Source organism: Somniosus microcephalus, chromosome 3 (genome assembly GCF_052327205.1).
Source record: "Somniosus microcephalus isolate GS21.2 chromosome 3, FLI_Smic_1.0, whole genome shotgun sequence".
NCBI lineage: Eukaryota > Metazoa > Chordata > Chondrichthyes > Squaliformes > Somniosidae > Somniosus > Somniosus microcephalus.
In genome coordinates, this window is record NC_140989.1 from 27,808,981 (window position 1) to 28,097,338 (window position 288,358).

At 47.5% G+C, this 288,358-nt stretch overlaps 2 protein-coding genes across 4 annotated transcripts; both read right to left on the minus strand.

Annotated features, from left to right (window-relative positions):
* Positions 1-1,561: 1,561 nt before the first annotated feature.
* On the minus strand, positions 1,562-50,823 carry LOC147120927 (uncharacterized). The gene is made up of 5 exons (XM_085979713.1): positions 50,442-50,823; positions 29,989-30,037; positions 22,829-22,902; positions 19,527-19,758; positions 1,562-1,674 (listed from the first exon to the last, which is right to left on the minus strand). Exons 1-5 carry the CDS (start codon positions 50,645-50,647, stop codon positions 1,660-1,662), a joined length of 576 nt encoding a protein of 191 aa, XP_085835839.1. The 5' UTR covers positions 50,648-50,823; the 3' UTR covers positions 1,562-1,659.
* A 6,938-nt stretch (positions 50,824-57,761) lies between these two features.
* Positions 57,762-165,837, minus strand: LOC147120928 (FERM domain-containing protein 6). Of its 3 annotated transcripts, none has more exons than XM_085979722.1 (14): positions 165,756-165,837; positions 124,711-124,813; positions 102,831-102,921; positions 84,812-84,891; positions 83,327-83,403; positions 81,760-81,946; positions 74,837-74,992; positions 66,644-66,709; positions 66,413-66,481; positions 64,360-64,534; positions 62,667-62,999; positions 61,634-61,738; positions 59,516-59,595; positions 57,762-59,095 (listed from the first exon to the last, which is right to left on the minus strand). In XM_085979722.1, the coding sequence occupies exons 1-14, from the start codon at positions 165,758-165,760 to the stop codon at positions 58,814-58,816; spliced, it is 1,809 nt and encodes a 602-aa protein (XP_085835848.1). In that variant the 5' UTR covers positions 165,761-165,837; the 3' UTR covers positions 57,762-58,813. The 3 variants fall into 3 exon arrangements, with proteins under 3 accessions (XP_085835848.1, XP_085835855.1, XP_085835861.1); XM_085979729.1 differs by having other exon boundaries at positions 124,711-124,931; XM_085979735.1 differs by lacking the exon at positions 61,634-61,738.
* Between the last annotated feature and the right edge of the window lie 122,521 nt (positions 165,838-288,358).

Sequence of the window (288,358 nt, forward strand, 5' to 3'; positions counted from 1 at the left end):
CGACCGCCCCGCTCCCGACACCAACCACAAAGAGCCGTTCCGGCCGTGCCATCAAGCCACCACGCCGGTTCGTACACTCCCTACTAGCGGATTCTGGGGGGAGCTGTGTGGCGTACCGATCACAGAACGGACACAATCCGCTTTCCGGTCCGTAGACTATAAATCAGGCGTCATGCCTTTAAGAAGGATCACACCTTTAAGAAACTCGATCTGCAACATAGTTAAGCCCAGAGCGGGGGAGGAGCAGTCGAAGCTGTGCACTGAGGAAAGACAGTTGTACTTTGTGTAGTCTCTGACTCCATTTTGTGTTCAGCATGCAGCCTCAACAATTAAACCTTTTCTGTTGAACCTCTCCCGAGTTCAGTATTTTTTGCTAGGAGTACGTAGACTCCTACAGTACAACAATCTTTCTTTCAAGCACAAGCGAATATTATTACATTGCAGTATTTAAGCAGTAATTTACAGCGAAGTAAAACGGTATTACCCCGTTCCTCCTCTGGGTAGAGTGCATAATCCAGATGACCTTACCGGTGCGGCATCTCAACCTCTACAATTAGAAACAGCTTCATCTGTGTTCTTATATCCCTTTCAGTCACGCGACCCCCAAACCATCAAAACTGTTGCGGTTAACACCTTCCCCGTTTCCTCTTCCCTTATCAGGATGTCTGCTTTCTGATTTGGCTGCTTGATCAAGTGAACCTTTATTTCCTTTTGCCGTATCAGAAGAACATGAGATGTCTCACTCACAGCCCAGACAGTTAATGTGATCAGGAGTCATCTGTATACGAGTTCTGCATTTCCCATTGTTTCAGGTAATCACAGATACCACCACTTCCTTACCTCCTGATCTGATTATGCAGGTTTCAATAGTCTTTGTTCTCTCAATGCATCTGCAGTTGTTTCTGTTTTAAACTAGGTCTATTTGACTACATAAGGCATGATGATGGTAAAGTAGGTAGCAAAAGATGTCAATTTCTAAATCCTTACAGACTCCCCACCTTGAGGGTGACGAACAATTTCTGATCCCTCATTACTTAATAAATAATGCTAATTGATGGTTATACATTTGCTGTGACAATCGCCACATCACATGCTTATGCCAACATACCAAGATAATGAAAACAATTAATACAATTGCTTACACAATCACAAAGCACATGGAGATTATGCGATACCATGGGTGCATTCCTATATTATAGACCAACTCCCACCAGTCGTGACCCGCTAACTTCTGTATTTGTCACTCGACTGCCTCATTGTCCTGAAGCATATTTAGGCGTTCTAAGCTATATCTTACACTACACAGCAAGCAAAATCCCTCGCTCGGGTGATGAGGGAAAGTGCAATGATGGGGGCTGACGTGCATTTATGGTTTTGCAAAGTATTTTTGAACAAGAGTTTGTGCTTTTTTTTGTAGAGCAGAAATTTGACCTACAACTTCTGATTACAGTGGTACAAATAACTGCAGCACAGAATCTCAAAGAATAGCTTGGCCAATTCAGATTAAAGTTCAGGGCAACAAATCTGACATGGAAAACATCATTTGAAAAATTAGTCTACTTCATTGTTCCTCTTTATTTACTCATGAGAAAAGAAATACGTGCCTGGTTCAAAACACTTGGCTGAATTTTGTATATTCCACGCGAAGTACAGGATAATTCAACAGAGGGGGACCTGCAGAAAAATAAAGAAAGCCATTATATTTTTTTAATAGCTACTTTTATCTTGCCCTTTTAATTTGGATTCTGGGAGCTAGCCTTTATGCCATTAAATCTGCTTTTCATAGCCTGTCAGCAGATTAATTACCTGGGTACACAAGGCTATCTCTAGGCTACAGAAAACTATAAAAGCAGGTTGTGTTTTTTTGAATTAAATTTGACTGAATTAAATCACTGCTACCCTTTTACAAGTGACCAATAATCAAATTAAACAAAATTTATGAATGATTTAAAAAAAATAAACACCTGCCAATTACCACCCTATCAGCCACTTCCCAATCATCAAAGTGGTAGAAGTCATAAATCACACCATCAAGTGGCACCTACGCACCGACATTTAATCCGGGCTCCATCAGAACCACTCGGCTCCAGTCCTCCTCACAGCCTTGCTACAGGCATGCACGCAAGCTGAATGCCAGAGAAGGAGGTGAGAGTAGCTGCCTTTGACAGCAAGGCAACATTCGAGCATGTATGGCACCAAGGAGCCCTAGCAAAACTGAGTTCAATAGCAGTCATGGGGAAAACCCACCAGCGGGTGGAATCATGCCTTACACGCAGGAAGGTGGTTGCAGTTGTAGGAGGCCAATGATCACAGCATCAGTACTTCGCTGCACGTGTTCCTCAGGGAGTGTCCTTGGCCCAACTATCTTCAGCTGCTCCATTAACGACCATCCCTCCAATGCAAGGTCAAATGGGGTTGCCTACTTAGGCTGCTACAGAGTTCGACTCCATTCATAACTCCTCTGACAATGACGCAGCCCATGTTGGTCTACAGCAAGACCTGGATGACATCCCGGCTCGAGCTGACAAGCGGCAGGTAGCATGACCTTCAACTGCACCGTCTTGCCAAGCTCAATGGTGAACTGCAATGTTGCCAAACTGTTATGCAACACTGCACACATGCAGCGAGTGGACTCCCCCACCTGACTCATCATCTGTAGTCTGCTGTTTGGCACAGTCCCAAAGCCTGCACCTATATATATATTTTTAATTTGTTCCTGGGATGTGGGCGTCGCTGGCAAAGCCAGCATTTATTGCCCATCCCTAACTGCCCTCGAGAAGGTGGTGGTGAGCTGCCAGCTTGAACTGCTGCAGTCCGTGTGGTGAAGGTGCTCCCACAGTGCTGTTGGGGAGGGAGTTTCATGATTTTGACCCAGTGACTATGAAGGAACGGCGATATATTTCCAAGTCAGGATAGTGTGCAACTTGGAGGGGAACTTGGAAGTGACGGTGTTCATTACAGCCTTGGTCCAAACATGGACAAAAGAGCTGAATTCCAGAGGTGAGGTGAGAGTGACTGCCCTTGACATCAAGGCAGCTTTTGACTGAGTGTGGCATCAAGGAGCCCTAGTAAAATTGAAGTGAATGGAAATCAGCAGAAAGACACTCCACTGGCTGGTGTCATACCTAGCACAAAGGAAGATGGTTGTGGTTGTTGGAGGCCAATCATCACAGCCCCAAGACATCGCTGCAGGTGTTCCTCAGGGCAGTGTCCTAGGCCCAGCCATCTTTAGCTGCTTCATCAATTACCTTCCCTCCATCATAAGGTCAGAAGTGGGGATGTTCGCTGATGATTGCACAGTGTTCAGTTCCATTTGGAACTTTTCAGATAATGAAGCAGTCTATGCCGCATGCAGCAAGACCTGGACGACAGTCAGATTTGGGCTGATAAGTGGCAAGTAACATTTGCGCCACACAAGTGCCAGGCAATGACTATCTCCAATAAGAAAGTGTCTAACCATGGCCCCTTGACATTCAACGGCATTACCATTGCCGAATCCCCCAACATCAACATCCTGGGGGTCACCATTGTCCAGAAACTTAACTGGACCAGCCACATAAATACTGTGGCTATAAGAGCAGGTCAGAGGCTGGGTATTCTGCGTCGAGTACCTCACCTCCTGACTCCCCAAAGCCTTTCCACCATCTACAAGGCACAAGTCAGGAGTGTGATGGAATACTCTCCACTTGCTTGCATGAGTGCAGCTCCAACAACACTCAAGAAGCTCAACACCATCCAGGACAAAGCAGCCCGCTTGATTGGCACCCCATCTACCACCTTAAAGATTCACTCCCTCCACCACCGGCATACCGTGGCTGCAGTGTGTACCATCTACAAGATGCACTGCAGCAACTCGCCAAGGCTTCTTCGGCAGCACCTCCTAAACTCACGACCTCTTCCACCTAGAAGGACAAGGTCAGCAGGCGTATGGGAACACCACCACCTCTAGGTTCCCCTCCAAGTCACACACCATCCTGACTTAGAAGTATATCGCCGATCCTTCATTGTCGCTGGGTCAAAATCCTGAAACTCCCTACCTAACAGCACTGTGGGAGTACCTTCACCACACGGACTGCAGCAGTTCAAGAAGGGGGCTCACCACCACCTTCTCAAGGCCAATTAAGGATGGGCAATAAATGCTGGCATTGCCAGCGACGCCCACATCCCATAAACGAATAAAAAAAAAGTAGACTGATGGGGCGGTAATTGGCCGGATTGGATTTGTCCTGTTTTTTTGTGGACAGGACATACTTGGGCAGTTTTTATCCTTGTCAAGTAGATGCCAGCGTTGTAGCTGTAATGGAACAGCTTGGCTAGAGGCACGGGTAGTTCTGGAGTACAAGTGTTCAGCACGACAGCCGGGATATTGTCAGAGCCCATAGCCTTTGCTGTATCCAGTGCACTCAGCCGTTTCTTTATATCACGTGGAGTGAATCGAATTGGCTGAAGACTGGCTTCTGTGATGGTGGGGACCTCATGAGGAGGCCAAGATGGATCATTCATTTGGCACTTCTGGCTGAAGATGGTTGCAAGCGCTTCAGCCTTGTCTTTTGCACTCGCGTGCTGAGTTCCGCCATCATTGAGGATGGGGATGTTCATGGAACCTCCTCCTCCTGTCAGGACACCCCCATTCACGACTGGATGTGGCAAGACTGCAGAACTTTGATCTGATCCATTGGTTGTGGGATCGCTTAGCTCTGTCTATAGCATGCTGCTTCCATTGTTTAGCATGCATGTAGTCCTGTGCTGCAGCTTCCCAGGTTGGCATCTCATTTTTAGGTACGCCTGGTGCTGCTCCTGGCATGCTCTTCTACACTCCTCATTGAACCAGGGTTGGTCGCCTGGCCTGATGCCATGAGACTTCATGGGTTCCGGAGTCAATGTTGAGGACTCCCAGGGCTGTATACCACTGCCGCCACCTCTGGTGGGTTTTTCATTGGCAGAGTATGATTCTGTTAGTATGACTATGTCAGGCTGTTGCTTGATTAGTCTGTAGGACAGCTCTCCCAATTTTGGCACAAGTCCCCATGTTAGTCAACTTGGGAGGGTTGACTGGGCTAGGTGTGTCCAAAGCTGCTGTTGAGGTCGATGCTGTGTGGCCCATCCGGCTTTATTCTTATTATGGTTTCTTGTAACGGTTTGTTACAACTGATTGGCTTGCTAGGCCATTTCAGAGGGCAGTTAAGAGTCAACCACATTGCTGTGAGTCACATATAAGCCAGACCAGGTAAGGACAGGTGGGTTTTTACGACAATCCGTTAGTTTCATGATCACCATCACTGATACTAGCTTTTTATTCCAGATTTATTGAATTAACTGAATTTCAATTCCACAGCATGGTGGGACTTGAACTCACGTCTCTAAATTATTAGGCCAGGCCTCTGGATTGCTAATCCAGTAACATAACCACTATACTACCGCCATAATTGCTATATTTGATGCTCAAAATGTATCCTTCTTTTAAACCTCCTTTGAGGTTCAGACCCCATGGTTCATCAGCTGGAGTGGGACACAATCTGGCCCCTTCCTCCTTCTCTGCTAGCAACACCTGCGGCTGGATTTCACCAACCCTGAGGAAGCGGGTTCGAAGGCGGGTCAGGTGGGAAAGTTGTAAAAAATAACAGCGGGTTCCGATCCCGCAGTCAACCCACCTCCGCGCAACTTTCCCAAAGACGGGTTTGCAGACTCCATTTCGGTCCCGCCTCCAAGCAGCGGGATAAACCCTTAAGACACTTAACCTTTCAAATTTGCCACATTTCCAGCGTACTGCACATCTCTCCTGAAACACGCCAGCTAATCCTGTCGGGTTCACAAGTGGCTGGCTTCCTAACAGCTGCAGCTCTACCATAAAAATGGGCTTTTCAACAAGGATCACTTGCAGGTGGCAGGACTTTGTTTTCTCAGGTCTTGGAGAACTTTTTGCAGGTCTACTGATTTTGGAAGTGGTGAAGCTGAGATCCACCTCCACTGTGACCTCCTGGGAAAACCATTTTCCCACATTGACTGAGCGCTTCCTCAACTGAGGTATATACCAGCAGCATGGGAACCATTTATTTCCTTTCCTCCTGGACCTCAGATTCAGACGAAGACCAGCCGCGGCAGCAGCAGCAACAACAGCAGCGCCAACCTGCTGCTCACCCACCTAATGGTGCACAGGCCAGAAGGCACCAGCACAGGGAAGCATGTCGCCGCAGGAGATACCCCCAAAACAGGGTTTACAGGATGAGGATGAGCTTCCTCAACATGACTGAGCAGCAGTGCCAAAGGAGGCTGAGACTTTCGCGAGATGTATTGGGTGACATCTGCGCAATAGAATCATAGAAAGTTATAGCACGGAAGGAGGCCATTTTGGCCCATCGTGTCCGCGCCGGCCAACAAAGAGCTATCCAGCCTAATCCCACTTCCCAGCTCTTGGTCCGTAGCCCTGCAGGTTAGAGCATCCCAAGTGCACATCCAAGTACTTTATAAATGTGGTTTGGGTTCCTGCCTCTATCACCCTTTCAAGCAGTGAGTTTCAGACCCCCACAACCCTCTGGGTGAAGAAATTTCCCCTCAAATCCCCTCTAAACCTTCCCCCAATTACTTTAAATCTGTGCCCCCTGGTTTTTGACCCCTCTGCTAAGGGAAATAGGTCCTTTCTGTCCATTTTATCTATGCCCCTCATAATTTTATACACCTCAATAAGGTCTCCCCTCAGCCTCCTCTGTTCCAAGGAAAACAGACCCAGCCTATCCAGTCTTTCCTCATAGCTAAGATTCTCTACTCCCAGCAACATCCTTGTAAATCTCCTCTGTACCCTCTAGTGCAATCACATCTTTCCTGTAATGTGGTGACCAGAACTGCACACAGTACTCTAGCTGAGGCCTAACTAGTGTTTTATACAGTTGAAGCATAACCTCCCTGCTCTTGTATTCTATGCCACAGCTAATAAAGGCAAGCATTCTGTATGCCTTCTCCACCACCTTATCTACTTGGCCTGCTACCTTCAGGGATCTGTGGACATGCACTCCAAGGTCCTTTTGTTCCTCTACCCAATCAGTGTCCTACCATTTAATGTGTATTCCCTTTCCTTGTTTGCCCTCCCCAAATGCATTACCTCACACTTCTCCAGATTGAATTCCATTTGCCACTGTTCTGCCCACCTGACCAATTTATTGATATCTTCCTCCAGTCTACAGCTTCCTTCTTCAGTATCAACCAGACAGCCGATTTTAGTATCATCTGCAAACTTCTTAATCATACCCCCTATATTCAAGTCAAGATCGTTGATATATACACCACAAAAAGCAAGGGACCTAGTACTGGGCCCTGCTGCACCAACACCTGGAGCCCAGAGGATCGGGTGGACACCCCTTACCAGTGGCTGTAAAAGTCACCACCACACTCAACCTTTTTGCTTCAGGCTCATTCCAGGGATCAACAGCAGACATCAGCAGCATCTCCCAGTCGGCCGCACACACTTCCATCACACAGGTTACCGATGCCCTCTTTGCAAAGGCGCACAATTACATAAACTTCTCCAAGGATCAAGCAAGTATAACCGCGCGTGCGGTTGGATTTGCAAATATGGCAGTCTTGCCAAGGGTGCAGGGCGTTGTAGACTGCACACATGTGGCCCTTAAGGCACCCCATCACAATCCAGCTGTTTTTGTCAACAGCAAGAGCTTCCACTCCCTCAATGTGCAGCTGGTGTGTAGCCACAAGGACATTTTGCGTGTTTGCGCCAAGTACCCAGGCAGTTGCCATAACTCGTTCATCCTGCGCCAGTCTAGTGTGCCTCCACTCTTCAGTCCGCCAAACCAACTTTGCGGATGGCTACTTGGAGACAAGGGCTATCCCCTGAAGAAGTGACTAATGACGCCGTTCAGGAGACCATCCAGTGAAGCTGAAGAGCGCTACAACTCCAGCCACATTTCGAGCAGATCCATTGAGCAAACCATCAGCTTGTTGAAGTTGCAATTCAGATGCCTTGATAGATCAGGTGGAGCCCTGCAGTACTCGGCAGCCAGGGTCTCCAGAATCATAGTGGTCCGCTGTGCACTTCACAACATCGAACAGCATCATGGCTTGCAGCTGCCTGAGGGATAAGTGGCTCAGCGTATAGCCTCCTCAGATGAGGAGGAGGATGAGGATGAGGAAGAAGAGGATGAGGAGGGGAAGGAAAATGAGAACGAAGACCTTGCTGAGGTGCATCAACCAGCAGCAGCAGCACGCGAGTACATTGCTGCCCGGGATGCAAAGGATGCACTCATCTTGGCCAGATTTGCTTAGGTTGTTCAATCAAACACATTTGGCTCGCACCTTCTTACCACACCATCGACAATGGACAAGAACCTGCGGCTTCCTATCACTCTGACCACCATCATGACAAATCCAAGTCTCCCTGAGCCCTCAATGTGGAACTTCCATTTGCAAAATTATACAGCCCAGAACTTCAACAGTTTACCATCACTTCATTTTAATACATTGACTAAAGGATGGCATTTAACAATTAAACACAACAGAACACCCAAGTGACTACCTTGTGGCTACCTGTGCTTTAGCTTCCTCTTATGCATGCCCCTACGTGGTGCTTCCCCTGTGACTTCAGCAGATGTGGAGGTCCCTTGCTCACTTTGATGCTGCTCCTGCCTCGATACCTTTGGCGGGCATCCTCTGGGGTTGCGAGCCTGTGAGGGCTCACCAACAGTCTGCTGCTCCTGCGGCTGTGCAGGGGTTGAGACGCCCATCTCAGTTGGGTGAGAACTCTCGTAGGGCTCTGACCAAGGGCTCCACAGTGGCATGGGAGTGTGAGCACTTGGAGGGGAGCCCCCACTTCCTAGTTGTCTGTCACCAACATCCCTCTCATGGGTCAGCCCCACTTCAGAGCTAGCAAGTGGTTTGGCAGCACCTTGCTGCAGTTCAGGGGGGCCAAGAGGGCCCGTATCTGCACTGGCAGTCCTACTCCAGAGGACTTCCATGAAGCTCTGATTTCTCTGCTCAATAGCTGCCCATCGCTCCTCCAGAGATGTCAGTCTATTCTGAACAATCACCATGTTTTCAACACTCTGGCGACTTAGTTCCTCCATGGCCGTAGCCATTCTCTCCTCTACCGTAGCCATCCTTTCCACGGAGGTTGCCATCCTTTCCATGGTGATGCGTTCATGCGCCAATGCCTCCACAAAGGCTCTACTCATGTTAGCGATGGACTCCTCCATCCTCTCCACATTCGCAGTGACCCTGGAGACAAAACCTGCCAGAGACTCCTGCACCTGTTCATGGAGTTCAATCACCGCTCTCCTTCTGGATGGACCCGGAGGCACAGGGTCCACATGCAGCTGAGCCGAGCTGGGAGCGCCTTGCGGCCTCTGACAAGGACTCTCCACTGCTGTCCCTGTCTCCACCATCTGCTGATACTCACTTGTGAGCTGTGATACACCAGGTGACAACACTACTCTATGTCCCGAAGGTCCCACCGAGGTGTGTCTGCGCTGGTGCTGGGTGCGCTTAATTCTGCTGATGCTGCGCCCTCAAAGGTTGCAGGTTCCTCTGAGGAGTCTTCCAGCTCAGCCTCTTCCTCCTGGACAGTGGGGAGGGGGGCTGTCGATGGTCCTGTGGGGGAGTAAAGGAATGAGTTAGACATGTGATATAAACATTGCATGCACATGGAATTGTGCAGATGATTGTAAGTCAATCTGTTTGAGCATCAGAATCAGTATCAGTCACTCATGCAATGTAAATGAGATGAAAAACTATTCTGTCACCAGCTTGCTCTGATGTGCCTGTCTATCCGTCCCCCACTTCCACATCCACCTCGGCTCCCACGATCTCGAGGGCCGCCTCCTCAGCGCTGGTGAGCTGGGCCATTGAGGGTGGCCCTCCTCCTGTCTACGCCCTTTCCCTCTTATTGTGGGCTCTCTTTTCCTGCAATGAGGGACACAAGTGGAGTTTGAGTGAGAATGATGGACTGAGTGTAGAGAATCCATAGCATAGATGCTTAGAAGGACACAAAGATGGAGTGAGGTCCCAAGACCAAGGGCCCTCCCTGTGTGTTGTTAGTTGTTATCATAGCATAACATAGAATCCGGGTATAAAAGGGGAGGGGCTAGTGCAGTGCACGGAGTGCTTTGTGCATTGAGTGGTGCTGGAGTTTTGCTAAGTGGGAGAAAAATCATTTAAGTGTATTTTGTGAATTTTAGTGTGTTAAGAAGTCAATTATTTGAAGTAAGTTTAATTTTTTAAGGGTTTTTTTAATTCTTGGGCAGTTTAAACCGGAAGTAGAATCCGGGTATAAAAGGGGAGGGGCTAGTGCAGTGCACGGAGTGCTTTGTGCATTGAGTGGTGCTGGAGTTTTGCTAAGTGGGAGAGTTCGGATAAGTGGGAGGTGAGGGTGTGTTTTTTGCTGTTTTGTTCCCCACTCCCAGGCTTAGACAGCACTGCGGAGGCGGAGCAGCGAGACGAGTCAACCAAACAGGCCCCACAGACAGTATTCAAGGAGGAGGTTGGTGATCAGCTGGTTGGTTGGTTTTCTTCCTTCTCTTCTCTTTTATACCTTTAAGTTGGTAAGTCCTTTGAATAGTGGTGTGACATCATCTATATCCGGGCAGGGTCTTCATAACTAATAATAAGAAATTTAATTAATTATATAGAATGGAGCAGGTGATGTGTTACTGTTGCGAGATGTGGGAGCCGGTGGTCCCCATTGAGGCTCACGGTGATTACATCTGCAACAAGTGTTTGCTGCTAGAGGAACTCAAGTTCCATGTTATGGAGCTTGAGACCGAGCTTCAGACACTGCGACACATCAGGGAGGGGGAGAAGTTCCTGGACTCTATGTTTCAGGAGATGGTCACACCTATGAAGTTAATTACTGTAGATGTAGTCCGTGGTCAGGGACAGGACGGTGTGACTACGAGTGAGGAAGGTACAGGGATCCAGGATGTAGTGTTGAAGGAGACGCAGCCCTTGTTCTTGTCCAGCAGGATCGAGGTTCTTACTCCCTGTGAGGGCGGGAGCGGGGACTGCAGGGAGGATGAGAAACCTGGCCACAGCACCGTGGTACAGGGGGCCATTCAAGTGGAGGGAGTAAAAAGAAATGTTGTAGTGGTAGGGGATAGTATCATTAGGGGGATAGATAGGGTTCTCTGCAGTCAAGAGCGGGAGTCCGGAAGGCTGTGTTGCCTGCCCGGTGCCAGGGTTAAGGACATCTCTTCTGGGCTGGAAAGAAACTTGGAGTGGGAGGGGGAGGATCCAGTTGTCGTGGTCCATGTTGGTACAAACGACGTAGATAGGACAAGGAAGACGGTTCTGTTAAAAGGAGTATGAGCAGCTAGGGGTCAAATTAAAAAACAGAACCTCAAGGGTAATAATCTCTGGGTTATTACCTGAGCCATGAGCGAATATGGCTAGGATAAATAAAATTAAAGAGTTAAATGCGTGGCTCAAAGACTGGTGTGGGAGAAATGGGTTTTGCTTCTTGGGACACTGGCACCAATACTGGGACAGGAGGGAGCTGTTCCGTTGGGACAGACTCCACTTGGCATGTGCTGGGACTAGAGTCCTGGCGAATCATATAACTAGGGCTGTAGAGAGGGCTTTAAACTAATTAATGGGGGGGGGAGGTTTCTAGAGAGCAAATAATAGAAATGACAACAGAGAAGGTCATAGACTTAGGTAGCAGTGGGGGAATTAAAAAACAGAATGTGTCAGGAAGGGACAGAAGGTATGGAGTAAAAAGTAAAGTACTAAAAAGGGAAAAACAGGAACTAAGTGTTACAAAACATATTTGAAAGTTCTTTATCTGAATGCACGTAGCATTCGTAACAAAATGAATGAGTTAACGGCACAAATAATGACACATGGGTATGATCTTGTGGCCATTACAGAAACATGGCTGCAGGGTGACCATGACTGGGAATTAAACATACCAGGTTATTTAACAATCAGGAAGGACAGGCAGGAAGGGAGAGGAGGTGGGGTGGCTATGTTAATAAAGGAAGGAATCACTATAATACAGAGAAATGATATTGGGTCAAAGGAGCAGGATAGTGAAACAGTTTGGGTGGAGATAAGGAATAATAAGGGGAAAAAAACACTAGTGGGTGTAGTCTATAGGCCTCCGAACAGTTGCAACTCTGTTGGACGGAGTATTAATCAGGAAATAGTTGAGGCTTGTAATAAGGGAACAGCTATAATTATGGGGGATTTTAATTATCATATTAACTGGACAAATCAAATTGGGCAGAGCAGCCTTGAGGATGAGTTCATTGAGTGCATTAGGGATGGGTTTTTTGAGCAGTATGTAACTGAACTGACCAGGGGGCAAGCAACCTTAGATTTGGTCCTGTGTAATGAGACAGGATTAATTAAAAATGTCCTAGTAAAGGATCCCCTTGGAATGAGTGACCATAACATGGTTGAGTTCCATATTCAATTAGAGGGTGAGAAAGTTGGATCTCAAACAAGCGTGCTGAGCTTGAATAAAGGAGACTATGAAGGTATGAGAGCGGAATTGATTACAGTGGACTGGGAAAAAAGATTAAAGGGTAAGACGGTACATGATCGGTGGTGTACATTTAAAAAGTTATTTTACAACTTCCAAAAAATATATATTCCACTGAGGAAAAAAGGGTGTAAAAGAAAAGACAGCCATCCGTGGCTAAGTAAAGTAATTAAGGATAGTATCCGACTAAAAACAAGGGCATATAAGGTAGCCAAATCTAGTGGGAGGATGGAAGATTGGGAAGTCTTTAAAAGACACCAAAAAATAACTAAAAGATTGATGAAGAAAGGGAAGATAGATTATGAAAGTAAATTAGCAAAAAATATAAAAACAGACAGTAAAAGTTTCTATAGTTATATAAAAAGAAAAAGGGTGGCTAAAGTAAATGTTGGTCCCTTAGAGGATGAGACCGGGAAATTAATGGTGGGAAACATGGAGATGGCAAAAACACTGAACAATTATTTTGTATCAGTCTTTACACTAGAGGACACTAAGAATATCCCAACACTGGACAAACAGGGGGCTCTAGGGGGGGGGAGGAACTAAATACGATTAAAATCACTAAGGAAGTGGTACTTGGTAAAATAATGGGACTCAGGGCGGATAAATCCCCTGGACCTGATGGCTTACATCCTAGGATCTTGAGGGAAGTAGCGGTAGGGATTGTGGATGCATTGGTAATAATTTTCCAAAACTCACCGGACTCAGCAAAGGTCCCGGCAGATTGGAAAGCTGCTAATGTAACACCCTTATTTAAAAAGGGTAGTAGGCAGAAGGCTGGAAACTATAGACCTGTTAGCCTAACATCTGTGGTTGGTAAAATGTTAAGAGTCCATTATTAAGGAGACAGTAAAGGGACATTTGGATAAACATAATTTAATAGGACAAACTCAGCATGGTTTCATGAAGGGGAAGTCATGTTTGACAAATTTGCTGGAATTTTTTGAGGAAGTAACATACAGGGTGGATAAAGGGGAACCAGTGGACGTAGTGGCCTAGAAATTCAGTTGGTTGCGCCAGCCGGTAACGCCATAAGAGGGGTATATTTCCAGCGCTAGGCACTTAGCGCCCGGGCGCAGACCAATCTGCGCCAACGCCCAAATTCAGTTGACATTTAGCGCCGGCGCAAAGTGTTTGCGCCCGCTCAGCTGCGCGCGCAGCTTATGACGTCATCTCATCGTGCAACGCTGTTTGTGCGCCCCAAACCGGAAATTCAGTGGCGCCCGCCCAATGTGGGCGTGGCGCTGCTAAGAACTGTGAAGTGGAACGCAACAGAGGCCCTGTGGGCCTCGGGGAGCGCTAATTAAAGGGCACTTACACTGACCTATAAAGCCCAGCCATTTTGCTGCAATGACTTTACTGCTTTGGATTTCTGGACAGAGACCAAGGGACAGAGCTTACTGATTTGGGACAACATAGGAGAGGTATTTTTGGCTTCTGGCCAGTGCTTTGACATTTGATTTCACTGTTTTCAACTTTATTATGGGGGCTGTATGGGGGTCCAACCCTCAGTTGCAGCATTATGTGCGAAGGGCTCGCAGACGCTGTGAGAGAGGGCCAGCCATGCCTAGACGCAGAGGGGCCATCAGGCGTCGGCAACGTAGGCCTTACCCACTCAGGCAATACCGGCAGCAGGTGTCCTATCTCACCATGACTGCGGCGCATTGTGTTAAGAGGCTGCGCTTCAGAAGGGAGGTGGTTGCAGAGATCTGCCAGCTGCTTCACAGAGATCTGCGTCCACAGCTGATGTGCAGGACGTCTCTCTCGGTGGAAGTGAAGGTCACGGTGGCTCTGAACTTTTATGCAAGCGGCTCCTTCCAAGCTGCTGCTGGGGACATAGCGAACATCTCCCAGTTCGCCGCGCATCGCTGCATCCGGAGGTCACCGATGCACTTTTCGCGAGGAGACACCAATTCATCTCCTTCCCCATGACCCGACAGAGGCAGGAGCAGCGTGCAGTCGGATTTGCCAGGATCGCGCGCTTCCCCATGGTGCAGGGCGCCATTGACTGCACGCATGTGGCTATGCGGGCACCTATCCACAATGCCGAGGATTACCGCAACCGGAAGGGCTACCATTCCCTAAATGTACAGCTGGTGTGTGACCACAGGCAGCGCATCCTAGCTGTCAATGCCCGCTTCCCAGGAAGCAGCCACGATGCATTTATCCTGCGCCAGACTACTGTGGCTGACATGTTCGAGGCACAGCCTCCACCAAGGGGATGGCTTATCGGGGACAAGGGCTACCCTTTGTGTACATGGCTCATGACCCCGCTCCGCGCGCCCAGGACCCCAGCGGAGGAGGCATACAACGAAAGCCATCAAGCCACAAGGAACATCATAGAGCAAACGATAGGCGTCCTCAAGCAACGGTTCCGCTGCCTGGATCGTTCCGGCGGATCTCTACAGTATTCGCCGGATAGAGTCTCCCAGTTCGTCGTCGTGTGCTGCATGCTGCACAACCTGGCTATCCGCAGGACTCAGGCACTGCCACCTGACATTGCACCACCACCTCAGGAGGACGAGCAGGAGGACCATGAGGAGGAGGAGGAGGAGGAGTACCAGCCCAGGAGGGAGCCACAAGGTCCAAGGGCCGTCCGCCGGGGGCTTATTGATCGACACTTCTAGGCCCCGTCAGGGAATGGGCTGTGGCAATGAACGCACCTGAAGGCAGCCGCACCGCAAGCCCTCAGCCGGTTAACGCAACAACCACTTGAAACCTGAGACGTGGACATGCTGAATAAATAAAAAGCTTTATTTCACAAACTCAGGGCCCTTCCCACATGAAACAGAAAAACAGACAAGACCCCCAAAAAACAGTCAAAAACATCTGTCACTCCCAAAACCTGGGGAGGACTAACAAAACTTGCCCGTCCAAATGGCCTTTATCATCGGCCTTACAAAAATAAGCCCCCCCCTCCACAACACAAACACCCCCATAAAAACAAAAAATGCCTTGATCCTCGGCCTTACCAAAATAATGCCCCCCCAGAACACAAGCCCCCCAATATAAAAAAAAACGCTATCACCACACTCTAATGGGTGTGCCGAGAGGGCGAGTCCTTAGACAGGCTTCTCTGGCCCCTGCCCGACCTGCTGCTCCGCCTCAACCTGGGCCCTGCGGGTGTGGCAAGGCTGGGGGAAGGCTCATGAGGGCCACAATGCGTGTCGGCAGATGCCCTTGGGGGTTGTGGCCTAGACGAGGCCCGGCCTGGGAGGGGCCGGCTGCTGACTGCTGCAGCTGTGGCTGGCCAGCATCAGTCTCAGCAGCAGCTCGTCGCACCTTGGCTGGGGGAGTGGCAGTGTCGGCTGCACCAATGGGGGCAAGCTGGCTGATGGCAGGCGCGCGCTGCTCGCCAGAGACACTGGCACTCGGCTGGGCTGGCAGTGCAGCAAGCGCAGCAATCTGGTGGAGGCCAGACCGCTGTGCTGCAGCAGGTGCCCTGGCGATGCTTCCGCGCCACAGCGAGTGTGGCAGAAGTGAGTGCCCGAACTGCCCTGGTATGTGCCCGCATCAGCTCTGCCAGTGTCTGGACAGCACCACTCATCTCGCGAGTCGCGTCCTGGGCTGCCTCGAGTTGCTGGACACCCCTGTCGTGCGCTGCCGCGAGTTGTTCGACCCCCCTGGCCTGTGATTCCCCGAAAGCGACCACACTGAGCCAGGGACTCAATGGCCTGAGGCATCTGTTGCACAACCCCCATGAACTCCTGGTGGCGCCGCTCAGACGCCGCCATCTCATCGAGGAGGCGCACCTCCTGGGCGAGGACCGTCTCCGGACTGGAGGGCGGACTCTCCCTCTGGGGAGAAGGCCGCCGAGCTGGCCGACCCTTCCCGCGTGCCTCGAGCCCACTGGGCCCAGGATCTGCCCTCCCCTGCAACACCTCCCCCCTCTGGGGAGAAGGCCAGCGTGCTGCCGGACCCTTCCCGCGTGCCTCGAGCCCACTGGGCCCAGGATCTGCCCTCCCCTGCAACACTTCCCCCTGGCTGTCCTGCAGGCCAGACGTCTCCCCTCCATTGCCATCCCCTGGCGCGGATGAAGGTTCCCCCGATGTGCCGCCTTCCTCCTGGTCCTCGTCGTCCTCCTCCTTCAAGGGCCTGGCACTCTAAGCTTCAGGGACCACCTCCTCCTCACCAGCTGAAAGCAGGAAGGCACAAGAGTAGCTTTAGAGTGAGGACAGGGCGTCAGCGAGGGAGGCCTGAGTGGTGGCACTATGCGCATTTGTCGGTCAGTGCGAAAGGATGTAGATCTGAAGCGCAAGGGCAACGACAGAGGTCCAACCGGTCATGTCCTTACCAGTGGGTCCCAGTACAGGGTCCGCATCTCCGATCGCAACAGGGCCAGTCACCCGGGCACGCATGAGTCGAGCCACGCTCTCCTCCAGCTCACCGAGCGCCTGGTACTCGGGACGGCCTCCACCGGTGACAGACTGGCTCCTCAAATTCCGCGCCAGCTTGGCCTGCAAGAGAAAGGACGGCCTCTAAGTACAGTGTGGTGCCCTGTTGCTGTGTGCACTGCCTCCCATGGTCGAATAGCTTGGCCAGTGTGGTGCCCTGTTGCTGTGTGCACTGCCTCCCATGGTCGAATAGCTTGGCCAGTGTGTTAAGTGCAGAAAGTGCTATTGATGATCATGCCAGTGCCATTGCTGCGGGAGGAGGGCTGCCCATTAGTCCTTTGAGGTCCCTTTGCCCATAATGTGAGGTGCACATGCAAGGATGAGGAGGACACTGGAAAGGGTACTCACCTTCACCATCCGAGTGAGGTCGTTGTACTTCTTGCGGCATTGGTCCGCACTCCTGGGGACATCGCAGGTGGATGACACCCTGCGGTCGATTTTCCTCCAGGCTTTCCTGTACTGGCTCCTGGGAGCCTTCTTGCCACTGTCCGGGCACAAGATCTCTCTTTTGTTTTCGACACCATTAATCAGCACCCTCAGAGCATGCTCTGAGAAGCGCTGCGCTCTTTCACGGGCCCTCTCCATGGCTCCAGGCGCTATTTTGGCCCATCAGCAGTGTTGAGGCCTAGCTGCAGGGCTCCAGTATGCAGGGCGTGGCAGCAGTCAAAGTCGACCCTTCCCCCTTTAAGAGCTGGCCGGCGTCAGGGTGTCTGCTGTCAATCAAAACATGACCGCACCTGCGCTGCGCCCGGCCTCGGCGTTATCAGGCCGCATCGCCGGCTTAGCGCCTGAAGAGAGCATTGCAACGCCAGTTTCAGCACTCGGCCAAACTCTTGGCCAACTCTACTGAATTTCGGCGATGTGGCCTACACTTTCCGGCGGGCGCTAACTTTAGCGAACGCCCGACTTTAGCGCCCCAAAAATGTCCAGACTGAATTTCTAGGCCAGTGTATTTAGACTTCCAAAAGGCATTTGTCAAGGTGCCACACAAAAGATTATTGCTCAAGATAAAAAATCACGGGATTGGGGGTAATATTCTGGCGTGGGTGGAGGATTGGCTCTCTAACAGAAAGCAGAGAGTTGGGATAAATGGTTCGTTCTCAGATTGGCAACCAGTAACTAGTGGTGTTCCGCAGGGGTCAGTGCTGGGTCCCCAACTCTTTACAATCTATATTAACGATTTGGAGGAGGGGACCGAGTGTAACATATCAAAGTTTGCAGATGATACAAAGATGGGACGGAAAGTAGTGAGTGAGGAGGACATAAAAAACCTGCAAAGGGACATAGACAGGCTAAGTAAGTGGGCAGAGATTTGGCAGATGGAATACAATACTGGAAAGTGTGAGGTTATGCACTTTGGCAGGAAAAATCATAGAGCAAGTTATTATCTTAATGGCAAGAAACTGGAAAGTACTGTAGTACAAAGGGATCTGGGGGTCCTGGTACACGAAACTCAAAAAGTTAGTATGCAGGTGCAGCAAGTGATCAAGAAGGCCAATGGAATGTTGGCTTTTATTGCTAGGGGGATGGAATATAAAAACAGGGAGGTATTGCTGCAGTTGTACAAGGTATTGGTGAGACCGCACCTGGAATACTGCATACAGTTTTGGTGTCCATACTTAAGAAAAGACATACTTGCTCTCGAGTCAGTACAAAGAAGGTTCACTCGGTTAATCCCGGGGATCATATGAGGAAAGGTTGAGTAGATTGGAACTCTACTCATTGGAGTTCAGAAGAATGAGAGGCGATCTTATTGAAACATATAAGATTGTGAAGGGGCTTGATCGGGTGGATGCGGTGAGGATGTTCCCAATGAAGGGTGAAACTAGAACTAGGGGGCATAATCTTAAAATAAGGGGCTGCTCTTTCAAAACTGAGATGAGGAGAAACTTCTTCACTCAGAGGGTAGTAGGTTTGTGGAATTTGCTGCCCCAGAAAGCTGTGGAAGCTACATCATTAAATAAATTTAAAACAGAAATAGTTTCCTAGAAGTAAAGGGAATGAAGGGTTACGGGGAGTGGGCAGGAAATTGGACATGAGTCTAGGTTCGGAATGGTCATGGCCCTGTGGGTAGTGGAGTGGGCCCAGGGGCCGTGTAGCCTGGTTCTGCTCCTACTGTGTTCTAATTCTGTGTTAGATTTCAGGAGATGGTTTTATTCCTGTTCCTGGCTGGGGTGGAGATCGCCTTTACAGAAGGTAAGTACTGTAGAAAATATAGGGACAGAGTGATCTCCTGGAAGAATTTCGATCGCCTAGATGGGTCGGAGAGGAATTTCCCAGATTCTTTTCTCCCAAATTGGCCATTGGGTCTTTATCTGGTTTTTCGCCTCTCCCGGGAGATCACATGGGTTCGGGTGAATGCAGAGTGATAGAAGATTTGAGGTTAGGATCAGATCAGCCATGATCTTATTGAATGGTGGAGCAGGCTCGAGGGGCCGATTGGCCTACTCCTGCTCCTATTTCTTATGTTCTTAACAGTGATAGGGAGTGTGAGGCCAGCATAGTCGAATAGTTAAGTGATTGTGCACATAGAGAAAGGGTGCAAGGGATGTAAGGTTAAAGTGGGATGTCGAGGAGTAAGTTGACAATGCAGAGTGCTGGTGATGAGGAGATGGGGAGCAGATTGAGGGTACTGGTGATGTTTTACTCACTTTTCCTGTGCGGACAAGGTCAGTAAACCTCTTTCGGCACTGCAGCCAGGTTCTACTGCACATTGATCTCGAACTGACCTCCTGAGCTAGTTGCAGCCACTCAGCTTTCGTCTGCTGGGGAGGTTTTTCCCTCCCAGAGGAAGGAAACAGCACCTCCTTCTGAGCTCTGGCTCCCTTCATCGGAGCATGGAGGGAGTCATCATCAAACCGGGGTGAGGCCTTGATCCTTGAACTAGACATTTCAGAAGGACCAAACAATTAGAAGATTAGCAAGTAAAAGTTTTGAGGTAGAAAATGAACCAAGACTGCTTGGAGCCCTTAAATGCAACTGCATAAATGACATCATCAGAGGCGAGTTTCAGGCCCAAAAGACTCATTGGGCCAGGGGTGCACATGCTGGGAATCAATTGCCCAACTAGGGCAAAATAGCTAAATTATCCCGCCTGACATCGGAGGCGGGAGCGGGACCCGCCGACCACCTGACCCGCCTCCAATGGCAAAATCCAGCCCCTGGTCACTCATGCTTTCTCTCACATAGTGCACTCTCCTCTAGCTCACTGGCTAAATCCCCCAAGAATAGCTGGCAGTTGGGAGGGAGAGAGTGAGTACTGGTCTGTGCTATAAAGCGCTGACATGGCCAGATATAGCCTATGACTGCCTTCCTGTGGCACATCTGGAGAAAAAGGAGGAAAACAGGTTATAAAGATATCCTGATAAGCAGACTTCATATATAACTTTGATGAGTAGGAGTTAGATAGTAAAAGGGCGTAAGCATATGCTTTTAAGTTAATTAGAAATTAGGATGAAAAGAGCAGCAAAATTGCTAACCAACTATGGCAACCCTCCTAATTCCCCAACTCCAGCACCCTCTACGGCCTTCTTTCCTAGGATTCTGAGACTTCTTCCTCAAATAGGGTCACTGATCTACTGTTAGGGACTTCCCCTGTAAGTGATCGCTCACAATTATTATAGACTGTCATCTCCTGCAAGAAGAGTAAAAGTGAGAAGCAGCAATTGTTAAGATGACTTGCAGTAATACCCATTTGTCAACATATATACGAGCAATCATCTCCAAAGAATGGGAGGACTTTTTATATTGAATGTATGTAAAGATGTAAATGAAGGAACAATTCCAGCCAACAGTTGCGGGTACAGAGAACATCCTGCTGTCTCATGAGCATTCATGGTAATCTTTGAAATTACTTTAAAACAGTGTGAGGCGAAGGTAATTGTAACTGCATTCTTAGGCAGTCCCTCAGAACCGAGGATGACTTGCTTCCCCATTAAAAATGAATTCTCAGGTGACTGATGAGTCCAATGTGGGACCTACAGTCTCTGTCACAGGTGGGGCAGACAGTGGTTGAAGGTGCGGGTGGGTGGGGTGCTTGGGTTGACGTGCGCTCCTTGCGCTGCCTGCGCTTGGCTTCCGCTTGCTCCCGGCGAAGAGACTCGAGGTGTTCGGTGCCTTCCCGGATGCTTCTCCTCCACTTTGTGCGGTCTTGGGCCAGGGATTCCCAGGTGTCGGTGGGGATGTTACACTTTTTCAAGGAGGCTTTGAGGGTGTCCTTGAAGCATTTCCTCTGCCCACCTGGGGCTCTCTTGCTGTGCTGGAGCTCCAAGTAGAGCACTTGTTTTGGGAGTCTCGTATCGGGCATGCGGACAATGTGACCCGTCCATCGGAGCTGATTGAGCATGGTCAAAGCTTCGATGTTGGGGATGTTGGCCTGAGCGAGAACACGGACGTTGGTGCGCCTATCCTGCCAATGGATTTGCAGGATCTTGCGGAGGCAGCGATGGTGGTACCTCTCCAGTGCTTTGAGGTGCCTGCTGTACATGGTCCATGTCTCTGAGGCATACAGCAGGGCGGGTATCACTGCTGCTCTGTAGACCATGAGCTTAGTGATGGTTTTGAGGTCCTGGTCTTCAAACACTCTCTTCCTCAGGCGACCGAAGGCTGCACTGGCACACTGAAGGCGGTGTTGGACTTCGTCCTCGACGTCTGCCCTTGTTGACAGTAGGTTCCCGAGGTATGGAAAGTGGTCCACGTTGTCCAAGGCCTTGTCGTGGATTTTGATAATCAGGGGGCAGTACATTATTGCTTAGTACACTGCATTAATGCATGATCATGGCGAGTTCTCATACCTTGGCTGACCTGATAAAGTCACTGATTTTCCTGCATTGCTACCAGGTGCATAGTGTTGTGATGGTGACATTCACACCGATGGCCACCTGCTCCCATTCCCTCTAGCCTGCTCTTGGGAGCTGTAGCTCTCAAAGCCTAAAAGACTCCCCCAGCCGCTGAAGCACTTCCTCTAGAAGAGCATTTATTGGACATCTACCTGCTCTGTGGCCCACTCCATTCATAGTTGTTTTTTCCCCAGAGAACCGTACAATTTTTTTTTTTTTAAATGAGAATGCTTGTTCCTTTAAGCTGCTGCAGGCCTTTAAAACCTGCAACAAAATGAGATTTTCCACCCATCAATTGGCAAGCTCCTAAGTACAGGCATTTTCCAAACCTGGACCTTGCTCACTATATTTTAATTAGGCTGACAGCAGACTTGCACTGGGTCAGCGCCATTATAGGTCAACAGGTGCGATTCGTCCAATTGGAAAATATAGAAACATAGAAGATAGGAGCAGGAGTAGGCCATTCGGCCCTTCGAGCCTGCTCCGCCATTCAATGCGGTCATGGCTAATCATCCAAATTCAGTACCCTGTCCCTGCCTTCTCCCCATATCCCTTGATCCCTTTAGCCTCAAGAAACATATCCAACTCTTTCTTGAATATATTTAATGAACTGGCCTCTACCGCCCTCTGTGGCAGAGAATTCCACAGGTTCACCACTCTCTGGGTGAAGAAATTCCCCCTCATTTCAGTCCTAAATGGCTTACCCCTTATCCTTAGACTATGACCCCTGGTTCTGGACTCCCCGGCCATCAGAAACATCCTTTCTGCATCTAGTCTGTCCAGACCTGACAGAATTTTATAGGTTTCGATGAGAGCCCCTCTCAATCTTCTAAACTCCAGCGAGTATAAGCCCAATTGACACAATCTCTCCTCGTACGTCATTCCTGCCATCCCAGGTATCAGCCTGTTGAATCTTCGCTAACAAAAATCTATGCACATAAATAAAACTTATACAAAGAATTCTTTGGAGTTAAATTATAATAGCACCATTTTGTCACCATCAAAGTGTTCACCACAATATTCAGAAGATGTCTCTTTACCCTATCAAAAATAGACCAAAAGGAAAGTTAACAGCTGTTCCTCTCCATTAATGAGTCCCGTAAATTTAATCTTACTTTGTAGAGTTGACGGTACAGAGTGGTGGAATGATCCATTCAATGAATGAGTTCCCTTCATAATCCAAATGGAGCTGTAAATATTAAAATATTTAATATTACCAAGTGTTGAACTAGCTCAAACACAGGCCTGAATTCTATTAAATGTGTGTAAAAACTTGCATTTATATCGTGCAATGTCTCAAAACACTCATAAATGAGACAATGGACACCCAACAGTGAAGGGAGAAGAGTAGGGGAAAGGCATGGGCAAAGAGGTAGAGGTTTTGAGGAGTGGAGGGAGATAGAGTGGTTTAAGGAAAACACATCAAACTGGAGGTTCTTTGACTGAAAGTGGAGTTGAGAGAGGGGTGAATGTAAAGTAGGGCAGAGTCAGAAAAAGGCAGAGCCTACACAGGTACATATGGCTGAAGCAGGTATTAGAGGTAGGGAGAGGCGACACTGTGGAAGGACTCGAAGATGAGGATACGAACTTTGAATTCTGTGAGTTGAGGAATCAGTGATACAGGATCAAGGAGGAATGGGTAGCACCTCTAAACACAAAGGTCCATCATTCTGCTGCCTCAGAAGTTGAACACTATTCTCCCAGAGGAAGAGGAGTAAACCAGTTCATCCACGTCAGCTCTTAAAGGACGAGGTTGTATAAGTTCTGGACATTGCAAACTACAAGCATATAGGCCTAGAAATTCAGTATAGCCACTTTTGGGGCGGTAAAGTCGGGCGGCCGCTAAAGTTTGCGCCCGGCGCAAAATCGCGCCCCCTTCGCCGATATTCAGTCGCAACGCCCCAAGAGGTTGCTGCTGCACTAAAACAGGCGATGCACGGCTATCTTTAGGCGCTAAGCCGGCGGTGCTGAGCGATACCACCGAGGCCGGGCGCAGCGCAGGTGCGGCGAGTTTTTGATTGACGGCACTCTGGCGCCGGTCAGCTCTTAAAGGGGGAGGGTCAATTTGTTTGCCTGCCACGCCCTGCACACTGCAGCCCTCAACCTAGGCCTGACCACTTCAGCTTCACCTGTACAACACCCAGGACTATGGAGAAGGCCAGGGAGAGAGCCCAGCGCTTCAGCGACGGTGACCTGAGGGTGCTGGTTGGCGGAGTGGAGCGCAGGCGCCATGTTTTGTACCCAGAAGGTGGCAAGAGGCCGCTGCCCAGCGCCTACCGGAAAGCCTGGAGGGAGGTGTCCAACAGGGTCTCTTCCAACAGCGTGGTTGCCAGGACTGCTGTGCAATGCCGGAAGAAGTTCAACGGCCTCACTCGGGTTGTCAGGGTGAGTACCCTTTCCAGTGTCCTCCTCATCCTTGCATGTGCACCTCACATTATGGGCAAAGGGACCTGAAAGCCCTAATGGCCAGCCCTCATCCAGCAGCTATGGGACTGGCATGAAAATCACTTGCACATTCAGCACTTTACACACTGTCCAAGCTATTCGACCATGGGAGGCAGTGCAGGCAAGATCAGGGCTACACACTGTACAAGCTATTTGACCATGGGAGGCAGTGCAGACAAGATCAGGGCTACACACTGTACTTAGAGGCCGTCCTTTCTCTTGCAGGCCAAGGTTGCGCACAACCGGCGCAACCAAACTGAGACCGGGGGAGGCCGTCCTGACATCAAAGAGCTCTCCGACCTCGACCAGCGTGTGGAGCGCATTATGGGAGGCCGGCTGATTGGCCCCGTCGCCACTGGAGATGCCGACCCTGTTCTGGGCACCAATGGTAAGGGCATGACCTTTTGGACCTCTCTCGTTCCACTTGCGCATCAGATCAGCATCCTTTGCCACTGTCCGACCAATGCGGTGAATGGCACCACTCATGCCTCCCTCGCTGCCGCCCTGTCCTCACTCTAAAGCTACTCTTGTGCCTTCCTGCTTTCAGATGGTGAATCGCCAGGTGAGGAGGCGGGCCCTCAAGCTGCCACTGTCAGCCCTTCGGAAGACGAGGAGGAGGAAGAGGAAGCCGGCCCATCAGTGCCACCCTCAGCCGCGCCAGCCCATGCCGATGTAGGGGACACGTCTTCCCTGGAGGGGAGCCGGGGGGAAGGGTCGGAGGAGAGTGAAGCTCCGGGGCCCAGCGGCCTGCAGCAACGCGGGAGGGGTGGGGAAGCTCGGCGGGCTTCTCCCCAGAGGGTGCGTGCGGCCTCCAGTCCTGCGACGGTGAGCGCAGAGGAGGTGCGGCTCCTAGCGGAAATGGGCGCCCAGGCTGAGCGCAGGCACACTGAGCTCATGGCTGCAGTGGCAAGGATGCCTGACTCCATAGAGTCACTGGCAAGGAGTGTGCAGGAATTCGGGTCAGCACAGGCCAGGAGTCTGCAACAATTCAGTGCAGCACAGGCCAGGAGTCTGGAACAATTCAATGCAGCACAGGCCAGGAGTGTGCAGGACATCAATGCAGCACAGGCCAGGAGTCTGCAGGACATCGCGGCAGCACAGGCCACGAGTCTGCAGGACTTCACGGCAGCACAGTCGGCTTCTAGCCAAGTGCTCAGTCGTGCCGTCCATTCACTGGCTGGTGTATTGCGGACACAGACCAGGGCCACACGGGCACTAACTGCTGCCACCCTCGCTGGATCAGCCAGGCCTCGCCAGGGCACTCGCCGCGCAGCAGCAGCCCAGCAATCTGTCCTTCAGCTGGTTGCTGCGCATGCTGCAGTGCTGGCCCGTGCGAGTGCCAATGTGTCAGGCGACCAGCGAGCACCTGCGATCTGCCAGGTTGCCACCATTCCTGCAGCCGACACTGCCACTCCGCCATTGCAGCTGCCACGAGCTGCTGGACAGACTGCTGCCGCCCAGCCACAGTTGGAGCAGTCAGCAGCCGGCCCCTCCAAGGCCAGAGCTGGTGCAGGCCGACCCCCAAGGGCGTCTGCCGTCTCGCCATCTGCCCCTCAGCAGCCTTCCCCCAGCCTTGCTGCAGCCACTGGGCTCCCATTGAGGAGCAGCAGGGCGGGCAGGGGCCAGGCAAGGATGCGCAAGGCATCGCCCTCGCAGGGCAAAAAGTAGAGGTATGCACAAATGCCTGGTGCTTGTTGGAAGGCCGACACTTGTGCAGTTGTTTTTGTGTAAGGCCGAGACTGGTGTCTATCTTTATTTGTGTAAGGCCGAGACTGGTGTCTATCTTTATTTGTGTAAGGCCGAGACTGGTGTCTTTCTTTATTTGTGTAAGGCCGAGACTGGTGTCTTTCTTTCTTTTTGTAAGGCCGAGACTGGTATTTTTGTGTTTTTGGAGGGGGCTTCTCCACATGAGCATGTAATGTGGGAAGGGCAGAGGTTTTCAATAAATTTTTGTTGTTAAATTGCAGTGTGCATGGTTTTTTGGTTAAGTTCTGGTTGCCCTGCTCGGCTGAGGGCTTGTGGAGCGGCTACATTCATCTGCTGACATTGGCACAAGCCAGTCCCAGAAACCCAACAGTGCAGATAGAGGCCATTTCGGCCCATCGAGCCTGCACCGACACATATCCCACCCGATCCCCGTAACCCCTACACCAACACATATCCCACCCTATCCCCGTAACCCCACGTATTTAATCCCCCTAACACTAAGGGTCAATTTATCATAGCCAATCAACCTAACCCGCACATCTTTGGACTGTGGGAGGAAACCAGAGCACCCGGAGGAAACCCACGCAAACACGGGGAGAATGTGCAAACTCCACACAGTCACCCGAGGCCGGATTCGAACCCGGGTCCCTGGCGCTGTGAGGCAACAGTGCTAACCACTATGCCACCGTGCCTGAGAGGGGGCCTAGAACCGACGTTCAATAAGCCGGCGACGGGCGGCCCTTGCACTTTGTGCCTCCCTCCTGTGCTGGTCCTCCTCCTCCTCCTCAGGTGGTCCTCCAATGTGTGGTGGCAGTGGCCAAGTCCTGCGGATAGCCAGGTTGTGCAGCATGCAGCAAACGACGACGAAATGGGAGACTCGCTCCGGCGAATACTGCAGTGCTCCCCCGGAACGATCGAGACAGTGGAACCGTTGCTTCAGGACGCCGATTGTTTGTTCGATGATGTTCCTGGTCTATTGATGGCTCTCGTTGTATCGCTCTTCAGCAGGGGTGCTGGGCGCACGGAGCGGGGTCATGAGCCAGGTACACAAAGGATAGCCTTTGTCCCCGATAAGCCATCCTCGTGGGTGAGGCTGGGCCTGGAACATGTCTGCCACAGAAGTCTGTCGGAGGATGAAGGCATCGTGGCTGCTGCCTGGAAAGCGGGCATTGACAGCTATGATGAGCTGCCTGTGGTCACACACCAGCTGTACGTTCAGCGAATGGTAGCCCTTCCGGTTGCGGTAATCCTCGGTATTCTCCAGAGGTGCCCGCAAAGCCACATGCGTACAGTCAATGGCGCCCTGCACCATGGGGAAGCCCGCGAATGCTGCAAAGCCCACTGCACGCTGTTGCTGCTTGGCAAGGGCCATGGAGAAGGGGATGAACTGACGTCTCCTTTTGAAAAGGGCATTGGTCACCTGGTGGATGCAGCAATGCACGGCGAACTGGGAGATGTTGGCAATGTCACCAGTAGCGGCTTGGAAGGAGCCGGTGGCATAAAAGTTGAGAGCCACCGTCACCTTCACTGCCACCGACAGAGACGTCCTGCACCTCAGCTGTGGCTGCAGATCACCGGCAAGCAGCTGGCAGATCTCTGTGACCACGTCCCTTCTGAATCGCAGCCTCCGAACACACTGCTCCTCAGACATCTGGAGATAGGAGAACTGCTGGCGGTGTACCCTGGGTGGGTAAGGCCTCCTTTGTCGACGCCTGTTGCCCCCTCTCCGTCTTGCCAGGGCTGCCAGTCTCTCATGGCGTCTCTGAGCCCTTTGGATGTAATTGAGAAAGCCAGCGTTTACACCCATTGCAGCCCCCATAATATGCTGGCAAACAATGAGATGTCAATGAAGGCAAAAACTTTTTGAAAGCTGTGGCCTGAAGCCAGAAGTACCTGTCCGAGTGTTGGGCCAAAGCAGAAAGCTATCTACCTTGGTCTCTCTCCAAAGATCCGTTTCGCAAGAAGGTGTGCTGCAAAATGGCAGCATTTTATATTGCAGGATGAGTGCCCTTTAATTTGCACCCCCCGCATCGGCTGAGCACCGTTCCACTTCACAGTCGCTAGGGGCGCCAGGCGCACAATGGGGCGGCGCGACTGAAGTTCCGGTTGGGGGCGCACAAAGGGCGTTGCACGAGGAAATGACGTCATGATCTGCGCGCGCAGCTGAGCGCGCGCAAAGACTTTGCGCCGCCGCTAAATCCTTTGCGCCGCCGCTAAATCTCTAGTGAAGTTGGGGCGAGGCGCAGTTCGCGCTTCGCCCGGGCGCAAGCCGCCTCGCGCCCAGAATCTACTCCTCCTAAGGCGCTAACGGCTGGCGCAACCAACTGAATTTCTAGGCTATAGACTTTAATAATCTATTCAATAGATTAGCTATATAATGCTGTTAACTTGTCAGCTAGAGAGTCTAATCCTAAATGAATCTTGTCAATTTATTTCAATTTCAGACACTGAACTCAATTATAAATTTATAAGCAGTTATTATTGCTGAATTATTGTGACATACCTAAACTGTCCTTGTAACTTCTGATATTTAATTAATTAACTCTATCTACTAATTATTTGCATACACAATATTTAAGCGTTAATTCTAAGATTACTAAGCAATTGTTAGTTCATAACTTTGTTGTCTGACTTCTTTGATAAACAGCAAGGCTAATTCATTCACTCAGTAGCTTGTGTGGATCCTGATAGGAACATAGTAATGTAGATGCTAATATAATTTAAACTGGTTGATGTAAAACAGTTTGACGAGCCAAATTTAAGCATCATTAACTCCTAGGCATAGACTGGGTGGTAAACCCCAGACAAAGAGTTACGGTGCAGGGTTAAGAATTTGGGGTAGATTTTCCCAAACCTGTCGGGAAGAAGGCAGGACTTCCCCTTTCGGGTTTTTGACCCGCCTACTTAGACGTCCGGCCAATCCGCACAATTTTCCCTTGATTGACCTTGTTGAGCCCGCTGGGCAGGCTCAGCAGGCCAATTAAGGGCCACCCGGCAACAGGTGACGTCACAGACTGCAATTTCATCTGTCAAGAGTTTTTGACAGATGAAATATCAGTGTTTCACAGCTGTTTGAAGCTGTGAAACACTGACCCTGAGTTCTAACATGAGTCCTTCTCCACAGACTCAGTTAGAACTCACACCGGCACTCAAAGCTGAAGGCTGTGACTTTTGACAGATCGCAGCCATCCAGCTTTCAGTTCCGGCTGAGTGATGGGCTCCCGATGGCTACAGGAAGAAAGGCTGTTAAGCTAAGTACAGGTAAGTAAAAGTTCTTTACACACTTTAGACACACCAAACACACTTACCTTTACACTCATGCACCCATCACTCACCTGAGCACAGACATCGCGACCCCGCCAACTCCTTCAACCCGACGGCCCACCTGCTCTAACCTGGCGTGGTTTGGAGCCGTCAGGAAACCCACACGAAACCCCTCAAAATAGGGATTAGGCTAAAAACTGCCTGTTAACTACATCGAGGATCCCGAGGCAGAAGCGGCAAAATTGAAAAAGAGCCTGTTAACAAGTATCAAGTACTTAAGTGGCTATAATCCTCATCCTGCCGCTAGGTGTCGGGTCCATGCGCAAATCGAGGATCCGACACTTGGGAAGATTGATTGGAGGCCTCCAATCCCGCACTCGGAGGACTGGCAAAATTCCGGCAAAATGATTGGCAAAAGAACCAGAGGTGTCACGAGGAAACATTCTTTTAACACAGTGAGTTGTTGTGATCTGCAATGCACTGCCTGAGAGGGTGGTGGAAGCAAATTCAACAGTAACTTTCAAAAGGGAAATGGATAAATACTTAAATGGAAAATATTTGCAGGGCTATGGGGAAAGAGCGGGGGAGTGGAACTAGTTGGATAGCTCTACCGAAGAACTGGTACAACCACGATGGCCCGAATGGCCTCCTTCTGTGCTGTATCATGCTATGATTCTCTAGATTATTAGTCCAGACCTCTGGATTACTAGCCCAGTAACATAACCACTACACCAACGTACGTCCAACCAGAAGCTCCTACTCAGCTGGTCCAGTTTGTGAATAATCCCAAACATTAATAACGGGTAGTCAAGGCGCTAATATAATAATTAATCACTGCTATTGTGGCAATATCACTTACAGTGCTTCGTGTATTGAGTGAAATTCGACCTTCCATTTTGGTGTAATATCTGAAAAGGACATTTTAAAATTAGAACAGAATTACAATTACAGTACATTCTGTTTAGAAATGCTCTTGTTGTATAGTTCATTTTTAAATTTACTTAAGTTTTTTTCTCTAAAGATTTGGTGGCTTTCACAACGTAAGGATGTCCCAAAGCACTTTACAGCTAATGAAGTACTTTTGAAGTGTAGTAACTGTTATAATGTAGGAAAAGCGGCTGTCAAATGGGTGCACAGCAAGGTCCTACATACAGCAATGAGATGACCAGATAATCTGTTTTAGTAATGTTGGTTGAGGGATAAATATTGGCCAGAACTCCTCTGCAATTTTTCCAAATACGGTCATATTTTCTTTCATATCCACCTGAGAGGGTAGACGGGGCCTCGGTTTAATGTTTCATCCGAATTGGGGATTTACTTTATTAATTCAGAGGATTATCATTGCTTCTACACATTGTACATAGGACAAAACTCAGTTTGGAGTGCCAAAGTAACATTGATGGGGTTGAATCAAGATCATAACCTGCAGAAGTGAAGCTCTTAACTCATTAACATCAACTCGAGCTAAAGACTGGAGTTTGTTCCAATGTTACACACTGAAATCATGAACTGTGAAACTAAAGCTCTAGAAGCTCATGAACATGATCAATGACCTTACAGCAGCTTAACACAACAGTGGCTTTCCCATCACCTAATATAGCAACTCTACTGAAGCAATAAACCACATGGCCAACAAGGTAAAAATATTCCACACATTACCAATATTGAAGAACACAGACTTCAGATATATTTATTTTATTTACCTACAGTGTAGAAATCTTGCTTAAGATGCAAGTAAGTGGATTTGTAAATTGTAATTCTTGCTGAAATTGTCATCGGTATAGCATTGCACTAGTCTTCCATGGTTAAATGTCCAATCACAAAGGCCCTTAGCAGGTGGCCATTTGCCATTGTAGGCAAGGCTGACTGACTGCTGGCTCTGAATGTGGCTGCAATGTCTGAGCATCCTCGCGTCTCATTAACATCCCCTTCCAGCCTCAGCGTAGGCATCAGTGCTCCTCAGCAACACAAAGAAAACATCTCAAATGCCGTAAACTCAGCCTCAATGACTCAAAATGCATTAAATAATTCAATCTTTTTACTTTTGAGTTTTATCACCACCATTCAGATCCAGAACGTGTCAATAAACGAACTTGGATACAGTCAGTCATTCAGGACCATGCTGAGAAGAGCAAAGGACACTATGGTCTTAGTTCACTATAGCAAATTACCAGTGCAGGTTATGCTTGATGTATCCAAACAGATCCTTTTCATCATTCAGAACTCCTGCCCATGGAATGGAAGAGCTTCCATTTGTCCATGTGAAAAACTTCTTGTAAGCATAACATTAAATGATCAAGGGAGTTTAGGGCAATTTTTTAAAAAATGTGCCTGTTATTTATACAACTACATATTCAGCTGTATATGAATATAAAAGTTGAGATGTAATGGTAAATCTATATAAAACCTTAACATCACAGTTGGAGTACTGTGTGCAGGTTTGGGCTCCACAACAACAACTTGTATTTATATAGCGCCTTTAACGTAGTGAAACGTCCCAAGGCACTTCACTGGAGCATTATCAAACAAAATTTAACACCGAACCACATAAGGCCAGGAGAGCATTAGAATAGTCAAGTCTAACAGTAACAAAGGCATGGATGAGGGTTTCCGCAGCAGATGAGATGAGGCAGGAGCGTAGTCGTGTGATGTTATGGAGGTGGAAGTAGGCTGTTTTGATGACGGAGCGAATATGTGGTTGGAAGGTCATCTCCGAGTCAAATACGACACCAAGGTTGCAAATGGTCTGGTTCAGCCTCAGACAATTGCCAGGGAGAAGGATGGAGTCGGTGGCTAGGGAACGGAGTTTGTGCCGGGGACCGACGACGATGGCCCAGAAATTCAGGTCGGGGGTTTCCCGCAGGTGCAAGCCCCCGACCTGCACTTACCTAGCGCGCCGGCTGTTGAGCTGTGGGCCCCCGTGGGATTTCGATCCTGGGCCTCCTCCAACTGCCGGCGCGCAGTGCTTGCGTATCCCAGGGGTGCAGTTAGTTCGATGCGTCCCCTGGGATCACGTGGGCCATGGAGAGCCAATGGTAGCAGGGAATGCTTCATTCATAAGTTTGACAGGAAGAGCTGTCAAACCTATAAATACTATAAGCCCCAAAACATCACTAAATCTTCAAATATTTTTTTTTTTTTTTTTTAAATCACATTTTTAAAATAACTATAAATTACATGAAATAACTATTTTAAACAATAATTTAAATTTTTGAAAAAAATTAATTACATTTTCTAACGGGGCTAAAAATAAACTTACCTTTCTTTAAAGTATTTAAAAATAATAAACCTGTGGAAAAAATGTTTTAATTTTAAATAATTCACCACTTACCTTGTAAAAAGCAGGCCGATGTGCACGCGCTGCCTCTCCTGCGCACACGTTCCATCTCTCAACCTCTTCTTTCAGGGGAACGGAAGTGCCGGTTTCCCGCGCATGTGCAGTGCATGCACGAAACCGGCACTTCCATTGGGCTTATGGGTGAGTACCCCATGCGTACTCACCCGTGGAGACCCGAATTTCTGGGCCATGTGTGACCATAATTCGGTGAGATTTAAGGTAGTCATGGAAAAGGACAAGGATGGACCGGAAATAAAGGTTCTAAATTGGGGGAAGGCCGATTTTAATATGATAAGGCAGGATCTGGCCAATGTGGACTGGGATCAGCTACTTGAAGGAAAATCCACATCGGAACAATGGGAGTCTTTCAGAAAGGAAATTGAGAGAGTACAATGGCAACATGTTCCCATAAAGGTCAAGGGTGGGACCAACAAGCCCAGGGAACCTTGGATGTCAAGGGATATACGAGAATGGATTAGGAAAAAAAGGGGGGCTTTTGGCAGATACAAAGGACTAAAGGCAGAGGAAGCCCTAGAGGAGTATAAAAAGTGCAGGGGGATACTTAAAAAAGAAATTAGGAGAGCGAGGAGGGGCCATGAAATAACACCGGCGAGCAAAATAAAGGAAATCCTAAGGTGTTTTATAAGTATATTAAGGGCAAGAGGATAACTAGGGAAAGAGTAGGGCCCATTAGGGACCAAAGTGGCAAGCTGTGTGTAGAGCCAGAGGATGTAGGTGGGGTTTTAAATGAATTTTTTGCATCTGTGTTCACTATGGAGAAGGACGATGCGGACATAGAAATCGGGCAGGGGGACTGTGATATACTTGAACATATTAGCATCGAGAGGGAGGAGGTACTAGCGGTTTTAGCAGGCTTAAAAGTGGATAAATCCCCAGGCCCGGACGAGATGTATCCCAGGCTACTATGTGAGGTAAAGGAGGAGATTGCAGGGGCTCTGACACAAATTTTCAGAACCTCTCTGGTCACAGGGGATGTGCCAGAGGACTGGAGAACAGCTAATGTAGTACCATTATTATTCAGGAAGGGTAGTAGGGATAAACCAGGGAATTACAGGCCAGTGAGCCTAACATCAGTGGTAGGGAAATTATTGGAAAAAATTCTGAGGACAGAATTAGTCTCCACTTGGAGAGGCAAGGATTAATTAGGGATAGCCAGCATGGCTTTGTCAAGGGAAGATCATGTCTGACCAATTTGATTGAATTTTGAGAGGGGGTGACTAGGTGTGTGGATGAGGGTAGTGCAGTAGATGTGGTTTACATGGATTTCAGTAAGGCTTTTGATAAAGGCCCGCATAGGAGACTGGTCAGGAAGGTAAGAGCCCATGGGATCCAGGGTGCCTTGGCACATTGGATCCAAAACTGGCTTAGTGGCAGAAGGCAGAGGGTGATGGTGGAAGGTTGTTTTTGTGACTGGAAGCCTGTGTCCAGTGGGGTACCGCAGGGATCGGTGCTGGGTCCCTTGCTGTTTGTGGTCTACATTAATGATTTGTATGTGAATGTAAAAGGTATGATCAGTAAGTTCGCAGATGACACGAAAATTGGTGGGCTGGTAAATAGCGAGGAGGGAAGCCTCAGGCTACAGGACGATATAGATGGGTTGGTCAGATGGGCGGAACAGTGGCAAATGGAATTTAACCCTGAAAAGTGTGAGGTGATGCATTTTGGTCGGACTAACAAGGCAAGGGAATACACAATGAATGGTAAGACCCTAGGAAAGACAGAGGATCAGAGGGACCTTGGTGTGCATGCACATAGATCCCTGAAGGCAGCAGAACAGGTGGATAAGGTGGTTAAAAAGGCATATGGGATACTTGTCATTAGCCGAGGCATAGAATATAAGAGCAGGGAGGTTATGATGGAGCTGTACAAAATGCTGGTAAGGCCACAGCTGGAGTACTGGTCGCCACACTATAGGAAGGATGTGATTGCTTTGGAGAGGGTGCAGGGGAGATTTACCAGGATGTTACCTGGGCTGGAGCGCTTCAGCTATGAAGCAAGACTGGACAGGCTGGGGTTGTTTTCCTTGGAGCAGAGAAGGCTGAGGGGGGACCTGATTGAGGTATACAAAATTATGAGGGGCATAGATAGGGTAGATAGAAAGGAACTTTCCCCCTTAGTAGAAGGGTCAATAACAAGGGGGCATAGATTCAAGGTAAGGGGCAGGAGGTTTAGAGGGGATTTGAGGAAGAACATTTTCACCCAGAGGGTGGTTGGAATCTGGAACTCACTGCCTGAAAGGGTGGTAGAGGCAGGAACCCTCACAACATTCAAGAAGCATTTAGATGAGCACTTGAAATGCCATGGCATACAAGGCTACGGACCAAATGCTGGAAAATGGGATTAGATTAGACAGGGCTTGATGGCCGGCGCGGACGCGATGGGCCGAAGGGCCTCTTTCTGTGCTGTATAACTTTATGACTCTATGGCCTAGAAATTGGGTTGGGGCGCCAAAGTCGCCTGAGCGCAGGATTTAGCGCAGCGTTCGAGGCTTTAGCGATCGTCAGATATTCAGTTTCATTGCCCCTAGAGGGAGACGGGGCAAGGCTCGAGGCGCTCCGCGTCCCTCTTGGGGTGCTGAAACTGAATATTGCAGCGCAACGTGCCGCAGCGCCACATGCTGCGGCACGGCACGCTGCGGTACTGCAGGCCTTCCTCCCATTGTTAAGGGGGAGGGGCCTGCAACAACGCGATCCCCGCTCGCGAGTGCCGGCAAACGAGCCCGGCACCAAGAAGTGCCGGGCTCTCGGGAAACAGCCGGCAATGCCGCGGGGGGGGGGGGGGCGGAGTCAGGAGGCCGGGGACGGAGGTGCTGGCAGGCGGCTGTCGAAAAAGGCGGCCACCCCGCACCTCCACCTTAACTTGCGCCGCTGCCGGCACAGCAAGGCCCCGTGAACCGTCATCGGTGGCGGCGCAGCGCAAATGGCTAACGCCACCGTTAGCGCCCCTGCTGAATATCGCGGGAGGCGCAGCCAGTGGCGCTACAGCCACTGACTGCCTCTTTAGGCGCTAACAGGTGGCGCTACTCACCCAATTTTTCCCCCTATGACTCTAATTAGAGATTAGAGGCATAAGACACAAAGGCCTAGAAATTGGGTATAGCCCCGCTTGGGGCGGTAGAATTGGCGCAGCACAAAGTTTATAGCCAGACGCAACTTTTCGCCACCTGGCACGATATTGGGTTGCATCGCCCCTAAAGGTGATTGAGGCGCGAATTCAGGCATTACACGGGACTCCTAAGGCGCTAAACTTCTGGCGCAACCCAATATCGGAGCGGACGGGCGCAGCGCAGGTGCTCTCAATTACCGATGACCACGACACTTCCAGGCGCCGGCCAGCTCTTAAAGGGGTGGGTCAGTCAGCTTCAGCATCCACACTCTGCGCCTTGCAGGCCTCAGAATCAGCGCAGGCCCTTCTCTGGCGCTAAAAACTTGGACCAGATGGAGAAGGTGAGACAGAGAGCAGAGCGCTTCACCAATGAGGCTCTGGAGCAAATGGTGGCCGCAGTGGAGCGCCGGCGAGATGTTCTCTACCCAGACAATGGCAGGAGGCCGAATCATAAGGACTACCGACGAGCTTGGAGGGATGTATGCCAGAGGGTCAACTCCAGCAGCATGGTGACCAGGAGCCCTGTCCAATGCAGAAAGAAATTCAACGACCTCACTCGGTTCGTGAGGGTGGGTGTTGTTTCTGCAAACTTCTGCATCCCTTCATTTGCACCTGACTTTATGTGTACAGGGTGGCCTGTGCCCCATTGGCCATCTGCCAGCAAGCACCCATGGCCCTTTCTGGGCACACACATGCACATTTGACTCAAGGCATCATGTAAGGGCTCTTGCACCATGGGGGGCATGAGATGATCACTCAGGGCATCAGGTAACATATCTTCCTCTCCTTTCCCCTGCAGTCCAAGCTGGCGAGGATTGGCAAAGACCAGCTTCGCACCGGTGGAGGACCTCCACAAGTGGTCACTCTCACGGATCTCGAGGAGAGAGTCCACCAGATTCTTGGAGGACGTCTGAGTGGTGCTGTAACCACTGCAGCTGCCGACCCCATTGTCGACAGCGATGGTAAGGTTCTCACCTTTTACAACTGTCTCCTTCCACTTATTCCCCCCGCCAGCATGCTTTCTCACTGTGGACCCATGTCATAGCCTTGCCGCAATCTGGCATCCCTTGCTGCCAAGCTGTCCTTTTGCTAAAGCCACTCTTCCACCTCCCTGCTTTCAGATGCTGCATCACCAGCTCGGGAGCCGGGCCCTCAAGCTGCCAGTGCCAGTGCCTCCAAAGGCTCAATGAGAAAAGTACTGTCCAACAGAAGGTCAGCAACTCTCTCCAGCAACGATCAGAATGGCCAGCCCAAATGGCTGCAGCTTTTATACTAGTGCTGTCCCCTTTAAATAGCGCCCCCTGAGTCCGGGAGGGGCCTGGGAACGCTCCATCCAACTGTCACTAATAGCGCCAGGCAGAAAGGTTGCGGGCGCTACCGAATTTTCGGTCCGGGGTGCCAAAAAGGCGTTGCACACTGAAATGACGTCATGATCTGCCTGCGCCCACGGGCGCGCGCAAAGAGTTAGCGCCGGCGCTAAAAGGATACTCAATATGGGAGGTGGCGCTATATTCACTGTGCCTGCCCGAAAATTGGGTAACGCCCCAATTCTCGGGCTCTTTAGGCACTAATCGCTGGCGCTACCAACCGAATTTCTAGGCCAAAGTGAATTACTGTCTCACATAGAAAGAGTATCTGGCGCCCTAGACATTGTTGTGGGAGTAAGCAAATGGATAAATGTTGCAGTTCCTCCAGTTGTATGGGAAGGTGACAAGAAGTAGGGGCAGAATGAACCAGGGTACTGAGGAAGGGTCCAGTACCGCTGAAAACCAGAGAAATGTTCTTGGTTGTGGGATTATTTTGTAGGTGGCGGAACTGGCAGAAGATGATCTGGCAAAAGAGGCTGATGGGATGGAATATACTGTTGTGTGAGGATTGGAAAGGGAAAAATAGGACAACATAATCAAGGGTCCTATTGCCCACTGTGGAAGGGTGACCTTGACTGAGGAAAAGGACATTTCTGAAGCACTATTGTGAAAAGTAGAGTCATCAGACAAATATGACAAAGAAATTGAGGAAAAGGGATATTGCAAATAAGGTGGAAAGAAGAATCAAATTTGTTATGGGAGGCAGCTGGCTTGTAACAACATATGGCCAGAGATGGGCAAAAGAAACCCAGGAAGGGAAGGGAAGAGTAAGAAATGCAGCACCCAAGGGTGAGAGATAGGCGATGGGGAATCAACTGTCCTACTTTTCTGATGCACAGCTGTTAGAATATTGACTATTACTTGTTGATAATGTGTAATGTGGATTAATTAATGATCTCATAGTAAAGGATCCTCTAGGGAAGAGTGATCTTGGATGATCTGTTTGAGTGTGAGAAACTTGGGTCTGAAACTAGTGTCCTAAACTTAAATAAAGGCAATTACAACGGTATGAAGACAGAGTTGGATAAAGTAGACTGGAAAAATAGATTAAAGGGTAAGATGGTAGATAAGCAGTGGCAGACATTTAAGGAGATATTTCGTAACTCTCAGCAAAGGTTTATTCCAGTGAGAAAGAAAGGCTCTACGAGAAGGATGAACCATCCGTGGCTAACTAAGGAAGTTAAGAATGGTATCAAATTGAAGGAAAAGGCATACAATGTTGCGAAGATTAATGGTAGGCCAGAGGATTAGGAAATTTTTAGAAACCAGCAAAGGATGACTAAAAAAATAATGGCCCAGAAATTCGGGTCTCCACGGGTGAGTACGCATGGGGTACTCACCCGTAAGCCCAATGGAAGTGCCGGTTTCGTGTATGCATTGCGCATGCGCGGGAAACCGGCACTTCCGTTTCCCTGAAAGAAGGGCTTAAGAGGTGGAATGCATGCGCAGGAGGGGCAGCGCGTGCGCATCGAACGTACGTTTTTTTTGCAGGTTTTCCCGGGAGGGTAAGTCTCCAGAAGTTAGACATGTAAAAAGCAGTCGCAAGGCCAACTTTTTTACAAGGTAAGTGGTGAATTAATTAAAATTAAAACATTTTTTCCACAGGTTTATTATTTTTAACTACTTTAAAGAAAGGTAAGTTTATTTTTAGCCCCGTTAGAAAATAAAATTATTTTTTTCAAAAATTTAAATTATTGTTTTAAATAGTTATTTCATGTAATTTGTAGTTTATTTTAAAATTGTGATTTTTAAACATTTATTTGAAGATTTAGTGATGTTTGGGGGCTTATAGTATTTATAGGAAACTTATGAATGAAGCATTCCCTGCTACCATTGGCTCTCTGTGGCCCACGTGATCCCAGGGGACGCATCGAACTAAATGCGCCCCGGGATACGCAAGCACTGCGCGCCGGCAGTTAGAGGAGGCCCAGGATCGCAATTCCACGGGGGCCCACAGCACAATGGCCGGCGCGCAAAATAAGTGCAGGTCGGGGGTTGCACCCGCGGGAAGCCCCCGACCCGAATTTCTGGGCCATTAAAGAGGGAGTAGATTATGAAAGTAAACTAGCAAAGAATATCAAAACAGACAGTAAGAGCTTCTACAGGTATATAAAAAGAGAGTAGCTAAAGTAAACGTTGGTCCCTTAGAGGATGAGACTGGGGAATTAATAATGGGAAACGGAAATGGCAGAGACTTTGAACAAATATTTTGTATCAGTCTTCACGGTAGAAGACACTAAGTATCCCAATAATTGATAATCAAGGGGCTATAGAGAGGAACTTAAAACAATGACTATCACTAGAGAAAAAGTACTAGGCAAACTAATGGGACTAAAGGCTGACAAGTCCCCTGGACTTGATGGCCTGCATCCTAGGATCTTAAAAGTGGCTGCAGAGATCGTGGATGCGTTGGTTGTAATCTACCAAAATTCCCTGCATTCTTTAAAGGTCCCAGTGGATTGGAAAACTGCAAATGTAATGCCCCTATTCAAGAAAGGAGGGAGGCAGAAAGCATCTGCCGAACATCTGTCATCAGGAAAATGCTGGAATCCATTATTAAGGAAGTAATAGCAGGACATTTAGAAAATCATCATAAAACAATGTTGACTCTGCTTGATTGTATGAAAGGGAAATCGTGTTTGACAAATTTACTAGAGTTCTTTGAGGATGTAATGAGCAGGGTGGATAAAGGGGAACTAGTAGATGTAGTGTATTTGGATTTCCAGAAGGCATTCGATAAGGTGCCACATAAAAGGATACTGCACAAAATAAACCAGGGGTCACAGTCCAAGGATAAGGAGTAAGCCATTTAGGACTGAGATGAGGAGGAATTTCTTCACCCAGAGAATGGTGAACCTGTGGAATTCTCTACCACAGAAGGCAGTTGAGGCCAATTCATTAAATATATTCAAGACAAGGAGTTAGATATATTTCTTAAGGCTAAAGGGATCAAGGGATATGGGGAGAAAGCAGGGACAGGGTACTGAATTTGGATGATCAGCCATGATCTCATTAAATGGCGGAACAGGCTCAAGGGGCCGAATGGCTTACTCCTGCTCCTATCTTCTATGTATCTATATAATAGCTCACGGGGTTGGGGGTAATATATTAGCATGGATAGAGGATTGGCTATCTAACAGAAAACAAAGAGTCGGGATAAATGGGTCATTTTCAGGTTGGCAAACTGCAGGGATCAGTGTTGGGGCCTCAACTATTTACAATCTACAGTAAATTCTTGTATCAGGCACCTACAGGACTGGGATGGTGCCGGTTGATTAAAAATTCCGGATAACGGAGAGGTATACCTACCAAGGTAAGAGAGCCTCGTTACACAGCCACAGGTACTGGAGTCCCAGTTACACGGCCACAGATCCAGGAGTCCGTGTTACAGGGTCACAGATCCAGGAGTCCCGGTTACAGGGCCACAGATCCAGGAGTCCCAGTTACACGGCCACAGATCCAGGAGTCCCAGTTACAGGGCCACAGATCCAGGAGTCCCTGTTACACGGCCACAGATCCAGGAGTCCCGGTTACACGGCCACAGATCCAGGAGTCCCGGTTACACGGCCACAGATCCAGGAGTCCCGATACAGGGCCACAGATCCAGGAGTCCCTGTTACACGGCCACAGATCCAGGAGTCCCGGTTACACGGCCACAGGTCCAGGAGTCCCTGTTACACGGCCACAGATCCAGGAGTCCCGGTTACACGGCCACAGATCCAGGAGTCCCGGTTACACGGCCACAAATCCAGGAGTCCCGGTTACACGGCCACAGATCCAGGAGTCCCGGTTACACGGCCACAGATCCAGGAGTCCCGGTTACACGGCCACAGATCCAGGAGTCCCGGTTACACGGCCACAGATCCAGGAGTCCCGGTTACACGGCCACAGATCCAGGAGTCCCGGTTACACAGCCACAGATCCAGGAGTCCCGGTTACACGGCCACAGGTACTGGAGTCCCGGTTACACGGCCACAGGTACTGGAGTCCCGGTTACACGGCCACAGGTCCAGGAGTCCCTGTTACACAGCCACAGATACAGGAGCCCCGGTTACACGGCCACAGATCCAGGAGTCCCTGTTACACGGCCACAGATCCAGGAGTCCCGGTTACACAGCCACAGATCCAGGAGTCCCGGTTACAGGGCCACAGATCCAGGAGTCCCAGTTACACGGTGATATACCTATCAATTCCTCCAATAAAAGGCGAAGAGTTACGAAGGTGACTAAAGGTTTTTATTGACTAAATAACAGAGCCCACTCTCGTGGGTGATCCGATCCAAGCAGGAGGAATACCAGCCAGTCGCTCACCTTTATACCTGGCCTGGTGGGTGGAGCCAAGGCGGAGTCGGCAGTGGTCATCCCAGGTATAGCAGTGTGGCAAGAGGCGACCTCGTACCGTGATACAATAGTGGTCAGTGATACAGTTATAACGAACAGTGGTGAACAGTGCTAACTACTAACAGTGATACGATAGTGAACGTGGTTTACCACATTCACCCCTTGTTTAGAATTAAGTCCGGCGGGGTGAAGTGTACTACCAATTCTGGTAGGTCAGTCTGTCCGGAGGCTTCGTAAGCCTCTCCGATCGCCGCAGCGGTGGTGTTGCCTTATCCGGTGCTGGTGCCTTATCCGGTGTTGATGCTGGTGTTTGCGTGGTCGGCGAGGGCTCGTGGGGTTCCGGCATGCCGTCTACCTGGACTGAGGTTGGGGGGGGTGGTGGCGGTGTTTCCGGATCGGCTGAGGGTGCGAGGTCTCGTAGGGAGACAGTGTCCTCCCGCCCGTCTGGGTACGCCACGTAGGCGTACTGGGGGTTGGCGTGCAGGAGGTTCACCCTCTCGACCAGGGGGTCCGTTTTATGGGTCCTCACGTGTTTCCGCAGCCAGACCGGCCCCGGGGCGGTCAGCCAGGTTGGTAGAGTGGTTCCCGTAGTCGACTTCCTGGGGAAAACGAACATTCGTTCATGGGGGGTGGTGTTAGTGGCCGTGCAAAGTAATGACCGGATGGAGTGCAGCGCTGTCGGGAGGACTTCTTGCCAGCGGGAGGTTGGGAGGCCCTTAGACTTTAAGGCTAAGAGGACGGCCTTCCATACCGTCGCGTTCTCTCTTTCCACCTGACCGTTACCTCTGGGGTTGTAGCTGGTGGTCCTGCTTGCTGCAATACCTCTCTCTAGGAGGAATTGCCGGAGTTCCTCGCTCATGAAGGAGGAGCCCCGGTCGCTGTGTATATAGTTCGGGAACCCGAACAAGGCGAAGAGGGCATTCAGGCACTTAATGACCGTGCTACTGGTCATGTCGGGGCAGGGGAAGGCAAAGGGGAAACGGGAGTACTCATCAACGATGTTGAGGAAGTACACATTACGGTCAGAGGACGGGAGGGGCCCCTTAAAGTCGATGCTCAGGCGCTCGAAGGGGCGGGTGGCCTTGATCAGGCTTGCTCGGTCCGGCCTATAGAAGTGCGGTTTGCACTCCGCACAGGTCTGGCAGTTCCTGGTCATGGTCCTGACCTCCTCGATGGAGTAGGTCAGGTTGCGGGCCTTAATGAAATGGTAGAGTCTGGTGACTCCGGGGTGGCAGAGCTGGTCGTGGAGGGTCTGAAGCCTATCGATATGCGCGCTGGCGCATGTCATTCGTGAAAGGGCATCAGGGGATTCGTTCAGCTTGCCTGGCCGGTACAAGATCTCATAATCGTAGGTGGAGAGCTCGATTCTCCATCTCAAAATCTTGTCATTCTTGATTTTGCCCTTCAGCTTGTTATTAAACATGAAAGCCACCGAACGCTGGTCGGTGAGGAGGGTAAATCGTTTGCCTGCCAGGTAGTGCCTCCAGCGCCGTACTGCCTCCACGATCGCCTGGGCCTCTTTCTCGACCGACGAATGTCGGATCTCGGGGCCCTGTAGGGTCCTTGAGAAGAAGGCCACTGGCCTCCCCTCCTGGTTTAGGGTGGCGGCTAAGGCGAAGTCGGATGCGTCGCTCTCCACCTGAAAGGGGATGGACTCGTCCACTGCGTGCATCGTGGCCTTGGCTATGTCTCCCTTAATGAGGGAGAAGGCCGCGCACGCCTCCTCCGTGAGGGGGAAGGAAGTGGCTTTCAGGAGGGGTCTGGCTTTGTCCGCGTAATTGGGTACCCATTGGGCATAGTAGGCGAAAAGTCCCAGGGTTCTCCTAAGTGCTTTAGGGCAGTGGGGGAGGGGTAGCTCCATGAGGGGGCGCATTCTTTCTGGGTCGGGGCCGATGATTCCGTTCTCCACTACGCAGCCGAGGATGGCAAGGCGCGTGGTGTTAAACACGCATTTCTCCTTATTGTAGGTGAGGTTCAGCCGTTGGGCCGTACGGAGGAATTTCTCCAGATTCGCGTCATGTTCCTGCCGGTCGCGGCCGCAGATAGTGACGTTATCTAGGTAGGGGAATGTAGCCTGCAGTTCGTTCCGGTCAACCATCTGGTCCATCTCCCTTTGGAAGACCGAGACCCCATTAGTGACACCGAAGGGGACCCTAAGGAAGTGGTATAGGCGCCCATTCGCCTCGAAGGCGGTATACTGGCGGTCCTCAGGGTGGATAGGGAGTTGGTGGTAGGCCGACTTCAGGTCGATGGTCGAGAATACTTTATACTGTGCAATCTGATTGACCATGTCAGATATGCGGGGGAGGGGGTATGCGTCCAGCTGGGTATATCTGTTTATGGTCTGGCTGTAGTCGATGACCAGGCGGTTTTTATCGCCGGTCTTTACGACTACGACCTGGGCACGCCAGGGGCTGCTGCTCCCCTCGATAATGCCCTCTTTCAGGAGGCGCCGCACCTCAGAGCTAATGAAGGCTCTGTCCCCGGCGCTATACCGCCTGCTTTTGGTAGCGACGGGTTTGCAGTCAGGGGTAAGGTTAGCAAACAGAGAGGGTGGCGGGACCTTGAGGGTGGAGAGGCTGCAGGTGTTACGCGGTGGGCGGTTTAACGTTTGCTGGTTGTTGACTGTGAGTGGGGGGAGGGGTCCACCGTATGCTAGGGTTACGCTTTGGAGGTGGGATTGGAAGTCCAGCCCTAGTAGGACGGCAGCGCAGAGATGGGGGAGGACGAGGAGTTTAAAGTTTTTATACTCCGTGCCCTTAACCGACAGGGTCACGACACAGTAGCCGCTGATGTCCGTGGCGTGGGACCTCGATGCCATCGAGATTCGGCTGCGCGTTGGTAGGACAGAGAGGGAGTAGTGGCTCACCGTGTCTGGGTGGATGAAGCTCTCCGTGCTTCCGCTGTCGAACAGGCAGGTCGTGGCGTGGCCGTTCACTTTGATGTCCATCATTGACTTGGACAGATGGTGCGGGCGGGCTTGGTCCAGGGTGACGGAAGCTAGTGTGTAGCTGAGCGAGTCGTTGTCATCTGCGGGCGAGGCGGTCGGGCGTGGTGAGTAAAATGGCGTCTCCCACGAGGTAGGGCCCCATGAGGCACTATTGGGGTCGGTTGCCTTAATCAAAGATGGCCGCACCCATGACTCATGTGTGGGGATGCTGGCCTCAGTTGCCCTAAACAAAGATGGCCGCCCCCATGACTCATGTGTGGGGATGCTGGCCTCAGTTGCCCTAAACAAAGATGGCCGCCCCCATGACTCATGTGTGGGGATGCTGGCCTCAGTTGCCCTAAACGAAGATGGCCGCCCCCATAGTTCGCATGCGGCACTGCTGGCCTCTGAGGATCCGCTCCTGCAGGCCTTGGAGAAGTGGCCTTTCTTCAGGCAGGTTTTACATATGGAGTTCTTGGCTGGGCAGCGCGACCTCGGGTGCTTCTCCTGGCCACAAAAAAAACAGCCGGCGGCCCGATCGCGGATGCCCGATGTCGGGGCCGGTGCCGGGGGTGGCGGGGCCGGTCGGGTCCGGGACGCCGACGCAGAGGTAGGTCCCGGGGGCGGCGCTGGGAAGGGTGCTGTGGTAGGGGTCGGGCCCGAGTCCCAGGGTCGCGAGCAGTACCTGGTGAATGCTTCCTGATCTTGGTGGGCCACTTCCAGGGAGATAGCGAGGGCTTCAGCTTTTTCCATGCTGAGGTCTTTAGCTTCCAGCAGTCTTTGCCGTGAGTACTCGGACCGTAGGCCTTTCAGGAATGCGTCGCGGATATTATCTTCAGTATTTTCGGCTGCCGACACCGATTTAAACTCACAGTTCCTGGCGAGTGCATATAGCGCCTGTGAGAATTCGGCTACTGATTCTCCTGGCTGTTGCGGCCGTGATCTTAGGAGGTGCCTAGCGTACATGTAGTTTACCGGGGTCCGGTACTTCTGTTTCAGCAGGTTGATGGCGGTCTCGTAGGTAGTCATGTCCTCGATGAGAGTGTATACTCTCGGGCTCAGTTGTGCCTGCAGGACACTTAGTTTGGATGCCTGAGGGACGCTGGATTCTCTCAGGTATGATTCGAAGCAGACCAGCCAGTGTTTAAAGTCTGCGGCTGAGTTTGCTGCTCGTGGGTTCAGGTCCAGGTACGGCGGTCTGAGGGCTCGCAGCCAAGCTGGCTGGTGTGGCTGTGCTCCTGGGAGCTGCGCTGGTGGCTCCTCCGCCGGTTGTGACTCGTTGTCGGACATCATTAAATTTAGTCAATAAAATTGATATACCTATCAATTCCTCCAATAAAAGGCGAAGAGTTACGAAGGTGACTAAAGGTTTTTATTGACTAAATAACAGAGCCCACTCTCGTGGGTGATCCGATCCAAGCAGGAGGAATACCAGCCAGTCGCTCACCTTTATACCTGGCCTGGTGGGTGGAGCCAAGGCGGAGTCGGCAGTGGTCATCCCAGGTATAGCAGTGTGGCAAGAGGCGACCTCGTACCGTGATACAATAGTGGTCAGTGATACAGTTATAACGAACAGTGGTGAACAGTGCTAACTACTAACAGTGATACGATAGTGAACGTGGTTTACCACACACGGCCACAGATCCAGGAGTCCCAGTTACACGGCCACAGATCCAGGAGTCCCTGTTACACGGCCACAGATGCAGGAGTCCCGGTTACACGGCCACAGATCCAGGAGTCCCTGTTACACGGCCACAGATCCAGGAGTCCCGGTTACACGGCCACAGATCCAGGAGTCCCGGTTACACGGCCACAGATCCAGGAGTCCCGGTTACACGGCCACAGATCCAGGAGTCCCGGTTACACGGACACAGGTGCAGGAGTCCCGGTTACACGGACACAGGTGCAGGAGTCCCTGTTACACGGCCACAGATCCAGGAGTCCCGGTTACACGGCCACAGATACAGGGGACCCGGTTACACGGCCACAGATCCAGGAGTCCCGGTTACACGGCCACAGATCCAGGAGTCCCGGTTACACGGACACAGGTGCAGGAGTCCCGGTTACACGGACACAGGTGCAGGAGTCCCTGTTACACGGACACAGGTGCAGGAGTCCCGGTTACACAGCCACAGATCCAGGAGTCCCGGTTACACGGCCACAGATCCAAGAGTCCCGGTTACACGGCCACAGATCCAGGAGTCCCGGTTACACGGACACAGATCCAGGAGTCCCTGTTACACGGCCACAGATCCAGGAGTCCCGGTTACATGGCCACAGATCCAGGAGTCCCTGTTACACGGCCACAGGTACGGAGCCCCGGTTACACGGCCACAGATACAGGGGACCCGGTTACACAACCGGAGGTGCAGGAGCCATGGTTACACGGCAAAAGGTACGAGAACCTCGGTTACACAGCCACAAATATACATTAAAATTTACCTTTGGGTTCCTGAACCTACTCCTGAATTTTGCCGGTTATTAGAGAATTCTGGATAATTAGGTGCCGTTTAAACGAGAGTTTACTGTATATTAATAACTTGGATGAAGGGACTGTGTGTAATGTAGCCAAATTTGCTGATGATACAAAGATAGGTGGGAAAGCAAGTTGTGAGGCGGACACAAAGGGGTAGATTTTCCACGAACCTGTCGGGAAGAAGGCAGGACTTCAACTTTCGGGTTTTTGACCCGCCTACATCGACGTCCGGCCAATCCGCGCGATTTTCCCTTGATTGACCTTGTTAAGCCCGCCCAGCGGGCTCAGCAGGCCAATTAAGGGCCACCTGGCAACAGGTGACATCACAGACTGCAATTTCATCTGTCAAGATTTCTTGACAGATGAAATATCAGTGTTTCACAGTTGTTTGAAGCTGTGAAACACTGACAGTTTGTGTTCTAACATGAGTCATTCTGCACAGACTCAGTTAGAACTGTCACCGGCACTCAAAGCTGAAGGCTGTCACTTCTCACAGATCGCAGCCGTTCAGCTTTAAGTTCCGGCTGAGTGATGGGCTCCCGACGGCTACAGGAAGAAAGACTGTGAAGGTAACTACAGATAAGTAAAAGTTCTTTACACACTTTCGACACACCAAACACACTTACCTTTGCATTCATGCACCCATCACTCACCTGAGCACCGACATTGCGACCCCTCCAACTCCTTCAACCCCATGGCCCGCCTGCTCAACCTGGCGTGGTTTGGAGCCGTCGGGAGTTCCACACGAAACCCCTCAAAATAGGGATTAGGCTAAAAACTGCCTGTTAGGCAGTTAATTGGCACTAATCCCTTCCCACCTAGTTTTGGCGGGTCCCAGTGCGGGGCAGGCACCCGCCACCCCTGAAAGTTGCGTGGGGTGGGGTTTTGGGCGGGATGGTGTCAGGACCCCCAAATTCGGGATTCTCCCCCCCCTGAAACCCCGCCCGATGGCTCGGGGAAAATCGGGGCCAAAGAGTCTGCAAAGGGATATAGATAGGTTAAATGAGTGGGCAAAAATTTGGCAGATGGAGTATAATGTGGGAAAATGTGAGGTTATCCACTTTGGTAGGAAGAATAAAAAAGCAAATAATTATTTAAATGGAGAGAGACTACATAATGCTGAGGTACAGAGGGATCTGGAGGTCCTCGTACATGAAACACAAAAAGTTAGCATGCAGGTACAGCAAGTAATTAGGAAGGCAAATGGAATGTTGGCCTTTATTGCAAGGGGGATGGAGTATAAAAGCAGGGAAGGTTTGCTACAACTGTACAGGGCGCTGGTGAGACCACCCCTGGAGTACTGCGTGCAGTTTTGGTCTCCTTATTTAAGGAGGGATATACTTGCATTGAAGGCAGTTCAAAGAAGGTTCACTAGGTTAATTTCTGAGATGAAGGGGTTGTCTTGTGAAGAAAGGTTGAGCAGGTTGGGCCTATACTCATTGGAGTTTAGATGAGAGGTGATCTTATTGAAACATATAAGATTCTGAGGGGGCTTGATAGGGTAGATGCAGGGAGGATATTACCCCTATGGGGGAATCTAGAACTAGGGGGCACAATTTCAGGATAAGGGGTCGTCCATTTAAAATGGAGATGAGGAGGTATTTCTTCTCTCAGAGGATTGTGAATCTTTGGAATTCCCTACCCCAGAGAGCTGTGGAGGCAGAGTCAGTGAATATATTCAAGGCGGAGATAGACAGATATTTGAGCTACAGGGGAGTCAAGGGTTATGGGGAGCAGGTGGGAAAGTGGAGTTGAGGCCAAGATCAGATCAGCCATGATCGTATTGAATGGTGGGGCAGGCTCAAGGGGCTGAATGGCCGACTCCTGCTCCTATTTCTTATGTTCTTAAGTTGACCATTTTCCCATCAGACCCTGCCTGTGTCCAGCAAGTTAAAATGTCCTTGTGACATACTAGCTGAACTTACAGATAACAGATTTTGTTTGGGTACAAGTTGTAAGAATCAGACACTTACAGATAAGAGGAGAACCTGCACATTCCAGAGGACAATAACAAGCCTGTAAGAGAGATGGAGGTTGAGGAGATTAGGTCACTACATAAACAGCTCATCTTGAGTTGGTAGCGTAGCGTCAGGTTGGTGGGATAATTAATAACTAGAAGATAAGAACAGAGATGGGTACATGCAGCCCAAGGCATCCGAATAGTATAAAGATAAGCATCCTCCGTCCAAAAGTTAGAGCTCTCAGGACAGTCAATAGTCCATAAACTCGAAGGCAGCCCACGAAGATCAAGCCTGATCACCTTGAAGTCCGCGGGGAAACCAGGTTGTATTATTTGTTGACATTTAATGTAAGACTGTAGAACAGCTGCAAAGAACAATACTGTTATTAATCAATATATTAAAGCTTGTTGTTTAAAACCACTCGGGCCAGAGTCACGCAGAAGTTATTGTTGAAAGACTAACGACCTTACATTGCAACAGTTAACTACGGTAAGAAATCCACTAACAAGAGCTTTAAAAGCAAATATGAATGTAACCCAATTTATCTATTACCAAAGTAAAATGCTGCAGATGCTGGAATCTGAAATAAAAACAGAAAATGCTGGAAATACTCAGCTGGTCAGGCAGCATCTGTGTGGAGAGGGAAACGGTGGTTATGACGGCGTACTCTCAGAGTACGCCATCATACCGCCTTTGAAATTGACTGCAAGTTCGGGATTTGCGCATGCGCTCAATCCCAAACTTGCGATCTGTTAAGATGAACCGCACCGCCTTGGAAATCCCAACTGCTGGCGCAGAGTTGGTCTAATTGCCCACCAACTGCCCAGCAATTATGTACAATTTTTTTTTTTTTTTTTTTTTTTTTAAACAGTTGATGCAGGCACAGGGCCTGTTCAATCAGCATAAGGGAATTAGATAGAGACAGTTACTCATTCTATTAGCTCCGGAATGTGATATAATGAATTTTAAAACTGTCCCAAACACCACCAATGATGAATGTACAGATTTTTCAGATCATTGTTTGGGCTCTGTTGTATTTATGTTTGTATCACCTGTCCATGTTATTTTATCTGAAATTTCACAGAGCTTCAACGATTTATCAGAACTCTCATTTCTAAATTAGATTGAAGAATTAATTCCCAAATAATATTTTTAGGTGGATCTGTGTGTGTGTGAGAGAGAGAGGGGATCAGTTGGGAATTATTTATTCTCCCCTAGTCCTTATAATTATTCTGAAAATACATCGGCTGACATGCAATATAAAGTTACCAGTATTGGAGGTAGGCGCTTTCCTTTCGGTGTACTGATTGGAGCACCGGCCCACGTGATCCCAGGTACGCTTCCGGACCTGGGGCCCGTGGGCCATTCCGCTGCGCCCTCCAGTACGCAGCGTCAGAGAGCAAGTTCACGAAAGAGGCATCGGCTAAGTCCGTATTCTTTTCGCAGGGTACTCCGCCGACCGCAATTTCTAGGCCAACTGTTTTCAGGTCGATGGCCATTTCATTTTCATTACCAGCCGGGCCACTAATGGAACTGACTGAACTGCATTTCCCCATGTGGAGGCATCGTGCAACAGGACATAAATCTGTACATTTATACAAGGCGCTGTGGCGTCGGCTGGTTGGGAATTTTGGAACCTTTTGCTATCTGGAAATAACGTATCGCTTTTGAACACGCTCACGTTGTTTTACTGCACAAACCCTTCTCTTTAAAAAGGTGGTACTGCGTGAGGGATCCATATGGCCTTTATTAGCTGCGCTGCCCCGCCTCGCCTACCTCCACACGCCCGAAATAACATCGACGCCAATCAGCAGCACCATCGCCGCTGCCGCCACACCGCGGCTCAGCATGCTCGCGGGCCCCGCAGGCAGCCGTTGATCCGCACGAGCCCGAGCCGTCAACCGCTCGCTCGCTTCCCGCCTGGCTGCGTCATCGCGTGATGCCCCGAAGGCAAAAAAGCTTATCCTTATTGGACGGCCCATCAACCACCTGACCAGTTTTTTTTCAAAAATTCCCGCCGGTTAAACCGCGGCTCCTCCCCGAGCGACGTGAGGTGACGGGACATCGACTCTACAACGCTGAAGAGATTGGCAAGGGCTGAGAGCGCCATTTTGGTTTTTTTTAATGAGAGGAAACTTTATTATTGAGTTGGCAAATCAGTGGTTGAAAGTGTTTTATAATGTTCCGAAAGATAAGACTTAATCACTGCCTCTCCAGAAATAGCTTCTCTACCCGCTTCCAAACTGTCACTTCCAGAGTTCCTGAAAGTTTAGTCCTTGGACTCTTCTGTTATGCTGCCCTTCTGTGACATAAATATACAGGCACTAGATCAGCTTCCACGTCTATATTAAACATAGAAACATAGAAGATGGGAGCAGGAGTAGGCCATTCGGCCCCTCGAGCCTGCTCCACCATTCAATGAGATCATGGCTGACCATCCAAACTCAGTACCCTGTCCCTGCCTTCTCCCCATATCCCTTGATCCCTTTAGCCTTAAGAAATATATCCAACTCCTTGAATATATTTAATGAATTGGCCTCCACTGCCTTCTGTGGTAGAGAATTCCACAGGTTCACCACTCTCTGGGTGAAGAAATTCCTCCTCATCTCTGTCCTAAATGACTTACCCCTTATCCTTAGACTGTGACCCCTGGTTCTGGACTCCCCCGCCATCGGGAACATCCTTCCTGCATCATTATTGAGTTGGCAAATCAGTGGTTGAAAGTGTTTTATAATGTTCCGAAAGATAAGATACTTGACTGGACTTAATCACTGACTCTCCAGAAATAGCTTCTCTACCCGCTTCCAAACTGTCACTCCCAGAGTTCCTGAAAGTTTAGTCCTTGGACTCTGACATAATATACAGGCATTAGATCAGCTTCCACATCTATATTCCCGGAAAATAACCAGCTTTACCACTTCTCTTACTCATTCAACTGCCTCCATGGTTGTTCAGCTGCTTGCCCCAGCATGCTGGACAAGTCACAACTTCAGTCACAAATTCCATGCTCTTGCCACTAACCTCCTTCATTGACCATTCTCAAGCTGAACCAGACCATTCTCAATTTTGGGTTTTGATTTGACCCTGAACTGAACTTTAAACCTCACATCTTAGCCATCAACAAGACTACTTGCTACCACCTCTGCAAGAGTGTGTGTCTCCACTCCTCTGACATTGAAGCCCTCATCTCCCATCTCCAGACTTGACTACGGCTAACATTCTTCTTGTTGGCTTCCCATTCTCCACCCGCCATAAACTCCAACTTTTCCAAGACTCTGCACTTAGTGCCATGCCCATTACACCCATTCCCACTGACTTATACTGGCTCCCTAATACCAGCATATTCAATTCAAAATAATTTCTGCATCTATAAATCTCCCACCTGTTGTTGCCCCCACCCCATCTCTGCAATCTCATCCTTTATCTGCTCCTCAACATTGCATTCCTCTGACTCCAGCCTCCTGTGCACCTCCCACCTTTTTGATCCACCATTAGTGACAGAGCTTTTTCTGCCTCATTCTTATTCTTTGAAACTCCCTCCCTAAACCTTTCCTCTTTCCCCTCCTTTCTAACATCCTCAAAACGCACTTCTTTGATCTGAACTGCAGTCACCCCACTTTATGAGCTGGATTTTGCCGGCGCACAGAGGGCAGGTTTGGAGACGGGTCAAAGGGTAAAATCGTTTTGATTGACGGCGGGTTGCGATCCTGCTATCAACCCGCCTCCAAATAATTTTCCCAAGTGTCGGGTCCCCAATTTGCACATGGACCCGACACCTAGTGGCGGGAAGAGGATTAAAGCCAATTACCTGCCTATTAGCAGGTAGTTGCTAGTAGTTGGCAGGCTATTTTTTAATTCTGCTGCTTCTGCTTCGGATTTCCCGACATCCGGACACCACGGCAGGTAAGTGTGGTGTGTTGTGAGTCTGCTGTAATGTTTCTGGATGGATGACAGCTGCAGAAGTGGTGTAAAGGATCCAGTGGTGCACTGGTGAGTCTCAGAGGTAGGAAAATGCTGGGAAATTAATTTTTAATGCATTTACTCATTTCTTTAGGTAACAAGTTTTGAAATCCACATCCAGTGCCACCTCATTGGGAGAACCTCTCTCACCAGTGACAGATCGCTTCTGTCACCTCACCTGCAACTGCCATCTATTCCAGCTTATAGAGGGAGTCATCCTCTTTTGGTGAAACCATAAATTTAGACAGATAAAAACTGTAAATAAACCATTAAAACTGTAAATAAACCAATAAAACTGTAAATAAACCAATAAAACTTGGGAGTCATTGGAGAGCCTGGGTGCAAGAGTTCACCTTTGTACAGTGTTTGCAGCACCTCAAGCACTGAGAAATCAGCTATCAAAAAAAAATTGTGCGTGACCCCTTTAAGAAAACTGGCAGATGACACGTCATCAAATGAGGTCAGCTGACCGGCTTCCTCTTAATTGGTCAGCAAGCCCACAGGGTGGGCTTAACAAGGTCAATCAACGTAAAATCATGTCTGTGGGCCGGATTGAAAGCCGGAAACCACCTGACCCGCCTCCATTGAAAAAAATCACAGCCTCTGTCTTTGTTCATGGCTCAGTATCCATTTTGACTTCACCTATTTGTGGATCAGCTGGAGATTTTTTTTAATGTTGAAGTCACTATATAAATGAGACACAGCCTGGGCGACAGTTTTGGCATAACAAACTTGCATCTACAAAGTACCTTTAACATGGAAGAATGTCCCAAGGAGGAGTAAAAATTAATGTCTAGCAAAAAGTAGGGGGAGTTAGGAGATGAGATCAAATAGGTAGATTTTGAGAAAGTATTTAAAGGCAGAACATGGAGAAACAAGGTGGAGAGGTTTAGGGAGGATTTCCAGAGAATTGGGCCAAGATAAATGAAAGTTCTGTTGCTGGTAGAATGGTGGCAGGAGTGGGGGGTGCAGAGTTAGAGTAAAGGATTTGGGATGCAGCACAAGGGTGGAATCAGAGATAGGATGGGATAAACCACGGAGGCATTTGTAGAGGAGGCTGAGGATTTTGAAATAAACACGGGGGATAGTGTGCCAATGTAGGTCAACAACATTTACATTGATGGCAAGTAGGACTCAGTACGAGACAGGAATGTAAGCAGCAGAATTTATGGAGAGTGGACATTGCGAGGCTGGCAAGGAGAGTGTTAGTGAAATCAACACAAGTGTGGATTAAGAGTTTCAGCTGCAGCTAGCGAGAGGTGGGGATGGAAGTGGATGATGTTGCAGGGGTGGAAGTAACTGGTTTTGATGGTGTTACACCGATAAACTGAACCAATTCCTTGCATTTATAGGATAGTCAAGGGCGCTGAAGAGCATTGATGGCAGATTAGGAAGCGCAGGCAAGAGTGGGTTACCTGCCAGCATTCAGCTGGTGGCAGCTGTAAGTTTATATGTGATAGCGCTACCAGGTGCACGAGATCCACATGCTGGGAATCACCATCACTACATTAATGTAGAGGAACCCTAAAAAGAACAAAGGGACACGTACAAATTAATAAAAAGGAAGAGGATGAAGCTGTACAAGTATATGGAAATTTCTCTTAATTTATGAAAAAAAGGACAGCAGGAAATTTCAAATTTTGTAGCTTGTACTTTATGTGCATAATAATAGGGCTCCTTTCATGGAAAGGATGACAAGTGAACATAAAATATGAAGCTCACATTTAAAACTAAATATTCAACAAGTGTACAAATAACAGCAGTTCAACTATATTATATAACAATCATTTAAATCCCCCAGTAAACATTTTAAAAGTCTTATGGGTCTTTCTTTGACAAAAGATTACCTAATTGTTTAATGTGTAAATAAACAGGATATATTTGCATAATTAATTTTCACAGTGTTCAGTTATAATACTGTAATAAAGTTCCATACAATATAAAATGATTGTTCTTCGGCATTTTAAAACAATCCTTGGGAAAGTATATATATATCCTTCATTGTTTTCAAATCACTACAAAAGAGGTATAAAAACAGCAATGTTAATCTTATGGTTTATAACAACAAGCTTATGTTACATGTTTGAAGGCAATATAAATAATGCAGTATGCAACAGTTTATGCATTCGTTTCCTCAGTTGAAAACATACCGGCAGAGAGACAGTGAGAGAGAGAAAGAAAAAGAAAGTGAGTGTGCATGAGAGCAGAGAGAGATTTGGCAAAAAACATTTGACCTACAGGAAAAATGTAAATAATCGTCTAACCCTCCATCAGTCTGAATTCTTCAGATGTACAGAACTATAATTGATGACAGAGTTTGATTACAGACATTGCACATTATGGCTACAGTATATACAGGAAACTCTCGTTTAAACGGCACCTAAATATCCAGAATTCTCTATTAACCGGCAAAATTCATACTCCGAAAACAACACCTCAATAACCGGAAATGTGTCCGAGTCCGAGTCTCCCGCGGTGGCCGAGTTAGTCAGTGGGTGTAGTTCTCCAAACTGCCACTAAAAGGCTTCTTGGCACTGTCGGCAGTCATTAAAGAGTTATGGATTACCCTCAACTGGCAGTACTGTACTTAATCAAGCATCTTCCACCATCCATTTAACACAACATTCTGTAGGCGAGTACCCAATTACTGTATACTGCACATTTCTTGATTTTTTTATTTTTGTTTGTTAAAAATAGCCTCGGTAGATAACCCTCTCCGTCATCCGGAATTTTTAATCAACCGGCACCATCCCAGTCCCGTCGGTGCCAGACACCAAAGAGTTTCCTGTACGAGGAAATGTAAGTCAAATACTGATATGCACAACCTGTAACCACAACACTACACTATGAATAGTGTGATATTAACTTAAACAAAAGACTTGGAGGAAAGAATTTCCTTTGGAGATTTGTCCTTGCCCATATCTATAAAATAGAAGGGCGATAAACTGGTAAATAGTAAACGTTCATTTGTCTTGACTGTAAATTTTAGCCACAGTTTTACTTCATCTATTTTACTGTATTACTTCTGCAATCTTCTTAGAACACGCAAGCTACATTGCCACTATGTAGAAATGTGGCATCTGGAAAATGATCAGACCTGCAGATCACATTATATACCAATGCAGTTGATTTAGCCTAGCTCCTCACATACTGTTATGACACAAGCAAGGGGCAGCACACCACCACATTACTGATAATACTATCATAAGTGAAAACAAAATGTAAAGTAGGCAATAGCAGACCCAAGCAAGTTACTGTAATACAGTAGGGTTCAGTTAGAATGGATTTGTAAAGGGCAGTCCTTGCTTGACTAATTTAATTGAAGTTTGAAAAAAATCTTGAAGTATAAAGATAAAAAGGTGTTAGAAAAAAAAGATATTTGACAAGGCACCACAGAAGAGGCTTGTTAGGAAAACTATGAAATTGAAATTAAATGGAATATAACCACATTAATAGAGATGGCCCAGGAACAAAAAGTAGGGAGTAAGGGTAAATGGATGTTTTTCAAGATTGGATGGATGTGGATAGAGGTGTGCCCCAGAGAGCCACAGGAGGAATGATATTGAAGTTTGTTGATGATACCAACTTGGGAGAATGGCAAATGGAGCAAGAATGCAGGAGGACACTGGCAGGTTAGTAGATAGGTGGCACATGTAGTTCACTGCAGAGAATGTGAAACATACATTTTGGGGAAAAAACAGCAAAAGGAAGTATACCCTAATGGTTAAATTCTTACCGAGAGATCCAGTGGTGCAAATGCAAAACATCTTCAAAGGTAGAAATGCAGGAAAAGGCCGTAAAAAGGTCAAATATGATTGAGTTTTATGTAATAGATGCATTGAATGCAAAGCAAGAAAGTGATGTTGAAATTGTACAAGACATTGGTTAGATGATGCCTTGCATTTACATAGCACTGTAACATATTCTCGGGACATCCCAAAGTGCTTTACAACCGATGGATTACTTTTGAAGTGCAGTCACTGTTGCTACATAGGCAAGCACAGCAGATACTTTGCACACAGCAAAGTCCCATAAACAGGAAATAAATGAATGAATGACAAAATAATCTGTTTTTGATGTTGTTGATCGCGTCAGCCAGCTGCTGTACTGTGGCTAGTCCTGGGCACCCAATTATAGGAAGGATATTGGAGAAAGAATACAGTGAATATTAACTAGAATATTACTAGGAATTAATGGTTATAGTTTTTAAGCGCGGCTCAAAATATTGAGGCTTTTCACTAGAATAGCGACGGTTAAGAAGGGAGACCTAATATAGGGTTTTCAAAATTAGGAAAGGTTTTGACGCGGCAAATAATGAAAGTTTGTTTTAACTGGTGAATAGGTAACAAGCGGGCACAAACACAAGATCACTAGAAAAATGAAGGGAGATTGCTTACACAAGAGGGTCATTAGAATATGGAGACAGAGCTTATACCATCATTTAACTGGCAACTGGATAAATATTTAAAAGGAAAAAGTACAAAAGGACATGGGGAAAGGACAAAGAAATAGACTTGGAGTAGATAGTTCCATTTGAAGAGCTAGGTGCAACAGGCAAAATGGCCACCTGTGCTGTAAATGTTATCATTCTTGGGGACATTTAAAAAAAAGTGCAACAACCAGCAATTTGTGTGAATAGGACGAGGAGGAAAAGGAATCTATTCTGTCTCTCTTCATCCCTCATTTCATGAAACTATTCCGGTCCATCCAAATATACTACATTTTCATGTCTTGGTCTGTTATTGCTCATTTTTCATTCAGTTCTTTCTTCTCTGGATAGTATTGTAACGTAAGCACTGCAGTTGCATATTCTCTTACTCCATCAGTATAAGGCACATGTCAGCGTCAAGGGTACATTTCACAAGCAGCACAATATAATTCCTTTGTTATCTCGTTCAGTGCATTTTTGGTCTCCAGGGATTACATTTTACACAGACAGTATTACAGAGGAGCAATTTACAATTTTGTTTTTAAGTGAATACCTCCAGTGCACCCCAAAACCACCTGGTCCAATGTAATGCAAGCTACCTGTCACCTCTATCACTGTACCAATGTGAAGCAGGGTTAGACCAAGAATGGTAAGAATGTGAAGCTGCTCTGGCCATCCATATTTAAAATGGTGATTTTGGCAGCATAGCACACCTTTGCTTGAAACCAAATAGGTTTTGTAGGGGATGAGCTTGAAATCTGTTCCTCAGCCTCTATTAATTCTACTCTATCACCTGGTGATCGGGGGCACACAATGGCAAATAGTGACTGGACTTCCAGTTTTCCTTTCTTAGTCTTAAGAAGCATCATACAACTGTTCAGCATCTCCCAGTAATGGCACAGCAATAATTGGGAGCTTATTGTTAATTGTATATTGCAGCATTGGCCATTCTACTGCCACTGAAGGCATACCTTTCCTTTAATGATCAGAATAATCATTCATTGGTAATTGCTTGCATGTTGTTCAGTTTAAACTCCCTCCTCAAATCAGAAAGGTGTCCAAAAAGTAATTCAGAAATGTGTATTCTGGATAGATCTTCAAAAAACTTCCACTGTTTTCATATTGCTGTTCCTTGCTGTTGTTGTAGGTTGTTAACAATGGACTTTCGGGTTAGCATGACTCCTGAAACACAACCACGTCTTCCACCAATTTTGCTGCTAAGGGAGCTCAAGGAACATTGAATGAATGCGACGATGGAGGCAATTCACTCCAGTGTTCAATGCTTCCCAACTCATCATTACGTTGAATGCCTCACAGGTAAGATGAACTATCTGTATTTTTCTCATTTGGACAAATATGGAATTGTTTTGCAGATGGTCAGTGTCGAGGAAAAACTCTCTGGTACTGAAATAGGAATGGTTAAAAGTTTTCCATTTGTTTTCTATGTATAAAATAAAACCCATTACAACATTACAGTAAGTTCCAAAGTTACTCAGACAACTGCTTTTAGCTTCTGACAATGAGTCTTCAGTTTGGGCTCCAAGTAGTGGTGAGGTATACAATAATCCATTAAATTGTTCGCAAAAATTACTTTTAGGCTCAAGTTTTTGGATGTTCACTCACTCTGGACTCTTGTTGCAGGACATCTTCACATGATGTTTCATAATGCAACTTCCTTAAATTATAATTTAACCGTCAAAAATAGATCAGTCCAGGACTTGGCTAGTTAGCATATTTACCTTGATGACACAGCCTTTAATTATACTACAAATTCCAGCAGTTGTTCTTCTCCAAGAAGATCCAAGGATAGACAGTTCATTGAACGTTTGCCATAAAAGGTGGACTTAGTTTTACAATCCGCTGTGGAGTAAGTGTAGCAAAATTGGCTATCTTTGTCTTCATAGATACAGCCAAAAGTGTAGCTCTGGGAGGTGTCTGAAGACAAAGTGGAGCCTAAAGGTGGCTGCTGCTGGTACAGACGTACATCATCCAAACTCTGACTATGGCGATCGGTCGAGTTTCTCGGCTTAGATCGCGAAGCCTGTAAAAGTGAAGACACATTCGTTCATTCAGTGCAGCTTTTCTAAGTTCTGAAAACTTAGGAGAATTTACACTTTCCCTGGGGGAAACTTTTAACTTCTCTTTCTAGTTTTTTGTATATTAATAACCCTGTTGTGGTTACCAAATTTTTTTTGAATTGATGTTACAAATGACTTACCAGCAAGTTTAAAATATTGTAAAGTGATGGGTTCAATAATTTAAATTATGGGAGACCCAAACTGATGGTTTGCTGATCTTCACTGTAAACACACATACATCTTATCTAAACCCTCTCCCAACCAAATAGCTGATGACACAGCACCTTTTAATATAGCACTTATGCAATTACTGATGTAACGTGTGAATGCAAAGAATTGGACTCCAGTTTCTTAATAAGATGATAAAAAGCAAGGCTTCATACCTGTGAGAGCGAGTCTACGCTTTGTCCTCGAAGCTTTACTGAGGGATCACACAAACTCACAGTGGTTTCATTGCTGTTATCTATAAAATGAAACGGACTCTTACTTCATTGCTAAAAAGCATAGGAATGCATGATTTGCCTGCAGGATTTAATTTTATGATGCTGTTTACAATATAGGCTTCCTTTAGGTTTTTTTACTAACAAATTAAATCGATCGTTACTGTAAGGTGAGATTTTGACCAGCATTTTCAGGATCACTTTCCAGAATTCCATTTGTTTACAATTAGGCCCTTTGGTTTATTTTGACTGAATAAGTCTAATTATATTATAAAGTGGGATAGCAGTATTCGTTTGTGTTTTGGGGATCGTATTCTGTGATTCCATCCAACTTTCTGTGAAAACCACAATTCAGTGGCCTTGGCTATAGGCCTTCACTGTGGAGCTTTGTCACACGATTCACATGAGGGATTAATTGAAAACCTCATAACAGCCCAGTATGTACCATATTAAAGTGCCAGTGCCAGTGCAGCCTTCGGTCGCCTGAGGAAGAGAGTGTTTGAAGACCAGGACCTCAAACCTGGTACTAAGCTCATGGTCTACAGAGCAGCAGTGATACCCGCCCTGCTGTATGCCTCAAAGACATGGACCATGTACACTAGGCACGTCAAAGCACTGGAGAGGTACCACCAACGCTGCCTCCGCAAGATCCTGCAAATCCATTGGCAGGATAGGCGCGCCAACGTCCGTGTTCTCGCTCAGGCTAACATCCCCAGCATCAAAGCTTTGACCACACTCGATCAGCTCCGATGGACGGGTCACATCGTCCGCATGCCCGATACGAGACTCCCAAAAGAAGCGCTCTACTCGGAGCTCCGGCACGGCAAGAGAGCCCCAGGTGGGCAGAGGAATCACTTCAAGGACACCCTCAAAGCCTCCTTGAAAAAGTGCAAAATCCCCACTGACTCCTGGGAATCCCTGGCCCAAGGCTGCACAAAGTGGAGGAGAAGCATCCGGGAAGGCGCCGAACACTTCGAGTCTCTTCGCCGGGAGCAAGCGGAAGCCAAGCACCCCACCCACCCGCCCCTTCAACCACCGTCTGCCCCACCTGTGACAGAGACTGTAGGTCCCACATTGGACTCATCAGTCACCTGAGAACTCATTTTTAATGTGGAAGCAAGTCATCCTCGGTTCCGAGGGACTGCCTAAGAAGAAGATATCAAAGTGCTGGCCAGCATATAATCTACTCATAATATTTGTAGAAGATTTTTAAACTTTAAATAAAAACTATTGCTTTAAAAGGATATTTTTGTACTTTGTTGCTAAAATTAGTTACTACTGCTTTGTGATGTTACTTTGAAGCCATTGGCTTCGGACCCTGCCACATACTCCATTCCCTAGCTACCGAGTCCATCCCCCTCCCTGGTCACTGTCTCAGGCTGAACCAGACTGTTGGCAACCGTTGACCCTGAGCTTCCAATCCCTTAATCATAAAGACTGCCTACTTCCATCTCTGTAGCATCTCCCGTCTCCGCCCCACTGCAGCCCATCTGCTGATGAAACCCTCATCCATGCTTTTGTTACCTCTAGACTCGACTATTCCAAAGCTCATATCCTAACTCGCATCAAATTCCTTTCAACCATCACGCCTCTGCTCGCTGTCCTACATTGGCTCCCGGTCCAGCAACGCCTCGATTTTAAAATTCTCATCCGCGTGTTCAAATCATTCCATGGCCTTGCCCCTTTCTCTGTAAACTCCTCCAGCCCTACTACAATCCTCTGAGAACTCTGCATTCCTCCAATTCTGGTCTCTTGCACATCCCCAATTTCCTTTGCCCCAGTACCTTCAGCCGTCTAGGCCCTAAGCTCTGGAATTCCATCCCAAAACCTCTCGACCACTCTCTCCTTTAAGACCTACCACTTTGACTGCGCAATTTTGGCCCCATGATCTTTATTTCTACTTACATCCTACTGACACTAAACCCTACTATATAATCTTTGTCAATTTTCATCCATAAACATGTGATTCTTGAGACTAGGCCTTGCTTCTAAATCAAAGTGAAAGTCACTGAATTAGAGGAGGTCGTTACTGAGCATGCATCCCATAACCCTCCAGCTCACCTTGCCAGTAGTCCTGTTCTAAAAGGGGATAGTCAACAGATTCACCTTCGATGAACTGATTTTTCTGGGATATCTCAAGTGGATCATCAACAGGGACCTCCACTTCTATAGCAGGAAATAGTAGTACAGGTATTTAGTTATTGAAGAGTTATGCTTAAACAGCAAACTGCTCTATAAAACTGTATGATCAAACCCTTCCAACTTTAAATGCTAAGCCATGACTGTTTTTGGACATTGATTTAGAAAGTAAAAATTGAATCCAATAGGGCAATGATCCAATTTAATACATTCTGTACGCCAAGTATATTATACACAATGCATTTCATACATGTTTTAACAACTATTTCACTGCAGTTGAACGCGTGGATAACTCTGAATGGTTTCACTAAACAGGGTTGAAATTCCAAGCAGCTGAATAGTCCAATTTGGGCTACTAGATTTTAAATCCAGTTTTCTAGTTGCCCATATTATATGAACACCCGCAGTGCTTCAGACTTATGTGATGTAGTTAGGCTAAAACCTATCTGATTTTCACCATATGGAGATTGTTATGGCTTTACAATCTAGCAGCAGTGAAAAGCAAAATAATTCTATTCGTCCACAATTGTGTGACTTGGACTACAAGCACCTTTAGTTAATCAATATAAAGGATTCCACCTTGTATCTCTTTGTCTTGACCATCTTTGAGGGAGCGGGCTTGGCTTCATGGGTTTAGTTTGAATCAAGACAAGCCCAATCCCACTGCTTTCTAAAATCCCTTAAGTTGGTCTTAAATTCACTCAATAGTAACATATTCTGCATCTAATAGAGTATTTTTGAAGATCAAAGACAGCCTCAACCAAACAAAAATTTGGGCAGGACCAGTTTTTGTTTGAATCAGCTGTGATCTCAGTATACAACGTTTCAAAGAAGCTGAACATAAATGCTATACTCTGGTAGGAGTCACTGGACCTTTTATACAAACTGCTATAGTAATGTCGCATGACTGGTCCTATAACTGAAATGATTTACTATAATTTGCCAACACTCTTACCATCATCCTCGGTCCGGTCTTTGCTGCTACACTCTATTCCTGATGTATGGGAGCTTCCGCGGCTCATCATCGAACTGCAGGATTTAACAGTACTATGCACAGGCTCAATGGAGTATGGTTCGTCCACTGCCATCTCCACAGACATTCTGTACCTCGAATCTGCCTCAATTCCAGAGGTATGTGAACTGCCATGGCTAACTGTTGACTGACGGGAGAGCCGTTTGTTCCTTGCACTTCCTCGGCTGCTTCCACTGCCGTGGGAATGCTCATCTAGTCGCTCCAGATCCATCTCAAAGGTATCACTGATGTACGATTCTCTGTAGCGCTTTTTCTCTGCATTGTGGATGGTGAAGAAATGTAAGCTTTAATGTAAATGTGAAAAGCATATTTGGCAAAAGATAATGCAAATAAATTAGTTAAATTATTCAACTTAGTTCCTGAGGGGAGAAAATATCTGAATTAGAAATATCGAAAACAATTCACGCTAGAACGATCAGGAATATCAAAAATGTTTCATGTTTCTTGCTGGCAGAAGCAAGCCATGACATGTTCAATGGCCTTTCATAAACACAACATAAGGTGTCAGCAGCAGCAGCAGGATCAGTGACCCAAGAAGGACAGGCAGTGGTGGCACCATTCCCTAAGTGAAAAACCGGACGAGGAAGTGAAATCCAGGAATTACATTAATGTACAACTTGCAGGTTTTGGTCTTTTTTTTTAAAGTTCCAAACTCCTTACCTTCACTAAGTGTTCCCAATCACATCCTCCTTACAGCCTGGAAAACAATCCGCAATCCCCTCTCCCTCCCCCCAAAAATGTCAACAGTATCCAGCAGAGCAACCTGCAATTCCATTCATAGTTCCAAAGAGTCTTTCCAAAGAGCACCCCAATCCAAAATAAAATCCCCCCCCCATCCCCACTTCGGCTCTAAGTCCAGACTGCTACATGATGCCCAGTCTGAGCTGGGACAATCCTTTTGCTCCGAACCACAAAACTGAATGGTTAAATGACCCGAAACCTGCACTGGCCCTGCAGCAGACTCACTCCATCCGAAACAGCTGACCACAAATATGTGCTATGCAGCATCTCAGTCTGAAAAAATAATGGATCATGCATTGAGTACCTCTGCTCTAACCAGACTACGTGCACTTCTCCAGATGCTGCTTTATTAACACAGCATCCCTCTGAGAAAATATTATGACCATTGAAGAAATCAATTTGTCCACCATAAAAATGTAGTATCTCACTGTTCCAAGATGCCAGTTGTACTAATTTTTCCAGGTTGGGGCAAGTAAGAAAGACAGGATGGAAGAACTTACATTTATATAGCACCTCATCACATCCTCAGAATGGTGCAAAGTGCTTCACAGCCAACAAGCTACTTTTTAATTGCTGTTGTGTAGACAAACACAGCATGATCTCACAAACAGCAAATGAATGAATGACCAGATAACTTGTTTTTGGTGGTATTGGCTGAGGGAGGACCTCCCCGCTGTTCTTCAAATAGAAGTAGAGAAAGTTTATTTGAAAAAGATACTACAGAATCTTGGAGGTAATTTGGAGCATTTGCGAAGAATCCAGGATGCTTCAATTTCAATCAAAAAATTTTTTTTCAGCAAAAGACACTTTATGCAAGTTTAAACCAATAAGTTTGCAGTTTTCTACACACCCAAGTTGTTTTCTCTGTTCTCACCTTCCGTTTCTTCCATTTTTCGGATCTGCTTGAGCACGGGCTGAATGTTCATGTAGAGTCGGTGGCTGTTGCTGAGGAGCTGCAGTAAATGCCTGGATCGGAACGGACATCCTGTGTAATAGATCAGCTTCCGAGCTGAGGGTAAACCATCTGGCTGGATCTCAAACTTCTTCCCCTGCAACAAAAAGGAACGTAAGCATTAATCACACACACAAAAAAAACACAACTCCAGTTTAGCCTCTTTGTTACACCTGCTCGGTTTCATTTAAAATTACGGCACAATATGTAACGTGACGGAAAATAACCTAGTAATTGGCATGAAAGAAAAACCCTGCAGCATTATATGAATCACAGTGCAAAGTCTGGAGGAAAGAAAGAAAGACTTGCATTTATATAACGCCTTTCACGACCACCAGACGTCCGAAAGCGCTTTACAGCCAATGAAGTACTTTTTTTTTAAAAGTGTAGTCACTGTTGTAATGTAGGAAACGTGGCAGCCAATTTGCGCACAGCAAGCTCCCACAAACAGCAATGTGATAATGACCAGATAATCTGTTTTAGTGATGCTGATTGAGGGATAAATATTGGCCAGGACACCGGGGATAACTCCCCTGCTCTTCTTTGAAATAGTGCCATAGGATCTTTTACGTTCACCTGAGAGAGCAGACGGGGCCTCGGTTTAATGTCTCCTCTGAAAGGCGGCACCTCCGACAGTGCAGCGCTCCCTCAGTACTGAACTGGAGTGTCAGCCTAGATTTTTGTGCTCGAGTCCCTGGAATGGGACTTGAACCCACAACCTTCTGAGTCAGACGAGGGGGCTACCCACTGAGCCAAGGCTGACACTATTATTTGGCCCATCAAGTCCACTCCACATAGAGTCCATGTATATTTATTCTATCATAAACTTCCCACTCCCACCACCTCTTGATCCTCTACTTTAGAGAACATCAACCTTCATGAAAAGAAAATTAGATATTGATTAATATCTTTATAATTCCTCAATTCCCCCTCTCAACATTAACTTAGTCTGTGCAAACAAACTGGAGTAAAATATATCAGCTGTCTCTTCATAGGTGACTACTTCTAGAAATCAGGGATACCCCAGAACAGATGACATCCCACTTTTCTGCGACAAGTATTTAAAGTCACTGCTCTGACACTTGCCTCTGTGGTTGGTTGGAAAATTAATGCACACAAAAAAATGGGAGGGAAAGAATAAGTCACGTCAAATCCAAGCGCCAAGAAAAAAAGTTATCATAGGACAGTGAATTGGCCCTGAAATCTTCAAAAGGACAAAATGTCCCCTTGAAAGACAAACTCGCACTGGAAAGATGCATATGCATGCTCCATTCTACCCGTGACACCCACTGCATATCCCCAACAAACCACTCGGAGAATCTACCGGTTTCTGTGGGTGGAGGAAAAGGGGGAGGGAGGGGTCATTTTTGTTCTTTCGCAAAAGTGCCGCTTTAAAATTACTGCACAAGGAGGATTGTGCCACTCTAATTTAACTAGTAAGTGGGTGATACAGGTCTTCGAAAAAACATAGAAAAATAGGAGCAGGAGTAGGCCGTTCGGCCCTTCGAGCCTGTTCCAGTCTTGTGCTACAATATTACACGTTTTTAAAATTTAGGATATAAAATAAGGTTATATACAGGTGATACAGCTCATTAGACTATCAAGGCTGATCTCAGTCATTGAAGCTGGGTTCAGTATCAAAACAATTTGCTTTTATATAGCTCTTCTAGAAAATGTTCCAAGGCACTTTACAAAAATTATACCATTGAGTACCAAAAGCAATTTTAAACAACAGCATCAAAAATGATGATAAATCTAATGCACAGCACGATCTCACCACAGGGGGGGGGGGGGAAACACAATCAGGCCAGTGGTTCCTCAAAAATGAACATTCAAACAACATTTGGGAATTGAAACAAATAGCAACTGAAGGGAAACCTCTGAAATGGTATTTTGCTATTTAAAGAATAAGAGTAGTTCTAAAAACTAGCCTTACAAGATTCCAACACTAGCAGGACTGCATTCCTCCACTTACCAGGAAAGTAAGCTTGCCAACATTTGACCATGGAAAGTCATACAGCAACTGTCGGACATTGTGAGACTCCTATAAACATAATAAAAACAGAAAGTGAATACACTCGACAATTAAATGCACCAAAAATACAAAGTGCATTATGTAGGAATTCTAGATATAGATGAATACCGTCACTTTGCAAGCATCAAATCAACACTGAACATCTTTACACAGTCACATCCTGAGCTGTACCTGATAAATATGCATGCCTTTCAAAGTGAGCCCAAGCACCACTGAGGGACGCTCTTCCTTCTTGTCCTGCAACAGAATAAATTGTTAGCATGTGCAAAGGCAAAACAGTATTTATTGTTTCAAGTTGTAGAGCTAATTCATGGTAGTGTGGCGGTACCACCGGTTGTACCTTACATAAAGACACATAATTCCCTTTAACTTACCTTTTGGGGCCGTTGCCCTTTTAACTTACCTGTTGGGGCCATTGCCCCTTTAAGACGCGCCCTAGCGCGCTGACGTCACGTCACGTACAACGTGATGTGCGTGCGCCGGCACAGCCCGGCCTAGCGTCTTCGGCCTCAACGGCCAGCTGACGGGAGCGACGTGATCTTCCGCTCCCGCGGCAAGCACCGGCACAGCCCGGCCTCCCGACTTCGGCCTCAACGGCCAGCGACGCAACGACGCGCATCACGTGACGCCCTAAGCGTGGGAAACGCGAACAACGTGATGACGTCACAACACAAACGCGATGACGTCATCACGCTCCCCACAGGACTGCGAACTCAGTCCTCGTGGAGTCCCCGCTGGGACAAGACCTACACCACGGTGCTCCTACAGTCAGCCATCTTACCTGCTATCTTACCTGCTGTAATTAGCCTGTTCCTGTAAATAAACAACTTATTTATAGTTCGTCGAAGTCAAACTCTTATTTAGTGGCGATCTACACGAACCGCTACAGTAGCACAATTGCTGACCACCAATGTAAATTTTGGACCAAACTTCTGCATAGTTGATTAAAAAAAAAAATTTCAACAGCTAAAAGTCAACCTGTGTACACGCAAGCAGAACAACCTGATCATGTGGCACAGTGTTTTGTGACATATATGGAAGCCCCATCATCACGCTCAAGTCTTTAAGCCAGGCTACAGATAAATCCACATAGTAAGACTTCTGTTTGCCCAATGTGGAATGCATACTAGGCCAATCTTTTCCTAAACTTTTTGACATAGGGAACACCCTACTTAGCCAGAGACCTTCGGTGCAGGTTGCCAACAGCCAAGGCTTAGAAATACCAAAGTGTGTACAGGGTACTGCTGGAGTTTAACCAGCTAAAACCATACAGCTCACTGACACAGAATACCAGTAAGATTCTAGTGTGGCGGAGACCACATAGGGACAGTAACACAATTCACTATGTATAGCCAATGTTGTTATCGCTCCACGTTATGTACGGAACTTGGTTGGGTTATCGGGGCAGGGTCCCTTTAAGAGTCATCGATTGTGTGATGACGTCATAGCCCTGCGACGAGACCGAGTCCCTCAGTCCATGCGGAGAGTTAATAAAGCTAACACGCGTTTTTCTTTGCTGCTAGGAAAGTCTCTCAGTCTGTTTACTTCCAGCGACTCCTACATTGGTGACCCCGTTTCTCTTTTGGACGTTACAAAGACTTTATCCGAGATGGCGACGAACGCCGTTTCTCTCAAATTACTGGCGTTTTGGGAACGGCAGGCTGCCGCTTGGTTCACCCAGGCCGAGGCTCAGTTTGCACTCCGGGACATCACCGCAGACGACACGAAGTATTATTACGTCGTCTCTGCTCTTGGCAGCTCCACCGCGGCCAGAATCGTGAGCCTGCTCGAGGACCCCCCAGAGTACCACAAATTTGCGACGCTGAGAACGCACCTCCTAGAGACTTTTGGACTAACTGAACCCGAGCGTGCACGCCAGCTTCATTCTCTACCCGGGCTTGGCGACTCCAAGCCCTCAGAACTGATGGACCACATGTTAACCCTCCTGGGCAAGCACAAGCTGTGTTTCCTCTTCAGAGAACTGTTCCTACAACAGCTGCCAGGGCAGGTACGTTAACCAACTCTCATATTAGTGATTTCCGCGCCCTGGCCAAGGAGGCCGACAAATTTTTCTCCGCTGGGCAACAGTACTGCGCGGCCATGCGGGGCACTGCCCCCACCGCCACAGCCCAATGGTGGCAGCCCCCAAGCATGTGCTTCTACCACGCGCAGTTCGGCCCCAGCGCTAAGAAGTGCCAGCCCCCGTGCAGCTTTACCGCGTCGGGAAACGCGAAGGCCCACTCATTAGCTACCATGGCTGTCGGCCGTTCAGGTAGTCTGTTATTCATTACGGACACTGACTCTGGACATCGTTTCCTCTGCGACACGGGTGCCCAGGTGAGCGTCCTGCCCGCGTCAACCGTAGACATACAGGGGGGGGAATCACAGCCCCGCCCTCGAAGCCGCCAACGGCAGTTCCATCCGTACTTTCGGGAAACGGAGCGTGGTGCTGTGTTTTGGCGGGCAGCATTTCGCTTGGGACTTTGTTACAGCGAAAGTGTCCACCCCCCTTCTTGGCGCTGACTTCCTCTGCGCCAATGGCCTTTTGGTGGACGTCAAAAACCGACGTCTCGTCAATGCTGAGACTTTCAGTTCGCTCCCGTGTTCGCACAGTGGTTCTCGCACGATGAAGTTGTCCAGCGCACTCTCGGCCTCCGACGAGTTTTCCCGCCTCCTCGCCGGGTTCCCGGACCTCACGAAGCCCACTTTCTCATCCGCCGCCACCAAGCACGGGGTAGAACACCACATCCTGACCACCGGTCCACCTGTCTACACCCGCGCTCGGCGCCGCGACCTGGGGAAACTCGCCATCGCTAAAGCCAAGTTCGACACAATGGAGCGCCTCGGCATCATTCGCTGGTCGAGCAGTCCGTGGGCCTCGCCCCTCCACATCGCACTGAAACCAGGTGACGGTTGGCGCCCGTGCGGCGATTACCGGCGCCTCAACGACGCTACAACCACCGACCGCTACCCGATTCCACACATCCAGGACTTTTCCGCCCGCCTGGCCAGGAAAGTTGTTTTCTCTAAAGTGGACCTTGTTCGGGGTTACCACCAGGTCCCCGTTCGGCCGCAGGACGTCCCAAAAATCGTGGTGATCACCCCGTTCGGGCTGTTTGAATTCCTCCGCGTGCCATTCGGTCTCAAAGACGCCGCTCAGGCTTTTTAACGCCTAATGGACGCCATGTCACGGGACCTGCCATTCCTGTTCGTCTACCTGGACAACATTCTCATCGCCAGCGCCTCCAGGACGGAGCATGTGTCCCACCTCCGGACTCTCTTCGAACGCCTCAGCCAGCACGGCCTAATCGCCAATCCGGCCAAGTGCCAGTTCGGGCTGTCCTTGATCGACTTTCTCGGGCACCGCATCACGAAGGACGGGGCGGTGCCACTGCCGTCGAAAGTGGAGGCCGTGAAGGATTTTCCATGACCCCTCACCGTGAGGGCCCTGCAGGAGTTTTTGGGCATGGTGAACTTTTATCATCGCTTCGTTCCCCGGGCAGCCCAGCTTATGCGGCCCCTTTACGAGGCCCTCAAAGGCAAGCCCGCCAAGCTCGCCGTCGACTGATCCGAGGAGATGGCCAATTCTTTCACGGACACGAAAAGGGCCCTGGCTAACGCGACCATGCTGGCGCATCCGTTGCCCGATGCGCCGATCGCTCTCACCACTGATGCTTCGGACTATGCTGTCGGCGCCGTCCCCGAACAGTGGGTCAATGGCACCTGGCAGCCGCTCACCTTCTTCAGCCAGCAGCTCCGCCCCAACGAACGGAAGTACAGCACCTTCGATCGCGAGCTTCTCGGCCTCTACCTCGCCGTCCGACACTTCCGTTTCCTGCTGGAGGCCCGCCTGTTCACGGCGTTCGTGGACCACAAGCCATTGACCTTCACCATGGCCAAAGTTTTCGAGCCGTGGTCAGCCCGTCAGCAGCGCCAGCTTTCCTTCGTCTCTGAGTTCACGACGGACATCCAGCATGTGGCTGGGAAAAACAACCCTGTCGCCGACTGTCTCTCCCGAGCCGTCGCCAGCGCCGTACACCTCGGCATCGACTACACCCGCATGGCGGCCAACCAGGCCTCTGACCCGGACGTCCAGGCCTACAGGACGGCTGTCATGGGCCTTCAGTTAGCGGACGTCGCGTTTGACGATGCCGGCACCACGCTCCTGTGCGACGTCTCCGCTGGGCAGCCACGCCCCGTCGTGCCCGACGGGTGGAGACGGCAGGTTTTCGACGCCGTCCATAGCCTTTCCCACCCGGGCAGGAAGTCGTCACAGAAGCTGGTGGCGGCTAAGTTCGTCTGGCATGGGCTCAAGAAGGACGTTCGCGACTGGGCCAATAACTGCGTGGTATGCCAGCGCTCGAAAGTGCATCGCCATATTAAGGCCCCGTTGGCGCCTTTTGCGGTGCCCGAGAGGCAGTTCGACCATGTTAACGTGGACCTGGTGGGGCCCCTGCCACCCTCCCGCGGGTTCACCCACCTCCTCACGATGGTCGACAGAACCACCCGATGGCCGGAAGCCGTCCCGCTGTCGTCAACAACGTCCGCCGATGTGGCTCGGGCGTTCATCAACACTTGGGTTGCCCGGTTCGGCGCCCCATCTGACGTCTCCTCCGACTGGGGGCCCCAGTTCACGTCGGAGCTCTGGAACGCTGTCGCCCAAGGCCTCGGGTTGAGACTCCACCGCACCACCGCATATCACCCTCAGGCTAACGGGCTGTGCGAACGGTTTCATCGCTCCATGAAGGCCGCGCTCTGGGCCAGCCTCCAGGACGACAGTTGGATCGACAGACTCCCGTGGGTCATGCTGAGACTCGGGACCGCCCCCAAGGAGGACCTCCAGTCCTCGTCCGCCGAGCTCGTCTACGGGCAGCCGCTGCGGGTTCCCGGGGATTTCGTCCTCAACGCCACGGACCCTTGGTCCGCAGCCCGTCAGCGGTTCGCCCTCCTGGACAACACCAAGGTTTTCGCGCCGGTGCCCACGTCGCAGCACGGTCTCACTCAGTCCCACGTTCTGCCCGACCTTCGTGCGGCAGAGTACGTTTTCGTCCGCCAAGACGCCCACCGGGGACCTCTTCACCCACCCTATGACGGACCATTCCGCGTCCTGGAAGCCGGGGACCATGCCTTCGTGGTGGATGTCGGCGGTAAGCCGGACTACATTTCCGTGGACCGTCTTAAGCCAGCCCACCTGGATCTGGATCGACCCGTTGGGTTGGCTCAGCCCCCGCTGCGGGGCCAACCTCCAGCTTCTGCACCCTCAGTCCACCACCGAGCGCCCGGGGACCCACCTGCGACCCCCCCGGTCCCCGCCCCGGACTTAAGGAGCCGTTTCGGCCGTGTGATCCGGGCCCCTCAACGACTGACATTGCCAGTTCTAGTGAATTCTGGGGGGACGTATGTGGCGGAGACCACATAGGGACAGTAACACAATTCACTATGTATAGCCAATGTTGTTATCACTCCACATTATGTACGGAACTTGGTTGGGTTATCGGGGCAGGGTCCCTTTAAGAGTCGTCGATTGTGTGATGACGTCATAGCCCTGCGACGAGGCCGAGACCCTCAGTCCATGCGGAGAGTTAATAAAGCTAACACGCCTTTTTCTTTGCTGCTAGGAAAGTCTCTCAGTCTGTTTATTTCCAGCGACTCCTACACTAGCTGCTTGTCCAACTAGATCCATCATAACAATTAGGTTGACTTGCAGGGTTATCTGGAACCAAATGGGAAGAACCTTGGGCCCCAGTTAACAGATCCCATTAATGAGTCTAGTTGGCTAGAGTACTGCAAACCTGCTTGGCTTAGGTACTGAATTGGGATTCACATGCAAGAAATAAAATGGATTCACCCATAAATCTTTGATCCAAATAGGTCAACTGTTTTAAACAAAAATTGCCACATGATGCCAATTTTTCTTCCCTGAAGGCCAAATATGAAAGAGTTCAAATTAACCTTCATTGCACTAGGTCATAAATATTATTTTGACAATGCATAGCAGAGACTCACACACCCAAGTTGCAAACATTCTTGAAGCCTTTGTACACCAAAACAAAATGTCAGCAGCACAAATAGCATTTGTTTTGCAAAATAACTAACTGTTACTTTTACTGTTACTATAATAACCCATGTTACACCACATACAGCAATTTCAAATTATTATTTAACTATCCTTATAGCACACTTAATATTGTTCTCTTATGCAAAATAGTTTTAAATAAATTCAGTATCTATTTAGAGCCATTTAGAACATCCATTACAATTACTTTTTTCAGGGATTGCACATTATTGTAAAACTAAAAATCTTTAGCCCTAGGCATTCCACCGAGTTAATGTGTCAATGCGGCTTCAGGCTAATGGAGTTCCTAGGGGTAGGGGTAGTTTTACATTTTTTATGTCTCAACTGGCTGAAAGCCCTAGAGATAATTTTTTACTATGTAGAATTCACTTCCAAATGGTCAGTGGGACCCTAGAAACATAGAAAAAAAGTGAGTGCTTTCTCAGAAAGAAAGCTACAGAATAGGTCAAAATTTAAAATTAAAATAGACGTAGAGTATGGGGGACGGAAACAAGACTGGCAAGCAGATGATCATGGAGCGTCCTCCTCCCGGTATTTGCTTAATTGTCCACCAACATTTGCAACTGGATGTGGCAGGACTGCTGAGCTTTGAACTGTTCCATTGGTTCTGGAATCACTTAGCTCTGTCTATAGCATGCTACTTTCACTGTTTAGCATGCATGTAGTCCTATTTTGTAGCTTCACCAGGTTGGCATCTCATTTTCAGGTACTCCCAACATGCTCTTCTATGCACCTCATTGAACCAGGGTTAGACACCTTGGTTGATGGTGATGGAAGCGAGGGATATGCCAGGCAGGGCATGAGGTTACAGATTGTGGTGGTATACAATTCTGCCGCTGCTGATGGTCCACAGTGCCTCGTGGATGGCCAATTTTGAGCTGCCAAATCTGTTCTTAATCTATCCCGCTTAGCATGGTGGTAGTGCAACACAACACGATGGAAGATATCCTCAGTGTGAAGTTGGAACTTAGTTTCTACAAGGACTGTGAGGTCGTCATTCCTACCAATGCTGACATGGACAGACACATCTGCAATGAGCAGATTGGTGAGGAGTGTCCTTGCTACCCTCAGTGCTTCCTGCAAGTGGTGTTCAACATGGAGGAGTACTAAATCATCAGCTGAAAGAGAGCGGTAGGTGGTAATCAGCAGGACATTTCCTTGCCCGTGTTTGATCTGAAGCCATGAGACTTCATGGGGTCTGGAGTTAATGTTGAGGATTCTCAGGGTCATTCCTCCCAACTGTATACCACTGTGCCGCCACCTCTGGTGGGTCAGTCCTGCCAGTGAGACAGGAGATACTAAGGTATAGTGATGGAAGAGTCTGGGTCCTTGGATGATGGGTATGATTCTGTGAATATGCCTATGTCATTACAAGCTGTTATTTAACCAACTCAGCTGTCCCTTTTATATCCAGTGCTGCGTCACAAACTTAATTTTTCCTAGCTCACAATCTACTAATCCCAGACATAACTGGAACCTGTGCTACACACACCCACACACACACACACACCTACACCCACACACACACACACCTACACCGCACACACCTACACCTACACACACACACCTACACCTACACACACACACACACCTACACACACACACACACCTACACCTACACACACACACACACCTACACACACACACACACGCACACACCTACACACACACACACACACACACACACACCTACACACACACCTACACCGCACACACCTACACCTACACACACACACACACCTACACACACACACACACGCACACCTACACCGCACACACCTACACCTACACACACACACCTACACACACACACACACACCTACACACACACACACACCTACACCCACACACACACACACACCTACACACACACACACACCTACACCCACACACACACACACACACACACCTACACACACACACACACACACACCTACACACACACACCTACACACACACACACACACACCTACACACACACACACACACACACACCTACACACACACACCTACACACACACACACACAGCACAACAGCAGTACGCCAAAAAGAAGTTGAATAAATAATTTCCAATAAATGAAAACTCTTCTAGACTACCTTCACCATCAGGGTGACAAAAGCATCAACCAAACTACTCGAATACCAGCCAAGTCAAGCGAAAAAAAAGTTTGCTTTCAAAAATTGCAGTGCACACATAATTTATTCTATTAATTTCTTTTTCTCCTATTTTAACAGTTTTGTAACTCAATAATAATAATAATGAATGAAAAGAAAATATGATCCTTACTTTCTGGAGTCTGTAATAATGAACAGGCACATCCTCCAAAAGGCAAGCCTCTTTAATAAACCTCAGCAGCCCTTCTTTAGATGTCAGTCCATGCTGCTCTCTGTGCATTTCTGGAACGTGCTTCAAAATGTAATCACAGCCCCTTTTGTTAATTACCTATGTACAACAAAGCAAACATTATTCCACTTTTTAGTTAAAGCTCTAAACACCACAATTAATATAGTCACATAGGCTAGAAAACACATTTGTCGTCTTCCATTGCCAACACTGCAGTGTTCCATCTCCACAGCAGCGCTCCTACAGATCAAATTACTGTACTTGGTCGCACACAGGTTAAACACATGAAATATAATAAAATAGTTATTTTTTTTAAAATAAACTGACTGGTTTATTTGCAAGAGTTAAAAACACAAGAATGTATGGAACAAATGATGGCTGTGCAGCTCATCAAACCCATTCTGGTGCTGCCATAATTACTATTACTATCCCTCTCCCTCACAGACAGCACTTCAGGCAGTGGAAGGTAAAGTGCTACCAAACCATTCAGATACATTTTTTTTCAGCAGTGCAATTATAGATTTTTGTCCTTCCAAATTTGGAAAGAACATTTCGAGCTAATAAGACTAGGATAAAGTTCTGGTGTTTACAGGTCCAACACTAGTAGAGATGGCGCGTTAAAAGCACTACACAAATCATGTTAGCTTAAATATGTATTTTATTTCTTTCCCTATAGTGTAGCAGTGCCAATACACTGCATGATAGCACTGGTATTAATTAACCGGGTGACAAATCCCTTTGTAATTCACCACCTCAAAGATTATATTCTGCCAGGTTGCATATTATTCTGAGTCACCATCCAGTGTTGGAAAACAAAAACCAAGATGGTAGGGAGAGCATTAGAATCCATTTATAGAGGAAATCTAGGGTTGCAAATTGTTTCTGTTTCACAGCAACTTTAAAGATAGAGTATAAATCTGGAGTCAGGTCCTCACCTGACTGTGGAGCCCAATGGGATGGGAGCCCCGGGAGGAGGCAGTCTCGCACCTCGTGGCATGTAACTCCAGTATGATGTAAAATCTGCCTTTAAAAGTGCTCATATCGGGGGGTTTATCTGTTGGATCTTTTGTGTGCTTCTTAAACTTACCCAAAATTGATTTAAACCTTGAGAAAACATTGCAGATGCCCTAAATATAATCTTCCAAAGTTCTCTCGATTCGGGAACCGTTCCTTTAGATTGGAAAATTGTGCATGTCACTCCGCTATTTAAGAAAGGTAAGAGAGGGAAACCAGGAAATTGTAGCCAGTTAGCCTAACATCTGTTGTCGGGAAATAACTAGAGTCTATAATTAAGGATAGGGTGATTGAACACATTGGAAATTTTCAGCTGATCGGAGAGAGCCAGCATGGATTTGTAAAAGGTAGGTCAATAAGGTCGTGCCTGCCGAAACTGATTGAATTTTTTGATGAGGTGACTATAGTGGACAGGCGATATTATTTATATAGACTTCCAGAAGGCATTTGATAAAGTTCCTCATAAGAGACTGTTAACTAAAGTTGAAGCTCATGGAATTGAAGGCAAACGATTGACCTGGTTAGGAAATTGGGTAAGTGGCAGGAGGCAGAGAGTATGGATAATTGGCAGGTACTCTAATTGGCAGAATCTGACTAGTGGTGCCCTGCAAGGATCTGTGTTGGGGCCTCAACTATTCACCATATTTATTAACTACTTAGATGATGGAATAGAAAGGCACATATCCAAGTTTGCCGATGACACAAAGATAAACGGCATTGTAGGCAGTGTAGTTGGAAGCATAAAATTACAAAGCGATACTAATAGATAAAGTGAATGGGCAAAATTAGCAAATGGATTTCAATGTAGGCAAATGTGAGGTCATCCACTTTGAACCTAAAAAGGATAGAACAGAGTACTTTCTAAATGGTGAAAAGCTAGAAACAGTGGAGGTCTAAAGAGACGGGGTCCATGTACATAGATCATTAAAATGTCATGGACAGGTACAGAAAATAATCAAAAAGGCTAATGGAATGTTGGGCTTTATATCTAGAGGACTAGAATACAAGAGGGTAGGAGTTATGCGCCTGGAGTACTGTGAGCATATCTGGGCACCACACCTTAGGAAAGAGATTGGCCTTGGAGGAATGTAGCATAGATTTACCAGAATGATACCCGGACTCCAAAGGTTAAGAGATTACACAAACTAGGATTGTATTCCCTGGAATTTAGAAAGTTAAGGGGTGATTTGATCAAAATTTAAGATATTAAGGGGAACAGATAGGGTAGCTAGAGAGAAACTATTTCCGCTGGTTGGGGATTCTAGGACTAGGGGGCATAGTCTAAAAATTAGGCCAGTCAGGATTGAAGTTAGGAAACACTTCTACACGCAAAGGGTGGTAGAAGTTTGGAACTCTCTTCTGCAAGCGGCAATTGGTGCTAGGTCAATTGTTAATTTTAAATCTGAGATTGATAGATTTTTGTTAACCAAAGGTATTAAGGGATATGGAGCAAAGGCAGGTATATGGAGGTAGATCACAGAACAACCATGATCGCATTGAATGGCGGAACAGGCTCGAGTGGCTAAATGGCCAACTCCTGACAGGACTGGATTGACTGCCCGTTTTACACCTTCCCCGATTTTACTTTCCATTGATTTCAATAGAAAGTAAAATCGGGCGGGGTGTAAGACAAGTGGCCGATCTGATCTCATTAGTTTCCCACCGGGTGCATTAGGTTAAAATTCCCCCCTGCTATTTCCAAACACAACACAAGCAAATTTCTCCTTAATAATGTTAGGGCTACTCTTATCACTGCAATTGCATTAACTCTGACATTTGAAATGTGATCTGATAGCAAAGCAATAATCACTTCACATGCAGTGACCAAATGGGAATAAACTGGAGGTGCATTGTGCATGAATATACCTATACATGTGACTACCTTTTCTCTCATTAAGATGTGCATTGCTGAAGAAGATAAGACAACTTTTAACGTGGAAGACAATCTTGTGTCAGGCAATGTGCTTGGAGATGTTGTCCAAATATTTATCATAATCCATTTTGGTCCTCTGCATTGAAAACCCTTGATTCATCTTGGATTTGAGATATATTTAGGTTGATTTTATTAGAAATATCAAATTCAGCACTGATTTGCAGACCTTTAATAGCACAATGCTCTTGCCATTGAGATGCATCAATAAGCTGAATAAGGTAAATTTGATATTTTCAATAAATACTGCATATTTCCAAATATGATTGGCTTCCCAAGTACATTAAACACCACCGATCATATCATTCAGTCATGCTCATTTTCAAAGAAAGGATCAATTGCAACTGCCACATCAGCAAGAATGGAATGTACATACTTCTCTTGCAGCTGATCTAGGATCTTGGATATGCTTGACATTGCAGAGCTTAGACTTCTTAGGGCCAATTTTCATTCTGGGTGGACATCAGGCAACCGGTGCAATGGAGCTGCCTGTCCAATGTCCTCAGTGAGAGGACTGAGCCATTTTGATGGCCGAGCCCCATCTGTGTAATATCCAGCTACAACCGCTAATCCAGGGCTCACAGGTAGCTTGCAGATCATGGGGGGTGGGTGGGGGCGCAGGGGAGATGAAATTGGAAATCTGGCAGTTCATGGAGCAGAGCCAGACACATTGATGCAGCAAATGGCAGATTCGATTTGCCCGCCTCTGGTTTTTGGTTATGACTCTCTGCTGCCTCGGAGACAATGACCCGCCTCCTGGCGTTACGTGGGACAGGGTCAGGCTAGGGATCAGGTGCGGCGGATGTTCAACCTGTGGGCCATATTTTGCCCAGCCACTGCTTTAATCCCCTGGGTTTAATTTTGTTTACAAGTCTATTATGTGGTACTTTGTCAAATGCCTTTTGAAAGTCCATGTACACATCAACCCTCTCCGTTACTTCATTAACAAACTCAATCAAGTTAGTCAAACATGATTTGTCTTTAACAAATCCGCGCTGACTTTAATTTATTAGACTATAATTTTCCAAATGCCAATGAATTTTTTCCCAGATTATTGTCTCAAAGTTTCTGCACCACTGACGTTCGGCTGACTGACTTGCAATTGCCAGGTTTATCCTTCTCCCCTTTTTTGAACAGTGATGATGTCACTTGAATCTTCAATTAGAACCACTCCTGGCCATTCAGTATCCTCTATGCCATGAGCAAAACCTGCATGACTTAGCGCTGTCTGCACTCACAGGAATGATTTCTGCATTCTGACTCATCGCTAATAAAATACAGCCTTTCTTGTTTACAGCTGTCAAATCTGGAGAACATCACTAGATATACAGTACTTGGAACTCAAACAGGACATACCACTCATTGCCTGCACATTTACTATGAGTGAGCAAAGCAGTCCCGCTTCAGGAAGGGGAGGGGAAACAGGTTTGTGAGGATTTACTTTTGTTTGATTGTTCTACCTGACCACAATGGAATGCCAAAAGTAAATGCCAGATATTTACGTCTTTTTTTTAACTCTTGAACAGGTTTGGAAGCAACTTGTTTAACTGACCGATAGTTTGCTGGTTTGTCTGCCCTTTCTCTTTAAAAATATTAGGTTATTAGCTTATTCTTCAGATTTTTCCAGTAAATCTGCAACTGATAAAATTTAAAACGGTTATCAAGTTTACTTTCAGAATATCGAGAATTTTGTGGGAAAAAAATAAAGTTTTGCTTCTGCAACATTTTGTCCAAGAAATGTTAAATCAGTAAAAGGACACTTGTTATACTTTCCCTGATAGTCTTGTTCCCACTGCCCCTCCTTGTACTGGCCCAAAAACTGGCCCCTGCTCCTCTCCCAGCTTAGCCTTGGTCCCCGGTGTCACTCCTGTTCAGGACTCAGTTCTCACCCACTTCCTGTTGCCACCGCCCCAGGTATTAGCTACAAAAATGAGTCTGGCGGCTCTTCGGGCTGTTCCTGGCCCCACTTCAAAAATCGTTCTCCCACCTCATGAAATATTAGTTCCACTTCTCCATGACTTCCCACCCTGTGAAGGCCAGAGCAGGCAGGGACTTACGAAGCCTGTGTTAGTTGAGGGGTTGGGGGTTGGTGGTGGGCGGAGTGTCTGCAGGTTTCAAGAAGGGTGGTGCTGGTGTCCGTTACGTGCAGTGTGCATGCAGTTCTGTTTTGATTAGTCACCAGGCCGGGTTGAAGGCCAGGCTCCTGGCCACTGACCCACTGCTATGTTCTGTTAACTTGGGCACAAACACTCAGCAGCCACTGGTGGGCGGGGAGAAAGGTTTTTATAAGCCCTTGGAAAAGACTTAATTTGTTACGGTTCTGGTTTGGGAACTCAATCGAACACGAAAATAACCCGTTGTGCTCATTCTGTCCCTTCACTGTCTTCCACATGAAAGCATTTATTAGTCTTTTTCAATAAAAGCTTCATTTAATTTAACTCCAGTACCTGATTGCCTCAGTAAGTAGGACAATAATTCTCTTCTGTTTGCATGGCATGCAGGATATGAACCAGAACTTTATTTTTCCACTGATATGTGTCATTGAGCAGCTAATGCTATTGTAGTATGAAAAAAATGTGGTGTTATGCAACGTTGGATCAATTATAAGCTGCGTATTGGTAGAAGCTAAAGCCTACTTCTGAACTGAAAATACATTCTTTGTGCCAGACATGGCTTAGTTCTTGGAATGGATTTGAATAATATGTAGTTTGTTTACTTGAGCTATGATCTCCATACCATGGGATTGATGGAACAAAATTGAAACCTGATTGAGGAGTTTAAGGGAAAAAAGCATATGGCTTGAAACATACTTGGCCCAGAAATTCGGGTCAGGGGCTTCCCGTGGGTGCAAGCCCCCGACCTGCACTTAGCTTGCGTGCCGGCCGTTGAGCTGTAAGGCCCCATGGAATTCCGATCCGGGGCCTGGCCCAGCTGCCGGCGCGCAGTGCTTGTGTGTCCCGGGGCGCAGTTAGTTCGATGTGTCCCCTGGGATCACGTGGGCCATGAGCAGCCAATCGGAGGAGGGAAAAGCCCATTCATAAGTCTTGACAGGAAGACCTGTCAAGACTTATAAATACTACGGCCCCAAAATAGCAGTAAACCTTCAAATAATTTTTTTTTTTTTTAAATCACACTTTTTAAATAAACTATAAATTACATTAAATAACTATTTTAAACAATAATTTAAATTTTTGAAAAAAATAATTTTATATTCTAACGGGGCTAAAAATAAACTTACCTTGCTTTAAAGTATTTAAAAATAATAAACCTGTGGAAAAAATGTTTTAATTTTAATTAATTGACCACTTACCTTGTAAAAAGCAGGCCTTACACCTGCTTTTTACATTTCTAAATTCTAAAGACTTACCCTCCCGGAGAAACCTGTAAAAAAAAAACGTAAGTTCAAAGCGCACGCGCAGACTCCCCCGCACACGCGTTCGACCTCTGAACCCCTTTGTTCAGGGGAACGGAAGTGCCGGTTTCCCGCGCATGCGCAGTGCATGCAGGAAACCGGCACTTCCATCGGGCCCACGCGTGAGTACCCCGTGCGTACTCACCCGTGGAGACCCGAATTTCTGGACCAATGTATAAACTGAACAAATGTCAGCAAGCAGCGGTTTATAGATATGATGATGATGATGAAGTGGATGGTGCCAGTGTTTGTCTCATATAAGCTATTGGTCCCTGGTGTGTATTTTCCTAGCTATTAGATTTTTACTTATTATATTGGATATGCACTGTAATCCTGCATTAATGATGTTTCAAATGCTTACTGTCCCAGTTTACCTTGAAAAAGCCTAACAGCCAAATCTCAAACTATTTTTTTACATCCATTATCTTATTAAAAATCTTGCAACGGCACATACAAAACCTCAAATAATGAAAGAATTTAAGCAACCAAAATCAAATAAATTATTCTTACCCATTGAGGGAAATAATTCTGAGGCTCAAAATATTTCCCAATGTGCACAATTCTTTTGTAGTTCCCCAAGTCAGCCTGCAATGCATATGCTGTGAGCAAAAAATAGACTTCTTCTTTGCTTGTGCACCGTGAGCTTAAAACTTGTTCTTTTAGTTGGCAATAATAGAAGTGTCTTGCCTTCTTGTCACTGCAGGGATACGGATAATTTTACAAAAGTTAGGCAATGAGCTAAACAGCCGTTGATGTAAGTAACATGCATGTTAAGAATATTTTTTAAACCTGGAATTGTAACCTGGCTCATGAATGCGGTGTGTAACTGAGCCATGCAGACCAGGAAGGTCCCAGAAATGATGATTAGGCCTATCCTGCGCTGTGTTAACTGATCCCAGTCGGATCAGTGGCATGGGTCTCAGCAGTCCTGAGAATGTAGGTGGAAGGGGTTGGGGGAGGGGGGGGTGGTGATTGGTCGGGATTCCTTCTCTTGATTCAAGCGAGAGCTGGACCTGTTTCTGGCTGAGGCGGAGATCACCTCTTAGGTACTGTAGGGCATTCAGGGCCAGAGTGATCTCCTGGTCTAGTTTCGATCGCCTAGCTAGGTTGGAGAGGAATATCCCAAATTTTTTCCCCCAAATTGGCCTTTTTTTAAAAATCTGTACTTTTTTGCCTCTGCCAGGAGATCACATGGTTTTGGGTGGCGTGCAGTGTATATATTGTGATGCACAAGGTATCGCAATTGTGTGGGACAGGCTCAATGGACCAGAGGGCCTTTACCTGTCCGTCATTGTTCGTATGATTGTATTGCTATCCAATGACAACCCCCAACCTTGCTGGAAAATGCCCATGCTGGATGTCAGGTGAGGATCAAGCTTGACTGTGCTGTATCCCAATAGTCATTGTTTGCACCTGAAAAAACAAGCACTTGGAGGAGGTGGAAGGCAACAGTCACCTGCGGATGTGTACCTTAATGGACAAGTGACACCTTCAAGAAAGAGGAAAGAGGACAAAAGTGGCCAATAAATTGGGGGAAAATTCTATAAAATCAGTCAGACTTATATCACAAGGATTTCAACTGCCTGCCCACCACCACATGCAGCAGCTAAACAGTACGCTGAACTACACAACAGGGAGCCATAATGGAAGAACTCATAAAATTACCTTCATATAAACAGCTGCCAGGTGCTAAAATAAAACAAAAATTATGCTGGAAGTGCAACGTTATTGTTCAGCTCACAGGCAGTACTTTGTTTAAAAATCAGAAACCATCAGTGACCTATAAAATCACCTCCAGCACAGGTGTGCCTTGTTTTCTTTCACGTAATTATTTTACCTCAGCAATACTTATTTTGAAGGTGAACAAACGAGGCAACAGAAGCAGCCATTTGTCACAGACACAATGCTGAGCAGCCATCCAACAGGTGTACATTTATTACTGTCAGCTCTCTTAGTTTCATTTTTTTTTAAATCACTGAATAATTTAATCTTTTATGTACAAAATCATGACCCATGGAAAGTGTTATTGAATAGGTATGCTTACTTTATTTTTTTAACCCAACTACTAAATAGGTACCTTATTACTTTTCCATTTTCAACATAGTACTGCACCCTTAGACAAACGATGAACGGAGCTCCAAACTTCTCATTGTTCTGTTAAAAAAGGAAAGGGGGAGGGAAGAAGGAGGCGGCATCATTAGAACATAACCAAACATTTCTACCAAGGTTAAAGCCCGGGTTGGAGGCTCGTTTTACACAACCACCCGTCTTTCCTCGGACATCAATTCATATTCTCTGGTTCAACATTCCTGGTTTGATTTGAAGTAATCTTCTCAGTTTATGCTATCCATACCACAACTACAACTTTCATTTATATAGCGCCTTTAACATTAACAAAACATCCCAAAGCACATCACATTTGAGAGTCGAGCATCAACAGCAGTAGGAGGAGGATTATGGAAGGTGGTCAGAGGCGCTGTTGAAGACGTAAGTTTTCCAATAGCGGAAGGGTCAATAATGAGAGGGCATAGATTTAAGGTGATTGGCAAAAGAACCAGGGGCGACATGAAGAAAAACTTTTTTTACACAACGAGTGGTTAGGATTTGGAATGCGCTGCCTGATAGGGTGGTGGATACAGATTCAATAGTAGCCTTCAAAGGGGAATTGGATAAATACTTGAAGGAGAAAAAATTGCAGGGATATGGGGAAAGAGTGGGGGAGTGGGACTGACTGGATTGCTTTGAAAGTGCCAGTGCAGACTCGATGGGCCGAATGGCCTCTTTCTGTGCTGTACTATTCTATGATTCTGTAAAGAATTATTTTGACAGTGGGAGAAACTTCATAAGATGAAGGGGCTTAGGAAGGGCATTCCAGAGCATGGGGTCAGATATTTGACAAAGCTCTGCAAACCAATTCTGAGCACCCAATGTCAACATCAAGCACTCTCAGCTCAGGTAAAGCATGGTTAGATTCAAGGTAAAGCTTTTGTTTCACTGCCCGAATAATATGCTTTAGCTCCAACATCAGAATAGTGCTGCCTCCCCACTTATTATAGCAGTGTGATATTTTACCACCATCCATATCAGCAGCCCATGCTCGCTAGGAGCTGGATTGAGACTGCCCAAACTCATTTCACATAGGACCCTTACAGTCTTACAGCAGACAGAGGTTTTCATCCCATTAATTCCTGCTGCATTCACACACAGGCTCCAAATACAAAAGGTCATGATCAATGTTCCCCCCAATTTATTTTAGTGCGCAGTGCATTCAAATTTTCACACATGCGCGGTTTCTTCCCTGTAGAAGCCAATGACCGGGGCTGTGCGGGAATGTTGGTCAGGATCTGACCTACTTTGCCACCCAATTTCTCAAATTAAAAAAAACAGGTGCCTAAGCAGCAGTGTTTTAGTACAAACTATTTCCAGTTACACAAAAAACACACAGAATCCACAGATTTGTTATTCTATAATAGGCACAATACAGGAACTCAAACTAGGCTATCCAAAAGACTCAGATTAAAGTTGCTGCAGATGTACCAAATAATAAATAAATAAAGCTTACTTTGCTAATTTCTTTCTTCCATTCCTTGGGAAAATATTTAGTGAGCTTCTGTTCCAAGTCTATGAAAATGTGTTCATTGTCTAAAAACATGAAAATAACATTTCAGTTACATTCTGTGAGAGCAATTACAAGAATGGCAGCTCAGCCCAACCTGATGTGTGGCTCAACATTGCATTGTAAACAAGAAACAGAGAACATTTCATGAATATCAGACTTTCCAAAATGTTTTAAAAATAAGCCAAAAACACAGCAAAAACCTGGCCTCAGTATTTCACTTTGACTGAATTGTCCAGTTTAGAATAGTACAATGAGTGTACTATTAGGGCTCGATTTTGCCAAGCACAAGGAGGCGTGCGAGGTGGTAAAATCGCAAAACATGGCAAATGGGCCCGAAATCACCTCCATCCCGCCTCCGAGCAATTTTCCCAAATGCATGTTTTCTGACCCCCTTTCCATCCCGCCTCCAAGAGGTGGGATAGGCCTTTAACAACCACTTAATTGCCTCTAATATCCCATTTTGAGGGGCCTTTCCAATTTTTAGACATTTCCCCCATCCTAGACGTCTCCTCTGGAACACGCCAGGTAATCCTGGCGGCCTCATAATTGGATTGCTTACTAACAGCTGCAGCTCCACCATTACAAAGTTTTCACCGATGATCATTTGCAGGTGACAACTTTGTTGTCTCAGCTCTGAGCGCATTTTTAGCAGGCCGACTCATTGTTGTGGAAGTTTGGAGCCTGACACCCATCTCCAGTGTGACCTCCTGAGAAACCCCACTCCCCACCTTGACTGAGCGCTCCCACAACTGAGGCATATACCAGAAGCATGGCGACCATTTAATTCCTTTCCTCCTGGGCATCAGATTCGGACGAAGACCAGCCGCGGCAGCAGCAGAACCATGAACAACAGCAGCACCAACAGCAGGAGCGCCAAGCTGCTAGCCACCCACCTGAAGCTGCACAGGCCAGAAGGCGCCAGCGCGCGACAACATTGCTGCCCAGGATGCACGGGACGCACTCATCTTGGCCAGATTTGGTGAGCCTGCACAATCAAACACTTTTGTCTCGCACCTTCTTATCAGAGCATCCACAATGGACAAGAACCTGCGGATTCCTATCACTCTGACCACCATACTGACAATTGCAAGGCGCCCTAAGCCCTCAATGTGAAAGTCCCATTTGCGAAATGACACAGGCCACAACTTCAATAGTTTGCCATCAAATCTGTTTATAATACAATGACAATAATGGCTGGTTCAAATACAAAACATCACAGCACCCAAGTGACTACCCTTGTGTCTACTTGTGCTTTATCTTCCTCTTACATGTGCTCCTACATGGTGCTCCCCCTGTGGCTTCAGCAGATGTGGAGGAGCTTTGCTCACTTTCTTGCTGCTCCTGTCTCGACACCTTAGGCAGCCGTCCTCTGGGGTGGCAAACCTGTGAGAGCTAGCCAACAGTCTGCTGCTCCTGCGGCTGTACAGGGGCTGAGACGCCCATCTCAGTTGGGTGAGGACTCTGACCGCGGGCTCTGCAGTGGCATGGTCGTGTGAGCACTTGGAGAGGAGCCCCCACTTCCTTGTTCTCTGCCACCAACATCCCTCTCATGGGTCAGCCCCACTTCAGAGCTAGCAAGTGGCTTGACAGCACCTTGCTGCACTTCAGGGGGGCCATGAGGACCCGTTTCTGCACTGCAAGTCCTACTCCAGAGGACTTCCATGAAGGTCTGGTTTCTATGCTCAATAGCTGACCATCGCTCCTCAAGAGATGTCATTCTATTCTGTACAATTACCCTGGCGACTATGCTCCTCCATGGACATAGCCATCCTCTCCTCTACGATAGACAGCCTTACCACGGAGTTAGCCATCCTTTCCACGGAGATTGCCATCCTTTCCGTGGTGATGCGTTCATGCGCCAATGCCTCCACAAAGGCTCTGCTCATGTTCGCAATGGACTCCTCCATTCGCTCCACACTCGCAGCGACCCTGGAGACAAAACCTGCCAGAGACTCCTGCACCTGTTCCTGGATGAACCCGGAGGCACAGGGTCGACATGCAGCTGAACCGAGCTGGCAGGGTCCTGCGCCCTCCAACGAGGACTTTCCATGGCTGACCCTGTCTCCACTATCTGCTGGTGCTCACTTGTGAGCTGTGATACACCAGGTAACAACTCTACTCTATCTCGCGAAGGTCCCACCGAGGTGCGAGTGTCTGCGCTGGTGCTGAGTGCATTGAATTCTGCTGACGCTGCACCCTCAGAGGTTACAGCTTCCTCGGAGGAGTCTGGAAGCTCAGGCTCTTCCTCCTGGACAGTGGGGACGGGGGCTTTCGATGGTCCTGTGGGGGAGTAAAGGAAAGAGTTAGAGATGTGAGGTCAAGGTTACATGCACATTGAATAGTGCAGATGATCATAAGTCAATCTGTTAGAGCATCAGATTCATTATCAGTGACTCATGCAATGTCAAACTATTCTGTCACCAGCTTGCTGTGATGCGCCCATCTGTCCATCCCCCACTTGGGTATCGTCCTCGATCCCAGAGATTTCCAGGGCTGCCTCCTCCCAGGGGGTGAGCTGGGCTACTGAGGGTGGCCCTTCTCCTGTCATGCCTCTTTCCCTCTTATTGTGGGCTCTCTTTTCCTGCAATGAGGGACACAAGTGGCGTTTGAGTGAGAATGAAGGAGTGAGTGTAGAGAATCCATAGCATAGATGCTTAGAAAGATACAAAGGACCCTCCCTGTGTGTTGTAAGCTATTGTTGTCATTGCATCACAGTGATAGGGAGTGTGAGGGCTGCATGGTCGAATAGTTAAGTGAATGTGACCATAGAGAGAGAGGGAATGGGTAAGGGTGCAGGGATGTAAATGTCAAGTGGGATGTGGAGAAAGAGGTTGGCAAAGCAGAGTGCTGGTGAGGAGAGGCGATGGGGATCAGATTGAGGGTGATGGGAAAGTCATACTCACTTTTCCTGTGCGGAGAAGGTCATGAAACCGCTTCCTGCATTGCAGCCAGGTTCTGCAGCTCATTGAAATGGAGTTCACCTCCTCGGCCACTTGCAGCCACACAGCTTTTGTCTGCTGGGGTGGCTTTTTTCTCCCTGAGGCAGGGAACAGCACCTCCTTATTACATCTGGCTCCGTGCACCAGAGCTTGGAGGGAGGGCTCATCAAACCGAGGTGCACACTTTTGCTTGATCGTGGATGTCATGAATCTTACCATTCATGTAGAAATGACTCATGAGATAACACTGGGCGGCCAGCTGGTGGCGCCGTCCAAGGAAAGTAGAAATACTCGGGCGTGGGCCCAGCTTGTTCAGGATGTTTCTGTAACCAGGAACTAGTGATGTAACTAGGAACTCATGGTTGTGAAACAGTTGATTAAAGCCTTGTTTTATACTCAAACCAAGTGCTTAGTAGTTTTCTTGTGTCAGTGGACTTTATCGGGAAATCAACTCCTTCATACAATTTGCAAAGCGTTTGCAGTCTCCAGAAGAAGCAAGGCTGCTTGCAGGCCTTAAATCCAGCAGCATTGATGACGTCATCGGAGGCAACTTTCTGTATGAAAAGACTCAATGGGCCAGGGGTTCCCACACGCAGGAAATCAACTGCCCAATTAGGGGAAAATCCCACTTTTTTAACACTTCACTTAGGAGTCGTGGTCCTGACGGATTTCCACTTGACACGCCCCAGCCCGCCCACACTGGCAAAATCCAGCCCTTAGTGACTACACTCAGAAATCACCAACAAGATAGAACTTTCAAGTCCAGTTGCTCTCTACTAATGTATTACTCTGGTATGTATGCATTGCAGTATTCTATCCTTCTGCTAGTGCAATCCAGTAACAATGGGGAATTTTAACCCCCCAGGACAAGCAGGGGGGTGGGGGTGCGGGGTGGCTGACCCCAACCCGCCACGAATGTGCCTACTACCAGTTTAACCAGGGCAGGTTGGGGTCGGCCAAGTAACCTACTTTCGAGAGGCGGGTCAGGAATTATAATATTTAAATGAGGCAGCCATGTGGATTTCGTTAAACCTCCGTGTTCCCTGTATTTCTCGGTGTCCTGGCCGCTAAAAGTTGGCCCTGCTTGTTAAGTATGTGTATTGTATTGAACAATTAACACAAAGACTTAAACGTATAACTCAAACAGGTCTTTACTGGTTGGAGGTAGGGACTATACATAGGTCTTTACTTCATGCCCACAGGCGGGAACTGAGGGGGATCAGTACCCACAGTACTATTTATACCCCTATGGCCAGGAGTGGTACTGCGTATCACTACGCCCAACAAGTAGTGCAGTCCTGTCCATAGGTTCAAAGTAGCACACATATTACATACACAACATTCCTCCCTTCCTAGCTTTACAGTCATCTCCCCATTTAACATAACGTAATAACATATATACATATATAACTTCAGGTTTACATAACAGAATAACATAGATACATAGATAACTTCATGTCAAAACAGATCACAGATTCAGTCTCTGCGGAAAACAGTTCACAGATTCAATCTCTGTGGTGTAGTCGGTTCACGTTGCTGGAGTGACTCATTCAATAGTCCTTCCATGGATTTAACAGTTTGAACTTCCGAACTGAATTGGCTCCGTTCGGAGGGACCACGTGTGTGATCTGGTAGAGGTGATAATGGTTCAGATGGGTCATCTTCTGTTTTTACTTTTCCTTTTCTGCTTCTTGGAGACTCTCTGGGCTCCATTGTCAGCTGCCACAGCTGCCAGCTGCATGCGCAGTTCCTCCTTCTCTTCCTCCTGTTTCCGTCGTAGAGCCAGCTTCTCCCGATGTTCCGTAGACTTTTGGTGCTCCTCCATGATTTCTGCACTTTGGGAGTCGAAGTTACAAGCTGGGCAGGACAGGACATCGTAATATTCGGTGTCGTCCTGAGCTAGACCAGTGAGAGGGTCGTCTATTTCCTCCATACCCAGCTGGACGTTAGCCAGCTCTTGTTCCAAATCCAGACATCTTTCCTGAAGAGACTTCTTCATGTGTACCTCTGCATCCAGCTTTTTCTGGGCTTTCAGCAAGTCGTTTACTAGTGACCTCATTTGTGATTTTAATACTTCAACTTCCTTTGGAGATTGATTGATCGGACTATGCAATCCCTCTACCGGAGCAGCTGTTTCAGCGGTCTGTTGTTCTACGTTGACGTGAGTCAGCGTACTTTTGGCATCCAAGGGCTGCTCTGTTGCAGTCATCTCAGTCTGTGTTGCCACCTCAGCTCTTCCAATAACCTTTGAGAGCTCCGAACCCCTTTCGTTTGAATATTGAAGTTCATGTTCAAGTTTTTCCCATTTCAGAGTCCTGTCCTTCAGCATATGCAGGAGTTGGCTGACCGTTAACTCCTCTGACATCAGACGTTTTGTGTGCTCCTGCTCCATTTTCTCCATCAGCTGCTTCTGTTGTCTTTCCAGATTCTCCAACTCTATATCAAAGAACTCTTTCGTTGCATTCAACTCTTGCTCAAAACGGCGAAGCATTTGTTCTAATTGCTGTTGTAGTTTGAAATGGAGTTGAGTTCGAGCCCGGTGTCCCTCAGAAATGGGCACATCAGTAGACTTGCCAGACTCAGAATCCACAGTTAAACTATGTTGTTGTTGCTCAGTGGAATTCTGTGCTGAAACTTTGTCTTTTGCACCTGAGTTGGGCTTACCATCATCCGTTCCAGAGTCTGGGCCGACTATCTTCACCGAGTTCTCACTCGTTATTGTTTGTAGGAAATGCCAGTCCATATTCATTTTCCTAATCCACTCCCGTCCTAGTAGTGGAGGACCTCCTTCAGATATCACATATAAGTCCATTATTTGACTGTCTTCGCCCTTGTGGACCACTGCAACCTCTATTTTCCCGATGGGGTACACTCTTTGCCCCGTGTATGTTTTCAATATAATCCCCGTATCCTGTAGGGGAATATGTTGGAATAACTTTCCGTAATCTTTCTTATTTATGACCGTCAATGCCGATCCAGTGTCCAATTCCAGTTTTACTTGGACTCCTTCTATCTGAAGAGTGACCCAAATTGTCTGGAGGTCTGCACCCTTACCAGCGTTGAGTACTCTTAAGCTAGCCAGTTCATTACAGCTTAAGCTAGCCAGTTCATTACTGCTAGCGTCTGAATCGGACTCCTGTTCGGTCACCTTGTGTACCTTTGCGTATTTTCCTTGCGGTGACTTCTTGTTGCTGGTCTTCTTCCCTGACCTGCATACTCTAGCTATATGTCCAAGCCTACCACAAGTTCTACATTCTTGGTTTTTAAACCAACACTGGTTCTGATCATGCGTTGTCTTTCCACAACGATAACATTTGCCAGAACTCACACCCAATTTGTGTGCACTGAGCTCCGGTGACCGTAGCTGCATTACTGCCGTGCCTCTCGCTGCGGCTTCGTGTGCTGCTGCCATAGTGACCGCCTTCTCAAGCGTCAGCTCATTCTCCTCGAGCAGTCGCTTTTGTGTATCCTGTTTAAATAAACCACACACAAATTTGTCTCGAAGTGCCTCTGTCAGTCCCGTTCCAAACTGGCAATATTTCGCTAATTTACGCAATTCCAGCAAATAATCAGCATTGCTTTCATGCTGTAGCTGCCTTCTGTCGTAAAATTTAAATCGTTCCGCTAGCATCAGCGGCGTGGGGTTTAGATGATCTTTCAGGACAGTAACAATCTCATCGAACGTCTTATCCGCCGGTTCATCTGGTGATAACAGGTGTTTCAATTGCCCGTATGTCTTCGCACCCATTAAATTTAATAATGTTAGTGCTTTATCAGCCTCACGAATTTTATTGGCCTTACAATAATTTTTAACTCGTTCAACATATATGGCCCAATCTTCGATGTCACTATCAAAGTTGCTAATATTCCCGTGTTTAGGCATTGTAGTACTTTATCAGATTTGCAATTTCTCAGATTTTTTTTTTACTGTTATCCAAGATGGCGGCTTCCCGCTCTTGCCGTCGTCCTCCGCCCACAAAATGGCGGTTTTCCCGCTTCTGCCTTCTTCCCCAGCGGTTTTCCCGTGAAAAATGGCGGCTTTCCCGCGCTTCTCGCTCTCCCCGCCCACTTCAATGGCGGTTTTCCCGCGCTTCTCGTCGCTGACTTTCAGCCCGACTGCAGCTCTTATCTCCTGTGCGATCGCTGGTGCGCCGCCCGCCCGAAACGGTTCTCAGCCCTTATCACCGGTGCGATCGCTGGCCCGCTAAGCGCCTCCCGCTTGAAGTGGCTCCCGGCCTCTGGCTCACCCGCTCGGCGGCTCTTGCTCGCTCCCTCCCGGGCTCTGGCTTACCCGCTCGCGCCCTCCCGGGCTCTGGCTTACCCACGAGGTTATGGAGGCTTCAGGGTCCTAATGCCTGTCGCTTCCAGTCGCTGGAAGCTGTCAGGATTTCTGCTGCCCTTCAGTTTTCAGTGGGGTGTTGAGGATTGGAACCTCTCTTCAACGTCCTGTCTTTGGACGAAGCCGCCGTGGAATAACTGCCGCAGGGTTCGAACCGACTCGTCGCCAGTGTTAAGTATGTGTATTGTATTGAACAATTAACACAAAGACTTAAACGTATAACTCAAACAGGTCTTTACTGGTTGGAGGTAGGGACTATACATAGGTCTTTACTTCATGCCCACAGGCGGGAACTGAGGGGGATCAGTACCCACAGTACTATTTATACCCCTATGGCCAGGAGTGGTACTGCGTATCACTACGCCCAACAAGTAGTGCAGTCCTGTCCATAGGTTCAAAGTAGCACACATATTACATACACAACACTGCTCCCTTCCTGTAAATATCGGGGCCAATGTAATTTAAAAAAAACTGCAGCCCAACATTGTGCTGACCATTATAATTCCCAGATATCTTTCCTGATCAACACACTGTACCACTGTTCCATTTAAAATATGCCCATCTATTGGTTAATTGCTCCTGCATTATTTGGCACTTATCCACATTGAGTTGCATAAGTCCAATTAGCCAAGGGATCTAAATTCTTCTAAATGTGGTTTCATATTTCAGTATTATATCTACAGTCTCCAATTTTAGTATCAGTTCAAACTTGCAGGTTTTGCTTACGATATCTTTCTCCTCCAAATCATTAATTACTGTAGTATAAACTAAAAATAGCAAAGGTCCCAGCTCCATTCCCTGAGGTATTCCATTTAAAACCTCTTTCCAGCCTAAAAAAACCCCACTTACAGCTCCTCTCCATTTTCTATTTGTAAGTCAATAATTCATCCAGCGTCGCACTTTACCTCCTATTCAGGGACTCCTCAATTTAGCTGCTAATGGTCAATGTGGAATCTTGCAAAAAGCTTTCTGAAAACCTGTACTTCACCCTTCTTCTCTTCCCCTCCAAAACAAAATTTTGCTCTTCAGTGGTGGGAGCATGGTTCAGACATGAGGCAGGCGGGGCGAGGAGGGAGTGCTAGGGAATCAGCAACAGTTGACTTAATTCAGCTGAAAATAATTTGAATAGGAATCCAGTGCTGTGGTGCACCAGAGAGGTGGAAGACATTGACTAGAGGCTCGGCATTTCCACACAGTGGAGTGAGATGTGTTCAGAAATTTAAATTTTGAAGATAAATCTCACAGACGACAACTTCCATTTATATAGTGGCATTAATGTAGAAAAACTTCCCAAAGTGCTTCACCTGCAACCGATGGTCTTTCACTGACCAGTGGCAGGCATCAGTGCTTCTCCAAACTCATTTTCCTCATTAGAGCACATAATCCTTTACTGCATCATTCTCTACTTCAATATCCTTCTTGCCCGTTATCATCCATAGACCATTTCCTCAATCAAATCTCTCTCTACTGACCGACCTCTGTCTTTGCATCAAATGAGTTCCCAGCCTCTGTGATTTCAATCTTCACTTGAACTCTCCCTTACCTTCCTCCAACAGCCTCTCAACCTCACATCTACACCCCCACCTACATTGAATGGCCAAGCCTTGACCTCGTCACAACACATGGTCATAATCCCTCATTGACGAAGCTCTCTGACTAGTTCCATGGCCGGAACTTTTTGTATCTGGGTGAGTTGGATGCGGGCGGGTCATGACCCCGCTCCTCATTCCATTCCGCTCCCAAGATCGACTTTCCGTTAATGCCGCTTATTAAGGCAGCCCTGCACATTACCTGACTCTATTGAATGGTGCAGGTCTGATGACGTCATCAGGCGGGATATTTAAAGGAGCCATGGCCACATTGCATTTGAAGGTTCATCTGGGATTGTGCAGGCACTGTACTGGAACTTTTGAATGTTCCAAACACTTGGAAACATGACTGCACAGAGGCAGAGGGCTGCACCCAGGTTCTCAGATGACTCCCTCCATATGCTTGTGGAGGGAGTGAGAGCATGCAGGGAGGTCCTCTTCCCTTTGGATGGGCGGAAGAGACCTCCCCAGCAGACCAAAGGAGCCTGGCTCCAAATAGCAGAGAAGGTCAACAGCAGGGATGTGGTCAGGAGGACCTGGGTGCAGTGCCGGAAACACTTCAATTATCTCATTAGATCAGGAAAGGTGCGTGTAAAGCCACACTCAACTTCATCCTGCTGTGCCTCTCATCACATCCCCATCACTCTGCCTTCCGAAGCCTACTCCTGCACATCATTACTCACACCAATATACCTTCATGTCCACCCATCCCTCTCTATCTATCTACATTATCACATCCCCATCTGACTAACCCCCCCCCCCACACTCACCCTCATCCTAGTGCAATCATACCAACTAACAACACACAAGGAGGCCATTTGGCATTGACACCCCAGTCCATCATCGTCACCCTCTACAGATGTAACCCATCCATTCCTTACACTCATTCCATCACTCTCACTCAAACTTCTCTTCTTTCCCTCCTTGCAGGAGAAGAGAGCCCACAATAAGAGGGAGAGAACCGGAGGTGGCCCTCCATCTTTGGCCTCCTTAACTGCAGAAGAGGAGGTCGCCCTGGAAGTCTCAGGAGTCGCAGAGCAGCTGGAGGAGGGAAACATCTTAGCAACCTGGTGACAGAATTACATCTCATACAACCACATGGCATACAGCAGTCACTCATATGGGGACTGATGTCAGCAGCCAGTGAATGTTCATCATGTCCATAATGGTATCGTTACCCATTCTTGATATGGCATTTCTAAATCATCTCTTTACTCTTCCACAGATCCATCAAGAGCACCACCCCACCCCCCCACTGTGCAGGAAGACCACTCCTCAGAGGAGCCTCCAGCTCTGAGGGTGCACCGTCAGCAGACAGCACCCAGCACCAGCGCAGATACGCACATCTCAGTGGGTCTCACCGGAGATAGAGTAGTATTATCAGCTGGTGTGTCACAAGTTAGCAAGAGGAGATGGTGGAGACAGGGGCAGCAGTGGAGACTCCTTGCCAGAGGGCGCAGGACGCTCCCAGTTCTGCCCAGCTGCATGCAGACGCTGAGCCTCACGGGCCACCCAGAAGGAGGGGGATCCTGGAGGTGCAGGAAGAAGTGCAGGAGGTTTTGACAGGTTTTGTGACTGCGATGTCTGCAAATGTGCAGAGAATGGAGGAGTCCATCTCCAACATGAGCACCACCATGTCACAGGCGATGGCGACTGTAGGCTCTTCCGTGGAAAGGATGGCCACCTGCATGGAGCAGCTAATGCGCCACTCACAGGAGCACATGCTGTCTATGGAGAATAGATGGCAAACGCTCAAAGACCTCCTCTCTAGGAGGGATGTCAGCGTAGACTTGGGTCCTCATGGCCCCACTGCTGTGTAGCAAGGTGCTCTCCACCTCCTTGCTAGCAGGGAAGTGCGGATGGCCCATGAGAGGGAGGATGGTGAGAGGGGACATGGAAGTAGGGGCTCCCCTCAAAGCGCTCACACTTCTCCGTTTCCTCCCCCTCAGTCAGAGCCCCACATGCCTCCTGGGATCGCGATGGCCAAGTCTGCCCCTGCACAGTCACAGGAGGAGCAGACTTTGGCGGGGCCATCACAGGCTCCAAGACCCAGAGGACGTCCACCAAAAGTGTCTATGCAGTCGCAGCAGGGAAATGAGCAGGCTGCCTCTACCTCTGCTGAAGCCACAGGGGTAGCACCTCGTAAAAGCATGCATAAGAGAAAGATGAAACACAAGTAGATGCACAAGAGTAAGCCCTTGGGTGTTTTAATAACTGTGTGAAGGTTACCTTAATCTGATGTCACAGATACAAATTATTATTTTCAACACTTTCCAGTCATGGCCAATTCTGTCTGCAACTTTGGAAATGGCTTAGTGAGCTGGAGTGAATGGTAAGACATAACATTACCTCCAGCAATGGTGATTAGTGTGAAAGGAATGGCCTGGTCATTGTAGGGATGCTTTATGGTGTTGGTGTGGGGTGTTAGGAGCCATGAGTGTAATGCCTGAAGTTAAGTAAATGTGGCCAGGATGAGGCCATCCTTGGCCTCCCGGGCAGCAATGTGCTCGGGTGCTGGTGGGATCTGGACTGCAGGTTCATCCTGCTCCTCCTCATCATCATCTTCCAGCTGATGCTCCTCGTCCTCCTCCTCCTCCTCCTAAGAGGCTGTGCGCTCAGACCCTTGCTCCTCATGCGGCGCTGATCCTCGCTGCTGTGCTATGTTGTGCAGGGCACAGCAGACCACAACGATTCTGGAGACACTGGCTGGTGCGTACTGAGGGGCTCCTCCAGATCTGTCAAGACAAGGCATCTGAAGCGCATTTTGAGCATGCCTATTGTCTGCTCTATGACACAACTAGTGGAAATGTAGCTTTCATCATATCTTTCCTCCGCCTCAGTACTTGGCCTCCTCAAGGGTGTCGTGAGCCACGTCTTCAGTGGATAGCCCTCGTCTCCAAGCAGCCAGCCGGAAAGTCTGTTTGGAGGAGCGAAGATGGACTGGTGCAGGCCGAAGGAATCATGACAGCTGCCAGGGAATTTGGCGCACACCTGCATAATGATCTTCCTATGGTTGGAGACTAGCTGCACATTGAGGGAGTGGAAGCCCTTGCGGTTGACAAAGACTCCTGGGTGATGATGGGAGTGCCCCGATAGCTACATGCGGGCAGTTGATGACACCCTGCACTCATGGGAAGCCAGCCAGAGCAGCAAAGCCGAGCGCCCGCTCAGTGACACTGGCTTCATCAGTGGCAAAGTTGATATAATTGGCTGACTTGTCAAACAGTGCATCGGTGACCTGTGTGATGCATCTGTGGGCGGCCGACTGCAAGATGCCGCACGTGTCTGCTGCAGATTCCTGGGAGGAGCCTGAGGTGAAGAAGTTGAGGGCACTGGTGACTGACAGCCACTGGTAAGGTGTGTCCACCCGCTCCTCTGGGTTTCAGGTCTTGCTCCAGAAATCTGCAAATGTCTACGACGACCGAGCGAGATAGCCTGAGCCTCCTTTGGCACTGCTGCTCAGTCATGTTGAGGAAATTTATCCTCTGCCTGTATACCCGGTGTTGGGGGTATCGCCTCCGGCACAGTGCAGCCCTTCGCTGATGCCCTCTGTCCTGTGTAGCATCAGGTGGTTGAGGAGAAGGTTGGTGGTGTTGTTGTTGGTGCTGCTGGTGTTGGGCCTCATCTTGGTCCGATTCTGAAGACCAAGGTGAGACAGTATAAACGGCACCCATGCTTATGTAATAGATGGCAGGTCAAGTAGAGATGACAGAAGCAATCGGTCAATGATGTCATAGGTTGTACCAATGAGGCGACAGTGGATCCCGACTTTGCTGAAAAGACTTGCAACCTCTAGAAAGCTAAATCTGTGCTGACAATGCATTCAGCAACAGCATCTGCCTTAGGAAAGTAACCAGGTGTCAGGTGGGTGTATTTATTCTGCTTTCCATGCTGCGCACTAATGAGCTGGATCAATGGCCACTGAACTTCCACCTCAGTTTCACAGACGTGGTTCCCGAGCTAAGTGAGTCCCATGGTCATCCAGGGAAATTTGAAAGGTAGGGTTAAAAGGACGCTTAAGGGTCTGACAAGTACCTAACAATCATCTAAATTAGCTCAGCTGCCTCTGCCGTTCGGGTTGCTGCCATGCTGATAAACGCGCCAGAGGGAAAGGTGCGTGGGGGTGGGATGACAGCAGGTTCTTGACCCACTCAAAGTTATTTCAAATTTCCCTTCCAACCCGCCTCTAATCCCGCCCGCATGGACGCAAGAAAATTCCGGCCCATATCTCTTCTTCTACACAGCCTCACTGCTTACCCCAACCCCTCTCCGGTTACTGTTCATCCTTGGGGAACAAAATCTGCCCCAAAACTCTCTTGTGCCCTTTCTAAATCTGACTTCCCCCACCTATGGCCTGCCACCTGTGACATCATGGGCACCTTCATAGAGTTTCTCTACAGCCATCCTTCAACACTTGTCGCCTCAGATACTGTAGTATCTCCCTTGGTATAATATACATTGTCACAGTTTCAAATTAGCAGACCATAAACTTGAATGCACTTGGTATTTACTGGATTACCTCAAGTTGTATCATCACTCCCTCTCGCTGGTCAAAACCATTTACTCCAAGAACACCCTGAACAAAAACAAACCCCTTTTCTCCACTACTAACCATTTCCTCATACTTCCTCCCACCTCACCTCAGACTTGTCCAAAATTGAAGATACGCTAGTGTAGTGGTTTTGTTACTGGACTAGTAAGCCAGAGGCCTGAACTAATAATCCTTTAACACTAGACTTCTCTTCATCCCTCAGTCCTACTGCTCCACCATCAGTAACTATACCCTTGCCCTCTAGAATGCTCCACCCAGTTCCCTCAGCCTTGCCACCTCTTTCAAAAAAAAAACTCTCCTCTTTTGACTGTGCCTTCAGTTCTTTGATTATCAAACCGAGCGTCTTCATTCCCCTCCTGGGTCCACCTGATCCTTTAATGTGCTCTGAGAAGTCTTCCTTCACATGAGGAGCACTATACAAATGCAAGTATTAGTTGCTGAAAATCCAAGTACTTCATATCAACTCCATTTCCTTGTCAGTAATGTCTTTGAAAAACTACAGCAATTTAGTTAAACAGGGCCTTAACTTTCCTGAACCAATGCTGGCTGTAATGTAACAAATTCAATTTTCCTGCTGGATCTCTCAAAATTGTTTCAAAGACTTTCTCTATAACAAGTGTTAAACTTACTGATCCATGATTTCTAAATGTATTTGACCCCTTTTTAGAACGAGAGAGTTATGTTAGCCACTTCCCAATTCTCAGGAATCATTCTCACAAAAAAATGTTAGTTGAAGCTTCAACGCTTTAAGTTGTTATCTCATTTAAGACTTGAGGGTGCCAGTTATCTGGACAGGTACTTTGTATTCAAGGCCAGGTAATCTTTTTATAACCCTATACAACTTTCAGTGTTTGCATCTTGTCTAGTGCCTCCTTTAACTTTCCTGGAAATCTAGCCCGGTCAACTTTCCCTCCTCTTTCTTGGTAACGGCAGATATTAACTATTAAATAACAATGCTGTTTTTTCAGATTCCAGATTTTGAAATTACCCAATACTTTATTTCTTCATTTTTAAAATCCTTTACAGCACTCCAGTGGCCTAGTAGGAAAGGCACTGTCGGGCCACATTGGCTGTTTCACAGATTGAATAATAAAACAATCCTGTAGCACTTCTACAGACATGCACCTCTCTCATTTTTCTTTTGCTGTTTTCCCAGTAAATGTCTAGCTAATCGCAGTCCTCTACGATTAACATCCTGGCCTTGCTACAGGCTTCCCTGCCAGAACATTTCCCAGTATGTCCTCTCTTTTTGTTTACTAGCCTTGAGCACCATCTGTCAACAGGAGTTTCTTACTTCAATCATAATCTTCCTGATGACACAGGGCCTTCAGTTGGCTATCCTATAGCCTGAGGTAGATTCATAAATATTTTAATAAAACAGTCAGAATTGGAAAGCACATTACAAATAAACCATACTTCCGATCTGAATACCGATACACAAAAACGTTTCCCATTCACTTCCTGTTATCAATAATTCCAGATTCCACTATCAGACTGAAAATTAATCAATCTGATCCAAACAGAGAAACATTCTCTAGTTAGCTAGCTTCTCAGTACTCAGCACATCGATTGTAAGTTGTGTAACACGTGCAATACATTCAATGCGCATTTTAAGAAAAAACTAAATTTTGTACAATTAAATATTTTAATTTTGACTACATTAACGCATGAAAAAATACAAAAAAAAGCAGTCTACAAAATTTGTGATGCAAGCACAGAATTTATCAAATTGCACTTATTTGGATTTTACTACAATTCTCCTTCAGACTAAAACTCGCTGAAAAAGACAGACCAATTTGAGCAGGCAAGTCCCGATTAAGTGATCGTGAAGCTTTCACTTTCCATTAATATTGTACAAGCAACAACCAATGTTAACCGAGATGGAATAAAAATAAGTTTGTCAAAAGCCACATCATTCTCCCTAAACCACCCTTACTACCCCTCTGCCAGCTGCTAGTATTGTAAATGTTTAACAAATGAATTGATAGCATAATCAGCACTTTTTTTGCTCTACATGAAAAGTTCAAATTTATTAAAGCACCTGATCCATGGAGACCAGGTAGGTCCCAGGTTTGATTCCTAGTCTGCACTGAGTTAGCTGATCTCAACCAAGGCAGTAGTGGGTGCTGGAATTAGCCTCATTATGCCAGAGTTAGGGAACGGGAAGAGAGAAGAAAAAAACAATCAGCCAGTGTGCCTGATCCCAATCACCATCCAGTGACCCTTGCTGCAAAGGGAGAGCACAATGATGTCACACAAGATTGGGATTAGGTTTGACTACGATGGCCCTGTGATCGAATGCTTAGGTCCATACATAAAGGATGGCCTTTTGGCTGGGATACTAAAAGGATGACATGGCTTATGGAGCCGTACCCCACAAAGAGTTATCACCTTCAGGAGAAGGCAGATAATTGAAAATAAAAAGGAAAAAAAAGCACCGTCTTAAAGCAACATGATCTATGACTCTATTCATCTCCCCCCTGATTAAAGGAATGCCATTCTACATTCCAGACTTAATGAACATATCACTGGGCTCCATGCTTGTGGTGTGTTGTTACATGGATGAAAAACAATTTGATTTCATAATGACTAGTTACCTGTATGGCTTTTAAACACTACAAACTTTAAGAGCTTTAAATTGCAGATTCTGTAACATTGCATCTGATGTCGTTAAGTATTCTCTGATAGACAGGTGTCAAGTAGTCACAGTACTTTTCTAATTCTGCTTCCCTAATGCAGCAACCAGTGTCAAACTGGTTATGCATCCAATATGTTTTCCTTTTCTTTTTCTTTCCCCACAAAATCTTCTCCTCTCACCTGATCTGATAATACTGCATACCCAAAAAGGAGCAGTTTGATTATAGCTCTACTTATGATTCAACTGGTTAAGGCAGCGAGTAGCTGAGTCCTACAGACTTGACAGGTCCCAGGTTCAATCCCTGGTTTGTGCTGACGTGGGAGGGAGTAAGGATGTTAGAATAGGTCTCAGTACTCGTGGGTTAGGGAAGATTAAAAAATAGCCAGAGTTCCTGCCGTTGGTTGCTATACAAGGCGTATCCCTACTGGAGGTGCACGAGTGGATATTGGGGAGGACAGGATCTGGATCAGCTGCAATGCTCCACACAATCAAATGCCACATAGGCTCACACATGCAGAATGGCTACTCGAACAATGTACTGGAAGGAGACTGGTGCCCCTAGTAATGTACACCCCAGCAAAAGATCCAAAAAAAAGGTGGTAAAACTTATGGTTATACATTTCCCTGAATCACATCATGTAAGCTTTAGATTTATAGAATTAGGAACATGAGTAGACCATTCAGCCCCTCAAGCCTGTTCCATCATTTAATTAGATCATGGCTCATCTGTATCTTAACTCCATCTACCTGCCTAGGTTCCATATTCCTTAATACCCTTGCATAACAAAAATCTATCAGTCTCAGTTTTGAAATTTTCAATTGACCCAGCCTCAACAGCTTTTTAGGGAGAGAGTTCTAAATTTCCACTACCCTTTGTGTGAAGAAATACTTCCTGACATCATCCCTGAATGGCCTAGCTCTAATTTTAAGATTATGACCCTTGTTCTGGATGCCCCCCCCCCCCCACGACGAGAGGAAATAGTTTCTCTTATCTACCTAAGAAATCCTTTAATCATCTTAAACACCTCAATCAGATCATCCCTTAATAGAAACATAGAAGATAGGAGCAGGAGTAGGCCATTCGGCCCTTCGAGCCTGCTCCGCCATTCAACGAGATCATGGCTGATCATCCAAACCCTAGCACCCGGTCCCTACACCGACAGCCATCCCACCCAAGCCCTATCCCCGTAACCCCACGTATTTAATCCCCCCTAACACTAAGGGTCAATTTTTATCATGGCCAATCAACCTAACCCGCACATCTTTGGACTGTGGGAGGAAACCGGAGCACCCGGAGAAAACCCACGCAAACACGGGGAGAATGTGCAAACTCCACACAGACAGTCACCCGAGGCTGGATTTGAACCCGGGTCCCTAGCGCTGTGAGGCAACAGTGCTAACCACTATGCCACCGTGCTGCCCATCTTCTATACTCTAGGGAATACAAGCCTACTTTATGCAACCTGTCCTTATAATCTAACCCTTTTAGCCCCGGTATCATTCTGGTGAATTTACACCCCCTCCAAGGCCAGTATATCCTTCCTGAGGTGCGGTGCCCAGAACTGAATTCAGTACTCCAGATGTGGTCTAATCAGAGCTTTATCTAACACATTAGAAATGTATTCTGGCTACCAAGCACTTGTTTGTCAGAAGTACTTGATGAATTCAGATGTAATGGGGAAGCATTAAAACTTGATTATTTCCTTCTTAATTAGAAGTAAAGAGCCTCAGAAAAATAAATGGTTACACTAATCATAGAAGTCACAGACATAAATATGTAGTGGTACCGCAAATGATCAAAACAAAACAAGAGTTTGGCAAGAATCATCTTTTGGCCAATTCATTCATTGGAGGTCATCTTATTTTCTCACAAAAACAAATCTAACATATTTAACCACAGCTTACTTTGTACCACACTCAGACCAAAGAAGTGACCATCCCTGATCTTCAGCATATCACAAACTTGATTGTAGAGATCCTGCCCCGTAGCTTTTACCTACAAATAAACATATATGTCAGAACAACTGAGTGGTTAAGATCTGAAATGTACTGCCTGAAAGGGTGGTGGGGGCAGATTTAATCACGGCTTTCAAAAGGGAGTTGGATAGGTATTTGAAGGAAAGAAATTTGCAAGGCTACGGGGAAAGGGTGGGGGAGCGGGACTAGCTGAAGAGCTCTTGCAGAGAGCCGACACGGGCCGAATGGCCTTTTTCCGTGCTGTAACCATTCTATGATTTTATGAAGCAACCTAGTCAGTCTGCTTCCAGCTCAGAGTAACACTATACTGGAAGGTACTCACAGTGACTGAAGAAACTTAACAAAGCAGTGTAATTACTCAACAATTTGAAAAACACAATAATTGCCGCATTCAGAGGTGATGACAATGTGGAATTAGTAATGCACACTGCCAATCATCACTAAAGCTGCATGACTGCTCGATTACCAAAGTTTAGAAGCTACTAGAAGTCTGTTTTTGGATCAATGGGAGCAAGAGTTACCATCCAAATCGAAGTGACCACCAGGGTCTCCGTTTTCGGGGTGGTGTGGTTGCATTAGTTAAATTTGCTCAATATTTTTCTTGTATGAGATCAACCTTGGTGAAATAAGTGTAATATTTTATTTCTAAAAGGACAGCAATTTTGGAAATTATTCTGCATAATGGGGAGGAGGAAGAGGAGAGGATGAGTCTTGTTTTTTGTTTGAATTGTTCTTTAGTAATTACTGACCAACAGACAAGTGCTGGCGTCAGATTAGCTGCTGAAAGTCCTTTATGAAAAATCCGCACCCACACTCTTTAAGTGTCTTCAGACTTACAGATGTCTGTGTCAACTGCAGGATTTCATTGGCAGCCTCTACCCTTAAAGGCACAGCTCTTCGGCGGATAGATAGCATCAGAACATAAGAAATAGGAGCAGGAGTAGATGATACGGCCCCTCGAGGCTGCTCTGCCATTCAACAAGAGCATGGCTGAAATTTTACATCAACTCCACTTTCCCGCTTTATCCCCATATTCCTTGATCCTCTTATTGCCCAAAAATCTATTGATCTGTTTTGAATATTCTCAATGACTGAGCACCCACAGCCCTCTAGAGTAGAGAATTCCAAAGATTCACTTAGATAGCATGTTTTCAGCCAAATGTGGAGTCCCTGAGGTACCTTAAGTGACAAAGTTCTTGAATCAGAGCGATTGCTGGTTCTACTGCAGAGAGTTAGTCATTTTAACTGTTGGGGAGGGTTTAAACTAAAATGGCAGGGGGTTGGGAACCTGTGCAGGGAGACAGAGGAAAGGGAAGCAAGGATAGAAACAAAGGACAGGAAGGTGAAAGCAAAAGTGGAAGGCAGAGAAATCAAGGGTGTAAATCAAACAGGGCCACAGTAAACAATAATTCTAAAAGGACTAAGAGTGTTAAAAAAATCAAGCCTGAAGGCTTTGTGTCTTAATGTGAGGAGCAATCATAATAAGGTGGATGAATTAGCTGCGCAAATAGATGTAAACGGATATGATATAATTGGAATTACGGAGACATGGCTCCAGGGTGACCAAGGCTGGGAATTCAACATCCAGGGCTATTCAATATTCAGGAAGGACAGGAAAAAAGGAAAAGGAGATGGGGTAGCATTGCTGGTTAAAGAAAAGATTAACACAATAGTAAGGAAGGATATTAGCTCTGGTGATGTGGAATCTGTATGGGCAGAGCTGAGAAATACCATGGGGCAGAAAACGTTAGTGGGAGTTGTATACAGACCCCCAAACAGTAATGCTGAGGTTGGGGATGAATTTAAATGGAAAATTAGAGACCCGTGCAATAAGGGCACAGCAGTTATCATGGGTGACTTTAATCTACATATAGATTGGGCTAACCAAGTTAGTAACAATACTGTGGAGGAGGAATTCCTAGAGTGTATACGGGATGGTTTCCTGGACCAATATGTCGAGGAACCAACTAGAGATCAGGCCGTGGCTAACAAGGGAAATTAGGGATACCATAAGATCCAAGGAGAGGACAGGTCTTCCTGTCAAATGTATGAAGGGAGATTCCCTTCTCTGATTGGCTCCCCATGGCCCACGTGATCCCAGGGACGCTGCGAACCGCCTGCACCTCTGGGTTACGTGGGCCCTGCACACCGGCAGTTTGGAGAGGCCCAGCAGTGGAACTGTGTGCCTCCCGGGAGCCCTCAGGTAAGGGCGCAGATTTTTCCAGATCGCAGCCCTCCGCCTGCAGGAGGCCTGCGATCGGAATATCTGGGCCAGTGTGTTAAACGTGCAATAAGTAACATAACCATGTCTGTGAGCTGACTTACATTACATTAAAACAGTGACTGCACTTCAAAAGTACTTCATTGACTATAAAGCACTTTGGGACACCCAAAGGTCATGAAAGGTGCTATATAAATGCTAGTGTTTCTTTCTTCACACCATGAAAAGAGATGTTCCAAGACTACTGCAGAGTTCCTAAACAATCAGGTTGAAAATATATGAATGAGCAATATCGATGTTTTAACTCATTAATATGTACCCAAAGCAAGAAGATATGAGATTTTAAGGAACTTTGAACATACATCTTCTGCCAACACTCTGGAGCAGAGAGAAAAACTGGATGTGAACCCATCAAAGACTGACGAGAAAGGCTCGCTTTAAGTATAAATCCATGACGGTAGCAAACTTGTGAGGAGGACCCTTCCTAGACATAAAAATCCTGCAAATGTTGAAAATTTTAATAAATACGCAGCATCTGAACAGAAATTTTTTTTTTTTTTTTTTACAGGTAGACCCCACTAGTCAGAGTTAATGTTGATCCATCTTTTCAGATGCTGGTGGACATTTTCTGCTTTTCAGCTGTTTCTAGAATTCTGCTTCTTTCAAACATGTGAAATAGCATTATTCCATAACCTGATGATATCTACTGGAATCACAATCACCAATCCACCATCAAGAATATAGCAAGAGTTCTACTGCAATAGAATGCATCCGGGAGCGACGCAATGTTGCAGAAAACAAGGACGGCATAGATCCGTACAGTCAAAGAAACTCATTTCAAAAAGATTGGTTATGATTGTGATTAGCTGGCATCATTAACTATATAAAGGAAGCAATTCCATTTAATTTTCTTTTAAAAACATTTAACTATTTTTTGCTTCAGCCTTCTTTTTAGCACAGGGCTGAGATTTCCAGAAGAACCCTCAAACTCTTATGCTCAGCGTGTAACTGTGACCTTAAATTTTCCAGAGAAATCCTCCATTAGAAGGTTAATACAAAGAAAAAACTGGGACAGTAGTTTCAGTGTCAACTTTGAGGTTTTGGCTTCATTGCACTCACTGTACTTCAGAAATAATTCATTGTGTGAAGCACTTTGACATGCTGTTTCAACATGATATGAACACATGTATTTATTTATTTATGGTGATTATGGGTAAAGGTGAAAAGATATTCAGATGTATTTTTTATTGATGTGTGCGACAAAGTTCTGCCTCAAGCTGTAAAGTCTCCATGAAAAATCTAGAGCATTATTCAGATCTTCCTTTAAAAATGCTCAGCGCTTGGGATGCCAGGAAGAAGGAAAGAAAGAAATGCTTGCATTTATTTAGTGCCTTTCACGACCTCAGGACATCCCAAAGCGCTTTACAGCCAATGAAGTACTTTTGAAGTGTGTTGTGTATGTACCTTTAAGGGAATAACTGGTCTTAGACTGCAGTACCGGCAGTGACCACCCCTATATAAAAGGCCCTAGCAGGCTTCTGTATTTCAGTCTGACGTTGCCTCCTGTTCAGTAAAGTACCTGTTAAACTGTTCTCCCGAAGTCCGTGTATTATTAAGGTGCGGACTTTACAGTGGCGACGAGTAAGTTCGAACTCACCTGCAGTGTGGCATCATCTCACGGGGATCTTGCCCTGAGAGGAGGGTTCTGGAAGGTCGTAGTCTGAGCAACGGGCGTCGACCGAGGGCAACCGCCCAAAGAATTCATCGGTGTTCGGAGAATTGCGGGAGAGACTGTGGAGAGCTGTGCTTGGCTCCCCAGTTAAGGTGTTCCAGCAAATCGTGCTGGTGTTGGGGAAACACTGTGTGTATGTAGATAAACCTGTATAATCCCCTTTTAACTGCTGTATTCCCCTCCCCCCGCAAGACAGTTGCAAGCTGAGAGGAATAAGGCATGTTCAGACTTGCCTGCTGCTGCGAGAAGGAAAACCAATCAGGTTCCAGCAGGTGACCAATCCGTGAGTCATCACAGGTTCGCGGGCTGTACGAATTCAGTACTGTATTGTGAGAGTTGGAGTAAAGACCTATTTCTTGTAGCTCGCTGTGTTGCCTATTTCTTTACGCGGGAGACTGTAGTCTCCCACACTGGTAGCAGGTAGCGCGCTGACCCTTCCGGACTGCGGCGGGCTCAAGCTCGATCGAGCAGCTCTACAAAACGGGCCGTGCAGCGTCGCCGGGAAAAGAAAACAAGAGAGAGGGTGGAGCGCACAGGGCGCAGTCGGTGCTCAAGAACAGGGCAGCGGAGAGAAACTAAATGGGGGGAAGGAAAGCGAGACGCGCCGAAGCTGCGGGTCGCCGCCATTACCCCGTAGGACGCTAGAACAGGCTTTCAGCGTGGCAGTATCCTACGAAGCAGCAGCACGGGGAGCTGCGGAAATACAACAGAAACCACAAGAATACAGCGCTAACAAAATGGCGTATGGAGCAGAAAAGTGCTATCGCTGCGGCAGAACAACCCATGAGCAGAAGGACCTGGGTGTGAGCAGTGAGGTGAGGCGAGGCGGAGCTTAAAACCGGCAGCGACCCGAGGCTCACCAATTCAACAGCAGAGGAGAGAGGTAAAAAGTAATCCAAGTGTGACGTCACCAGGAAGCAGGTAAGTGATTGGTTGGATAGGTTGGTGAGTATTTCTTTCTTCTTTTCATTACAAGCTTAAATTCTGCGGGTTTTTTCCAGGGTCTCTGTGCTGTAGTGGGGACAGTAGGTAAACCATTTAACTGGTGTAATTAGAGGGATTGATTTAATTTAAATCCAATTAATTAAAGGGGATACTAGCATCTATAATTGGGTAGAGGGTGTCCATAACTAACAATAAAAAATTTAATTAATAACATAGAATGGAGCAGGTGATGTGTTACTGTTGCGAGATGTGGGAGCCGGTAGACCCCATTGAGGCTCACGGTGATTACATCTGTGACAAGTGTCTGCTGCTACAGGATCTCCAGCTCCGTGTTGATGAGCTGGAGTCTGAGCTTCAGACACTGCGACACATCAGGGAGGGGGAGAAGTACCTGGACTCTGTGTATCAGAAGGTGGTCACACCTATGAAGTTAATTAATTCAGATGTAGCCCATGGTCAGGGACAGGACGGTGTGACTATGAGCGAGGCAGGTACGGGGATCCAGGAGGTAGTGTTGGAGGAGCCGCAGCCCTTGCTCTTGTCCAACAGGTTCGAGGTTCTTACTCCCTGTGGGGACGGGAGCAGGGGCTGCAGGGAGGATGAGCAACCTGGCCACAGCACCGTGGAACGGGGGGCCATTCAAGAGGGGGGAGTAAATAGAAATGTTGTAGTGGTAGGGGATAGTATTATTAGGGGGATAGATAGAGTTCTCTGCAGCCAAGAGCGAGAGTCCCGTAGGCTGTGTTGCCTACCCGGTGCCAGGGTTAAGGACATCTCCTCTGGGCTGGAAAGAAACTTGCAGTGGGAGGGGGTGGATCCAGTCGTCGTGGTCCATGTTGGTACAAATGACATAGATAGGACTAGGAAGCCGGTTTTGTTAAAGGAGTATGAGCAGCTCGGGGTAAAATTAAAAAACAGAACCTCAAGGGTAATAATCTCTGGATTATTACCTGAGCCACGAGCGAATTTGGCTAGGACAAATAAAATAAGAGAGTTAAATGCGTGGCTCAAAGACTGGTGTGGGAGAAATGGGTTTTGCTTCCTGGGACACTGGCACCAGTACTGGGGCAGGAGAGAGCTGTTCCGTTGGGACGGGCTTCACTTGGCCAGTGCTGGGACTAGAGTCCTGGCGGATCATATAACTAGGGCTGTAGAGAGGGCTTTAAACTAACTAGTGGGGGGGAGGTTCCTAGAGAGCAAATAATAAAAATGACAACAGAGAAGGTCATAGACTTAGGTAGCAGTGGGGAAATTAAAAACCAGAGCGTGTCAGGAAGGGGCAGAAGGTATGGAGTAAAAGGTAAAGTAATAAAAAGGGCAAAAGCAGGAACTATGTGTCACAAAACACATTTGAAAGTTCTCTATCTGAATGCACGTAGCATTCGTAACAAAATAGACGAGTTAATGGCACAAATAGCTACATATGGGTATGATCTTGTGGCCATTACAGAAACATGGCTGCAGGGTGACAATGCCTGGGAATTAAACATACCAGGTTATTTAACGATCAGGAAGGACAGGCAGGAAGGAAGGGGAGGTGGAGTGGCTATGTTAATAAAGGAAGGAATCACTGTAATACAGAGAAATGATATTGGGTCAAAAGATCAGGATAATGAAACAGTTTGGGTGGAGATAAGGAATAATAAGGGGAATAAAACACTAGTGGGCGTAGTCTATAGGCCGCCGAGCAGTTGCAACTCGGTTGGACGGAGTATCAATCAGGAAATAGTTGAGGCTTGTAATAAGGGAACATCTATAATTATGGGGGATTTTAACTATCATATTAATTGGACAAATCAAATTGGGCAGGGCTGCCTTGAGGATGAGTTCATTGAGTGTATTAGGGATGGGTTTCTTGAGCAGTATGTAACTGAACCGACCAGGGGGCAAGCAACCTTAGATCTGGTCCTGTGTAACGAGACAGGATTAATTAAAAATGTCCTAGTAAAGGATCCCCTTGGAATGAGTGACCATAACATGGTTGAATTCCATATTCAATTAGAGGGTGAGGAGGTTGGATCTCAAACAAGCGTGCTAAGCTTGAATAAAGGAGACTATGAAGGTATGAGAGCGGAATTGAGTGAAGTGGATTGGGAAAATAGATTAAAGGGTAAGACGATACATGATCAGTGGTGTACATTTAAGGAGTTATTTTACAACTTCCAAAAAATATATATTCCACTGAGAAGAAAAGGGTGTAAAGGAAAAGACAGCCATCCGTGGCTAAGCAAAGAAATTAAGGATAGTATTCGACTAAAAGCAAGGGCATATAAGGTAGCCAAATCTAGTGGGAGGATAGAGGATTGGGAAAACTTTAAAAGACAGCAAAAAATAACAAAAAGATTGATTAAGAAAGGGAAGATAGATTATGAAGGTAAATTAGCAAAAAATATAAAAACAGATAGTAAGAGTTTTTATAGTTATATAAAAAGAAAAAGGGTGGCTAAAGTAAATGTTGGTCCCTTAGAGGATGAGACCGAGAAATTAATGGTGGGAAATATGGAGATGGCAAAAACACTGAATGAATATTTTGTATCAGTCTTTACAGTAGAGGACACTAAGAATATCCCAACACTGGACAAGCAGGGGGCTATAGGGGGGGAGGAGATAAACACGATCAAAATCACTAAAGAAGTGGTACTCGGTAAAATAATGGGACTCAAGGTGGATAAATCACCTGGACCTGATGGCTTACATCCTAGGGTCTTGAGGGAAGTGGCGGTAGGGATTGTGGATGCATTGGTAATAATCTTCCAAAACTCCCTGGACTCAGCAAAGGTCCCGGCAGACTGGAAAACTGCTAATGTAACACCCTTATTTAAAAAGGGCAGTAGACAGAAGGCTGGAAACTATAGACCGGTTAGCCTAACATCTGTGGTAGGTAAAATTTTGGAGTCCATTATTAAGGAGACAGTAACAGGACATTTGGATAAACATAATTTAATAAGACAAAGTCAGCATGGTTTTATGAAGGGGAAGTCATGTTTGACAAATTTGCTGGAGTTCTTTGAGGAAGTAACATATTGGGTGGATAAAGGTGAACCAGTGGACGTAGTGTATTTAGACTTCCAAAAGGCATTTGACAAGGTGCCACACAAAAGATTATTGCTTAAGATAAAAACTCACGGGATTGGGGGTAATATTCTGGCATGGATAGAGGATTGGCTATCTAACAGAAGGCAGAGATTTGGGATAAATGGTTCATTCTCAGACTGGCAATCAGTAACCAGTGGTGTTCCGCAGGGGTCAGTGCTGGGTCCCCAACTCTTTACAATCTATATTAACGATTTGGAGGAGGGGACCGAGTGTAACATATCAAAGTTTGCAGATGATACTAAGATGGGAGGGAAAGTAGTGAGTGAGGAGGACATAAAAAACCTGCAAAGGGACATAGACAGGCTAAGTAAGTGGGCAGAGATTTGGCAGATGGAATACAATACTGGAAAGTGTGAGGTTATGCACTTTGGCAGGAAAAATCGTAGAGCAAGTTATTATCTTAATGGCAAGAAACTGGAAAGTACTGAAGTACAAAGGGATCTGGGGGTCCTGGTGCACGAAACTCAAAAGGTTAGTATGCAGGTGCAGCAAGTGATTAAGAAGGCAATGGAATGTTGGCTTTCATTGCTAGGGGGATAGAATATAAAAATAGGGAGGTATTGCTTCAGTTGTACAAGGTATTGGTGAGACCGCACCTGGAATACTGCATACAGTTTTGGTGTCCATACTAAAGAAAAGACATACTTGCTCTCGAGTCAGTACAAAGAAGGTTCACTCGGTTAATCCCGGGGATGAGGGGATGGACATATGAGGAGAGGTGGAGTAGATTGGGACTTTACTCATTGGAGTTCAGAAGAATGAGAGGCGATCTTATTGAAACATATAAGATTGTGAAGGGGTTGGATCGGGTGGATGCGGGGAGGATGTTCCCGATGATGGGTGGAACTAGAACTAGGGGGCATAGTCTTAGAATAAGGGGCTGCTCTTTCAAAACTGAGATGAGGAGGAACTACTTCACTCAGAGGGTGGTAGGTCCATGGAATATGCTGCCCCAAAAAGCTGTCGAAGCTACATCATTACATAAATTTAAAACAGAAATAGACAGTTTCCTAGAAGAAAAGGGAATTAAGGGTTACGGGGAGCGGGCAGGAATTTGGACATGAGTCTAGGTTCGGATCGGTCATGGCCCTGTGGGTAGCGGAGCGGGCCCGGGGCCGTGTAGCCTGATCCTGCTCCTGTTTCGTGTGTCTAATTCTGTTAGATTCAGGAGATAGTCCTGTGATAGTGGATTGGCGATTAGGATCAGATCAGCCATGATCTTATTGAATGGCGGAGCAGGCTCGAGGGGCCGATTGGCCTACTCCTGCTCCTATTTCTTATGTTCTTATGTTCTTATGGTTTAAAGACAAAATATGCAGGCAATGCGGAAAAATGGGACATGTAGCAAGAGTCTGCAGGTCGGGAAAGAAAACCAACACAACAAGAACTACTAAGGAACAGTACAGGAAAGTAAAGAAACTGACAGACAGTAGTTCAGAAGATCAGGAGAGTGATAAGGACTCCGGGAGCAGGAGACTAAGTTGTTTAAAGTTACACAACGTGATCGCAAAGGAAGATCACCGAACCATCATAATCATAATAATCATAATCAACTTTATTGTCATTGTTAGTGCACAAGTGCAGTACAACGAAATGTAGGCTTGCGGCTCCCGAGAGTGTACATTTAGATTAAGACATTTAAACATTCAACATACATTTGGCTTGTAATACATTAACATAAACATAACCATAACCATAATAAAGTGCATTGGCAGATGTGCAGGCTTTAGAGTTTATTTGTGGAGTTCAGTAGGATGACAGCCCTGGGAAAGAAGCTGTTCCTAAATCTGGTCGTACGGGTGCGAATGCATCTTTAGCGTCTCCCAGATGGCAGGAGGGCGAACAGACTGTGGCTGGGGTGGGTAGGGTCTTTGATGATGGTCCGTGACCTCCGTTAACAACGTTTCTGGTATATGTGCTCTATGGTCGGTAGCCGGGTGCCGGTAATGCGTTGGGCAGTTTTGACTACCCGCTGCAGGGCTTTCCGGTCATAGTAGCTACAGCTGCCATACCATACTGTGATACAGTTCGTCAGGATGCTCTCTATTGTGCAGCGGTAAAAGTTAGAGAGGATCAGGGGTGACAGGTTACATCCCTTCAGCCTCCTTAGGAAATATAGGCGCTGCTGGGCCTTCTTCACCAGAGAGGAGGTATTGAGGGACCAGGAGAGGTCTTCCGCGATGTGGACTCCGAGGAACTTAAAGCTGTCCACCCTTTCCACCACAGCCCCATTGATGTGGATGGGGGTGTGACTTCCGCCTTTAGACTTCCTGAAGTCCACAATGATTTCTTTGGTTTTCTTGATGTTAAGGGCCAGGTTGTTATTGGCGCACCACTTCACGAGATGCTGGACCTCCTCCCTGTAGGCTGACTCATCGTTGTTGGTGATCTGGCCTACTACCGTGGTATCATCCGCAAACTTGATGATGGTGTTGGAACCATGAACAACCACACAGTCGTGGGTGAAGAGGGAGTAGAGGAGGGGGCTCAGCACACATCCTTGTGGGGCCCCCGTGTTCAGGGTCAGGGGGGGGTGTGGTTACCTAATTTGACAGACTGGGGTCTGTTTGTTAGGAAGTCCAGGGTCCAGTTGCAGAGGGAAGTGTTCAGGCCAAGAGTGTGGAGTTTGGTGGCCAGCTTGTTGGGGACGATAGTGTTGAATGCTGAGCTGTAGTCTATGAACAGCATTCTGATGTAGGTCTCTTTACCATCTAAGTGGTTCAGTGCAGAGTGTAGAGCAGTTGTGCTTGCATCCTCCATTGATCTGTTTGCACGATAGGCAAACTGGTGTTGGTCAAGAGAGGCGGGAACACTGGCTTTGATGTGAGCCAGGACCAGTCTCTCGAAACACTTCATTATGATGGGTGTGAGTGCGACAGGTCGATAGTCGTTCAGGCACGTCACAGCCGTTTGTTTTGGCACAAGAATAATGGTAGCGGTCTTGAAGCATGTAGGGACTACTGCCTGGGCCAATGACAGATTGAAGATGGCGGTGAAGACATCAGCCAGCTGATCAGTCACCCTCATGATAGCAGGGTCCCCAGTAAAGATGGAATTGGACACAGGATCAGCCCTAACTGTCATGAATCGACGAGACTATGAGCGGCTATTCTCACACATACCCTTAAAGGACATGTCCATTGTATTGAAGACATACACGGGGCAAAAGGTCTACCCCAGAGGAAAAATAAGGGTGCCAGTTGAATATAACGGAAAGGAAACACAGAAACTATACATGTATATACTACGAGATGGAGGACCACCATTATTGGGATGTGAATGGATCTGAAAAATACAATTGGATTGGCATTCCATTCTGGCACTAACTGTGACTGACAAGAAGGATGATGACGTCGCACCTGGACGTCTGTCACAAATTCTTTCTGACGCGGAAGAGGTGTTCCAACAAGGACTTGGGACTCTAAAAGGAGTAAAGGCAACCATAAAGATTGAGGATAACGCAACCCCAAAATTTTTCAAGGCCAGACCGGTGTCATACGCGATCCGCCCAGCCGTTGAAGCTGAACTGGAGAGTCTGGAGCGTTCGGGGTGCTGTCTAAGGTGGACTGGAGTGAGTGGGCCACACCCATTGTTCCTGTAATGAAGAAAGCATTGAGCAGCACGCCTGGAGAGCCAAGGAAGTTTCGCATCTGTGGGGACTTCAAGGTGACTGTGAACCCAGTCCTGCACACAGTACAGTATCCACTTCCGCGGATAGAAGATATTTTCGCCTCACTATCTGGAGGGAAACGTTTACAAAGATTGATCTGGCTCAAGCGTATCTACAAATGGAGGTGAAAGAAGCATCTAGGAAATACCTCACGATAAACACTCACAAAGGCCTTTACCAGTACAATCGACTGGTATTCGGGGTAGCATCGGCCCCAGCTATTTGGCAGAGGGCAATGGAACAAGTCCTGCAAGGGATCCCGGGGACCCAGTGTTATTTGGACGACATCCTGGTTACGGGCGAAAATGACAATGAACACCTTGCCAACCTGGAACAGGTGCTCACAAGATTGCAGGAATATGGGCTACGAGCCAACCGCCCCAAATGCGAGTTCTTCAGGAGACAAATCTCGTATTGTGGCCACATGATTGATGAGGAAGGGTTGCATAAGTCGCCGGACAAGATTGAGGCTGTAGTCAAGGCTCCAGCACCGGAAAATGTGTCGCAACTGAGGTCGTTCCTCGGGTTGGTGAACTACTACCATAAGTTCTTGCCAAATTTATCTACAATTCTGCACCCACTGAATGCCCTGCTTCAAACTGGTGTAACATGGAAATGGAGTGATGAGTGTAAGCGTGCCTTTCAGGAATGTAAATGCCAAATCACTTCCAAAGAAGTATTGGCCCACTACAACCCAACACTACCGATTCGGTTGGCATGTGATGCGTCACCTTACGGCATTGGAGCGGTGCTGTCACACAAATTCCGTGACGGTTCAGAGAGGCCAATAGCCTTTGCATCGCACTCGCTAACCTCAGCCGAGCCTAACTACGCCCAGATTGACAGGGAGGCCCTCAGCCTGGTGTGGGGGGTGAAGAAGTTCAATCACTATCTGCATGGGCAGAAATTCACCCTACTGACTGATCATCAACCCCTGGTCTCAATTTTTAACCCAAAGAAGGGCGTTCCGGTGATGACGGCGCAACGGCTGCAAAGATGGTCACTTTTTCTAGGGGCACATCAGTATGACATAGAGTACAAAGGTACGAAACAACATGGAAACGCTGATGGGCTGTTGCGCCTACCGTTGCCTACGGCGGAAGAAGCACCTGCAGTGGACCCTGTGGAGATATTCCATGCGACCATAGTCGAATGTTTGCTTGTTACAAACGCAAGTATTGAGAAGGAAACCCGAAATGACCCGACACTCTCTCGGGTCTATGATTTGACGGTGAAGGGATGGCCAGCATATGGCGACTCACTGTTGCCAGCATTCTCGCCAAGGAGAGAACAGCTGTCAGTGTGCCGGGGAACCTTGATGTGTGGATCCCGAGTGGTAATTCCACCCAAGTTGAGAGATAGAGTGCTCAATGAGCTTCACGAGGGTCATCTGGGAGGGGTAAAAATGAAGAGCCTAGCCAGGGCGTTTGTGTGGTGGCCGGGAATCGATAAAGAAATCGAGGATATGACCAAGAGATGCACAGGATGCCAGAAGGTCCAAAACGCTCCACCACAGGCCCCGCTACATCCATGGGAGTGGCCCTCATCTCCATGGCAACGGGTACACATTGATTTTGCTGGTCCATTTATGGACTCAATGTTTCTAATCGCTGTGGATGCCCATTCGAAATGGCCAGAGGTCATTAAAATGTCCTCCACCACCACGGAGAAAACTATTGCAGTCCTAGGACCATCTTCGCCAGGAATGGGTTGCCAGAACAGATTTGCTCCGACAATGGCCCACAGTTTGTGTCTGAGGATTTCCAGAGGTTCCTGAAGAATAATGGGGTGAAACATTACACATCTGCCCCATATCATCCAGCCACAAATGGATTGGCTGAGAGGTTTGTTCAGACCTTTAAAAAGGCCATAAAGGCAATGTATAATGATGACATACCACTACAACACAAGGTGGATAATTTCTTGTTTGCTTACCGGAATGCGACACATGCAGTAACCAACCAAACTCCAGCCGTACTGTTTTTCAACCGAAGACTAAGATGTCGCTTGGATTTGCTCAAACCAAACATAAGACGAGATGTTGAGGATAAGCAGTTCCAGCACATAAATGAGAAGCCAACCAGGAGCTTCAAGATAGGGCAACCAGTCTTGGCCCGCGACTACCGAACAGATAAATGGCAGCCTGGAATGATATGCACACAGCAGGGACCACTAATGTACACAGTGGACGTTGGAGAGAGCATCGTGAGACGCCATGCTGACCAGATTCTAGAGTCACAGGAACAAGCCAAACCTATACCACAAGCAGGTGCACCTGGTAATGAGCCCGAAGTACAGATTGCGCCTACCTCAGAAGCAGGGGTATTGGAAGCTGACGAACCAACCATTGACAATGAGCCAGAATTGACTCCACCGCAAGAACAGGATACTCGAGAAAGGCGCTATCCAGTCAGGATCAGGAAGCCTCCTCAAAGACTGAACTTATAAATGACTATTTCAGTTGATGTATATAGTACCGAGAAAATTGTAATTGTAATTAGTTATTATTTAGTTGTTAAATGAATGTTATGTACTGTTTATCTAAAAGGAGAGGAATTGTTGTGTATGTACCTTTAAGGGAATAACTGGTCTTAGACTGCAGTACCGGCAGTGACCACCCTGTATAAAAGGCCCTAGCAGGCTTCTGTATTTCAGTCTGACGTTGCCTCCTGTTCAGTAAAGTACCTGTTAAACTGTTCTCCTGAAGTCTGTGTATTATTGAGGCGCGGACTTTACAAAGTGCGTCACTGTTGTGTAGGAAACGCGGCAGCCAATTTGCACACAGCAAGCTCCCACAACCAGCAATGTGATAATGACCAGGTAATTTTTTTTTATTGATGTTGGTTGAGGGATAAATATTGGCCTGCTCTTCTTTGAAATAGTGCCATGGGATCTTTTACATCCAGCCAATTGAGCAGACGGGGCCTTGGTTTAACGTCTCATCCGAAAGATGGCACCTCCAACAGTGCAGCGCTCCCTCAGTACTGCACTGGGAGCGTCAGCCTAGATTATGTGCTCAAATCTCTGGAATGGAACTTGAACTCACAATCTTCTGACTCAGAGGCAAGGGTGCTACCAACTGAGCCATGACTGACACAAGGAAGCTACAATAGGCCTCAGCGTGCCTGCCCTATGAGGGAAAATATTTTAAAACTAAGCCTGGGGACTCACTCCTAATTGCTAGCCAGTGACTCCTGACAGAAAATGCTGTGTGCAGACATCTGGTGAGGATAGGATAGGGCTCACCTGTGATGTCCTCCATTTTTGTATAGTTTGCTACCACTCACCATCTAGTCTCATGCATGAAGAATGATCACCCGAGTGGTGAAGAGACTGCAGTCTACCACTGACGAAGGGTTATCGACCTGAAACATTAACTCTGTTTCTCCCTCCACAGATGCTGCCTGACCTGCTGAGTATTTCCAGCATTTTCTGTTTTTATTGCAGCCTACCACTGTTGGACTATACCTCAGTATGAGTGAAGGGGGGGGGGGGAGCGGAGAAAATTGAAGGGAAAAGTACTCAAAGCATTGAACATTGTTGATGTTATCCATTCAGACTGCAGTCAACGTGAGCCATGAGCAAATTTGCATAGTGTAAATAAGATCAGAGAAATGAACGAGTGGCTCAAAGACTGGTGTGGGAGAAATGGATTTCAATTTGTGGGGCACTGGCACCAGTACTGGGATAAGAGGGAACTGTTCTGTTTGGACAGGCTTCACTTGAACCATGCTGGGGCTAGAGTCCTGGCGAATCGAATAACTAGGGCTGTAGAGGGGGCTTTAAATTAAATAGTGGGGGGGAGAATCCAGGTGAGCGGGAATTTAAAAAGTCAATGAGAAATGAGAAAGCAATAGAGCAGGATAGAGATGGGGGAAATAATAACCAGAGTGTGACAGGAAGGGACAGAATGTTTACAAATAAGAGTGCAACAGAAAATGGGGCCAAAACAAGGAAGAATGGTAAAAAGACAAAGTTAAAAGCTCTATATCGGAATGCACGCAGCATTCGTAACAAGATAGATGAGTTGACGGCACAAATAGATACAAATGTGTATGATCTGATCGCCATTTCAGAGACGTGGTTGCAAGGTGATCAGGGCTGGGAACTGAATGTTCCAGGGTATTTAACAATTCGGAAGGATAGACAGAAAGGAAAGGGAGGTGGGGTGGCTTTGTTGGTAAAGGATGGGATCAGTGCAGTGGTGAGAAGTGATATTGACTCAGAAGATCAAGATGTAGAAATGGTTTGGGTGGAGATAAAAAATAATAAAGGGAAAAAGTCTCTGGTGGGCGTAGTCTACAGACCTCCGAACAGTAGCAATACTGTTGGACAGAGTATAAATCAACAAATAATGGAGGCCTGTAAAAAAGGTACGGTAATAATCATGGGTGATTTTAATCTCCATATTGATTGGACAAATCAAATTGGCCATGGTAGCCTTGAGGAGGAGTTCATAGAGTGCATCCGGGATGGTTTTCTAGAACAGTATGTAATGGAACCAACTAGAGAGCAGGCTATCTTAGATCTGGTACTGTGTAATGAGACAGAATTAATAAATGATCTCATAGTAAAGGATCCTCTAGGAAAGAGTGATCATAGCATGGTTGAATTTCAAATTCAGTTGGAGGGTGAGAAAGTTGTATCTCAAACCAGTGTCCTGATCTTAAACAAAGGCAATTACAGTGGCATGAGGGCAGAACTGGCTAAAGTGGACTCGAAAAATAAATTAAAGAGTAAGACAGTTGAAATGCAGTGGCGGACATTTAAGGAGATATTTCATAACTCTCAACAAAAATATATCCCAGTGAGAAAGAAAGATTTTAAGAGAAGGGAGCACCATCTGTGGCTAACTAAGGAAGTAAAGGATGGTATCAAATTGAAAATGAAAGCATACAATGTTGCCAACATTGGTGGGAGACCAGAGGATTGGGAAATTTAAAAAAAAACAGCAAAGGATGACTAAAAAAATAATAAAGAGAGAGAAGATGAATCATGAGAGTAAACTGACAAGAAACAGTAAAACAGACAGTAAGAGCTTCTACAGGTATATAAAAAGGAAGAGGGTAGCTAAAGTAAACATTGGTCCCTTAGAGGATGAGACTGGGGAATTAATAATGGGGAACGGGGAAATGGCAGAGACTCTGAACAAATATTTTGTATCTGTTTTCACGGTAGAAGACACTAACAACATCCCAATAATGGATAATCAAGGGGCCACAGGGAGGGGGGAACTAAAGACAGTCACTATCACTAAGGAAATATTACTTGGTAAAATAATGGGACTAAAAGATGACAAGTCCCCTGGACTAGATGGCCTGCATCCCAGGATCTTAAAAGAAGTGGCTGCAGAGATAGTGGATGCATTGGTTGCAAAATACCAAAATTCCCTGGACTCTGGAGAGGTCCCAGCGGATTGGAAAACCACAAATGTAACACCCCTATTTAAGAAAGGAGGGAGACAGAAAGCAGGAAACTATAGACCAGTTAGCCTAACATCTGTCGTTGGGAAAATGCTGGAGTCCTTCATTAAGGAAGCAGTTGCAGGGCATTTGGAAAATCATAATGCAGTCAAGCAGAGTCAGCATGGTTTTGTGAAAGGGAAATCATGTTTAACAAACTTGCTGGAGTTCTTTGAGGAGGTAATGAGCAGGGTGGACAAAGGTGAACCAGTGGATGTGGTGTATTTGGATTTCCAGAAGGCATTCGATAAGGTGCCACATAAAAGGTTACTGCATAAGATAAGAGCTCATGGAATTGGGGGTAATATATTCGCATGGATAGAGAATTGGCTAACTAACAGAAAGCAGAGAGTCGGGATAAATGGGTCATTTTCCGGTTGGCAAACGGTAACTAGTGGGGTACCACAGGGATCGGTACTGGGGCCTCAACTATTTACAATCTAATGACTTGGATGAAGGGACCGAGTGTAATGTTGCCAAGTTTGCGGATGATACAAAGATGGGTGGGAAAGCAAGTTGTGCAGAGGACTCAAAGAACCTGCAAAGGAATATAGACAGGCTAAGTGAGCGGGCAAACATTTGGCAGATGGAGTATAATGTGCAAGGTTAACACTTTGGCAGGAAAAATAAAAAAGTAAGTTATTATTTAAATGGAGAGAGATTACAAAATGCTACAGTTCAGAGGGACCTGGGGGTCCTTGTGCATGAAACACAAAAAGCATGCAGGTACAGCAAGTAATCAAAAAGGCAAATGGAATGTTGGCCTTTATTTCAAAGGGGTTGGAGTATAAAAGCAGGGAAGTCCTGCTACAACTGTACAGGGTATTGGTGAGACCACACCTTGAGTACTGCGTACAGTTTTGGTCTCCTTATTTAAGGAAGGATATACTTACATTGGAGGCAGTTCAGAGACGATTCACTAGGTTAATTCCAGAGGTGAGGAGGTTGACTTATGAGGAAAGGTTGAGCAGGTTGGGCCTATACTCATTGGAATTTAGAAGAATGAGAGGTGATCTTATTGAAACATATAAGATACTGAGGGGGCTCGACAGGGTAGATGCAGAGAGGATGTTTCCCCTCGTGGGGAAATCTAGAACGTGGGGGCACAGTTTTAGAATAAAGGGTCGCCCTTTTAGAACTGAGATGAGGAGGAATTTCTTCTCTCAGAGGGTGGTAAATCTGGAATTCTCTGCCCCAGAGAGCCGTGGAGGCCGGGTCATTAAATACATTTAAGGTGGAGATAGACAAATTTTTGCAAGATAAGGGAGTGAAGGGTTATGGGGAACGGGCGGAGAAGTGGCATTGAGCCCAAGATCAGCCATGATCTTATTGAATGGCGGAGCAGGCTCAAGGGGCCAAGTGGCCTATTCCTGCTCCTATTTCTTATGTTCTTAAAGTTTGTCGCAATGGTTTGTGAGATTAAAATTATTGTATAACCTGAGAATTGTATATATTTTAAAAATAAACCCTGAGCTCCCACTGGCTAAGTGGATATATGGTATGGTCGTGAGCTACATTGACCAGGAAAGTCACTACACTTTCCTCTAGGCTGCAGTAGGAGGTGGAGGAAACAAAAAAGTTCAATCAGGGTTCCTGCTTCTGATCAGCAATCCTTGCATGAAGATGCATCTGTGGGATGTCAGGATCGGGCTTTGCTCTGATTCTTCCTACCCATTGCTGAATAGCCTTCCAATTCTCACTGTCAAGACTCACATGAAGAACAGCCATTTGGGCAAGGTACCCAAGAGCTGCCAGCACCCACAGAACTGTACCCCAACATAAAGCAATACCTGTAGGAGAGGACAGAGGGAAGGGGAAAAAAGAGAGCAAAGGAGTGCAGTGCCCCACCACTCTCCTAGTGAATCAACATTTCTCTGCTTTTAACAGTTCTCAATATGGGAAATACATTAATAAGAGGAAATTCCAATCACTGTATCAATGTTTTTTATGGGCAATATTTAAACAACCCTATTAAAACTTCTTTTAAAAAAATGAACAAAATTTACTTATGGATTTATAAAATTAGGAAATAAAAAAACAAACGTTGGTTTCCAACAGATGCTAATCGTAAAGGTTAGATAACTTTCAAACTGAATACTCAGAGAACTGTAAACACACATGAAGAAACAAAACTGCATTGTTTTGGTTGCTGCCTCTTGCTTTAATCTTATCTATACTGCTGGAAGTACAGCTGTTGGCCTTGGGACCAGCTGTTAAGGAACCAAACTATATTGTACCAATTTATTTACTCTTTTCCATGTGCGGGGGAAGGAGCGGCATTGACACCAAGCAGGAAAAAGTGGTCTGTCCAACTGAATCCACGGATGGGATGAGAGGAGAGACATAGGCACAGGAAGAAGAAAGCTTACTTTAACCTGCATCGATTAAGGTTGCTGCTCTTTTCATTTTATTCCTTTTCCAATCTTTAGGTCCTTCCAATAGATCATTCCACAATAGAAATGGCTGGCAAGTAACCTCTTCCCAGGTGTCTCCCGCTCCTGTTCTGTGTGTTATGGTGGTATGGGTTTGACCTGCTCTCCAGTCCCACTGTTCTGCCACACGCATGGAGCCTGACAAAAATTGTGTGGGGGTGGGGAGATGTGGGGGGCGGGGGGCAGAGGTGGGGGGTGAGACGTGGAGAGAGATAAAAGAAGGAATTCACTAGATGAAAAACAATTGGGGAAGCTCATGCCCAAACACTGTGTGGTGCAGCACATTTGTGTATCAATACTATGCCAAAAGGACCAGGTGACTGGAGTTAAAAGGCAGGCATGACAGATAAAGACAAGACATTATGGATCATTTGATTTAGTGATTTTGTTGTGCTAATCAAGGTAAATCATTAGCAATAATATTTTTTGGAATCAGTGTCAGCATCAAGTGCTCCCACGTTAGGTAGACACAGTTAGATGCTGAGTAACGCTCCCCCAAACAACGTACCTCTACACCAGCCTCCGAATAGTAAACCCCTCTGCAATGCAGCATTGTGAAGTTTCCTATTATGGCCTCACTTTAACCTGAAGCTAATGTAACCTGGGTTTTAATTATTTTCAAATTTATTAAGTGCAGCTTGTAACTATTGGTAAGAGCCAGACAACCAATTCAGAGCTTAAAAAGAAAAGTAGTATTTTGTGTCCAAAATACTTTCCAAAGTATCCTCCTTCGTTTACAAAAAGAAAATAATTACATGTCACCATTACTAAAATACCTATTTTCTGGTTTCTGCCATTTCAGGTCTTCCACCCTCCAGATTAACTTCTGCAATGTTAGTTAACAGGCTACATACATCCCAGGGCAATTTCATTCATTTTCACGAGGGTTCGGGGCAGGAGTGGGTGGGGGCGTGGGGTGGTGGCTAACTATTGATTTAAGACACTGATATGAGGGAGAGAGTACTTTGAACCGACAGTACTCCCCATAGACTCCCTTCCTCTTTAATATAACATATTGCTTAATAGTATGAGAGCATCTTGGCCTTGCTAATCATTGGTAGAAGAAGGGGAACTGCCACAGAAAGAACCAAGTGCTCAGATCTACCTTTAGGGCACAGTTACTAATTTATTAGGTGCTTTGCACTGGATTCATCACAGCTCATCTGCCAATTTCATTCATGTCACACTATATTTTCTGCAGACTGTGCTGATCGCTGGGTTTGTAAAAAAATGCTGCTTCAAATTCCAAGTAGGATTATTGCTACTGGTAGAGCATTTAAAAAAAAAAATTATGAATACAAAAAAATATACAAAGTAGTTATTTCAGATTAATAAAGTATCAAAGCAATATAAAATATAAAACGGTACAAAATTAAAAATTTAAATTGATGGGGCCAAGAATGGCGAAATTCTATTTTGAGTGTTTGCTTGACTTGTACGGATTATATTTAGTGATAAAGCTGATCCTGGAATTTAAGTTTCATTGCTGCAATACTAGTGACTGTTTCAGCATCATAGCACAGGAGTTGAAAACCTAGAATGTGGCCAATCCAGGGAGACCAGAATACCTCAGTGCATTATAACCTATATAATAGGTCAGTTCTTTGACACTGCCAAGTGGCGTAGTGATATATCTAACTGGCCACATCCACATAGTTGGCAGCTGTAGCTCCTATGACCGGAAAGCCCTGCAGCGGGTAGTCAAAACTGCCCAACGCATTACCGGCACTCGGCTACCGACCATTGAGAACATCTACCAGAAACGCTGTTTACGGAGGTCACTGACCATCATCAAAGACCCTACCCACCCCAGCCACAGTTTGTTTGCCCCCCTGCCATCTGGGAGACGCTACAGATGCATTCGCACCTGAACGACCAGATTTAGGAACAGCTTCTTTCCCAGGGCTGTCATCCTATTGAACTCTGCAAATAAACTCTAAAGCCTGCACACCTGCCAATGCACTTTATTATGTTTCTGTTACAAGTCAAATGAATGTTAAATGTCTTAATCAAAATGTACACTCTCGGGAGCCGCAAGCTTACATTTCGTTGTACTGCACTTGTGCACTAACAATGACAATAAAGTTGATTATTATTATTATTATTATAGTTAACCTTTTCATTTGTGTCAAATATCAATTCTGAAACTCATAATGAATCATAAATAATAAAGTATGCTGATACTCCAGTTGCAATAATACTAAGCTGTAGTCAGAGGCTTTCTGTAGCCACAAAGAAATTTCTACTCACTCCAATGAGGACTTCAAGTTGTTCCTTGTTTGGCAGAAGTACAGAAACAATGCGTTGGCCCGGCATCATTTTATTTTGGAATAGCTGCTTGCTCATGACGGGACTGTGGGAAGATTTCAGTTTAATTAATCTCTGTCCAGTCCAGTCCAGTGCCACCTTCCACAAGTTATGAAGCTCTCTTCACAGAATGCAGGACCACATCCAGTCTGCCCTCATCTTCCCTGCCAAACGACATGTTTCAGTGTTAATTAATGAAAACAAAGCATGCGACGCACTAGGACGTGGATCTGTGGGCATGTAGAAGCATACTCAATTAAGGGATCTTGGCCACAGATGATGTGCATCATATAAGTGTTACACACAAACATAAGCATCTTTGACCTCCAAAAAATGAAGGGGGCGGGGGCGGGTTTAAGAGAATTCTGGCAACTCAAGTCAAACTTCCATCAGAGTTGGCACAAATGTTATCCAACAATATCGGATTATGGAGGCCAGACAACGGCTATTCAAGGTCATACTAGAAAATTATTCTCCTAAAAAAAACACTCAGATAACATTGTTGACAGCTTTGAAAAAAAAGTTTTTTTTACATATCCAGCCACAATGAACTACAGAGCATAGATATGTAAATGTTTCCAATGATCACCTGACTTAGTGGGCCCCTGATGTCCAGTTTTACCTGTGTGGGCCCCTGATGTCCAGTTTTACCTGTGGTGTAATCCAAAAAACACGACAAATATCAACTGTGCCACCACATGTATGTAACATGTCCTCCAGCACGTGCTGAATACCACCAAATCCCAATTATACACACCTGCCATTGTGCAACACACACAGTGCAGGATTTTGATGTGAAACTCTTTAGCTCCCTCAGTAATTTCTTCCTCCGACAATTGTGGGGTTTTTTAAGAACTCAAGCTCAGTTTTATCTAAATCACTATTCCATTTACTCTTCTCAACCTTAGTGTTGGCCCACGCTGTGGGCTTTGGCCCTTCGCCTTGTTTGCTTTCAGTGAGCAACAAAGAAAAAATCTGTGTTCTCGGCAGCAAAGGCAGGAGTCCAGGCCAGGGCTGGAGAAATATAAAAGGATCTCTCACAAGGGGGAAAATTACATGAGTGAAAAAAAAAATCCAAATAATGTCCAAAAAAACACACACAAGGTGCAGCAAAGGTTTAAAAAGACAGTAAATAAAGTTTGAGATTAACAAACCACTTGTGATTTATAATGTCACCAGAACTACTTGACGAGATTATTGTCTTGTAATCCACTCCCACCCATCCAGTAACTGCAATTAATCTCCTATACAGACTATACGTAAACATCAGTTACATAACTGCAAGGATTCTCATCCTTGGGTTCAAATCCCCTATGACCTGGCCCCTCCCTAGCTCTGTAATCTCCTCCAGCCCTACAATCCTCCAAGATCTCTACACTCCTCCAATTCTGGCCTCCTGTGCTTCCCTGATTTCCATCACCCCACCATTGGTGGCCGTGCCTTCAGCTGCCTAGGCCCCAAGCTCTGGAATTCCCTCCCTAAACCTCTCCGCCTCTCTACCTCGCTGTCCTCCTTTAAAACGCTCCTTAAAACCTACCTCTTTGACCAAGCTTTAGTCACCTGTCCTAATATCTCTTTATGTGACTCGGTGTCAAATTTTGTCCGATAACGCTCCTGTGAAGCGCCTTGGGACGCTTTACAATGTTAAAGGTGCTATATAAATGCAAGTTGTTGCAAATCATATGTTGTTGCTGTCTCCCAGTAAGTGAACATTGCCTCCAGAAATTCAGACTATGCATTTTCTTCCCACAAAATAAAATGACTCCAAGTACACTATAAATTGAGAAAAGTTTCACAAGTTTCCCCAATTGACTTTATAATCCTCATAGCACATTTTTATTTGGTGCAATTCATGTGGGCAGGTGTTTTACAGCATGAGCTCTGTACAAGTTTTAAAAGTTGTAAAGGATATTCAGTTCTCAGATGAAGTCTGATGATCTGCGCAGTAATTTACAAGAAGATTAATTCGCTATTGACCTTTGTATGTTTGTGTTTGAACAAGTGGTGCTGACATCAAGGGATAATGTTGGAGAAGTTAGTATTTAATAATGCATCCCCCTCATGTGGCTAGGCTCAAGTCATTAATCCAAGGAGCTTCGCTAACTGTGTGAGTTTAAACCGTACAAATACATCCTTGCACTAGTCAGACACACTAACTCATGAATCAGCATCCCCAGGATTTTTAAAGAAATAATTTGGGTGGGTGGGAGGGTGGGGAAGAGCTAGTAAGAATAGTTTCAATGTTTAAGGTGAGACTCCCTCCTTAAAAAGGTTACATTCAGATGCCAATGGGCAGCTCTTTCAACAGGTCTTACGCATTTAACTGAAAATAAAATGTCGGCAATTACAAAGAAATGTAAAAGGAAAAGAAAAGTCCAAGCTTTTAACACACACTATTACCAAACTTAACACTCCTGCCAGTGAAACTTTTGAAGAGAATAATCCTTTTCACTAGACCGAGAATCTGTTGCCCAGTTCAAAGATTTGAAAACAGTCTGATCAACCATGCACAAAACGAGGGTGAATAACATGCACGCACGCACGCACACAGGCAGACAGACACACACAGGCATACAGACAGACACGCCCACACACAGATACAGATACACACACTGGCCTGCTCATACATGAATAAGTGCTACATGAGCCAGTTTTACATTTGCATGTGCACCATCAACCCCCATTCACTTGTGCACGTGCTCTTTTTTCCCACAAAATCCAGCATTTCAAATATCAACCCCCCCCAAAAAAAAGACTGTCTGGTTGAAAAACCAGATGGGTTCTCACCCTACTTTACAACAGAACAAATCTGGATTTAGGTTTCAGTAAGCCGCTTGCTGAGAAGTTGTTTTGTTGTTCGAGCAATTAAAAATAACGAGGAGTTTTAGGAACGGGAAAAAGCCAGCAAGTCCAAACATGGCCATTCTTTTCTCAGAGTTTAGACCCATACCTGCCCACCTACTCACCATGAGCAGCACCATCCCACAGTAAATAAAAAGGATGTAATTGAAGAGGGACTGTAGCAAAGCCCAGACATAATCAGTAATAAGACTAAGGGACAAAAGGAATATTCCTTAATCACCTCACAATTACCAAATGTTTAGTCTAAAGATGATCAGAACAACTCCATCAGAACCAAAAGGATTAACAGCTAAAGATTATCTGCATTCAGTATGCTCTCCCTAATTCTCTGATCACAGTTCATGCTCCCACACCTTTGGGTAGGCCCACTGTATCACGCATACACACACCGGAAATAAAGAAAATTCACTGGGACAGTGTCCCTCCAGGAGTTTTACTCACTACTTAATCACGTGAGAATGCCCCTGTAATGTATATACCTTTAAGGGGGGAACTACTTTTTACAGCTCATGTATACTGTAGCACCGGCAGTGACCACACCTGTATATAGCACTGAGTAGTAATCTGTACAGTTTAGTTCCAGAGTGAGCCACGTTGAGTAAACACCTGTTGTACCGTTCTCCTGCAGTCTTGTGTCTTGCTACTGACGGACACAACATTGGCGACGAGGCAAATTCGATCCTACCTGCAACTTTGCATCACCTCCCAGGGATTCGTTCCTGGAGACCAGTAGATTGGAGGTCAAGGCCAGAGACACGGGCGTCGACCACGGGCAACCGCCCAGTCATCCAGCAGAGACTCGAGAATTGCAGGGGAGGCTGTTGAGAGCCAGGCTTGGCTTTCCAGTCGCAGTGGTCCAGCAAAACGGGCTGGCAACAGGTAGTGCGCAGACCCTTCCCGGACAGCGGCGGGCTAGAGCCCGGCCGAGCGGCACAGCAAAGGGCCGAGCAGCGTCGACAGGAGAGAGAGAGAGAGGGCAGAGCGCACAGGGCGCAGCCGGTGTTCAGGGGCCGAGCAGTGTCGAGGAGAGGGAGAGAGACGCGCAGAAACCCGCGAGGCGCCGCCATTGCCACGAGGACCGCCGAGAGCGGCATTGGCAGCAGCGCAGGAGAAGCGCGCGAAACCTACAGGGCGCCGCCATTGCCACGAGGACCGCCGAGAGCAGCGTTGGCAGCAGCGGGGGAAGAAGGAAAGCGCGGGAGACGCCATTTTAAGCCATTTTAAACCACACCCAAAATGCCGAAGAGTGGCAGTATCACCGCATTTGACAATGAAGTTGAAGATTGGACTACATATGTCGAACGAATAGAGGTATACTGCAAGGCAAATGAGGTGTCAGATGACAAGAAAGCGCCGGTATTGTTAAATTTAACAGGTGCATATTGATTTTGCTGGTCCATTCATGGGCTCAATGTTTTTAATAGCCGTGGATGCGCACTCAAAATGGCCTGAGGTCATCAAAATGTCCTCCACCACCACGGAGAAAACTATTGCAGTCCTACGGACCATTTTTGCCAGGAACGGCTTGCCAGAACAGATTTGCTCCGATAACGGACCACAGTTTGTGTCCGAAGAGTTCCGGAGGTTTATGAAGAAGAATGGGGTAAGGCATTACACATCCGCCCCGTATCATCCAGCCACAAATGGATTGGCTGAGAGGTTCGTACAAACCTTTAAGAAGGCAATAAAGGCTATGTACAATGACAACATTGTGCTGCAGCATAAGATGGACAATTTCCTGTTCGCCTACCGGAATGTGACACATGCAGTCACCAACCAGGCCCCGGCCATGATGTTCTTTAACCGAAGGTTAAGATCTCGCCTGGATTTGCTCAGACCAAACGTACGAAGAGATGTTGAGAGTAAGCAATTCCAGCACATCCATGAGAAGCCAACAAGGAGCTTCAATGTAGGGCAACCAGTCTTGGCCCGCGACTACCGAACAGAAAAATGGCAGCCAGGAACGATATGCACACGGTAGGGGCCACTAATGTACACAGTGGACATTGGGGAGAACATCGTGAGACGCCATGCTGACCAGATCCTAGAGTCACAGGAACAAGTCAACCACATACCTCGCCCATACGTACCTGGTGAGGAACCCGACGTACAGGTAGCATCTACCCCAGAAACAGTAGCATCGGAAGCTGATGACCCAACCGACGACAGGGTGCCAGAATCGCCTCCGCACCAAGAGCGAGACACTCGGGAAAGGCGAAATCCAGAAAGGATCAGGAAGCCTCCCCAAAGACTGAATATATAAATGGACTATTTTCAGCTAACGTTGTATGTTAAAAGTGTTAATTGTAATTAGTTTGATATTTAATCGTTAAATGAGTGTTATGGTACTGTTAATCTAAAAGGGGAGGAATTCTAATGTATATACCTTTAAGAGGGGAACAACTTTTTACAGCTCATGTATACTGTAGTACTGGCAGTGACCACACCTGTATATAGCACTGAGTAGTAATCTGTACAGTTTAGTTCCAGAGTGAACCACGTTGAGTAAACACCTGTTGTACCGTTCTCCTGCAGTCTTGTGTCTTACTACTGACGGACACAACAGCCCCTTCTCCACTCCCACAATAAATGAAAACCTCTAGGCAGACCAAACAGCAGCTCTCATCAACAGAGAGCACCTGTGGTGTAGAAATTTAGTTCTGAACAATCAAATGAGTCCATTAACAGAAATTAAATCCATGGCTAGATTTTCTCCTAGAACAGGCTCGAGGGGCTGAATGACCTAATCCTGTTCCTATGTTCCTAACATACTGAATTCATCCGCTGCTCTACCTTGCTGGTAGTTTTCTCTCAGACAGATTTCTCGCTCCCAATTTTCTCTGCTGGAAGCATTGACTCACACTGGGGCTACAGTAGAAGGCCAACAGCCTTCTGCTGCCTCTCCCCAAGTGTCTATTCTTCACCTACAAACACCAAGCATTGATCATTGGAGGACTATTCAGCTGTGGGAGGGGGCTGATTCCTAGCCTACCCTATACAGAATTTCTTTGCTCCCTCAGAGAACCAAGGTCAATTGTGGAACCCTTACTGCCAGGTTTTGAGCAGATTAACCTCAAGTCTTTCACTAAGAATTTCAGGAATGTCCACCCTATCCACTGGATATCTCAAATCCAAAATGCAGTTATTAAAAACTCGATGTGTGATAAACAGTGACACCTGACTCAATAAACCCATTATTTGTCTTTATCGCAAACCAAACGAAATCAGTTGACTTAAACTTAAGGACATGTTCATTAGGATTCTAGGGAGAATATTAGACTATGGAGATCATTCCTCATGACTTACAGGAAATTTACCTACATATAATGACGCCACTGATCCAATCTGCAAGAATTCATACCGCATCTAACAGACCTTTTCATCATATTTATACTGATACTAAATTATTTGTCTGCAGACCTCCCCCCTTCCCCCAAACTGCTGGTAACTAGAATAGAAAGCAGTTGTATTTGTGGCTTAGATGTTTTTATCAACAGCAAGTAACAGGCAGGAGGATTTTAGTTTTTTTTAATGTATGGGGGAGAAAGGAATAAAAGGTTATGCTGATAGGGTGGGAGGAGGCTCGTGTGGAGCATAAACATTGGCATAGACCTGTTGGGCCGAATGGCCTGTTTCTGTGCTGTACATTCTAGGCAATTCTATGTAAATAACAAATAGGTTTTCGAACTCGAATCCCTGGGTTCTCCGGAGTTCAGAGGATCATCAGCTCCTCCTACGATACAGCAGGGTGCTGTTGCCCAACGGTCCACTCTATGCGCGAGCCTAAACAATGGGTAAATGTAAGAAGTCACACAACACCAAGTTATAGTCCAACAGTTTTATTTGAAATCACAAGCTTTCGGAGCGCTGCTCCTTCATCAGGTGAAGTGGAGAGATGCATAAAGACACAGCTTATGCATCTCTCCTTATGCATCTTATGCAAGCAGAGCTAGGCCTGGTTAGTACCTGGAGGGGTGACCATCAGGGAAGACCAGGTGCAGAAGGTCACGGAAGGAGCCCCGAGGAGGGGCGGTTGGTGAGAAGGTCACGGAAGGAGCCCCGGGAGGGGCGGCTGGTGAGCAGGCCCGGGCGTTGGGCTGAAGATTGTCGGACAGGAGGAATGGTGGAAATGGAATGGCGGCGCGCACAGACACAGCGGCTTTGCTTCTCCCAGGACGGTGCTATTTACGTTTAATGTTAATGTTATTTGTACTGGACTCATGGGAGCTTGCAAGATCACATTTCGTTGTTCATGTACTTGTGCATTGTACAATGACAATAAAGTTGAATTATTATTATTATTATTATTATAAATCACCTCAAATGTGATATCACGTACCATGCAGACACGCGTAACATATCGTACATAATAAAGAGCACACATGTAATTAAAGGGATGGTAAAGAATGGGTTGTGTGTGCTACAGGCAGAACACTCTATGGGAGTACATTTCATTCCTCTTTGAGCCGTGTCAGCAGAGTCCAGTGCCAAAGAAATTCAGCCACTCAGGCGTACACATGGATGAAAGGGTAATGGCATCATGTTACTACATGTATAGTTCCCTTTACCTCCAATACATGTGACAGACTTCAAAAAGGAAAATCCTGGCATCAGTCCAGGTAATCATTACATTGTTGAGGCTGCCGCGGAACACGAATGGAGGCCGAACCGATCTGAGGAACACATGGCTTTTTATTACATTCTCTTGAGAGATGGCTGCCCCAGCTCTTCTCTCTGCTAAACCCGAAAACAGACTGAGGGCGACACCCGCGCTTTTGTGTACACACTGAGGGCGACGCCCGCTCCTTTGTCATGCCTTAAAGGCAGCATGCTTCTTAAAGGCAAGGTGCCCGATTTATTGTCCACGGACGGAAAAGTGGATTGCGCCCATTTAGGTGGCGATCCGCCACACAGCTCCCCCCAGAATCCGCTTAGGAGGTGTGGACGAGACGGTGCGGCGGTCTGATGGGCCGGCCGGAGCGGCTCTTGTAGGACGCCGGTGGACGTGGAACGGCCGGGCGTGGAGCAGCCGGGTGTACTGGCTTGAGGGCAGGTCGGCCGCGTGGCGGTGGACGAGCTACTGGGACCTGCTCACCGGGCTCCGAGTGTGCTGGCTTGAGTCGGTCAACCGACACTTTTTCAGCCCTGTCGCCCACTGGTAGGGTGAAAAATTTGTCCCCAGCCTGTAGCACTTTGTAGGGCCCATCGTACGGGGGTTGAAGGGGTCCACGGTGGGCGTCGTGCCGGACGAAAATGAACCGTGCCTGGTGCAGGCTTAGCGGGACGTGTGAGGTGGATTCGCCATGCCGGGCAATGGGCACCGGGGCGAACTGTAGCGCCGGTGAGGCGAAGTCGTGGCGTTGCTGGTCGGCTGACCAGGGTGTCGTGGCGGTGGGCAGGAACTCGCCGGGTACGCGCAGCGGCTGGCCGTACACGAGCTCTGCTGCCGATGCGTGGTGGTTTTCTTTAACCGCGGAGCGCAGGCCGAGGAGGACCCATGGGAGTCGGTCGGTCCAGGCGCCGTCCTGGAGGCTGGCTCGAAGAGATGCCTTCAAGGATCTGTGGAACCGCTCACACAGTCCGTTGGCTTGGGGGTGGTACGCTGTGGTGCGGTGAATGGTCACCCCGAGATTGCGTGCGATGGCGGTCCAGAGTTCAGAGGTAAATTGCGGACCTCTGTCCGACGTCATGTCGGAGGGGACGCCGAACCGTGCGACCCAGGTGCTGACGAAGGCTCTGGCGATGTCGGCGGTGGTGGTAGAGGTCAGTGGAATTGCCTCGGGCCAGCGCGTGGTGCGGTCGATGATCGTCAGCAAGTGCGTGTGGCCTTGCGACGGCGGCAGGGGCCCGACGATGTCCACGTGGATGTGTTTGAATCTACGTGAAGGGACGGTGAACTCCTCGAGGGGTGCTTTCGTGTGTTGCTGCACCTTGGCCCATTGGCAGGCTAGGCAGGAGTTGGCCCAAGTACGCACATCCTTGCGAAGGCCGCGCCAGACAAAGCGGTTGGCTACCGATTTGATGGATGCGCGGGCGCCGGGGTGGGAGAGGTTGTGGAGAATCTCAAATACCCAGCGGCGCCAGGACGCTGGGACGACGGGCCGAGGTTGAGATAGGGATATGTCGCACTTGACCGTGACTGCGGTCGGGCCGCAGGCGACGTCGGCCAGGCGTAGCCCTGGTAGGTTGGTAGGTGCGGAGAGCAGATCAGGGTCCGTGAGCTGGTCTGCTGCGAGTTGAGCGTAGTCGACTGCCAGGTGTGCGGCGTGGATGGCTGGGCGGGAGAGGCAGTCGGCTACCACGTTGTCTCAGCCGGAGACGTGTTGGATGTCCGTGGTGAACTCGGACACTGCCGCAAGCTGGCACTGCTGCCTGGCGGACCAGGGGTCGGTTGTCTTTGCCATTGTGAATGTCAGGGGTTTGTGGTCGACAAACGCAGTGAAGGGGTGGCCCTCCAGCAAAAACCGAAAATGGTGGACCGCCAGGTACAGCGCGAGGAGCTCGCGGTCGAAGGTGCTGTACTTGACCTCCGGGGGGGCGTAGTTGGCAGCTGAAGAAGGCAAGTGGTTGCTAGGCGCCGTCGACCCACTGCTCGTACACGGCACCGACCGCGTGGTCGGAGGCGTCCGTGGTGAGCGCTACTCTGGCATTGAGCCGTGGGTGCGTGAGCAGGGTGGCGTCGGCGAGCGCGGTCTTGGTGGAGTTGAAGGCGGCTGATACATCTGCCGTCCATTCGACCGCCATCTTGCCACTCCTGCCCCGGAGGGCTTCATACAGGGGCTTCATGAGGGACGCCGCTTTGGGGATGAAGCGGTTGTAGAAATTCACCATCCCGAGGAACTCCTGGAGTCCTTTGATGGTGGTGGGGCGGGGAAATTGCTGGACGGCCTGCACCTTGGTGGGCAGGGGAATGGCCCCAGCATGGGTGATGTGGTGGCCGAGGAAGTCGATCTTGTCCAGGCCGAACTGGCACTTGGCTGGGCTGAGGATGAGCCCGTGGTCGCTGAGGCGCCCGAACAGGATGCGAAGGTGTTTGAGGTGTTCCTGCTTGGAGGAACTGGCTACCAGGATGTCGTCCAGGTAGACGAACAGGAACTTCAGGTCCCGAAGGACCGAGTCCATGAGCCGTTGGAATGCCTGGGCCGCGTTTTTGAGGCCGAAGGGCATCTGCAGGAACTCGAAAAGCCCGAAGGGGGTGATTACGGCCGTCTTGGGGACGTCCGCGGGGTGGACGGGGACTTGGTGGTAGCCGCGCACCAGGTCGACTTTGGAAAAGACTGAGCGGCCGGCCAGTCTAGCCGAGAAGTCCTGAATGTGCGGCACGGGGTACCGATCAGGGGTAGTGGCGTCGTTGAGGCGGCGGTAATCCCCGCAGGGGCGCCAACCCCCACCTGGTTTGGGGGCGATGTGGAGTGGGGAGGCCCAGGGACTGTTGGAGTGGCGGATGATGCCGAGCTGTTCCATAGTGGCAAACGCGGTCCACGCGATCTCCAGTTTGGCCGGGTCCAGCCTGCGGGCGTGGGCGTACACTGGGGGGCCTGTGGTGGGGATGAAGTGTTCCACCCCGTGTTTGGCGACCTCCACGGAGAAGGTCGGGTTGGTGAGGGCCGGGAATTCGGCCAGGAGTGCCGAGTAGTCATCCGTGGCCCGGGTGTGGCACTGTGACGCCATGTCGGCGGGTTGACGGGGGGCCATGGCGCCCAGGATGGGGGACATGGTGTTCATGTCCACGAGGCGGTGTCGTGGGATGTCTACCAGTAGGCCGTGGGCGCACAGGAAATCTGCGCCGATGAGAGGGGAGAGTACCTTGGCAGTGATGAACTCCCATCGGTAGCGGCGACCAGCGAGGTCGAGGGTGACTGTGCGGGTGCCGTACGTCCAGATGTCCGAGCCGTTAGCGGCAGCCAGCGCCTGTCCTCGTTCGCCCTTTTGGATGTTGAGGGCGGAGGCCGGGATGATGCTGTACTGAGCTCCAGTGTCGCACAGGAACCGGCAGCCGGTTTTGTCATCCGTGATGTACAGCAGGGAGCCCGCGTGGCCCACGGCCAGGGCTTCTAGGTCCGTGAGGCCGGACGCCATGATCGCTGGGCGGATGCTGGGAGGTAGCTGGCGGATGAACAGCGTGCAGAAGAGGGACCCGGGTGGGCTCTCGTCGGTGAGTGAGAGCATGTGGGAGAGGAGGTCTGACGGTGAGGCGTCACTGAGGCCTGGGAGGTCGAGGAGGCGGCAGTTTCGCTGGTATGTCGAGGTCGTAAATTTTTTAAGGAGCACGGCCTTAAGATGTGCATGCTTGCCCTCCTCTGGTGAGTTCTGCAGCGCTATCCAGACCTTCGTGACTGTGGAGCTACCGAGTGATGCAACGAGGTAGTCATACTTTGTCCCATCTGTGGTGATGTGTCGCAGCCGGAATCGGGACTCAGCTTGGAGGAACCAGGCTTCGGGCTGGTTTTCCCAAAACTCCGGCAGTTTCACGGAAACTGCGTTCGTGTCCGCCATTGCAGTGCTCGGAATACGTTCTTCACGTCGGGGTCACCAATGTTGAGGCTGCCGCGGAACACGAATGGAGGCCGAACCGATCTGAGGAACACATGGCTTTTTATTACATTCTCTTGAGAGATGGCTGCCCCAGCTCTTCTCTCTGCTAAACCCGAAAACAGACTGAGGGCGACGCCCGCGCTTTTGTGTACACACTGAGGGTGACGCCCGCTCCTTTGTCATGCCTTAAAGGCAGCATGCTTCTTAAAGGCAAGGTGCCCGATTTATTGTCCACGGACGGAAAAGTGGATTGCGCCCGTTTAGGTGGCGATCCGCCACAACATTGTTTTCAGATCACTCAGATGTTGTACTCCCAGCTTGAAATATTTCAGTACTATACTTAAATATTTGGAAACATCCCATTCCATGTGCCATGATGGCAGAGTAGAGTGGGGATGGGGGAAAGGAGGAATAAGAGATAGAAGTGATAGATTTTTGTTTTTAAAACTACCAGTTAAAAGAATGGTTTAAAAAGGAAAAAGGAGCCAGCAATTTTCCTTTATTTATTCTCAGGATGTGGGCAACACTGGCAAGGTTGGTATTTATTGCCCATCCTTGGTTGCCCAGGGAAGGTGGTGATGGGCCTTCTCTTTGAACTGCTGCAGTCTGTGAATGATAGTACTCCCACAATACTGTTAGGTAGGGACACGGACCCAGCAACGATGAAGGAATGTTAATGCATGTCCGATTTCAGCTATCAATACAACAGAACTGCTTTCATTTTCATTGTTGAAGCCTTAAAATGTATTTCAGATAATGTTACATTGCATTTTTTAACTGATACAGACCAAAAAGAACTCAGGATAAGGAGAAAAAGGTCAGAGAAATGGGAATAGAGGTAACAGGAAGAGTTAAAAAGCTGACACCAGCATAGGCATAATGGGCCAAATGGCATTGTTCCGTACTGTAATTTCTATTAAAAAAAAATTGTTCTTGGTATGGCAACACTGATGAGGCAGTATTTATAGTCCATCCCTAGTTGCCATGAGTGTATTACGAATCAGCCATGAAATTTGGGACTGGAGTCACAATTAGGCCAGATAGGGGGGGCGGGTGGGGCATAGGTTACCTTCCCTGAAAGACATTAGTGAACCAGTTTGGCAGCACTACAACAATCTGGCAGCTTTCATGCTTATTTTCTGGTGCTAGGCCACAAATTACCAGATTTATTGAATTCAATTTGTGCGCAATGTCACTGGGTTCTTAGCCCAGTACTAGAAACGCTAGGCTACCGTGCTCAGTTTATAAAGTGCTGCATCCCTTGTGTTTCTAGGCCTATACTGAGTTTGCTGATAGCCAGGAAATCTTGATATTTAAGTGTTCATCAAGGTCATCAAGTGATTTATACAATGTTTGAAACAAGTGGATGCAACATCCCTTATTATAGTGTTTCGTCAGTACAGTATCACTAGAACACACAGGTTTCCTGGAAGTTATGTACAGCAGATCTCCAAGTTAATATTTGAGTTAACAGATCTTTCATAAGCTAGATCTCCCTCCCGTGGCGTTGCTGGCAAATGGTGAGGAGGCTGACGCAGGGATCAGAGCTTAACAACTACTTTCCCTCCAGTGCTTCCAGGATTTCATTACTCCTGGCTAAGCACATGTGGTATCATGGACCAATCAGAAAGCAAGGAGGCAGGCACACAATCTCATTGAAAAACCTTTATTAAAAGAACAATCTTCCCAAAGTATAACATGCAATAACTAAAAAGTGAAATAGTATGTTAATCCTTTTACAACCAAGAATTTACAACCTATGAGGTACTTTTTTTTTAAAGAATAGTCACAGTTGTAATGTAGGAAACACGGCAGCCAGTGTGTGCATATAAAGCTCCCACAAACAGCAATGTGATAATGACCAGATAATCTGTTTTAGTGATGTTGGTTAAGGGATAATTATTGGCCAGGACACCGGGAGAACTCCCCTGCTCTTCTTCAAAATAATGCCATGGGATCTTTTATGTCCATCTGAGAGGATAGACGGGCCTCATTTTAACGTCTGGTTCAAAAGACGAAAGGCTTAAAAAGCTGAAAGCCCTTTTCCCATTCTGGGTTTTAGGTTCTTTCCAGGTGCATATGCGGGACAGCTGTGCAAACCGACCTCTACCGTGCGGAAGCTGAATGCTAACTCTCCAACACATCCAGTATGATTTGGACAGGTTGGGTGATTGGGCAGATGCATGGCAAATGCAGTATAATGTGGATAAATGCGAGGTTATCCACTTCGGTGGCAAAAACAGGAAGACAGATTATTATCTGAACGACAATAGATTGGGAAAAGGGGAAGTGCAACGAGACCTGGGTGTCCTTGTGCACCAGTCGCTGAAGGTAAGCATGCAGGTGCAGCAAGCGGTTAAGAAGGCAAATGGTATGTTGGCCTTCATAGCGAGAGGTTTCGAGTACAGGAGCAAGGATGTCTTGTTGCAGTTGTACAGGGCCTTAGTGAGACCACACCTTGAGTATTGTGTGCAGTTTTGGTCACCTTATCTGAGGAAGGATATTCTTGCCATGGAGAGAGTGCAGCGAAGATTCACCTGACTGATACCTGGGATGGCAGGAATGACGTATGAGGAGAGATTGGGTCGATTGGGCTTATACTCGCTAGAGTTTAGAAGAATGAGAGGGGATCTCATTGAAACTTATAAAATTCTAACAGGACTAGACAGACTAGATGCAGGAAGGATGTTCCCGATGGTGGGGGGAGTCCAGAACCAGGGGTCACAGTCTAAGGATAAGGGGTAAGCCATTTAGGACTGGGAGGAATTTCTTCACCCAGAGTGGTGAACCTGTGGAATTCTCTACCACAGAAGGCAGTTGAGGCCAATTCATTAAATATATTCAAGAAGGAGTTGGATATATTTCTTAAGGCTAAAGGGATCAAGGGATATGGGGAGAAAGCAGGGACAGGGTACTGAATTTGCATGATCAGCCATGATCTCATTAAATGGTGGAACAGGCTCGAGGGGCTGAATGGCCTACTCCTGCACCTATCTTCTATGTATCTATGTATCCTACCTCCGCCTGGACCATGACCCCACTAGCAAACATCAAGCCACTGTTTCCAAGACTGTCACTGGCCTCATCTCCTCTGGAGATCTTCCCTCCATGGCTGCCAACCTCATAGTCCCTCAACCCCGCACAGCCCGCTTCTACCTCCTTCCCAAGATCCACAAACAGGACTGCCCGGGTAGACCCATTGTTTCAGCCGGTTCTTGCCCCATGGAACTTCTCTCTTCCTATCTCGACTCTATTTTTTCTCCTTGTCCAGTCTCTTCCCACCTACATTTGCGACTCTTCCGATGCTCTCCATCACTTTAACAGTTTCCAGTTTCCTGGCCCCAACCATCTCCTTTTCACTATGGACGTCCAATCCCTCTACACCTCCATCCCCCACCAGGACGGCCTGAGGGCGCTCACTCTTCCTTGAACAGAGGCCCAACCAGTCCCCATCCACCACCACCCTCCTCCGCCTGGCTGAACTTGTTCTCACATTGAACAACTTCTCCTCTGACTCCACTCACTTCCTCCAAATTAAAGGTGTTGCTATGGGAACCCGCATGGGGCCTAGCTATGCCTGCCTTTTCATGGGATATGTGGAACATTCTTTGTTCCAGTCCTACTCAGGTCAACCTCCCTCACCTCTTTTTCCAGTACATCAATGACTGTATCGGTGCCGTTTCCTGCTCTCGCCCTGAACTAGATAAGTTCATTCACTTTACTTCCAATTTCCACCCTTCCCTCACCTTCACATGGTCCATCTCCGACTCTTCTCTTCCCTTCCTCGACTTCTCCATCTCCATTTCTGGCGATCGGCTTTCGACAAACATCCACTACAAGCCCACTGACTCCCACAGCTACCTGGACTACACTTCCTCCCACCCCGCTTCCTGTAAGGACTCTATTCCATTCTCCCATTTTCTCCGTCTCCGCTGCGACTGTTCTGACGATGCCACCTTCCATACCAGTGCTTCCGACATGTCTTTCTTCTTCCTCAACCAAGTCCCCTCTACTGTGGTTGACACGGCCCTTGACCGTGTCTGTTCCATTTCCCGCACTTCTGCTCTCACCCCTTCCCCTCCCTCCCAGAACCATGATAGGGTTCCCCTTGTCTCCACCTTTCACCCCACCAGCCTCCACATTCAGCGGATCATCCCCCGCCATTTCCGCCACCTCCAACGTGATCCCACCACCAAACGCATCTTCCCCTCACCTCCCCTTTCAGCATTCCAAAGAGACTGCTCCCTCCGCGACACCCTGGTCCACTCCTCAATCACCCCTAACGGTCCTTCCCCTTTGCCCGACACCTTCCCGTGCAAGCGCAGGAGATGCAGCACATGGCCTTTTACCTCCTCCCTTCCCACTGTCCAGGGCCCCAAATACCCCTTCCAAGTGAAACAACGATTTACTTGTACTTCTTGAAATTTAGTATACTGTATTCGCTGCTCATGATGCAGTCTCCAAACGCAGATTGGGCGACCGCTTTGTGGAACACCTCCGTTCAGTCCGTCAGGGTGACCCTGAGCTGCCGGTCGCCTGTCACTTTAATTCACCACTTCACTCCCGCTCTGATCTCTCTGTCCTCGGCCTATTACACTGTTCCAATGAAGCTCAACGTAAGCTTGAGGAACAGCACCTCATCTTTCGATTAGGCACTTTACAGCCTTCTGGACTCAACATTGAGTTCAACAATTTCAAACCTGCCCCCATTTTCATGCTGTATGATTTTGCCATTCCCATTTGCAACATTTTATCTTTCCTGCCTCTTACATAAGCACAGCATGTTCCTTAAATTCTTTCCTCCCCTCCCACCCACCCCCCCCCCCCCCCCCACCCCGTCTCTGCACCTGCTTAATATCTGTTACATCTCCAGCTTTTTCCAGTTCTGATGAAGGGTCCCAGACCTGAAACGTTAACTCTGTTTCTCTCTCCACGGATACTGCCTGGCCTGTTGAATGTTTCCAGCATTTTCTGTTGTTATTCATGAAGAAGTACTTGAAACAGAAAACTGCAACATCATGAGTTTTCCCTTAGAAAAGCTACAAAGTTCACAGAACATGTCCAATGTGAGCAGAACAAACAAGCATGAACATAATTCTAAAGCAGGAAACTGTTTCAGTTTAGCAAATCAGGTAGAAAACCCCTTTCACTTAACAATATAACTTATAGGGAACAAGTTGTTCCCAAAATGCACAAAATTGAAAGTCATGCCATTTATTTAAGTCTAATAACTAAAAACATAAAATAAAGCATTTTATATTACTATAATAACAATTTAACATTCCCGATGAATATAAGACAGTCACCTAACAGGTTCAGTAAAATGGAGAGGTTACTGAATTGGTCAGTCACAAGATCCTTACGGATGAGGACAGCCATTCGGCTCATTTTGATTCATCCATCAGAGCAACCCCCAGTGCATCATCCAATTGTTTAAGTGATTCCAGGATTTTAGACTTCACCACTCTGCCCGGAAATCCATTCCAAAATATTGATCACTCTGAAAATACATTGCCTCAAAGGATGGTGGAAGCAGATTCAGTAGTAACTCAATAGGGAATTGGACATATACAGGTACTTGAATAGGAAAAAATTGCAGGGCCATGGGGAAAGCACGGGGGAGTGGGACTAAATGGATAGCTCTACCTAAGAGCCGGCACAGACGCGATGGAACAAATGGCCTTTTTCTGTACTGTATGATTCTATGATACTCTCTGCAGGAAGAAAAACCTCCTGATATCAGTCCTACAGTTACCTTGTACTAGCTTGAGCCAGTGGCTCCCTGTCCTACTTCCACAGTTGAATTTAAAGTAATTTCCCAGATTTATCTTTTCCATATCCTTAGTAAACATATACCTCTAAAAGATCTTTAAGAGGTTACTTTTCCAGGCTGAAAAGCACACGTTTCTCCATCTTTTCCTCATAATTCAGACCCTGTGGTTTTTATTTTATTTTATTTGTTTATTTGGATGATATTCTGATTGCCAGCACCTCCAAGGAGGAACACCTCCAAGGAGGAACACCTCGAGCACCTTCGGGTCCTTTTTCGACGGCTTCAGCAGCACGGCCTTATCGTTAACCCGGACAAATGCCGTTTCGGCCTAGCGCAACTTGATTTCCTGGGCCATCGCATAACCCCCGCTGGGGCAATGCCACTTCGAGTCAAGGTGGAGGCGATCGCGGAGTTCCCGAAACCGAAATCCGTGAAAGCCTTACAGGAGTTCCTGGGGATGGTGAACTTCTATCATCGTTTCATCCCCAGGGCAGCGCAGCTCATGCGTCCGCCCTACGAGGCCCTCGGGGGCACAACGGGAAAGGAGCCCGTGGTATGGTCGCAAGACATGGATCGCGCCTTCGAGGAGACGAAGACTGCGCTCGCCAACGCGACCATGTTGGCACCCCCCCTGCCGGGAGCTACCATCGCACTCATGACGGACGCGTCAGACTACGCGATGGGGGCCGTCCAGGAGCAGTGGGTCGACAGCGCGTGGCAACCTCTGGCCTTTTTTAGCCGCCAGCTACAACAGCATGAGCGCCGGTACAGTACCTTCGACCGAGAGCTGTTGGCTTTGTTTTTAGCCATCTGCCATTTTCGCTTCCTCCTCGAAGGGCGCCACTTCATCGCGTTTGTTGACCACAAGCCATTGACGTTCGCAATGGCCAAGTCTGCGGAACCATGGTCGGCTCGGCAGCAAAGGCAGCTGACGTACATATCAGAGTTCACCACTGACGTCCGGCATGTGGCCGGTAAGGACAACGTCGTCGCCGATTGCCTATCCCGCGCCGCCGTCCAGGCCGTCCAATTGGGCATTGACTACACACAGATGGCGGCTGACCAAGCGGCCGACCCGGAGACCCAGGTTTTTCGTTCGGTTCCAGCCAGCCTCCAGCCAAGGGATGTGCCGTTCCATTCCGCAGGTACTACTTTGCTCTGCGATGTTTCGTTGGGTGCACCCCGTCCGATTGTCCCGTCTAAATGGCGCCAGGCTGTTTTCGATGCCATACACGGCCTATCGCATCCTGGAGTGCAGGCGTCGCAAAAGCTGCTGGTCTCCAAATTCGTATGGAGGGGAATACGCAAAGACGTCAGAGACTGGGCAAACACTTGTGTTGTTTGCCAATGGGCCAAGGTGCAGCGGTATGTCAGGGCCCTGCTCGCCATCTTCGAGGTCCCGGAGCGGCGATTCGATCACATTCACATTGACTTAGTGGGCCCACTTCCACCGTCCCGGGGCTTTACGTACCTTTTGACAATGGTGGGTCGCACCATGAGGTGGCCGGAGGCAGTCCCCATGACGTCCACCACCTCTGCGGATGTTGCTCGAGCTTTCGTTTCATCATGGGTAGCCCGGTTTGGTGTCCCTGCGGATACTTCGTCGGATCGTGGGCCGCAATCTTCGTCCGAACTGTGGAATGAGGTGGTTTCCGTGTTGGGCGTTAAACTCCACTGCACTACGGCCTATCACCCGCAAGCGAACGGCTTGTGCGAGCGGTTCCACCGTTCCTTGAAGGCGTCGCTCAGGGCCAGCCTTCTGGATGCATCCTGGGTCGACAAACTGCCGTGGGTGATGTTAGGACTCCGCACAGCGCCGACGGAAGATCTCCAGTCGTCGGCAGTGGAGATGGTTTACGGGCAACCTCTTCGAGTTCCGGGTAAATTCCTGCCATCCCCTACGCGGCCATGGTCTGCGGCCAGGCAAAGAGAGACCCACCGGGATGCAGCCCACTGTTTCCGCCCAGTTCCAACTTCACAGCACGGTTTGCCTTCGTCCAACGTCCCGGGGGAGTTGTCGAAGGCCAAGTTCATTTTTGTGCGCCAAGACGGCCATCGTACCCTGCTCGCACCTCCTTATACAGGGCCCTTCCAGGTTTTGCAGGCAGGGGACAAGAGTTTCGTGATCGACATCGGGGGCAAGCCTGATCACATCTCTGTCAATCGCCTTAAGCCTGCGCACCTAGACCTCGAACGACCGATCGAGCTGGCGCAGCCTCCGCGCCACAGCCGGCCGCCGCCACACCTGACAGCGCCGTGTTACCTGCCAGCTTGCCGCCTGCTCAGCGTTTTCCCCTCCGGGAATTTAGGAGTCGGTCCAACAGGCTTGTCCGACCTCCTCAGCGATTGACTCTTCTCGTTAAAGACAATTCTGGGGGGGCGTATGTGGCAAAGCCACTAAAAGACTCTCACAGTGACTGGTACAATTGCCTTTAATCATGTTTATTACCTTTTAATGTTGGCTCTGGTTAAACAGAGCCAGATCGACAAAATCGTGATCTGACGCGATGACGTCATCACGTGAGTCATGTGACGTTCCAACGGCGGGAAACGTGACGACGTCATGACGTCAGAGGGAGAGGACGTTTCCAGCCAGTCCTCGTGTGGAGTGATAGTGAATAGACCTGTTTAGAGCTTCTCCTGCATTTTCTTGTTTTGTAAAGTTTTAGTACATTAAACTCAGTTTGTTAACTACTAGTGAGTTTATAGATTCTTTGCTAGGAGTGCAGAGACTCCTACAATCCCTTACATTAGGAATCAGTCTTATGGCTTTTCTCTGCACTGCCGCTTAACATTTGACTATTTCTCAACAACCAGAACTGGACACAGTGTTCAAGCTACAGTCTGACCAGAGTACTAAACAGTTCGATCATGATTTCCTCTGACTTGTAGTCTACTGTTTTGGCTATATAGTTCAACATTCTCTGGGCTTTGTTGATAGTTGCTCTGCACTGGTTGGGTATATTGAGTGTTGAGTCTACTAAAATTCCTAGGTTTCTTTCAACTTCCTCCCTCGCTACTTCAACATCATTCATGAAGTATGCGTGTTGCCTATTTTTCCTTCCTATGCACAATACCATACACTTAAATTCCATCTGCTGTTGTTCGGCCCACTCATCTCTTTACCTTAACTCAATCTGTAACTTCTGGGCTGTCTCCTTTGATTCCACTGCCCCTCCAAGATTGGTACCAGAAAAGATGACCAATTTGCATTGAGTTTCTGAATCCAAATCGTTGATGTAAATTAGAAACAGTAGTGGTTCCAACGCCAAGCCGTGGGGCATCCCACTCAGTACTTCTCCCCACCCCCACCCCAACCCCTGACACTACTCCTCTAACTCATTGTTTACTACCCTTTAGCCAATTTCGTATCCATACCCGTCTTGCTCTAAATCCCCGCAGCTTTGCGTTTAATTAGTAACCTTTCATGTGGAGTTTTGCCAAATTCCATTGGAAGTCACAAGTAAGCAACTGATATTCTGTGCAAACAGTGCTAAATTAAAAATACAGCTCCTTGAAGTATAAAGTTAAGTGCTCATCCATAGATGAACAGGCAATTCCTCCCCATTTTCCCCTGGAATTGCCAAGTGCAATATATTAGCACTCCAGTTGACCAGTTTGGGAACTCTCTGCTGCATTTCTTTCATCTCAGTAAAGTTGGCATGGAGGCACAAGCTCTGTTAATGTAACAGCTTGTTACATTAAAGGCATTGCTCCATAGTTCTCTGGGGTTCAGTACCAAAAACCGCATGAGCAAGCCGTCGCTCCCTGTGAATCGGTGCAACTTTATACGCACAACAACAACAACTTGCATTTATATAGTGTGGCGGAGCCACCAGGGGAACTCTGATCTAATGTACATAATTATCTTTAACAAATTATTAGCTACAGAATGAATCTGTATCTTTGTTCATATCATTGCATGTACATAGCGTGGTCCCTTTAAGAATGAGACCAAACGCAATGATGTCATCACGTTGATCACGTGATCCTCCAGCGGCGGGAAAACGTGATGATGTCATGACGTCAGGCTGGGGAGCCACCCTAGCCAGCCCTCGTGGAGCCAGCAAAGAGTACAGACCTGTAATGTAGTTCTCCTGTGTTTTCGTTTTAAACTCTGTTGATTAGTATTAAACATCGTTTGTTTGATGGACTGAGGTCGAGTCAGTCTTTTAGTTAAGAATCTAGCCATTCCTACAATAGCACATTTAACGTACTAAAACGTCCCAAGGCGCTTCACAGGAGCGTTATCAAACAAAATTTGGCACCAAGCCACATGCGATATTAGGGCAGACAAGGAGGTAGGTTTTAAGGAGCATCTTAAAAGGAGGAAAGAGAGGTGGAGAGGTTTAAGGAGGGAATTCCAGAGCTTAGGGCCTTGGCAGTTGAAGACATGGCCACTAATGGTGGAGCGATTAAAATCAGGGATGCTTAAGAGGCCAGAATTAGAGGAGCGCAGAGATCTCGGTGGGTTGTAGGGCTGGAGGAGGTTACAGAGATAGGGAGTGGGGAGGCCATGGAAGGATTTGAAAACAAGGATGAGAATTTTTAAGTCGAGGCGTTACTTAACCAGGAGCCAATGTAGGTCAGCAAGCACTGGGGTGATGGGTGAACGGGACTTGGTGCAAGTTAGGACACGATAGGAGTTGATCCAGTGCTCCCAGGAAGGAGTGCGGGTCAGGAAACTGTGGGCCTGCAGCCAGTGATCTTCTGTCCTCATTAGGAGCTGCAGGCCGACAATTTCCTGATAACGTGCTCCTCGCGAGCACCACTCTCCGCTGGGAGCGCAGCATTACCCCAGGGTTGAACGGGGAATCCTTCTCTCAGTACATAGGTCACTGAATTAACACGAGCCCTCTCACGTTCTCCTGGTTTTAGATTAGCAGAACAAAAATCAGCAGCAGCAGCCTGTATGATTTAGGCAATAAACTATGAATCAGTTTATTAAAATTAGCTAGAGGGTAGCAGAAAATAAATACTGCAGATTTCACTTAATTACAGAACTTTTAACTTCTAGCTCCTCCAGGTACAAAAATAATAAAAGTATAATAATTCACTAACTCTCAATCATACTAAACAGGGACCAGCATCCATAAAATAACTAAGCCATGAGGTTTCATCCACAAATAGTGTATCCAGCCTCTCTCCCAGTTGGCTCAGAAGAACTGAAGAGCTGGGGGCACATTGCTTGGGATATACCTCGCACACCCTTTGAAGTTGAAAACAGGAAGTAAAGTGTTGTCTGCCATATTTAAATAGAGCTGCTCAAATTTCCTGGACTCTACCCAGATGGTAGACTCAAGGCCATTTGCATGTTACCTAGCCCTTTATCTTCCAATCAACTGATTTCACAACAAAGCTAGCAGTCTCTGTTAGGTGGTTTCTACTTACTTTGCAATCAAAACTATTTCCATAGAAATTACCTTTGAAGTGATATTTTGCATACCAGACATTAACGTTCATTCTCTCCAACATGTGGGAGGAAAGTTAGTAGAGGGATACAAGCAGCCGAAGGATATTCGCTCACAGTGTGCAGGAACCAAATTTAAAGTGCTCAGCCATTATAAATCTATTATTAAAAGTCTTACGTATAGTGAGCGTGTCCTGTGAGCATCACACTTGTTCCCTGTAACACTTTCCCTGTCACACTTTGTTAATAACATCCCTATGAGTATATAAAACAGCTCACTATGAGCAACACCATAGAAGATCTGCTTTAGATATTAAAATAATATGATTTTACATAGAAATACAACACAGAAACAGGTTATTCAGCCTAACCAGTCTGTGTTGGTGTTTATCCTTCACATGAGCAGTAGTCCAAATCCCATGTGCCCGCTCAGTTCCCGTACCTTTTATTCCCCTTTCCTTAAACCACCTAATTATTAAATGTTGATATAGTCTCTGCTTCAATTATTACCTCTAGAAATGCATTCCACAGCCTTGTAATCCTTTTATCCTCCTTTCTTTCAACCACCTACCTACCCTATTCTTAAATATTGACATGGTCTCTGCTTCAATCACTAACTCCAGCAGTGCATGCCACAACTTCACAAAGTTTCTCCTGCTCTCGCTCCTAAATCCCTTATATTCAATCTTGAATTTTTGTCTCCTCATCTTGGACACCCCCCCCCCCCCCGACTGTAAACAGTCTGTCCCATCACTACATAATTTTAAACACTGTTGAATCACTCTAATTTCCTCTGTTCCAATGAAAACAGCCCCAATTTTTCACGTTTTTCTTCGTATCTGCATTACCTCGTATCAATCAGAGTCCTAGTGAACCTGCACCGTAGCATGGAATTTCTGAATTGTGACAGAATCTATATCCGTCGCAGAGCTCAAATCAGATCCGGTTCTCTCCGTTACATAAATTGGAATTAGACTGAAGTTTAAACAATGCAGAAATCTAATCTGGATCACTCACCTTGAATGAGTGGAATTTCTCTCAATTCAGTGCAAGCACAATTTTGTTTAGCTACGAAGCTGCCACGCAACCATATCACACAGGATAAAATAGCCCAATTACCATAGATTTAGTTTGATTATTTGTTTTCTGAACAATTTGGTGGATGGGACTTTATTGTATTTGTAAACTGACAAGAAAAAAATCCGAGTAACACATCTCCAAGGACTCTGCACACAATAGTTATTTGGTCATCGGTGCACAGAATACCTTTTACACACACATATATATTATATATAAACTGCTCTCTGATGCTAAGCATATTTACTGGATACACCAGTAAGGATTGAATGTTACAGCTCAAACAGCCTTCTTTAAAAAAGAAACACGAACTCCAACATCTAGTTTTCAGTATTTTGTTTCATTCGCCTGCTGATCGGGGCTGCCATCTTTGCAACATATCTCAGACTGGCTGATGAGAAGCAGCCCTCTTTCCCTTCCCCCAGTGCATGCAAGATCTTTAGGAGCCGAAAAGTCACATTTCTGTTGCCAGCCTCAAAGAAGGAGCAAAACAGGTGGCCCAGATCAGAAGGCCCACTATTGTGCGATGGTCTCTTTTAATCAGACAGAGGTTAAATGGCTCAGCTGGAGAAAGAGTTAGCTGCTGACCCACGCAGGTCAAGAAGGGATAGGGACAATTCCCAGGGTGTGCCACGTTAGCTGATCTCAGCAAAGGCAGTAGCAGGGGCATTATAATTGCCCTCAGTTTCCCTAGTTAAGGAAGATGGGGGGACTTAAGCAACGGTCCCCAATCCTGATCACCATCCAGTGGCCCTTTGCTGGAAATGTGTATATGTGGCTGTCAGATGAGTGGAGGAACGGATTCAACCGTGATGCATCCTCCAAACCTCCCCTAGTTAAATCTCTTGGGGTTACCGAATTGTTTCCACCATCACTAACCAGCAGTGACTACCGTTCTTTAGGCTCACATGAAGAATGGCCACTTTGGCAAGGGATCAGGACAGCTGAAATCCCAGTATTAGACAGTGTCTTCAGGAGAAACTTGGAACGGTTTAATTCCACCCTCACCATTTTGAGACACCCAAGAATATAAAAGATAATCATGGAGTTCAGATGGTATCAAAGCAATTTAAAGCTAAAAGATTAGGTTACAGCCTGGCAACTCACTAGCTGGTACTTGTGTGTGTTATAGAATTACTCACATCACACGTTTTGGACACAATTAAAAAACAGCACATATGAAATACACAGTATGATGTGGAAAAAAAACACCAGCCTAATAATTCTCAGCAAATTGCATGGGCATTCCAGAGACAATATACTCTGCAAAAGGTTAAATCGCTAAAAATAATTCAGTACCATCATTAGCATTTCAGTAAACATAATGGTCATGTGAAATATTCATACTGTGCCCCCTTGAACTGTGAAAAAAACACCCAGCAAGAGATTCTGCCCTTCCTAACTTGGTTTGAGTTTTAACAACACCTGGGGGTGAAATATTCGATGCTTAGAGATCCTTCACCGGTAGTAAAAAGAAAGACTTGAAAGACTTGCATTTATAGAACGCCTTTCATGACCTCAGGACATCCCAAGGCGCTTTACAGCCATTGAGCACTTTAGACGTGTAGTCACTGTTGTAATGTAGGAAACGTGGCCAATTTGTGCACAGCAAGTTCCCACAAACCGCAATGTGATAATAGCCAAGTAATTGTTTTTTTGTGTGGTGTTGGTTGAGGGATATTGGCCAGGACACCGGGGAGAATTCCCCTGCTCTTCTTCGAAGTAGTGCCGCGGGATCTTTTACATCCACCTGAGAGAGCAGACAGGGCCTCGGTTTAACAGCTCATCCAAAAGACGGCACCTCCGACAGTGCAGCTCTCCCTCAGTACTGTACTGGGAGTGCCAGTCTGGATTATGGGCTCAAATCTCTGGAGTGAGAAGGCACAGCTGACACAGTAGTGATGGTGGGAGCAATTCAAGAGCACCACACAACCCTATATCCCATGTAAAGCGTACTAGCTTAAAGATTTTCCCGTTGCATATTGACACCAATACACTACACAAGGTGACAACAGGGATGTGTATTTTCCTGATGACTCCCTGCCCCCATACCAGAGCTGACAGGGGATGGCTTTACCCAGCAGTGCATGTCAGCTGCAGTATTGTGAGGGTAACCCGAGTATGTCAGGCCACTAACCTGCTCATCTGATCTGCTCACAGGAGGACAGCTGTTTGCTCTACTTAAACCTATCACACAAGGGATTTATCAGTGGACCCTCGCCCACCCCCCACCACTTACTTCTTTCACACTGCCGTTTGATGGTTTCTAGGAATACGATGAGAGTCTAAAGCTCATTCTAAACAAAACACCAATTAAAGAAAAGTAAACTGATACGGAGCAGAAGTTACAATTCTTAGCAGGAGAGATGTGGCTTCAGACAAGACACAGTCACATTCCAAGATGTTACATATGAGAAAGGTGGCCAAGCAAGTGCTGCGATGCACATCTCCTTTCCATTCTGCAAGCTTTTCTTTTACCACATTCCCAACAGTGGGTAAAAGGAGGGTCCTGCAGCACAAATACAAAAGACTTCCTTTCACCCACATGGTTTTTTTTACACGTTAAAAGGGGTTCTGAGCAGCCCCGTTTTCCCTGAGCAAAAGATGTACGCATGTTTGTGGACGGCCTCGCATAGCAACGTCACTGCTGAAAGTTAGCGGCAATGCGGCGTCTCGTACACACAGGAGGCGAGGTGAGGCGAGGTGAGGATTGAGCGGATTCCCGTACGCCTGCCTCCAAGGCGCTTCAGCTGATGATGGTTAAGCAAACACTCCAGAGAGTTTCACTTTAAATATTTCAAGCTTGCTTTTGTCAATTTTTAAAATATATTCTACAAATAGTTTCCAGTGAGTGGCATATCTAGAAGGCAAGCTGTATAGTTTCTATGTATTGCGTCACAGTATCTGAGCTGGGTCTTAAAGTCCAAGGACAGCGTCCAAGATTGGGGGAGAGGGGAGAGGGAGTAACACATGTAATTTCTGTCATTATTCTCAATACAGAATATCCAATATTTCAGTCAGAAGTGTTAAAATATTTACAGCAAAGCCTGAACTATGTATGGGGGGGAACCAATAATATTACTACTTGACAACCCTCTCCCACATCTCATGTACAGTATAGCCTCAGATCTCATGGCCAAATAGTTGATTTCTGTGCTTATATCATTTATTACAGTTAAAAATGTGAGAACATGGGTTCATTCAGTAGTTACTATAACGTGAGCTTATTCTCAAAAGCAGAAGTCATATCTATAATTAAATATTATTTGGACAAATAAATTACTTTTTCAGGCAATTAGCGCTGGAGGGCATTGGTGTGGCAAAGTCCAGCACTATGGAGTTTATAACATTTGGGTTCATATACACATAATTCTAAATCTTTTTGTTCCTGTTTCAGCACAGTGACCTCTGTGCACCACTTACAATTGGCATCAGCAGCTGGGCTCCACTGGGTAATTGAGAGTCAGTGTGCAAATATGTGGGACCAACACTACAAAGTTGGCTTCCCTGGAACAGCAGATTGGGGTCCCTCATACCTTTGGTTCCCCAAATCCCAATTATTTACATGAAAAGGGTGCTGCCATTTGATCGAGAACAATTGGCTCCAATCCCCCCAATGTAAAAGCATTTCTAAAGTTGAGTTCCCAATCTCAGCCAAGCCATCGGAGGGATTGTGTGTGATGGCATCATGCAGAAACAAATTAAGGAACAATGTAAGGAAATCAGCCTATGAATCAACACAAACCATTTTGCATGTCTACTGACAGAAGGTTACAGAAGAGCATGGGCAGAAGCTTAGCAATAGATCAGCTCCCTGCCTTCCCGATAGGAACAAGATGCACTCTTTACTAACAATTCCCAATTTAAAAAAAAAATCAAAACCTTTAAAAAAAAGGATCCTCAGCATGATTAAGGATAAGACAAAAGGAACATGGACTCTATTTCTTTATTATATGAAAAGCATTAAGTCTAGCTTGTAAGCAAGTATTTTGATGTGTTAATTTTCAGCTGAACGTAGTAAGATAGCTGGTCGTACCCGTTTTCTTGGAATAAAGTTTTACCCTCATGTAAAACTTCAGTCTTTAAGCAGCTTCCTTATGGCGAGTTCCTTTGGCATATTTATTTGGAGATCATTTAGATCACACTTCTTTGGCTTAAATTTCCAAAAGGATCTCTTGGTCCATTAATTTTTTTAGTACAGGTCCTCTTCCAATACAGAGACTGCTTTGGAACACCCAAGAGTTTTTAAATACAGATTATTTGTCCAAAATAAGACAAAGCCACAAACAGCTTTTTTTGTGTGCAGCTTTATTTCATTTTTTTTTGTTTTAAATGGCAAAGGGTAATAAAATCCCCTCTTAAACAATGGCAGTGACTGGACACAAACTGCAGGGTTTTTCCAATTTGATGTAGAAGTAGACCTGGAACTACAGGGTGTGCATCCTTTTATTTGTGGTTTCAGCTCTCCGAGGGACAATCTATGCGAGTCAGGATTTTGAATTGTACAAACAACATGACTGACAGAGACAGAGCTCAGTGAGATTCAGCCAGCATAAGAGATGGATGAACAGCTGCTGCCCATGACATCTACACCCAAGGTCTCTTTTAATGATCCTTGGAGATCTAAGATCGGGAACAGGAGACCGGAAACCCTTCAGATGATTTAATGCTGTTAGGGATTTGGGGGGAGGGAGATGTGGGAAGAAGAAAGAGCAGAAGATGAGCGGTAATGATGAGGAGTTTAAAATACTTGTTCTCCTCGCTTTCTCCATTAGTTCTAATTTTAACTCCAGCAGAATATTTATTTTGTGCAGCCTCTTGCCTCGGGATTTTACACACAAGTAATTGTTACAATTGGCCGCTCAGCCCATCGAATACAAATAAAAACTAAAACCTTCAGATGAAAATTGGAAAAAAAAATCCTTCTCCTCACAAACTAAAATAACTGAAATGATCAGAGAAAATTGCTGGAAATAACAAATTGGGGCGATTCCTAATTGATGTCAACAGTGGCTCTGTTTAATACACATGGTTGAGCGTGACACACAGCCAATATCAAGTGTTGCCCAGATACATTTCTGATTGAGCTGGGAGTTATGTGGGTGGATTAAAAGCCTGAGGGGGAAAAATTCGGATGCGTTGCACCTCACATTAGCACCCTCGGGCACTAATGGGGCGCAAAGCAACTAGCGCCGGGGCGCAGCGATGTTTGCGCCGCTCGTGAAATTGACCAGACATTTTGCGGCGGCGCTAAACACTACCGCCATGATCTCCTGCGCCCGCAGATCGTGACATCAGCCGAGCGTACAACGCCCCAGGCCGGATATTGAGTGGCGCCCCCTGGCTTTCCGCCTGCCGCTAGCAATGACAGGTAGAGGGGAATGTTTTGCAGTCAGTAAGGGACTGGGGGAGCGCTTTTTTTGTCGCCTATTTTGCACCACGCATTCTGAGAGAGAGAGACTTGTGTGTGAAGGAGTTTTGGGTACTGAGCAGCACTTTGCAGGTTCATTTTGATTTGACCTTCCTTGCATCGATTTAGAAGAGACTATGGGGGCTGCACTCTGAGCTCTTTCCCTGGGTCTCTCCATTGTTCTTTCCAGCAGAATTGATGTACAGGTCTCTCCAGGCCGAGATTCAAGGCTGCAATGAACAGGGTGTGGATGGAGCGCAAGATCAACCCTCCCCTTTAGAACTGGTCGGTGCCAGTGTGTCTGTGTTCCATTGCTAACTGATATCACATGAGCTTCGCCATCGCTCTGAGGTAGCGCCTCGCTCCTCGGCATTAGCGTCTTAACAGAGGTTTCTAGTGCCTGATTTAGCGCTCCAATCACCTCCAGGGGCAATAGAAGCCAAGTTTGCAGTCGGAGGTGATCATTAGCGCCAGGCGCTAAACTTTGCGCCCGGCCGATAATTGCGCCCCCAAACGGGGCGATACCGAATTTCTCCCCCTGAATGTTTACAAAATAGGACAAAGGCACAGATACACAGAATGTAGCATTACATCAAAATGCCAAAGAATAATGAATGGGGGACTCCCATCTAGGGAAGAAAATCCAGAGATTGCCTGTTTTACCCTGCACAAAGTCAATCTCTTGGGCCCTTAGCTGAACGCAAAGCTGCAATAGCATCGACGGCTACACTGACTGACTGCCCTTCCTGGATGAATTTTAGAGGAGCCAAAAAATAAAACACAAGATCTACACAGATAATCTTAATATCATACAAGTTCTGCAGTACTAAAGAAATAGTTACACACATTTTTTGGTCTAATTCTATTCAGTTCCAATATTATAAAATATTTCAGTTTTAAAATTCTCATCCTTGTTTTCAAATCTCTCCATGTCCTCGCCCCTCCCTATCTCTGCAACCTCCTCCAGCCCTACAACCCTCCAAGATCTCTGCGTTCCTCCAATTCTGGCCTCTTGCGCATCCCTGATTTCCATTGCTCCACCATTGGCAGCCATGCCTCCAGCTGCCTAGGCCCTAAAGCTCTGGAATTTCCTCCCTAAACCTCTCCACCTCTCTGTCCTTTAAGACACTCCTTAAAACCTACCTCTTTGACCAAGCTTTTGACCAGACCCAATATCTCCTTATGGGGCTCAGTGTCAAATGTTGTTTGATAACGCTCCTATGAAGCCTCTTGGGACGCTTTACTACGTTAAAGGCGCGATATAAATGCAAGTTGTTGCTGTTGTTCAATAACAGACCTCCAGTAGCAGGATAAAGGATGGATGGTGGAGCAGTGAGTCAAGATGGTTTCTGTTCACTACTGGGAGCTGGATTTAAATCCAGCTGAGACAGAGCGGATAAAAGTCCTTCCGCTAGCTAAAAGATTCCCATGTGAAGCGAGTTTGGACAGATTAAACCCATTTCCTACTTGGTGTGAACCAACAACATGAAACTGACACTGAATGGAAATCACATTCAGAGAAGCCACTATGTGGCTTGTGTGGGAAATGGAAAATGTTACACTTGTGCATTGGTGAGTGCTCTTCTCAGTTTCAAGTGAAGGGATATTATTAGGGTTGAGAGAACTTTACTCTGTATCTAACTGCATATACTGAGTACTCGATACTGACACTGGGCCCTCAAAAAGAAAGTCTCCCATTTTACAGGTGTAGCATCCCTCACTTTAACACAAAACTTCACCTAAAAAATAAAATGCAACTCCACTCATTCAGTGGGTTTATGTAATACTGAGTGATACATAGAAACATAGAAGATAGGAGTAGAAGTAGGCCATTCGGCCCCTCGAGCCTGCTCCGCCATTCAATGAGATCATGGCTGATCATCCAAATTCAGTACCCCGTTCCTGCCTTCTCTCCATATCCCTTGATCCCTTTAGCCTTAAGAAATATATCCAACTCCTTCTTGAATATATTTAATGAATTGGCCTCTACTGCCTTCTGTGGTAGAGAATTCCACAGGTTCACCACTCGCTGGGTGAAGAAATTCCTCATCTCTGTCCTAAATGGCTTACCCCTTATCCTTAGACTGTGACCCCTGGTTCTGGACTCCCCGACCATCGGGGACATCCTTCCTGCATTTAGTCTGTCTAGTCCTGTTAGAATTTTATAAGTTTCAATGAGATCCCCTCTCATTCTTCTAAACTCAAGCGAGCATAAGCCCAATCGACCCAATCTCTCCTCATACGTCATTCCTGCCATCCCAGGTATCAGCCTGGTGAATCTTCGCTGCACTCCCTCCATGGCAAGAACATCCTTCCTCAGATAAGGCAACCAAAACTGCACACAATACTCAAGATGTGGTCTCACCAAGGCCCTGTACAGCTGCAGCAAGACATCCTTGTTCCTGTACTCGAACTCTCTCGCTCCGAAGGCCAACATACCATTTGCCTTCTTAACCGCCTGCTGCACCTGCATGCTTACCTTCAGCGAGTGGTGCACAAGGACACCCAGGTCTCATTGCACTTCCCCTTCTCCCAATCTATTGCCATTCAGGTAATAATCTGCCTTCCTGTTTTTGACACCAAAGTGGATAACCTCGCATTTGTCCACGTTATATTGCATCTGCCATGTTTCTGCCCAATCACCCAACCTGTCCAAATCATACTGGAGTTTCTCGGCATCCTCCTCACAGCACACATGCCCACCCAGCTTTGTGTCATCTGCAAACTTGGAGATATTACATCTAGTTCCCTCGCCTAGATCATTAATATATATTGTGAATAGCTGGGGTCCAAGGACCGATCCCTGCGGTACCCCACTAGTCATTGCCTGCCACTCGGAAAAAGAGTACAGACCAGGAGGATTCAAGAAAAATGTACAGTGTGTGCTAAGCGAGCCATACTCGGCCAAGGCACTATTAATGGTATCAGTGGATTCAGGATAGAGCAGAGAAAAGAAAAACACAGCAACCAGGGTTCAGCCCCGATTACTACCTAATGACCTCAGCTGGGTGTGTGTGTGTGTGTGCGTGCGCACGCATGAGCATGGGCATATAGCTCGTGTATCCCATCGACATTCACTGTTCAAGCCCAAACATGACAAAATAACACAAGCAAAGTGCATCAGTAACCCCCTGGTACTTGGAACTGAATCTCAACACGAGTTAGCTTCAGGCAAGGAAGACTGGGGAATATGAAAAGCCTTCGAGTCAAATTAGGTTACATACTGAGCTGCCATTCTTTTCCTTTCCTCGGCAGATAGAAAACAAAATAGAAAGACAGCACTTCTGTATCCAGAATCAATAACAACAAAAAGTGTTCAGAGGAGTCTAAAATATTACACCACTTAAAGTAGTCAAAAATATCTGTACTGTTCATAAAAAAATAGGCTTTTTGTTTTGATTCAGTGTAACAATTTGATTTTGATAGAGAACCAGAATTTAAAAGCAGTTTTGTTTTTTAAACAAAATTTGTTGTCTGGCAAGCAAGTGTTTGTATTCTCATTTTGACGAAAGGTCATCGCCCTGAAACGATAACTCTGCATCTCTCGCCACAGATGCTGCCTGCCCTCCTGAGTATTTCCAGCATTTTCTGTTTTTATTTCAGATTTCCAGCATCCGCAGTATTTTGCTTTTGTATTTGTATTCTCCCACTTCATTAAATCCATATCTGAGCATGTCATAGAATCATAGAGCACAGGAGGCCATTCGGCCCATATTGCCTAGGCCGGCTCTTTGAAAGAGCTATCCAATTAGTCCCACTCCTCTGCTCTTTCCCCATAGCCCTGCAAAGTTTTCCCTTTCAAGTATGTATCAAATTCCATTTTGAAAGTTACTATTGAATCTGCTTCCACCACCCTTTCAGGCAATACATTGGGAGAAGGGGAAGTGCAACGAGACCTGGGTGTCCTTGTGCACCAGTCGCTGAAGGTAAGCATGCAGGTGCAGCAGGCGGTTAAGAAGGCAAATGGTATGTTGGCCTTCATAGCGAGAGGGTTTGAGTACAGGAACAAGGATGTCTTGCTGCAGTTGTACAGGGCCTTGGTGAGACCACACCTTGAGTATTGTGTGCAGTTTTGGTCGCCTTATCTGAGGAAGGATGTTCTTGCCATGGAGGGAGTGCAGCGAAGATTCACCAGACTGATTCCTGGGATGGCAGGAATGACGTATGAGGAGAGATTGGGTCGATTGGGCTTATACTCGCTGGAGTTTAGAAGAACGAGAGGGGATCTCATTGAAACTTATAAAATTCTAACAGGACTAGACAGACTAGATGCAGGAAGGATGTTCCCGTTGGTCGGGGTGTCCAGAACCAGGGGTCACAGTCTAAGGATAAGGGGTAAGCCATTTAAGACAGAGATGAGGAGGAATTTCTTCACCCAGAGAGTGGTGAACCTGTGGAATTCTCTACCACAGAAGGCAGTGGAGGCCAATTCATTAAATATATTCAAGAAGGAGTTAGATATATTTCTTAAGGCTAAAGGGATCAAGGGATATGGAGAGAAAGCAGGGACAGGGTACTGAATTTGGATGATCAGCCATGATCTCATTGAATGGCGGAGCAGGCTCGAGGGGCCGAATGGCCTACTCCTGCTCTTATCTTCTATGTTTCTATATTCCAGATATTTAGCATAATTTCCTTGCTTTGACTGATGTATGATACATCAGTCTGACTATGCAAAGAATTTATAGGTGTTGCCTTCAGGTTAGCAAATAATTAGTATAAAAAATTATATCCTCACTATTTCAATTAAGTAACAGCCATTTAGATCCAGCATGGTTAAGTAGGTCAGTTTGGAAGATGGAGTTTGCAAGCTGGCAATGAACATCTGAATGTAAAGATGTTTGCAAGTCTTCAATCTACTGCATGTTTGCCATCACACTTCAAAGAGAAAGAATACCAGTCACCTGCTACTGTTTTTTTTCTGACTGATAGCCTAGACTCTCTCCCAAAAGACAGCAGCTAGGGATTTACAAGTTGTTGCCAATCTAAAAGAAACTTCCCTCAACAGTTAGCCTTTAATTGACCACAGGATGCATTTTGTTTGGCTGCTTCCTACAGGCAGTATCTGAGCAGTAGCCTCAAATGTGACAGGCCAGATTAAACTAGGGTGACCAAAATTTCTAAACCAAATCCAGGGACAAATTATCACCTCCGACTGCAAACTTGGCTTCTATTGCCCCTGGAGGTGATTGGAGCGCTAAATCAGGCACTACACACCTGTTAAGGTGCTAACACCGAGGAGCGAGGCGTTACCTCAGAGCGCTGGCGAAGCTCAAGTGAGTGGGAGGGGAGCAAAGTAGTCAGGACAGAAAATGTAGGTTGCACAGTGTGGCGAGGCAAAATTTTGTGTTATTTTGATGCAAACTGAATCTGCAATAAGCAGCCCCAGAACTTTCCGCCTGAATAATGCGGCCGTTATTCACAGCATCTGCCGGCCGCAATCACCGGCCCCTCCCCTACCTCACAGCCCGACAGTCACCCACACCATCCGAGGCCGCGGAGCGCGCTCTGATCCGGCTCCCGGGACTTCCACACGGCCCAGCACCAGCCGGCACTCATTAGTCCGGTTACCAGCGGCCCCCATTACTCGGACATTTTGGCATAGGTACTGCGGCCATGATCTCTGCATAAATTAAAATCCCTTAGTGAGTCCACCCCACCTACAGGTTGAAAACAGGAGATTGACATCCCTCCTACCAATCGGAACCCGCCCCGCCCACTTTACTGACCAACCGCAGTGCAGCGCGGGGTCACGTGGCTCCTGATTTGAACCCATGCGTATTCGGGGACGAGTTTCCTGAACCGGGAACTCTTCCGGGGATATTGTTTGATGGGGGACACAGTCCCTCATCCGGGGACTGTCCCTGGAAAATGGGGACGTATGATCAGCCTGGATTAAACAGCCAAACAACAAGAGTGCTCCAGACTCCAGATCACCCACCAGCAATGCCATCAGGGACCAGCTAATAAATCTAATTATTCCTTTATCATTCAATATTGGATTACAGTATTAAGAATCCTAACAATACATAACAGGCATATGTTTCCCCCATGTTGTAAATCAAAGAGCTTCTCTTGTACTCTCTCACTCAAGTCTTTTCATTATGTGCTACAATATCAAACATAACCCGATAAGGATTCACCCATCATAACTGTACTGTAAAATGAACACTCGGAGAGGTGGGGGAGAAAGCTAACCACACGACAAACTGTCCTACAGTGCACTCCTGCCACAAAGAATGGCTTTGTTACTGTTTGGGTTTTTTTAATCAGTAACTAGTTCAGCTATTCTTTTGAACATGAGCTGTGGAAAAGGATTTCCATGCCATAGTCCATCATTAAGTTGCGCATTAGGAAGAAATCCATAAACTCTTAAAATGCAACTAAATATAACTACAGAAAACTGACCGATCGCAAGAGCCAGCACATATTGCGTAGGTCTTCTGTTTTATGGAGTAATTTCCTCAACTTGAACATAAACAGTGGCTGAATAGAAAGAACAGAATGTTCTATATATCGCACCTTAATTCACTTGCCTATTAAATGTATCAGTAAGTGCAGTTGACACTAATGTCCAAGTCACTGGCACTAATTTGTCTCTTACACTCTGAAATGTAAATTCTGCAGCCAGGTTAGTGGTGCTCAGAGTAGAAAAGGCAACCAAATCTGGTCTTTCATAGATCTAAGGAGTTGGTGTGTACACTGAATGTTATAAACTATTGTATTACCTTGTTCTACCTGCTCAAAACATATCTACACAGTACTTCAAAGAATGAAACAGTAAACAGCATTGAATATATAAATAATGGACATATGGACACACACATGTGATACATGGGCGCACGCATTAGTAGATCACTCACGGCACTACACACGGTAAGATGGAGGATTAGGCTGGGCGCCTGATGGTAAAACAGGACATAGAATCATATAGCACAGAAGGAGGCCATTCGGCCCATCGTGCCCGTACCGACACTTCGAAAGAGCTGTCCAGTTAATCCCACTCCCCGGCTCTGGTGAGCAAAAACAAATTTTTCAGGACTGGTGACTGGGAACATCTGATAATAAAAAATTTTTAAAGCGCTGTGGCCAGAGCTGGGTGGCTGAGAAAAACATAGGAACAGGACTAAGCCATTCAGCCCCTCGAGCCTGTTAGAACATAAGAACATAAGACGTAGGAGCAGGAGTAGGCCATACGGCCCCTTGGGCCTGCTCCGCCATTCAATAGGATCATGGCTGATCCGAACCTAGACTCACGTCCACTTCCCTGCCCTCTCCCCGTAACCCCTAATTCCCTTATCAGCTAGGAAACTGTCTATCTCCGTTTTAAATTTATTTAATGTTGCAGCTTCCACAGCTCTCTGAGGTAGCAAATTCCACAGATTTACTACCCTCTGAGTGAAGAAGTTTCTCCTCATCTCAGTTTTGAAATGGCTGCCCCTTATTCTAAGATTATGCCCCCTAGTTCTAGTCTCACCCATCAGTGGAAACATCCTCCCCGCATCCACCCGATCAAGCCCCCTCACAATCTTATATGTTTCAATAAGATCGCCTCTCATTCTTCTGAATTCCAATGAGTAGAGGCCCAATCTACTCAACTGTTCCACCATTCAGTTAGATTATGGCTGATCTGTACCTCAACTCCATTTATCCACCTTTGACCCATATTCCTTGTACTTGGACACCCAAATCTCTATCCTCGTCCACGGTTCCTAGTTTCTCACCATTTAGGAAATACTCTGCTTTGCCTTTTTTGGATCCAAAATGGACGACCTCACACTTGCCAGCATTGAACTCCATTTGCCACAGGTTTGCCCCCTTACATAATCTACCTATGTCCCTTTGTAACTTCCAGCTCTCATCTGCACTACTTACTGTGCCTCCCAACTTGGTGTCATCTACAAGCTTTGATATACAACTCTCCATTCCTTCATCCAAGTCATTGATAAATATGGTGAAAAGCTGAGGCCCCAGTACAGATCCCTGGGGGATACAACTTGTCACATTCCACCAATCAGAGCATACCCTTTATCCCTACTCTCCTACCTCCCAACCAATTTCAAGCCCATGTTGTAAAAGGTCGCGAATGGTAAAACTTGCCAGGGTGGGGAGCGTGCCGGGAGGGAAAGGTTTGAAAGATGTGGGGACAGGAACGTGTAGGAGAGAGGGACTGAACATTTTTTAAAACAGTCGGTACTGGGAACCTACAGGTTGGGAAAATTCTGCAAGCAGGCAGCAGTTTTGCAGAAAGGGTTGGGGAAAATGTATGGGAAGTTAAAGATTGGGATCAGGTCTGGGAAACTGTTGGGTAGAAGAAAGGGAGCTAAAGATTTTACACAGTGTAGTCTGCGGCTGCGAATCTGCCAGGAAGGGTTGTGTGGGCAGGCCGGGCGGGGGTGGGGGGGGGGGCGGTGGCGGGAATAAAGGGCTAAACTTTTTAAAGAGTAGGCTGGGATGAACCTGCAGTGGCTGGGCAGGAAAGTGGAGTTGAGGTCGAAGATCAGCCATGATCTTATTGAATGGCGGAGCAGGCTCGAGGCGTATGGCCTGCTCCTGCCCCTAATTCTTATGTATGTTCTAAGAGCCAGTATTTTGAGAGTGTGGCACCTTAAAGGCCAGAAGAGCCAAGGCTTGGGGTCGGAATGTGAACGGGGCCAGGAAAGCAGCAAAGGCAGACAGGAATTGAAAGAAACAGAACTAACAAGCCAAGAGAGTAGGCAGGCAGCCAGAAGAGGCTCAGCAGTTCAGTGATGGGATGGAGAGTCCGTACAGTGCCGGGGGGGGGGGGGGCAGGGGGCAGGCAACCATGACAGACAAGCGTTTCTTTACATCGGGAGTTTCAATTGTAAATGTTGACATTAAGAAACATTAGTCAAGATCAAGACACAAAAAGTTGTTCCAGAAGGTACACAAGACCTTTAATAACAGATAGATATAAAAATGAGGAAACCCTAAGTACAGTGGCCAGCCTGCTTATGACTAATATAAGAAAACTGAAAATGCTGGATATCTGAAATAAAAAACATCAAATGCACAGCAGATCAGTCAGCATCTGGAAAAAACCTGTTTTGACCCAAAACCGTGACCCGCCTGTTCTCCATACAGATGCTGTGCATTTCAGGCACCTTCTGTTTTTCTATCCGCTTACGACTGACATGTGCAATAGCTTCAATAACAGCGGGACGTAAAAGATCTCATGGCACTATTTGGAAGAGCAGCGAATTTCTCCCCAGTGTCCTGGGCCAATATTTATCCCTCAATCAACATCACTAAAACAGATTATCAGGCCATTGCTGTTTGTGGGAGCTCGCTGTGTGCAATTGGCTGCTACATTTCCTACATTACAGCAGTGACTACATTTCAAAAAGTACTTCATTGGCTGTAAAGCACTTTGGGACGTCCTGAGGCTGTGAAAGGCGCTATAGAAATGTACGTCTTTTCTTTTTTAAAGACCTCTATCAAATTACCCTGTAATTTACTCTGTTCTAACTAAAGCAGTCTCAATTTTTCACATGCTGACTTCTGTTGGGATACAAGTTGTTAGCTGTCGGTTACTTTCCAGTATCTTTTCCAATAATCCATTCTTCATATACGAACCAAAACAGTGTCAATGGGCTATTCAACCACAGTGGGGAAGGGGTGGGGGGGACTCGTAGCCAAGCTTGATCCTGTCCTTACGCAACATATAAATGCCATTGATACCAAGCAGACACCAAATCAGAAAGTCATTGCATTAAACTTGAAGTCATGCAAAACTCTGCTGCCTGTATACTAACTCGCACACCCATCATCTCTGTGCTCGCTGGCCTACATTGGCTCCCAGTTCACCAACGCCTCAAATTTAAAATTCTCACCCCAATTGTGTTCAAATCCCTCCATGGCCTCACTCCTCCCTATCTCTGTAACCACCTCCAGTCCTACAACCCTCCAAGAACTCTATGTCCCTCTAATTTTGGCCTCTTGTCCATCCCACCCTTGCTTTGCCCCATCATTGGCATCCGTGCCTTAAGATGTCTAGACCCTTAGCTCTGGATTCCCTCCCTAAACCTCTCCGCCTCTCTCCTCCTTTAAGACGTTCCTTAAAACCCACCTCTTTCACTAACCTGTCCTAATGTCGCCTTCTTTGGCTCAGTGTCAATTTTGTTTGTCTGATTACACTCCTGTGAAGCATCCGGATGTTTTACAACCTTAAAGGCGCTATATAAAGGCGTTATATAAATGCAAGCTGTTTGAATATTTTTCATTCCCCTACCACCAAGTTAACAACAGAACATTGAATAGGAAACTTGCCAACGATTTGAAGCTTCCCACAGTTACTTTTTCCTGATGCAACATTTTATACTCATTGGCTCATATGTTTTTTAACTATATAATTTAGGTGGTTGTCTGGGCACACTGAAGGACTTTATTTTTAAACACATAAATGAAACATTCCAAATGTATTTCTGTTAAAACAAAAGACAACTTCGCTTTAGACAGGACTGAACATTTCAATTTCCAGCTCCCAATAGGGCAATCCTCTCGAACACAGCATCAAAAATAATCTACCGAACAGTACAAATGCTCCACATATGCATTAAAAAAAAAACTTTCCTTGTTTAAAACGGCATGGGACTCGGGGGAAAAGCCGTGCAGCTGCCGTTACTTCGCCCGAGTGCGGTGGAAACCCCGTTTGCGCGCACAGACGAAATTTCCGGTAGTAACGCCGGCGGAGCGGGGGCAACTCCGAGGTATTTCCCAACCTTTGTCAACAGATGACGCAACAAGGCGGTGCACTATTGGACTGAAGTTGGTTAAATAATCGAGCCTCAATATTCGCACACGCCTACTAAACCTTCCAAAGCACTCGATGTGAAGTGTAGCATTGTGTCAGTGACTGGTTAGCACTTCGTTCACTGTCCCGGGGCAAATTAAAGTATCATATTGCAAAAGGCAAATATCACACACTTTACTACAACAATAACTTTATGCACTAAGTTGTCAATACTGTATATCTCTATTTCAACTGATACGGTATGTGGAAAGCTAAATTTGAAGCATAGCAATCATCGGCTTCACGCTTCAGATGAAGCGTAACCTACATGAATCCAATTGTTGCGGGTGTTTTTTCTAGTACAGAGACAGATCAATAAAATATCACAGTTCTCCCTACCGCATCAGGGTGCTGTATTTTGTCAAATAATCATTAACGATCCAATATAGTCATTAAACTATTTATCCCCTTGGTTACAGCAGATTAATTTATTAATAAGCAAATACTTGTTCCGATACTGTATGAGGAAACATTGACCATCATAAGGCGATTCTAGAGTTTGAATTGCTTGGTGGAAAGTAGGTTGCGTTCTTTACAAAAATAACGAAAGGTTACAGGGACTAAACCATTTAATTATACGGAGTGACTATCGACAACGCGTCAGTAGACACGTCCTCATTATAACTAGCTTCCCTTTTCTAAAACCCAGAATGAACTAAATTCTAAGACGAATAAGATCGCAAATGAAATTTACAGTTGGCCGTTCCCCCATTTCACCCTTCACTGGATATCTGGCTGATTTTTGATATTCAGAACAAACAGATAAAACACCTAAATACAAAGACACCCCACACACACATTATTGATCACAACTTCTGAATCACGTCCCCGACTCTCATGACTTAAACACCGACGGGCAGTTAAACACTAGGAGGATACTACACCAAGTTCCCAAGAGTGGGACGTGCCAAATCACTCACTCAGCTTCACAAAAGCTTTTAAATGCACGGACAAGATTTTTTTTTAAAGGAGCCTTCCTGAACATAGATAAAATAGTAACTTTGTGTATTGTGGTACCTCGCATAAATAAATACCAATCCATTCGATCCCGAAAAACACAAAGAAAGAAACCACTTAATACTAAAGCGGTAATAATTGCGATACTCACCGCATACTGTGAGCAGAATTGCTGAGAGAGGTGAGTCGAAACCCTCAGCTTATACTGGCGCTAACTCCAGATCTAACTCGAGTGCAGCCAGCAACAGGTTTGACATGCACACCGCCCGCCCACTCCCGGCTCCACCATTCTCAAACAAGGGCGACACCTCCCACTCGCAGATGAGCATTTAAACTAGGTGACACTCAAATGATTAATTGTGCGCGTCGCCCCGCCATTCCTAGTTTAGAAACTCGCCATCGCCGCGTTTAATAAGCATACATGATTATTGCCCTCTTGCACAAATGGATGTCAGTGACAACTGTCCTCCCTATCTTGGTGGGGCAGTGAGCGGCTCTCGGTGGCAAGCGTGAGTCACCGAGTAAACACTCCAACCTGCTTCGTTCTGTGAATGGAAGCGCACAATGTCAGTGTGCGGATTTTAGCGCCTTTAAATGTCAACCTATGCGAGACTGTCTTGCATTAAGACACAGTCAAGGTTCAGGCACTTGGTTAGTTACAGAAATGGCTACAAGCTAACGACAGTGGGCCGCAGAACGTTGCGAACGGTGAGATTCCGAGCAGGAATGTTGCCAATCCGCCACATTCTGTGAATGGAACGCTGAGGTGAGCGTTCGCGCGTTCTGTGGGGGCGTGCACGGGTAAACAAGACCACGCATAGCAACGGGCGCGTTCATGGGAGACTGACTCGCTCGCGCACACACACACAGGTGCAGATTGCTTCATGCTGTCAACAGCCTGCTTTGCAAGGCTAATTAGTAATGCTTCTTTTGAAAAAAAATGGAAAACAACTGTTGGATATTCTTTGACCTGGTGCCAGCCGTGGCTCGGTGGGCAACACTCCCGCCTCTGAGTCAGAAGGTTGTGGGTTCACAGTCCCCACTCCAGAGACTCGAGCACAAAAATCTAGGCTGGCACTCCAGTGCAGTGCTGAAGCAGTGCTGCATTGTCGGAGGTGCCGTCTTTCGGATGAGACCTTAAACCGAGGCCCCCGTCTGCCCTCTCAGGTGGGCGTAAAAGATCCCATGGCACTATTCCGAAGAAGAGCAGGGGAGTTATCCTCGGTGTCCTGGCCAAGATTTATCCCTCAATCGACATCACTAAAAAAGATTATCTAGTCATTGTCAATTGCTGTTTGTGGGAGCTTGCTGTGCGCAAATTGGTTGCCGCGTTTCCTACATTACAACAGTGACTCCACTTCAAAAAGTACTTAATTGGCTGAAAAGTGCTTTGGGATGTCCGGTGGTCGTGAAAGGCGCTATATAAATGTTTTTTTTCTGATTATGTTGAAAGTTCAGGATCAAGCTGTGAGGTGGTTTTGTGGCTAATAGGGAGGCAGCGTCTGGCTTATATAGACCCGACCCTCCTCAGCTCCTTCGAGGGGGAATCACGGGGACAAACCTCTGTGAAAGCCTCTCAAATAAGGGTTGGGAATAAGGCAGTTGGTGACTGTAAGCTTGTTAAACGATTCATGGGTGTCTAGAACATCAAGATGGCTGGCAAGCTATCCAAGTATGTCCTATAACACAATGAGGGCAGGAACCCATAAGTAGCTGATAAAGAAACTCTGAGCCTTGCCATGACAGCTGCTGGAAGTAGTTAGCTGGAGGTTTGGTACGAGATGCATTTATAGCTATAATAGGAGTTGGTGCCCTGATCAAGATGGAGAGGCAAACAAGTGCTGTTGAAGTTGTGCGTCTCTAGCTGGTGAAACCTCTGCTTGCGGCATATGGCTTGTGTCAGAAAAATGGTGCCAGTAGGTTCACCAACTTCACGATGAGCTGTGCTGCTCACTGGAAGGAATTCATGGTGCCTGCTGTCCAGCTATCACAGGTCAAGCCCATGTGGCCTGATGAGAACTGGTAATCATCCTCTTGGGGAGATGCACATGGTTGTTTTATTCAAAGATAATATGCCTGGCAATGGAGTCGATCATCTGTGGCTTTACTCTATAATCCAAAGTCTCGGCACGGGCCAGCCAGCAGTACTCCATGAATCACTGCTGGGACCTGGTTGTCTATCGCTGGCAGCTCAGATCATTTCCTTAGATCTACATAAGCTTGCAAGCCAGTGCCCAAACTAGTGAGCGTTCATACCTAGTCAAGCAGCAGGAAGCTTACCAGCACTCAGCCCTGATAATCCATGTTGTTTTAACCAGTTAAATCTTAGCATTATCCCTATGTATACGTTAGTGTCCCTAATCCTTGACTGTTGCTAGCCTGCACCTAAGTTCCCTGGTCTTGGGTAAGTGGCGTGTTTCCCTATTGGCAAAGAGTGTACACTCCATATCAGACAGACTGAAACTACATATATGGATTTTGCAGGCTAGCTTAGTTTGGAGACTCTTAACCACGGTTGGAGTAGAATTTCCTGTGTATTTGCGCCCAGAGACATTCATAATCGGAGCCTAAAGCAAATACCCGGCATAAAAGATCGAGCAAACCCAAGCGCAGATGTGTTACGCATATAATTGCACTACGCCTGAATTTCCTCGCTGTTTCATGCCCGTCTATCAATCCCTGCTCCTGAACGCAGCTCGGCTGATTATAATGACTTTACCCCCCAGGCTAAAGAGTTTCCTGCAATTGCAGTGATTCAAAAAGAGTGTAAAATTAAGCCCTAGAATTTTAGGTGCAGTGGAAACAGTCATTTTTCTGGTGTATATTGTGATTAATTTTCCCTCACTGAGACCTGCACTGTATTTTCTGTTTCTTTGTATGACTTTTTATGGCATCAGTAAAAGGCACATTATAAAAACTGAAAAGCTTCCACGATTGCATGGTCTTAAACATACTGGGGTAGAGTTTCCGGTTTCGGCGCAATTGGCCATTCCGGCGCAAATTGCGCCCAAAATTGCGCCCAGCGCTTTGAAAAGATTTCCCCCCCCTCCGAGTTTCCGCTTGAACTCATTGCTGAACACAAAAACTGCCAGGAACCCACGCAATTGGTCAGCATTGTAAAACGTAATTTAAAAATAAATTTACTTCAAAAAATATTCCTTGATATATTTAAGAGTGGTAACTTGGTAACGTTTGATTAATACAGCTGAAAATGTGTTCAACTCAAAAAATAAGCATTTTTAATCACAGTCTCAGCCCACCAATCTACTGAAAATGACTTTTAGAAAATATACAAAACTGGTAAAATAGATAAGGGAGAACAAGTGGGTGTGGTGTATTTGGACTTTCAGAAGGCTTTCGATAAGGTCCCGCATAAGAGATTAGTGTGTAAAGTTAAGGCACATGGGATTGGGGGCAAGGTATTGACTTGGATAGAGAACTGGTTGGCAGACAGAAAGCAAAGGGTTGGAATAAATAGGTCTTTTTCCGAGTGGCAGGCAGTGACTAGTGGGGTACCGCAGGGATCGGTCCTTGGGCCCCAGCTATTCACAATATATATTAATGATCTAGACAAGGGAACTAGATGTAATATCTCCAAATTTGCAGATGACACAAAGCTGGGTGGGCATGTGTGCTGTGAGGAGGATGCCGAGAAACTCCAGGATGATTTGGACAGGTTGGGTGGATTGGGCAAAAGCATGGCAGATGCAATATAACGTGGATAAATGCGAGGTTATTCACTTTGGTGGCAAAAACAGGAAGGCAGATTATTATCTGAATGGCAATAGATTGGGAGAAGGGGAAGTGCAACGAGACCTGGGTGTCCTTGTGTACCAGTCGCTGAAGGTAAGGGTGCAGGTGCAGCAGGCGGTTGAGAAGGCAAATGGCATGTTGGCCTTCGTAGCGAGAGGGTTTGAGTACAGGAACAAGGATGTCTTGCTGCAGTTGTACAGGGCCTTGGTGAGACCACACCTTGAGTATTGTGTGCAGTTTTGGTCGCCTTATCTGAGGAAGGATGTTCTTGCCATGGAAGGAGTTCAGCGAAGATTCACCAGACTGATACCTGGGATGGCAGGAATGACGTATGAGGAGAGATTGGGTCGATTGGGCTTGTACTCGCTGGAGTTTAGAAGAATGAGAGGGGATCTCATTGAAACTTATAAAATTCTGACAGGACTGGACAAACTAGATGCAGGAAGGATGTTCCCGATGGTCGGGGAGTCCAGAACCAGGGGTCACAGTCTAAGGATAAGGGGTAGGCCATTTAGGACAGAAATGAGGAGGAATTTCTTCACCCAGAGAGTGGTGAACCTGTGGAATTCTCTACCACAGAAGGCAGTAGAGGCCAATACATTAAATATATTCAAGAAGGAGTTGGATATATTTCTTAAGGCTAAAGGGATCAAGCGATATGGGGAGAAAGCAGGGACAGGGTACTGAACTTGGATGATCAGCCATGGTCGCATTGAATGGTGGAGCAGGCTCGAGGGGCCGAATGGCCTACTGCTGCTCCTATCTTCTATGTTAAAACTATTTTCTAGTTAGATTGGGGTACAGCAGTCAGTTCTTTTGTAAATTTTAAAAAAAAAATTCATTCAAAACCTTTCAAGGGGTGTCCTCGCGCCCAAAAGTTCCAGCTTAATTTTTGGAGCCTGCAAACGGCCACAATTAGCGGAAACTCCCAATGGTGATTAGTTCACCTTGCACTCAATTTGCACTTCACATTCCGCGATCTTTTGCACCAGTTACGTCAACGTCGAGCGAATTGCGCTGAAAAACCCAGCACAATCGAGCAGAAATTCCAGGCCGCGATGACTAATTATGTATGATGGTTAGCTGGCTTGCAACTTTAATTTTCATACTTATCGAAGGAATAATATGCTATGATTCTGCGCTTTCCTTGGACGCTGATTGTTTACGCTGATATCTACTTGTTTATGTCAATTTTTACATTCTGTCGTATGTTAATGAGGTTGGCAGGAAGTTTATGCATAAATTGAAACAGAGAAACATAGAAGATAGGAGCAGGAGTAGGCCATTCGGCCCCTCGAGCCTGTTCCGCCATTCAATGAGATCATGGCTGATCATCCAAATTCAGTACCCTGTCCCTGCTTTCTCCCCATATCCCTTGATCCCTTTAGCCTTAAGAAATATATCCAACTCTTTCTTGAATATATTTAATGAATTGGCCTCAACTGCCTTCTGTGGCAGAGAATTCCACAGGTTCACCACTCTCTGGGTGAAGAAATTCCTCCTCATCTCAGTCTTAAATGGCTTTCCCCTTATCCTTAGACTGTGACCCCTGGTTCTGGACTCCCCCGCCATTGGGAACATCCTTCCTGCATCTAGTCTGTCTAGTCCTGTTAGAATTTTATAAGTTTCAATGAGATCCCCTCTCATTCGTCTAAACTCTAGCGAATATAAGCCCAATCGACTCAATCTCTCCTCATACATCATTCCTGCCATCCCAGGAATCAGTCTGGTGAATCTTTGCTGCACTCCCTCCATGGCAAGAACATCCTTCCTCAGATAAGGCGACCAAAACTGCACACAATACTCAAGGTGTGGTCTCACCAAGTCCCTGTACAACTGCAGCAAGACATCCTTGCTCCTGTACTCAAATCCTCTCGCTATGAAGGGCAACATGCCATTTGCCTTCTCAACCGCCTGCTGCACCTGCATGCTTACCTTCAGCGACTGGTGCACAAGGACACACAAGTCTCGTTGCACTTCCCCTTTTCCCAATCTACTGCCACTCAGATAATAATCTGTCTTCCTGTTTTTGCCACCGATGTGGATAACCTCGCATTTATCCACATTATACTGCATTTGCCATGCATCTGCCCAATCACCCAACCTGTCCAAATTGTACTGGAGTTTCTCTGCATCCTCCTCACAGCACACATGCCCACCCAGCTTTGTGTCGTCTGCAAACTTGGAGATATTACATCTAGTTCCCTTGTCTAGATCATTTATATATATTGTGAATAGCTGGGGTCCTAGCACCGATCCCTGCGGTACCCCACTAGTCACTGCCTGCCACTCGGAAAAAGACCCGTTTTTTCCAACTCTTTGCTTCCTGTCTGCCAACCAGTTCTCTATCCAAGACAGTACCTTACCCCCAATCCCATGTGCTTTAACTTTACACGCTAATCTCTTATGCGGGACCTTATCGAAAGCCTTCTGAAAGTCCAAATACACCACATCCACTGGTTCTCCCTTATCTATTCTACCAGTTACATCCTCAAAAAATTCCAGTAGATTAGTCAAGCATGATTTACCTTTTGTAAATCCATGTTGACTTTGTTCAATCCTGTCACTGTTTTCCAAGTGCTCTGCTATTACATCTTTTATAATGGACTCTAGCATTTTCCCCACTACCGATGTCAGGCTTACCGGTCTATAATTCCCCATTTTTTCTCTACCACCCTTTTTAAATAGTGAGGTTACATTAGCTATCCTCCAATCCATGGGAACTGTTCCAGAGTCTATAGAATTTTGGAAGATGACCAGCAATGCATCTACTATTTCTAGGGCCACTTCCTTAAGTACCCTAGGATGTAAATTATCAGGCCCTGGGGATTTATCGGCCTTTAATCCCATCAATTTTCCTAACACCATTTCCCTACAAATACTGATTTCATTCAATTTCTCCCTCTCATTAGACCCTATGTTCCCCGACATCTCTGGGAGGTTATTTGTGTCCTCCTTTGTGAAGACAGAACATAAGAACATAAGAAATAGGAGCAGGAGTAGGCCAATCGGCCCCTCGAGCCTGCTCCACCATTCAATAAGATCATGGCTGATCTGATCCTAACCTCAAATCTTCTATCACTCTGCATCCACCCGAACCCATGTGATCTCCCAGGAGAGGCGAAAAACCAGATAAAAGACCCCATGGCCAATTTGGGAGAAAAAATCTGGGAAATTCCTCTCCGACCCATCTAGGCGATCGAAATTCTTCCAGGAGATCACTCTGTCCCTATATTTTCTACAGTACTTACCTTCTGTAAAGGCGATCTCCACCCCAGCCAGGAACAGGAATAAAACCATCTCCTGAAATCTAACAGAATTAGAACACAGTAGGAGCAGAACCAGGCTACACGGCCCCTGGGCCCACTCCACTACCCACAGGGCCATGACCATTCCGAACCTAGACTCATGTCCAATTTCCTGCCCGCTCCCTGTAACCCTTAATTCCCTTTACCTCTAGGAAACTATCTATTTCTGTTTTAAATTTATTTAATGATGTAGCTTCCACAGCTTTCTGGGGCAGCAAATTCCACAAACCTACCACCCTCTGAGTGAAGAAGTTTCTCCTCATCTCAGTTTTGAAAGAGCAGCCCCTTATTTTAAGATTATGCCCCCTAGTTCTAGTTTCACCCTTCATTGGGAACATCCTCCCCGCATCCACCCGATCCAACCCCTTCACAATCTTATATGTTTCAATAAGATCGCCTCTCATTCTTCTGAACTCCAATGAGTAGAGTCCCAATCTACTCAACCTCTCCTCATATGACCACCCCCTCATCCCCGGGATTAACCGAGTGAACCTTCTTTGTACTGACTCGAGAGCAAGTATGTCTTTTCTTAAGTATGGACACCAAAACTGTACCAAAGTATGTATTTAATTAGTCTGCCATTTCTTTGTTCCCCATTATAAATTCCCCTGATTCTGACTGCGGCAAATGAGCGCACAGGAAATTCCACCCCGTGGTAGGGGTTTCTACCTGTTTCAGACACTTCACTGACCAGAAAGCAAATAGTCCAGAATGGGTTTTCTTAGTTACAGGTACTAACATGGGATTACTTTTTAATTTAAAACGTTCCCCATACTGTCTGAGCTATAACAGCTTTTGAATATTATTACCTCTGGAGAAAAAGTTTGTGAAATGGAGATGGGGCACTTTATAACTATGTAACATTCCATCAACTAAATCCTGTCAATCATTGTTACATAGACTGACGGCATTGCGAGACTCAGGTTGATGAATGTTGGAATCATGTTATCAAATGTTTATCAACAAAATTTATTTGACTTGGAGAGAATGTTAGAATGTGAAGCTGATACTAAGATATCCATTATCTACAGGGCTGGGTGAAATTAAAGGTATGTAAGTAGAGACTTAAAACCAACTCCACCTCAATTAAAAGCAGCAATAATCTTTCAACTATAACCACATTCACTCTAAATATGCAAGGGGGGCCAACCATAATTGTTATTATGGAATCATAGAGTCTTACAACACAGAAAGTGAATACGGTGTATTGCCAGAACGGTTCAACATAGAGGAACAGGCGTAGGTCGTTCAGCCCCTTAAGCCTGTTCTGCCATTCAATCAGATCATGGCTGATCTGTACCTTAGCTCACTGTTGTAATGCAGGAAGCTTTACACTTTATTCCCAAGAGCGCACTGTGTAAAATCAATAAAAATTGACCATGGTCACAGACTTGCGCAGGCAATTAGAAGCAAATCACAGCGGACAATTCAATGTTTAGTCATTTTATCCCATAAGTTTGTTTTATGTCAGTTTGCTTTGCATGCTGTTTTGTTAAATTGTGTTTTTATGTAGTGCCACTGTTTAACAAAGGATAAAAATGCATTGCACAACACCATTGGAATGTTGGCATGTGCCATGACTAATTGTAGTGTCACACTTCATTTTGAAATCCACAGTCGTCCCTGCATATTTATTTGCTAACTATTAACCCTTTCATTGGCACAAATGTATGTCTGGGTTTGACTGAAATGCGCTCTAAACAGGGGCAGATTAACATAGAAAAGGGAGGGGGTGGGGGGGGGAGTGCAAAATTGACCAAAGAAAATCTAAACTCTGATAGCACTCGCAGCTCCCAGTTCGCAGCCATGCCGATTGATTAACAGTCTTGCCAAGAGAGGAATTTGCACGCTGCATTGGGTCACCTGCCCGTCAGTCTTTGTGCTCAGCTGCGCCTTTCCCTGGAGCATTCTTCAAGCTGGTTCGAGCAGCAGCAGGAATTGCAGCAAGAGGACAACTTCCATTTTTGCAGTAGGAAGTCTCAGTGGTGCCTGCAGGAAAATAAAATTGCCACCTTTTGCAGTGACCTTTTACAGGTCCCGGTTGGACGCGGCCCGTGTGCTGTGGGGGGCGCTCTGGCTGCCTTGCCTCTCTTCCACAGTCTTGTCCGCGCCCAGGTGGCCCTGGAGAGGGAGCACGCGGTGTCCGCTGGTACGCTTGAGGCCTTCCGCGACTGGTGGGCACCGCAGGGCCTGGAGTGTGTACTGGACACGGGTGATAATATTATTTAATTTTATAAGTTTCCTTTGTCTTATGGTTTAGTTCTTTATTAGTTGTGATCCTCTAAAAAGGGGGTGTTTTTGTTTGATGATTACACTGGAGCAACCCAGGGACTCCTTATAATCTCATTAAGGAGAGGCACACACTGTTTTACAACCTCAAGCACAGGCATAGTCATGTCTTGGATTTATTGTCACTCATGAGTCAGATGCCTCCCTGCCCACTCCCCGTCCCCCAGGAGTACTCATTCTGCATTTCTACAATGGATTTTTCTGTCTCCTTACAAACACTGAGGTGAAAAAAAATCTAAAATGTTTAATTCACTTCCAAACCCAACAGGTGTCCCATGAGCTGCTGTTTAACTGGAGTCTCGGCACTGATTGCAGACTTGATCACCTCCCAAAATGAATCATCCACTGTCAGAACAGGAGGAAGCAGCAAAGCCCCGCTCTCAGTTGTGACCAGCCCAGACACTTTTAACCTATGTTTTTTTTCTTTAGTGTTTTCTGCCTTTTTAATGTGTATTTTTGTGATCCACAAGATGATGGATATCATACTGGAACAGTTTCCATTTTGGACACCCAGTATCAACTTTCTGCATTCCAGGTTTGATTAGGCGCAGAGCAAAATTCCCTTTATTCGCACTTAGATGCAAACCAAAGTTCCATCCACTCTGTCCCAACAATGAGCCACAGCCTCAACTTCAGAAGAGCATCCCCTACGGCACCGAGCATGATGTGTTTAATTTCCCATAACAAGCTGATGAAATTTCCGATTTAGTGCCTTCGTCCACGTAACTATGGTTACTGCACTTCAAAGTAATTAATGGATGCGTTTTGAGATGGTTCTGAGAGACATGATAAGATGTTCTACAAAGGCAATTCTTTCATTTCTCTCAGTTAGTGCTGAATTGGGTCCACATTAGTGTTGTTAGCTTTCTCACAACACTGTTGCCTTGTGTTCAAGTCATAAGCAGACTGAGTCTCCTATGATCTGAAACCTGTGCTGTGTATGTGTCATGTGCGGTGTAGCAGTCCAGGATTACCATATACCTCCTAATTATGGCATAATCCCTAGTTACTGGAGTTTAAAGTGGAATGTCCACCACATTCTCCTGTATTCTTCAAAAGGTACACCACTGTGTATGTGTTAACATTATTAAACGGGTTTATTTTTAGGTTGAATAATACATTGAAGTTGTGAGACACAGCAAGATACTAAGAGTACAATACTTCAAAATATAGGTCCAACCATCTTCAGCTGCTTTATCACAAGGTCAAAAGTGGGGATGTTCGCTGATGACTGCACAGTGTTCAGTTCCATTTGCAACTCCTCAGATAATAAAGTCCATGCCCACATGCAGCAAGACCTGGACAACATCCAGGCTTGGGCTGATAAGTGGCAAGTAACATTCGCGCCACACAATGGCCAGGCAATGACCATCTCCAACAGGAGAGAGTCTAACCATCTCCCCTTGATGTTCAATGCCGGTAGAATCATCAAATTCCCCACCATCAACATCCTGGGGCTCACCATTGATCGGAAACCTAACTGGACCAGCCACATAAATGCTGTGGCTACAAGAGCAGGTCGGAGGCTGGGTGTTCTGCAGCGAGTCACTCACTTCCTGACTCCCCAAAGCCTTTCCACCACCTAACAGGCACAAGTCAGGAGTGTGATAGAAAACTCTCCACTTGCCTGGATGAGTGCAACTCCAACAACACTCAAGCTTGACACCATCCAGGACAAAGCAGCCCGCTTGATCGGCACCTCATCTATCACCTTAAACATTCACTCCCTCCACCGTGGCTGCAGTGTGTACCATCTACATGATGCACTGCAGCAACTCGCTACGGTCTCTTCGACAGCACCTCCCAAACCTGTGACCTCTGCCACCTAGAAGGACAAGGGCAGCAGGCGCATAGGAACACCACCACCTCCAAGTTCCCCTCTAAGTCACACAACATCCTGACTTGGAAATATATCGCCGTTCCTTCATCGTCGCTGGGTCAAAATCCTGGAACTCCCTCCCTAACAGCACTGTGGGAGTACCTTCACCACACGGACTGCAGCGGTTCAAGAAGGCGGCTCACCACCACCTTCTCAAGGGCAATTGGTCTTGCCAGCGACACCTATATCCCATGAATGAATAAATAAAAAATAAAAAATAATTTCAATAGAAAGGGTTAAAGTATCTTTTTTTGGGATGTATTTATTATACAGTTTGATAACATCATCTTTGGATCAAACAGTCTTTCACATACCTTCACCATGCAATGTTGTACGATGGTGGTGGAGTTTTGAAGACCCCCTATGACGTTCAGAGGGTAGAGTTTCCTCTATGGGTACAATCAGGAAATTGCACCCAAAATGCGCTTGAAATTGCGTTGGTTAGGTTACACTTCAAGTTTCCAGTAAAATTCATTTGCATAATCACAAATGTAAAATCTTCCATGTACCAGCGTAATTGGGTAGCGTAATAGAACGTAATTGTTTATTTTTTTCCCATTAAAAGTATTCCTTGATGTATTTAAGAGTGGTAACCTGGTGCAGTTTTATTAATACAGCTGAAAACAGGTTTATCACAAAAAATGAGCATTTTTAATCAGGGTGTCCAGTCCACCACCTGTGAGTAACCTGATTTCAAATCACTGAAAATAACTTTTAGAAACTACACGGAACCATTTAATAATTTCATTTGTGTACACGAGTCAGTTTCTTAGTAAATTAAATATTTTTTGATATGAAACGCTTTTAAAACGTGGCTACTAGTGCTTTTGATCCTAAAACAAGGAGCGCAATTTGAAGAGCTTTCCAGACCCAACGCAATCGGCGGAATCTTAGCATTTCGAACTGGGAGGTGGCCAGTTTTGTGGGCGGGGCCTGATTCGGGCAAATTGAACCTTGAACCATCATAAAGGATCACGGAAAACAGTGTAAGTGGTTTTGGGCGTAACTCACTTACGTTTCAAATTCCCTCGGTTGGTTCTGCCGATTCCACCCGGATTGCGCTGATACAACTAACGGAAACCATTGGAAACTCGACCTCTGGATCTCCAGTCAGAACTATAAACATGAGCACTGATTTATACTGTGCGAACTCTTTCATGTTACAGCCAGTCCCTTGAAGGCAACATATAAAATTGAGAGTACAACAGCTCTTACACCTTATTAGACGGGGTGTTAATGTCAAGTTATTAGCAATCTTCCTGCAAATATTTTCCCTTTAATGATTTGGAATCAGAAAATAAATTGGTCAATTTTATGATCTGTCAGCCTGAATATATTAATATTCCACGTAGACTGTTTTTGCTACCTGACAATAATTGGAATCACTATCCTATCTGGGTGCTTGAAGTGTAAATAGTATATGAACTTTCCCTCATCTTTCAAATGGCCTATAATTTGATTACCTTGGCTTGTCGTTGTTTGTAGTTACCAATATAGATTCCAAGGTAGCATTTAGACTAAATTTTTCATCCTTAAAATTATAGATATATATATGTTTCAGGATGAAAACTCTGCATTTGTCTCGAAGCCAAGTGGGAGATGGATTGAGATTTCCCCAATTAATTTTTATTTAATTTCATATTGCTGTTGTTTGGTTTAACAAATAATGGACATACCTCTGTATATAAAACACGCATAAAACCAGATATAATTAAGCAGGAATCCTAGAAAAAAAGGTTAAAGTAATGGTCACTAATTGACAGAAAAGGAAGCAATGCCCAGACTAACGTCATAACAACCAGACTTTGCACTGACTGCATAGAGAGACTCTGAACCACTAAGCTAGTCTGCGAGGTGTTTCAGGCTGACTCTTATGGATTTATTAACCTCCAATCACTAACATGAGTGCAAAAGTCAGCGTATATTTATAGCAGTACACAATCAGTGCCAAAGCAGATCCATTTCCTGCTTTTCTCACTAAGTTTCTTCCCATCCTTTCTTCCCATCCTTCCCATCCTCTCCTTGTTGGAGTACAGTTATACAGGCACCGGTTACCCACCGCCCCCGGGTAACACTCAAATGGCCATTATTATCATGTGAGTCTTAACCGTGACCGGCAGTCTGTTATTCCACTGTGGGGGCACCACCACCAAGTCCAAGCCTGTTGTCGTTTGGTGTCCACATGCACACTTCCTGTGAAGGATATTACATAGCAATCAGATCATAAACCCTGGTCCACAGGTGCTGAGGCTAATTTTGGCAGCCATGACAGCACGGACCTGGGAGGATAGAGCAGATGAATGCGTGGCTAAAGAGTTGGTGTAGGGGGGAGGGTTTTACTTTCCTGGATCACTGGGCCTGCTTCTGGGAAAGGTGGGACTTGTACAAGTCGGACGGGTTGCACCTGAACCAGAGCGGGACAAATATCCTTGCGGGGAGGTTTGCTAGCACTGTTGGGGGGGGTTTAAACTAACTTGGCAGGGGGATGGGATACAGAGGGGAGCTGAAATAGGGGGGATGTGCTGCCAATTATAGAGAAAAAAACAAGTCAGCTTGGTAGACAGGGCAAATATATAAGGGCAAGGCTGGATGGCATCTATTTTAATGCAAGGAGTCTTGCAAATAAGGTGGATGAACTGAAGGTGTTGATAAACACATGGGAGTATGATATTGTTGCTATCACGGAGACATGGTTGAGGGAAGGGCAAGATTGGCAGCTCAATATTCCGGGGTACAGAATCTTCAGGCGAGACAGAGGGGGAGGTATAAGAGGAGGGGGTGTCGCAATATTAATTAAGGAGTCAATTACTGCAGTAAGGAGGGATGATATATTAGCAGGGTCCTCTAATGAGGCCATATGGGTGGAGCTTAAAAACAAAAAGGGGGCAAGCACTTTGCTGGGAGTGTACTATAGGCCTCCAAACAGTCAGGGGGAGATAGAGGAACAGATATGTAGGCAAATCTCAGAGAAATGTGCAAATAATAGGGTAATAATAATGGGGGATTTCAACTTCCCCAATATTAACTGGGATAGTCAGAGTGTGAAAGGCTCAGAGGGTGTAGAATTCTTAAAGTGCATCCAGGAGAGCTTTTTGAGCCAGCATGTAGAAAGTCCTACAAGAGAGGGGGCGGTACTGGACCTAATTCTAGGGAATGTGGCCGGCCAAGTAGAAAAAGTGCTAGTAGGTGAGCACTTTGGTGATAGTGACCATAATATGGTAAGATTTAAGGTGGTCATGGAAAAGGACAGGGATGGGCCGGAAATAAAGGTTCTAAATTGGGGGAAGGCCGATTTTAATAGGATAAGGCAGGATCTGGCCAAAATGGACTGGGATCAGCTACTTGTAGGAAAATCCGCATCGGAGCAATGGGAGGCTTTCAGAAGGGAGATTGAGATCATACAATGGCAACATGTTCCCGTAAAGGTCAAGGGTGGTTCCAAAAACCACAGGGAACCTTGGATGTCAGGGGATATACGAGAATGGATTAGGAAAAAAAGGAGGGCTTTTGGTAGATACAAAAGGCTAAAGACGGAGGAAGCCCTAGAGGAGTACAAAAAGTGCAGGGGGATACTTAAAAAAGAAATTAGGAGATCAAGGAGGGGCCATGAAATAACACTGGCGAGCAAAATAAAGGAAAATCCGAAGATGTTTTATAAGTATATTAAGGGTAAGAGGATAACTAGGGAAAAAATAGGGCCCATTAGGGACAAAAGTGGCAATCTGTGTGTGGAGCCAGAAGATGTAGGAGGGGTTCTAAATGAATTTTTTGCATCTGTTTTCACTATGGAGAAGGACGATGTAGACATAGAAATAGGGCGGGGGGACTGTGATATGCTCGAACATATTAACATCGAGAGGGAGGAGGTATTGGCGGTTTTAGCTGGCCTAAAAATGGATAAATCCCCAGGCCCGGATGAAATGTATCCCAGGCTGCTGTGTGAGGCAAAGGAGGAGATTGCGGGGGCTCTAACACATATATTCAGGACCTCTCTGGCCACAGGGGATGTGCCAGAGGACTGGAGAACCGTTAATGTAGTACCATTATTCAAGAAGGGTAGTAGGGAAAAACCAGGGAACTACAGGCCAGTGAGCCTAACATCAGTGGTAGGAAAATTATTGGAAAAAATCCTGAGGGACAAAATTTGTCTCCACTTGGAGAGGCAAGGATTAATCAGGGATAGTCAACATGGCTTTGTCAAGGGAAGATCATGTCTGACTAATTTGATTGAATTTTTTGAGGGGGTGACTAGGTGTGTGGATGAGGGTAATGCAGTGGATGTGGTATACATGGATTTCAGTAAGGCCTTCGATAAAGTCCCGCACAGGAGACTGGTCAAGAAGGTAAGAGCCCATGGAATCCAGGGTGCCTTGGCACATTGGATACAAAACTGGCTTAGTGGCAGAAGGCAGAGGGTGATGGTCGAAGGTTGTTTTTGTGACTGGAAGCCTGTGGCCAGTGGGGTACCACAGGGATCGGTGCTGGGTCCCTTGCTGTTTGTGGTCTACATTAATGACTTGGATGTGAATGTAAAGGGTATGATCAGTAAGTTCGCGGATGATACAAAAATTGGTAGGGTGGTAAATAGCGAGGAGGGTAACCTCAGTCTGCAGGACGATATAGATGGGTTGGTCAGATGGGCGGAACAGTGGCAAATGGAATTTAACCCGGAAAAGTGCGAGGTGATGCACTTTGGGGGGACTAACAAGGCAAAGGAATACACAATGAATGGAAAGACCCTAGGCAAGACGGAGGGTCAGAGGGATCTGGGTGTGCAAGTACACAGATCCCTGAAGGCGGCGGAACAGGTGGATAAGGTGGTAAAAAAGGCATATGGGATACTTGCCTTCATTAGCCGAGGCATTGAATATAAAAGCAAGGAGGTTATGATGGAGCTGTATAAAACACTGGTTAGGCCACAGCTGGAATACTGTGTGCAGTTCTGGTCGCCACACTACAGGAAGGATGTGATCGCGTTAGAGAGGGTGCAGAGGAGGTTCACCAGGATGTTACCAGGGCTGGAGCGCTTCGGCTATGAAGAGAGACTGGGCAGATTGGGTTTGTTTTCCTTGGAGCAGAGGAGGCTGAGGGGGGACATGATTGAGGTGTACAAAATTATGAGGGGCATAGATAGGATGGATACTGAGGAGCTTTTTCCCTTAGTAGAGGGGTCAATAACTAGGGGGCATAGATTCAAGGTAAAGGGCGGGAGGTTTAGAGGGGATTTGAGAAAGAACTTTTTCACCCAGAGGGTGGTTGGAGTCTGGAACTCACTGCCTGAAAGGGTTGTGGAGGCAGAAACCCTCACAACATTTAAGAAGCATTTGGATGTGCACTTGAAATGCCATAGCATACAAGGCTACGGGCCAAATGCTGGAATATGGGATTAGATTAGGCAGGGCTTGATGGCCGGCGCGGACACGATGGGCCGAAGGGCCTCTATCTGTGCTGTATTACTCTATGACTCTATGACTCTATGACCTGGGATCAAACCTCATGGTCTGTATAGCTACGCTATTCATTGGATAAACCCACTGAACCAATTGAGGGAGTTTTACCTCTTTAAAGGTGAGATGCACTGCAATACAATTCCAGATTAATCCATAAAGTTAGAACATAAGAAATAGGAGCAGGAGGAGACCATTCAACCCTTTGAAATTCCTCCTCACCTCAGTCCCAAATGGCCAACCCCTTATTCCAGAACCAGGGGTCACAGTCTAAGGATAAGGGGTAAGCCATTTAGGACAGAAATGAGGAGGAATTTCTTCACCCAGAGAGTGGTGAACCTGTGGAATTCTCTACCACAGAAGGCAGTAGAGGCCAATTCATTAAATATATTCAAGAAGGAGTGGGATATATTTCTTAAGGCTAAAGGGATCAAGGGATATGGGGAGAAAGCAGGGACAGGGTACTGAATTTGGGTGATCAGCCATGATCGCATTGAATGGCGGAGCAGGCTTGAGGGGCCGAATGGCCTACTCCTGCTCCTATCTTCTATGTTTCTATGTTTCTATGCTGAGACTGTGACCCATAATTCTAGACTCCCCAGCCAGGGGAAACACCCTCCCAGCATCTACCCTGTCAAGCTCCTTAAGAATTTTATGTTTCAATGAGATCACCTCTCATTCTTCTAGGGAAGAACACCTATTAAAATACCCGAGGCTTAGTTTTTGTGATCAAAAAGGGGGGAAAAGTTCTCTTTGTTCTTTCCCCCCTCCCCCCACCTCCTCCTCCGCCCTTTTCCCTTGGCTCTGTACTTTCTTAAAAACTGTTAAATCTCATAATTTTTCCACTTCTGATGAAAGGTCATCGGCCTGAAACGTTAGCTCTGTTTCTCGCTCCATAGATGTTGCCTGACCTGCTGAGTGTTTCCAGCATTCTCTGTTTTTATTTCAGATTTCTAGCATCCGCAGTATTTTGCTCTTGCCCAAAGTTCAAAACATGTCATGCGCCCTACTCTCACCCAAATCAATCTCTTCTCTGCCCAATACATATCCTATTCCCTCTTGGATTTTCCAACACTATGTCCACTGCCTCCCAGGACAGTCTGTTCCAGATATTCACTACAGTTTGAGTAAAGTGATTAAATGTAAATTGTCTGTTCATCTTCCCTTTTCTGATCCCTCTTCTTGTAGAGTTTGTGATTGTGCCAAAAGTATTTATTAGAGTTCGATTTATCTATACCATTTAGAATCTTGAACGTCTCTAGAAGATCTCACCTGAAAGTTCCTATCTCTATTGTAAACATTCCTGATTTCTGTAGCCTCTTTGCAATGGAGAGGGTGTGGAGCAGATTTACTAGAATGGTTCCACTTCAGTTACGTGGAGAGACTAGAGAAGCTGGGATTGTTCTCCTTAGAGCAGAAAAGGTTAAAGGGAAATTTAATAGAGGTGTTCAAAATTATGAAGGGTTTTGATAAGAGTCGGTAGGGAGGAACTGTTTCCACTGACAGGAGGGTCAGTAACCAGAGGACACAGATTGAAGATAATTGGCAAAAGAATTAGAGGGGAGATGAGGAGAATTATTTTTACGCAGCGAGTTGTTATGATCTGGAATGCACTGCCTGAAAAGGTGGTGGAGGCAGATTCAGTCGTAACTTTCAAAAGGTAATTGGATATTTACTTGAAAAGGAAAAATTTTCATGGCTATGGGGAAAGAGCAAGGAGTGGGTAGCTCTTTCAAAGATCTGGTACAGACATGATGGGCCGAATGGCCTCCTTCTGTGCTGTATGATTCTAATGCCGGGGCGCCTAATCCAAAATATCAGTTGAGTTTCCTTTTACAGTAGCAATTTAAATATGCAATATGTCTCTTGTAAAGTAATATAAATGTGAGTTATTGCATCAATTGCAGTGCGTCACTGGTTTTGCTTTATGAGGCAAGGGCTTGTAAAGCAAATCACAAGCTCTGAATTATTAGTTTATTATCACAAATGAAAAGAGGCTGTTGGTGCATCTCTGCTACTGTAATAGTTTAAATATTGCACATCAGTCACGTCTGGGAAACAAAATTGGGATTCTTTTAAATTAAAAAATGAAAATGTTATTCCTCTACATCCTTACGGTGTTGAAATCAAGTCTTTTCATATATTCTTCTACTCCATCTCTTCTTTTTCTATGCCCTTAAAAAATCATTACCTCCCTCAGTGTCTCCTCCTTCATACAATCTTCAGGTATTTAAAAGCCAAGCCTGATGTCACTTAACCAATTTCCTGATATACTTCGACCACTCTTTTTCAACCTTGACTATGACCTGCCTATTAGGCCTTTAGCTAACTCAGCACAGACTGAGTATCGAACCTAGGACATTCTGGTCCGTATTTCTCACATGGCACTGAAATTACACCTGCGCTTTACTGTGATAAATCCATGTAGTGAGACAAGGAACTCGAAGAGGCGAGGTATGAGGATTAATACGAGTGCTTTATTGAACGACTGCGAGACAACCAGGCAGGCCTGCTTCCAGGCATTGCACCTTTGCTGACCTTAGCAGGAAGCTAACCCCTGACCTTAACAGGAAGCAACCCCTGACCTTAGCAGCAGTATTGGCTACAGCACCACCTGGTGGATAACCTTAATCATAACATCCCAGATTACTATATTTACAAAAGAAACAAAAGAGGAATTGTAACCCCCAAAAACGAGTGGGTTTGGGTCGGGTGGGAGGTTAAAGTCTTAAAAATCTGAATCCCGCCTCCAACCCACTTCCAGTTTTAATGGAGGCGGGACAGGGGGGCTGGCAGCCAACCCGCTCCTAGGAGGCAGTTGGCACTTTAAATATTATAATGAGGCTGGAAGCTTTTAATTTAACCTGTGGCCGGCCGGGGTTTCCGGGCTTTGGGAATCCCGGCAGTTGCAGCGAGGCGAGGACAGCTTCGGGGAGCACTCAAGGCGGGGAGTGTTTTCTCCCAACCCCCCCAAGCTCCACAACCACCCCCCCACCCCCCAATACAAACCACGACCCCCCCCCACCCCCGGACCAGACCCCCCTGCCAGGGTTGGGGCTCACACCTACCTGGGGCTGAGGCCTCTTCTCCGGCATCCCCCGCCCGACTGGATGCCTAGCCTGTCAATCAGGCTGACTTCCAGGCAGGGAACCTATCAGTGACATCACATGCATAAATCTCCACACCGTGCAGGGAAACTCGGAATTCCGGTCCCACGTGCTACCGGGCGCTGCACCCCCACTCCCCCACACCCCCCTCACCCCACTCCCAGCGCTTCAAAACATTAAAATTCTCCCCAAACTCTCACATTTATATATCTCCTTACCATGTCAATGAGAATTGTTTCAAAGTGCTTTGCAAATTACTTTTGAAGCACCATCATTGTTATGAAGGCAAAATGGGATCCTGGAGTAGTGAGAAGTTTTGGCAGAGAAGAGCAGGGCCCGATAGTGCTTGATATGGTCCAGCCAGGTCTGGCGATGAATGGCTAAACCAGTTGTGGGCCATACATGTTCAATTCTGCATCCCTTGGACTTAAGGGAGTGAAGATGGGGGTCGCACCAAGTGGAACGACCAGGGTGGGTGAGAGTAAGGGGGAAAAATTTGGTTGGTTTGCGCCTCCCGTTAGCGCCTTAAGAGGGCACTAATGGGGCGCAAAGCAACTAGCGCCTGTGCGTGGCGATGTTTGTGCCGCTCACGAAATTAACTAGACATTTTGTGGCGGCGCTAAACACTACCGCCACGATCTCCTGCGCCGGCAGATCGTGACGTCAGTTGAGAGTGCAACGCCCCGGTAGTGCCCCGGACCAGATATTAAGTGGTGCCCCCTGTCTTACCGCCTGCCGCAAGCAACAACAGGTTGAGGGGAGCGTTTTGCAGTCGGGAAGGGACTGGGGGAGTGCTATTTAAAAGCGACCCCTTCCTGCCTTTTTTTGTTGCTGAAATTTTTGCACCACGCATTCTGAGTGAGAGAGACTGCAGGAGATATTCAAAGCGGTCTTGAGGAGTTTTGGGTACTGAGCAGCACTTTACAGGTTCTTTCTGATTTGATCTTCCTTGCATCGATTTAGAAGAGAATATGGGGGCTGCACTCTGGGCACTTTCCCTGGGCCTCTCCATTTTTCTTTCCAACAGATTTGATGTACAGGTCTCTCCAGGCCGAGATTCAAGGCTGCAATGAGCAGGGTGTGGATGGTGTGGTGTATGTAACCTGTTCCACCTTAAGAGAACTACTTTAAGAGATGTACTACTTTCTCTTGGCTGCTGTATACTGTAATACCGGTGGTGACCACACCGGTATATAAGTGTTGTGTAAGGATTTGCTGGGCAGTTCAGCCCTGACCTCCGAATAGTAAAGACCTGTTAAAAGTTATTCTTGTTGTCTGTGTCCAGTGATTGATCCTAAACATAATTGGGACACACAGACTCAACAGTGGCGACGAGTCCGATCTTACCCTGCGGCAGTTTTACATCCAAGGCAGCTTCGTCCTCAGAACGGGCGTCGAGAAGAGGCATCTGCCCTCATCATCCTGCTGAGCACCATCGCACGGGAGGCATCGAGAACCCGGGTTAAAAAGAAAAAGAATTCTGACCACGAAGCCCTCCATCAGCGACAGGCAGTGATCATCCCTTCTACCACGGTGGTGGGTAAGCCGATCAGCGACACGAGCAGAAAGTCGGCTGCGTTGGCTGTGGAGTAGGGGAGGGAAAACGGAGGAATAAGGGCGGAGAGCTCGACCACGGCCGGTAGAAAGGGCCGGGCTGCAATCGAGACCGAGAGGCGCAGCGACTGGGGCAGCTTAAGGCTCGAGAGCCGCGGAGAACTCAAACGCAGCCGGTGTACAGGACCGGGCTGCAAGCGGGGCTGCGAGGCAAAGCAGCGTCGGGGAGTTGAGAAGCTTAAGGCACGAGAGCCGCGGAGAATTCAAACGCAGCCGGTGTAAAGGACCGGGCTGCAAGCGGGGCTGTGAGGCAAAGCAGCGTCGGGGAGTGAGAACCGCTGGGGAGGCGAGAACGGCAGCAGCAAGGCAATCGCCATTGCAGCCAGCGGGGGAAGAAGGCAAATGCGGGAATCCGCCATTGTAGTCGGCGGGGGAAGAAGACGAGCGCGGGAAAGACCGCCAAGCGCGGGAAGCCGCCATTTTAGTAGGCGGGGGAAGAAGACAAACGCGGGAAGCCGCCATTTTGAGAAAAAGAAAAATTTAAAAAAAAAATTGCAAGGATGCCTAAACATGGGAGCATTAATACCTTTGATAGCGATATCGAAGATTGGACCACGTATGTAGAACGCATGGAAGTGTATTGTAAAGCAAATAAGATACCAAATGATGAGAAAGCACTAACCTTATTAAGCTCAATGGGTGCGAAAACATACGGGCTATTGAAGCACCTTCTATCACCAAATAAACCGGTGGATCAGACTTTCACGAATATTGTTACTGTCCTGAAAGATCATTTAAACCCCACGCCACTGATGATAGCGGAACGATTTAAATTTGACAGAAGAACGCAGCTGAAAGACGAAAGCAACGCTGAATTTTTAATTGAACTGCGTAAGCTAGCAAAGTACTGTCAGTTTGGAACAGGACTAGCAGATGCGCTGAGAGATAAATTTGTGTGTGGATTGTTAAAAGAAGGAACACAAAAGCGACTGCTTGAGGAGAATGAGCTTACGCTTGATAAAGCTGTCACTATTGCAGCATCGCACGAAGCCGCAGCGAGAGGCACTGCGGAAATGCAGCTATGGTCACCGGAACTCAGCACCAATCAAATGGTCTTGAGTACAGTAAAATGTTATCGTTGTGGAAAGACAACGCACGATCAGAACCAGTGCTGGTTCAAAAATCAGGAATGCAGAAAATGTGGCAGGCTTGGTCACATAGCTAAAGTATGCCGGTCAGGAAAGAAGACCAGCAACAAAAAGTCACCGCAGGAAAAGTACAGAAAGGTACACAAGGTGACAGAGAACAGTTCAAACGAACAGAAGTCAGATTCAGACTCCAGCAGTAATGAACTGGGTAGTCTAAGAGTACACAATGTTGGTAAGGAAGCAGACCTCCAAACAATTTGGGTCACACTTCAGATAGCAGGAGTCCAAGTGAAGATGGAATTGGACACTGGATCGGCATTGACGGTCATGAATAAGAAAGATTACAAAAGGTTATTCCCACATATTCCCCTACGGGATACGGAGATTGTATTGAAAACATACACGGGGCAAAGAGTATACCCCATCGGGAAGATAGAGGTAAAGGTGGTCCACAAGGGCAAAGAAAGCCGAGGAATGGACTTATATGTGCTACCTGAGGGAGGTCCACCACTACTGGGACGGGAGTGGATTAGGAAAATGAATATGGACTGGCATTCCTTAAAAGCACTAACAGTAGATTCCGGTACAAAAGATGTCAAACCTAAACGATTGTCCAGAATATTGGACGATGCTAAAGAGGTGTTCCAACAGGGACTGGGAACACTGAGAGGAATTACGGCAAACATCAAGGTTGAAGAACATGCAAACCCGAAATTTTTCAAAGCCAGACCGGTACCTTATGCAATACGACCTGCTGTGGAAGCTGAGCTGGAAGGGCTAGAACGTTCAGGAGTACTGTCTAAGGTAGACTGGAGTGAGTGGGCCACGCCCATTGTCCCCGTCATGAAGCGTTCATCGAGCAACAAGCCGGGGGAACCGGGGAAGGTTCGCATCTGTGGAGATTTCAAGATCACTGTTAATCTGGTGCTTCACACGGTGCAGTATCCGCTTCCGCGGATTGAGGATATCTTTGCTTCGTTGTCTGGCGGGAAACACTTCACCAAGATAGACCTGGCGCAGGCGTACTTACAGATGGAAGTTGAGGAAGAGTCACGCCAGTATCTCACGATCAACACGCATAGAGGCTTGTACCGGTATAATAGACTGGTTTTTGGAGTGGCACCAGCTCCAGCAATTTGGCAGAGGGCCATGGAGCAGGTATTACAGGGAATTCCAGGTACACAATGTTACCTGGACGATATTCTGATTACAGGAGATGATGACGAGGAACACCTTGCAAACTTGGAACTGGTGCTCACCAGATTGAAAGAATATGGACTTCGAGTTAATCGCCAGAAATGTGAATTCTTTCAGAAGCGGATCTCGTACTGTGGTCATGTCATTGACCAGGAGGGGCTTCATAAGTCTCCTGACAAGATCGAAGCTGTTGTGAAGGCTCCCGCTCCGGATAATGTATCCCAATTGAGGTCGTTTCTAGGGTTGATTAACTATTACCATAAGTTTCTGCCAAATTTATCCACGGTGCTGCACCCGCTGAACGCTCTTTTGCAGAAGGGAGTACCATGGAAGTGGAGCGAGGACTGTAAGAGGGCCTTTCGCGAAAGCAAGGCATTGATCACCTCAGAGGAAGTGTTGGCTCACTTCAACCCAACGCTGCCTATTCGTTTGGCTTGTGATGCTTCTCCATATGGTATTGGGGCAGTACTCTCACACAAGTTGCCAAATGGCCAGGAGAGGCCAGTTGCGTTCGCATCCAGATCATTGACCTCCGCTGAGCGCAACTATGCTCAGATAGATAGGGAGGCTCTCAGCCTTGTGTGGGGAGTAAAGAAGTTTAATCATTACCTGCAGGGCCAAAAGTTTATGCTTCTGACAGACCACCAGCCGTTGGTATCCATTTTTAACCCTAAGAAGGGTGTTTCGGTGATGACAGCACAGAGATTCCAGAGATGGTCCCTTTTCCTAGGGGCACATCAATATCAGATAGAATTCAAAGGTACAAAGCAGCATGGTAATGCTGATGGGCTGTCGCGCCTGCCACTACCTACAGCGGAGGAGGCACCGACGGTTGACCCTGTTGAGTTGTTTCACTCGACCATCATCGAATGTTTACCAGTCACCAATGCAAGTATTGAAAGAGAAACCAGGAACGACCCGACACTGTCCAGGGTCTACGAAGTGACAGTGAAGGGATGGCCAGCACATGGTGATCCACTGTTACCGGCATTCTCAGCAAGACGGGAACAGCTGTCCGTCTGTCAAGGAACATTGATGTATGGAACAAGGGTGATTATTCCTCCTAAGTTAAGAGAGAGAGTTCTAAAGGAACTGCATGAAGGTCATCTGGGGGGAGTCAAGATGAAAAGCCTTGCTAGGGCTTATGTGTGGTGGCCGGGTATCGACCAACAGATAGAGGACCTGACGAAAAGCTGCTCAGGGTGCCAAAAAGTGCAAAATGCACCTCCGATTGCACCGCTGCATCCATGGGAATGACCTTCAACCCCATGGCAACGTGAACACATTGACTTTGCTGGTCCTTTCATGGACTCCATGTTTTTAATTGCGGTGGACGCGCATTCTAAATGGCCAGAAGTGATTAAGATGACTACCACTACCTCGGAAAAGACGATCGCGGTGTTAAGAACGATATTTGCAAGAAATGGATTGCCAGAACAAATATGTTCAGACAACGGACCGCAGTTCATGTCAGAAGAATTCCAGAGATTCATGAAGAAGAATGGGGTGAAACATTATACCTCTGCCCCATATCATCCGGCTACAAACGGGTTGGCCGAGAGATTTGTACAAACGTTCAAAAAAGCGATAAAGGCCATGAGCGAAGATCAGATTCCACTACAACACAAGGTGGACAAATTCCTACTGGCATATCGAAATGCCACCCATGCAGTGACAAACTAAAGTCCTGCCATGGTGTTCTATAACAGGAGGTTGCGGTCCAGGTTGGACTTGTTAAAACCAAATGTGTGGAGGGAAGTTGAAAACAAACAGTTCCAGCATATAAATAACAAGACCACTCGGAGTTTCGAAATAGGACAACCAGTGTTAGCCCGGGATTATAAAAACGAGAAATGGCAATCTGGAACAATTCGGGCCAGACAAGGACCCCTGATGTACACGGTAGATGTTGGTGAAAATGTAATACGGCGTCATGCTGACCAACTGGTAGAATCGAGAACAAGGGTCGAACCCATGGTCACGGCAGAGACAACCGTGGAAGAAGTTAGTGAACCTGAAGCATCTACCTCAGAAGTGAATGTACCTGATGATGATGTCCAATCCATAAGAGACCAACTAGATGAGTCACCCCAACAACGAGAATCAGAGACCCCTGAAAGGCGTTATCCAACTCGAATCAGGAGGCCTACTCAGAGACTGAATCTTTGAACTGTTTTGCATGAAGTTGTATATATGTTATTATGTTATGTTAAATGGGGATATAACTGTTAAGCTAAAAAGGGAGGATTGTGGTGTATGTAACCTGTTCCACCTTAAGAGAACTACTTTAAGAGATGTACTACTTTCTCTTGGCTGCTGTATACTGTAATACCGGTGGTGACCACACCGGTATATAAGTGTTGTGTAAGGATTTGCTGGGCAGTTCAGCCCTGACCTCCGAATAGTAAAGACCTGTTAAAAGTTATTCTTGTTGTCTGTGTCCAGTGATTGATCCTAAACATAACTGGGACACACAGACTCAACAGATGGAGAGCAAGATCAACCCTCCCCTTTAAGAACTGGCCGGCGCCAGTGTGTCTATGTTCCATTGCTGACTGACATCACATGAGCTTCGCCAGTGCTCTGAGGTAGCGCCTCGCTCCTCGGCCTTTGCGCCTTAAGACAGGTGTGTAGCACCTGATTTAGCACTCCAATCACCTCCAGGGGCGATAACAGCCAAGTTTGCAGTCGGAGGCGATAATTAGCGCCAGGCGCTAAACTTTGCGCCCGGCCGATAATTGCGCCCCAAATGGGGCGATACTGAATTTCTCCCCCTAAGGGTTTTACTGGGGATGAGGGCATCAACGGTGGAGGTGAGGGTGTGATTGAGCAGATTAGTAGCTGCAGAATTGTCGTGGCGAATGGAGGGCCAGAGGCTGGGAATTTGAAAATGCTGTTGTAAGTCGTCGTCGTACATGTCTTCATACTGTTCCCTTTGGGGAACTGTATGAAGTGGTGGAAGGATTTCTGGTCGCGATTAACGCTCCTTCCATGACCGTAACCATCTTCGTACCAGCCATTAGGATGTTTAGTCCTATGGCGGGAGGGTTTTACGGGCTCCCACAACCCATACGAGGGCGGGGGGGGGGGGGGGGCCACCCACACCCACGGACGCAAGTATCCTGCTGGATGTCAACCCAGAATTTAGAGCCGGAGCTCCGACTCCACTTGCCGGGACTGTCTGGAGCGGGATTCGAAACCCTACGCCTTCTGGCCCAGCGGCAGGGATGCTACCGCTATGCCAAAGGCCCACTCCACTGTTGTAAGTGACTTGGGGGAAGAGTTTTCTTGCAGGTGTGGACTCACATCACCTCAGCAATGTTATCACTACCAACTGAGCCATCAGCCAGTTTTTCATTCATTGTTGATCATTTGATTGGTTCCTGTGCAATATTTGATTTATAGTTTCTGTTCCATTTCTCCAGCTATTGTTAATTCTTCACTATCAAAGCCCCAGTGATGTGGATTTTATGCTAGAGACGGTGAAAGTGGGTTTTTTTCTAAGGTAAAATCCAGCCATTTGTGGCTGGTTGGTTCAGCTTGTGTGCTCTTCTTGCCTGTAAAATATTCTGGGAGGTACACCTGTTGTTGGAAGTCTGGCTGCATGGCGAGTATTGTATATCGCCCTTAAAGGCCTTATTTTGCCTAAGTCTTGGGAGTCAGTGAAAATTTCCTAAATAGAATTACGGCGCTTGCTCATTTTGCATACATCGCATTACATCACCCGACAAAGCAGCTTTCAGGGCGTCTTGCTACAATATAAAGAGGTTGGCTCTTTTCAATTGAGGTTATTTGTTGTCGTGGCAACGGTGCATTCCAGGATCAGCTGCTAATGCACAGTGCGTGGCACTGGATCCCGGACAGACATCAACCATGGGAAAATTCCAGCATACTTTAGCATCAATGGAAATAGACAACTCTTATTTTTACCCCTAAAATAACCGGCATCTGTCATTCCTTGCTCCTCGCTGTATTGAAACTGGCATCATGTTGCTTAATGTTTTATAATATACGTTAACTGTATAATCCAGTGATCAACTGTTGATTATCAGGTGACAACATTTTGCAGTGATTGTGGTAAAATCATTAATCTACTACAAAAAGCAGACTAACTATCAGTGTCCTCTAAACATAGTTCCAGCAAAAAAGAGGAGCACAATGCAGAAGAACTCCAGTCAGTCTGACAAACATGTTATAAATAGGGATTCTGGTATAAACCAAAAAGCACATATAAATAGCCCTGGAGTGGGAACTCCCAAACTAGATTTTATGGAATTAACACCGAGAGTTTGGGGGGGGGGGGGGGGGGGGGGCGGCGGAATACACTTCCGCTAAATACTAAAGAGAAATAGACTTTTTAAAATAAAATTCCACTCACCTTTGAGCTTCCTGTATGTTTTCTTTAGTGAATAAGTGACTTTGTAAAATGAAAACAATTCTGACTAAAACTGCTTCATGATTAAAAAAAACAAGAGACAATGCCAACTTCTTTTTTTAGCCTTTCAGACAAAACAGCTACAAAGACTGCAGCCCTGTATAATTTTGAAGCCTGTTATTAGTACTGACTTCCGTTCTGTATAGAGAGCAACTATCTTGAAACCCCCAAATCTGCTAAAATATGAAAAGTCTCAAATTTAGCTTTGCAAAAATTGGAAACTAATTACTGTACCCAGATACATGCGAGTACTTGCAAGGCTGCAATCTCTTCTAAGTGTTCAGATATTGGTTATAAATCCTCAAGCTTTGCTCTGTGTGAGCTAGAAATTCATTATAGCCAAGAAATGAGCAGTGTTTAGACTAAAAATGGTTAAGTAGCGCCAGTTGAAAATCATCTAGGCTGCATGCAAAATTCGTCCTCATTAAACTGATTGCAGTTATGATTCTAGTCTAAAAACCCAAGCTCATTGGTGTTACACTGAAAAGATGGACCAATATTAGGGGCAGTCTAAACGCAAGTAATAATTGCCACAGGCTTTTTTCACTGCTTAAAGGGCAGGTTCATTGATGCTGCAGCACTTCATTCTCAGCATTGTTGGGTGTGCAGCTGCCTCAGCAACCATAAGAAGAAGGATAAGGAAAATCTTCCCACATGGCATTCAGAGGCAATCTTCCCTTGTAGTGGCACTTAAATTGTGTTTATGTTAGTGAACTGCTTCAGATAGCAGGGCTCTGTATTAGGCTTCACTCCTGGCTTTGTGTGATGCGCTCTACTTATATTGCGGAACAGACGCCACAGCACTGGCAGATAAACATTGCAACTGTGCAGTTGTTCGAAAGTCGTGATTCAGGACTTTATGCCAGACGTTTGTTGAATAGTGAGGAAGGTTGGCACGGCCGGACACTTGGGAAATGGCATCGCTGATCCAGTGCAGGCAGATTCACTGAATGAATCAGAGAATGATACAGCACAGGAGGAGGCCATTCAGTGCATCGTGTCTGTGCCGGCACCTTGGAAGAGCTATCCAATCAGTCCCACTCCCCCTGCTCTTTCCCCACAGCCCTGTAAATGTTTACCCTTCAAGTATTTAACCAATACCCTTTTGAAGGTTGCTATTGAATCAGCGAGACTGCAGCGGTTCAAGAAGGCGACTCACCACCACCTTCTGAAGGGCAATTAGGGATGGGCAATAAAAAAAAACCAGCCACTCAAACTTCAAAAACCTGTCAGGTCCGAGTGATTGGTGATGATCCCTTTAAATAGCGACGCTGGAGCCGGATTCCTGCTGCTGCATGCCACCTGAAGCTGTCGTTGTTTTCTCCAGCCGGTAAGTTCATTGGCTGTAACGAAGTTGGGAGATCGGGCATCAGGAGAGCGTTGCGCACTCACTGACGTCACGATCTCCATGATGGCGAGGTCCCCGGCGATCACATTTAGTGGCAACGCTACCGACAACACCGATATGGCGTGCGCCGCTGAAACCAGCATCAGGTGGTGTTAAAGCTCTCAACGGCGTGGCGCAAACCACACAAATTTCTCCCCCTGTGGATGCTGGGACAGGTGGCGCTTTCAAGACTGAGAGCAATAGATTTTTGTTGGGTAAAGGTATCAAGGGATTTGGAGCTAAGGCGGGTAAATGAAGTTGAGGTACAGATCAGCCATGATCTAATGGAATGGCGGAGCAGGCTTGAGGGGCTGAATAGCCTACTCGGCTCCTACCTTAACTTAATTTAGCACCTGGCTAAACACAATTGATTGGCAGTTTTGAATAGTGCATCGGCGCAACTTTTTCTATTAGGTCATAAGGTTTTGGTTCTATAAGCGTGGATCAGGTTCCAAGACTTCTTTTGTTAAGCTGCTTTACAAGAAGAGCAATGTTAAGAGGAAATTGGTGTATTTACTTGACATCACCGACACAAACAGCAAGCCCCAATTGCACTGACAGCCTTTCTGCCTCCAAAGGCTCCAAGACCCACATGAGCAGATAGTTTGTCAGCAGAGGCTGCAGTGCCAGGCAGCAATGTAAATGCTGCATCTGGTGGCACTGGTAACTTTATCTTCCAGTCACGGGCAGGCTGCGCATTGAGTTGAGAAGGCTGTTAAAAAAGCATACAGGATCCTTGGCTTTATTAATAGAGGCATAGAGAGTCAAAAACAAGGAAGTTATGCCAAACTTTTATAAATGTAAGAAATCACACAACACCAGGTTATAGTCCAACAGCTTTATTTGAAATCACAAGCTTTCGGAGCGCTGCTCCTTCGTCAGGTGAAGTGGAGAGATGCATAAAAACACAGCTTATATAGTCAGAGAATAATGTCAGATGTTTACAGGTAATCTTTCTAACTGCCATTTATCACACCTCGGCAGAGAGATAATCACAGCAATCAAAGGTGTAAATGGTGTCCAAACAGGTCAGTCAGGAAAACATTACATCAAAGAACAAAGAGGTGGGGTCACAGGGGGTCAAATGTTGCAGATGCTGGGGTCTGTATGAAAAACAAAAAAACAAAAAAACAGACAAAAAACATTTTTTTTTTTTTTTGCTGGCAATCACAGCAGGTCCAGCCACATCTGTATGGAGAGAACAAGCCAATGACAACTCGAGTCTGGATCACCCTACGTCAGGTGGGGTTACATGTAGCGTGACATGAACCCAAGATCTCGGTTGAGGCCATCCTCATGGGTGCGGAACTTGGCTATCAGTTTCTGCTCGACAATTTTGCGTTGTCGTGTGTCTCGAAGACCGCCTTGGAGAATGCTTACCCAAAGATCGGAGGCTGAATGTCCTTGACTGCTGAAGTGTTCCCCGACTGGGAAGGAACACTCCTGCCTGGCGATTGTTGCGCAGTGTCCGTTCATCCGTTGTCGCAGTGTCTGCATGGTCTCGCCGATGTACCATGCTCCGGGGCATCCTTTCCTGCAACGTATGAGGTAGACAACGTTGGCCGAGTCACATGAGTTATAAATCACTGGTTAGACCCCACCTGGAGTATTGTGTCCAATTCTGGGCACCACACTTTAGAAAGGATGTCAAGGCCTTTTGAGAGGGCGCAGATGGGGTTTACTGGAATGGTACCAGGGATGAGGGACTTCTGTTATGTGGAGAGACTGGACAAGCTGGGGTTGTTCTCCTTAGAGCAGAGAAGGATAAGGGGAGAATTGATAGAGATGTTTAAAATTATGGAGGTTTTGATAGAGTAAATAAGGAGAAACTGTTTCCAGTGGCAGAAGGGTCAGTAACCAGAGGACACAGATTTAAGGTAATTGGCAAAAGAACCAGAGGCGACATGAGGAAACATTTTTTTATGCAGTGCGTTATGATCTGGAATGCACTGCCTGAAAGGGTGATGGAAGCTGATTCAATAGCAACCTTCAAAAGGGTATTGGATAAATACTTGAAGGGTAAACATTTACAGGGCTGTGGGGAAAGAGCAGGGGGAGTGGGACTGATTGGATAGCTCTTCCAAGGTGCCGGCACAGACACGATGGGCCGAATGGCCTCCTCCTGTGCTGTATCATTCTCTGATTCATTCAGTGAATCTGCCTGCACTGGATCAGCGATGCCGTTCCCCAAGTGTCCGGCCGTGCCAACCTTCCTCACTATTCAACAAACGTCCGGCATAAAGTCCTGAATCACGACTTTCGAACAACTGCACAGTTGCAATGTTTATCTGCCAGTGCTGTGGCGTCTGTTCCGCAATATAAGTAGAGTGCATCACACAAAGCCAGGAGCCAAGCCTAATACAGAGCCCTGCTATCTGAAGCAGTTCACTAACATAAGCACAATTTAAGTGCCACTTCAAGGGAAGATTGCCTCCGAATGCCATGTGGGAAGATTTGCTGTGTTTACTGTTTCCAGTAGAATCGTAAATAGGTTCTTTTAGAATTTTCTTTAGAATGTGTTTACGATTTTGCTAGAAATAGTGACCAGAGTAAAGCTTCCCACTGTGTTTACAATGTCACTAACACACAGTGACCAGAGGAAATATTCCTGCTGTGTTTACAACATCACTAATGCACAGTGATCCTGTGGAAACCTTCCTGCTATGTGTTTACTCTTCAATTTAAGTAACAAAAACGAGCTTGGTGATCCTGGGCCATTTCAGCCATCCTCAGACTAAATGTCATTAGAGCAGAGGCCCTGTCTCAGCCCAAAACAGGTACTTAAGGTTCCCTAAAGTGGGTAACTGCATTGATAATTAAGAATGATAACAGTCATCTTGTTGACTGCTCTATGTACAACCAAGTACTCCGATGTCATTAAGGAAGTTCAGGGCACGAATGCTGTCTGAGGAAAGCTCAATGGGAGAGAGAAGGATTGGGGATCGTTTTGTAAAAGACAATGATGAGAATTCAAGAGGAAAGTCCCCTCCACACGTACGCATACATGATTTCTGAGCCACCCACCGGACAAAAGATGCGAATGGACCATCAATTCTGCCTCAGACAATAATTAGGGGAGAGGGTCAAACAGTAAAAGGGGATCTCACAGTAAATACTTAAAGTGGGATGAAGTTTATTTGAACACTGCGTATCTGAATTGACCAATTACTACTCTAACTGGTTGGATGTCTCAGTTTGCCCTGTGTGTATAATGATTTACTCGCATTCTATTACAGGCTCTGTGGCAAATGCTAATCCATGCCTTTCCCTATCACCTCTGTGATCAGTCTGAGTTTTTAAAATGATAACAGATGCCCGTTCGTTCCCACGGGAGCGATAGAAGAATAAGCGTAGACGTATACTTATCACTCTTTTCTGTTGCATTGCAAGCTTATATTGTTATGGCCAATCACCCATACAAAAACAGATTATAACTGTTGACATTATGGATGGTACTGGCATTATTTTGGCTTAACAGCTCGTTTACACATCTTCATAAGAATATAAGAAATAAGAGCAGGAGTAAGCCATTCAGCCAATGCTCCCTTTAAGCCGCGCGGCCGCGCAGCGCTCTGGACCTCCCGCGCAGCCAGCTTGCCAGCTTTTCAATGGGAAAAACCACACATGCGCGGTATTTTGAATGGGCTGCGCACCCAAAAAAAAGTATGAAGGGTAACATTGCATTCGGCCCTTGAAGATCATGGCTGATTTTCTAGCTCAACTCCACTTTCCCGCCCCCGATCCCCATATCTCTTGAGCTGTTCATTTGTCATTGCTGCCATTCAACATGTTGACCATAATGCCACAAAGTTATGAAAGATGAAGCAGATAGCGAAGTATTCACTGACTTTCTTCATGTATTACAGTTGTCAGCTTCTGAAATCTAAAGATCTGAATTTTATCTAAGTCAGCCGTGGCTCAGTGGGTAGCACCCCTGCCTCTGAGTCAGAAGGTTGTGGGTTCAAATCCCACTCCAGTGACTTGAGCAGAAAAATCTAGGCTGACACTGCAGTGCTGAGGGAGTGCTGCACTGTTGGAGGTGCCGTCTTTCGGATGAGACATTAAACCAAGGCCCCATCTGCTCTCTCAGGTGGATGTAAATGCTCCCACGGCACTATTTTGAAGAAGAGCAGGGGAGTTCTCCCCGGTGTCTTGGCCAATATTTATCCCTCAACCAGCATCGCTAAAAACAGATTATCTGGTCATTATCTCACTGCTATTTGTGGGAGCTTGCTGTGCGCAAATTGGCAGCCATGTTTCCCACATTACAACAGTGACTACACTTCAAAATACTTCATTGGCTGTAAAGCGCTTTGAGACGTCCTGAGATCATGAAAGGCGCTATAATAAATGCAAGTCTTTTTTTTTAAATCTTGAAAAGAGCAAATGCATGCTGTGTATGATTTTATCATAGAAGAAGTCCTGATACCCATCTTGTGCTTAAGTTGGAGGATTTGCTACTGGAGGCATGAGCCAAAAACATAGCCCCTGTCACCTGTGAAAGAGGGAATGGCGTAACATGAGCCAAAAACATAGCCCCTGTCACCTGTGAAAGAGGGAATGGCGTAACATGAGCAGAACAGGCACAGAGAGCCATTAGTTAATGCCTCACCTAGGTACCATCCCAGCCAATTCCATTTTCCTAAACCTCTCAGCAAGATGAGACACAAATATGGTGAGGAAGACTGGCACACACTAACGTGATGATATTTGCATGCTAACAGAACAGGAGCCTTACTATTACAGTAGAAGCATACATTCTCAGGTATTACATGGTTGGATGCAGAGGTACAGTTGATTGCACTCAAGATATTGCAATTAACTGTACTGAAGGAATTCAGAACAACAAAAAGAACTCCTCCTTGGCTCTTTACTGCTGCTGTGGGGATGTTAAGAAGCAACACAGCAAGGTATCCCACACAGCACAATATTGGTACCTTAATAAATTACTTTTGATTGTCCGGTATCCATGGTTGCTCTGATCAAGGCCTGAAAGGTGTTTGTGTTATAGAAGGTGAGAATGAATCATAATACAGTTGAAACTAAGAAACAGCAAGGGGCAGAAAACATTGGTGGGAGTTGTTTATAGGCCCCCAAACAGTAGTTGTAATGTAGGGCAGAGTATAAATCAGGAGTTCGATATATTTCTTAAGGCTAAAGGGAATCAAGGGATATGGGGAGAAAGCAGGGACAAGGTACTTAATTTGGCTGATCAGCCATGATCTCATTAAATGGCGGAGCAGGCTCAAGGGGCCGAATGGCCTACTCCTGCTCCTATCTTCTATGTTTCTATGTAAATTAGAGGCGTATGTAACAAGGGTAATACAGTAATCATGGGGGAACTTTAATCTACATATAGACTGGGCAAACTGGCAGTAATAGTGTGGAGGACGAGTTCATGGACTGTATACACGATCGTTTTCTAGATCAGTATGTTGAAGAACCAACTAGGGAACAGGCTATTTTAGATCTAGTATTGTGCAATGAGAAAGGGTTAATTAATAACCTTGTAGTAAAGGGGCCTTTAGGGAAGAGTGACCATAATATGATAGAATTTTATATTCAGCTTGAAAGTGATTTAGTTAAATCCGAAACTAGGGTCTTAAATCTAAACAAAGCAAACTACGTAGGTATGATGGACGAGTTAGCTAAGGTAGATTGGGAAATTACATTAAAAGGTATGACAGTAGACAAGCAACGTTATCCCAGTCTGCTCTCTCAGGTGGACGTAAAATATCCCATGGCACTATTTCAAAGAAGTGTAGGGGAGTTATCCCTGGTGTCCTGGCCAATATTTATCCTTAACCAACATAACAAAAAAATTATCTGGTCATTATTACATTGCTATTTGTGGGACCTTGCTGTGTGGAAATTGGCTGCCGTGTTTCCCACATTACAACAGTACTTCATTGACTGTAAAGCGCTTTGAGGTGGTCGTGAAAGGCGCTATATAAATGCAAGTCTTTCATTTTATGTTAGCTTTTGTTACAAAGGGATTAGAGTATAAGAGTAAAGACGTCTTACTACAATTTTTAAAAATTCATTTATGGGATGTGGGCGTCGTGGGCAAGGCCAGCATTTATTGCCCATCCCTAATTGCTCTCGAGCAGGTGGTGGTGAGTCGCCTTCTTGAACCACTGCAGTCTGTGTGGTGAAGGTACTCCCACAGTGCTGTTAGGGAGGGAGTTCCAGGATTTTGAAGGATCAGCGATATACTTCTAAATCAGGATGGTGTGTGACTTGGAGGGGAACTTGGAGGTGGTGGTGATCCCATGCGCCTGCTGCCCTTGTCTTTCTAGGTGGAAGAGGTCGCGGGTTTGGGAGGTGCTGCCAAAGAAGCCTTGGCGAGTTGCTGCAGTGCACCTTGTTGATCGTACACACTGCAGCCACGGTGCGCTGGTGGTGGAGGGAATGAATGTTTAAGTTGGTAGATGGGATGCCAATCAAGCGGGCTGCTTTGTCCTGTATGGTGTCGAGCTTCTTGAGTGTTGTTGGAGCTGCACTCATCCAGGCAAGTGGAGAGTATTCCATCAACTCCTTACTTGTGCCTTGTAGATGGTAGAAAGGCTTTGGGGAGTCAGGAGGTGAGACACTCTCCACAGAATACCTAGCCTCTGACCTGCTCTTGTTGCCACAGTATTTATGTGGCTGGTCCAGTTAAGTTTCTGGTCAATGGTGACCTCCGGGATGTTGATGGTGGGGGATTCGGTGATGGTAATGCCATTGAATGTCAAGGGGCGGTGGTTAGACTCTCGCTTGTTGGAGATAGTCATTGCCTGGCACTTCTGTGGCGCAAATGTTACCTGCCACTTATCGGCCCAAGCCTGAACGTCGTCCAGGTCTTGTTGCATGCGGGCATGGACTACTTCATTATCTGAGGAGTTGTGAATGGCACTGAACACTGTGCAGTCATCAGCAAACATCCCAATTTCTGAACTTATGTTGGAGGGAAGGTCATTGATGAAGATGGTTGGGCCTAGGACACTACCCTGAGGAACTCCTGCAGCGATGTCCTGGGGCTGTGATGATTGACCTTCAATCACCACAACCATCTTCCTTTGTGCTAGGGCATTGGTGGGGCCACACCTGGAGTACTGTGTACAGTTCTGGTCTCCTTAACTAAGGAAAGACATACTTGCCTTAGAGTGCAACGAAGGTTCACTGGGCTGGTTCCTGGGATTGTCCTATGAGGAGAGATTGAGTAGACTAGGCCTATATTCCCTAGAGTTTAGAAGAATGAGAGGTGATCTAATTGAAACATAAATTTCTTAAGGGGCTTGACAGGGTTAATGCTGAGAAAATGTTTCCCCTGGCTGGGGAATCTAGAACACGGGGTCACAGTCACAGAATAAGGGGTCAGCCATTTAGGGCTGAGATGAAGAGAAATTTCTTCACTCAGAGGGTGGTGAATCTTTGGAATTCTCTACCCTAGAGGGCTGTGGAGGCTCAGTTGTTGAGTATATTCAAGGCAGAGATCGATATATTTTTGGGAACTAAGGGAATTAAGGGATACAGGGACAGTGCTGGGAGGTAGAGCTGAGGTAGAAGATCAGCCATGATCTTGTTGAATGGCGGAGCAGGCTCGAAGGGCCAAATGGCCGACTCCTGCTCCTATTTCTTATGTTAACTATTTTAATGACCTCCGTTCAGTCCGTAAGCATGACCCCGAGCTTCCGGTCGCTTGTCACTTTAATTCTCCGCTCCACTCCCAGTCTGACCTCTCCATCCTCGGCCTCTTACAGTGTTCCAATGAAGCTCAATGTAAGCTCGAGGAACAGCACCTCATCTTTCCATTAGGCACTTTGCAGCCTTCTGGACTCAACATCGAATTCAACAATTTCAGACCATAACCTTAGCCCCTATTTTTTTTCACTTGACAGCTGTTGATGATTCTGCCATTCCCATTTACACCTCATCTAGACTCATCTTTAGTTTCTTAACTGGTCCCATTACCATCTCCTTTTGCCTTGCACCATCATCCCTTTTGTCTTTTAATCTCTCCTGCCTTCCATCCTATCACAGACCGTCCCTTTTGTTCTTTCCTCCCCTTCCTCCTTTCCCTCCCCCTGCACTTGCTTAAAAATCTGTTACATCTCTAACTTTTTCCAGTTCTGACGAAGGGTCATCGACCTGAAACCTGTCTCCACAGAAGCTGCCTGACCTACTGAGTATTTCCAGCATTTTCTGTTTTTATTTCATATTTCCAGCATCTGCAGTACTTTGCTTTTGTCCAAAATGTACATGATATTTATCTGAACTTATTTTGGGAGGATGTGTCTTTTGTTACAGATGATATATTTGCTACAGCATGCAGGGGTTGCATGTTTTGTACACGGTGAAAGGCACCAGCAGAAGATTTCCTGATTTCAAACAGCTGCTCTTCCACCATGGTGGGCATCCAGCTCACTGAATTTATACTTGTGCAGAAATCACACACGCAAGTTGCACACAAATAAGTAATCCGTTGACGTATACTGTGCATTCACTGCTACGGTAAGGGGAATATAGAATCTCCTACTCAAAATTGTTCGAGGGTTTGAACAGTAAATATGTATATGACACAGCCAAAAGGTGTCAGCTTGACTCAGTTGGTGGCACTGTGAATCAGGAGGTTGTGGACTTGAGCACATAGTCAAGGCTGACACTTCAGTGCAGTACTGATTTGGACCGAGGCCCCGTCTGTCTGTTCTGTTGGATTTCATGGCCCAGAATTTGCAATGGATAATAACAGTGAACTACCAGCGTTTGCTGTTATTAACCCTGTGAAACTGACCGCAACTTCAGGGGATATATACAGGGCCCTGGTGAGACCACACCTGGAGTATTGTGTACAGTTTTGGTCTCCTTACCTAAGGAAGGATATACTTACCATAGAGGGTGTGCAACGAAGGTTCACCAGACTGGTTCCTGGAATGGGGGGGATAGTCCTATGAGGGGAGATTGAGTAGACTAGGCCTATATTCTCTAGAGTTTAGAAGAATGAGAGGTGATCTCATTGAAACATAAAATATTCTTACAGGGCTTGACAGGGTAGCTGCAGGGAGGATATTTCCCCTGGCTGGGAAGTCTAGAACCAGGGGTCACGGTCTCAGAATAAGGGGTCGGCCATTCAGGACTGAGATGAGGAGAAATTTCTTCACTCAGAGGGTGGTGAATCTTTGGAATTCTCTACCCCAGAGGGCTGTGGAGGCTCAGTCGTTGAGTATATTCAAGACAGAGATCGATAGATTTTTGAATATTAAGAGAATCAAGGGATATGGGGCTAGTGCAGGAAAGTGGAGTTGAGGTAGAAGGTCAGCCATGATCTTATTGAATAGCGGAGCAGGCTCGAAGGGCCAAATGGCCTACTCCTACTCCTATTTCTTATGTTCTTATGTTATGTTCAAAATTTAGCGCATGCACATCCTAAAGCGGAAATCCTGAAGTTGCGGTCAGTCATTCACTGCTCCGACACTGGCTGCGCTGTGGCTCACCACCCATAGCCGGCAATCAGTGTAATCAGGGAAATCAGTGAAACTGATGAAAACGTGGGCCTTTCCACAGTAATATTGCTGTCAAATACTCCATTAAATGTTAGACCTTGTTGGATTCGGTGTAACAGCATATTGACTGTTAAACAAACATTATGGCTCCAAATAACTAATTTTAATTTTGTGGAGTGTCAAATTTCTCCATTATAATAAAAATTACAAATTTTAAGAATCTTTAAAAAAATGTTTTATATTTTGTAAGAGTTTGTTCCTATTTATTTCAGGTTTGCCTTTTCCCCATGTGAGAGCCCCAATCTTTGTTTTGCTCTCTATAACATTTTTAAAAAGTCAGAATAAAAGCAACTTCTTCACTTCCTGGTTCGCTGTCCGTGGAGAATTTTGCATTGTGATTGGCTGCTGAGACAGCTTGCTGACATCACGGCAGCTGGCGCTATGGAATTCCCACTACACTGCACTGATCTCAATTACACGCCGAAAAAGCCGAACTTCTCGCCATAGAGATGGCGAGATCTTTGTGAACGTCTTTGCTTCGCCGCTGACCGCAAATTACAAGCCATTGTCACTATTCATAGAAGAGCTTGGAATTCTCCTGATGTCCTGGCCAATATTCGTTTCTCAACCAACACCACCAAAAACAGATAACCTGGTCATTCATCTCATTGTCTTGTTACGCGTGGAAAAAGCTGCCCTGTTTACTCATGTAACCATGGTGTGGAGATGCTGGTGTTGGACTGGGGTGGACAAATGTAAGAAATCACACAACACCAGGTTATAGTGTAACGACAGTAACTGCTTCTATGCAAAGCAGTTTTGGAACATTTCTGAGAGGCATGATAAGGCGCTTTATATAAATACAAGTCTTTTATTCTCAATCTATTAGACTCTATTGTAATTATTACCATGTGTAATGTAGGCTAATTGAAGTTTAGACTATGCAGAGGTGAGCTCTAAGTTATGAAGAGAGACTTGTAGAACAGCTTGTTTTCAAAGGGGAAAAGGTGTTGGAGGTGGGGACGCGATTTCATGTCTTTAAAATACTGAGAGGCAAAGAAAATATAGATGTAAGCAAGCTATGAACTGTGAGTTCAGAATTAAGAGTTCAGAGGTTCCAAATTAGCAAGCTTTAAACAAGATTAGTGATTGGAAAATAAACAGCTCCCACACAGTGCAGATAATTGGAGTAAACTCCCACAGAAAGTATTTAATGCGGTGTTAAATATTTCCTTCAAAGAAGAGCTGGTTAAATATGTGATTCGGAATGGAACTGAAGGTTATACGGTACAATTATAGACTGAGATAAAATCTGCCATGAAGCATGATGGTTCCAATGCTGCTGGGAAGAGGGAGAGGGAATGTCTGGCAGGCACGAGTAGATGTTAACCCTGTGTGCGCCATGGACAAGTGCCCTGGACATGTTTACTCACCTGGGTGTTGTTGGGCTGAAAAGCCTTAAGGGAGAATAGGCGTTGACATTGCAAAAACGCATCAGATTGTCACGGCAAGTTTTATCTGCGACACAACCCTATCAGTCTTCCTTGCTCCTTGAGTTGACTGGCCGTAAAAAAAAAAAAACCCGCATTTGAAGTTAGCAGTTTTGGTACAGTTGCTCCCATCTGCAATATGGATGGTGGGAGTAAGGAGGTTCTGGGGTGGGGGGTGGGCGGGGTGGTGGAAGTAAATGAAAGAATTTGGGGATAGAAAAATATAGGAAAAAATGGCTAGAATAGAGTGCTGACGAGAAAAAAAAATACAAATCAAGTTACATTTTGAAAAAGGACAGAGAGAATAGCGGGAAGAAGACAGAGAAAGAATAAATAAAGTAGAAAGAAAGAAAGACTTGCATTTATACGGCGCCTTTCACGATCTCAGGATGTCCCATGGCACTTTACAGTTAATTAAGTACTTTTGTAGTATAGTCACTGTTGTAATGTAGGTAAACAAGGATCCAATTTGTACACAGCAAGCTCCCACAAACACCAATGTGATAACGACCAGGTAATCTATTTTTAGTGATGTTGATTGAGGGAAATAAAGTAGGGCAAACGCAAAGTAGAAAATTGTGCTTATTTTAGTTGTGGCGGGTGAATATCAGAGTAATAAAGCCATTCTTGATGTTTGATGACCTTTATTCCTGTAATATATGTGTTATTTTCAGCACATGCTGGAAAAAAAAACAAATTCTGCACCTCCACACCAGGTGTGCCTCACAGAGTGTGGTGAGCAGCAGCACGTCCCGGTAATGATGAGATGTGATCGCAGGGAGGACGAGTACAAAGAAATACTGTACAGCTTTAGATTGCAGCTCTTCAGCATGGACTTGTTCAACAGCAGTATTAACAGCCCAACTCACTTGGTTGTGTAAAGTTCTTTTTTTTCCCATATTTACTATTTTTTTCAGCGGCTTTCATCTTCAAGCTATGACTACGGAATAATTATGAATCTTGTGGGAGTAACTTATGAATATCATAACTGTATTTTCATGAATAAGTGATCAAAAGATGCTGCATGTAAGATGTATATCAAATTTGGGCTGGATTTTTGTTTGTCAGTGTTACACGCAGGGTCAGCCAAGTCTGGTTGGATATTTCATCACGTGACCTCTCGCCTCCAACCACCCCGCCCGGTCAGACAGTTTTTTTTCCCCCATCTCCAATGTTTTCATAACTAATAAATGAAAGTGTTCAAAGAAAATGAAAACAAAACACACCATTTTTTTAACACCACTATCTATAATTTTTCTCCTGGGTGGCTGGCAGCAGTGTCCAGGGGATTAATCTTAAATTCCTGGAAACTCCAGGACAACCCTGGAGGGTTGTGCGATGCAACTAAGTGGCTGCCCTGTGCCGGGGGGAAACGGCCACAAGCCCCCTTGACAGCTGCAGAAGTCATTTACCTAGGCCTCTCCTAAACCTCTAGCAACTGTTTCCTTACCACATATTGGGCCAAAAATTCGGGTCGGGGGCTTCCCGCAGGTGCAAGCCCCCGATCTGCACTCACCCTGCGCACTGACATCTGAAGCCCGGGCCTGCTTGCATTTCCTGTGACAGGCCCGGTTCAGATATCAGCGCGCAGTGCTTACCTGATCCAGTGGCATAGTTAGTGCGATGTGCCGGCTGGGATCAGGTGAGCACTGTACAACCAATCAGGGGAGGAGAAGGTTCATTCATGAGTTTGAGAGTAAGAACTGTCAAACTCATGAAAACTACGGGGGCCCAAAACACTGTTTAAACTTTAAATAAAAATTTTAAAAACATCCCAATCATTAAATTAAGTATAAATAAGTTTAAAAAAATAATTTAAACAATAATTTTTTTTTTTGAAAAAAATAAATTTTTAATAAAAAGGGTCTAAAACTAAACTTACCTTATTGTAGATTCTTTAAAATAATAAACCTGTGGAAAAAAAATTCTAAATTACACTAAAACACCACTTACCTGTAAAAATAAATACTTACGTGTGCTTTTTACAAGCGTAAAGACCGGAGGCCTTTACACATGCGCAAATCCCCCAAAACAGAGGAAATCCAAGACGCACGCGCTGCCCCCTACAGCGCACGCGCTAGCCTCTTCAACTCTTGGGTTGGAGGAGAGGAAATGCCGGTTTTCAGCGCATGCGCTGTGCATGCTGAAAACCGGCATTTCCTCCGGCCAGACGCGTGAGTACCCCTTCCGTACTCACGCGTTTGGGGAGGAATTTCTGCCCCATTATTGTAACGTCCATGTGTAATTGAGACACGGACTGCAGGAGTTGGTTATAACAAGTGTTTACTGAATGGAGACAAAACTGGAACTACTATACAAAGTTATTGCACAGGCTTATATACCGGGGTGGTCACTACTGGTACTGCAGTATACAGGGGCTGCAGAATATAGTTCCTTCTTCAAAGTACATACACTACAATTCCTCCCCTTTTAACTAAACAGTACATAACATTCGATTAATAATTAAATAACATATTTACAATTACAGTTGCTATATACATTAGCTGAAGTTAAGCAATTATAAATTCAGTCTTTGAGGAGGCTTCCTGATTCTGTCCGGATAACGCCTCTTTGGGGTATCAGGTTCTTCTGGCAAAGTTGATTCGGGATCAACGTCGTTGTTTGGTTTGTCTGCTTCCAATATCACCGATTCTGAGGTAGATGCAATTGGTACTTCGGTTTCATCACCAGGTGTATCGGATCGTGGTGTGGATTTGACGTTTTCCAGTGACTCTAGAATCTGGTCAGCATGGCGTCTTACAATGCTCTCTCCAACGTCCACGGTATACATTAGAGGTCCTTGCCGTGTGCAGATCGTTCCTGGCTGCCATTTCTCTGTGCAGTAGTCCCGGGCCAAAACTGGTTGACCTATCTTAAAACTCCTGGTTGGCCTTTCATTCATATTCTGAAACTGCCTGTTCTCCACATCTCTTCTGATGTTTGGCTTAACCAAATCCAAGCGGCATCTTAGTCTTCGATTGAAGAACATCATGGCTGGAGTTTGGTTGGTAACCGCATGTGTCGCATTCCGGTAGGCAAACAAGAAGTTATCCACTTTGTGTTGTAGGGGTATGTCTTCATTACACATTGCCTGGATAGCCTTCTTGAATGTTTGAATGAACCTCTCAGCCAATCCATTGGCGGCTGGATGATATGGGGCGGATGTGTAATGCTTAACACCATTGTTCTTTAAGAACCTCTGGAACTCTTCAGACACAAACTGTGGTCCATTGTCGGAGCAAATCTGTTCAGGCAGCCCATTTCTGGCGAATATGGTTCGTAAGACTGTGATGGTTTTTTCTGTGGTGGTTGAGGACGTTTTTATTACCTCTGGCCACTTTGAATGTGCATCCACCACAATTAAAAACATCGAGTCCATAAATGGACCAGCAAAATCAATGTGTACCCTTTGCCATGGAGATGAGGGCCACTCCCATGGATGTAGAGGGGCTTGTGGTGGGGCGTTTTGGACCTTCTGGCATCCTGTACAGCTCTTGGTCATCTCTTCGATTTCTCTATCAATTCCCGGCCACCACACAAACGCTCTGGCTAAGTTCTTCATTTTTACCCCTCCCAGATGACCCTCATGAAGCTCATTGAGCACTCTATCCTTCAATTTGGGTGGAATTACTACTCTGGATCCACACATCAAGGTTCCTCGGCACACTGACAGCTGTTCTCTTCTCGGCGAGAATGCTGGCAACAGTGGTTCGCCATGTGCTGGCCATCCCTTCACCGTTAAATCATAGACCCTGGAGAGTGTCGGGTCATTTCGTGTTTCCTTTTCTATGTTTACATTCGTCACAGGTAGACATTCGACTATGGTCGAGTGGAATAGCTCCACAGGATCCACTGCAGGTGCTTCTTCCACCGTCGGCAACGGTAGGCGCGACAATCCATCAGCATTCCCATGCTGTTTAGTTCCTTTGTACTCGATGTCATATTGGTGTGCCCCTAGGAAAAGGGACCACCTCTGTAGCCGTTGTGCTGTCATTATCGGGACGCCCTTCTTAGGGTTGAAAATGGAGACAAGAGGTTGATGATCAGTTAGTAGAGTAAATTTCTGTCTGTGCAGGTAGTGATTGAACTTCTTCACCCCCCACACCAGGCTAAGGGCCTCTCTGTCAATCTGGGCGTAGTTACGCTCGGCTGCAGTTAACGAGCGTGACGCAAAAGCTATCGGCCTCTCTGAACCATCAAGGGATTTATGTGACAGTACCGCTCCAACGCCGTAGGGAGACGCATCACACGTCAGTCTTATCGGTAGTGATGGGTTGTAGTGAGCCAATACTTCTCTTGAAGTGATCAAATCAAATCAAATCAAATCAACTTTTATTGTCATTGTTAGTGCACAAGTGCAGTACAACAAAATGTAGGCTTGCGTTTCAGGCGAAGTCAGGCCTTTACACTTCTGAAAGGCCCACTTACATTCATCGCTCCATTTCCATGCTACTCCAGTTTGTAGCAGGGCGTTCAGTGGGTGCAGAATTGTGGACAAATTCGGCAAAAACTTATGGTAGTAATTAACCAATCCGAGGAATGACCTCAGTTGCGACACATTTTCAGGCGCTGGAGCCTTAACTACCGCTTCAGTTTTGTCAGGGGACTTATGTAACCCCTCTTCATCAATCACGTGGCCACAGTACGATATTTGCTTCTTAAAAAACTCGCACTTGGCTCGTAGCCCATGTTCTCTTAGTCTAGTGAGCACCTGCTCTAGGTTGGCAAGGTGTTCACTGTCATTTTCACCTGTCACTAGGATGTCGTCCAAGTAACACTGAGTCCCCGGAATCCCTTGCAGGACTTGTTCCATCGCTCTTTGCCATATAGCCGGAGCTGATGCAACTCCGAATACCAGTCGATTATACTGGTAAAGACCTTTGTGAGTGTTTATCGTGAGATATTTCCTAGAGGATTCTTCAACCTCCATCTGCAAATATGCTTGCGCTAGGTCAATTTTTGTAAAACGTTTCCCTCCAGATAGTGAGGCGAAAATATCTTCTATCCTCGGAAGAGGATACTGTACTGTGTGAAGGACTGGGTTCACAGTCACCTTGAAGTCCCCACAGATGCGAATCTTCCTTGGCTCCTCAGACTTATTGTTTAACGTTTTCTTTATGACAGGAATGATGGGTGTCGCCCACTCGCTCCAGTCTACCTTAGTTAGCACGCCTGCATTCTCCAGATTCTCCAGCTCTGCCTCGACGGCTGGGCGAATTGCATACAGTACCGGTCTTGCTTTGAAAAACTTGGGAATTGCATTCTCTTCTATTTTTATCGAGGCGGTTACGCCTTTAAGAGTTCCCAGTTCTTGTTGAAATACCTCTTTAGCGTTAGCCAAGATTTTTGACAATCGTCCAGGTGTGACGTCGTCATCCTTTTTACCAGCCACCGTCAGTGCCTGAATGGAGTGCCAGTCTAAACTTATCTTTCTGATCCATTCACGTCCCAATAACGGTGGTCCACCATCTTGCAGTATGTACAGATACAATTTCTGTATTTCCTTGCCGTTGTATTCGACAGGCACCCTTATTTTCCCTCTGGGGTATACTTTCTGCCCCGTATATGTCTTCAAGACAATGGATGTGTCTTTCAAGGGTATGTGTGAGAATAGTCGCTCGTAGTCTCGTCGATTCATGACGGTCAGGGCTGATCCTGTATCCAATTCCATTTTGACTTGGGACCCTGCTATCGTGAGGGTGACCCAAATGGTTCGGTGATCCTCTTTTGTGATTACGTTGTGTAGTTTGAGACAGCTTAGTCTCTTGTTCCCGGATTCACTATCGCTCTTCTGGTCTTCGGAACTACTGTCCATCATCTTTTGTACTTTCCTGTACTTTTCCTTAGTAGTCTTTTTGTTGTCGTTAGTCTTCTTCCCGGACCTGCAAACTCGTGCAATGTGTCCCATCTTTCCGCATTGCCTGCATGTTTTGTCCTTGGACCAGCAGTCCTTCTGGTCATGGGTTGTTCTGCCGCAGCGATAACATTTTTCAAATCCCCGTGTCATTTCATGGGTGCCGTATTCCTGTGGCTTTTGCTGTATTTCCGCAGCTCCCCTTGCTGCTGCTTCGTACGATACTGCCACGCTGAAAGCCTTATCTAGCGTCAGCTCTTTCTCTGAGAGTAACCTCTTCTGGGTTCCTTCACTCAGGAGTCCACAGACAAATTTGTCCCATAGGGTATCTGCCAGTCCTGCTCCGAACTGGCAGTGCTTTGATAGCTTGCGTAGTTCCGTAAGGTAATCAGCATTGCTCTCATCTTTATGCTGATTTCTCTTGTGGAATTTAAATCTTTCTGCTATCAGCAGCGGTGTAGGATTTAGGTGTTCCTGTAGGATATCAACAATTTCGTTAAAACGCTTCGACATCGGTTTGACTGGAGTGATCAGGTTCCGCAATAGGCCGTATGTTCTTGCGCCCATTAAGTTTAGTAGTACCGATGCCTTTTTCTCATCGGCTACTTCATTTGCCTTGCAATATACTTCGACTCTTTCCACATACGTGGTCCAGTCTTCTATTGCATTATCGAAGGCAGTGATATTGCCAGTCTTCAGCATCTTGGAGATCTAAGATGGCACCTCCCGCGCTTTGCCTTCTTCCCCGATTGAACAAAATGGCGCCTCCCGCGCTTTGCCTTCTTCCCCGCTGGATTAAGATGGCGCCTCCCGCGCTTTCTGTCTTTTCCGCTGCTGCTAGCGCTGTTGTTGGCGTTTTTATGCCTTGATGGCGACGCCCTATGGTCTTCGCGCACTTCCCCCCCCGCGCTGCTGCCAGCGCCGCTCTCCGCGGTCCCCGTGGCAAACTGCAGCTCCTCGCGGCTTTCTGCGTTTCTAATTTCTTTTATTTTAATTACTGTTCCCGTCGTCAGAGCAGACCCTATGGGGCACTTTCCTCCCTCTTCTCGGGTCTGTACGCTGCCCAGCTTCGTAGCACCGGCCGCGTCCTGTGTGCTCCACCCTCTCTCTCTCTCTCCTCTTCCCGACAACGCTGCTCGGCCCCATTGAAAAGCCATCCAATCGAGCTCTAGCCCGCCACAGCCCAGGAAGGATCAGTGTACTACCTGCCACCAGCCCGATTAGCTGGAACACCATAGACTGGATAACCAAGCCCAGCTCTCGACAGCCTCTCCTGCAAATCTTCGAATTCGATGAATCAGAGGGCGGTTGCCCACGGTCGACGCCCGTTTCTTCTGTTTGTTTTTTTTTTCTTTTTGGATTTCTTCCTTCTGGCCTCGACCTCTAACAACTTCGCTTCAGGCATGGATCCCCGTGAGGTGGTGCAGAACTGTAGGTAAGTTCGGATCTGTTCGTCGCCAGTGTAACGTCCGTGTGTAATTGAGACACGGACTGCAGGAGTTGGTTATAACAGGTGTTTACTGAATGGAGACAAAACTGGAACTACTATACAAAGTTACTACACAGGCTTATATACCGGGGTGGTCACTACTGGTACTGCAGTATACAGGGGCTGCAGAATATAGTTCCTTCTTCAAAGTACATACACTACAATTATGGCCCAGAAATTTGGGTCCCCACGGGTGAGTTCGCACTGGGTACTCACGCGTAGGCCCAACGAAAGTGCCGGTTTTGTGCATGCACTGCGCATGCGTGGGAAACCGGAACTTCCGTTCCCTTGAAGGAAGGGGTTCACAGGTCGAACGCGTGCGCCGGAGAGGCAGCGCGTGCGCATCAGACTTACGGTTTTTTTGCAGGGTTCTCTGGGAGGGTAAGTCTCCAGCAGTTACACTTTTAAAAAGCAGTCGCAAGGCCTGCTTTTAACAAGGTAAGTGGTGAATTAAGCAAAATTAAAACATTTTTTCCACAGATTTATTATTTTTAAATACTTTAAAGAAAGGTAAGTTTATTTTTAGCCCCGTTAGAAAATGTAATTAATATTTTCAAAAATATAAATTATTGTTTAAAATAGTTATTTCATGTAATTTATAGTTATTTTAAAAATGTGATTTAAAAAAAAATTATTTGAAGTTTTAGTTATGTTTTGGGGCTTATAGTATTTATAGGTTTGACAGCTCTTCCTGTCAAACTTATGAATGAAGCATTCCTGCTACCATTGGCTCTCCATGGCCCACGTGATCCCAGGGGACGCTTTGAACTAACTGCGCCCCTGGGATACGCAAGCACTGAGCGCCGGCAGTTGGAGGAGGCCCAGATCGGAATCCCACGCGGGCTCACAGCTCAACGGCCGGCGCGCAAGGTAAGTGCAGGTCGGGGGCTTGCACCCGCGGGAAGCCTCCGACCCGAATTTCTGGGCCATTAGAAATTACACCTCTACCCTGCCCGCACAGTTGCTCCATGCTGCCCGCAATAAAACGAGAAGCCTCAGAGTCAAACCTTTCCCGTACCATCATTCTTCATGTCCACACTTATTTTCCCTGTTTCCCCTGCCTACTGCTTGGCACAGTGTTGCTGCCCTCTTACCGCTCCCTGCAAGGTAAAGAAAGACTTGCATTTATATCACGCCTTTCGCGACTTCAGGATGCCCCAAAGCCAATGAACTACTTTTGAAATGTAGTCACTGTAATGTAGGAAAGCGTGGCAGCCAATGTGAGCACAGCAAGTTGCCACAGAGCAATGAGATAATGACCAGATAATCTGTTTCTAATGATGTTGGTTGAGGGATAAATATTGGCCAGGACAACAGGGAGAAATCCTGATTTTGTGCTCAAGTCTCTGGAGTGGGATTTGAGCTCACAATCTTCTAGACTTAGAGGCGAGAGTGCTGCCACTGAGCCACGGCAGATGGCAGGGGTAGATGGAGTGCTGCTTAGGCTGGTCCTGCCATCCCAGCCATGAACTCATTCACATGAGACGGGATATGAAGACCACCGACGCGCAAACCAGAGCTTCTGGCACCACGTAAATTAAAATGGAAACTTACCACAATTTATCTGAAACTATTTAGATGAAAATTGTATGAAAAACAAAGATCTGGCTTCCTCATAGGTCCTTGTCTGACCTGCCCCTTTAATAGTGCTGTTGCCTTTAAGGCCTAAATTGCTCCCGCTATTCCTGGCCCTACGCTCAGTAGATCCCCCCCCCACCCCACACCCAGCAGTGCCTGCTGTCCATCCTCTGCATTTAAATGAGGGCCGGCAGGAATTCATAGAATCATAGAATGGAATCATAGAATGGTTACAGCATGGAAGAAGACCATTCGGCCCGTCAAGCCTGTGCCTGTTCTCTGCAAGAGCACTTCAGCTAGTCCCACTCCCCCGCCCTTTCCCCGTAACCATGCAAACTTCTTTCCTTCAGATACTTATCCAACTCCCTTTTGAAAGCTGTGATTGAATCTGCCTCCACCACCCTTTCAGGCAGTGCATTCCAGATCTTAACCAAGTTTTTCCTTACGTCGTCTTTGGTTCTTTTGTGAACCATCTTAAATCTGTGTCCTCTGGTTCTCGACCCTTCCGCCAATGGGAACAGTTTCTCTCTATCTACTCTGTCCAGACCCCTCATGATTTTGAACACCTCTATCAAATCTCCTCTCAATCTTCACTGCTCCAAGGAGAACAACCCCAACTTCTTCAGTCTATCAACGTAACTGAAGTCCCTCATTCCTGGAATCATTCTCGTAAATCTTTTCTGCACCCTCTCTAAGGCCTTCATATCCTTCCTAAAGTGTGGTGTCCAGAATTGGACACAGTACTCCAGTAGGGGCCGAACCAGTGTTATATACAGGTTCATCATAATTTTCACACTTTTGTACTCTATACCTCTATTTATGAAGCCCAGGATCCCATAAGCCTTTTTAACTGCTTTCTCAACCTGCCCTGCCACCTTCAACGATTTATGCACACATACCCCCAGCTCTCTCTGTTCGCGCACCCACTTAAGGTTTGTACCATTTAGTTTATATTTCCTCTCCTCATTCTTTCTACCAAAATGTATCACTTCACACTTTTCTGCGTTAAATTTCATCTGCCACATGTCCGCCCATTCCACCAGCCTGTCTATGTCTTCTTGAAGTCTATTACTATCTTCCTCACTGTTCACTATACTTCCAAGTTTTGTGTCATCTGTAAATTTTGAAATTGTGCCCTATACACCCATGTCCAAGTCATTAATATATATCAAGAAAAGCAGTGGTCCTAGAACCGACCCCTGGGGAACACCACTGTGTACCTTCCTCCAGTCCAAAAAACAACCGTTCACCACTACTCCTGTCACTTAGCCAATGTCGTATCCATGCTGCCACTGTCCCTTTTATTCCATGGGCTTCAACTTTGCCGGAAAGCCTATTATGTGGCACTTTGTTGAACGCCTTTTCTAAACCCATGTACACTACATCAACTGCATTACCCTCATCAACCCTCTCTGTTACCTCAGCAAAGAACTCAATCAAGTTAGTTAAACATGATTTGCCTCTAACAAATCCGTGCTGGCTTTCCTTAATTAATCCACACTTGTCCAAGTGATTGTTAATTTTGTCCCTGATTACTGCTTCTAAAAGCTTCCCCACTACTGAGGTCAAACTGACTGGCCTGTAGTTGCTGGGTTTATCTTTACACCCTTTTTTGAACAATGGTGTAACATTTGCAATTCTCCAGTCCTCTGGCACCACCCCCGTATCTAAGGAGGATTGGAATATTCTGGCCAGTACCTCCACGATTTCCTCCCTCAATTCCCTCAACACCCTAGGATGCATCCCATCTGCTCCTGGTGATTTATCTTCTTCTTCTTCTTCTTCTTAGGCAGTCCCTCGGAACCGAGGATGACTTGCTTCCACATTAAAACTGAGTTCTCAGGTGACTGATGAGTCCAATGCGGGACCTACAGTCTCTGTCACAGGTGGGGCAAACGGTGGTTGAAGGGGTGGGTGGGTGGGGTGCTTGGGTTGACGTGCGCTTCCTCACTGCTTGCGCTTGGTTTCCGCATGCTCCCGGCGAAGAGACTCGAGGTGTTCGGCGCCTCCTCCACTTTGTGCGGTCTTGGGCCAGGGATTCCCAGGTGTCGGTGGGGATGTTGCACTTTTTCAAGGAGGCTTTGAGGGTGTCCTTGAAGCGTTTCCTCTGCCCACCTGGGGCTCTCTTGCCATGTCGGAGCTCCGAGTAGAGTGCTTGTTTTGGGAGTCTCGTTTCGGGCATGCGGATGATGTGACCCGTCCATCAGAGCTGATCGAGCGTGGTCAAAGCTTCAATGCTGGGGATGTTGGCCTGAGCGAGAACACTGACGTTGGTGCGCCTATCCTGCCAATGGATTTGCAGGATCTTGCGGCGGCAGCATTGGTGGTACATCTCCAGTGCTTTGAGGTGCCTGCTGTACATGGTCCATGTCTCTGAGGCATACAGCAGAGCGGGTATCACTGCTGCTCTGTAGACCATGAGCTTAGTGCCGGGTTTGAGGTCCTGGTCTTCAAACACTCTCTTCCTCAAGCGACCAAAGGCTGCACTGGCACACAGAAGGCGGGACCCTGATTTATCTACCTTAAGTACAGCCAGCCTTTCTAATACCACCACTTTATCAATTTTTATCCTATCAAGTATCTCTACTACCTCCTCTTTCACGATGTCTATCCCAGCATCCTCTTCCTTGGTGAAGACAGATGCAAAATACTCATTAATACCTCAGCCATACCCTCTGCCTCTATGCGTTGGTCTCCTTTTTGGTCCCTAATCGGCCCCACCCCTCCTCTTACTACCCTTTTACTATTTATACGCCTATAGAAAACTTTTGGATGACCTTTTATGTTGGCTGCCATTCTATTCTTATACCCTCTCTTTGCCCCTCTTATTTTCTTTTTCACTTCTCCTCTGACCTTTCTATATATAGCCTGATTCTCAGATGTATTTGCAACCTGACATCTGTCATACGCACTCTTTTTCTGCTTCATCATATTCTCTATCTCTTTCGTCATCCAGGGAGCCCGGACTTTGGTTGCCCTGCCTTTCCCCATAGTGAGAATGTACCTCAACTGTACCTGAACTATTTCCTCTTTAAAGGCAGCCCATTGTTCCTTTACAGTTTTGCCTGCCAATCTTTGATTCCAGTTTACCCGGGCTAGATCCGTTCTCATCCCACTGAAATTAGCCTTCCCCCAGTTAAACATTTTCACTCTAGATTGCTCCCTGTCCTTTTCCATAGCTAATCTAAACCTTATGATACTATGATCACTGTTCCCTAAATGTTCACCTGCTGACACTTGCTCCACTTGACCTACCTCATTCCCCAGAACCAGATCCAACAATGCCTCCTCCCTTGTCGGGCCAGAAACATACTGATTTAGAAAGTTTTCCTGAACACACTTCAGAAATTCTTCCCCTTCTCTGCCCTTAACACTGTTACAATCCCAGTCTATATCAGGATAGTTGAAGTCCCCCATTATTAATACTCTATAGTTCTTGCACCTCTTTGTAATGTCTCTACAAATTTGCTCCTCCATATCTTTCCCACTTTTTGATGGTCTATAGAATACACCTAGCAGCGTAATGGCTCCTCTATTATTTCTTAAATCTAGCCATATAGATTCTGTCCTTGACCCCTCCAGGACATCCTCCCTCTCCAGCACTGTAACATTCTCCTTGACCAATACTGCCACACCACTCCTATTTTTCCTTCCCTATCTTTGCTCAACACTTTATAACCAGGAATATTTAATACCCAATCCTGCCCTTTTTTGAGCCAGGTCTCAGTTATTGCCACAACATCATATTCCTATGTGGCTATTTGTGTCTGCAGCTCACTTACCTTGTTTACTACGCTTCGTGCGTTTACATACATACACTGTAAACCCATCTTAGACCATCCTGTATTCTCTCTTAGTTTGACCCCACATAATACCTTACTATTTCTTACTTTAGTGCTCTCTGCCTCTTCCAATCCTTTGAGCATTTTATTTCCCCTTTCTAATGTTACATCCTGGTACCCATCCCCTCGCCAAATTAGTTTAAACCCTCCCCAACAGCACTAGCAAACCTCCCCGCGAGGATATTGGTTCCGGCCCTATTGAGGTGCAACCCATCCGACCTGTACAGGTCCCACCTCCCCCAGAACTGGTCCCAAAACCCCAGGAATCTAAAACCCTCCCTCCTGCACCATCTCTCCAGCCATGCATTCATCTGCGCTATCCTCCTATTTCTATACTCACTAGCGCGTGACACCGGGAGTAATCCGAAGATTACTACCTTTGAGGTCCTGCTTTTTAATATCTCTCCTAGCTCCGTAAAATCTGCCTGCAGGACCTCATCCTTCTTTCTACCTATGTCATTGGTACCGATATGGACCACGACCTCTGGCTGTTCACCCTCCCACCTCAGAATGCTCTGCAGCCGCTCGGTGACATCTTTGACCCTGGCACCAGGGAGGCAACATACCATCCTGGAGTCACATCTGTGGCTGCAGAAGCGCCTGTCTGCTCCCCTAACTATCGAATCCCCTACCGCTATTGCTTTCCCACTCTTCCTCCCCCCCTGTACATCTGAGCCACCCATGCTGCCACAGACTTGGCTCTAGCTATACCCCCCAGAGGAACCATCACCCTCACCAGTACTCAGAACCAAATACTGGTTGGAGAGCGAGATGCACTCAGGGGACTCCTGCACTACCTGCCTGGTCCTCCTCTTCTGTCTGATGGTCACCCATTCCCTTTCTGCCTGCACTCAGCCTCACAGATGCACCGCAGTGACGCCAGCTGCTGCTCAAGCTCCAAAACCCGGAGCTCGAGCTCCTCCAGCTGATGACACTTCCCGCACATGTGGTTGTCCAGGTCACGGGAAGCATCCTGGACTCCCCACATGGCACTGGATGAGCATTCCACGGGACTGACCTGCCCTGCCATGCCTTTACTTAATAGACTATAAACTAGAATCAATCAGCTCCTTCCCTGGTTGTGACGTCACTTTAGCAGTTTTACAGTTGTTGCTTTTGTTGTTGTTGTTTTCGCTAGCGGTTCTCCGCCTCCTCACTGCCCCCGCTGCTCCAGTCTGCACTCTCTCTGGGCCCCCCGCTCGATTTATACTCCACCTCCTCACTGCTCCCGCTGCTCCAGTCTGTGCTCTCTCTGGGCCTCCCGCTCGATTTATACTCCGCCTCCTCACTGCCCCCGCTGCTCCAGTCTGTGCTCTCTCTGGGCCCCCGCTCGATTTATACTCCGCCTCCTCATTGTCACCGCTCCAGTCCGCGCTCTCTCTGGGCCCCCCGCTCGATTTATACTCCGCCTCCTCACTGCCCCCGCTGCTCCAGTCTGTGCTCTCTCTGGGCCCCCCGCTCGATTTATACTCCGCCTCCTCACTGCCCCCGCTGCTCCAGTCTGCACTCTCTCTGGGCCTCCCGCTCGATTTATACTCCGCCTCCTCACTGCCCCCGCTGCTCCAGTCTGTGCTCTCTCTGGGCCCCCGCTCGATTTATACTCCGCCTCCTCATTGTCACCGCTCCAGTCCGTGCTCTCTCTGGGCCCCCTGCTCGATTTATACTCCGCCTCCTCACTGCCCCCGCTGCTCCAGTCCATGCTCTCTCTCTGGTCCTCCCGCTCGATTTATACTCTGCCTCCTCACTGCCCCCGCTGCTCCAGTCTGCGCTCTCTCTGGGCCTCCCGCTCGATTTATACTCCACCTCCTCACTGCCCCCGCTGCTCCAGTCTGTGCTCTCTCTGGGCCCCCCGCTCGATTTATACTCCACCTCCTCACTGCCCCCGCTGCTCCAGTCTGTGCTCTCTCTGGGCCCCCCGCTCGATTTATACTCCACCTCCTCACTGCCCCCGCTGCTCCAGTCCATGCTCTCTCTCTGGGCCCCCCGCTCGATTTATACTCCGCCTCCTCACTGCCCCCGCTGCTCCAGTCTGTGCTCTCTCTGGGCCCCCCGCTCGATTTATACTCCGCCTCCTCACTGCCCCCGTTGCTCCAGTCCACGCTCTCTCTGGGCCCCCCGCTCGATTTATACTCCGCCTCCTCGCTACCGCTGCTCCAGTCTGCACTCTCTCTGGGCCTCCCGCTCGATTTATACTCCGCCTCCTCGCTGCCCCCGCTGCTCCAGTCTGCAATCTCTCTGGGCCCCCCGCTCGATTTATACTCCGCCTCCTCACTGCCGCTGCTCCAGTCCACGCTCTCTCTGGGCCCCCCGCTCAATTTATACTCCGCCTCCTCACTGCCGCTGCTCCAGTCTGCTCTCTCGCTGGGCCCCCCCGCTCGATTTATACTCCGCCTCCTCACTGCCGCTGCTCCAGTCTGCTCTCTCGCTGGGCCCCCCGCTCGATTTATACCCCGCCTCCTCACTGCCCCCGCTGCTCCAGACCATGCTCTCTCTCTGGGCCCCCCGCTCGATTTATACTCCGCCTCCTCACTGCCGCTGCTCCAGTCTGCTCTCTCGCTGGGCCCCCCGCTCGATTTATACACCGCCTCCTCACTGCCCCCGCTGCTCCAGTCCACGCTCTCTCTGGGCCCCCCGCTCGATTTATACCCCGCCTCCTCACTGCCCCCGCTGCTCCAGTCCACGCTCTCTCTGGGTCCCCCGCTCGATTTATACTCCGCCTCCTCACTGCCCCCGCTGCTCCAGTCTGCTCTCTCGCTGGGCCCCCGCTCGATTTATACTCCGCCTCCTCACTGCCCCCGCTGCTCCAGTCTGCGCTCTCTCTGGGCCCCCGCTCGATTTATACTCCGCCTCCTCACTGCCCCCGCTGCTCCAGTCCGTGCTCTCTCTGGGCCTCCCGCTCGATTTATACTCCGCCTCCTCACTGCCCCCGCTGCTCCAGTCTGCGCTCTCTCTGGGCCCCCGCTCGATTTATACTCCGCCTCCTCACTACCGCTGCTCCAGTCTGCTCTCTCTCTGGACCTCCCGCTCAATTTATACACCGCCTCCTCACTGCCCCCGCTGCTCCAGTCTGCGCTCTCTCTGGGCCCCCCGCTCGATTTATACTCCGCCTCCTCACTGCCCCCGCTGCTCCAGTCCATGCTCTCTCTGGGCCCCCTGCTCGATTTATACTCTGCCTCCTCACTGCCCCCGCTGCTCCAGTCTGCGCTCTCTCTGGGCCCCCGCTCGATTTATACTCCGCCTCCTCACTGCCCCCGCTGCTCCAGTCTGCACTCTCTCTGGGCCCCCGCTCGATTTATACTCCGCCTCCTCACTGCCCCCGCTGCTCCAGTCCACGCTCTCTCTGGGCCCCCCGCTCGATTTATACACCGCCTCCTCACTGCCCCCGCTGCTCCAGTCTGCACTCTCTCTGGGCCCCCCGCTCGATTTATACTCCGCCTCCTCACTGCCCCCGCTGCTCCAGTCTGCTCTCTCGCTGGGCCCCCCGCTCGATTTATACTCTGCCTCCTCACTGCCACAGCTCCAGTCCGCGCTCTCTCTGGGCCCCCGCTCGGTTTATACTCTGCCTCCTCGCTGCCACTGCTCCAGTCTGCTCTCTCGCTGGGCCTCCTGCTCGATTTATGCTCCGCCTCTTCATTGTCACCGCTCCAGTCTACGCTCTCTCTGGGCCCCCCGCTCGATTTATACTCCGCCTCCTCACTGCCACAGCTCCAGTCCGCGCTCTCTCTGGGCCCCCCGCTCGATTTATACTCCGCCTCCTCATTGTCACCGCTCCAGTCCGTGCTCTCTCTGGGCCCCCCGCTCGGTTTATACTCCGCCTCCTCGCTGCTGCTGCTCCAGTCTGTACTCTCTCTGTGGCCCCCCGCTCGATTTATACTCCGCCTCCTCGCTGCCGCTGCTCCAGTCTGCACTCTCTGTGGGCCTCCCGCTCGATTTATACTCCGCCTCCTCACTGCCCCCACTGCAATGCTTCCCGGTCAGGTGCCGAGAGAGGAATATCGATCTTGTGTCTCTATAGGCACATGGGCAAATGAGAATGAAATATATTAAGATTGAGTGAAGCAGTATTTGGAAAAATGGGATGTAAGGAGTTGGAAATTTGCAGATTCGGGACTGCCCATCCGCCTTCTTAGATTAAAAAAAGAGAAAAACTGGAAATGCTGAAAACCTGAAATAAAGAAAGAAAATGCTGGAAATCTATGCCAAGTCTGTCAGCATTTGAAGAGAAAAAAGATGCGGCTGGGCGGGTAATTTTTCAAGTTTGTGCTGCTGATGGTGGGGGGGGGGCGGTGGTGGGGGGGGGTGCTGGAGAACCGTGCCCTCGCATATCAAGCAATCACGTGCCTGCAGCCCCCGATTTTGCATCTACCAATATCAGTAGTTGGAAAATTCGAGGACAGTGGGGCCATAACTTCCCGACGGGCAAAGCAGACGGGGGAAGCTCCCCGCGGTACATCAGCCCTCAGGAGGATAGTTGTGGTGATTGGAGGTCAATCATCACAGTCCCAGGACATCGCTGCAGGAGTTCCTCAGGGCAGTGTCCTAGGCCCAACCATCTCCAGCTGCTTCATCAATGACCTTCCCTCCAACATAAGGTCAGAAATGGGGATGTTCGCTGATGACTGCACAGTGTTCAGTGCCATTCACAACTCCTCAGATAATGAAGCAGTCTATGCCCGCATGCAACAAGACCTGGATGACGTTCAGGCTTGGGCTGATAAGTGGAAAGTAAAATTCGCGCCACAGAAGTGCCAGGCAATGACTATCTCCAACAAGCAAGAGTCTAACCACCTCCCCATGACATTCAACGGCATTATCATCACCGAATCCCCCACCATCAACATCCTGAGGGTCACCATTGACCAGAAACTTAACTGGACCAGCCACATAAATACTGTGGCAACAAGAGCAGGTCAGAGGCTAGGTATTCTGCGGCGAGTGTCTCACCTCCTGACTCCCCAAAGCCTTTCCACCATCTACAAGGCACAAGTAAGGAGTGTGATGGAATACTCTCCACTTGCCTGGATGAGTGCAGCTGCAACAACACTCAAGAAGCTCGACACCATAAAGGACAAAGCAGCCCGCTTGATTGGCACCCCATCCACCACCTTAAACATTCACTCCCTCCACCACCAGCGTACCGTGGCTGCAGTGTGTACCCTCTACAAGATGCACTGCAGCAACTCGCCAAGGCTTCTTCGGCAGCACCTCCCAAACCCGCAACCTCTTCCACCTAGAAGGACAAGGTCAGCAGGCGTATGGGAACACCACCACCTCCAAGTTCCCCTCCAAGTCACACACCATCCTGACTTAGAAATATATCGCCAATCCTTCATTGTCGCTGGGTCAAAATCCTGAAACTCCCTACCTAACAGCACCGTGGGAGTACCTTCACCACACGGACTGCAGCGGTTCAAGAAGGCGGCTCACCACCACCTTCTCAAGGGCAACTAGGGATGGGCAATAAATGCTGGCCTTGCCAGCAACGCCCGGATCCCATGAACGAATAAAAAAGGTAGCTTAACGTTTCAGATGAAGTTCCTTTTTCAGAGTCCTTAGTCCCTTAACCCGAAGTGTTTACCTGTTGTTTCTCCTCTCTAGTGCTGATGAGTCTGCTGTGCATTTCCAGCATTTTCTCCTCTCTTTAGAAAGATAGAAAGATAGACTTGCATTTATATAGCACCTTTCATGACCACCAGTTGTCTCAAAGTGCTTTACAGCCAATGAAGTACTTTTTTGAAGTGTAGTCGCTGTTGTAATGTGGGTAACGCAGCAGCCAATTTGCGAACAGCAAGCTCCCACAAACAGCAATGTGATAATGACCAGATGATCTGTTTTTGTTATGTTGGTTGAAGGATAAATATTGGCCAGGACACCGGGGAGAGCTCCCCTGCTCTTCTTCAAAATAGTGCCATGGGATCTTTTACGTCCACCTGAGAGAGCAGACAGGGCCTCAGTTTAACGTCTCATCCGAAAGACGGCACCTCCGACAGTGCAGCACTCCCTCGGCACTGCACTGGAGTGTCAGCCTAGCTTTATGTGCTCAAGTCCCTGGAGTGGGACTTGAACCCACAACCTTCTGGCTCAGAGTGCTACCCACTGAGCCACAGCTGAGACACATTTAGATGCATTTCTTTGGGAAAATACCCACGAGAACTATTCTCTTTATTACAAGCCGAGTCTTTTATCTGAGAGAAGAATTGAACATACTCATTTAATCTTTCAGGTGCTGCAAGACTAGAAAGATGCCATCAGCCATTGAATTTAGACACTGTTGTGCTTTAACCCAGCAGAATATTAGGTTACACTCGGTTTGCTTGTTAAATATTGTCAAGAGCAAGCCAACTTGTCAGTAAGTGTGGGAAAGCTCCACGCTAAAGCTACTTGAGCTTGTTGAGTCTGAAGCAGGACCTTGACTGCCTTGGTGGCCTGGCTTAGCTGCTGAAAGAGTCAGTGATCTAGGAATTCACTCACCTGCTTAAGCGGATGACCCCTCTAATAAAAGAGGTCCTTACTGTTCTGACACCAGGGTCTAAAAGGTATGTTGAGAATAATAAATCCTTTTTGTCGGTGCCGTATCATTTCATGGTCACATTACAAAACGGATCGAGAAGCGCAGGCCTCACTTTTGCAAGCTAGATCCAATAGGCTGAAACATGCTAAATATTTAAATAATGGTCGGAGGGTTACCCATACAATGCAATTCTTAAAGGGACTCGGTCTCCAGGGAACTGTTCCCAAAAGAACAGAGGGGATTAAGGGGTGATTTGATAGATGTTTAAAATTATGATGGGATGGGACAACGCAGATAAAAACAGACTTATTTCTAGTGATTGGAGGGTCTAGAACAAGGGGATATAGATATAATATTAAATATAAGAGATTTAGGACAAAGAGGAGAAGTTTTTTTTTACACAGAGGGTTGGGTGGTGCTACCAGAGATAGTGATTGAAGTAGAGATCAACATAACATTTAAGGATAGGTTAGATAGATGGTTAAAAGAAAGGGGTAGGAAGAATTAGGACTAGTGCTCCTGTGGAGGATAAACCTCGCTCACAGTGTAAACGGGATTACTGTACCTGCAGTGAACTTGAGTGTGATTAGCTCGCAGTTAGCGTTGCAGTGTACATGCACCTTAAAGACTATAGTCACATCATTTTCTGTCCTAATTGCATGGGGAAGTTTTAACTTTTTGACCCGTTGGTGTTGGGGGGTGGACGGGAGGGGCGGGTGGGGGGGGGTGATCCGATCCCAGGGCGGGTCCGATCCCTGACCCCTGGTGGGGGGATCCGATCCCAGGGTGGGACTGATCCCTGACCCCGGGGCGGGTGGGGGGGGGGATCCGATCCTAGGACGGGTCCGATCCCTGACCCCTGGTGGGGGGATCCGATCCCAGGGTGGGACTGATCCCTGACCCCGGGGCAGGTGGGGGGGTGCGATCCGATCCCAGGGCGGGTCCGATCCCTGACCCCTGGTGGGGGGATCCGATCCCAGGGTGGGACTGATCCCTGACCCCGGGGCGGGTGGGGGGGTGCGATCCGATCCCAGGGCGGGTCCGATCCCTGACCCCTGGTGGGGGGATCCGATCCCAGGGTGGGACTGATCCCTGACCCCGGGGTGGGTGGGGGGGGGGGCGCGATCCGATCCCAGGGCGGGTCCGATCCCTGATCCCTGGTGGGGGAATCCGGTCCCAGGGCGGGTCTGATCCCTGACCCCGGGGGGGCGATCCGATCCCAGGGCGGGTCCGAACCTTGACACCGACGGGGGGAGGATCCGATCCCAGGGTGGGCCCGATCCCTGACCCCGGGGGATCCGATCCCAGGGTGGGCCCGATCCCCGACCCCGGGGGGATCCGATCCCAGGGTGGGTCTGATCCCTGACACGGGGGCGGGGGGGGCGATCCCAGGGCGGGTCCGATCCCTGACCCCGGGGGGATGTTCCGATCCCAGGGTGAGTCTGATCCCTGACCCCTGGTGGGGGGTGCGACCCCAGGGTGGGACTGATCCCTGACCCCGGGGGGGCGATCCCAGGGCGGGTCTGATCCCTGACCCCTGGTGGGGGGGGGGGGGGGGGCGATCCCAGGGTGGATCCGATCCCTGACCCCGGGGGGGCGATCCCAGGGTGGGTCCGATCCCTGACCCCAGGGGGGCGATCCCAGGGTGGGTCCAATCCCTGACCCCGGGGGGGCGATCCCAGGGTGGGTCCGATCCCTGACCCTGGTGGGGGGGATCCGATCCCAGGGCGGGTCCGATCCCCGACCAAAACAAAAGGGTATAATTTAACTTTTTTATATACACGCCCCTCAATTAAGTACCACTGACAGATGCATGAAAAATCGTGGAAAATAACACATTTAACACGCTGTTTCAGAAAATGAAGACGTAACACACTTTCCATCAGTATTTTTAATTTATAGATTACTAAAGCCTGTAACATCTATTAGTCAATTCTCCTCAGGCCGAGAGATCCAGTAATGGATTCATCTGTTGGTGAGAGGAGGTTTCAGATGTCACTGAAGTTTGAAAGAGTCTTGTTAATGCAGAATGACAGTGTAACAATGAAAAACATGCATGGTAATTTCTGTGCTGAAAGTCTTTCTTTCGCATCGCCTCCCTGAACGAGCTTTACCAATACTTCTTTGGTGACATCATTGCTGCATTAAAACAGGAATAATAACACCCAGAGTCTGCTTCGGAGACAGGATTTGAAATTTGCCAGTAATCTTATGGATTGGTTCACTTTTAAACAACATCTTGAATTTATACCGCACCTTTAACGTAGTAAAACATCGCAAGACACTTCACAGGAGCGTTATCAAACAAAATTTGTCACCCAGCCATGTAAGCAGATATTAAGGTAGGTGACCAACCACTTGGTCAAAGAGGTAGGTTTTAAGGAGCATCTTAAAGGAGGAAAGAGAGGTCGAGAAGCAGAGAGGTTTAGGGAGGGAGTTTCAGAGCTTAGGGCCTAGGCAGCTGAAGGCACGGCCGCCAATGGTGGAGCGATGAAAATCGGGGATGTACAAGAGGCCAGAATTGGAGGAGCGCAGAGATCTCGGTGGGTTGTAGGGCTGGAGGAGGTTACAGAGATAGGGAGGGGGGTGAGGCCATGGAGGGATTTGAAAGCAAGGATGAGAATTTTAAAGTAACTTGTTTGCATGTCCAAATGTAAGGGAAGAAATACTTCTCGGTCTAGTCGTTGGGTCAATTGGCCTCCTCCCATGCTAGGATCTTCGATAGCTCTGATATTCATTTAAAATTCTTTGCAAACCAAATGTTAAACAAAGTTAGTTCTAAACCATCCTTTAGTTTAGTAAAGTGATTATGAAATGCAGATTTTACTTTTGAAGTGGGTTATGAAATACAACAAAATTATGTTAAATAGTTAATTTCTTTTCTGATTCTTTTCCAATTCAGAAGAAAAATGCATTGCCCCCTCTTGAAACATAGCAATTCAGGCTGTGGTTCCTACCCAGGTTATTTAAAGAGGGTAATTATATGTGTGGTAGCTCCAGCAGTGGGTTGCAGTTGGTGGTTTATGTCTCTTGCAACCAAATGCCTAAGTGTTTTGTTTAAAAACTATTGGATGGTGAATTCCAATAAGAGACCGAAGGGATCTGCAGAAACGATTTCATTGCCTCATGGCAGGGATCCTCCCATTCTCAGCAGTTAAAATGACAGTGCCGCCAGCCTTCTTGAAAAAGGTAACAAAACACTGCTCTGGGATGTATCCCTGGCCCATACTGAGTTGGTTACAAAAATAGATATTGATTTTCCGAGTCATAGAGTCATAACGGCACAGAAGGAGGCCATTCGGCCCATCGAGTCCGTGCCGGCTCTCTGTAGAGCAATCCAGTCAGTCCCATTCTCCCGCTCTATCCCCGTAGCCCTGCAAGTTTATTTCCCTCAAGTGCCTATCCAGTCTCCCCTTGAAAATATTGGGCTCGATTTTGCCATTGGGGGAGGGCTGGGGCGTGTCAGGTGGCCTTCGTGTCAGGACCCCAACTCCGAAGTGAAGTGGGGAAAAAGTACAATTTTCCCCTAATTGGGCAATTGATTTCCAGCGTGTGGGAACCCCTGGCCCAATGAGTCTTTTCATACAGAAAGTTGCCTCCGATGACATCATCAATGCTGTTGGATTTAAGGCCTGCAAGCAGCCTTGCTTCTTCTGGAGACTTCAAACTTTATGGTGATTGTAGTAAGCACTTCATTGATCGACCATATTCACCAGCAGGCAAAAGTGTGCTCCACGCTTTGATGAGCCCTCCCTCCAAGCTCTGGTGGAGGGAGCAAGATCAAATAAGGAGGTGCCGTTCCCTTCCTCAGGGAGAAAAAAGCCTCCCCAGCAGACTAAAGCTATGTGGCTGCAAGTGGCCCAGGAGGTCAACTCCATATCGATGAGCCGCAGAACCTGGCTGCAATGCAGGAAGAGGTTTCATGACCTTCTCCGCACAGGAAAAGTGAGTATGGCTTTCCCATCTCCCTCAATCTGGTCCCCATCGCCTCTCTTCACCAGCACTCTGCTTTGCCAACCTCTTCCTCCACATCCCACTTGACACTTACATCCCTGCACCCTTACCCATTGCCTCTCTCTCTATGGTCACATTCACTTAACTATTCGAACATGCAGCCCTCACACTCCCTATCACTGTGATGCAACAACAACAACTTACAACACAAAGAGAGGACCCTTTGTCTCCTTCTAAGCATCTATGCTATGCATTCTCTACACTCACTCCTTCATTCTCACTCAAACTCCACTTGTGTCCCTCATTGCAGGAAAAGAGAGCCCACAATAAGAGAGAACGAGCCATGACAAGAGGAGGGCCACCCTTTGTAGCCCAGCTCACCGCCTGGGAGGAGGCGGCCCTGGAAATCGCTGGGATCGAGGAGGATACCCAAGTGGGGGATGGACAGACAGACGCATCGCAGCAAGCTGGTGACAGAATAGTTTGGCATCTCTCTTATTGACATTGCATGACTCACTGATAATGAATCTGATGCTCTAACAGATTGACTTATGATCATCTGCACTATTCAATGTGCATGTAACTTTGACCTCACATCTCTAACTCTTTCCTTTACTTTCCCAACAGGACCATCGAGAGCCCCCATCCCCACTGTCCATGAGGAAGAGCCTGAGCTTCCAGACTCCTCAGAGGAAGCTGCAACCTCTGAGGGCGCAGCGTCAGCAGAATTCAGCGCACCCAGCACCAGCACAGACACTCACACCTTGGTGGGACCTTCAAGAGATAGAGTAGTGTTGTCACCTGGTGTATCACAGCTCACAATTGAGCATCAGCAGATGGTGGAGACAGGGACAGCAGTGGAGAGTCCTCGTCGGAGGACTCTGCCAGCTCGACTCAGCTGCATGTCAACCCTGTGCCTCCGGGTCCATCCAGAAGGAGAGCGGTGCTGGAACTCCAGGAACAGGTGCAGGAATCTCTGGCAGGTTTTGTCTCCAGGGTCACTGCGAGTGTGGAGCGAATGGAGGAGTCCATCGCGAACATGAGCAGAGCCTTTGTGGAGACATTGGTGCATGAACGCATCACCGCGGAAAGGATGGCAACCTCTGTGGAAAGGATGGCTAACTCCATGGTAAGGCTGGCTCCTGTGGAGGAGAGGATGGCTACGGTAGAGGAGAGGATGGCTACGGCCATGGAGGAGCTAAGTCACCAGGGTCTTGAAAACATGGTCATTGTTCAGAATAGAATGACATCTCTTGAGGAGCAATGGTCAGCTATTGAGCAGAGAAACCACACCTTCATAGAAGTCCTCTAGAGTAGGACTTCCAGTGCAGAAACGGGTCCTCATGGCCCCCCTGCAGTGCAGCAAGGTACTGTCAAACAGATTTGATGGCAAACTGTTGAAGTTGTGGCGTTTGTCATTTCGCAAATAGGACTTTCACATTGAGGGCTTAGGGCGACTTGCAATTGTCAGTATGGTGGTTAGAGTAATAGGAATCCGTAGGTTCTTGTCCATTGTCAATGGTCTGGTAAGAAGGTGTGAGACAAAAGTGTTTGATTGTGCAGGATAAGCAAACCTGGCCAATATATGAGTGCGTCCCTTGCATCCCAGGCAGCAATGTGGTCATGCTCTGGTGCCTTCTGGCCTGTGCAGTTTCAGGTGGGTGAGCAGCAGCTTGGCGCTCCTGTTGTTGCTTCTGCAGTTGGTGCTGCTGTTTTTCAGGGTTCTGCTGCTGCCGCGGCTGGTCTTCGTCCGAATCTGATGTCCAGGAGGAAAGGAAATATATGGTTCCCATGCTTCTGCTATATATCTCAGTTGAGGAAGCGCTCAGTCAAGGTGGGGAGAGGGGTTTCCCAGAAGGTCACACTTCAGATGGGCGTCAGGCTCCAAACTACCACAACAATGAGTAGGCCTGCTAAAAGCTCCCCCAGACCTGAGATAACAAAGTTCTGCCACCTGCAAATGATGATTGCTGAAAACTCCTTTTTAATGGTGGAGCTGCAGCTGTGAGTAAGCAATCCACTTGTGAGGCCGCCAGCATTACCTGGCGTGTTCCAGAGGAGGCGGAATAAGTTGAAAAAGAGTTGGAATAAACGGGTCTTTTTCCGAGTGGCAGGCAGTGACTAGTGGGGTACCGCAGGGATCGGTCCTAGGACCCCAGCTATTCACAATATATATTAATGATCTAGACGAGGGAACCAGATGTAATATCTCCAAGTTTGCAGACGACACAAAGCTGGGTGGGCGTGTGTGCTGTGAGGAGGATGCCGAGAAACTCCAGTATGATTTGGACAGGTTGGGTGATTGGGCAGATGCATGGCAGATGCAGTATAATGTGGATAAATGCGAGGTTATCCACTTTGGTGGCAAAAACAGGAAGGCAGATTATTATCTGAATGGCAATAGATTGGGAGAAGGGGAAGTGCAACGAGGCCTGGGTGTCCTTGTGCAGTCGCTGAAGGTAAGCATGCAGGTGCAGCAGGCGGTTAAGAAGGCAAATGGTATGTTGGCCTTCGTAGCGAGAGGGTTTGAGTACAGGAACAAGGATGTCTTGCTGCAGTTGTACAGGGCCTTGGTGAGACCACACCTTGAGTATTGTGTGCAGTTTTGGTCGCCTTATCTGAGGAAGGATGTTCTTGCCATGGAAGGAGTGCAGCGAAGATTCACCAGACTGATACCTGGGATGGCAGGAATGACATATGAGGAGAGATTGGGTCGATTGGGATTATACTCGCTGGAGTTTAGAAGAATGAGAGGGGATCTCATTGAAACTTATAAAATTCTAACAGGACTAGACAGACTCGATGCAGGAAGGATGTTCCCGATGGCCAGGGAGTCCAGAACCGGGGGTCACAGTCTAAGGATAAGGGGTAAGCCATTTAGGACAGAGATGAGGAGGAATTTCTTCACCCAGAGAGTGGTGAACCTGTGGAATTCTCTACCACAGAAGGCAGTTGAGGCCAATTCATTCAATATATTCAAGAAGGAGTTAGATATATTGCTTAAGGCTAAAGGGATCAAGGGATATGGGGAGAAAGCAGGGACAGGGTACTGAATTTGGATGATCAGCCATGATCTCATTGAATGGCGGAGCAGGCTCGAGGGGCCGAATGGCCTACTCCTGCTCCTATCTTCTATGTTTCTATGTTTCTATGAGGCGTGTAGGATGGGGGAAATGTCTAAAAATCAGAAAGCCCTCTCAAAATTGGATTATAGAGGCAATTAAGTGGTTGTTAAGGGCCTTAAGAGCCTATCCCGCCTCTTGGAGGTGGGATGGAAACGGGGTGTGAAACCCCGATTCTGGGAAAATTGCTCGGAGGCGGGATGGAGGCGGGATCGGGCCCACACGCCATTTTTTTGCGATTTTAACACCTCACACGCCTCCAATCCCGCCTCCTTGGGCCTGGCAAAATCGAGCCCAGAGTGTGTGTCCGCTTCCACCACTTAAGGGTTGCGTTATTGGCGAGGAGCCTCGCTCACCACTAATGTGGGTGACCCCATGTTTCTTGTTTAGGCAACAGTTCAAATTAGTAAGCATTTAGAGGTGTTTAGAATAAAGATAGGAGGGCAGATAGACAGACAGATAGATAGATAGACAGACAAACCTTGAGTTGAGTGGGTTCTACAATGGGCAGGTAATCCACTCCCTCAGACAAAAGTTTACCCCATGGTCATACCTGTGCAGAACAGATTGGGAGCGATTGGTCTGTTCTTACTGTGCAATTTTCTTTTGTACAAAATTATTTTTAAAACACTACACAGGGCAAAGATGTTCATTTGCTCAAAATGTTGTGACCACGCAGCAAAATGTTGGAAGCTTCCTCCCAAAGATTCACAACCCTTTGAGTGAAGACATTTCTCCTCATCTCAGTCCTAAATGGCTGACCCCTTATCCTGAGACTGTGACCCCTAGTTCTAGATTCTCCAGCCAGGGGAAACAGCCTCTCAGCATCTACCCTATCAAGCCCACTAAGAATATTGTACTATAGAGTATCCCTCAATCATGGTTAGAATTTGACATCATAACCGTCAGGAGAGAAGTTAAGAAACATTTCTTCACACAAAGTGTGGTAGAAAGTGTGGAACTCTCTCCCACAACAAAGTAGATGCTAGCTCAATTAATAATGTTTAAGCCTGAGATCGATAGATTTTTGCTAGCCAAGGATATAAAGGGATATGGAACCAAGGTGGGTGGATGGAGTTGAGATACAGATCAGCCATGATCTCATTGAATGTCGGAACAGGCTCGAGGGGCTGAATGGCCTACTCCTGTTCCTATGATTGGGAGTCCAGTCTTACTAGTGATACTAGGTTACCAAGCTCCCCTCCCCTCTCTGCCACCAGCAAAAAAAAATTAAGATATTTACTGTATAACAACATTGTATTATTTTACCTCAAAACAAGCAAGTCTCTGTTATAAAGCCAACAGAAAATGCTGGAAAAACTCAGCAGGTCAGGCAACATCCGTGGACAGAAATTTGAGTTGACGTTTCGGGTCGAACCCTTCTTCAAAACATTTGGCTTGGAATTTAAATAGATGCAGGCATCAGTAACTTTGTGATGTTTTTGAAAATACATTAAACTAAAGCTGAAAAGCCAGATGCAGCACAGGAGACATATTATTTTGTCTGGAAACAGCTTCCTGCCTGTTTGAGGTGATCGGCCAACCAATCGCCCATAAAGTTTGTCTAGGAACTGCTATAGGGATGAGTGGAACCGATACTTTTTACAGGATGTAAGGAACAAAGCAGAGTGATTGTAATTCGACCACCCCACCCTCCCCAAAAAAACACAGTTTGGCCGTTTGCCACGTTTGGACGACAAATTTGAATGGTCTGAAAAGAAAACCTGCTTTAAATTGTCTTAATACAAAACCAACACTTGAGAATAGTAATGAGGGGTAGAAGTGGAACACTGCAGTGCGTTTGTTTCCTTTACTGCATTAATACTGTAAATGAGGAAAGTTCCCTTGAACAGAAAAGTTTAAGTCATTAACAGAATCGTACTTGCCCCCAATGATTTCAGTCATTATTCTGTACAAATAGTGCAATCGGTGCTCTCGGTAGAATATTGCCTGCCTCCTCTCCTACCACCCCCTGCCCTCATTGCTGCTGAAATCCTAACCCACTCTGTTATCACCTCAAGGCTTCATTTCTTCATCTTCCATTTTTTTTCCCACCCTACATAAACTGGAGCTCATCCACAGCTCTGCTGCCCGTATCCTAACTCGCACCAAGTCCCGTTCGCGCAGCATCCCTGTGCTCACTGACCTACACTGGCTCCCGGTCCGGCAACAGCTCAATTTTAAAATTCTCATCCTTGTTTTCAAATCCCTCCATATCCTCACCCCTTCCCTATATCTGTAACCTGCTCTCTACCTCTCCTTTTTTAAGATGCTCCTTAAAACCTACCTCTTTGTCCAAGCTTTTGGTCATCTGTCCTAATGTCTTCTTATGTGGCTAGGTATCAAATTTTTGTCTGATAACGTCCCTAAGAAGTGCCATGGGACATTTTACTATGTTAAAGGCGCTATATAAATGCAAGTTGTTGTTACTTTCCTTTGCCAGCCTTACCACTTTCACCCTTTGTAAAATACAATCACCCAGAATGACCTGGCTTGAATCTTTATCCTCACTAAGGCCCTTGCCAAGGTTGACTAGCCCTCTATGCCCCAGAGAATTGACTTGAAGATTCTCATCCTCACCATCAAATCCCTCCCTGTCCTTCCCTGCCTCCACCATCCTCTCCACCTATGTCCCTGCGCACACTTCTCTTGCTCTATCACCAGCCCATTTCCAGTTCCTCTCTACTTCTGCTCCACCACTGCCAGCTGCTCCTTCAGCCACCCTGACTGACTCTCTTGAACTTCCTTCTTACGCATCCCTCCACCGTCCCCTCCCTCCCTCCCTGCTTTCAAAATTCTCATTAAGACCCTCCTGTTAGACCTTGCTTTTATCCCCTCCTCCTCACCCTTCTTTCCGGTATCGCCCTCCTGCTCTGTGTCCTCTACTTGTCCGCTATTCATGTACAGAGTTAGTTGTTGGGTATTTCTCTTGGTGTGGTTTTGTTTTTGCAACGATGTTGGATTTCCCACCGACTTACTTAACAACGAAAAGTACACAATGGTATCCTTGCTACAAATTCCAGCATAATTACAGTAAATGGGATGGATTTGTTCCTGATTAACCTTGTTACTGTATTAGCTTTTTTGGCATAGATTAGAAAACTGAGGCATCCAGAAACTTTGTTTCTGCTTCACAGAACACCTGGAATGAATGGCATTTGGTCTTTGCTCCATGAAGGGGTAGGTTTGCAGTTCTACACATAAAAGCCCAATAGAAACCAAATGATAAGGCAACAATTGCCCGGTCACTCAAGGGTTAATTTACAAGTGCATGTGACAATGTTGTTCAAGTCCTTGGGCAGTGTTAATCAGATTAGCAGCCAATCAAGGGCTTATAGTCGTCTTAAATATGCCTAATATTACGTGATAACAAAGCTATTTCCCCTCCCCCCCCCCCCCCTGTGGTAAAATGTATGGAGCAAAATATGTGGCCATTCCATAGCCAGTTAGCAGAAGACAAATGCACTGTCTGCAGCTGCTGCAGTAATTATGCTTCAATACATGTACAAACTGATTAGACAACTGGAATTTCAGGCAGTCAGGCATTTATTTTTAAGTTAAGTGTGGCGCCAATAGTGACTTCTTTTTCAGTTTATGCAGATTTTCCATTTTACTTGAGGCATCTCATCTGTCAAGGAAATGTCGTATTTCAGTTTTTCTTGTAATGGAGTTAGGTGCTCAATAATACGGATAACTATCCTCAGTTTGGACTTCTATTCCTATGAGCAATGCTCAACAACCTCTATCATGAGTGCATAAAACACAGATGTGCCTTAATATTCATCATGTTGTAGTAACCAAGCAACCACAATTAGCATGACTGTTAACAAAGTGGTACTTCACAGGACGAGAGGTGCGAGGAACAAAGACATAAAAGGGAAAAAAATGGAAACACAATTATCCTTGTTAATTGGAATAATATGTGCATTTATGCTTTGTGTTGGGTATCTGATAACCAAATTCCTTCGACCATACAATTTGCTTACAAAGCAGAGGTGCACGTCTGATCGTATGTTTCTCTTAAAAGGTTTATGGAGTAAGGTGAGCTACTAGGAACAGAAAGAACAGAGACAATACAAAGAAAAAGACCGCAAAAATGGTTAAGCTAATGCAGAAAGATCACGGGCAGCCAGAGAGAGATACTACATATACGAGAGAAGATAAGGATGGTGGAAAGATTGAAGTCAATGTAATAATACTTCTAATTACTTGTCGCACCAAAACAATTTCAGAGCACTTCATGGAATTAATGACCGAAGTATAATGACTTGTTATGTAGAAAAACCAGTGTCTAGACTATCTATGCAAGCAATGTCCCATCAACAGCAATGAGAGGGGTTGCCCAGGGTTACTCCGTGCTCTCAGTCAGATAGTGCAGTGGGACTTTTAATATCCACCCGAGGAAGCTAGAATGAGCGGAAGGGATCTCAGTTTAATGTCTGGTCCAAAGGGTGGCATCTCCAACCAGACAGCAGTTCCCCACTACTGCATTGGAGTGTCAGCTTTAGACTATAAACTAAACCCACTGAAACACACAACGTTCTGACCCAGAAACAAGAGTGCTACCAACTGGGCCAAGCAACCATTTATATACTACAGCAAACAAAAAAACATTTTTAAGCAGCTGAGGGATTGCAGTTTCATATTCCTTACTACACAAGAACCTGTACTTACTTGTCAGATGGCCTCAATATATTTTGTTGCGACAAAGGTGACGATAAATCCTATGTGCTGAATCTGAGGGAGATTGTATTGCATCTTGAAAAGGCCTATTTGTTTGAAGTCAGGGAACTAGGGAGAACAGCAACATATAATATGCAAAATGTGTAGTCCAATCTTTGATGTGCTGCAAAACACAAACTGATTTTCTCTTTCATGTATAACCTCTCTGCAGGCATCAATCAAGATTAGTTTTCATTACCAGCACCGCAATTAAACTGCTGACAGGCTCAGAAACCCTCCACAGCAACAGCTCTGTAAGTGACATTGGAACATTATTTTTAAAACTATGTCAGAATAATCTTATATAAAGGGACAGATGCTAGGGTGGAAGTTAAACAACAACAACTTGCATTTATATAACACGCAGTCAAATTTCACAGGTGCTTCACAGGAGCGTCATGATACAAAATATGACACCGAGCCAACAAAAGAGATATTGGCCCAGTAATTCCTGTCACAACGCGTGAGTACGGACGGGGTACTCACGCGTGTGCCCGGAGGAATTGCCGGTTTTCAGCATGCACAGCGCATGCGCTGAAAACCAGCATTTCCTGTCCTCCGACCCAAGGGGTTAAGAGGCAGAGCGCGTGCGACTGCACAGGCAGCGCGTGCGCAGTGAAATTCCTTTTTTTTTTCAGAGTTGCGCGTGTGTAAAGTTTTTCAGGTAAGTGGGCTTTTAGTGCAATTGAGACATTTTTTTTTCACAGGTTTGTTATGTTTAAAGAATTAAAGTAAGGTAAGTTTAGTTTTAGCCCTGATTTTTTATATAAATTTTTTTTTCAAATTTTTAAATTATTGTTTAAAATAGTTTTTCAGAGTTCTTTATTGTTCATTTAAGTAGTGCAATGTTTTTTTTAAATTTTCTTTCAGGTTTAAGTAGTGTTTTGGGGCCAGGAGTTTTCATGAGTTTGACAGCTCTTACTGTCAAACTCATGAATGAGTTTCCCCTCCCCTGATTGGCTGCACAGTGCTCACCTGATCCCAGCCGGCACATCGCACTAACTACGCCGCTGGATCAGGTAAGCACAGCGCGCCGACATCTGAACCGGGCCAGTGACAGGAAATGCAAGCAGGCCCGGGCTTCAGATGTCGGCGCGCAGGGTGAGTGCACATCGGGGGCTTGCACGCGCGGCAAGCTCCCGATCCTAATTTCAGGGCCTACGTGTAACTAAAAGCTTTGTCAAAGAGGTAGGTTTTAGGGAGTGCCTTAAGGAGGAGATTGTTTCGGCCTCAACTGGAGTATTGGCTGCGATTTTGCCGGCGCTCAGAGGGCGGGTTTGGAGGCGGGTCAGGAGTTAAAATCCAAGATGATTGACGGCGGGTTGCGAACCCGCCTCCATGCGACCTTCCAAGGTGTCGGGTCTGGCGAGTCCTGATCAGACCCGACACCAAGCAGCGGGAGAGGCAGATAAGGTTTAATGCTATTTTGAGAGGGCTTTTCAATTTTGCAACATTTTCAGCGTGTTCCACGCCGTTCCAGAAACACGCCAGCTGATTGTGTCGAGAGTTCCAACAAGCTGAATAGTTCACGGCTGCAAGTACAGCATTAAAGCTAACCTGCCACATCAGTTCAATTTCAAAAGCCAGAACTTTCTGATTTCAGGGTTTGGAAGACATTTTTCAGGTGTATTGTGTGCAGTTTTGGTCGCCTTATCTGAGGAAGGATGTTCTTGCCATGGAGGGAGTGCAGCGAAGATTCACCAGACTGATACCTGGGATGGCAGGAATGACGTATGAGGAGCGATTGGGTCGATTGGGCTTATACTCGCTGGCGCTTAGAAGAATGAGAGGGGATCTCATTGAAACTTATAAAATTCTAACAGGACTAGACAGACTAGATGCAGGAAGGATGTTCCCGATGGCGGGGAAGTCCAGAACCAGGGGTCACAGTCTAAGGATAAGGGGTAAGCCATTTAGGACAGAGATGAGGAGGAATTTCTTCACCCAGAGAGTGGTGAACCTGTGGAATTCTCTACCACAGAAGGCAGTAGAGGCCAATTCATTAAATATATTCAAGAAGGTGTTGGATATATTTCTTAAGGCTAAAGGGATCAAGGGATATGGGGAGAAAGCAGGGACAGGGTACTGAATTTGGATGATCAGCCATGATCTCATTGAATGGCGGAGCAGGCTCGAGGGGCCGAATGGCCTACTCCTGCTCCTATCTTCTATGTTTCTATGTTTCTATGTTGTGAGATCTATATATACTGTGACCTCTGTGGAATAACCTCTCTCCACTTTGACTGAGTGCTTATAACATTTCATCCTCAAGTGATATTTCACCAGCAGAATGGGAACCGTTTATACTCTCTCATCCTGGTCCTCAGATTCGGAGGATGAGCAGCCGCGCCAGCAGCAGAACCAGGCACAACAGCAGTAGCAACAACAAGAGCGCCAACCTTCTCCTGAGCCACCTGTTGCTGCACAGGGCAGAGACCATCAGCGCGGGGCTGCACCGCGCCACAGGAGATACCCCCAACACAGGGTTTACAGGCAGAGGATGAGCTTCCTCAACGTGACTGAGCAGCAGTGCCAAAGGAGGCTGAGACTTTCGCGAGAGGTAGTCGCAGACATCTGCACAATGCTGCACCAAGATCTGCAGCCCAGAGGAGCGGGTGGGCACTCCTTACCAGTGGCTGTCAAAGTCACCACCGCCCTCAACTTCTTTGCATCAGGGCCCTTCCAGGGATCATCTGCAGACATCTCCGAGTCAGCCCCACACAAATGCATAACGCAGGTTACCGATGCCCTGTTTGGCAAGTCGGCCAATTACATTCACTTCTCAACGGATGAAGCAAGTGTAACGAAGCTGAGGAGCGTTACAGTGAGAGCCTCATTTCCACCAGACGCATCATAAAGCAAACCATAGGCTTGCTCAAAATGCGCTTCAGATGCCTGGACAGATCTGGTGGAGCCCTACAGTATGCACCAGCCAGGGTGTCCACAACATCGCACAGCAGCGTGGCTTACCGCTGCCTGAGGAACAAGTAGCAGAGCACACAGCCTCCTCCTCAGAGGAGGAGGAGGAAGAGCCAAATGAGGCTGCAGATGAGGATCATCTGGCGGAGACGGCTGTCCCAGTGCTACCAGCATGCAAGCACATTGCTGGCCGTGAGGCAAGGGATGGACGAATCCATGCCAGATTCACATAACTTTACGCTGTACATACATGTGGCTGGCACATGCACTTGAGGGTTGGCAGGACCTCCATTCCACACAATACAGCATCTGAACAATGAACTGTGCATTCCTATCACTCTCCCCACCATCACTGCAGATGAAAGGCGCCCTCACCCCTCACTGTGCCACTTCCAATTCTGAGCACACATAGGGCAACACACTGAATCATTGACATCGCATTACTTTAATACACTAGAAATAAAGATCATAAATGTAAATTGGTATACTATGAAATCACCCTTGTGACTGTTTGTGTTTTAGCTTTCTCTTACGTGTGCTTCTACGTGGTGCTTCCCCTGTGGCTTCAGCAGACGTAGAAGCAGCATGCTCACTTCTCTGTTGTGCCTGCTTAGACACCTTTGGCAGTCTGGGTTTTGAATTATTTGGAGGACTCCGCAACAGTCTGCTCCTCCTGCGGCTGTACAGGGGCAGAAACAGCCATCTCAGTTGGGTAAGGCATCTGGGGCTCTGACCGAGGGCTCCGCAGTGGCATGGAAGTGTGAGCACTTGGAGAGGAGCCCCCACTTCCTTGTTGTCGACCACCACCATCCCTCTCATGGGTCACCCGTACTTCACTGCTAGCAAGTAGCTGGAGAACACCTTGCTGCACATCAGTAGGGCCATGAGGACCCATTTCTGTGCTGACATTCCTCATAACAAGGACGTCCATGAACCTCTGGTTTCTCTCCTCAATAGATGCCCATCTATCCTCCATAGCAGACCATCTATTTAGAAGTATTACCATGTTCTCCTGAGTCTGGCGATTTATGTCCTCCATGGAGGTTGCCATCCATTCCATAGTGGCACTTACATTTGCTATTACATGCGACACCGCATTGCTCATGTTTGACATGGACTTCTCCATTCTCTGCACACTTGCAGTTACCGTGGATGAAAACCCTGTCAGAGACTCCTGCACTTGTTCCTGAAGCTCCAGCGCCGCTCTCTTTCTGGATGGCCCCAGAGGCACAGGGTCTACATGCAGCAGAGCAGAGGTAGGAGAGTCCTGCGGCCTCCAACAAGGACTCTCCACTTCTGTCCCTGTCTCCACCATCTGCTCATGCTCACTTGTGAGCTGTGATACACCAGGTGACAACACTAATCTATCTCGCGAATGACCCACCGAGGTGTGCGTCACTGCGCTGGTGCTGGGTGCGCTGATTTCTGCTGACGCTGCTCCCTCAGAGGCTGCAGGTTCCTCTAAGGGGTCCTCCGGCTCTTCCTCATGGACAGTGGGGAGGGGGGCTCTCGATGGTCCTGTGGGGGAGTAAAGACATGAGTTAGACATGTGATATTTAGGTAGCAGACACATCCCATTGTGCAGACGATCAGAACTCAATTTGTATGAGCATCAGATGCCATATCAGTCACTCATGAAAGCGAAATGATAGGGTTCCAAAACAATTCTGTCACCAGCTTGCTGTACTGTGCCCGTCTCTCCGTCCCCCGCTTCCAGCTTCTCTGCATCTCCAGAGCTGCCTCCTCAGCGTTCATTAGATGCACGAGGGATGGTGGGCCTCCTCCTGTCCTCCCTCTCTCCCTCTTATTGTGGGCTCTCTTTTCCTGCAATGAGGGACACAAGTGGAGTTTCAGCGAGATTGATGGAGTGAGTGTTTAAAATGGGTAACATAGATGTTTAGAGGGAGACAAAGATGGAGTGAGGTGCCAATACCAAGGTCCCTCCCTGTGCATTGTTAGTTGTTGTCATTACATAACAGTGAGAGTGAGTGTGAGGGGTGCATAGTAGGATTGTGAAGTGATTCTGTATATAGAGAGAGAGGGATGGGTGAGGGTGCAAGGGATGTTAGGGTCAGTTGGGATGCGCAGGAGTAGGTTGCCAATGCAGAGTGATGGGGATGAGAAGAGATGGGAAGCAGACTGAAGGTAATTGTGATGTTATACTCACTTTTGCTGAGCACATCAGATCATTGAACCTTTTTCTACACTGCACCCAGGTGCGTGTACACACAAACCTTGCACTTATCTTCTCAGCAATTTGCAGCATCTTATGTTCATTAATAAATAGACATTCTTATTATGAACACAGCTAGCTTTTGCTAGACACTTTTATTGAGCACATGTGGACTAGGTACAGTATCTGTAGAGGCTTCCATCTTGACTGCTGCCTTGTGGGTAGCCTAGTGCCTCATGGGTAATGTAGTCTTAATGTACATACAGCTGGGTAGTGTAGTCTTATACATATAGCTCTACACAGCTCTACGGCTCCACCTAGTGTCCACTATAGAATGACATGTTATTGATCATTACATCCCCCTTTCTTTGAGGTTTAACAAAATCAATATCAATCAACTTTCAAGAAAACAATAAAGATAATATCAGTAACACTTTTGTTAGTGCTCTATAAACATAAACAATTTCAAAACAGTCAGCACATTTTCAAAGCTTTACATTGTACTCAAAGATTAAGTCTATCAGGCTCTTTTACTTCACGTGTGGATCTTCTCAACACGGGTAAGTCTGATGTGTCTTCATGAGATTGTTCTGGTGGTGAATGACAAGATGCAGTTGCGGCATTGTCATCAATCTGCTCTTGTATAGATCGAGGTCTCCTTGCGATCTTTGCTTGGAGAGGGTTTCAGTGTTTCCTTCACTCTTCATGCCATAACTCTCAATGTAGTCAATGCACTCTCGAAAAACTGCTGGCAGCTGGATCCCATCATACAGCATAGTCCTCTCAGCAGCCTCGGCTAATGGAACACCAAAGATTGGCCTGAGGGAAGAAGGAGTATCCACCGGAACTGCTTCCTGCTCTGGTGCAGGCTTCTTCTTTTTCTTTTTCTCTTTCCACTGCTTAACAACATCTGCTGCGGTTATATCTTTGGACTTTTTCTCCTTGTGTTTTTCCTCTTTGTGCTTTTCTTCCTTTGGCTTCTCTTTGACCTTAAAGTCTTTTTCTTTCTTCTTGGAGAAACTAGGCTTTTTGAAGACATGGATACCCTTTGGCCTTTTCATCCTTGATGGGCTCTCTGCTTCATCACCTGAGTCATCTGGTCTGCTTATGGCACAGGTAGACTCTCTTGACCAGTTCTAAGTCTTCACAAGCTTTGTCACCTAGTATTGAATCAAGTCTTTCAGCCACAACAGAAAACATGAGATGATGCACTTTGTCTTTGACTGTCACTTTAAGTCTGCATACACCTAAGCTATCTATTTTCTGTCCATTATAGCTCTTCAGTAGTACTGACTTTTTCTGTATTTTGGGCTTTTCTTTCATATTTTTTATGTCATTCATACTGATTAAGTTTGTTTTTGCCCCAATGTCCAGTTTCATAGATACATAGAAGATAGGAGCAGGAGTAGGCCATTCGGCCCTTCGTGCCTGCTCCGCCATTCAATGAGATCATGGCTGATCCTTTAATTCAGTATCCCGTCCCCGCCTTCTCTCCGTAACCCTTAACCCCTTTTGCCCGTAGAAATATATCTAATTCCCTCTTAAATATATTTAATGAGCTGGCGTACACTGCCCTCTGTGGCAATGAGTTCCACAGGTTCACCACTCTCTGAGTGAAGAAATTCCCCCTCATCTCTGTCCTAAATGGTTTAGCCCTTATCCTTAAATTATGTCCTCTAGTTCTGTTCTCACCCGCCAAGGGAAACATTCCTTCTGCATCCAGTCTGTCTAGACCTGTCAGAATTTTATACACTTCTATGAGGTCCCCTCTCAATCTTCTAAACTCCAGTGTGTACATCCCTAAACTACATAGTCTCTCCTCATAGGTCATTCCCGCCATTCCTGGTATCAGCCTGGTGAATCGCCGCTGCACCCCCTCCATGGCAAGAACATCCTTCCTCAGATGAGGCGACCAAAACTGTACACAGTACTCGAGGTGTGGTCTCACCAGTGCCCTGTACAGCTGCAGCAAGGTATCCCTGTTCCTGTATTCTAACCCTTTTGCTATGAAGGCCAGCATACCGTTTGCCTTCTTGACCGCCTGTTGCACCTGCATGCTCGCCTTCAGTGACTGGTGTACAAGAACACCCAGGTCTCTCTGTACTTCCCCCTCTCCCAATCTATTGCCATTTAAATAATAATTTGCCCTCCCGTTCCTGCACCCAAGGTGGATAACTTCGCACTTGTCCACATTATAGTGCATCTGCCATTTATCCGCCCAATCGCCCAGTCTGTCCAAATCGCTCTGGAGCTTCCTGGTCTCTTCCTCTGAGCCCACCCCCCCTCCTAGTTTAGTGTCGTCTGCAAATTTGGAAATGCTGCATCCGACTCCCTGATCCAGGTCATTAATGTAAATTGTGAACAGCTGGGGGCCCAGGACAGATCCCTGTGGTACCCCACTTGTTACTGCCTGCCATTCAGAAAATGAGCCGTTTATTCCAACTCTCTGTTTTCTATCTGACAGCCAGTTCCCTATCCACGCCAATACTTTCCCCTTTATCCCATGAGCCTCAATTTTCCATGCTAATCTTTTATGTGGGACCTTATCGAAGGCCTTTTGGAAGTCCAGGTACACCACATCTACTGGCTCTCCCCCATCTATTCTACCAGTTACTCCCTCAAAAAATTCCAATAGATTAGTCAAGCACGATTTACCCTTTGTAAATCCATGTTGACTCTGTCCTATCCTGTCCCCATTTGCTAAGTGCTCCGCTATTTCATCCTTAATGATGGACTCCAGCATTTTGCCCACAACTGATGTAAGGCTTACAGGTCTGTAATTACCTGCTTTTTCCCTACCCCCCTTTTTGAATAGTGGGGTAACGTTAGCTACCCTCCAATCCATGGGCACTGTTCCCGAGTCTAATGAATTCTGAAAAATCATCCTTAGTGCATCCGCTATCTCTAGGGCCACCTCCTTCAGTACCCTAGGATGCATGTTATCAGGCCCTGGGGATTTGTCCACCTTCAATCCCTTTAGCTTCCTTAACACCATATCCTTAGAGATATTGATTTGCGTCAGTTCCTCCTTTGCCAATGTCCCTATTTTTCCCGATATCCCAGGGAGGTTTTTTGTGTCTTCCTTCGTAAAGACTGACCCAAAGTATGCATTTAGTTGATCTGCCATTTCCTTATTTCCCATTATATATTCCCCCGTATCTGACTGCAATGGACCAACTTTGGTTTTCACCAGTCTTTTCCTTTTGATATACTTATAAAAGCTTTTGGAGTTAGTTTTTATATTTTCCGCCAGCTTGTTTTCGTAAGCTATTTTGCCCCTCTTGATTATGCCCTTTGCCCTCCTTTGCTCTATCTTAAACTGTTCCCAATCTTCCGCTCTGGCGCTTTTTTTGGCTATTTTATACGCCCTATCTTTGGATTTTATGCTGTCTCTAATTTCCCCTGTTATCCACGGTTGAGTCACCTTTTTAGATTTCCTTTTATGCCAGATTGGTATAAACAATTTTTGCAATTTTGTCATTCTATCTTTAAATGTTTGCCATTGTTTATCTACCTCCAGTCCTCCCAGGAACGTTGTCCAATCAGACCTACTCAGTTCCCGTCTCATGGCATCATAATTCCCCTTGTTTAAATTCAGGACCTTAGTCTCTGAGTCAATTTCTTCGCTCTCCATTTCGAGTGAGAAATCGATCATGTTATGATCGCTCTGACCCAAGGGTCCCCGTACAACAAGATTACTGATTAGTCCCTTCTCATTGCACAGTACCCAGTCCAATATAGCCTGTTCCCGAGTTGGTTCCTCGACATATTGATCCAGATAACCATCCCTTAAACACTCAAGGAATTCCTCCTCCTCATTATTTTTACTGATTAGGCTAGTCCAATCTATATGTAAGTTAAAGTCACCTATGATGACAGCTGTGCTCTTATTGCACGCTTCTCTAATTTCCCTCGTGATGCCCTCCCTAACCTCTATTTTACTATTTGGAGGCCTATATACCACTCCTATTAATGTTTTTCGCCCCTCGCTATTTCTTAGCTCCACCCATATAGATTCTGTATTAACTGAGTTAATATCCTTCCTTTCAATTGCATTTATCCCCTTTTTTACTAGCAATGCTACCCCTCCTCCCTTTCTTTTTTGTCGATCCTTCCTAAATACTGAATACCCCTGTATGTTAAGCTCCCAGCCCTGCTCACCCTGCAACCATGTTTCCGTAATCCCAATTAGATCATAATTATTAACCTCTATTTCCACAGCTAATTCATCTACCTTGTTCCTGATGCTTCTCGCATTAAGGTATAAAACCCTCAGGCTTTTTTTATGCTCACATTTTTTATGAATTAGTTTGGCCCTTTGTTTTTTGTTCCTCACCCTTTTACCATTTATTTCTGTCTGCCTTTCACTTTCCTCTATTTCACTACATAGGTTTCTAGCCCCCTGCCATACTAGTTTAAATGCTCCCGAACTGCTTTATCAAAAATTACCCCGAGAACATCAGTTCCATCTCTGCACAGGTGTAGACCGTCCCTTTTGTATAGGTCACACCTACCACAAAACTGGTTCCAATGCCTCAAAAATTTAAAACCCTCCCTCTTACACCACTGCTCAAGCCACGTATTTAGCCTAACTATCCTGTTCTCTGTACTCTTACTAGCACGTGGCACTGGTAGTAATCCAGAGATTACTACCTTCGAGGTCCTACTTTTTAGCTTGGCTCCTAACTCCCTAAATTCTACTTGTAGGACCTCTTCCCTTTTTTTAGCTACGTCATTGGTACCAACATGTATCACGACAATTGGCTGTTCCCCCTCCCCCTCCAGAATGTTCTGCACCCGCGCCGATGTTTCAATGTAACTAATGCTCCATTTATCTGCAGTGGGATCATCCATTTGTCCACTTTTACTGCATTGACTTTATGTTCAGCATTGTCCATTTCTGAGGGCTGCACATTTTCTGTATCTTTTTTGATATCGTCACGACACCATTCCTACAAAAAATGTCTCACTTAAATCAGTGTCCTCAATCACATTAACTTGTTGCCCTTTCGTTGTTTTTACTTTCGAAAAGCATTGTTTGGCAAAGTGATTCTTTCCATTACACGTTGTGCACATTTTTCCAAACGCTGGGCATTGTCTTAACTGGTGTTTGTAACCATAGCGTTTACAATTAAAAATTTCACCCTCCGATTGCTTTTCATTTCTGTTCTGCCCATGTTTCTTCCCCTTATAGGACACAGCACCGACAGCAGCATTATCACTCATTACAATCGCATCATTATTGATTTCACTGAAAGTCTTCACATGCTTTTGAGCTAGCTCGCTGGCTTGGCATATTTTCACCGCATTTTCCAAATTTAGTTCGGTTTCTCTCAACAGACGTTCCCTGGCTTTTTTATCATGAATACCAAACACAATCTGGTCACGAATCATGGATGATTTCAGCTCAGAGAAATTACATGTCTGTGCTTTCAGTTTCAGATCAGTTATAAAGCTATCAAAAGTCTCATTTTGTTGCTGTGTCCGAGAACGGAAGATGTATCTTTCATACGTCTCATTCTTTTTGGGAGAGCAATGTGCATCAAATTTTTTTAGCACATCTTCTAATTTTTCTCTGTTCTCCTCTGGATTAAATACAAATGTATTAAATACCTCTATCGCCTGTGGGCCTGCAACCGTAAGCAGCAACGCTATTTTTCTTGCGTCTGGCTTCATACCGAATCCGATGGCTGCAATGTAGAGTTTGAATTGTTGTTTAAAAATCCGCCAATTGTAGTCGACATTTCCCTCGAGATTCAAACACTCTGGTAGCTTCAAATTCTCCATGTCGCTTTTCACAATTTTTTAGCAGATATTTACAACTCTTGGTATCCTGGTACCATCTTATGTTCATTAATAAATAGACATTCTTATTATGAACACAGCTAGCTTTTGCTAGACACTTTTATTGAGCACATGTGGACTAGGTACAGTATCTGTAGAGGCTTCCATCTTGACTGCTGCCTTGTGGGTAGCCTAGTGCCTCATGGGTAATGTAGTCTTAATATACATACAGCTGGGTAGTGTAGCCTTATACATACAGCTATATACAGCTCTACACAGCTCTACGGCTCCACCTAGTGTCCACTATAGAATGACATGTTATTGATCATTACAAGCCAGGCTGCCTTGTTGTGCTGAGGAGGCTTCCTCCGTCCATTGGAAGGAAAGAGGACCTCCTTGTGTCCTCTTACTCCCTCCACAAGAGCATGGAGGGAGTCATCATCAAAACGGGGAGCAGTCTTGGACCATTGAGCTGCCATGCCTGCAGCAACCAGCATTCGGAAGCAGAAGAAAGCAAGTGAAAATCAAAGGGGACATGGCCCCCTTAAATATCCAGGCTCCTAGCGCATCATCAAGTGCGAGCAACCGACCCGCACCCACCGATTGGACTGGCTAACATGCACATCGGCCTTAATGAGGCCAATCTAGGGAATATCCTTAATGGAGGGCGGCTGGAACCGGGAGCGGGACCAGAGCCCGCTGAACACCGAACCCACCACCATCCCGCCTCCGGCCAGAAAATCCAGCCTATTGTGTCCAATTCTGGGCACCGCACTTTAGGAAGAATGTGAAGGCCTTCGAGAGGGTGCAGAAAAGATTTACGAGAATGGTTCCAGGGATGAGGGACTTCAGTTCCACGGATAGATTACAGAAGCTGGGGTTGTTCTCCTTAGAACAGAGAAGGTTGAGAGGAGATTTGATAGAGGTGTTCAAAATCATGAGGGGTCTAGACAGAGTAGATAGAGAGAAACTGTTCCCATTGGCAGAAGGGTCGAGAACCAGAGGACACAGATTTAAGGTAATTGGCAGAAGGACCAAAGGCGACACGAGGAAAAACCTTTTTATTCAGCGAGTGGTTAGGATCTGGAATGCACTGCCTGAAAGGGTGGGGGAGGCAGACTCAATCACAGCTTTCAAAAGGGAACTGGATAAGTACCCGAATGAAAAGCATTTGCAGGGCTACGGGGAAAGGGCGGGGGAGTGGGACTAGTTGAAGTGCACTTGCTGAGAGCCGGCACGGGCTCGACGGGTTGAATGGTCTCCTTCGGTGCTGTAACCATTCTATGATTAAAGGTGGAGCAGCTTGGGGAGGGAAGTCCAGAGCTTAGGTCGTAGACAGCTGAAGGCACGGCCGACAGGTGTGGGGCGAAGAGAGTGGAGTGTGCACTAGAGCCAGAGTTGGAGGAATACAAGGTTCTTACAGTTTAACCTTGGGGGGGCCTTGCTAATGTTCCTAATCCATGGGATGGATAATGCCTTTGGGATGCTTTGACTGAAGTATAGTCTTACTATTCTCTCCCAAAAGTCGCTCTAAACATATTGTAATGCACACATACAATCCTGCAATCTAGTACCAAACTAAGATGATAAAATGCAAAAATGACACCCGAAAGTGTTATAATATAATAATCTAAGCTATTTGAGACTAGTCCCTTTTGTCCTCCTGTTTTTAGGAACATAGGAACAGGAGTAGGCCACTCAGCCCCTCGAGCATACTCCGCCATTCAATTAGATCATAGCTGATCTGCACCTCAACTCTATTTTCTCTTGTTTTTCTTTGTGTTCTGTCCTGCAGTTACTGACTCTTGACCAGGTATGGTTCAAGTGGCACTGGAAGCCTTCCAATAACCCATCCAAGTGACCAATCTTCATGTGTAAGCCTAGACAGAGAATGTTGGCAGGTGATTAAAACATGGGGGTGGGGTGGGGGGGGTGCGGGCATCGGCACCGAGCCTAATCCGGCCCTCACCCACTGTCCACTAACTTGCACTTTGTGCACCCTGGGCAGGCGTGGGTGGGGGTATCACTTGGATAACAATCAAGTGATTAGAATGTGGAACTCGCTACCACAAGGAGTAGTTGAGGCGAATAGCATTTAAGGGGACGCTAGATAAGCACACCAGGGAGAAAGGAATAGAAGGTTATGATGATATGGTTAGATGAAGAGGGGTGGGAGGAGGCTCGTGTGGGGCATAAACACCGGCACAGACCTGTTGGGCTGAATGGCCTGTTTCTGTGCTGTAATTTCTATGTAATTCTATGTAAGAGCAGGAAATAAGGCTGATATTTCCCCTCCGTAGCTCAGAGATACTGAAGGCAATGATAGTAGCCTCACTGCCACCCAGCTGAGGTAAGCCATCTCAGGGACCAAGTCTGGAAATTTCCTGGTCCATATGGCTCATTGATGGGCCACAAGGTGCATTCACCCACGGAGCATGTCAGGACAGCCCTTGTGCTACCTTTAACTCTAGTTAACTGATGAAATTAATGGCAGATTAACCAGCTGGGGTTGGAAACGGGCTTGGCAATAAAAGACAATGATGATAAATGGAAAAGGCGCTGGCCAGGGGGAAGTGGCTGGTGGAGTCAACAACTACAACAACTTGCATTTAAAGAGCGCCTTTAATGTGGTAAAATATCCCAAGGTGCATCACAGGTCCCCAAGGGATCTAGTCTGGATCATAGAAACAGGAGTAAGCCATTCAGCCCCTTGAGCCTGATCCGTCATTCAGTTAGATCATGGCTGATCTGCACCTCAACGCCATGTATCCACCTGTGCTCCATATCCCTTGATACCCAAACCCATGCTGTTGAGAATATTTAAAAATGACAGGGAGAAAAATTATTTTGGTATCCGTGAAAAAAGTATGTTGCTAGGTAATTCGTGTAGAGAAAGCACATTTGCATTCAGAAGAATCTGAACCAATTAACGGAATGGGTAAAGAAACAACAGGCGGCTTTTACTGTCAATAATGTACGGTTTACTCACATCGGTACAGGAAATGTGAACATGGTGTCCATTAGCAAAGGCAGAAAATGACAGGATTTCAGTTGATTTATTCATCATCGACTGCAAGTTTCCAGTCAAGGAGAATCTTTTCTCAAATTTTAGGCTAATCAAATACTGGGACGCACCTCAAAGAGCATTTGATTACAAGTCAAAACAAGTTAGCTTAACCTTGTATAGATCGTTGACGGCGCCACATCAGCACATTGCCTGCAGTTTTGGGTCACCTCATTTCAAAAGGGACATTGATGCATTGGGCACGGCTGAGGGAGTGCGACAAAGATATTTCTGGTAGTTTAGAGTCTAAATTATGGGAAGAAGCAGAAAGGATAGCTTGTTTTTAGTGGAGAAAAGAAGCTTAAAAGGGGTCATGTTCCAAGCTTTTAAAATATGCTAAGTATGTGTATGCTGAAATAAAGAAGATAATGTAACTTAAACTCTAACCACACAGCTAGAGGACACGATTAAACACCAGCACAAATGATATGGTACAGTTAATAGAAGATGAGTATTTCCCATCGAGTACTGGATTTCGGAACCGAATTTCCAGTGAAAAGAGTTAATTCCACGTTAATTAACCTTTTAGTAAAAGATTGGGTAAAAATCTGTTGAGAAGAGGAATTGACATTGTAAGAATAAGCCTAGATATTAAGAGGAGGTAGAATTGGGCTGTGTGGGGTTGGGGAACAATGAGATTCGAGGCAGGCAGAAAGATCTCGGGAACAAATAAGATCAATGACAGTCTGGGAAATGATAGCTTGGTGTTTATAGTGGGGTTGTGGTCCAGAGGGAGATCGGAGGAGTAGGTGCTCACCCAATGTCAGTCTTGGCTCAGTGGTAGCACTCAACTCTAAATATAGTGGGTTCAAGACGCCTGAGACTTGAGCTCATGATCTATGCCGACAGCTCAGTACAGCACTGAGGCACTGCTGCAGCATTGAAGATCGTTTGGATGCGACGTTAAACCGAGGCCTCGTCTGCCGTCTCGTATCAATGAAAAGATCTTATAACACTATTTGAAGAAGAACATAAGAAATAGGGGCAGGAGTAGGCCATTCGGCCCCTCAAGTCTGCTCCGCCATTCAATAAGATCATAGCCGATCTTCTCCCTCAACTCTACTTTCCTGCACTATCCCCATGTCCCTTGATTCTCTTAATATTCAAAAATCTATCGATCTCTGTCTTGAATATACTCAACGACTGAGCCTCCACAGCCCTCTGGGGTAGAGAATTCCAAAGATTCACCACCCTCTGAGTGAAGAACTATCTCCTCATCTCAGTCCTAAATGGCTGACCCCTTATTCTGAGACTGTGACCCCTGGTTTGAGACTCCCCAGCCAGGGGGAACATCCTCCCTGCATCTACCCTGTTAAGCCCTTTAAGAATTTTGTATGTTTCAATGAGATCACCTCTCATTCTTCTAAACTCTAGAGAATATAGGCCTAGTCTACTCAATCTGTCCTCACAGGACAATCCCCTCATCCCAGGAACCAGTCTGGTGAATCTTCGTTGCACTCTCTCTATGACAAGTATATCCTTCCTTAGATAAGGAGACCAAAACTGTACACAATACTCCAGATGTGGTCTCACCAGGGCCCTATATAATTGCAGTAAGATGTCTTTACTCCTATACTCAAATCATCGTGTAGTAAAGGCTAACATACCATTTGCTTTCCTAATTGCTTGCTGTACCTGCATGTTAACTTTCAGTGATTTGTGTACAAGGACACACAGGTCCCTCTGAACACCAACATTTCCCAATCTCTCACCATTTAAAAAATACTCTGCTTTTCTATTTTTCCCATCAAAGTCGATAACTTCACATTTCTCCACATTATATTCCAGGGGTTTTATCAGCTTTCAGTCCCATTAATTTCTCCAGCACTATTTTTTTTACTAATACTAATTTCTTTCAGTTCTTCATTCTTGCTAGACCCTTGGAGCAGAGGAGTGTTATGTATTGGGTGTTCTCCTCCCACCTGCGGTGGCGCTGTCACAGCAGATAAATGGTTGGGGTTGTTCTCTTGGTTAAGTTTTCGTTCTCTTTGTTCGGTACTCTCCAGAACCTTCTTTTTGAATAAAGCACTTCATGTTTGAATCTCTGAGTTCTGAGTCCTAAATTGTGTCTAGGTAGAAAGGTACAGACACAACAAAGTGGCGACGAGGATCGGATGAATCTGCATTGTGGGAACTTTCTTGTTTTCGACTACAAAACACTCGGAACAGAGATTGCAGCATCACATTAACATTACGGGTGCAGTGAGTAAACAGAAAATAAAATTTGAAACGTGAGATGGCTACTATATTAGGAAACATCAGTGATTTTGATGAAAATGTGGAGCAATGGAGCGCTTATACGGAACGTTTTGACTTTTGTTTTGGTGAATGCAGTGGCAAACGAAAAGGTCATGCCTACCTTTTTGAGTATAATGGGGGCAAAGACATTCAATTTACTTCGCAGCCTTATACAGCCAGATAAGCCAGGAACTAAACCATATAAACAACTAGTGGAAATTCTTGGAGCACATTTTTCACCAAAACCTCTGGTTATTGCTGAGAGATTTAGACTTCACAAACGGAATCAGGAGGAGGGGGAATCAGTGACGATGTTTATTGCTGCTTTAAAAAGGTTGTCAGAACACTGCGAGTTCAAGAAGGTGCTGAATGACACCATTAGAGACAGACTTGTGTGTGGTCTAAGTGCAGCCACACAGAAGCGCCTTCTTACTGAGGACAACCTTACTCTTAAAAAGGCCATTGAAGTTAGTGTCTCCATGGAGGTGGTGGAAAAGGAGGCTCACCAGTTGAGTTCAACAGGGAGAGTTCACAAGGTGTCGTCTGAACCTAAAGGTGCACGGAACGGCACATGTTACCGTTGTGGGAAAACGGGCCATCACGCTAATGACTGCTGGTGTACGGAGCTGGAATGCCAAAATTGTGGCAAAAAAGGTCACATTGTACGTGCCTGTAGAGGTAAAAACAGAACAGACAGAGCTGGGAAGCATGAAAGCAAAATGTCTGTATTTGGACAAGAGAAGAAAAAGAGTGTTCATTCAGTGCAGTATGATGGAACAAGCAAAACAGAGGGGAGCAACACCTCTGAGGAGGAAGAGGTGCACATACTGACGGTTGCAGGTGGTCCAAATGGCTACTGGGTGTCGCCACTGGTGATGGGACAATCAGTGCAGAGGGAGGTGGACACAGGCGCGGCTGTGTCCCTTGTTTCAGACACTGTCTACAACAAAATGCTAAAGCATCTTACCCTTCAGCCAACAAGCATTGTGCTAAAGATGTATACCGGCGAACCTGCGGCCATGAGAGGCGCCATTGAGGTGACAGTTAAATTGAACGGACAGACTGCGAAACTGCCATTATATGTGGTAAAGGGAAATTACCCATCTCTACTGGGACGTGCGTGGCTAGAGAAAATCACGCTGGGCTGGCCTGCAGTCCGCATGATGTCAAAAGTGGAGTCAGGTCTGACTGCAGTGTTAAACAAACATGCAGAACTCTTCAATGGTGAACTTGGGAGCATGAAAAAGATCAGCGTGAGACTGGACATTAAACCTGACAGCAAGCCAAAGTTTCACAAAGCCCAACCTGTACCCTATGCAATTAGGCCAAAAGTTGAGGCTAACTTGGAGGCCTTAGTCGAGAATGGAGTCCTGGAGCCTCTGAGCGTGAGCAAATGGGCCACACCCATTGTTCTGTCCTGAAAAAGGATGGATCTGTTCGAATCTGCGGGGATTTTAAAGTGACTATTAACCCGGTGCTGTCTGCGGAACAGTACCCTCTTCCCCTCATTGGTGATCTTTTTACGGGCCTGGCCGGAGGGCAAAAGTTCAGCAAAATAGACTTATGCCAGGCTTATCTACAAATGCATGTTGATGACAAATCAAAGGAGCTGCTGACAATTGTGACACACAAGGGGCTATACAGGTACTGCCGCCTTCCGTTTGGAATTACATCGGCCCCTGCTCTATTCCAAACGGCAATGGATCAGATTTTGAGTGGACTGCCAGGAGTCCAGTGCTACCTGGACGACATCCTTGTCACTGGGACAAATGAGGAGGATCATCTTCTGAACTTGGATGCGACACTACAGCGACTGAAAGAGTACGGACTCAGAGTTCGTAACAACAAATGTGAATTCTTTCAGTCTTCAGTCGAGTACCTGGGGCATGTGATTGACGCTACTGGCCTGCATAAGGCGCCGTCAAAGGTCAAGGCGATCGTGGAGGCCCCAGCACCCCAGAATGTGAGCCAGTTACGTTCATTTCTGGGGCTACTTAACTACTATGGGAAGTTTATTCCAGACTTAGCAACATTGCTGAAGCCGTTACATCAGCTGCTATGTCAAGGCAAAACATGGAAATGGACTGAACTGTGCAACGAAGCTTTCGCCCAAGCAAAGAAAGCATTGCTGAAGTCGGAGGTCCTGACACACTTCGACCCAAAGCTACCCGTGCAGCTAGCATGTGATGCATCACCATATGGTGTGGGAGCAGTCATATCCCACATCATGCCTTCTGGGGAAGAGAAACCTATCACCTTCGTATCACGCACCTTGAACAACGCCGAGAGTAACTATGCGCAGATTGAGCGCGAGGCCTTGGGAATCGTTTTTGGAATTCGAAAATTTCATCAGTACCTGTTTGGGAGAAGGGTCACACTCCTGACGGACCACCGTCCATTGACTTCAATCTTCAGGCCCCACACCAGAATTCCGTCTCTTGCTGCAAGCAGGATGCAAAGGTGGGCTTTACTGTTGTCAGGACACACATACGACATCAAATATCGCAAATCAGACTTGCACGGCAACGCAGACGGTCTCTCGAGGCTGCCCTTGCCTGTTACTCCCCCAGAGCCTCGTCAGATAGACATCTTCTACTTTAGACAAGTGGAGGGAGCACCTGTCACTGCAGTTCAGGTGCGAGGGTACACCCACAATGATCCAGTCCTGTCTGAGGTAATGGACGATGTCATTCGAGGGAGAGCTATAGGAGATTCTCCTAGTTTGAAACCTTACGTTTCAAAAAGAAATGAGCTCTCCATCCAGGCAGGTTGTCTTCTTTGGGGACGCCATGTCATCATTCCGCCACCTCTGAGGGAACCTATACTGCAACAACTTCATACAGGCCACAGTGGGATGGTTCAGATGAAGGAAATGGCAAGAAGCTACTTCTGGTGGCCAGGTCTCGATGGAAATATTGAGGAGAAAGCCAAAACATGTTCCCCATGTCAAAGGGTCCGGAATGTTCCACAGCTGGCAACCCTACACCCCTGGGATTGGCCTGAAGAAGTGTGGCAGCAAGTACATGTGGACTTCGCCGGTCCTTTCGAAAAGAAGATGTTTATGGTGGTTGTGGACGCTCGTAGCAAGTGGCCGGAGGTCACTGTGATGAGGACTACCACGGCAGAGAAAACAATTGAGAAACTTGGTGAGATGTTCAGCCGTTATGGCTCACCGGAACAACTCGTAAGTGACAATGGTCCACAATTTGTATCACAGGAGTTTGCAACCTTCCTGCATGTGAATGGTGTCCAACACATCAGGTCTGTGCCCTATCATCCCTCTACTAATGGCCTGACAGAAAGGTTCATGCAAACTTTGAAGCACGCCTTGAAGGCATCGCAAGGTCAGGACTCAATCCACCAACGTCTGAACAGCTTCCTGTTGTCCTACAGGAACGAGCCACATGCCACAACCAAAACTTCCCCCGCTTCGCTCATGATGACGAGGCAGTTGCGGACAAGTTTTGACTTACTCAAACCTCCAAGGGCAGAGCAGGTTGTCCATCATCAACAACAAGCTCAAGTTGAAAAGAGAGAGAAAAGAGCCAAGGAGAGACGGTTTCATCCTGGAGAGCACGTCCTAGCTTGAAACTACAACACTGGACCGAAATGGGCTCCTGCTACGGTGATCGCGCAGACGGGCCCTGTGTCTTACACGGTTGAGACTGTTGAGGACGTCGTCTGGAGAAGACACACAGATCAACTGTTGCTAGGAGCAGAGACAGCCACAGAGGCTCCAATGGCTGGTTGGCCTGAACTGTTTCCGGATGATACCGCAAACCAGCATCCTTTGCCACAGTGCTCTTCTCCAACACAGGAAGTCAAAGAGACTTTCAACTGACACAGGCACCTTCTCCATCCAGGCCTGTGTCAATGCCTACTGCTGTGGAAGCCAGCAATGACTGCCGGTATCCTGTCAGAGAGCAGCGGCCTCCAAGACGCTTGGATCTGTAGGCTTAGTGACTTACCCACAAGACTGGGGCAGAATAAACCCCAGGGTAAAGTCAGGGTTTGAGGCAGTCTACCTCTACCCTTGGTTAGTTGAGTGCATTGAAAGTAACTTACCTGTTGAGGAATAATGTAGACCTTTCATTTAAGAGGGGAGGAATATGTTATGTATTGGATGTTCTCCTCCCACCTGCGGTGGCGCTGTCACAGCAGATAAATGGTTGGGGTTGTTCTCTTGGTTAAGTTTTAGTTCTCTTTGTTCGGTACTCTCCAAAATCTTCTTTTTGAATAAAGCACTTCATGTTTGAATCTCTGAGTTCTGAGTCCTAAATTGTGTCTAGGTAGAAAGGTACAGACACAACAAGGAGTTCTCCCCGATGTCCTGGCCAACAATTATCGCTCAACCAAATGTGATGAAATAACTCTGTGTTCTGGATTGTCTGTTGTTGTACTTGTTAATGTCTGTAAATGTTTTACAGGTGTAACCATTAATGTTCCTCCCTAGCTCCGCCTTTATGGATCCTCCTGATTGGTGTGAGTCTTATTTATAAGAGCTGGGTTTTACTCATAAGGGCTGGGTTGGTGATGAATGATGGTTGCCCTGTGTTAACTTGATGCCAAGATTCTTACTTAATAAAAGCCTTTAGTTTTAAGTTGTAACCTCATGGATTCAGGCAGTTATTTGGCACATCAATTTTATTAAGTAACAACTTTGGAAGTTGGATCGATTTTTGAAACCAGAGAGTCTGGATATCGATCCCCATTCAGCAGATGCATCGAAGAAATTTACAAATTGGCTTCGATGTTTTGAATACTTCATCGCATCGATCGATCCGATGGTTAACAAGTTGGGTCTTTTAACCAACTCCGGTTCATCTTGGTAAGTCATCAAACTAAATCTATATTTGAAGATATTACTACGTATGAAGAGGCCCTTGCAGCTCTTAAGGCCCAGTACCTTAAGTCGGTTAATGAAGTATACGCCAGGTATCTTTTGTCTACTCGCAGGCAATTACCCGAGGAATCCCTGGATGATTTTCTGCAGGATCTTAAGGCTTTGGCTAAGGATTGCAACTACAAGGCTGTCTCTGCCATATTGTATCAGGAAGAAGCCATCCGTGATTCTTTCATATCTGGCCTTCGATCTAATTATATTAGACAGAGACTCCTCGAGAATGACTCGTTAGTTTTAAAAACAGTCGTTGTTACGGCTCTAGTTTTAAAAACAGTCGTTGTTACGGCTCTATCGTTAGATGTAGCCCAGAAGAATTTAGAAGTGTATGCATCAGCCCATGCGTCTCTCTCAGCCTCGTGTGTTCCGAGTATGGAGGCATCCATAACGTCAATGGAGCCTCCACTTAATCCTACTGTAGCGGCTGTACCCCATGGGTCTAAGTGTTATTTTTGTGGCCAACCTAAACACTCCAGGCAAAGATGCCCAGCCAGAGAGGCTACTTTTAAATGTAAGAAACGGGGACATTTTAGTAAAGTGTATAAGGGTAATCCTGTACCTGATGTCTTCTCTGCTGCCGCCTATCGTTTTACTCTAGCCTCGGTTACGGTTGACCAGACCATACCGTGTTCCTTGTCGAAATCTATGATGGACATTAAGATTAATGGTCGTCCTACTGGGTGTTTGATAGACTGTGACAGTACTGAAAGTTTTATACATCCCAACCTTGTTAACTCCTGTTCATTGAAGGTATACCCTACTCGAAGTGAAATTGTGATGGCGTCCAAGTCCCTTACTTCGGAGGTAACTGGATATTGTAAAGTCACATTGACCGTTAAGGATACGGAGTATAAGGACTTTAAACTCCTTATATTACCTCAGTTGTGTGTGAACTTAATTTTAGGTTTGGACTTCCAGTGTCAGCATGACAGCGTTACCCTTAAGTATGGTGGGTCTCAGCCTCCACTCACAGTCTGCGGCCTTTCTACTTTAAAAGTAAGTCCGCCTTCTTTGTTCGTGAACCTTGCTCCTAATTGTAGACCTATAGCGACTAAGAGTCGACGGTATAGTTCAGAAGATAAAACATTTATAAAAGAGGAAGTGGAAAGGCTTCAATGGGAGGGAATCATCGAACATAGTAATAGACTGTGGCGTGCCCAGGTGGTGGTGGTTAAAACTAATGAAAAGAAAAGACTTGTGGTCGATTATAGCCAGATATAAACTTGTATACCCAATTGGACGCCTATCCTTTGCCTCGTATTTCTGAGATGGTGAACCAGATAGCTCAGTATCGCGTGTTCTCCACCATTGATTTAAAGTCTGCCTACCATCAACTCCCTATCAAAATAGAAGACCGACCTTATACGGCCTTCGAAGCTAATGGGCGCCTGTATCAATTTCTTAGGGTGCCCTTTGGAGTGACGAATGAGGTATCCATCTTCCAACGGGAGATGGATCGTATGGTGGATGAATACGCGTTGGAAGCAACATTCCCATACCTGGACAATGTTACTATCTGTGGGCGTGACCAACGGGAGCATGATCAAAATCTCGCGAAGTTCCTAGAGACGGCAAAGAGGTTAAACCTGACCTACAACGAAAACAAGTGTACCTTCAATACTATACGTTTGTGTATTCTTGGTTGCATTGTGGAGAATGGGGTAATCGGGCCGGATCCTGAAAGATTACGCCCACTTAAGGAATTACCTTTACCTCACACTGTAAAAGCTTTAAGAAGGTGTCTGGGATTCTTTTCGTACTATGCCCAGTGGGTGGCTAACTACTCAGATAAAGTCCGATCTCTTATTAAGTCGACGTCTTTTCCGCTATCGGCGGAAGCTCAGGAGGCTTTCTGTAATATCAAACGGGGCATTGAGAAGGCAGTGGTATGTGTCGTGGATGAGAAGATCCCTTTTCAAGTGGAAAGTGATGCATCTGATTTTGCGTTGGCAGCAACTCTTAACCAAGCTGGTAGACCAGTAGTTTTCTTCTCTCGTACATTGCAAGGACCAGAAGTTTGACATTCTTCAGTGGAAAAGGAGGCGCAGGCGATTATCGAAGCAGTCAGGTATTGGAGACATTATCTCTCTGGCCGACGTTTTACGCTTATTACTGACCAGCGATCTGTGGCCTTTATGTTCAATACTAAGCAGAGAGGCAAGATCAAAAATGATAAGATTTTAAGATGGCGAATAGAACTGTCAACATAGGACTATGATATTCAGTACAGGCCTGGAGTATTTAATGAGCCATCGGATGCTTTGTCACGAGGAGTATGTGCTAGTCTAGGTATAGATAAGCTTCAAAGTCTCCACGATGCACTCTGCCACCCTGGGGTTACCAGAATGAACCACTTCATTAAGTCCCACAATCTACCCTACTCTATTGAGGAGGCCCGGACAATGACCAGAACCTGTCGTGTTTGTGCTGAATGCAAACCCCGCTTCTATAAGCCGTCCGAGCCAGCTCATCTTATTAAAGCAACTCGACCATTTGAGCGTTTGAGTCTTGATTTTAAAGGTCCCCTTCCATCGAGTGACCATAATGTCTATTTTCTTAATATTATAGACAAGTACTCTCAGTTCCCTTTTGTTATCCCCTGTCCGGATGTGACTAGTGCTGTTGTAATTAAATGCCTCTGCCAACTGTTTTCTTTGTTTGGCATGCCTAACTATATACATAGTGATAGGGGTTCTTCCTTTATGAGCGAAGAATTGCGACAGTTTTGCTATCGAAAGGAATTGCAATGAGTAGAACTACCAGCTATAACCCTCGTGGTAATGGGCAGGTCGAGAAAGAAAATGCGACAGTGTGGAAGGCTATCGTATTGTCTCTGAAGTCGCAAGGCCTGCCGACCTCTCGCTGGCAGGATGTCCTGCCAGACGTGCTGCATTCCATAAGGTGTCTCTTGTGTACAGCGACGAATGCCACCCCTCATGAAAGGATGTTTAGCTTTCCAAGAAAAGCTACTAATGGAGTATTGTTACCCACATGGTTGACGACCACGGGCCCTGTGCTGTTGCGCAGACATGAGAGGCCACAAGACTGATCCACTGGTGGAGGAAGTACAACTCCTTCATGCTAATCCCCAGTATGCGTACATTCAATATCCGGATGGGCGAGAGGATACGGTCTCCATTAAAGATCTTGCACCTGCTGGAGCTCAAAGAGTTCGACTCTGAGAGTAGAGTTTTTAATCGTGGTATTGGACCTTCAGAGACACAAACCCTCAGTGTGGAAAACACTGATGATTCTGGGAATTTGGATGAACCGGAGTTGGTACTCCGGGAGGAGCCTCGGCAAGAGTTACGTCGTTCCCAGAGGACTATCAGACCTCCTGACAGATTGAATCTATAGCAGGGGGTGAATGTGATGAAATAACTGTGTTCTGGATTGTCTGTTGTTGTACTTGTTTATGTCTGTAAATGTTTTACAGGTGTAACCATTAATGTTCCTCCCTAGCTCCGCCTTTATGGATCCTCCTGATTGATGTGAGTCTTATTTATAAGAGCTAGGTTTTACTCATAAGGACTGAGTCGGTGATGAATGATGGTTGTCCTGTGTTAACTTGATGCCAAGATTCTTACTTAATAAAGAGCCTTTAGTTTTAAGTTGTAACCTCATGGATTCAGGCAGTTATTTGGCACATCACCAATACTGCCAAAAACAGATTACATTTATTGTTTTTGGAATCTTGCGATGTACAAATTGTCTGCCACATTTCCCTACATTACAAGGGACTACAATTCAAAAGTACTTAATTTGCTGTGATGCGCTTTGAGACATGCTTAGGTTTTGAAAGGCATTATATAAATTCGAGTTCTTTCTTTCCTTAGCCAGGTAGAGAGAAATCGAATATAAAACAACTGCACCTCTTTGATCAGTTAGCTTAGTTGATGATATAAGGGGTTGGAGCTGAGAGAATGGAATACTACAAATTCAGAGGGATTTTGACTGAAGTGGGTAAAGGGAGTAGAGAAACTGATATTGGCAATGTCACTGTGGTAGTTCTCAATGAAAAGCTGAAGAGAAGGCAAGAGACCCGGACAGTGCCAGAATTTACCCTCTCTAGCCCAGGTCACTGATGCCACTTGAAAGACTTGCATTTATATAGCGCCTTTCACGACCGCAGGACGTCCCGAAGTGCTTTTACAGCCAATGAAGTACTTTTGAAGTGCAGTCACTGTTGTAATGTAGGAAACACGGCAGCCAATTTGCGCACAGCAAGCTCCCACAAACAGCAATGTGATATTGACCAGGCATTGAGGGATAAATATTGGCCAGGACACTGGGGAGAACTCCCCTGCTCTTCTTCTAAATAGTGCCATGGGATCTTTCACGTCCACCTGAGCGAGCACTCTGGGCCTCGGTTTAACGTCCCATCCGAAAGACGGCACCTCCGACAATCATACATACAATCTTACAGCACAGAAGGAGGCCCTTCGGCCCATTGTGCCTGTGCCGGCTCTTTGAAAGAGCGATCCAATTAGTCCCACTTCCCCCTGCTCTTTCCCCACAGCCCTGCAATTTTTTCCTCCTTGAAGTATTTATCCAATTCCCTTTTGAAAGTTATTATTGAATCTGGCAGTGCCATTTCCAGATCATAACAACTTGTTGCGTAAAAAAATTCTCCCCATCTCACCTCTGACTCTTCTGGCAAACTACCTTCAATCTGCGTCCTCTGGTTACCGACCCTCCCGGCACTGGAAACGGTTTTTCCTTATTTGCTCGATCAAAAACCCCTCAGAATTTTGAACACCTCCATTAAATCTCCCCTCAACCTTCTTTGCTCAGAGAAGAACCCCAGCTTCCCCACAGCCCTGAAGTCCCTTGTCCTGCTGGATTTCCCCCCCCCCCCCCCAAGTTGGTGAGCTGCCTGTCAGCAATCGTTGAGCTCGCCGACAGGATGCAGACGAGGCCCGTCCGCTGCTGCCAATCGTGGAGAGTTGCTTGGTTGTATTTAAAAAGGACTTTTCAGCCAATCACATTTTTTTGGTGTTTCTGTTCTCGGGAACAATTATGCTCATGGTTACGAATCCGTCTGGTGGACGCACTTATAACCTACGTTATCGGTCAGCGAGATGTCGCAATCCGGCTGGTCCAGGAGCACTTTCACAATCTCCGCACGTCCGTGCTCGCAGGCGCAATGCAGCACTCCTTCAGTACTGCACTGGAGTGTCATAGAAATTTATGGTACAGAAGGAGGCCATTTGGCCCATCATGTCTGTATCATCTTGGATTTTGTGCTCAAAATCCCTGGAGTGGGACTTGAACCCACAACCTTCAGAATTAGAGGTGAGAATACTCCCCACTGAGCCAGTTGAAACACTAGCTGCTATCCTCATTGCGATCAGTGAACTCAGCACAGACCAGGAGTTGACCCTGGGATCTTCTGATCTATATGAGGTATTGTTACACGGGGAGGTATGGGCAGGACCTTTACCCATTAGGGGGTAGCTCGCTTTGATCTTTTTGAGTAAAGGCGACAGTTCATGTTTGGATCTTTTGGTTCCTGTTCATCCCTTCGCTGCTGGCATTTTGTCGAAGGTTAACTAATTTATTGTCGGGTTGAATTAACTGAATGAGCCGAACTAATGCATTATTCACACAATAACACCCAGAGGGACTCTGGTGCAGTTCACACATGACGGATGGATCAGGTATTGGAGGGCAACAGTCAAACTGCACCACAGCCTTAAGTAGGAGAATACAATGGGTGGGGTGGGGTGGGGGGGGTGGCGGGAAGAAGAGTGAGTCACTGTTCAAATTTGTAACTGGAATGTAGGGTTTAGTCACTCCTCAATCCTTGCTGAGTTTCACTCCGGAATGATGTTTCATTATCGAAAAACCTCAAGTTAAATCACACGTAAGGTGAGTTGCAGATATTCTGATCATATTTGATGCATGAGTCAAACTTACATTGTGGATCAGAACACATGGTCAGTTATCCAACAAACCTGCCCTACTGGCTTCTGTTCCACCAGACTGTGAATTATTAACACAATGCGAGGCAGGCAAATTATCTTAACCACATACATTTGCCCAGAGTGCTCACGGCCTCCCAACTAGTAATTCTGTGACAAGGAAGTGAGCCACCGCAACAGATTTTCTCAGCCATTTTGTCAAAGTCCATAAATGTCACTGTTCTAACAAAAAGGTTACAGTTAACTCAGCTGGGTGAGGCAGTGAGTAGCTGAGCTGCACAGGGCAGTAAGGTCCTTAAACCTGGATCAATCTCCAGCCTGAGCCGAGTTAACTAATTACAGAGAAAATGGTGAGGGTGAGGTACTATAATTTAGGAAATTCTGCTAGAGATCCTACTCCTGGTGGCTATCCATGATCCCTGCATTTCATTCATTCTTGAGACGTGAGCAATTCTGGCAAGGCCCACATTTATTGCCCATCCCCTAGTTACCCTGCTGGCTAGGCCTCCTACTGAGGGCAGTAAAGACTTGTTAGTCCATTTCAGAGGTAGTTAAGAATCAACCACATTGCTGTGGGTCTTGAGTCACATATAGGCCAGATTATCAGATGGGTTTTTACAACAATCCAGTAGTTTCACAGTCACCATTACTAATACTAACTTTTTATTCCAGATTTATTTAATTAACTGAATTTAAATTCCCCAGCTGCTGTGGTGGGATTTGAACTCATATCTCTGGATCATTAGTTTAGACCTAACTGAATTATTATCCTAGTGACATTACCACTACACTACCGTCTCACCTGCTAACTCCCCACTCTCTCTCTACCATCTACAAGGCATAAGTCAGGAGTGTGATGGAATACTCTCCACTTGCCTGGATGAGTGCAGCTCCAACAACACTCAATAAGCTCGACACCATCCAGGACAAAGCAGCCCGTTTGATTGGCACCCCATCCACCACCTTAAACATTCACTCCCTCCACCACTGGCGCACCGTAGCTGCAGTGTGTACCATCTACAAGATGCACTGCAGCAACTCACCAAGGCTTCTTCGGCAGCGCCTCCCAAACCCGCAACCTCTACCACCTAGAAGGACAAGGGCAGCAGGTGCATGGGAACACCACCACCTCCAAGTCACACACCATCCTGACTTGGAAGTATATCGCCGATCCTTCATCGTCGCTGGGTCAAAATCCTGGAACTCCCTCCCTAACAGCACTGTGGGAGTACCTTCACCACACGGACTGCAGCGGTTCAAGAAGACGGCTCACCACCACTTTCTCAAGGGCAACTAGGGATGGGCAATAAATGCTGGCCTTGCCAGCGACGCCCAGATCCTATAAACGAATAAAAAAACATCTTTTTTAAAAAGAGTCAACCACATTGGTGTGGGGCTGGTGTCACAAAGGCCCAGACTGGGTAAGGAAGGCAGGTTTCCTTCCCTAAAGGACCAGTTGGATTTTTACAACAATCCGACAGCTTCACTTTTACTGAGCCAGGTTTTTCCTATCCAGCTTTTTAAAATCTGAGTTTAAATTTTCAAAGTGAGGTTTGAACCAACATTCTTCCAAAATTCTTAGTCCAGGCCTCAGAATTACCAGTCCAGTAACACAACCACTACACCACTGCATCCTTTCTATACTGAGACCTGACTTTTGGAAGTGTGTGTGTGTATGCGTGTCTGGTGAGGCTAAGATCAGGATTGGCTGTGATTTCCTCTCCTCCCATTGGCCTGCAACAGAGTTTAGCGAGGACTGGGGGCGCCGGGGTGGGATTTTATGTCAAGGGGTCTCGGGTTGCAGAACTCTAGTTTGGCTGAAGGGTAAAGGTGGAGGCGTCAAGGAGAATATTTGAGACATCAATCCTCAAAAAGGGGCCATTGTTACATTCACCGTCTCGAATCTTATGGAAGGTATTGACTCTTTACCCTCACATACAAAGTTAGCTTCAACTGTGCCAAAGTGTTACCAGCTTATCGCAGATTGTAGAATGCTTTACATTTGTTCTCTCTTAATGATATTGAACAGTAGTGCCAAATAGTGTCTTAGAAAAAATGTGGTTTAGGTTTTTAAACACATAAAAAAGTACCTTTAGAAAAGTTTAGCTATAAATTGAGATTTGGAGTGGCCAGATGGTGGTGATATGATGCTGAAATCTCTCCACACTAAGAGCTCCCTCTGGTGGTTTTAGAGCTCACTTCATCAAGTTTCCTTTCAACAACAACTGGCATTTATATAGTGCCTTTAACATAGTAAAACGTCCCAAGGTGCTTCACAGGCACGTAATAAGACAAAGCTTGACACCGAGCCACATAAGGAGATATTAGGGCATATGACAAAAAGCTTGGTCAAAGAGGTAGGTTTTAAGGAGCGTCTTAAAGGAGGAAAGAGGGGTAGAGAGGCGGAGAGATTTAGGGAGGGAATTCCAGAGCTTAGGGCCCAGGCAGCTGAAAGCACGGCCACCAGTGGTGGAGAGATCAAAATCGGGGATGCGCAAGAGGCCAGAATTGGAGGAGAACAGATATCTCGGGGTTGTAGGGTTGGCGGTGATTACAGAGATAGGGAGGGGCGAGGCCATGGAGGGATTTGAAAAACAAGGATGAGAATTTTGAAATCGAGGCATTGCTCAACTGGGGTGATGGGTGAACGGGACTTGGTGCGAGTTAGGACACGGGAAGCCGAGTTTTGGATGAGCATTAAGTTTATAGAGAGTGAAAGATGGGAGGCCAGCCAAGAGTGCATTGGAATAGTCAAGTCTAGAGATAATTTTTATTATCAAAAGTAGGCAGTGCTTCACAGTAACAATTTATGTCATTGTTGCAAAGAACTATCCAATAATTAGATAAGCCGACACACTGAATTTGATGCAACAAGTGACAAGATTACAAAGTGGATTTGACACCCTTTGACCCATTTGATCACATTCTTCCAGAATACTATCCATAAGAATGTAAGAATTAGGAGCAGGAGTAGGCCACACGGCCCCTCAAGTCTGCTCCACCATTTAATAAGATCATGGCTAATCTTCGACCTCATCTCCACTTCCCACTCGATCTCCATATCCCTTGATTCCCCTAGAGTCCAAAAATCTATCTATCTCAACCTTGAATATACTCAAAGACTCCGCATCCACGGCTCTTTGGGGCAGAGAATTCCAAAGATTCACAACCCTCTGAGTGAAGAAATTCTTCCTTATCTCAGTTTTAAATGGGTGACCCCTTATCCTGAGACTATGCCCCCTGGTTCTAGATTCCCCCACGAGGGGAAACATCCTCTCAGCATCTACCCTGTCAATCCCCCTCAGAATCTTGTATGTTTCAGTGAGATCACCTCTCATTCTTCTAAACTCCAGAGAGTATCGGCCCATTCTACACAATCTCTCCTCATAGGACAACCCTCTCATCCCAGGAATCAATCTAGTGAACATTCGTTGCACCGCCTCCAAGTCAAATATGTCCTTCTCCAGATAAGGAGGCCAAAACTGTGCACAGTACTCCAGGTGAGGTACAGGGCCTTGCTGAGACAATTGCAGCAAGACTTCCTTACTCGTGTACTCCAAACCCCTTGCAATAAAGGCCAGCATGCCATTTGCCTTCCTAATTGCGTGCTGTGCCTGCATGCTAACTTTCTGTGTTTCCTGTACAAGGGCACCTAAATCTCTGAACACCAACATTTAATAGAATATTGAAAAAATATTCCGTTTTTCTATTCTTCCTAACAAAGTGAATAACCTCACATTTCCCCACATTATACTCCATCTGCCACCTTATTGCCCACTCACTTAACCTGTCTTTATCCCTTTGCAGGCTCTTTGTGTCCTCCTCAAAGCTTACTTTCCCACCTAGCTTTGTAACGTCAGCAAACTTGGATACGTTGCACTCGGTCCCTTCATCCAAGTCATTATAGATTGTAAATAGCTGAGGCCCAAGCACTGATCCTTGCGGCACCCCACTAGTTACAGTCTGCCAACCGGAAATTGGTCCATTCATCCCTACTCTCTGTTTTCTGTCTGTTAACCAATCCTCTATGCATGCTACTAAATTACCCCCAACCCCATGAACCCTAATCTTACTCAGCAACCTTTTATGTGGCACCTTATCGAATGCCTTTTGGAAATCCAAATATACTACATCCACTGGTTCCCCTTTATCTACCCTGCTAGTTACATCCTCAAAAAACTCTAATAAATTTGTTAAACACAATTTTCCTTTCATAAAGACGTGTTGACTCTCACTAATCATATTATGATTTTCTAAGTGCCTTGTTACCACTTCTTTAATAATGGGTTCCAGCATTTTCCCGACAACTGACGTCAGGCTAACTGTCCTGTAGTTCCCTGTTTTCTCTCTCCCTCCTTTCTTGAATAGTGGGGTTACATTTACTACCTTCCAATCCACCAGGACCATTCTAGAATCTAGGGAATTTTGGAAGATCACAACTAATGCATCCACTATCTCTGCAGCCACCTCCTTTGGAACCCTAGGAGGTAGGCCATCAGGTCATGGGGATTTGTCAGCTTTTAGTCCCATTAATTTCTCAAGTACTTTTTCTCTACTGATATTAATTACTTTAAGTTTCTCACTCTCATTGGCCCCTTGGTTCCTCACTTTTTTTGGTATGCTTTTGCATTTTCTACTGTGAAGACAGATACAAAATATTTGTTTAATGTCTCTGCCATTTCCTTGTTTCCCATTATAATTTCTCCTGTCTCAGCCTGTAAGGGACCAACGCTTACTTTTGCTACTCTCTTCCTTTTTTACATATTTGTAGAGGCTCTTACAATCTGTTTTTATATTTCTTGCTAGTTTACTCACATATTCTATTTTCTCCCTTTTTATCAATTTTTTGGTCATCCTTTACTGGTTTCTAAAGCTCTCCCAATCCTCAGGCTTACTACTATTCTTTGCAACATTATAAGCCTCTTCTTTTAATCTAATACCATCCTTAACTTCTTTAGTTAGCCACGGATGGATCACTTTTCCCGTGGAGTTTTTATTTCTCAATGGAATGTGTATTCGTTGAGAATTTTGGAATATTTCTTTAAATGTTTGCCACTACTTATCTACCATCATACCTTTTAATCTAATTTCCCAATCTACCTTAGCCAACTCACCCCTCATACCTATGTAATTGGCTTTATTTAAGTTTAAGACTCTTGTTTCAGACTTAAGCATTTCACTCTCAAACCCAATGTGGAATTCTATCATATGATCACTCTTCCCCAGAGGATCCTTTACTATGAGATTGCTAATTAACCCCGTCTCATTACGCGAAACAAGATCTAAAATAGCCTGTTTCCTAGTTGATTTCACGAAGTATTGTTCTAGGAAACTGTCTCGAATGCATTCCATGAACTCATCCTCCAGACTACCTTTGCCAATTTGATTTGCCCAGTCAATATGAGGATTAAAGTCCCCCACGATTATTGCATTACCTTTGTTACAAGCTCCTACTATTTGCTGATTAATACTCTACTATAAGCATCTACTTTCCTTCTTAAATCAGTTCAAAGTCCTGACCTGAAACACTCTTTCTGGCTACCCATGGCAGCTGTTGATTACCTCTATGCAAAGAAATCGATCACCGTCTGTGTAAAGAAGACTCAACACTGAAAATATAAAACTATATTGTACAATTTGGTATTGTATTGCAATTATCATTTTAATGCCACTTTTTCCCGTGTGTCAAACCGCTGTGAAATAAGGAACGGCTCAGCAACGTTTCTGTAAAGCAAGGATCATTAATCTGGAGCTGGGGCCCTCACTGAGACTGCACTGAAATGAATTACTCCACCTTTTGGTCTGAGGGGACCATCCAACAAATAGTATGAGGCTTCAGAGTGGCTTAAACTAGGCGGCTCATGAAGAGAAACACAAGCACTGAGTCGATGGGCCGAATGGCCTGTTTATGTGCTGCAGTATTCTATGATGCTGGTATGCCAAAACACGTTAACCTGTCTTTTGTCTTCTCGGATGCCGTAAAAACTGCTTTTTATTTCGAGCGCTATTTTATTTTCAAATTATCAGACCTGCTTGCTGGAAGTGTGAGGTTAGGTCAAGTTACCCAAATTCTTAGCACCTTCCCTAATATAGGGTGACCATATTTCCCAAACCGAATCCGGAGACACACAGGGTGGGAGGAGGGCAAAGTAGCCAGGATGGAAAATGTAGGTTGCGCAGCGTAGCAGGGCAACATTTTTTTAGCAGTTTATATTTTAACAGTTGCACAGATACACTAGAAATGCAAAACAAATGTGCATATAATAACCACGGATGTGACATCACACGATTGAAGTAGATTCAGATACCTGACCCCTCCCCCCAGTGACTGAGGTCACTCCTGGCCTCTCCCCCAGTGACTGAGGTCACACCTGACCCACTCCCCCCGCAGTGACTGAGGGTCACACCTGACCCCCCGCCCCCAGTGACTGTCATGCCTGACCCCTCCCCCCCCCAGTGACTGAGGTCACATCTGACCCCTCCCCCTGCCCCCAGTGACTGAGGTCATATCTGACCCCTCCCCCAGTGACTGAGCTCACACCTGACCCCTCCCCCAATGACTGAGGTCACTCCTGACACCTCCCCCAGTGACTGAGGTCACTCCGGGCCCCTCCCTCAGTGACTGAGGTCACTCCTGACCTCTCCCCCAAATACTGAGGTCACTCCTGGCCCCTCCCCCAGTGAATGAGGTCACTCCTGGCCCCTCCCCCAGTGAATGAGGTCACTCCTGACCCCTCCCCCAGTGACTGAGGTCACTCCTGGCCCCTTCCCCAGTGACTGAGGTCACTCCTGACCCCTCACCCAGTGACTGAGTCACTCCTGATCCCTCCCCCAGTGACTGTCACACCTGGCCCCTCCCCCAGTGACTGTCACACCTGGCCCCGCCCCCAGTGACTGAGGTCACACCTGGCCCCTCCCCCAGTGACTGAGGTCACTCCTGACCCCTCCCCCAGTGACTGGGGTGACACCTGGCCCCTCCCCCAGTGACTGAGGTCACTCCTGACCCCTCCCCCAGTGACTGAGGTCACTCCTGACTCCCCCACAGTGTCTAGGATTAGCCCGCTCCCCTTTCCCACGGTGACTGTGACCTGGCCCTCCCCTGTGGCCTTTCCCTTGCCCGGTCTGGTTGCTGTGGTCCCAGGCACTTCCGGCGCCGACAATCCAGCAGCACGAGCCTGGCCGGAAACTCAGAAACAACAACCGGCAAATGCGCAGAAAGCCAGCCCAGGCGCGTGTGTGAAGTCAGTCTGACTATTGTACAAGTTGTTCCTTAAATTAGGCTTAGAGCCGCAAACTGACAGCTCAGAGGGGTTGCACTCACTGCCCAGGGGGACATTCACTGCCCAGGGGGACTCTCACTGCCCAGGGGACTCTCACTGCCCAGGGGGACTCTCACTGCCCAGGGGACTCTCACTGCCCAGGGGGACATTCACTGCCCAGGGGGACTCTCACTGCCCAGGGGGACATTCACTGCCCAGGGGGACACTCACTGCCCAGGGGAACTCTCACTGCCCAGGAGGGGTACACTCACTGCCCAGGGGGACATTCACTGCCCAGGGGGACATTCACTGCCCAGGGGGACATTCACTGCCCAGGGGGACACTCACTGCCCAGGGGGACACTCACTGCCCAGGGGGACACTCACTGCCCAGGGGGACATTCACTGCCCAGGGGGACACTCACTGCCCAGGGGGACTCTCACTGCCCAGGGGGACTCTCACTGCCCAGGGGACTCTCACTGCCCAGGGGGACATTCACTGCCCAGGGGGACACTCACTGCCCAGGGGAACTCTCACTGCCCAGGAGGGGTACACTCACTGCCCAGGGGGACACTCACTGCCCAGGGGGACATTCACTGCCCAGGGGAACACTCACTGCCCAGGGTTACACTCACTGCCCAGGGGTTACACTCACTGCCCAGGGGTTACACTCACTGCCCGGGGGTTACACTCACTGCCCGGGGGTTACACTCACTGCCCGGGGGTTACACTCACTGCCCGGGGGTTACACTCACTGCCCGGGGGTTACACTCACTGCCCAGGGGTTACACTCACTGCCCAGGGGGACTCTCACTGCCCAGGGGGACTCTCACTGCCCAGGGGTTACACTCACTGCCCAGGGGTTACACTCACTGCCCAGGGGTTACACTCACTGCCCGGGGGTTACACTCACTGCCCGGGGGTTACACTCACTGCCCGGGGGTTACACTCACTGCCCGGGGGACACTCACTGCCCAGGGGGACACTCACTGCCCAGGGGGACACTCACTGCCCAGGGGCAACTCTCACTGCCCAGGGGGGACACTCACTGCCCAGGGGCAACTCTCACTGCCCAGGGGGACACTCACTGCCCAGGGGGACTCTCACTGCCCAGGGGGACACTCACTGACCAGGGGGACTCTCACTGCCCAGAGGGACACTCACTGCCCGGGGGACATTCACTGCCCAGGGGCAACTCTCACTGCCCAGGGGGACTCTCACTGCCCCAGGGGGACTCTCACTGCCCCAGGGGAACTCTCACTGCCCAGGGGGACTCTCACTGCCCAGAGGGACACTCACTGCCCAGGGGGACACTCACTGCCCAGGGGGACTCTCACTGCCCGGGGGACTGATGTGCCTCAATAAATCCGAGACTCGATGTTAGCAAAACAAAACAAGGCTTTTATTGACTTAGAAGGTAACACACAGAGGAGAATGTATCTTCCATCCAGAGGTCTGCCGTACTGGATGTGCTGCAGGCTGGGCCAGCTTACATAGGAGCCAGGTATGGGCGGAGCCCTACACACAGTACAATACAATGGAAATGAAACTGAAACCAACCACAGTCACAGGCAGAGAAATACTGATGAGTGATGAATGGAATATTTCATCACATTCACCCCTTCTATAGATTTAGTCTGTTCGGGGGCTTGATAGTCCTCTGCGACCGACGTGGCTGTTGTGGTGCCGTGGGTGTCGGCTGGGTGTCCCCGGTGGCCTCCTGGGTCTCTGCCGGGGGTGCCGCCAGGGTTGTTGAAGGGGTAGTTGGTGGGGGTACCGTTGGTCGGTGTTCTTCCGGGGGTGATGAAAGAGTAGTGGGTGGGTAAGAGTTGCTGTGGTCGTTGTTGCTGCTGTTGTCGTGGTTGTTGTCGTTACCGGCTGGGGCGACGTCTTTTATGGACACGGTGTCCTCCCTTCCGTCGGCGTGCCGGACATACGCGTATTGGGGGTTGGCGTGGAGTAGGTGCACTGACTCCACGAGAGGGTCCGTCTTGTGGCCCCTCACATGCCTTCGCACGAATACCGGACCTGGGGTGGAGAGCCATGACGGCATGGATACGCCTGAGGTGGATTTCCGGGGAAAGACAAACATTCGCTCATGAGGCGTGGCATTAGTGGCAGTACACAATAGCGACCGTATCGAATGGAGCACATCTGGGAGGACTTCCTGCCAGCGGGAGATAAGGAGGCCTTTGGTCCTTAGAGCTAGAGTGACTGCTTTCCATACTGTCCCGTTCTCTCGCTCCACTTGACCGTTACCCCGGGGGTTGTAGCTGGTGGTACGGCTCATGGCGATCCCCCTGGACAGCATGTACTGGCATAGCTCTTCACTCATGAAGGACGCCCCCCTATCCGTATGGATGTAGCTCGGCATACCGAACAGGCAGAACAGGCTGTTGAGGCATTTAATGATCGTGGCGCTGGTCATGTCTGGGCAGGGGAAGGCGAATGGGAAACGAGAGTATTCGTCCACAATGTTCAGGAAGTAAACATTGCGGTCGACGGATGGGAGGGGGCCCTTGAAATCTAAGCTGAGCCACTCAAAGGGCCGTGTAGCTTTGATTAAGTGGGCTCTATCTGGGCGGTAGAACCGAGGCTTGCACTCAGCGCAAGTGCGACAGTTCCTGGTCAGGGACCGAACTTCCTCAATCGAGTAGGGTAAGTTGCGGGACTTTATGAAGTGGAACAGCCGCGTGACCCCTGGGTGGCAGAGGTCATTGTGGAGGGTCTGTAGCCGATCCCCGGTGGCGCTGGCACACATCCCTCGTGAGAGGGCGTCGGGGGATTCGTTAAGGGCCCCTGGCCGGTAAATGATGTCATAATCGAAGGTGGAGAGCTCGATCCGCCACCTAAGAATCTTATCATTTTTAATCTCCCCCTCTGTTTATTATTGAACATAAACGCTACCGACCGCTGGTCGGTAAGTAGGGTGAAGCGTTTGCCGGCTAGGTAGTGGCGCCAGTGGCGCACTGCCTCCACGATGGCTTGGGCCTCCTTTTCTACGGAGGAGTGTCTGATCTCGGGCCCTTGGAGGGTCCTCGAGAAGAAAGCTACGGGCCGCCCTGCCTGGTTGAGGGTGGCCGCCAAGGCAAAGTCAGACGCATCACTTTCCACTTGAAAGGGAGTGTTCTCATCCACTGCCTGTAGCGTGGCCCGCTCAATATCCTGCTTAATGCTTTTGAAGGCGGCATGGGCCTCAGCAGAGAGCGGAAAAGAGGATGCTTTCAAGAGGGGGCGGGCTTTGTCGGAGTAGTTGGGGACCCATTGGGAATAATAAGAAAATAACCCGAGGCACCTTTTCAGGGCTTTGGGAGTGTTGGGCAGGGGCAGCTCCCGTAGGGGGCGCAATCGGTCAGAGTCTGGTCTGATTTCCCCATTCTCCACCACGCTGCCTAGTATGCAGAGGCGCGTGGTGTTGTAAACGCACTTGTCCTCGTTGTAGGTGAGGTTGAGTTTTTGTGCGGTTTTCAGGAACCTCTCGAGGTTCGAGTCGTGATCCTGCTGGTTGTGACCGCAGATGGTGACGTTGTCGAGGTAGGGGAAGGTTGCCTGCAAGTGGTGGTCATCGACCATGCGGTCCATCTCCCTCTGGAAGACCGAGACCCCATTCGTCACCCCAAAGGGGACTCTGAGGAATTGGTAGAGGCGTCCGTTTGCCTCGAAGGCGGTGTACGGGCGGTCCTCTGGTCTGATAGGGAGCTGGTGGTACGCTGACTTGAGGTCGATGGTGGAGAACACCCGGTATTGGGCGATTTGGTTCACCATTTCTGATATGCGGGGTAGCGGGTAGGCGTCTAGTTGGGTGTACCTGTTGATCGTTTGGCTATAGTCGATCACCATCCGTTTCTTCTCGCTACCCCTTACCACCACCACTTGGGCACGCCACGGGCTATTGCTGCGTTCAATAATGCGCTCTTTCAGGAGCCTGTCTACCTCGGTCGCGATAAACCGCCTGTCCTCCCAGCTGTACCTCCTGCTTTTGGTCGCTATTGGCCGGCAGTTAGGGGTAAGGTTCGCGAATAGCGAAGGCGGCTTTACCTTCAGGGTAGCCAGACCGCACACTGTGAGGGGCGGCTGGGACCCACCGTAATTGAGCGTGATGCTTTGGTGGTAGCACTGGAAATCCAGGCCCAAGATCACGCTCGCACATAGATTCTTCATGATTAATACTTTAAAATTATCATATACAGTTCCGTTAACGGACAATTGTACCGTGCAGTAACCCATAATGGTCGATGTCTGGGTTTTATCAGCCATGGAGATGGTACCCCGAGTAGGGACCACCTTTAGGGAGAGTTGTTGTACCAGTTCAGGGTGGATAAAACTCTCCGTGCTTCCACTGTCAATTAAACATTTAACCCTGCACCCGTTTACCTCGATGTCCACCATTGATTTGGATAGCGGGTGCGGCCTGGTCTGGTCCACTGTGACTGATGCCACTGTAGGGCCCTGATCGAGACAAGATGGCGTCCACGCTGTCTGCTCACAAGATGGTGGACCCCACGAGGTCGGGCAAGATGGCGTCCAAGATGGCCGCTCCCACGGCGCACACGCGGCGGTGGCGGGTTTTCCGGCGGGGTTCCCTCTGCACACCTTCCCGAAGTGCCCCTTCTTACCGCACTTAAAGCAGGTGGTGCCTTTCGCCGGGCACAGGTTTCTGGTGTGCTTTGGCTGCCCGCAGAAGTAGCAGTTGGGTCCCCGACGCGTCGAGGCTGTCGTAGGGCTTCTGGGGGGAGAGCGGGGCCCCGACGGTGTCGGGCTGCCGGGCGGGGAAGATGCCTTCCAAGATGGCGGCACCCTTGGTGCACACGTGGTGGCGTGGACGGCGCGGGCTGAAGAGTAGGCGTCCGAGTTTCTCTGGGCCACATCCAGGGATCGTGCTGTGTCCGCAGCCTGTTTCAGGTCCAAACCCGTTTTTTCCAGCAGTCTCTGCCGGATGTAAGTGGAGCTGAGGCCTGTGATAAAGGCATCGCGAACAAGCTCGTCAGTGTACACTGCGGCTTTTACATCTTGGCACTTGCAGTCTTTGCCAAGCGTTTTCAGGGTGCCTAGGAACTCCTCCACCGATTCCCCAGGTCGCTGTGCGCGAGTAGCGAGCAGATGCCTAGCATACGCCTCATTCGTAGGCTGCTGGTAATGCGCCTTTAAGATGTCGCAGGCGGCCGGGTACGTGTCGGCGTCTTGGATGAGGGGGTAAACCCGGTGGCTTACCCAATTCCGCAGAATTCCGAGTTTCATACTCGCAGCGTCCGTAGCGTCTTTGACGGCTGCGGAATTGTCCAGGAAGAATTCCATACACATAAACCAGTGTCCGAAGCGTGCCGATGCGTCCGAAGCATGCTGGTCCAAATCCAAACGTTCGGGTTTCAAGAGTTGATCCATTGTGTTGAAAATTAAGTCAATAAAATTGATGTGCCTCAATAAATCCGAGACTCGATGTTAGCGAAACAAAACAAGGCTTTTATTGACTTAGAAGGTAACACACAGAGGAGAATGTATCTTCCATCCAGAGGTCTGCCGTACTGGATGTGCTGCAGGCTGGGCCAGCTTACATAGGAGCCAGGTATGGGCGGAGCCCTACACAGTACAATACAATGGAAATGAAACTGAAACCAACCACAGTCACAGGCAGAGAAATACTGATGAGTGATGAATGGAATATTTCATCACAGGGACATTCACTGCCCAGGGGGACACTCACTGCCCAGGGGAACTCTCACTGCCCAGGGAGGCACTCACTGCCCAGGGGGAACTCTCACTGCCCAGGGGGACTCTCACTGCCCAGGGGAACTCTCACTGCCCAGGGGAAACACTCACTGCCCAGGGGGACACTCACTGCCCAGGGGAACTCTCACTGCCCAGGGGGACACTCACTGCCCAGGGGAACTCTCACTGCCCAGGGGAACTCTCACTGCTCAAGCGAACTCTCACTGCCCAGGGGGACACTCACTGCCCAGGGGGACACTCACTGCCCAGGGGAACTCTCACTGCCCAGGGAGGCACTCACTGCCCAGGGGGAACTCTCACTGCCCAGGGGGACACTCACTGCCCAGGGGAACTCTCACTGCCCAGGGGAACTCTCACTGCCCAGGGGAAACACTCACTGCCCAGGGGGACACTCACTGCCCAGGGGAACTCTCACTGCCCAGGGGGACACTCACTGCCCAGGGGAACTCTCACTGCCCAGGGGAACTCTCACTGCTCAAGCGAACTCTCACTGCCCAGGGGGACACTCACTGCCCAGGGGGACACTCACTGCCCAGGGGAACTCTCACTGCCCAGGGAGGCACTCACTGCCCAGGGGGACACTCACTGCCCAGGGGTCCACTCACTGCCCAGGGGAACTCTCACTGCTCAAGCGAACTCTCACTGCCCATGGGGACACTCACTGCCCAGGGGAACTCTCACTGCCCAGGGGAACTCTCACTGCCCAGGGGAACACTCACTGCCCAGGGGAAACACTCACTGCCCAGGGGGACACTCACTGCCCAGGGGAACTCTCACTGCCCAGGGGGACACTCACTGCCCAGGGGAACTCTCACTGCCCAGGGGGACACTCACTGCCCAGGGGAACTCTCACTGCCCAGGGGAACTCTCACTGCTCAAGCGAACTCTCACTGCCCAGGGGGACACTCACTGCCCAGGGGGACACTCACTGCCCAGGGAGGCACTCACTGCCCAGGGGGACACTCACTGCCCAGGGGTCCACTCACTGCCCAGGGGTCTCTCACTGCCCAGGGGGACACTCACTGCCCAGGGGAACTCTCACTGCCCAGGGGAACTCTCACTGCCCAGGGAGGCACTCACTGCCCAGGGGGACACTCACTGCCCAGGGGGACACTCACTGCCCAGGGGGACACTCACTGCCCAGGGGGACACTCACTGCCCAGGGAGGCACTCACTGCCCAGGGGGAACACTCACTGCCCAGGGGGACACTCACTGCCCAGGGGGGCACTCACTGCCCAGGGGGACACTCACTGCCCAGGGGAACTCTCACTGCCCAGGGGGACACTCACTGCCCAGGGGGACACTCACTGCCCAGGGGGAGACTCACTGCCCAGGGGGACACTCACTGCCCAGGGGGACTCTCACTGCCCAGGGGGGCACTCACTGCCCAGGGGGACACTCACTGCCCAGGGGGACACTCACTGCCCAGGGGGACACTCACTGCCCAGGGGGGCACTCACTGCCCAGGGGGGCACTCACTGCCCAGGGGGACATTCACTGCCCAGGGGAACACTCACTGCCCAGGGGGACACTCACTGCCATGGGGAACTCTCACTGCCCAGGGGGACACTCACTGCCCAGGGGGACACTCACTGCCCAGGGGGACACTCACTGCCCAGGGGGACTCTCACTGCCGAGGGGGAACACTCACTGCCCAGGAGGGGTACACTCACTGCCCAGGAGGGGTACACTCACTGCCCAGGAGGGGTACACTCACTGCCCAGGAGGGGTACACTCACTGCCCAGGGGGTACACTCACTGCCCAGGGGGACACTCACTGCCGAGGGGGAGACTCACTGCCCAGGGGGGACACTCACTGCCCAGGGGAATACTCACTGCCCAGGGGAATACTCACTGCCCAGGGGAATACTCACTGCCCAGGAGGGGTACACTCACTGCCCAGGAAGGGTACACTCACTGCCCCAGGGGGAGACTCACTGCCGAGGGGGGACACTCACTGCCCAGGGGGACTCTCACTGCCCAGGGGGACTCTCACTGCCGAGGGGGAGACTCACTGCCCAGGGGGGACACTCACTGCCCAGGGGGACACTCACTGCCCAGGGGAACACTCACTGCCCAGGGGAACACTCACTGCCCATGGGGGACATTCACTGCCCATGGGGGACATTCATTGCCCATGGGGGACATTCACTGCCCAGGGGGAGACTCACTGCCCAGGGGGACACTCACTGCCCAGGGGGAGATTCACTGCCCAGGGGGAGACTCACTGCCCAGGGGGACACTCACTGCCCAGGGGGACACTCACTGCCCAGGGGGACACTCACTGCCCATGGGGGACACTCACTGCCCATGGGGGACATTCACTGCCCAGGGGGAGACTCACTGCCCAGGGGAACACTCACTGCCCAGGGGGAGATTCACTGCCCAGGGGGAGACTCACTGCCCAGGGGGAGATTCACTGCCCATGGGGGACATTCACTGCCCAGGGGGAGACTCACTGCCCAGGGGGACACTCACTGCCCAGGGGGACACTCACTGCCCAGGGGGACACTCATTGCCCAGGGGGACACTCACTGCCCATGGGGGACATTCACTGCCCAGGGGGAGACTCACTGCCCAGGGGAACACTCACTGCCCAGGGGGACTCTCACTGCCCAGGGGAACACTCACTGCCCAGGGGGACACTCACTGCCCAGGGGGAGACTCACTGCCCAGGGGGACCCTCACTGCCCCAGGGGGACACTCACTGCCCCAGGGGGAGACTCACTGCCCCAGGGGGAGACTCACTGCCCAGGGGGAGACTCACTGTCCAGGGGGACCCTCACTGCCCCAGGGGGACACTCACTGCCCCAGGGGGAGACTCACTGCCCCAGGGGGAGACTCACTGCCCAGGGGGAGACTCACTGCCCACAGGGACTCTCACTGCCCAGGGGAACACTCACTGCCCAGGGGAACTCTCACTGCCCAGGGGAACACTCATTGCCCAGGGGGACTCTCACTGCCCAGGGGGGGCACTCACTGCCCAGGGGAACTCTCACTGCCCAGGGGGAGACTCACTGCCCAGGGGGAGACTCACTGCCCAGGGAGGGCACTCACTGCCCAGGGGGGACACTCACTGCCCAGGGGGACTCTCACTGCCGAGGGGGAGACTCACTGCCCAGGGGGAGACTCACTGCCAAGGGGAACACTCACTGCCGAGGGGGAGACTCACTGCCCAGGGGAACTCTCACTGCCCAGGGTGACACTCACTGCCCAGGGGGACACTCACTGCCCAGGGGAACACTCACTGCCCAGGGGAACACTCACTGCCCATGGGGGCTCTCACTGCCCAGGGGGACTCTCACTGCCCAGGGGGGCACTCACTGCCCAGGGGGACACTCACTGCCCAGGGGGACTCTCACTGCCCAGGGGGACTCTCACTGCCCAGGGGGACCCTCACTGCCCAGGGGGACACTCGCTGCCCAGGGGAACCCTCACTGCCCAGGGGGACACTCACTGCCCAGGGGGACACTCACTGCCCAGGGGGATCCTCACTGCCCAGGGGGACAGTCACTGCCCTGGGGAACCCTCACTGCCCAGGGGGACACTCACTGCCCAGGGGAACCCTCACTGCCCAGGGGGGCACTCACTGCCCAGGGGGACACTCACTGCCCAGGGGGATCCTCACTGCCCAGGGGGACACTCACTGCCCAGGGGAACTCTCACCAGGGGGACACTCACTGCCCAGGGGGACACTCACTGCCCAGGGGGAGACATTCACTGCCCAGGGGGAGACATTCATTGCCCAGGGGGACACTCACTGCCCAGGGGGACACTCAGTGCCCCAGGGGGACACTCACTGCCCAGGGGGAGACATTCACTGCCCTGGGGAACCCTCACTGCCCAGGGGGACACTCACTGCCCAGGGGGGGCACTCACTGCCCAGGGGGACACTCACTGCCCTGGGGAACCCTCACTGCCCTGGGGAACCCTCACTGCCCAGGGGGACACTCACTGCCCTGGGGAACACTCACTGCCCAGGGGGACACTCACTGCCCAGGGGGACACTCACTGCCCAGGGGGACACTCACTGCCCAGGGGAACTCTCACCAGGGGGACACTCACTGCCCAGGGGGACACTCACTGCCCAGGGGAACTCTCACCAGGGGGAGACACTCACTGCCCAGGGGAACCCTCACTGCCCAGGGGGACACTCACTGCCCAGGGGGACACTCACTGCCCTGGGGAACCCTCACTGCCCAGGGGGACACTCACTGCCCTGGGGAACACTCACTGCCCAGGGGGACACTCACTGCCCAGGGGGACACTCACTGCCCAGGGGAACTCTCACCAGGGGGAGACACTCACTGCCCAGGGGGACACTCACTGCCCAGGGGGACACTCAGTCCCCCAGGGGGACACTCACTGCCCAGAGTGACTCTCACTGCCCAGGGGGACACTCAATGTCCAGGGGGACACTCACTGCCCAGGGGAACTCTCACTGCCTGGGAGTTACACTCACTGCCCAGGGGAACTCTCACTGCCCGGGAGTTACACTCATTGCCCAGGGGGACTCTCACTGCCCAGGGGGACACTCACTGCCCAGGGGAACACTCACTGCCCAGGGGAACTGTCACTGCCCAGGGGGGCACTCACTGCCCAGGGGGGCACTCACTGCCCAAGGGGGACACTCACTGCCCAGGGGGACACTCACTGCCCAGGGGGACACTCACTGCCCAGGGGGACATTCACTGCCCAGGGGAACACTCACTGCCCAGGGGGACACTCACTGCCATGGGGAACTCTCACTGCCCAGGGGGACACTCACTGCCCAGGGGGACACTCACTGCCCAGGGGGACTCTCACTGCCGAGGGGGAACACTCACTGCCCAGGAGGGGTACACTCACTGCCCAGGAGGGGTACACTCACTGCCCAGGAGGGGTACACTCACTGCCATGGGGAACTCTCACTGCCCAGGGGGACACTCACAGCCCAGGGGGACTCTCACTGCCGAGGGGGAGACTCACTGCCCAGGGGGGACACTCACTGCCCAGGGGGACACTCACTGCCCAGGGGGACACTCACTGCCCAGGAGGGGTACACTCACTGCCCAGGGGGAGACTCACTGCCCAGGGGAACACTCACTGCCCAGGGGGAGACTCACTGCCCCAGGGGGAGACTCACTGCCCAGGGGAACACTCACTGTCCAGGGGGACACTCACTGCCCCAGGGGGAGACTCACTGCCCCGGGGGACACTCACTGCCCAGGGGGACTCTCACTGCCCATGGGGGAGACTCACTGCCCAGGGGAAAACTCACTGTCCAGGGGGACACTCACTGCCCCAGGGGGAGACTCACTGCCCCAGGGGGAGACTCACTGTCCAGGGGGAGACTCACTGCCCCAGGGGGAGACTCACTGCCCCAGGGGGAGACTCACTGCCCAGGGGGAGACTCACTGCCCAGCGGGGACACTCACTGCCCAGGGGGACTCTCACTGCCGAGGGGGAGACTCACTGCCGAGGGGGAGACTCACTGCCCAGGGGGAGACTCACTGCCCAGGGGGACACTCACTGCCCAGGGGGAGACTCACTGCCCAGGGGGAGACTCACTGCCAAGGGGAACACTCACTGCCCAGGGGGAGACTCACTACCCAGGGGAACACTCACTGCCCAGGGGAACACTCACTGCCCAGGGGGAGACTCACTACCCAGGGGAACACTCACTGCCCAGGGGGAGACTCACTACCCAGGGGAACACTCACTGCCCAGAGGGAGACTCACTGCCCAGGGGGAGACTCACTGCCCAGGGGGACACTCACTGCCAAGGGGAACACTCACTGCCCAGGGGGGCACTCACTGCCCAGGGGGACACTCACTGCCAATGGGAACTCTCACTGCCCAGGGGGAGATTCACTGCCCAGGGGGGCACTCACTGTCCAGGGGGACCATCACTGCCCAGGGGGACTCTCACTGCCCATGGGGGCTCTCACTGCCCAGGGGGACACTCACTGCCCCGGGGGACTCTCGCTGCCCATGGGGGCTCTCACTGCCCAGGAGGACCCTCACTGCCCAGGGGGACTCTCACTGCCCATGGGGGCTCTCACTGCCCAGGGGGACCCTCACTTCCCAGGGGGACTCTCACTGCCCATGGGGACTCTCACTGCCCAGGGGGAGATTCACTGCCCAGGGGGACCCTCACTGCCCAGGGGGACTCTCACTGCCCATGGGGGCTCTCACTGTCCAGGGGAACACTCACTGCCCCGGGGGACTCTCGCTGCCCAGGCGGACACTCCCTGCCCAGGGGAACTCTCACTGCCCAGGGGGACTCTCACTGCCCAGGGGGAACACTCACTGCCCAGGGGAACACTCACTGCCCCGGGGGACTCTCGCTGCCCAGGCGGACACTCCCTGCCCAGGGGAACTCTCACTGCCCAGGGGAACACTCACTGCCCAGGGGAACACTCACTGCCCCGGGGGACTCTCGCTGCCCAGGGGGACACTCACTGCCCAGGGGAACACTCACTGCCCCGGGGGACTCTCGCTGCCCAGGCGGACACTCCCTGCCCAGGGGAACTCTCACTGCCCAGGGGGACTCTCACTGCCCAGGGGGAACACTCACTGCCCAGGGGAACACTCACTGCCCCGGGGGACTCTCGCTGCCCAGGCGGACACTCCCTGCCCAGGGGAACTCTCACTGCCCAGGGGAACACTCACTGCCCAGGGGAACACTCACTGCCCCGGGGGACTCTCGCTGCCCAGGCGGACACTCCCTGCCCAGGGGAACTCTCACTGCCCAGGGGAACTCTCACTGCCCAGGGGAACTCTCACTGCCCAGGGGAACACTCACTGCCCAGGGGAACACTCACTGCTCAGGGGACTCTCACTGTCCAGGGGGACCCTCACTGCCCAGGGGGACCCTCACTGCCCAGGGGGACTCTCACTGCCCATGGGGACTCTCACTGCCCAGGGGGAGATTCACTGCCCAGGGGGACCCTCACTGCCCAGGGGGACTCTCACTGCCCATGGGGGCTCTCACTGCCCAGGCGGACACTCCCTGCCCAGGGGAACTCTCACTGCCCAGGGGAACACTCACTGCCCAGGGGAACACTCACTGCCCCGGGGGACTCTCGCTGCCCAGGCGGACACTCCCTGCCCAGGGGAACTCTCACTGCCCAGGGGAACTCTCACTGCCCAGGGGAACTCTCACTGCCCAGGGGAACTCTCACTGCCCAGGGGGAACTCTCACTGCCCAGGGGAACACTCACTGCCCAGGGGAACACTCACTGCCCCGGGGGACTCTCGCTGCCCAGGCGGACACTCCCTGCCCAGGGGAACTCTCACTGCCCAGGGGAACACTCACTGCCCAGGGGAACACTCACTGCCCCGGGGGACTCTCGCTGCCCAGGCGGACACTCCCTGCCCAGGGGAACTCTCACTGCCCAGGGGAACTCTCACTGCCCAGGGGAACTCTCACTGCCCAGGGGAACACTCACTGCCCAGGGGAACACTCACTGCTCAGGGGACTCTCACTGTCCAGGGGGACCCTCACTGCCCAGGGGGACCCTCACTGCCCAGGGGGACTCTCACTGCCCATGGGGACTCTCACTGCCCAGGGGGAGATTCACTGCCCAGGGGGACCCTCACTGCCCAGGGGGACTCTCACTGCCCATGGGGGCTCTCACTGTCCAGGGGGACCCTCACTGCCCCGGGGGACTCTCGCTGCCCAGGGGGACACTCACTGCCCAGGGGAACACTCACTGCCCCGGGGGACTCTCGCTGCCCAGGCGGACACTCCCTGCCCAGGGGAACTCTCACTGCCCAGGGGGACTCTCACTGCCCAGGGGGAACACTCACTGCCCAGGGGAACACTCACTGCCCCGGGGGACTCTCGCTGCCCAGGCGGACACTCCCTGCCCAGGGGAACTCTCACTGCCCAGGGGAACACTCACTGCCCAGGGGAACACTCACTGCCCCGGGGGACTCTCGCTGCCCAGGCGGACACTCCCTGCCCAGGGGAACTCTCACTGCCCAGGGGAACTCTCACTGCCCAGGGGAACTCTCACTGCCCAGGGGAACTCTCACTGCCCAGGGGGAACTCTCACTGCCCAGGGGAACACTCACTGCCCAGGGGAACACTCACTGCCCCGGGGGACTCTCGCTGCCCAGGCGGACACTCCCTGCCCAGGGGAACTCTCACTGCCCAGGGGAACACTCACTGCCCAGGGGAACACTCGCTGCCCCGGGGGACTCTCGCTGCCCAGGCGGACACTCCCTGCCCAGGGGAACTCTCACTGCCCAGGGGAACTCTCACTGCCCAGGGGAACACTCACTGCCCAGGGGAACACTCACTGCTCAGGGGACTCTCACTGTCCAGGGGGACCCTCACTGCCCAGGGGGACACTCACTGCCCAGGGAAACACTCACTGCCCAGGGGGACACTCACTGCCCAGGGGAACACTCACTGCCCAGGGGGACTCTCACTGCCCAGGGGAACTCTCACTGCCCAGGGGAACACTCACTGCTCAGGGGGACACTCACTGCCTAGGGGGACACTCACTGCCCAAGGGGGACACTCACTGCCCAGGGGAACTGTCACTGCCCAGGGGGACACTCACTGCCTAGGGGGACACTCACTGCCCAAGGGGGACACTCACTGCCCAGGGGAACTGTCACTGCCCAGGGGGGCACTCACTGCCCAGGGGGGCACTCACTGCCCAAGGGGGACACTCACTGCCCAGGAGAACTCTCACTGCCCAGGGGTCACTCACTGCCCAGGGGGACACTCACTGCCAAGGGGAACTGTCACTGCCCAGGGGGGCACTCACTGCCCAGGGGGACACTCACTGCCCAGGGGAACTGTCACTGCCCAGGGGGACACTCACTGCCCAGGGGGGCACTCACTGCCCAGGGGGACACTTCAGGGACGGATTATGTGAATCGGGGATTCTTGCAGGAACAATGTTTGCCCGGGGACACAGTACCTCATCCGTGGACTGAACCCAGGAAACGGGGACTTATGGTCAGCCTACAACAACAACAACTTGTATTTATTTAGCGCCTTTAAAATAGTAAAACGTCCCAAGGCGCTGCCCAGGAGTATTTTAAGAGAAAAAATATGACACCGGTCCACATAATGATAAATTAGGGCAGGTGACCAAAAGCTTGGTCAAAGAGGTAGGTTTTAAGGAGCGTCTTAAATGAGGAGGGAGAGGCGGCGAGGCGGAGAGGTTTAGGCAGGGAATTCCAGAGCTTCGGGCCCAGGCAACAGCAGGCACGGCCACCAAAGGTTGAGCGATTATAATCAGGGATGCTCAAGAGGGCAGAATTAGAGCGTAGATAGCCTACCCTAATAAAGCACCACTTTACAATTCATCAGCAAGAAGTCATTACAATGTGATTATACTAACATTTATGATAGTTCATTCTAAAAAACCTCTGCTAATTTCAGTATTTAATAATTGAAATAGTCATCCAGGTAAGGCAGTGGATGCAAAAAACAAACAAAATCTCATTCATTACTAAATTAGATGAGGTGGTGGGGAAATATAGGTCTTTAATTTTGCATAGACAAACTAAGATGGGGTGAATAATCTCATTCATCTGTATCCATCTTGTGATCACCATGCAGGTTATTAATCTGAATTAAATATGAATCAACAAGAAATAATCATATCTAATCATGCAATTCAGGAATTGGGGTCATTAGTAGTGTCAGTTATTTTGCAGTAACAATATGATCTTTAATATTGGCCCAGAAATTCTGATCCCTACGGGTGTGTAGGCACTGTGTACTCACCCATAGGGACATCGGAAATGCCGGTTTCAGGCATGCACTGCACATGTGCTGGAAACCGGCATTTCCGAACTGTGAAGAAAGGGCTTGACAGGTCAAATGCCTGCGCCGGATATGCAGCGCTACCGGCTAAAAGTTGCTTCAGTCCAGGTAAGCCGGAAGCAGCTGCGCCTGGAAAAGCAGGCGTACAGCCGGCATTCTACCGGGAGAAGCTCCAGGAAGAAGAACTCTTTCAGCAGTGGGGCTTGTAAACGGAACATTTTTAATTGTGAAAGTGAGCAAAGTTCTTTGCAGAAAGCCTGAGGTAAGTTTTTATCAACTTTAATTTGTTAAAAACGGTTTTGGATCTTGTTTTGAGTAGCGTAGTTATAAAGAGCAACTCGTGCTGTGTGCAAGGCCTAATTGAATTAGATTTTTTTCTTAAATGTGAAAATGACTGTTTAAAAATGAATTATTTAACATTTACTAAAGTTTTAAAAAACTATGCTGGAAAATATCAATTATATTCCTTTAAAAATTGTATGTATGTATGACTTTGTGAAAATGTTAAAAGTTCTTAGAAAATCATCTCGGGCCGTGACGTGTTCCCAATCCGATACCGCACGTTTCCCACCATAGCCCGACGTGATTTTCTAGCCACTCACTTTATTAAAATTACTTTTACAACTCTTTCCATTTTTTCCTTACAAGTACTTCATCTGTTCAAAGAGGAAGCCTGTGAGGGAGAAACATGCCCTTTGAGGATGTTGCCCTGATCCTCGGTGCGATTGTGCTTCAGAGAATTGGAAACGCCAGGGAACAAGACTGAGGAACCATCACCGTCTCCTGATCAGGAGGAACTTCTACCCACCCCAGAGAGTGTACAGGGAGAGGCGATCATTTGAGATGCTGTCGGAGGAGTTGTGTGAGGAGGCTGCGCTTCAGTAAAGAGGCAATCAGCCGACTATGTGACATGTTAAAGGAGGACCTTCAAACACGCTTGAAGACCCGCACTGCCTTGTTAGTGAACATGAAGGTAACCACAGCATTCAACTTCTTTGCAAGTGGGTCATTTCAGGCAGGCACCGGTGACATTTCCAACATCTCCCAGAGTGCTGCGAGGGCCTGCATTCACCAGGTCACAGATACCATTTTCCGTAGGGCATCAGAGTTCATAGACGTTGACTTGTCCACTCGCCAACAAAAGGAGATGGCCCTTGCATTTTATAGCATTGCTGGATTCCCCAAAGTGATTGGGGCTGTCGATGGAACCCATGTTGCATTGAAGGCACCACTGGATGCACCTGTGACATACATCAACAGGAAGGGGTTTCATTAATTGAATGTCATGATAGTCTGTGATGCGCACCTCAGGATCCTAAACGTGAATGCAGAGCACCGGGGAAGTAATCATGACTCCTTCGTCCTCCGTAACTCAGAGTTATATGGCACCCTCAGCACATTGCCTCCAGGATCCACATGAATATTGGGTAACAAGGGCTACC

What these genes read in the sequence shown, in the direction of transcription:
- LOC147120927 (XM_085979713.1), bottom strand. Translation starts at nt 50,647, where the DNA reads ATGGGCCGTCCAATAAGGATAAGCTTTTTTGCCTTCGGGGCATCACGC. An exon ending in GTTATTTCGGGCGTGTGGAG is followed by an intron (nt 30,038 to 50,441) that starts GTAGGCGAGGCG and finishes TGTCCTTTTCAG; the next exon opens with ATATTACACCAAAATGGAAG. An exon ending in TGTACCGTCAACTCTACAAA is followed by an intron (nt 19,759 to 22,828) that starts GTAAGATTAAAT and finishes TGAAATGTCTAG; the next exon opens with TTCAAGGATCAAGGCCTCAC.
- LOC147120928 (XM_085979722.1), bottom strand. An exon ending in ATTATTACAGACTCCAGAAA is followed by an intron (nt 66,710 to 74,836) that starts GTAAGGATCATA and finishes ATTCTGTTGCAG; the next exon opens with GACAAGAAGGAAGAGCGTCC. An exon ending in AAGGCATGCATATTTATCAG is followed by an intron (nt 66,482 to 66,643) that starts GTACAGCTCAGG and finishes TTATGTTTATAG; the next exon opens with GAGTCTCACAATGTCCGACA.